The following is a 263831-nucleotide window of genomic DNA, read 5'->3' as shown; positions in this document are numbered from 1 at the left end:
CTTTCTCGCAGGGGTATTGTGTATGGCTGTCATGTACAGACAGAAATCTTACCGGTATCTCATCTCAAGAGATATTTTGCAATTCAATTATTTCTTTTTCATTATTTAGCAAAATTAAATGAGCATCATTCCTATTGCGAAATAAGGCATCGAATCTTCATTATTACGTGATGATGAAATATAATATTTTTTGTTGAAGAGAACAAAAACATCCCACTCGTACGAGCTACTTTTAGATCCAAGTTATCATTTCGTTAGGTAGTTATTATTACAGTAAATCTAGAAAAGTTTATATCACAGGAAACTTTTAAACTTTGATGTTGCAATCCAACATCATTAATTTTGTATAAATGTAAGAAATGTGGAACTCGAGCGTATGAAAAGACCAGTCAGGCAGTCAACAATAATAAATATGAAACGAGCTGTGTCTTCCCAATTTCATTCATTTCTATGCATGATCTCCTATTTGGCCAATTACAGGTATCATACCATAGTGCTAATGAGGAGCAAACTTTGTAATTTAATTTCCAAATCAACCCTTCAGTATTGTGAAACTGTGTAAAATTAAGAATGCATAGGACACGCCAAGCCATGTGTCATATTTAGCTTTCTTCTTCGTCTTCCTCTAAATCCGCAGTCATCATCTCTGACTCTGGCTGGATGGAAGCATCAACTGGACGAAGTAAGTTGGTTCATTTCTTGTCGTAGCTTAAAAACAACTATAATGTAGAAATTGTATTGTTATACATTGGACTTTCGTGTTTATTGATTAATTTTTCAAATAAGTAGAAGGAACCAAACAGGATCAGGAAGATGATGCTGAACAACTCCTTCCCTCTCGACATCACTTTTGAGTCGTTCGTTCTGGTTAATCTACACGCCAGAAAATTAGTAATATTCTCCAAGAGAATACACATCTGGGAGCTGGTCCCATTCTCTCGCGGCTGCTGCTTTCTCTCCCACGGGATTATTTAATACTCTCGTCGGAGATTAGGAAATTGATAAGGCAATTAATAACTTGCTACCAATCAATGTTCTACAGCAACTACAGGACAGCTATTCAAAACATTGGAGAAAGTACGGTCCGTTTGGAATTGACCAAGATCTTAAATTGTGGGAATAGTGAGATTTTCGTCTCCTCTTGAATATATCATCTCTTCCCAACTCGGTGAAATATTGAAGGTAAGGAGTTTTACTTAATTTGTCATGAAGTATATTTAGCATTTTCAGAAAATAGATACTGATTCAGCTATATAGACAATTTTTATAGTCACATTTTTTTTGCTGTAACTGTATTTTTCACCAAAAGTTTTATACTACACCGGAAAGAAAACTGAAATATAATCTCAAAACGTTTTCCTGGGAATGGAAAACAATACATTGTTACCAATGTATTGTTTTCCATTCCATTACTTCTCCTGAGATTCTAAGTAACCGAATACAGGAAAAAGGACACTTTTCTAAAACAATGATACGGTGCACTCATACAGTGGGTTGTATTGAGTACTTGCACAAACGAGTTCATTATTTGTGATGATCAGAAGTTCATATTCTGCTTACAAAAATTCGTTATCCAACGAAACGACACATGCCAACAAGGCTTAAAATAAATGCAGATTAGGTGAATTTAGAAATATCAATAAATACATTTGAGAATGGGCATGCAAGTAATGGACTGCTTTCACTAGAGAAAGACGTCTTTCCGTGTCTTCTCAAGTTTCCATAAAACTGAAAATATTATTGTTTGCCGTAATGAAATTGTAGATGACGGTAAAAAAAACAAAACATGGCAGGTAAATAATGACAGGTGCCTTGTAGAAAACTGTAGGTTTTAAATAAGGGGCAGTATTTTTACTCTATTTACTCTATTACCTAGGATTAATGGACCTAGTCCTTTCCAATCGTGACCCTCCCTTTCCATGAAAGCAAGCATTGCTAAGCTTATTGTTAGTTACTGTGTGTCTTATCTATTGTGAGCCCATTGTTTTAAACATAATTTTTGTGAGATTCTCGACGACGTTGTTGACTCAAATTTGAGTATGTGGGTTGAAAATTTAGTTAGGAATATACCTATAAAGTTAGACACCATGATAAAACTTGATAGAAACATATTTAAATATCATGCACCAGTTGATCATGAAATGTCAAATGTGTCATGTGTGGGAAGAAAGCGATAGACATGAAAGAAAACCAGATTATATGTGTTTGTTTGATTGGAGCTTGTATTTATTCTGTCTCTTGATGGTCATTTCACCAATGGGTAACATTCCATTTGTTTTTCACATAGTGATTATTACGCTAATTGTAATATTTCAGAAGAATTGCTAGAAACTAAAAGAATGATGAAAACAATAATATTTCAAGAACCCATTTCTAAGAACCAAACGCATTCTTATCATAAACGCAAAGTGAGGAAATCTATTCCTAGATTGTCATATTACCGGTACTGTGCGTTCGTGGAAATTGTGAATTATAAATAATAATAATACATTTATCTGATTGAAATATATATCTGAACATGATTGTACTTGAACAACGAAAAAACCAGTGAAAGGGGCGAGAGAAAGACTCAAAATATTGGATGAAACGGCTATTAGGAAATGAACTTGACAACAAAGAGAGTGCATGTAAGCATCTACATGTATAATCATCACGATAAATAGGTACCATACTTTCGCAGGATTTCCGCCATATTGGAAATTTGTAATTAAAAAAAGTTATCACATTCTGCCCACCGTAGTCCAAGTGTAAGAGTACTTTGTTACATAATTGGTTAAACATGTCCAACAACTGACGTAGAATAATGGTTACCTCAGTACTGAAGTAATACGCTGTAATGTGCTGCACTGCAGAATACTAAACTTGTCGATTGTTATCTGACAAGTTACATGACGTAAATGTATTACACATACATACTTATTAATAATAATAGTATACTTAAACAAGGTTTAATGTTTAAGAACATTAAGATTCAAAGAGGAACTGTGGTATAACTCATCGTCTGGCTAGTAATTTGCAATAATTAACAGTATATAATGTTTGACCAAAAATACAAAACATATATATGTGTAAACGCTGTTGTTAAATTCAACACGAAAGTACATTAGGGATAAACGTATAATGGGAACTTATTATAAATAAATAAAAATTAAAAGAAAACTTGAAAAGCTCAGTCTACAAATGAAATCAGTTATTTGTATGTATGTTTTTTTGAGAAACGTAAACTTGAGTAGAGAAAATAGGCTCAGTGCCTATATAATGTAGTAACATACTTTTTTAAGACTTGCAACAATAAGTTCGAAATTAATAACAAACAAACAATAATGAATGTCGTTGTTGTTCAGCAAAATAACTTGCTGTACGTTCTTTTTCTTTGTTTTTGTTTCTAAACTGCGAGTCGGTACGGACCTTGCACCTTCAGATACTAAAAAAAGTATTTAAAAAAATATTTTTAGTCATTTCATTAATTCAGTGCCCAAGAGTGGTGGCTATAAATTTTGAGGAATCGGTACCTGAATTACCAAGGAAGGACCTCCTGCGATTACATCGCCCGGTATTTGGGTCAATGGACAGTTTTCAATACTCATTATTTGTAAGTTAGTACACAGTGCTAACTCAAACGGCAATGAGTGCAACGGATTATCATTCACATACAAGCTTTCCAAATTTTCCAGTGTTCCAATTTCTTCGGGTAGACTTGTAAGGTTATTCTCCCCGACGCTCAAATGAGTCAAGCTCATTAGATGGCTGTGAAAATTATAATTAAATCAATTAAGCCAAAAGAGTTAGAATAGGAAATCAAGCCATCAACATTTGCAAATGTAGTTGTGAGAATAGGATTATATAGAGCATGAGATCACGACACCAATGTAGGTATGTCCTATAGTGCTAGTAAATTATCTGACAATATGTAAATCTATTGTGTATGGACATGAAACATATGTCTATACATATATTTAGTACTTTGCAACCTTATTATAAAGTTGTAGTGCAAGAGAAAGTTGTGACTAGACTAAATGGCAAATGATGGTCTGTCATGCTGAATTTATATGCTATTGATATTGATTTATACCCAATGGCTCTCGGGAGACACGCGAGTTGATTTGATTGGAGAATCAACTTTTGCAAGTCTTTTAAAAATCCAATTTCATTAGGTAATGAGTCCAGTTTATTCTCTTCCAAGTCTAAAACCCGCAATTTCCTAACATTTCCGATACTAGCCGGCAATTTCTGAAAGTAAAATAAAGTCAGTCATTAAATTATTATTATAAATTATGGAATAATAATAATTTAAATTAATAGCTCGGCATACTTTCAAGTTATTGTTTGACATGATTAACACCTCCAAAGATTGCAGACACTGAATATCATCCGGAATTTTTGACAGTTGATTTGTTGCAAGATTTAACTCTACCATATTTGTCCATGTACCAATGTCTATGAAATAATTAGACTGGAGTTAGGATTGGATAGATCTCGGTAATTGAGTCTATGCATGTTATTATTATTACCAAGAGGCAGCGATGTCAATGAGTTTTCTTTCATATTGAGCTTTGTTAAATTTTTGGCTCTAGAAAAAATTCCGTAGGGAATTTTATCAATTTGATTGTGCTCCATGTTTATTGAATAAACATTAGTAAACTGGGCTGGGCCACCTGTAGCAAAACAAAGGAGAATGGTTCAAAATGTCAGAACATTGTATTCAAATCAAATCATTAGATGTTACCAGTAGGATAGGCCGAAAAAGAGTTCCTTGACAGAGTGATATTCGTCAGTTTGGTCAAGCTCGATAAAAGTCCTTCTGGTAACTGAGAAAAATGTGGCATGATATGAAATTCTAGTTATTTGAATCTTGCAATTTTTTTAAAAATTTTCATGCTAATACCTGAGAAATAGAATTCCCTTCCACGTTGAATTCATCCATGTTTGTGCAATTACTTAGTGCTTTTGGGACAGTTGACAGTCGATTGTATCTGTAAAATTGATGGACATTGATTAGCTATTTAAATTAACTAATGATGCAATAATGCTTTATTTTCTATATGTCAAACCTTAATCCGATTCTGGTGAGTGACTTCAAATTTCCCAAAGTATCTGGAATATCCATTAGTTCATTGTGCTGGAGATCGAGTGTAGAGAGCTGGATACATTTCCCAATTTCTTCTGGAAGGCTAACAAAAAAACATCACTGCATTATTATGGCCCTCTCAACTCAAGGTCATAGTGCAAGAGGGTACAGATTTTACAATTTTCTACTCTTTGATTTTACAAAATTTCAATTGCTGATTCTAGTTTTTAATTTTTAGACCCGATAACAAAAAATTATGATAAGAAGCAGAACCCGCTTGATAGCTTTCTCTTAACGTAGGGTCCGATGGCTCATCGCCATAATCGTCAAACTCATCACATTTTTAATCATTTCTCGGGACTGGGAATTTGTTTTAAAATTCTGGACGACAAATTTGTAGAGCTGGCTAATTTTTAAAAATATACACTCCAGATTTTGATGGTCATTGAAGGAGATCTCAATTTAAGGAGCCTTTAGAAAAATTAGAACTCATTGAAACTGGTTTAAAAAACTCACAGCCATTCTATTAATCAACTTGCTTACTACAAATTTGTCGTTCAGAATTTTATTAATAATCAGAGTTAAAGAGTGGAAAAGTGATGGTGAGTTTTAGAGATTCATCAGGTGTTGGAAACCATCATTTATTGCTTACTGTTCTAAATGATTATGAGAGATGTCCAACATGACAAGATTAACCAGGCTTCCAATTCCAGCAGGAAGTGACTTAATTTTATTTTCTCTGAGGCTTAGCATCTGTAGATTCTAATAATAATAAAACACACGTACATAAATAAACCAATTATTTGGAAATTTTATGGAAAACTGTATAATTTAGTTCGTACTGTCAAATTTCTGAGGTCATCACCAACAATACGGATTCTATTAAAACGTAAAAACAACGTGGTCAGGGATGTCATTTTGTACACGACTTCTGGAATCTGTGAAGAGCAATTACAACGATTACTAAATTTATCCTATTGAAAACATACTTTTTAATTTAAAATGAATTTGCCAACCTCGCTGAGCTTGTTATGCCTTAAATCAAGAACTTTAACATTTTTCAGATTTGCTAACGTATCAGGAAGACTTGTAAGCGAATTTTCGTTGAGTGCTGATTGGGAAAAAATCGAGTCAAATTATTAACAACCACATAACCACATTAAATCGGCCTTCATGTTTTTCATACCCAAAGTTTGTAGATTGACTAACGATCCCATTTCAACTGGTAGAGTAACCAACTTGTTACCATAAAGATAAAATTCGAGTAGGTGTGTCAGTTCTCGAACCGATGAAGGAATTTGAGTGATCTGCAAAATCAAAAGGATCCCATAAAGACATACAATCTTGCCCAATTAAATCAGTTCGAATTTATAACAGTTGAGTGCGCTTACACTTGATTTACTTAAATCTAGTCTATGTAGCTGTTCGTCTTTACACTTTGTAAATTCCTTTGCAACATCCAAGTCTGCTTGAATTGGTTTGTTCTTCTTCACAGTTGGTTTTGGTTTGTTTGATTCCGGGTGCTTAACAGTGACCATCTTGGGTCGCGCAGTCTCTGCCACTGCTAAAGACCCGGAAGACAATTTCTTTTCCTACAGAGAATATGCATGCATATGTACATTTATTCATTATATTATAATAATATTAATTCACTAATTTTACCTTCGCAGTTTCCTTCACCGGTGGCGCACTGGGAGCCGTCTGTTCCTTTTCTGAAGATGATTCCTGCAGGTCAAGACTAGATTCTGCATCCGGTGAGCCAGGACTAGGACTAACAGCACTGAAATCAAATCACAAAATACCACCTCATTAATAAATGTGTAGCCAAGCTTAATTCTAAGCAGCCCAGCAGCATATTGTTCGTTCTCATCGTATGGATAAGCAAAGTATTTCGCCATCCAAAGAATAAAACCAACCCTCCGGCATTTTCGCCGCGATAATCAGCCAACCTCTCTGCTGCAGCGTTGTTTTCCACGTGTTTGTTTTTGTGCTTCTTCATTGTACTCCCGTTCCTCCAGAATTTGATTAGTTTCTTCACTTTGTCAGCATTAAGTCACTCCTCCTAAAAGATGAACAACAGCCACGCCACAATTAACAATTATGAACTAGTGCACAATACAACTTGTGATATTCGACGAATATAATATTCCAACAAAGAAATAAACAATTCAGCAGTGGGACAACACTATATTAATTAATTATGCATAATGCATAATAGTGGTGGGTTTATAGTTTGGATAATATTGGTAAACAGAGCTGGCTGACTTGACTGGCAGGAAGTGGGCGAACCAAAATTTGACCAAGTCAACCATATCACGAAACCAACCCTATTCTCAGAAACTGTCTGTTGAAATTGTGACACCTGTGCTCATAAAAGAAACAAACATCAAACACTACTCCTCTATGGCACATCCACAATTTCAGCAACCAGCCCAAAAACAAAAACCTCCTTTCCGTCACATGTACATATGCACATATAAATATACCACTGAAATGGAAAACTTACCAAAAAACGCCTCCCGACAGGACTTTCACTGATGACTGATGTGAAGTTAGGAGAAAGTCTAGTCTTTTACTTATGCCTATAGAAGATCAGCAGTTGCAGTGTGGCAACATTTATGAGACTATTAACCCTAATTAGCCTACGGTACTATTCGATGGTCATCACTACCTACCTACACACTTACTTAATAGTTAATTGTGCTGTAAAAAGGAGATAAAAAGTGGAGGATGTAAACTCGTCGTCGTGTGCTGGATGTCTCAGTCTCAGTAGTGGAATCAGCCAGCCCACGCCAAGTAGATTGTGCAATGAGGTTGGTGTTGCAGTCGTGGATCTAGTTTGAATGCCTCTCTCTCCATAAACAACGCCAGGCAGACAGAGAAGAACACAGGACCAGCAGAAAGTAGGAGTAAGAAGAACAAGTAGATTTCTGCACACACAAAATAGTTTCCTTCTTCCAGCAAATGTAACATCACATCACGACGACTACAGACACTCCACTTCTGTGCTCGTATTATTACTTAACTTGTTCCAGCACTACACACAAACTTTTAGCAAGAGAGAGAGAGGCAGAGAGATACACACACATTCCAGACTTTGGGTGCGGAACCTTCACGGAAAGTGTGGCCGATAACGTGAAATTAAATGATGAGATGGTTACGGTCAGTTTGTGGGGGGTAGAAGTAGTCCCCTTGACGAGGGGGACGTGACCTCGGGAATGATGGACAGCCCGAAACACCCAGCCAAACATTAACTACTGCCAAAGTAGTGGGACATTGAGGATCGGATGCATATTAGAGAGGTCGGAAAGTCGGAAGGTTAGGTTACTGCTTGCATGCTCTTTCTGCCTACTATGTTGTAAATAAGGCAAATTATACAACTGGGAACTGGCGAAATCTGGGTCGAAAACTGCTCTCTCTTTTCTTTGTCTACCTCGTTATTCTCCGTTTATAAAGAAAATGTAATTTTGGAAAGCACTGGTGATTCCGAGAACATTTATGGACTAACAAATGACAAAGACATCAATGCAAAGAGAGAAAGTGAATTTTAATGAGAATTTTTGCCTTTTCTTCTCCTTTCTCCAAACTCCTAATGCCACGCAGGCAAGACTTGTTTTGCAGAATGGGCTGAAAATTGTATCCATTTGAAGGAGAAAAATAAGGAATGGCTAAAAAATGGGCAATCTTCTACCATTGTGTTGTTGAGTTACGTGTATGTACATACATAACATAACTACGTGGGACGAGAGGTCGATGATGAGAGGAGATAGGGAAGGTTTATCGCTCCATATTCCAGTCGAAATTCACATGATGAGACAAAAGAAGTGTATTAATAGCTAAATAAATAATAAGAATAATCGTAGTTGAACCCTCGTCTGACCTTTTTAAGTTATTTTGAGCGGATATTATGATTGCACATACGAGACAGCATCAAATTTTAAAATGTAAATACTAAATCAACTTGGATCGATCCGCTTAAAATTTGAAAGTTGAGTTGAAATAATGAAGATGAACTCCAACTGGCACGTTAGGTCACATATCATTGCACAGTTAGAGAAAGGCAGGCCGTGGGCGGGGGAGAAAGCAGGACGACGATGACGATGGTGGTTGGTTTGGCTGGGCTTCAACGCCTTTCTCTCTTTTTCCTGCTAACTAACTCCTGCCTCCACTTGAAAGTTGTCGAGTTTTTTTTTATTCTACGAGTGCTGATGAAAGCAGAAACTTTCTCCACACACCAGAACCACCACTACCAGAAGAACCACCACCACCACTATGGCTAGATCCGTTGAATCCCTGTTCGAAAAAATGGAAGCAATGATAACAACTTTCTCCTCTGTTGGGTTGATTTGGTTCATTGTGAATTGTGTAATGTAATAAGCACGGTTGGTGTTATCCTTCAAAGTAGTATAGCCTTAACTACTTAATATATTTACGAATGAGGGTTTGTAGTCTGACTAGAGTTGGAGAACTTTCTCCCAGAAATTCATACTTGATGCTTACAAAAGAGAACCACGACGACCAAACAAATTGCAAAGTCCATTTGAGTGAAACTACTTATATTGCAGGGTAAAAGGTCAGGGGGCTAGACGAGGTGGTGCTTATTAAGTTATAAAGTATGTAGGGTGAGCAGTAGTATATAGGAGTTTTTGAGCATATAGTGAATAGTAAGTTTAGCAACGAGGAGATCTCACTTTTTGAGACTAATATCTCCATTTTATATTCCGCATTACAAGACTTTTATTTTATTTACAGCTTTTCCATACACATTCACATTTACAAGATCCAAAATTTACGTGATCACCACGACCATTATCATCATCATCATCACCATCGCATGATACCAATTGCATACATTTTGTAAAAAAAAGATAGATATGGAGGATTTATAATATGCAATAGCGTCATTCATGTTTGACGAGAAGAACAACAAGAAGAGTAATTTTCTACGACTCTTTACTTTATCAGAAAGGCAGTTTTTTTCGTGAAAGTTTATTTTTCTGTATCATTATCATCCTTGGTCTGGGGTGGGACACGTGCACATCATCACCTCATCTTCTTCATCGTCATCATCTCACTTGTATCACGCTGCTTTCACCATTAGCAAAGTATGAAACTTGAGAAGGGAGTGTAGGCAGGTAGGCAGGAGTCGGTCGGCCGTAGCAACGAACAACATGTCCAACTTTACTTTCTCTCATCTGACCTCGCTGCTAATATAGGACCACAAAAGGCGACATCACCACACACACGCAGTCAACGCCTACTCATATAATAAATAAATAGCTGCAGACGTGGCAAAATAAGTCTTATTACCAGTAAAGTCCAACCCACTCATCATCACCTCATTTCCCATAAGAAATAAAGCTTTCACCATCACATCGGCTACCTGGCTACGGTCTATTTATAGGAAGTCGTGGTGGTAATATCCTTAATTAAAAAATAGGAAAATCTCTTCAAATTGTCATTTTTTTCGGAGTGGGAAGAGACACAATGCCAGAATTTCAGGTTGACATATTATTGCTTAGCATAATAATCATAGGAAGTTGCTTGTAAAGCTAATAACCATAGCTGATAGTAATGTAATAATTACTTGTATAATAGGGAATATTCTATACTCTGCACGCTTGGGTAAAATGTAATAATAAATGGAAGCTGCTCACAATCACTGGCGTCAATCAAATTCAAAACTGTAGTAGCTTTCGAGATTAATGGTCTAATCATGTTTTTTTGACGAACAAACAGAATGAAGTCGTCTCAGAAAGAGGACGAGGGGATGATTCACCACAAGCCTGATGACCTCCCACCCGGTGGTTGTCGAACTCTCACCGTAGTCTTAGCCTCCGCCGCTATAATTTCATAAATTTATATCCAATCAACATTAAAATATATTCATTATTTTTATAATAGATATCAAAAATGCAAATGTTTTTATTCAGTAATAAAAAGCTGTAAATAATTAACAAGTGCGTTTAGCATAATTAAGTGGCAAACAAAAATGCAATAATACAAAAAATTAGGACATGGATTGGTGACACACAGGAATTCTGGATTTTAGCTTCTATAGCTTTTTTAATACTAGCTGGATTGGGTTGGCACTCAATTCGTTGTGTTGTACTTTGAGAAAGTATAGGATTGTATTTTTTGAGAATCGCAGGCATTTCACCAAAGACCGGAAGAGAATCCTCCTGGTAGGAACATTAATATAGAAATAAAATATGAAATAAAATATTTATAATAGTGTCAGACTGTCAGAAACATGATTTAAGTAATACTATAAATGCAGTCGGAAAAATCTACTTGTGCATAATTTGAAATTCTTGCTCTGATTATTTAATAGTAGTAAATTACTAATGTTTTTAAATTACCAATATCGATTATTTTTAAACGAAAATGGATTTGATATATGCAATTTTTGTCAGAATGGCAAAATATTTCGAAGGAATTGGATTTAGGACTTTAGTTTCCTAATAGTAAATTCAAGAACTTCAAGGATCATGCACATTTTTGAATACGAGTTCCCAATGAGGATCTATTTAATTGACTCTTTTCAAATTCTATTGTTTAATTGAAGCATAGCTTATCCTTGGTAAGCCGTCTTTCTCTTTTAGTCATTTTTTTGTTCATCTCTTTCTGACTGTTCTCAATACTTTTTATAGATATCACGGGTTTGCATTAATAAATTAGTGACGCTAACCTGGTGGAGCCTTCACTCGGATGGTGGCTCGCTGAGGTTCAGCTTGTTCTTCAATTAGTTTCACTGCAGGGGCTGGCACCTCAATTTTTTCTATCTCTTCAATTTTAGCTGATTACAAATAATGGCAAAATAAAGTGTAAATGGGTGCACAGGCACAGCCAACAAAATAAATCAACAACACTGAAGCAAAATGTGCAACGCATTGCAGTAACGAACAAATAAATTAAATGAACTATTAATAAAGACTTACGCTCCTTGTCCAGTGTGGACTCTTGCATGTTACGCACCCCAGATGGAGACTTTACCATGATCTCTTCTACCGGAGTGGGAGGAGGAAGGCTCTGTACGGATTCCTTTCTTGCATTGTCATAAAACCCCCCACCACCAGAATTAGTCACTGGCTTTGGAGACTCGGATACATGAACATGTTCAACCCCGTTTTGTACTTTGCTCATCATCTCTCCGTCAGTTCCATCCCGAAGAACGGGCTTCAGTTTAGCAAGCTTCCTCTATTCATTGGGTAAGACAAAGAGAAGAAACACGAAATTGTTATTCTACTTTCACACCAATCACGATCATTCTTCTTAAATTAAATACGATTTTTTTGAAATTTCTAATATGAAATATACTATACAATTAAGTATCAGGTAGTTGTGTACCTGATCCGAATCTCTGATCAAATCATATACAAATGGAGCAAATGGTGGAGTTTGAACAAAGTTTCCAAACCCTTGCAGCACTTTCACCTGACCCTCATCGACACAAACACGCCCATTGCAGATGACATATTCAGGAACACCTACACAGAAGGATAATGATAAAAAATTAGTACCTTACTGTGCATGAAAGCTGCAGATACAATTTGTGCACTGGATATTGCTACGAAAATTCTTTTGAATCCATTTGTTATCCCTCACTAACCTACAGGAAAAAGCAAAACATTTACTCACCGAAACAAGTCATGCCTTCAAAAATGTTGTTGTCCGTGGCATGATGATGCGTCTTGGCCGAGATTGTCCTGGTCTTTCGTGGATCCCAAATTACGAGATCTGCATCAGATCCAGCCAACACTGCGCCCTGTATAATAATTTATATATGTTTTACTTGTTATCTATTACTTTGTGAGATTATGAGTATATTCTTACCTTCTGAGGGAAGACATTAAAAATTTTGGCTGCGTTTGTGCTAGTAACAGCAACAAATCGGGTTGGATCCATCCGACCTTCTTGAACTCCCTTCTGCCACACAACAGACATTCGATCTTCAACTCCGTTTACTCCACTTGGAATTTTTCGAAAATCGGTTGCTCCCAATTTCTTTTGTTCATGAGTAAACGTACAATTTTCAGATCCAACAACTTGCAAGTCATCCCTAAGAAAGAGTATTTTAGACAATTGAATAGGCTCCACATAATAGATTTGATTTGTTTTCGTAGAGATCAATCAAATTATTAATTACCGAGCCAAGAGATTCAAGAGATGTGCAGGTGTCTCTGGATCAGGTCGCAGTGGTGGATTAACAACGTGAGCCGCAGCATGACGCCATGAGGGATTTCTGTAGTTGGTTCCATCGGTTCCAACGCTGGCTGCGATCGCCTCCCCAAAGACAACACAACCTTGTTGACGTTTCTCAGCAATGATATCCCCTGCACTCTTGCTCATCACAGGGACGACGTACACGGGACAGTTGACTTGGCTCCCAAGAACACATGCCCGATGGGTCGCTTCCGTTTCAACTTCTTCAGGCCGGGACAATTCGTGTCCTTCAGGACCGGTGATGCCAGCAGCAATTATTTTCTTTGAATTCTGTAATTACACAAATTCAGAATATATGTACCTTTCTTGTTACTTATATTATGCATATGTAACTAACCTCTGCAATAATATCTCCGTTTTCAGCATGAATCAGTGCAAGCGCACCGAGTTTCTTACAAGTCTCCAGAGCAGCGTAAATTTCATTGTCTCTCAGCATTGATTCATCTTTATTGGACATGTAAATCTTGAACGAGTTGACGCCATGATCCCGAACCAAAACTTCCATCTCGCCTTTAACCTGGAATGACAAGGTACATATTAAGTCTTAGATTTGTAATACAACCATAAGTTTTCAATAGTTTAAATTTCTCACCTTCTCAGACCATGAGGTTAGAGCCACACGAACTGTATAGTCACAGCAGACCTGATTTTCCGCCCAAGTTCGCCATTTGCCATATGCATCCAAAAGAGATTCTCCTTTCTCAGGAACAACAGTATCAACTGCAAAGTAGAAATGCAAAAACCACTTGCAAAATTTTTCTTACATGACAGGATGATATAAAATACATTAAAGTTAGAAACATACAAATCATGGTAGTTCCTCCAGCCACGGCAGCTTTCGTTCCGGTGTAAAAATCATCAGCAGATTTTATTCCGATGCAAGGCATCTGGAAATGAGTGCTGACGTCGATACCCCCTGAAATATGATTACCATTCGTCCATTTATTAAAGGAATCAAGCGATATATTTATTTGCTTTAGGCATGCAACCAATAACTATCGACTCACCAGGCATGATATACTTTCCCCTCGCATCAATACTCCTTGTTCCACCAGGAATAATCAGATTTTTTCCAATTTCCCTGCGAAATAAAACACAATCAATCAATCAATCATCCAACCAAACAAAATAATCATACTTCGTTATGTCTTACTTGATACATCCGTCCTCAATAAAGACATCTCCATCCGTCATTCCATCAGCATTCACAATCTTACCAGATTTCAAAATCAACCGATTTTGAGAACTCTGAAATGAACATCGATTATTCATATATGAAAAACTATTTGATTAACAATGCAAAGCACAAACCTGGAGATGAATTGGGACCTTTTTGACCGGATTGGAACCACCAGATGCACCACGTTGGGACGACATATTTTCAAACTTTTTCAACAACTGTCAATTATAACCGTCAATGTTCCTAACCTGAAAACAAATAATATAAATTCAATTAGATGTATGTGGCTTAAGTTTCCTACTAACAGTTTTGCATAAAACTTCAACCATATTTCGAATTTGTGCTCGAAAACTAACCTCTTTCACCCAAATTAGTCAGTCAGAAATATAGTCAGAAATATAACCGGCGAGCGAGCGAGGAGACAATAAACTGTAGCTATTTACCGGCTTGCAACTGCCAAGAGAGGTGCAATCTTCCCACCCAAACCAACCACCAACAAAAGTCATGAATATACTTTATTCTCACAATTCCTCTGCTATTAGTCGTTGACCAGGTGCGCCTCTTTGTTACAAATTCAACGACTAAAACCAGAGGCCTAGCTATAAGATTATTGCGAGTCCATTGTCATTCTTATGCCAGCATCATCATTGCTATTCATCCTGTCCTGTCAAGTTCAAAAATATCATATTTGTGACATGACAGGCGCGTCTCTGTCAGATTACATAATAAGAAATGTCATTGTACTTTTAATGGACGTAGATACATATGTGCAGCTTATCTATTTGCACATTTCAGTGCAAATAAGTGCCGCATTTTCATGTTCATCTCTCTCTCTCTATTTCTCCCTTTCCTCTTAAAACCAGGGTGGTAGATAAGATAATAAACAAGTCCAAAAAACGAAGCCTTGTAAAAGACTAGTTTACATTGCATTAATTTGTTTATATGAGAGAGATCAGCCCATGTCGATGACAGATAGGACGAGATGCCGGCCAGTCAGTATACGTACGTACTAGTCTCCCTTTTCATGAATTATTCTTCCTTGATCATGCCAATTAAGTTAATATTATCCCACTAAATATTTTCACTTACCAAATTTCCTCCTCCTATATTTCACACCTTGTTGCAAATTGACGAGTACACAAACCTCAGATCTTCACCACTTCAAGAGAAGGCCTCTTATGTCTGCCTCTTATTAAGTCGATGTGAGAATGTTTGCTGGTTAGTCACCGCAACCGGAGACAGCAACAGTACTCATGCCGAAGGGTTGTGGAGAGGAAAATGCAGTAGAATAAGGTTCGGTTTTTCGAGAGAAATCACATCCACAAGAGTTCACCCAAGTTCAGAAGGAGCAGTGATATGCAGCATAATTGGAAACTCCCTCTTCAGACCGAACGAGGAGCAAGTCACCGAATTCGGTTTTCGGGAGAGAATGTGCATGAATGAAATGAGAAAAGGGAAAGCAGTACCGTTTTTCTACTTACCACTACAACGTCCTCCCCTCCGACAGTATGTTCGCCTCCTCGGTCTCACGTTACTATTTTCTGCTGAATGCTGCTACTCCTGCCTGCCACGAATACTAATTTAATGTCGAAATAATATGTGGAAGCACACGCTGGACGAGTATGGCACTGAAGCTATGTTGTAAATAGCATGTTATTATTATGAGACTGAATGCAAAAGTAGTTGATTTTTGATGATGAGATAATGAGTGATACGAATCTCGTCTCTCTGTGGATGGACGACCACTGTACTGCGGTTGGAAAGCGTCGTTGTTTATAATAAAGCATGTCCTGGCGACGGAATTATTGCTCTCCATTATTGTTCGTGTTGTGCTTATTGTGTTGTTTTTCTATTTTTTCCCCATATTTACTACTGCCGGTAGTATGTATGTGAAAGGTATAGTATGTTTTCACCACAAGCTCAATGTAAATTTTTTTTGACCGTGTGGCGGCCCCTTAAGAGATACAAGGTTGCGGTAAAGAGCATTAGGACCATTTCGAAAAATAAGGATAGGACAACGCGAGCCGTTTTTCGAAATTTTGAAAACTTTCTTAAATATCCACTAAAACGTGTTTTTGCGACAAAAATTACTAAATGTTATCGTGAATGAATTGGGTGCGAGATAGAGAGTTGAAGGAAATTGCAATTATATCCACAATTGATCTGGCTACAACATTAATTTGGCGATTTTTTCGAATTAAAGCCTTCCTGAGGCGCTAAAATTCAAAATGTCCAATTTTGGGTCACTTCATTGTAAACAGTGTACAGCCTAAGTGATTCAATTTTTTGAGCCAATCTCGACGTAATATTGTTCCTTAGATGTGCGAGGAGGTGCTTTACCTAATAAATTTTTGAAATTGGCGTAGGAGGAAGAGTAGTTGAATAATTCACAAAAATTGATTATTGCATCAAGTTAACCAAAAACAACGTCTCTTTATACCCCAGGGTGAGTGGGAATCAACAATAACACATCACTGTTATACTCCATTACTCTACCACCTGTGGTGGTTCTAAATATTATTTAAATTAACAGTTTTCGAAAAAAGTTTAAAAATGCCTACCAGAGCACAAAAAAAGCGAAAATACTTTAAGGATCGAAAGCGTGCCGCAACTTCCCATGACGACACTAACAAGCTACCGGATGTTAGTGCCACCGACGTCGAAATACGCCCTGAAAATTGTTTGGAGGATACACCGCAGCAAATTTTATTCAAGTGTAACATCAATCAAGCTGCAGACAGGAAATGTCGAATTTGTGACCGTACTTGGTATAATAAAGGCATTCGGTAAGTATTTTGAAATTATATTTAAACACAATAATCATTAACGATTTATTTATTTTTTGATAAATACTAACAATTATTTACACAGACCGCTTACTGTAACTCAAACAATGCATGACCTCCTTGCCGCCGTCCCCAACAAATATGATCCTCTAGTGAAGGTACATCTCCTACCATTAGTCTTGGAAATCATAGACTGTTGTTGGCGTTGTCATGATAATCTGAAGAAAGGAAAAGTGCCAGCTGCAGCTCTTCTTAACAACATGTTCGTACCAGCGTCGCCGGAAGTTATCATCAAATTATCTGATGTTGAGTCCAGATGTGTGAGTCGAGCCAAGGCATTTTTAAAAATTTACAAGCTGGGTCGAGGTAGGGGTCAATCAGCGTTGCGAGGGCAGGTCATTCACTTTGCCCAAAGTGTGGAGGAGGTACAAGAACAGCTAAGACTCGGACCAGACAACAATTACGGGACCATTATAGTAAAAGAACATGTTGGAAACTTTCCCCACTCCGCTACTTACCAGATTCGTCCACAGGGTCAGTGCTCAAATATTTACTCCAAGATGTTAACTAAATTCCCTACAAAAAAATTAATTGTAACAATATTTCACAGAACTTCGTGAGGCTCTAGAGTGGCTCTTGATCCATAACCCAGGCTACTCCAATGTCACAATCGACCAATTTAATGTGGATGGAATTAGGATTCTGGATGTCGTGGTTCAACAAGAGGAAGCTTGCTGTACCCCAAGTCCTGTTGCAAATATTAGACGCCGAGCACACCGAATACAGAATTCTTACGCCAACGTGGCAGGCAAACCGTGGATGTCGTCGTTGGAGTTGAGTTTCTGTCAAACTGCGTCAATCTTTGGGGACTCAGCTGGAAAGCAATGTACAGCAATTTGTGGTGTTGCAACGGCATATGCAGCAGTTAAACCACCAGAGAGCTGGACCATCTCAGACGGGGATCGAATTATGACGGAGGGCGACTTTTATTACAATCAATGTCGCAATAATCTAACGCGTAATATATTCTGCTTGCAAATTTAATTTTAATTGACAATAATTTAATTTAATAGCAAATTGTATTTTCCATCAGGTGCATCTCGTACCATTGCAAATGAAAATCATCTGGCCGCGGACGAAATTGTCGGAGATGTAAATAATTGTTACGGCAAAATTGTACGTATCGAACTAATCGATGGAGGTACTGTCATTTATGGAGCATTTGATAGGTTTATGCTGGAGGCCGAACCGGTAACAAATAATTCAGTTGCCACCGCAGTTTCTCAGTTCCTTACGGGTCCTTCAAATTACGGCCTGCTCACAGCTGGTAAATTATACCCTATAATATTCATAAGGTCACTAGTATTGATAATTACTTAATTTTCTATAGGGGCGTATACGATGGGACTCATCCGCAGTGGGGATTTCCTGTATTATTTCGACAGCCACGCTCGGAGCAAACAAGGTCATATATCATTAGCAAGATATCCCAAGGCCGTGGTGTTGAAAATCGATCGACGTCAACCAGTCGGTATCAACCACATCAGCTTTCTCGTCAACAAAAATTGTGTCGCTGGCCGTAATTCTTCAATCATCACAATAACTCCTCTCAATGTTACTGTTCTTGATGATGTTCCACACCATAATCTACCTGCCGAAGAACCAGCTCCAATAGTCGAGAATCTCGAGCCTCAAGAACCCGTGGAATTTGGCGAAGAAGCTCTGGAGGACTATGTTACATCCTGTAGACTTTATCGAGCCAAGATTCGAGTCCTTCACTCTCAATCGAACAGGCGCCCCACCTGTTCGTGTAAACGATGAAAATCACCTGGAAGAGAAATGCTTCATTAAATGTTTCCCTCATGGCCAATTTGGTTTGGATGAAGAGCGAGATCAACGTCTCCGTCTAACTACACACACATATTTCCAAACTAGAATTATGTCAGCTGATTCACGTTTTCATGGCAACGATTATCTATTCTATGCTCTGTCAAGATCTGAGGAATCAATTATCCAGTCCAAAATCAATATTTGTGGGAATATGCAATATCAAAGTGAGGATAACAACAACGCTCCGGCCGCTGAAAATTTGCATTTGTATATGAGCGCAATTCGTGGGTCCAGATCATATTGGAAGAAATACACTGGAGACATCATGGCAATGGTAACCCGACTTGGTCCCCCAACATTTTTCCTCACTGTTTCATATGACGACATGGGCTCCCCAGACGTTCTAAATGCCATGTGGAAGGCATCTCATGCGAGAAATGATCAACCCCCTGATAATATACAAGATCTTCCATTTGACACACGCCGCGAGCTATTAAATTCCAATCCGGTTGCCGCTGCTCGTCACTTCAACCTCAGGACTCAAGAACTAATTAAGTTACTCACGACCGACCACACGATTTTTGGACCGCAACGTGTCCTGCAGGCTGGACGGAAGTGGGATGGAAGATGTCGTACGTCGGTATCAATGGCATAAGGATACACCAACATGCTTCAAAAAAGGTTCCGAGTGTCGATTTGGGTTCCCTCGTGAATTAGTGGCCGAAACGACACTAGTCTCTGAAGAATGTAGCAAAGGGCACGGCGTTCTCTTACGTCGACGAAAAGGGGAAGAGAGGGTAAACAATTATCACCCTAAACTTTTGAATCTCCTTCGTTGCAACATGGACATCCAAGTCGTAACTGGTGTTGCAGCAGTGGCACTATATATTGCAAAATATATCGGAAAGAATGAGCCTGAAACCCTCCGTGATGATATTCGCCACACCCTTCAAACATTACGAGACAGCCGTCAACACATCCGCGCGCAAATGCAAAAGGTAATTAATAATTATCACCCAATTGCACTGAAAATAATTAATGTGCAAGTACATCGGCATCTTAAAAATGATTTTGATCTTTTGTTTCTAGGTGGCTCGTCTTTTATTGAGTCGCCGAACAGTTGGGTCACAAGAAGCTGCTTATCGAATGGTGCATCTACCTATGCGACACAGTTCACGTGGGTTTGTCTTCATCCCCACATACCTTCCTGGGGATCGTATACGGCTGTTAAAGAAAAATGTTTACTTGGAACGAGAAGAAGTTCAGTTTGCTAGGTATATTTTTAAAACAAGTTTTAACATTGACTAAAATTAAATAGTTAACCAACTTATTTTTCTTTTGCAGCAACATCATCGATAAGTATTGTAACCGTCCTGACGACCTGGCCAGCATATCTCTTTTCGAGTTCGCTTCAAAGTATCAGCCTGTCCGAAATTTCCAGCATCCAGACGACGACCTTGACGAGGGTGAAGATCCAGATCAACAAACACGTTCTACTTCTACGAGACCACGACCATTCTACCTAAAAGACAGAAGAATGGGAATGTGGAGAGAAAGAGACAAGTTTGCCGTAGTCAAAAGCCCCCCTTTTCACAGCGATTCGGATGCGGCTAATTTTATTTACAGCCATTTACTACTTTATGTCCCTTTCGAACAAGAGAATTTCATGGCTGATGGTGAATCTGTTGAGGAATCGTACGAAAGACACAAGGCTAACATGAGGACAAATCAGAACTTTCCACTTATCCGACCTGACATGGAACAAGCTTTGGAAGCCGCAGCTCTCCGGATTGCAGATTCTCGTGAAGCTGAAGATGATGCTCCGGTGGACGACGAAGATGATTTTGCACAACTGCCCGATATCTATAATGCCAGCAACGTCCTTCCAGCTCATGAGGAATATAGTATTCCTCTTTTAGATGAACATAATTTCGCCATAGAGAGGTCCAAAATGAATGGAGACCAAAAATCAATCTACGACATGGTTGACCAACATATCTCCAATCCTAGTCGAGGACAACTCCAGCTCTTCATTTCTGGTGCGGGTGGAACAGGAAAATCCTTCCTCATCTCGCTACTGTCAAACCTTATTCGTTCAAAGGAAGAAGGTCCAGGAATTGCCGGTTTGGTTCTAGCAGCGCCAACTGGTGTCGCTGCTCTCAACATAAATGGACAAACACTTCATGGCAGTTTTCATCTCGCTGTGGAATCAGGTTCGGTTCCGCGATATGCTCCACTTGGTGCTCAAATGCTTCAAAGAATGCGGGATAAGTTTCGGGAAGTGGACTGGATAATTATGGACGAGGTTTCCATGATATCTTATGAAGTGAGAGTCTTAATAAGTAGCATTTAAGTCAAATTACCAATCACCTTCTTACAATAATTTCGTTCCTTATAGGTATTTCGGCAAGTAAGCAGGCGTCTGGGGGAATGTTTTGACAACGCCGACCCATTTGGGGGAAGGAACGTGATAGTGGTAGGGGATCTCTTTCAACTGGAACCTGTTAACGGACACTGCATTTACGATCAGCCTCGTCAATTAGGAGCAGAGGAACATCTTTGGCAGCAATTTGCTTTCCGTGAACTTACGGTGAACATGAGACAAGGACAGGATCCCCTTCTTCATATCTGCAACAATCTACGCGAAGGAAATATCACTACCGCCGATCTCCACAATCTCCGTATGAGGGAATTCAATGAGGAAACTTCTAGTGCAGATATGAAACACAATTTTAAAGATGCTCTTAGAATTTTCCCAACAAGAAATCAAGCAGCGGCCTATAATCGACTTAAGACCAGGTTTCTAAGAAATGATCCCAATACCCGGGTCTACAAGATAAAAGCTAGAGACACATTTTTCTCTGGAACAAAAGCTGGATCGCGAGCTCCGTTAGCTTACAGTCATCGTGATACCAACAAGTGTGGTGGTTTCCAACCGTCCATTGAGCTGGCAGTTGGGTCTAGAATTATGGTTATCAGAAACTCACAGACGAACCGATATCTGGTAAATGGCTCAATGGGCACTGTTGTCGATTTCAAATGGGACGAACTGGCTAGGGACCAACATCACCAAGGAGATCTACCATCAAGCATCGTAGTGAAGTTTGATGATTGGCACATCGCAGGAACCCCGGATGGCATCTTCGACCTGAAACCATCAAATGTTGTCTACACCGGGAAGGGAAAGGAGGAAATTCAGCGATGTATGTTACCGATTGTCCTGTGCTGGGCGGTAACGGTACATAAGGTACAAGGAATCACCATCGATAAAGCTGTCATCTACTTGGGGGCAGAGATCTTCGCGCATGGGCAGGCCTATGTTGCTCTTAGTCGTGTTCGAATGCTTGAGGGAGTTGCTATTATGGATATGGACGACAACAAATTGAAGGTCAAGCCACCGGACAAGCTAATTGCAGAGATGACCCGGCTCCGCGGTTTGTAGCTATGAAGAAATATGTATACATTTTGTCATGTTTTTTTTTACATTTCCTTTGTGTGAATAAACATTGATCTTTCAAAGCTGCGTCGTTTTTTTTCTTTATGCGGAACGATGTATGTATTTATGTACATAATACTGTTGCCTAAAATTTAATGGTGAAAAGTATCAAATAAGTTGGGTGGTAAAACCACTGAAAACTCTATTTTTTCATGGTGGGATGTGTAATCTTTGCAATGTATATAAAAAGAGAGAAAAAGTAATAAACAAGCCGTTGCATTCTTTACTCAAATCTAATATTTCGACGAAAAAAATAGGGCCAACTGACTGGTAAATTATAAATGTGGTGTATATGTAATGGTATGATTCTTCTTAGTCAATTAATTAAGTCACAAATCCAGTCTAAACCTATCCTAAATAATCTTCCAGTTCTTAATTACTTTCTAAGAATTCTGTTAAAAGTACGTGTTTCTCAATCTCGACAAATATATATAAATTCAAAAGAGCAGTGAATTTCGGTTAGTTGGCCCTATTTTTTTCGTCGAAATATTAGATTTGAGTAAAGAATGCAACGGCTTGTTTATTACTTTTTCTCTCTTTTTATATACATTGCAAAGATTACACATCCCACCATGAAAAAATAGAGTTTTCAGTGGTTTTACCACCCAACTTATATGTACGTGTCGACGCAAATATGGTTCTCATTTCGTTTAATTTTTTCCCCTAATATTAGTACAAGTAAGTACGACATACCTTTACGCTTACGATGATGTCGGGGGAGTTTCATAGCGGGTGAGATGACGATGAGTCATGAAGAGAAGAAGAAAGAGATAGTAGAAATGAAATTCAAGTAAACAAGGAATGAAAGCACAATAAGACTTTCGAGTAGTTGGGTGTCTCATACGGATTTTTCTTACCGGCCAAATAAGTGGCAGGAGGGATTGATTTATGCACCTGGGGTACATCTCATCCAATTTGAGAGAAACTCTATCACTGGGTGGAGGAAATGTAATAAGTGGTAATTCAACCTTTCAAAATAATTGGAAAAATGGAAAGAAAGGAAGGAGGGCTCTGACTGGATTTCTGAAAATAAAACTTCAAAATGTTGCACATCACTCAGGAATTATCTTGTTTAGTGGCTACGTAAGGGATATGCATTCAATGGTTGTAATTGATAATGAAACCTATTTTTAAAGCTATAGAAAAAATTGCACTCGAGTTTTTTGTGTAGAAAATGATTTTCATTTTATGCGGAGTTTTATTTTAGTTTCATAAATTCTTGCACCATCTTCGTAGAAATATACAAGTAAGAAATATGTATACGAGGAGGAAACCAGAACGTGGAAAAGGTCAGGTTCAAGTTGACAAGATTGAAGGAATTTAACATACTCGTTTCATTTCATAGCACAGTGACATGATGAATTTAAGGAATTTCAGAATGCACATTGAAACCACGTTGAGCCAGATGAGGCCATTATTCGTGATTGTAAATTGAGACGATGGCATATGCAACGTACCACTTGAGACGACTTCACTCCCTACCATGCGACTCTACATAAAAGCTTTCCATATGGTTGGAGCAATTGCGTGGTGTACATAAATCTGCCTGTACATGAAATCCACGCTCTACTGACTGAACACATTACAAGTATTATGTAGTTGGTTTTTGTATTCACAGATAGTGGATAAATTTGTATTGTACAGGATTCTGGAATTTACGGATGCTACACTTCCAAAAATACACCTGTTGTTGTTTGTTAATTGTACACTGACGGGGTTCATATTGTTGAAGATTTCATCTATTGAATGTATGTACTCGTCATGTCGTGCAATTTCACACCGTGCATTAAAACCTATTGCGACCGGAAACATGGACCGGACTCATCAACCCGAAACTAATGTATTGTTTGATGATCCGTGTTTTAATTCGACAATAGAAATCTATCATTCGACTGCCTCTTGTAAAAGGTGATTATGTCGAGTGAGGCTGAATGAGGGACTTCATTTTCATTTTCATTGTACATTTTATTTTATTGGAACAAATGATGCTCTATCCACAGTGCGAGTTATTATAAAGTGAGACAAGTGAGACTCCTTGATTAAATAAGCGAGAGGAAATCCTCATTTCATTTGATTCACAGTTCACACCGAAATATGTTTGGTGTGTGATCTTAGTGGGGTTTTGATGGCAAAATGTGGGTGAACATGGAAGAAGTTGAACGTAGCACAATTAGTTGATGTAATTGACACACTTCAATTAATAGGTTGTAGTTTGGAGTTCAGTATATTTTTCGTTGGGGAATTTGAGGCAAGGTCTTTATGGATGACTTAAATTTTTTCCTTTAATAATAACTGATCTTCATACACGTATTATCTGATCGTTTAAATATTCAATTTGTAAACTGTATTTGTGAATTATAGTTAGAAAAAAAATATGCTTGGGTTTTTATTACCATTAATGATGCACGTTCTATTGAAATTGCTGTAACGTAAAGATTTATTAAATATCCAGATTTTACAAAGAATAGATAAATAACTTAGAACGACAACAACCTGGTTATTAAAATTGATAAGTAGTTACCGGCAGACAAAAGTATGTAATTGGCAGCTACAATTAATGTAATATCAAGACGTAAAGGAGTATTACTAGTTTAATTTAGTTCCATGAGTGGTTACCTCACCTCGGGTGCTGTGAATTAAGTAACTAATGTCACAATGTTCATTTATTGTCAGTAATTTAATTGAAGGAATGCATGAATATTTTTCTGTTATCTATTGACATTGATTTTGATTACTATTGGCATTGATTTTAATTAATCTCTTCTGGAGCGTCGGTATCTGGTGGAGTAAAAGTGACGACGACGGTGGGAGGTTCGCCACTTTCTCCACCTGACTGTTCCACGGGATGCACCATTAGCAGATCGGTAATACTTTCACAAGGCACGTCTTCCATTTCCATAGATGAAATGACAGGAAGTGTACTTGGAAAAAATTTATTCTTCATTCTGGCAAGCCAAGATTTTCTGGAACTTCTTTCACTCTCAATTTGCATCGCAGTAGTGCTTTCGAACTGGGGAAAGGTGACCGTGCTGCTCACTTCATCTTGATCGTTTACACCTTTGCTCCAGCATCCGAAAAATTGCAGACATGAGCAGCAGTCGAATTTCTCATCGTCGTTTTTATGATTTTGCGTTGTCGGTGTCAGATAATAATTTATATAGTCTTGAGCAGTTGCCATAATTGACGCAGACTGTGTTGACGTTCTTTCTAGCTCGGTATTTTGAGACGCTGTACTCTCCATCACATGATAATTAGTGTCACAGTGGTCGGAGGACTGAATAGCTGCAGAAAATTGGTGACTAAGATCAGCCAGATAGTTCTTCAGCATTGGGAAATATTGCATAGTCGGAGTATTAGATTCGTTGTCCATCTCAGTCACAGGAAGAGTAATCAGGAAATCTCCCGTATGGTTGAGCATTTATAAAATCTTAAAAAGTAAAGAATACTCGACTATTAATTAGACAGACACAAAATTCTGACACTAATGTTATTGCTAGGAATGAATTATTTAAATATTCTTGAAAGTCAAAATTATATCTCACCTCACCAGCTTTCTCCACTTGTACGCATATTAAAAAGAAGATTTAACCTTAGAAAACGAAAAACGATGAGTTGACCGGAGTTAATGAGTTTTCATTTTAGTGAAGGTTTCAAAAACTTTGAATGGAAATATTTAAGGGTAAATTACCCTTGCAATTTATTGTCTTGAGTGTTTTCTTAAGATTATACTGCACCAAGCAAGACGGTTCGACACACTCGCAAACTTTTCAGACGTTTGTGTTGTGGAGAAAGTGTTTATAAATGCGTATTCGCTCAAACCTTAAATACTTTAGCAAAAAATCAATTACACCTTTTCTATTGCGTGCAATACAATATGAAACTATAATTGTAGAGTACTAAAAATTTTCTTGACATGTGTCTTGTCCATCCACAGTGGTGGTGCATGTGACCTTATTGATCGAGTCGCATGAAATGCATTTAACAAAACGAGCATGACATGTGACATGATAAGAGTAATAACTACGACATAAAAATAATCCAGTTTCTTAGAACAATAGACTTTGATGGGATTAAAACCCTTCGATTTAGAGATTCGGCCGCAGGTGAAAGGGTTCGTTCAATAAAGGATATCTTGCAATATGAGCATCTGTAAGTACAGTCGATAAAGTTTAAATTTTGGGGTTTGAAATCTTAATCGCGATCAGTCTGAGGAGGAAGAATGCAATGTTACAAAAGAGCCTAAAATAGCATCAGACTGGCATGTGTGAATATGCATAGAAATTTTTGACTGAATATTTACCACAGGTGTATCAAATTTTGTATGCATGCGTTTTACACTAGAACTTTAAATCACAAAACTACTGAAGTGAAAGAATAATATACCCTTTAAATACATTGTAAACAGTAAATTTCACGTACATACAAAACTGTCATAAATATTCACTCTGAACCTCTGAACACAAAATGTTTACACTGACAATCCATGAGCCAACTATATGAATTTCCATTTGCATGACCATGCATTTATGTAGACTAATCGTAAGCCCCACCCCTTTTCACATACACACCGATTAGCCTGACATTAGACGTATAGAAAACAAAAATAAACGTAACTAAAAATAGCATATATAGGAATTTAATTACCCAAACCGATGAAACTTGGTAGAATTAACTCTCTTACATGACACATACTGATGAGTCGTTTTTTGTAAATTATTAAATTTTTCTTGGATTTATTATGATAAAACGGTGACATATGCAAAGAGTTTTTTCAATGGATTCATTTGCAACGGCATCAAAAAATTAAGACGTTTCAATTGATTTTATTCAGTCAAAATGCGAATCGGGATGCAGTTTTTGGGCATTTTCATGAACGCAGAGTGACTTTCTCTGTCTGTCAACACCCCAAATCGTCGTTTGAGATCAAACCAAACCTACAGCAGCGCGGACACCGGCGTTCATTTCATTCTCCAAATTCTAATTCACATTTTTGACAATTTTTACCTCGAGTATTATCTGATAAATTCAAAATTGATATATTGAAACATGGCTTCTGCAGGATCTCTGACCAACGAGGACTTCATTTTTCAGGCAAAATTGGATAGTGTGGGAACAATTGCAACCTTGTTGAAATCGGTCGCGTTTACTGATGTGAGTTGCAAATTACAACTTGTAATTGAATATAAGATCTTAATTAATTAATAATAAGAGATACAAGATTTGGTTAATAATGAATTAGTAACCATTTTTTGTTTGTAGCGAGTCAACGTTTTCATTTCCGATAACGGTATGAAGTTTACGGTGGAGGAAGGTAAAAATGTCCAGGCTTACGTCCTGATGCACAAACAAGTGTTCCAGGTAAGAAGGATTTCATAATTATCTTTAGGTAGATTTTTAAAATGGATTCTCAAATGTGTTCATAGGAGTTTGAGCTGACGGTTGATGAGGCTGCTTTTAGAATTCCTCTGAAAGAATTGCTAGAGTTTTTGAAGATATTTTGTAGTGACGGAAAAGGGATAGATATGTCCATGAACTTGGCAAACACGTCGATCAAGTTGAAGTATGCAAAATACGGATCCCCGTTTGAAATTTTGTAAGTTAAAAATGGTTTATAGAAATTTAGTTGTACATTTGTAAACAAATGTGGCATGATTTTATTCTGGTCGTACTGTGCATATGTATGCAGGCTGGATGAGAACGGAATTCAGACTGAAATAAGGCTGAAAACTGAAGACGTTGAAGACTTAATGGAAATAGAGATAGATCCAGTGGACTGCAAGATAGGATTGAATGGTGCTGGATTTTATGAAGTCATACAAGAAATCGATCGGGTGGGAATGGAGACGGTAAATATTGAAATTCTGGCTGGTCCAAAGGATATTTTATTTTCGGGGCATACCTCGACTGGGAGCGTACTCGTGAGTCAATTTTGCATCAAACTATTTATTATAAGTACATTAGGATGAGACGGGGCTAATTACCCGTTCAATTTTCACTTGTCACTAGGCTACCTTTTCATCCACCAGCAGCGTAATTGAATATTTCGAATGTGGACAAGTTGAAAGCGCTGCCAGTTATCGATTGGCCTCGCTCAAGTATGCTTTCAGGGCAATGCAAATTGTGGACAAATTCATTCTTAAGATGAATAGGGAAGGGGTTTTGAGTTTGTCGTTTCTTTTAACGCAATCTGACTCTTTTGTAGAGTTTTTGGTAAGTTATAAATACGTAGTAAATTTGATTTGGGCGGATACAAACTATTTTTTCTGCTTTACAGTTCATTCCGACTCTGGTCAATGATGAACCCGTCGGCGTTGATTGATATATTCAAATATATATTCAAAACATCGTTGCGTGCTACCACTACCATGTGTTCATTATTCCTGTGATCTTTAAAAGTCTGAAAACTGCTATAAGCAATGTAATAAAAAATTCTTGTAAGATAGCTGACATGTCGTTAGGATCTTTATTATTAGGGTTGCGATAATCTCAGATAATGCCTAATGACGACTTGAATATGTATAGTAAAATGTACTTGCTAGCAAGTAATATAAGAAGACACCGCATTTAATACTAAGATTTCAAATTTTATGGGGAATTTAGAAAATTAACAAAACACAGCACCAGATATGAAAAAATCAATTGGGAGAGTAAATCATGTGGATTCTAATATTTAAGCATAAACAAAATTAATACTTTTAAGCTTAGCACCAGCAGCATAAAAGGGATAACAATTTGAGATCTCTAATTAACAAGTAAACCAAAGCAACAACTTAACCGAATCAAACAAATTTTGTTCCAATTTATGATTACAATTACATTGACTTAATATATCCAAACCTCATTATGTTATTATACATAGTTTAGGTTGTGCACAAAGATTTATATAATGTAGTATCGTGATAGAATTTCAGGCGAAATACTTTATCATTATAAAATTAAAATTTTCTCGTTGTCAGTCGTCCAATTGTACTAAAAGCTAACCACACCATAGACATTTGCAAAATAGAAAATTCGCTGGACTGAGCTACATACAAAAATTACTGATAATCGAAGAGATTTAGAGTCATGGAAATTTTATCGATGACACAATTCTATATTAATTATGCACGTTTAAAAGTGAGCTGCTAGTGTTCTGTTTGTAATAACTTCGTAATAACTTAATCAACCTTCCCTTCATCAGCACCTATGATAAGATAAAAAAAAGTCCGTTGAGTGAGAGTTTCTTCATATGTGCAGCATTGTCATACCTTTGGATTCTAATGAAAATGGTGGAATCCGACAGTCAAAAGTACATCCGTCCTCTCTCTCCATTCGGAAGGTACCCCTGGGAAATGTTCATGGTCTAACTTTAGCAAACGTATCACAAGTAAAAATTAACTAAACCTTAAATACCACATGTGTCCAGAAGGCGCTTGCAGGGACACATGGGAAGAATATTGAAATGCTGGACTAGCTTTAGTGAGAATTGGTTCTTGTCCAACCACCCCTCTTCCACGAACCTGAGTTATCGCAATAGGAATTCGGTTAGTTAAACATCTCTGTTTTTTGTAAAAAAAATTGTGCCGGTACCGTTTCTAAAGTTCCTGATAAGCTAAAAATTCGCCAATGTCGTTCTCTAAGCTGTGTATTGAGTTCTCCTACATTCTCCACTCGAATGCAATACCTCCACTAACCCAAAAACATATCATAACTAATTACTTCTTAATCAAGTTAGAGTTCTGGAATAACAAAAAATAACATACCCAGTACACATTGTTGTTATGAGACTCTCGGCAACCCATATAAAATGGTACGACAGTGACCCTGACGTTCTCCGTAGTCTCTTTGTGAACATCCGAGAGTTCCAGCCACGGATGATTCTTTTCTAAAAAATTAAACATCGTAGTAATGACAATAATTATTAACCCGGGTGACTACGACGCCGACTCTTCTCATCGTACTGCATTAACACTTTGATATGAAGTCACTGGGCATAATCAACGAGCTTATAAAGAAATATATTTTCACTGCCGCATTTTTTTTTGGGGGGGGGGGGAAGGTTTGAAAGTAGTTCAGATGTATGTAGATGAGAATTGTCAACGTAGCTTGATCACAATTATTCATTATTCGTTATATTCAATAATATACAATAAAATCATACTAACCTTGCCAGGCTTTCAAAGTCTCTCTATTCCACAACCAGAATGAATGTACCAGTTGACAAGTTAAACACCGTTATATAACTGAATTAGTTGTTATCATACCTTGGTTTCCAGTAAGGCGGATCTCCTTCCGGATTATACTGCAGAAACTTATCAAATAATTCGTGATTCATTGGATTCTTTTCGGTTGATGCATAGGGAATTATGTCATCATGAGAAACATAATCCAACCCAGGAATAGCGTACAAACCTACAGGAGAATAATGAATTGGATTCTTAATAAAAATACAATTATTATAAATAGTTGGCGACATTTCCTCACTTCGGCTATTCTCCTGATTACCCAGAAACGTTACCGCTTCCGTCTGTGCACGAATATAGGGACAATCTCGAGAGTCTATAAGGACCTGGTAGTAGTTTTGCGATTTAGATTTCACTTCTCTACCGATATGACTAAACACGGTCGGCTCGTCCATTTCTTGACCACCTTCAACACTTCTAAAAAACATGAAAATAATACATTTCCATGAAATGATGTCATTTGCATATCGGCCATAACGATATCGGGATTAAGGATTAAATTTCAAAATCTTGGGATTGAGATTAAGAATTAGGGATTTAGGATTAAAATTTTAAAACTAGGAATTAAAGATTGACATGAAGAATTAATTAATCCCGAATCCTAGTCTCAATCCGGCAGTCTCTTTATGCCTCACTTGTCCTTGGCCTTTGTCGATATGGCTTGATCACGGTCGTACACTTTCGCCACCCACGGGAACAATATGACTCCACGGTAGCCGAAAACCCGATGCAGAAAAATTTGCCCTACATCATAGCTAGCATCCAGTCGAGGTATCTCCAATTTTCCTACCTCAGCCAACCTGGACAAGAATCAGGGAGAATCGTTACTTCTAATTGTCTTAATTTGTAATTACGACAACCTAAAAGACTCACCTCGTGACAGTACGTCTCGGGACGTGATAAATCCCCACAGGACTTATAGTAGCACCTTGATACTGATGACCCAGCAAGCTTATCACACCCGCACTGCTGACAACACCAATTTTTTGAGAACTCTGGGTCAAGAAAACGCGGAGACTGTTCATCAGTGACACACCCATTTTTGTGTTGAGGACAAACAGACTTTATGAAATAAATATGTGCAAAATAAATATTTGAACTCTAATTATAATTTCCACGGGGGAGATTGGCTTGAATTTCGTGGCCGACGAGGAGCCAACCAAGATTTTCTGTCACTCACTCAACTAAAAACCACAACCTGCAATGCCTCATGCCAAATTCGACGACGCAGTAAGTTGACTAAAATTGGCTAAGGTTTCAAACTCAAAAATGTTGCAAATCTCGTTTGTTTGTTATTTGTTTCTCTACTTACTAGCATTTTCGCATGGATATGTACTTATGTACTACTGATCGAGTTTCAGAGAGTTTTAATGTAAATCAGATGACATTTTTCGAGTGAGTAAGCCCATGTTGAGACAAAAAATCTCGTCTTCTGCAACATGCATTTCTGCAGTATCAAAGTTTAAATAGTACAAGATAACCCCAAAAATAAGTTTAATCAAACACTTGGATTGCTTTCCAATCGGCTCGACCTTGTCATGATGTCATGTAACCGGCCATTAAATGGTGACGTTAAGATGATGAGACAATGGTAAATGTACGTAACTGCATGAACACAACTTTTACATATGTATCAGTATATGTACCTATATCTACTTGGAGTATATGATTCGTTGTTGGAGTCAAAATTTTAAAGTAAAATAAAATGTATATAGAGCAAGAAGGCTTTCGTTTTTATATCCCACTTTTTATTTCCGATGGTACGAATTTTTAACAATAACAATGAATATATGTATGTATACTTACGAAATCGCTTAAGAAATAGATAGATATATATATATATATAGCTGTATATGAAATCGAGTCAACATAATTAGTCAGTAGTATATCATGACGATGATTAATTAAACATTAAGGAAATAATAACGATAATAATAAGTCAGAAATACTATACTATAATATAATATAATATAATATAATATAATATATATTCATGTTTTAATGTGATAGCTGGGTACGGAAACTAATCTTACGCAATTGATTATCTTCTTCTTCAGGCTAATAATAATAATAATCACAATAATATATATTTTACGTATTATGCATACATTTATTATGTATATGGTTTATTTTAGGAGCTTGAGGAAGGGTCGTCATTGAGGGCAGAGTTGCTCTGAAAATTTTCGTCATTATTGAGTTGACTGGAGGAGGATGTGGGAGGTCCGGACGAGTGGATGGAGGAAGAATGGTGAAGATTTGACAAGTTGGATGAGGAGGACCCACCCCCTTCATGATTAACCTTTTGTTGTTGTTTCTCGTCTTCTTTGTCCTCAGCATTTTCCTTCCTCATCCTGACCTTGATTAAATTGTTGACATAATCTAGAGGCGAAATATTCTTTGAGCCGGGTTTCCCACTAAATCTGTCATCGGTTGGGGGGCCACTGTGGTTTCCCGAGGCAGAAGAGGTTGCAGGTACATTTAATTCATCGCTCCTGGTCAAAATCATAAGAATAATGTATAATTAGTAACCAATTATTGTGTTATTTTGTCGTCCATACTTGAAAGCCTTTGGATTTTAACAAAAGACTTGTAATTAAATGAATGATAGATACTTTAATTGAGGAAAGCCTGACTCACCCATTCTCATTAGATTCATGAATTGAGGTAGGATGGGATGGAGGTCTGGACGACGGTCGACTACTACCACTGTCCTCATTTTGAGCTACTCTTATTATGTGACGTTCATCTGGGTGGTTTTCCTTTGGCATTTCATTTTCTCGTTGGAGAGCCCGTCGTAATTTCCAACTTAGATAGCCTTGACCTTGAAGATCTTCCTTTTTTGGAGACTGACTGGGCATGACCGAGATGGAGGAGGATGAATGGGAGGATTGTGGCGGAAGGTGAGAAGATACATCTACTGAACCCATCGGTGGCCCACTGGAATTTTTCCCCGAATTATAGTCGTTGGATATAACCAAGTTAATATGTTCCAAGACATTGAGACCTATGATTAAAGAAATAATTTTGTGTATTATTATTTGTTACGGGTTTCTGGAAAAGACTGCAGATTAGAATAAATGCAAGTTACAATTATCTAATTAATATGAATTGATCACAAAAATTAAATTCCACTTAAAAATGGCTGGGAGCATAAGAATTGTAACAATTTTTTAATAAAAAAGAGTCCAAGAGTTTTGTCAGTTTTAATAACAACAATCTTGTCGAATTGTCGCCAAAATATACACATTGTCGGATACTCAGTTCCTATGAGTCCAATTTATAGAAAATGAGGAGGCAATTACGTGATAAAAGAAATAAATGTAGTAATATTTTTTGCCTCTGCAGGTACAACCTCCTTTGAAGAAAAATAAACGTCTGTCGGAGGGAGCTAATACCAAGATCCATGAACAATGGATGAGACCCAAGAACTGATGACAGGTTAATTATATATTATGTTCTCCCCAAGTGCCACCTAAGCCAACAATTCCCAGCTTGCAAAATAAGCCTGCTATTCTCATCTATACATAGTACTGAATGGATTGACTGTGACAATTACCTGGAGAATTTTTGTGGTTCATTCCACGGTTGTTGTCTTCCATTTTCTCATCCATGTGTTGTTGCATGTTCGAGAGGTGCACTGGGTTATGTTGTTGTTGCTGTTGATGTCGTTGCTGTTGGTGCTGGTGGTGTTGTTGCTGCTGTTGTTGTTGATGAGCATTATGCATAGGGGAATTGGTATGTTGTTGTTGCTGCTGCTGTTGTGGTTGAGAGGAAGCTCGTTGAAAGGATGCAAACAAACGGTCTGACTTTGAAGGGGCAGGAGACTGACGATCGTTGGGAGAAGGTTGGTTTATTTGATGAGTAATAATGGCGTCAATCAATGAAGCAGCGGTGAGAGTGGCGTCCTGTCCTTCATTTCCACGACCGTATCTCGCCTCCTGTTCTAGTCTCATTCTGTAAAGCACAGTTGCATTAAAAATTAGTACAAGCTTCTCTTTAACCCTTGAACGAAATTTTATTAATTTGTTTATTCATACCTTTCCGATCTGACTGCCTCGGATAATACCCCCGATTGTGTCAAGGAAATATTTGGATTCCTGTACATGCTATTCTGCATCTGCTGTTGTTGCTGCATCTGCTGGGGAGGAGGTCCGGTGTTGCGATTACGCTCTATTTCTGCCATGCTTTTACCAAGTCCTTCCCTCACCATGTCCACTGAACATGAAAATTATGAAAATTAAGATATTTAAAAGTCAAGTAAAGTTAACCAGACAAATAGGGATATATATATATAATTACCTCGTGGGAGATTAACTCGATTACGGGGTTCCTCCTTAGGAACAGGTAAACTTGGAGCATTTACGGCTACATCCACAAGTCTAGAAAATGCATCGTGGTTTTGGCCAGGTTCGACTTTCACAACCCCTAAATCGTGTATCAAACAAGACGGTGATTTAGATTGTTATTAGCTTTTTCACTCATCTCATTAGGAAATAAATATATCTGCGCTTACGGTTTGCGTTTGCCCTCTGTATGACTCCTTGTCGTTGTTGTTGGTGTGGAGGACAAGACGGGGAAGGGGACTGTCGATACATATCTGGTCGAGATTGAACAGAATACATTGGATTGGGACTGGAAATTGACATGGTAGGAACCGAATTCCGTTTTGACGGATCTATCCGTTGCTGTTGTTGTTGTCCAATAGAGTTTTGTGAAATGTGAGGATTTTGTTGAACTGGAGGATTTTGCATTTGTTGTGACGTATAATAATCATTTATGATAATCTGTCGGGAAGTGTTATGCTGATCTGTTGAATAATTTGATGGATGTTGTTGTTGTTGCTGTTGTTGTTGTTGTTGATGACTCGTGGGGGGCGAACTACGTTGACCAGTCGATGGTGGCCTTTGACCATAAAATTGGTTTTGAGACCCTGAAACATTACAATTATCGTATTAATTATCATTAGAAATACGTGTAACTTACACGCTAGAATTAATTTAAATAACCCAGTTAGAGAAATCAATTTATTTATTAATTATTACCATGAAAGTATGGAGCATTTGGCGGAACTCTTTTATAGTAATCCGCTGATCTATCGAATGAGACATATGCTGCAGGAACACCTTCCTTTCCTCTCATTTTCTCCATTGGCGTCCCTTGAGTAATTGACCCCTCCTTCGGACGCAGCAACCCTTCGTACTTGGATGAAATTGACTGTAATAAGAGAGATAAGGGAATTAGAGAAATAGAATCAAACTTGATCAAAATCACAGTAGTCGTATATACTTGAGGATGATGCAGTGGGGTTCCATGAGTAATTGATCCATCCTTCATCGGGGATAAACTAGGTTGTTTGGTTAGTGGAGGTGGCGGAGGCACTTTTGATTGTTTCGCCGGCGGTGGTGGAAGTGGTCCTGGCCTTCCTCTAATCGGAGAAAACTTGTTTCCTTGTTGGAAATAAATGTCATTTATGGGCTGCTGCCGAGGAGTAAAGTCCAAAGGTTGATGAGCTGGTGGAGGCCCGTTTGAAGGGGGACGATGAACCGTCATGTGAGGGGATGGAGACCGCTTTTTCATACTCAAATCCAACGTACCACATTCATCTCTAGGAGGAACTTGGATTAGAGATAAGCCATCGTGAGTTATGTGATGTTGAGATATTCGTTCAACTTTGGTGGGACCATAGTATGATGGGTGTTGATGAGGGAATATGCTCGGGGTCACTGTCAACTGAGGGTGATGTTGGGGTTGTTCATTCTGCTGTTGTTGCTGTTTTTGCTGTGAACTATGATGTATTTGAGTCATTATCTGCTGCGTCCCTGGCGGAGGTAAGTGACTTCGATCTTGACTTTTTAATATTGATGTTATAGTTGGAGAAACGCTAGGACCGGGATGGGTCTAAATATACAACAGTGGGCGTAAGTAAATGGTCATTATAAATATTCTCAATAGATACATGCCTTTGGTAAACCTAATTTTTATTTCTGCAATAAGTACTTACAAAACGTACCGAGTTATTGTTGCTTATAGGTCCCTGTATGCGCAACTGGCGTTCAATTGTTGCGTGAAGTATATCGTTTACTTTTAATGTCATTGGTTCCTGATCACTATTGTCTGGACTAGGATATCTCCGAGATCCTATAAATAGGGAATAAATTAGGGACACCATCCATAACATACCCACAGGAATGACGGAATTAGATCATCACGGATGGATACAGAACTGGTATCACACACAGGTAGATATGTTACCTTGGTGGGATGACATGTGATGTGGAACGCCACTCATTGAGCTTGGTCCCAACCCCGGATGCACCACGTTTGACTGCATATGAAGAGGAAAATTTTGAGGTGGGAATTGATGATGACTTGGAGAACTAGTAATTTGGGTATGATGCATTACTGAAGAATGGGGATGCCTTGGGGTAATCGACACTGTAGGTACGTGCGGCCCTTGACCAGGACTGGCCGAGCGAATTCCATGTTGTCCTGAGACAATAGAATGTGGGGATGGGTTCAGATTCATTGGCTTGTTGTTACTGCTATGAGAAGAGGGGGCGAATGGACTTTGGTTGTTCATGCTTGCTCGGATGGTGAGGGAGAGGGGACTCTCAGGGTTATTGGGAAACACTTTGATGTCTTCATGGGAATTGGGTTTATCAGGTTCGGCAATTCCTTCCTCAGCACTCACCTGAACAAGTATTACAATCGTTATTACCCGGTACATATAAATATGACATGATAGTGTGGAGGATATGCGACTCTTACAGTGGCAGAAGAGTCGTAGTCATCTTGTTTCTTTTCGTTAATGTTGGACGGACGAGGTGGTTGTTCATGGGAAGTTGCACCGGTTTCATCACAGCTGAAAATTGAAATTCAATTTAAATTCACTAATCAATTAGATTACTTTTTCGTTCGCCACTACTGGCATGCTTCTTGTGTCGAATAAAAAAAATATTAACCAACAAAACGCTTCGTAGACTCACCTGGAAGTGGTAGACCCAGACTCTTCTTCATCTGTCAGCGTGGGAGGACCATGCCCACCCTTGCTCTGAAATAGGGAAAAGTCCTAATGAGCACAATTAACAATCATAGTCCACGCGGCTGATGGAAAGAAAATTCAGTCGAAAGTGAGCAAGCTCCAGACCTTTTTGTGCTCTTGCACGAGAGACTCTAGGCCGAACTTCTTCCGAAAGTTGAAGTAAAAATTTCTACACTGAAGCTCAGATTTTGATGGAATTCTTTCGGATAGTTTCACCCAATCCGTTCCAACCTGGGGACATTTAGTACCATTTACATACAAGTAAGTAGTAATAATTACGTGCTGCTGTCAATTTATATAAAAACCTCTGACAAAGCAAGTTAACCAAAGCAAATTAATTTACCTCTGAAAGGCCCTTTTTCATCCACTCAATTTCCTCATCACTCCAGCGAGTGGTATCACAGCCAGGATCATCTGGAGTATCCAAACTAGCGTTGGGTGCCATTCGCCTGTTGATTCGGTTGAAACACGCCGTACAACATTTTGTGCAGTTTTCTGGTATTTCTGCAAATTTAAAGAAACCACTCGTCAAAACCATGAACAAATTGGTCATAAACAGCATATCTACTACGTTAAGACTATACCACAAATTTACTTACGATATTTAGCGATAATGGCGGAGCGTCTATAGTCATCCAGTTCGGTCCATTTTGGTGGAAATGGTCTCAACCGTTTTATTCTTGCACGTTTCGCTGGACAGGTGGGGATCGGGCATTGTGATGATTTTGTTCGTCTTCGGACTGCTTTGCAACGGCATGAAATGCAGACACGATCTGAGGGCTGTATATCAATCTCATTCAATCCATACATTGACGCTTGATTTCTTGAAATTGGTCTGGACTGAAGGAAGTTTTCTACTTGCGTTTTACAACATACACAAGTATGCGGACCACCCTTTTCACCTGAGAAATAGAGAGAAAAACATGATTAGGCAAATCGATTTATGTTTAGGAATGTGGAATTAGTAATGAAGTTGGTGCGGGGTAAAAACTCAGCAAAAGTGAAAGTTATGTACTTATACATGCATTACAGTACATATTAGTGTGTGTTAAATAAAGCAGAAATCCTATACTGACTATGCCGGGTTATGCGTTATGAAGACGAAGAAAGTGTACTTATTTCCTTCTCCAAGGCTCATGGGTATTTTTTGCCGATAATCACCACGTCGAAAACCAGGCGTTCATATATTGGTACGGCTAAAGCAATATTATCGTTACATGCGAGACCACACCACACGTCTCTCTCAATCAGAATAATAACTCTGGCTGTATTTCTACTTCTGAGAACCTGACAATAATGACAACCTACCAAAAGTAGGCATGAAAACAAGAACGATTGAAATGTATTTAGCGAGTGAGTGAGTGAATTGTCGTGGGATGTAATGATTTAAATATTCAAAGGTGTACTACTCACTCAACTCAGCACCACCACTACCACCTCTCCTGTACCGTTACATTTCAAAGTAGTGTAGGTAGTAAACGTAAACCAATCGGGCAAATTGCTAAATGAGTCAGGCCGCAAGGACAGAAGAAGACATAAAGTGAAAGCATTCGAGGTTAAATAAATTTATAATAAAGTTGTCATTTATTAGCAGAAGGAGGTGAAAGCAGTTGCAGGAAATAAAATCCTGGTAGTCCAACCGAAATTTAGGATAATTAATTTATGTCGAAACCTGCACTCTTTAGAATACCACTAGAAATTAAATACGTTTGGCTGATTTGCTGGTTTAGTATCTGGCCGGTTGGCAAATAAAAAAACAGAGTGAGACTGATTAAACCACGTATTTGCTCTGGGTATCGCATGGCTTAAACATACTTGAAATTTACATACGAGGTTCGTATTACGAGCAAGAGTATTATTATTGTCGCTAAATAAACGCCTCACTCCTCAGTGCAAGCAAATTGAATCTGTGGAGATAGATCAAAAGCTTGCGTTTCACTCAATCCATTCTCAGTCTAATAAAGTAATGCATAACTAACGGAGAGAAATAAATAAATTTTGGTGGCCTGGCTCTTTTACTTCCTCGACCACTTTCATCAACAATGATGGTAGTTTTAGTTTCACTTTCATGAGAACTACTGCCGAGGAATTCAATTTCAAAAGTCAACCCTTCGTCTTTCAACATCCCAAAAACAACCCGACCGACAGACCAACCACCAATGCAATCTTTGTTTTGTCCCTAATTTGCTGAAATGCCGTAGAGAGAGAAATGCTCCCGGTTTGTAAATATTGACAAATCCGTCCTCCTAGAGTCGTATCTCTCTCCGGTTTCGGTACGTAATGTACAAATCTCAGAGAATCAAAGAAAAACACTTACACTAATTACAATCCAACACACACTATTACACTTGAGCTGCAAACATATATGTATCCAGTTCCCAACAGTAAATATCATCAGCTTAACAGCCGCAATTAATATTTATTTTATAAATGTTTGATCTTCTAACTGTATGTTATGTATCGTGCATTGTCTGCTGCTCTAATAATAAAATTGCTTTCTATGATTGTTCGGCATATAATAATATCGTCGTTGAAGATGCAAAAGGGCCAACCCGAGTTTTTGTCCCTTGTTTCGCCCATGTTACGGTTCGTGTTGAAGATATAGGGAAAATGCAAGGGGTGGCCCTTTCTCATCTTCAACGACAATATTCCGTTCTGCAAATTTCTAGTTGAGGAAGTAGCCTGGTTAAATTGTTGGTAGAAAGTAAGGTTGGTACAGTACCACTGGTACTCCTGCCTTCTGCATCTACCCGACAGTTTTTATGGGGGAAATAATGGTTCACTTTTACTCATTGCACATAATACCATAAAAACTAGGAGTTTGTTGATTGTTTTAGAAAAATAAATAAGTCTATAAAATAAGATGATTGGCGTTCTCGCTGTGTGTATATGCTTGAAGCTATGATTAGTAATAAATAGGGCTTTTATATTTTGATGAGAATAGTAAAAATAAATGTGGCGAAACCTAATTTATCGAGACGGAGCCGAGTGCTAGGAGATAATTATGAATTCGACACCAAATTAATCTTTAAATAAAGGGTTTGGGAGAAATGAAAAGTTGAAAATGAAGTCGACGCAGAATTTGGTTATGAAATTGAACGAGAAGGAAGGAACCAAAAGCAGTCCGACAAAGTCAACATTGCCGCACGGCGAATTCCCAAAGGGATTCAATCCTAATATTACAAGTCATCATAACTTCGCCACAACGGAAGAAGAGCTCATATTCCACTTCAGTCAGGACATATCAAGGTAACGAGAGCTTGTCTTATTTCAACTACCACATTTCAATACGAACCCTCGCCAAACAACGCCAATATAAAACTTGGTTGTAGACCCGTTACACCCTCAGTCAACCTACATCACTGACAAGAGCGACAAGGAAATAAATCCAATAAAACATACGTGTGTCCAATATGGATATCAATAATCCGGATAACACTGCAATTGACCTCTCTATCAGGACATCAGTGTCCCTTCCTACGACGCCACCTGACTATGTCAATACTTTGGTGAGGCCCATACCAAGACTGCCCTGGACAATCACCTGGTATCAAAGTGCCTGGTACAACAATTACATGCACGGCAACTCGGCCGATTTATCAGAACGCTTTGGAGAACACGGGCGTCGTAACCATCACCACCACCACCCGATGGAGGAGGAAGAGGACGAAGAAGAAGAGGAAGACGCAACATTTTCAAAAACAGGAGCACGATCCGAACTAGATATTACATCCGGTTTGCAATGTGAGGAATTTTCATCAAAATGCACAACGTAAGGAAAATACGATGAACCGTAGTCGTCAAGATTTTTGTTGCAGTTAATATTTTTCACTTGAATCTTATCTTTGATCTTCCACAGGGTGCAGTGTCACGAAGGGTCTGGGAAGAAGGACATTGATTGCGTGGAGTTGGAGAAGATGAATCCAACCCTGTTGGCTGCAGTGTTTGACGTTGCTTGTTGTGATGGACCAGTCGTCTTCGAAAAGGTGTCAAACCCTAATTTCGCCCTAACAGTGAAACACAGCGGCAGTAGTGAATCTACCACCAGTAATATCGGAGGAGGGGAATGTCAAAACAAGAACAAACCCCTTGAACAACAACGTCGTCAACTTGCTCTCAAGACGTATCTGTGCATTTACTGCAACCAGAGTTTCAAAAGTTTATTTTGCTATCAAAAACACAAAAAGAGACACTTGAATCCGGTCTCGGTAGACATTACAGCTACTCATACCAGTGCGCAAAATAATCGAGTTCAGGTTCACTCGGAGAACAAGTCAATGACCAAGGATCTTAATGTGCAATTCTTCCCTTGTAAAAAGTGTGGTTCCAAGTTTCCGAGCTATTATTTTGTGCATAAGCATAGGAAAGTGTGTCATGCCTTTGATACGACATAGTAAAGTAGCCTATCTGTCTAGTAGATTTTGTAAATAAAATATGAAAATGAATTTCTATAGAGGAACATTTCCTTGGGGTGGTCTTTGTTGTTTTATAACAATTCAAACAACTGTTAGCCATGCATGGAGTGATGCGAAAAAATGTTATTTTTAGAAAAAAATGTTATTTTTAGAAAAAAATGTTAATATTCTAAACTATTGCACAGAACGAAATATGATGTTATGTCATTTAAATTAGTTTGTATCAGAGTCAGGACTTTTATGATAACTAGCAAGGTCGTATGAGTAATGGGAGTGGCTTGTCCAACTTACTGTGTATACATGTATGTTTATGTCTCCAACCACCCTGAGCATTGCATGAGTACCATGAGTACAATATGTAATGCAATCTACAACAGATAATTCAAAGCAAGGGCAAGGATGCGTATAGTTAAGTAATAAATTAAATTAGAAAAACATAAAATAAACACATCTTGTATATATCAAATCAGTCTCTTTAAGGGCACAAGCAATTAGCACCAATAGATATACATGGCATTAAGCAAGAATGCTGGAAGGAACAGTGAGTTCAACAGTGTAACAAAGAAAATATAAATAAAGCACTTTCACAAAAAATTTAGGGTTAGACGCAGATAGTGTTACTAGTTACATAAGTTCTAGTGAGACCTGCTGTTAATATACAGGCTAAGCAGAGCTTTTGCAGCACAAATCACGGAAGGTGAAATATTAGATAAGTCGAATGTATCTGTACCATTTGGTTCCATGTCGTCGTCGGAGGTGTCCACGTCGTTCATCTCCTTAGCCTCATCCTTATGATTTTTTCGAGGTTGTCCAACGAATTGATCACTGAAAAGAATCAAATAAAATTTGTAATAGTGTTCTGTTATAATCACCTTAAACCTCTGGACAAGTTGTTTTAGGTGTAGGTCTGAAGAAGGGCGCGGAGGATTAGTAAAAGAAACATATTTTTTTTAATAATACGTACTTTGGGGGAGACTGTTGTGAGGAATTATTGTTATTGTTGTTACTAATATTGTTGTTGTTGTTGGCATTATTTTCTTCGCTAACTATTGGCATTACGATTGTCGGAGATGATGACGTAGCGTTCAGTCCATCGGTAGTACTACTTCCTTGGGAACAAGGAACAGACGAAGACACATTTTGTGATGGTTCAGTTTTCTGTTCTTTTTGTTGACGCGTAGTGACCCCATTGTTTTCAGTTTTTACAACAGTTGGCACTTGATTGTTTGATGAGTTATTCGTGTTGTTTTGCGAGTTCTGATTTCTAGTTCTTGGTCTTGCTCGGCTCTTTCGAAGCAACTGCCTATAATTTTCAGTTTTCTTGCTTAGGTAGTAATAGAGCACACAATCTGGGATACACTTCCGGTCCAGGTAGGATTTGATTATTCCAAAATTTTTGGGATGCTGGAGATACTTTTCCTGTATAAACAATTAAATAAACTCAGATCCAGTCCAGTAGTAAAATAGTTTAGCATAACTTAATACCAAAACTGATAACATTATTAGTTTAAAAAAGGAAAAACTTGATTGAATAAAACTCAACATTATGACGGAAAGTGAAATTAATTGCTCATTACCTTAAATATCTCCTTTTCTTGATCAGTCCACAAATTTAAAAATTGTTTATCTTTGTATTCCTGCATTGGGTCTTCCATTAACCCGTTAGTATTCTTAAAACGCCTACTCCTAGTTTTCAAGTCAAATAAAGCAGGTGGGATCACAGCATAACTTCGCATTTTCTTATCTTCCATTTCCTGTAGAGAAAAATGAAGTGGTTGAGTATTAAAAAAAGTGTAAGAGTGTGTATATAACAATGCTCACTTAGCATAATACAATACACAATAAATAATAATAAACAACCAAAATCATCACCACTACTACTGCATTGTGATTGTTTTATTTAGCCAGGCAACAATGACATAATAAAATTAATGAACCATAACAAATTAAAACTCACTTGCTCATGGAGGCCATCCATAATTTCTTCTAAATCTGCATCAGACTTAATTCTGGAGACACGCGAGAAGCGTTCCTTGTCCTCGCGTTGTTTGCGCAATTCGGGAAATACTTTTTCAAATAGCTCTCGCTTTTTGGTTTCTTGTGCTTTCTTTTTCGGTGTATTTTCGATCCTTTCCACATTTCGCACCCATTCAATGGACAGCTGCATAAGACAGACATTCAATGGAATTGAAAAATTGAAAATGATTACACAAAAAATGAAAGTGAGTTTTCCATTAATAAATTTAAACAAGTGCAGTAGTATTCATTTACTATTAGTTATATGTATGTATAGCATAGAAAATGGAATTCTTACCTGGGCGTATGTTTTGGTCAAATAGGTATCACGTTTCTCTTTTTCCTTTTGTTTTGATTTGAAATGCAACACTAGCCTGGACTTGAATTCGTTGTATTTCGCCGAATTCTCCTGATACACCGGCGTATCGGATGGCTGATTATATAATGGCTGTAAAAATAAAATAAAAGTATCGTATGACATGAGCCGTCGTCGTGTCCCTTTACTCTCTCATTAAATGCACTTCGTCATCAAGTATTCTGCATTTTTTGCACATATATATATATATTATATTAAAGAGACTATGGATATACTTACGAGATCATTGTGAGGACCTAATTTAACCAAGCTGTGATGAGCCTCGGCAGCTTTTTTCTAATAAGAAAAATGCAATAAACATTACATAAAAAATGGAATGGAATGGTATTTGTGCTGCAATGCATGCACTACTACAGTATTATAGTACATCCTAAGATGTACTAATACTGTTCCATCATCATGATAATAATAATATTAACAATGATGAGAGATAGATATATATCTACATATATGTTTAAACGTACTCTATTTTCGGCGTAAATGCTTTGAGGTAAGGATTGAATAATAGAGTCGGATGCACAACTGGCTTCCTCTTTCTCCTTCTGTGGTTGAGTAGCAGCTTCTTCGAGTTCAATTTTTTTCTTTTTCAATTTTGCGATTTGACTTTCTGTTTTGGCTATTTCTCGATCCACTCGAGCAATATTTAGTAATAAATCTTCCTTTGTGGATCTTAACGGTGACTCATCCCTAATTGACTCGGACGGCAGAGTTGGGCTTATCGCTTCGACCTGTGGGTTATACGCAGGCCCCTAAACACACACACACAGACAAAAGTATACACGTTAGTACATTTACTATCAGTCATATCAGTATCAGTATGTCATATTTCACGATTGTTCACAAAAATATAGTGACTGACTACATGTACGTGGCAACTACAGATACGAAAAATGATATGTACAAGACGGTAACACTCCCGTTCTTTTGCATTATGCCATCGTTATTTACGGAAGGAAAGGAAGCTGATAACTCTCCTGAGAATTAGGCTAAATTAAATAAGCTAATTCTAAAAAAAAACACAAATTTTTAAACCCAACTTGACTCCCGGACGAAAAAAATGATTGAAACCAATATGAGAAATGTCAGAAAATAAAAAATTAGGGGTAGTCTGATCCCGATTTGTCTCATCCCCACAAGGTCGAGGGTAAGTTTGAAATTAGTCATTTTTATAATCTCCTGCAATACTGTATTTAAAGTCCCTCCAAGTGTGCTAAATATTAATTAAACCCCACTACTTGCCTTATATTATCATTACATTTCAAGAAAATTCAACGCGCTGTTTGGGTATAAAAACGATCTGGTAATTAGTGACGCGGCATAAACTCAATTTTATCTACTGCCGTTAAAAATCAAGATTGGAAATCAAATAATTTTTTTTCTAGGAAAAATTTGCGAATAAGAGTTACTTACACTTCTCGCTCTGTCAGTATCAATCCTCAGTGGCATGTGCATATCCGGTTTGGAATCTCCAAGCCTGGGTTTCTTGCACGGAGGACTTTCGCTCATAGGCAGCTTCATCATTCCGCCGTCCCCACTACGGAAGGAAACAAAAAATCAATTTCACAACGTTTTACTTCCTCCGACCCCCAACGACCCACTCTCCTCTCTCTCTCAACTCGCGATACTACTACTACTATTAAATTTCCCATGCCAACTACGGTGGAGTGGATATTGCTAAAAATCTCAGGTATTATTTCCATGCAAAAGTCTATGAAAACGAAAAAGGGGTATTATGAGAAATCTCTGTTACCCGTAGTGAGATGATCCCATTTGTTGGGCCTGCCTCTCGTTCCTGGGGGTGAGAGGGGAGGATCCGTGTCCCATGTTGTACTCCCCCTGCTGGTTTTGTGACGGTGGAGGGAGGAGTGACATCCGCTGCCGACTATTCGGTCCTGCACCCCTCTCTTCCGCACTCCGAAAAACGTTCGAGGGAGCGTTCGTGGGGGGCTGCGAGGTTTGGTACGCCAAATAGCGCCCATGTTCATTTGCCGCCGCCGCGTTGGCGTACATGTTGGTGCGGGAGGAGCGATGATGGGGATGAGCTCTGCAGTAGAATTATTTCCCCCTCCTCCGCGTCGTCGTTGTCGTCGACGACAACACGTCGGCACCACACTCGCCACCAACCACCACCACCACTTATCACCACCGCACTACCACCACCATCCCCTGGGGAGTGGGTGTAGGGGGTGTGCCTCCTCCGCAACGTATGGCGACACCACCCCGCAACACTTATATCCTGGTTGCTAAAGATGTAAACCTTCGGTTTAAATCGAGGCGTACAAAGGAAACGAGCAAGTCAGCGATTATGACACGCACAATTTTATTTCTGTTTAAATGAACGCTCTTTAAGCGGATCTCCTCTTTACAAAGAGTAGTTATGTCTCTCAAGACCTGCGTCCTGGTGGTATGTGAATACCTCCCGTTACATATGCCAACGTACATGTGAACTTTGACACCCCCTCATACGACAAGGTCAACTTTGTTAACGTGGTGGGGGCAGTTCTTCCATGGAAAAGGGAAGCGTTGCCTCACCGATCTTCGTTCTCCGTCCGTTGAGAGAGCCGAATCGCAGACTGGGATGGAGGTTGAGAGACATACATTTTGCTGCTTTCGTAGCTAGAATGAATTGTGTTGTGTGGGTTTTGCCAGGGTCCAAGTCGGGTGAGGTGAGGAAGGTTGGTGAGACTGGGAGCCGGACGCCCCTCGCCACACTCTCCGCTCTCCCCTCATCGCACGGCGAGAGGCGAGTCCAACCTGCGGTACGAGGGGAGCCACCAGAGAACGGCCCAAGCTCAAGTGCCAATTTCAACTTGCCCCCAAAATTCAGCTATTAACTTCCACACCACGATTAGATTGATCCTCCTCGGCCACAGCAGCAACGTTTATAGCAGACTTGGCCAACAAAAAAAACGCTAGCGAGAAGAACAATTTTTTTACGTGTTGTTGCACCCAGAGGGAAATAATGAAACTTGACGACGACGACGCCAAAACAGCGACGACCACAGGGCGACGTCGACCAAAATACCAAACTCTCTTGTAATAATAACTCGTAATAATAATAAGTTGTACAACAACTGAAATAGTTCTTGGATGTTGCTGTTGCAACTTTTGCTCCTCAGCAGCAGAAGCATCGGAGAGACGCGAGTTTGAGCCAAGCCGTAATAAATGTACACATGATGCACGTACACACATGAGACCTAGACCCTGATGCTCTCATAAAAACAATAACTAACAAAAGCAACTAAACTAAAGGAGCTTATTCAATCTTTAATTGAGGTGTGATTCTTGGTGTATATATACATTCCGTTGTTGTGGGGTTGCGTTAGGGTTGAAGTTGCAATGCAACGTATGCATGCAGTCGTATTAGTAAGTTGGAGGACTAGTAGAGTTTTAGCTGCTACTTTATGATAGCTAGCTACCCAGCAAAACTATGCTTCATATATTCCGAGTAAAAGTCGAACCATATATATTTAATATTCGTGACGACTCCTTCTTGGTCGTCCTTCTCCTCCTCCTCCTCCTCTTGCAGCTGATGATGATGATGGTAATAATAATGCGTCCGGAAAAGTGAGCTTTGCAATAACGCAAAGAAACACATATTCGTATTATTATTTCGCAAGGATGCAACACGAGCATGAGCATCATCATCGTCACCACCACTTGCGACAAACGAACAAACGGGAAAGCAAAGTTCTCTCTTCTTTGGAAGAGGAATGAATCAGTTAGTTGAATCATCATCTATCTCGTTGAGTATGCATCTTTTCTGCTGCTGCAAGTTATGATGATCATCAGAATGGTTGGTTGCTTGGTTAGATGGTCGTCGTCGTGGCTTGCTTGGCGTATGGCTCTTAAGAGAGAAAGAAAGGATCCGGCCAAGCCATAATATCACGACGACGACGACGAATCTGATGATGTGGTGTGGTACCTGCTGCTGCTATGCTCCGTTGCTTGGTTTTTCATTGCACAAGTTTCTGCTGAGCTACAAACAAGAACTTGAGGCAGTGAAGCAAAAAAAAACTTGTTGTACTGCTGCCTTCTTTCTTCTTTTGCTGGGTTGTGCTGGGATGTTCCATCACAGATTACGAACGGATCTGGTGTGAGAGAGAGAGAAAGAAAAGGGTTGCATCATAAAAGGAAAATGGTTTCGCGTCTGCCATCTACATTACTACGGCTGAGGGAGAGTGGTCACATTTTGGAGGAGAGACTACAACAATGCACGAGAAAGACGCTTCACCTTCTTGGTCATTTGTTGCACTTTAATTTTAGATTTGACACGCTATTTGATAATTGCATACATGACATGAACCCAACCATGAACCGAACCCAATGACATGAACATGGCCTGGCTGAAGGTTACTAATTCGCTTGGTTCGAGTTCCCCCATTCTGCTTCCTAGTGTTGAGAATACTAAAATGAAAAATCTGTTGGATTAATATTAGCTTTTGAAATTATCGCTTGTACGTAAATTTTCAAACATTCGGTATATATTAATGCATATGAATATGTAAGAACTTTACTTCTCATTCCTGGAATTCAGGGTTAAAAAACTAGATACATTCTTGAGAAATGTGCAAAGTATGAATGTATTATGATGTTACAATAGTTAAAATTAAATGTTTTGTATTTTGGCCCAATTTTAGATTCCCCATTATTATATTCACAACTCCATAATATACAAAAACTTTTTCATGTTCATTCAATTTCGTGGCCATAACGTTGACTTAAGTACAGAAACTCTGAGATATAAATTTAAACAAGAGAACTATTTTCATACTAAAAAAATTCAGTTTTAGACTGAAAACTTTTAGTAAACCTGGAAGTGAAAGTTGTTGACGTGCGTGAAATAGAGAGTGAAAGTGGAAATTAGAGACCAAGTGTCGTTCATCGTAAGACGAGAGGAGCGGGAGAGGGACAAGATCTAGCTGCCCCGCACCACAACCAACACCAGATTTACATCAAGTCCAGTTTATTCTCAAACCTTAAAATTGGGGGACCATTTTTACACATCAGTTTAAAACCCCTTCACGGGAATCTCATGTCTAATCCATAATCGTGGACTAATATAATACTTCAATAGTCGTCGGCATACCCTCCGATTTTCGAGGAGTTTCACGACCGAAATCTTGACACAACGTGTATTGTTTTGGTGGTGCCCAATTCATGCTACAATGTTGATCTATATTTGTAGTTAAGTTAAGTAACGTTAAAATATGCAAAAGTTATACAATATCAAATCTCAATCTGAAACGTTCCTTGACAAAGTCAGTTGCTTTAATAAGGATGGGAAAGAAGAGCGACATTCGATCTTCCAATTCTAATATTTAGTAATTCGTAATTTATTCGTTATTCGATCTCGAGTTTCTTCCTGAGCTCCTCCAAGGACTGTTTAGCTACCTGATATTTTGTAGAGGATGAAGTTGCTAAAACCATCCTGGATAAATCATGACGGTAAGTCATATGTGATTTTACTTTTTGCTTATACATACCGACTTCAATGACAACATTATGTAAATATGTGACTTATTTATGTGTTACTTTAACACAGGGCATCCAATATTTTCTATTGATATACATCCAGACGACGAGCATTTAGCTACCGGGGGTCAAGGTATAAGATTGGTTGTTATTATTCTGAGAAATCCTTGTCTTGGTAAATGTTTATGTTAATTAAGTAACAAACTATTGTTTTAGGCGACGACAACACTGGCCGAGTTGTGATATGGAACTTGAAAGCAGTATTATCGGAGAATTCTACAGAGACTGCAATTCCAAAACTTTTTTGTCAGCTTGATCACCACAGTGGTATATATCTACCGTGCATATATTTACTTATAACTTTGAGAACATTATAATGTTCGTTTTTGTTTAGCCTGTGTCAACTGTGTCCGATGGAGCAATTCTGGCCGTTTCTTAGCATCTGGTGGAGACGACAAAGTCATCATAATTTGGAAGCTAGTGACCAGATATTCTGGAAATGCTGTGACAAATTCTGCATTTGAGAAGAATAATTTGGAGGTTTGGAAGACAGTGTCCATCTTGAGGGGGCATGATGGTGATGTTCTCGACCTGGCATGGTCTCCTAAAGATACATACTTGGCTACTTGCTCAATTGATAACAGCATCAAGATTTGGGATGCTCAAAATTTTCCCCAAGTTGTTGTCACCTTACTAGGTTCGCATTTTAACTTTTCAAATTCTAAAGTAGATTTTATTTTAATTCATCTATAAATATAAATCTTAAACTTTATAGGACATACGAGCATGGTGAAAGGAATAACGTGGGATCCCATAGGAAAATACATTGCTAGTCAATCGGTAGACAAGACTTTGAGAATTTGGCGAACGTCTGATTGGACAACAGAACATGTGGTTAAAGAGCCATTTGTGGATGTAAGTAATTATATGAAAAAATGTATGAATTGCTTTTCGGGACATCTATGAAAGTCCAAAATGCAAAATAAATAATATTATTGTATGCAGTGCGGGGGAACAACTCATGTATTGCGGCTAGGATGGTCTCCGGACGGTTTATATCTTGTATCCGCACATTCAATGAATTTTGGCTTCCCAACTGCTCAAATTATAGAAAGGGACGGCTGGAAGGTGGACAAAGACTTTGTGGGACATCGGAAAGCCGTCGTTTGTGTGGTACGTTGTTTATGCATACACAATCTCAAGATTATTCGATTATCCGGCCTAAATTTTTTTGTTCTAAAATTTTCAGCGTTTCAACAACAATATTCAAGAAAATAATCGAGTTAAACAATGTTGTGTCGCTATTGGATCTCGCGATCGATCAATTTCAGTTTGGTCGACTGCCTTGAAACGTCCCGTCGTAGTTGTCAAAGACGCCTTTTCTCATTCCGTGATGGATATAACTTGGTCTCATTGTGGTACAATTATGATGGCTTGTTCTTGGGATGGGTCCGTGATGGCTGCTCAGTTTTCGTATACAGAGATTGGAAAACCCCTTTCTCAGGAAGATACGGTAGGTCGTGCATGCATATTGCCGCAATTATAACATTTTTAGTAAATTTCGTAGTAGTCCAAGGAAGTCGTTTAAACTTTTCTCTCTTTGTAGGATTCTTTGTATCAGCGGTTTTACGGGGACACTGGCCTAACTGTAAACAAGCAGAATATTGTACCAAACATGGAAGTGTTCTTGGCGAGAAACACGAAAACAGAACAAAATAAGCAGGAAGAATTATCTCATGCAAAACCCGCAATCGAACCATCTCCCCCACAAGTTTCAATGCCACCGCCGAGTAGTAGGATGTTAGACGCCAGTCCAGAGAACACCAACAAGGGACCCACCACTCAGATTGAAACCAGAACGGCGGATGGGAAACGTAGAATCACCCCAAAATTCTTACCCCTCCCCACCGAAGACAACATGATACCTACAAGGTACGATAAATTCCAATTCTAACGATACATACCGTGCATGCTTTATGTTAATCTCAATACCTCGCCAGATATTTTAGCAAGGACAGTAGATAATACTACATATTTTAGGGTCATAGTTAGTTTAGTTCATAGACTCTGCATATTGAGGTTTAGTTATATTTAGTTTATGGGGGATGCCTAGTTTGCAAGAGCTATAAATTGTTTAGGCAAATAGAATCTTTGATAACAATTTTATGCACATCAAATTACAAATAATATTGCTCTGTTTCATCTCATGCATGCTGTGTTATTTTAAATATTTATTTAACTTCATTTTGGAAAAGTGGTCAAAAAGATTGTCTCAATACCATGGCTGGGCAACAAGGAAAGCTAAAGTAGAGGGAAGATTGTGGCATAGAGAGCCCGCCTGAAGAAATCTTTTCATAGTTAGCTTAGGTTCTCATGAATCTGAGGAAGTATTTTTCTCTTCAATTTTTTTAAAACTTTTTAACACACTTTTTAAAATATAAATAATTGGCATTAATTTGGATGGACGAGTTTGGTTAGTTTTTTTAACGATTGGTTCATTTCGCATTTCATGGTGAGTAAAAATTAAGAGTCAAAGTAGAATCGAGTTAATTGGTTTAATGATCTCTGCACGTGCCGAGGTTTTACTGCACTGAATTATTTTTACTACAAGTAATTAAGTGTCCCACTTGATGGCCTAATAATTTCACGAGGAAGATTATTTGAGTATATTATTTGGTTTTTACATTTTTTTATCGTATGAAAACCTCATTTTGTGAGGTTTAATTATTTGAATTTCTAAATCAATATAATTTGTTCAAGTGTTTTCGAGTGTTGTTGTATGGTGTAATTACTAACGGTCTTTTTGTCTCCACTCTCTAGTGAGGAACCAACAGTATTTACAAATAAGGACGGAATTTCTACAACGACACAAGAAAATTTAAGAGAAAGTATTCAAAATATGGTTTCGAACATTGACGATGTTTCATTTGGTGAGAGTAAAAAGTTGGCGGCCAAAAGTGATGCTGTCAATTGTTCCGGTGGATCAGCTCAAAAGGAGCAATCTCCTCCTCCCACTTCGACACCGATGGAAATCGATCCATTACCTACACCTACAACAGTAAATGGATTTGAAAGTAATTCGAAAACGACCACTGCTGATCCTGTAAAAAATGGTGTGAATGGTGCGAGTGCATGTCAAGCAGAATTAAATAATGTAACTAATGGGGATACAATTTCCAAACCTGTTGTGAATGGAACGAGTAGTGTCGATCCAACTACTACTCAAGCAGCAAGCAAACCAACGCCGACGACAACGTTACTCACAACATCTAGTCAGCAGCAGCAGGATGGAGATCTCAAGACGGCTAAGACACCCCTAACGGATCAAATCCCACCTGTGAATATTATTCAAGTTAAGCGGAAACGACCCATGGAAGACCTGAAGCCACCAGTGATAAGTAATAAGAAAAAATTTACTCCACAATCCCTAAGGACTTTCCCTGCTAGGAAATCGGATGAAAATAGTCCTACACCGCTTGAGCAGATTGGAGTTCAAAATTCTAGAGTAGTAGCTCCTACAAAAACTGGTTGCTCTTCAAAATCCCGTCTTCCACCCATGAAGATTGAATTTACATTCGCCCTTCAGGTTTGTTAGTTTAAAATAAATAAATAATAAATGCACCGCAGTTGATTTATATTACTGATTTAACGTGTTACAGGTTAATATAAAACCAGAGACTGCATACTCTCTTGAAATTAGCAATAATTACAAAAGACCTGATGGTATCTGCCATCAGATAAAGTGCCAACATTCGCCATCGTCTATGCAAGGGTTGGGTTGGACGGGTTGCACCGATGCTCCAATATGTGCTGTGTCTGGAGATTTACATAGGATTGTCGCTTTATGCGAGGATGCTTCCGTTCATGTTTTTGACATAAAAGGTCGCTACGCCATGTCGCCCTTTGTACTGTCTGGTTATCCAAGCCGATTGGTCCAAAGCGGACGACTCTTATTAGTTATAACGATTAAAGGGATCCTACACATTTGGGATATTCATAACAAAACGGTCGTCATTAAGTCAGAATCATTAGTTCCAATTTTGAACCAACCTGGTGGAAATGAACCTGGTGGTGAGTCCTCGTATATATTTATTTTTAGTAGAAAGAGTATCAAACATATATTAAATTTAAAGTTTGGCTTCCACATAAGTAACAATATGTTTTGTTTCTTGTTACAGAAAAATCTGTTGATATTACAAATATTTTTATTGCTGCCGGTAGCTCACCTGTGATATTTTTGTCTAATGGGAAATCGTTCATATTTAATAACGGAATGTGTACATGGTTTGTTACATACAATTAAAATTAAGAGCCTGCTTATTTCAGTACTAAAAACTTGAATAATTGTCATCCCATTTTTATTTCTTAATTTTTTAGGTCTTTGTTTGCTGACGCTGGAGGCCTTGTGTCGTCACCAATGATGCCTGATGCTGGGGAATTGGCTTCCTCCTTTGGAAAAACTAAATTAAATGGTCGCCGACGAAAACCGGAACCTGCTGTACTCTCTCACATCAAACTTCAACTCATTAAGGCTCTGGAACTAAAGAAAGCCAGCTCTATCCAACAATGGCTCGTTGTTTTGGGGAAAACATTGGCTTCTTGTGGTAACAAAACATACGATTTGATTTGTACTGAATATAAAATATATCACCAAATATAAAATGACTATATATGAATTGTGTTTTGTGTTACAGGTTTGGAAAAAGAGTTGCATATATTATGTGAAGACTTATTAGGTCCAGCACATTCCAGTGCCGCTTCGGGAGTCTCATGGGCTCCTAAACTAGGGGTTCGCTAATAACTTCAACAAATAAATAAATGAAAAGCAATATGTGAATTAATAAATTCATTTTGCTTTGTAGGATTGTGTCGATAAGCGTGCAATGCTACGAGAGATACTGAATAGTCTACTGGATGACCTTCGATGGCAAGATTTCTTTTGTGAATTCGACGAGCAGCTTCGTGATGTCGAAGGTTTAATATGTTAACATCATCACTACCACTACAATTACAAAACTCAGCAGCATATCATGATTGTATTATTATTATGTTTACACCACAAGTATATGGATCTTGCCATGTGATTCCGAGAAACCTAGAGTTACGTTTTAACCTTTGACGTTAATACGCCAAACACGATTTTAATACAACAAAACATATTTTGACGATATTTAATAAAGCCAAAACTAACTAGTTTTGCTACACATTTTTCGAATGAAATTTCGAGTTCAGTTTCAGTATTAAATTAAACACCATGAGATGCGTTGGTATAAGAAAAGTTAAAGGAAAGTTAGGTTAATTGTCTCAATTTTGCCATTTCTTGAAGGTTTGGGAAGGAAGGTAGGTAGGTAGTAGGTAGAGAGAAATGGAGAAATAATATTTCGACTTTTGTACCCGTTGCCATTCTACTTGAGTTCTTCTACTCGTCTTCTTACATATTCAAGCAGAATATGACCTTGAAGAATTATGAACTCCAACCCCTTCTTCTCAAGAATCTAAGATTAGTCATACTTGAGCTCGTGTCTTGAATAGAGTCCACGTGAAGTTTGCAAAATGTGCCTAGTCTCTCAGGAAAATTGCAAATAACTATCGACTATTGCAAACAACACCAACCCACACAGTCTCATCATCAATCCCAGCTTTCACTCTGTCTCTGTCAACCCTCTAGTCTGCCCTGCCTCTTATTGTTCATATATTCTATACAGATCTGCAGAATATCCACTCTGTGCCCTACACAGTTGTACGTGATAGCCCTACACCCTAGTTCTGTTGCTGCTCTGACACGAGCAGCCGTAATCTCGACTTCCATTTCTTGATCTCTCTATCTCTGATCGAACAAAGGTTGCGAAATGTGGAATCATGTTGACGCTTTCTTTGTCCATGATCCAATTCCCTCTCCCTAACTCCCTAAGCGAATTTACGTAGCATTATAAACCCAGACAAAAGAGGAGGCCGAGGATTATTCCCAAATTGCAAACCCACATTGAAATGCATTTGTTATGTAAATTTTCCAATCATATTTCTTCTCATTTTCATTGACTCTCATATTCTTCTCTCGTCCATCTATCCTCTATGGAGCCGGGTGATGTGCTGTTGTTGTAAAATAACAAGAGGATCGGATGATGTTGCACACAATCATCCCATCAGCATCATCGCATCATCATCATCCATCCATCTATCCATCCCTAGAATTAGGAGATCAATACTATCATGTTTTAGGAGAATGTACACACAAATGAACGGAAAGTGAACGAAGCGTCCCTCTCTTCTCATCCTTTTTCGGATCTGAATTTTCACCGGATGTTCCCATCTGCTTCTTCTTCTAGTAGAGTCGTCGTAGGAACCATTTGAGTGTACATGGCATCACGATGATGCGATACTGCTGCTGCTGATATAACTGGTAGTAGTTAACAGCAGTAATATGACTCCTCCGTAAGTGGGGTGGTATGTGAGTTGTATCATCTTATCGATCTTTCCTCCACCTCCACCTCCTCCTCCCTCATCCCTCCTCCGATCCCATCCTATCCTCACACCGACCGACGGCGGAGGGGGTTCATTCATTGAGAGAAACTTGTTCTCTTTCCTCCGACTACTACTCACTCACTCACTCACTCACTCACTACTCCTGCCTGGCCAGCTTGCTTTCACTTCCGTTCCCATGTCTCCCTCTGCTTTCTCTGAACTCCAATCTGCGCCGCCACCACTACCACTACCAATCATCTCTCCCACTGCTTTTCCTTCTTCCTCACTAAGTAAACCACACGACGACCCATGGATGAAGACGACGAGACCAGGATAGAGAGAGAGAGAGAGACCAAGAACTGAACCAAATCATGGATAAAATATGTAACAAAGCTACACGAATCCGACGTTAGTAGGGCATCATCCGCTTAGACTTGCCACTGAAACTCATTCACTAACAACTTCACTCTCTCTCTCTCTCTCTTTCCCGTCATTCTTCTGTACACGACCATCTCTCCTCGACATGAAGATGCGTTGCGTCTTCTTCTTCCTTCCTTTTTTTACTGAGACGATCAAGTGAGAGAAAACTAAATAATAATAATAATCAGATTTAAAGTCTTAACATTAGCCCTCGTACGTAAAATCATACTATTAAAAAGTCAAGTTAATCAATAAACGTATTAATAATAAGTACAACATTCGACGACGACATCATTCATACCATTACATGATTACTCTTCTATCCATTGTCCAGTAGCAGCATATATATTATTCCCGCAGTGTCATTCATCCACAATATCCATCCCACACACCACCTACAACAACAACAATGAGAAGAGAGATCTGTAAAGTCTCTGAACCATTGTTGCATGTTGGCGACTGAGAAGTGAGGGCATCCATTGACTTGGTTGGTTAATATGTGACTGAAAAGTAAAAAACTGGACATGATCAACTCTTTCCTTCACAACAAACAATAATAATCTGAATAATAATTGTGTTTACTTTTAATTTATTTTCTCCCTAAAAAAAAAGACATCAAAGTGAACATTGACGTTTTGTTTAGAATTTACCAAAATACTCTTTAAATTCAATAAATATTGAATAGAATTCAGTAATTGGTCATTCTCGCGTTTATTTGGTTCTCGAGTGGTAGTGGAATAAACAGAGAAATGTTGGTTAAATATTCAAGTGTTGTTTTGTATTGCTACAATTATTTATTATTGTTCTCTTCTTCCGACTGACTTGCTATAAGTGTGTGCGATGAAATGCAGATAAAGTGAACTCCGTCAGACAAATACACACTCACACTTTAGTTAACTAACTAACTAACAACAGAGAGAGACGATTGAGTGAGAGTGCATATGGATGAATTTATGAATGAGACATCACACTTAAAACTAGGGTGGCAGCAGGATGACCTCGGCATCATCAGCAGAACATGCACCAGAATTTAGAAGAACGTCGGATAATGTGATGGAGCTAGAGATAAGGACCACACCTGGTTTTTGGGGGTGGAGGAGGTCGTCGTAACGAGCGCACTACAAAATTGCAAATATTGACATTGGTGGTAGACAAGCAAGACATACCGGTTAGATAGAGCATGTTGGTTTGGTGCCACGAGCAAAATAAATTAGTGAGATTAAGGAGATTGAATTTTATCTCCAAAATTTATTCTTATCTCTTCAAGAACATAAAGGTCATTGTTCGCGTGAATTAAGAAAAAGTGTTCCAAACGAACGAAAGAGTTTTGATTCTTGAATTTGTGGTGACTTTAATTTTATGGGCTCGATTGGATATCTCGAACTGGATTGTGGTGAGAAATAATAATAATACCGCACCCACCTCTTATTCGACGAGCTATGCTATAAGCTAGTATACATAAACTTGATGAAGCCTAATTTCGTGTTCGTCGGTATTTTTGGACGGACATACCGGCGTACAGAAATAATAATACGCAACGCCAAGCTAAATCAATATTGCACATCTTCCTCTCGCAACAATTAAAAATGACGACACCTTCTAAAGAAGAAGGAAAAGAGGAAGTGACAGAGACGTTATCCAAGAATTGTCCTTGGATATCTGAATACGAATAGTTAATTTGTCTCTGCGACTTCTCTAGCTTCCGAAACGTTAGAGAAATGGCGTCCCAGAAACCTGTAGAATGGGTATCCTCTCTCATTATGAGATTTGAGGAGCAAGTAAGTAGCATTAATTCATTAATTTAGCTATGTACTGGATGGGTTGAGACTGGATTGACTAATTTAAAAAAAATACAATTACAGCTTCCATGCAGAACTGGACCACAAACGACCCACGCTCGCTACAATTTGGAACAGAACAAGGACTGTCTCATTTACATTTCACATTACCGTTTCTCGTTGGTTATTTCGGGATTGACCAAAATTTTACAGAAAGTGAACGAAGCGGTAAGCGTAGTAAGTTTGCCCAAAATATTCTGTGTTTGTGGAACCAAGACTTCATTTTGAATTGGCTTCATTCAATTTCAGTTTGTACAGGTTCTATCGTCGCAAAGGCCTCACGGACCCGAACTGGATAAAAATTACTACGAATCCCTACTCATAGTTTTAGACACGCTGGAAAAGTGTCTCAGTGGCCAACCGAAGGATACTACCCGATATGACGAGGCTATGAATGTTAAATTGCTTTTGCGAGAAGTTTGCCAGTTCATTGGTTCGGAAATATATATACAAAATTTCTGCCTATGCCTTTTTTGGAAATTAACATTTATGCAATGCATTGATTTAGATCTCCCAGCGGAAAATCCAATGGTTATTCAACTTCGAAATCTTGCTTCCAGAGTTCTATTCGCACTTTCTGTTAACAATTTCAATGCGGTGTTCAACCGTGTTTCTGCCCGACTGCAAGAACTGAGCACGACCAATGAGGAAAATCCAGATTATGCTGATATCGAACTCATTCAGCATATCAGTTTGGATCTACAACGGCTTAATAAACTCCTAAATGGTAATATTTAATTGATCGTGGCAAACTCTTTGCTAAAAGTTTCATCAAACTGATACCTCGGAAGTAATTTAATTTATTAATGTAATTGACAGAAACTGTATTGAAGTTCAAGTCCTTGAAAAAAGGGGCCCACGTAATTTTGATGACCTCACTGGAGCGTGCAATTTGGAATTGGATGGACACATGTATGTGCATTGAACTACCTTACCATTAAATTTAATTGAAAAATGCAATTCCAAACGAAAATGACGTGTACTAATAAGTTTCTTTATCTGTTTCAGATCCTCAAGAGTTTGCGGAACTGCAGGTGGTTGATTTTTTCAAATTTTACATTACAGGTTTCGGATGCAGGAAGAAATTCATTTGATTTTTGTATTTCACAAGAAAAAGCCATGTGAGGACCTTGCGAAATGTTGTGAATCATTGTTTGAGTTATTGGACAATTTTGCTGAAAATAATAAGCGACGAGCTGCCGTGTGGCCCTTGGAAATTATGCTACTTGTATTATCCCCAGTAAGAAAAGTTTACATATACATAAATTACTATAGTATCTGAACAACAAAGGTTACAAAGAGGTTAGCATATCACAATAGTAATTCTATTTTTATTGTCCGTATAGAAAATTCTTGAAGAAATAGTCAATGCCGATGCGGGTACGTTTATCTTGATTTTAAATATGTACAAGTTTTTTAGCATTTTTTAGACGGAGGAGGCCCCAACTCCTTATTTTCCTTATTTCATTCATATATTATGTTTTCACAGGAGCACCCTGCTCTCCACGACACAACAAAAAGAAACAATTTATTGATAGCTTGAAAAAGGCCTTGCTTCCGCACAGCTCCTCAAAGCAGTTGACTGAAGCAGCAGCAGTTACTTGTGTAAAGCTTTGCAAGGTAATCTTGATGACCCCTTTGCGACCCTCTTTATGCATTTACATATGTACATTGCGTTATATAAATTGAATAAAAGACTAACCTATTTACTCTGTATAAACAAATTTACTCTAGGTTTCCACCTACATCAACATTTTAGACAGGAACAATGTGATATTTCTTTTAGTACAAAGTGTCTTTAATGATTTGAAGGTACTTGAACAGAATTAAATTTCAGCTAATCTTGAACGCTGTAAAATAATAATATTTTTCTTTTTGTAGCTATTGCTCTTCAATCCATGCAAGCCATTTTCGAGAGGTCAAAATTTCGCCACTTTAGACGTCGAGTTAATGATTGACTGTTTTATTTCCTGCTTTCGAATTAATCCGCATAACAATGAACCACTGAAAGTTTGTCTGAATCCGAATTCTCCTTCCGTTTACCATTTCGTTCTAGTCAGTTCCCTACACAAGTAAGTTGATTGTTCATTCATAACATTTGTTCGTTTGTTACATTATGAGACATTTATCAACTGTTGTATTATGTTAACAGGATTATTACTCAACCGCGCCTAACGTGGTGGCCACAAATTGACATAGTGTACAACAAGTCGTCAGAACTGAGGGCAATGTTCACCGAAACACTAAACAAAGTTACCCAGGGGTACATTACACATACTCCACTAAAAATGATCCAGGTGAGTGAGTGGTTTTAATTACAAAGATTTTGTACGCGATTAAAATTAAACTTTTATTTCGGTGTACTTTCTTGCAAACCGATAGATCTGTCAGGTATAAACTTGAAATATAGTTTGTACTATCTGCTATGACACCAGAGTGTAAAATAGTTGCATTCATTTTGTGGAATTGATTAATCTTTTCAGAGTCTAACATTGAAGGAAAAAGTTTCCACCCTTAAGTTTAAGGACAAGTCAGCTGAAGAACCTGCCAGTTATAAAAATCTCTTGTTTTGGATGGTGCGACTGATTCATGCTGATCCGATGCTGATGTTAAACGTACGTATTTCTATAATGTCCAAATGCTTTCTTTGTATTCCTTATTTCATATATGCTTTATGTCATGCTTACTACTTTAGAACCAAGGAAAAGCTGGTCATGAAATACAAAGTTCAACGCTGGAGCTAATAAACGGCCTTGTATCACTCGTTCATCAAACATCAATGCCGGATGTAGCTCAAGAAGCGATGGAAGCCTTGTTGGTGTTGCATCGTCCAGAAAAAATTGAAATGTGGAACCCAGGTAAATATGAAGCTGAAATTTCTGGTTAGATTAACATCTCACTGTGATTATTATTACCCCTTACAGAAGCCCCCATAAACACTTTTTGGGACGTCTCATCTCAGGTAATCACAAGATAAATAATGTAACATGCTTCGTATGCCGTTAATTATGGAATAATAAACGTATGTTTGTACCCTTAACTCCTTAGGTTCTATTCTCCATATCTCAGAAGCTTATCCAGCACTTGATTGTGAACTATACTGACATACTCAAGTGGCTACGAGAAATATTGGTTTGTCGGAACGCATTTCTTTCCCGACACAAAGACTATGCAAATGTTGGAAGTCATATTGCAATTTGTAGACAAGGTAAGATATGTTTTACAAATGTTCTGTTCGAATAAGAGTAATTTATAATTTATTGTTTGAATCCTTGTATTATAGCTCACATCAAGCTGGAGGTAATTAACTAATTAATTGTCATAAAGCAAGCATAAGATTTTGCACCACTACTGGCTTACGTGTGGTCCACGCTTATTGTTCATGTTAATGTTCAAGGTTGTGTTTTTCGTCTATTTGTGGAGCATCGATATGGAAGCAGGTAATTATTACGACACATATTGCATCCGCTGGACCGTATTAAGGACCAAGCTCATAAATATCAACACATCCATGCATTCAATAAAAAACCTCACTTGCCAAACCTAATTACCTGATTTCAGTTCCAATAGCGATGTCCTGCTTTGCGTTGCTTTGTGAAGAAGCAGACATTCGATGTGGATCTGACGAAATGACGATTTCCTGTTTGTTGCCCAACTACCACGTGTACTTGGAGCTGGCTGCAGCTTCCTCAATCTTGACAACTGGTATAAAAGCTGTATTTGTTAATTGTTTTGTCCTTTTATTTCTTCGTACCCATATCCGAATTTGTTCACTCTTGCACCTTCGCAAAGTGTAAAACTTTTCATCTTATGTCCCGATAAGATCTTTTGCTTTCACTTTCTCTCGAAAAAGAGTTTCCTGTCGTAAGCGCTATGTAAACAAGGACCGGGATAAGAGTTCACACTGCGCAAATTACCGCTATCTCACTGCGAGCTTTCTTCCGAGTGGGCCTCACTTATCTGTCTTTTTCAGGCCGAGCTGCACTGCAGAAGAGAATCATGACGCTGCTTAGAAAAATTGAGCATTGCACGACTGGAGTATTACAGGTTGGTTTAGTTATCATGATTTTATTTTAGTTTCGTTGTTATATTATAATTATTTTTAAATTTGAGAAAGTCCTCTCGAAAATTTCTTCATGAGCTACTTGATTCGGTTATAGTTTCCATTTCGAGTTCTGTAAAATGAAATGGTCAAATTTATTCAATTGTCGACTGTTACTTATTATAGTCAATTTTGCTTCGTTTTCAGGCCTGGGAAGAAAGTTTCATGAATTGGGATGCGTGTACAAAGCATCTCCTACAATACCCGAAAGGGAAAATTGCTACAGAGGATGGAAACCAAAGTATTAGCGAATTTCATCATCGAGGAAAACGAAGAGCATCTCATCATTCATCCGACCATGATTTGGAGGTATGTATAGAGTTCATTAATTATATTACAGATATTCTGCATTGATATTTTGCATGCAGTATCTAAATTTATTTTTTTAATTTAAAAAATATTAAAATTTCAGGACCAAATAAATGAGTGGGCTAACATGACAGGGCTTTTATGTGCCTTGGGTGGAGTTTGTCTACAAAGGAAGAGTCCTGCAAGAATTCCTATGTCGTCCTCATCAAGTTTGTCCTTAGACTCTCGGAAATCTAGTGTTCTGACGTCACAGGATATGCAGTACTGTCCCGTTACGCAATTTGTCAGTCAATTGCTTAGACTGCTCGTTTGTTCAAATGAAAAGTTTGGAGCACAGATTCAAAAGCATGTAAAAGAACTCGTAGGTCATGAAATGGCTCCGGCACTCTATCCAATTCTCTTTGACCAAATTAAAGTCATAGTTGAGAAATTCTTTGACCAACAAGGACAGGTAATGCCGAGATAAGCATTCACATGTAATATGTAATTGTTCTCCATTCTTTAAAACATGAATTGTCCCGATTTTTTAGGTTATCGTCACCGATATCAATACTCAATTTATAGAACATATAATTTTTATCATGAAAAATGTATTGGATAACAAAATGGACCAGCCAGCGGAGCATTTAGGAGCCACTAGTATTGAAGGAATGATGTTAGCAATTGTCCGGTAAGAACATAAACCCGAAAGTTCGTTTTATTTACTTGGTAATTTTTTTTGATTATGTTTTTCCTATAAATTACAGATATGTGAGACACATTGACATGACTGTGCATGCCCTACACATTCGTACAAAGCTGTGCCAATTAGTTGAAGCAATGATGACCAGACGTGACGATTTAGCATTTCGTCAAGAAATGAAATTCAGAAACAAGTTGGTAGAATATCTTACTGACTGGGTGATGGGAACCTCTCATCAGATTGCACCGGTAATACCTTCATAAAATTGAAAGATTTCTCTTTCGACAATATTCCTACTATTAAATTTACAGGGAGGCTCTGAATTATCTCTGCAAAGGGTTCATCTAAATGCATGGGGCGTCATGGTATAATAAACTTTAATCCCATGCATTTAGATTAGCCCTCGAAAGAGCTAATTTGTAATCACTTTTCCTTTTTCGTAATCACAGCCAACTCAGGGAGATGTCTCAATGATAACCCGAGATCTTGATCAGGTTCATATAGTCATATTCATTCAAGTCGTTTTAAATCAAACTAATTTAGTTTGTACTAAAGCTAATAATTGTTCTACCTTTAATTTAGGCGTGTATGGAAGCTGTCGCTGCACTGCTTAGAGGATTGCCTTTGCAGCCAGAGGAATCGGACAGAGGGGACTTGATGGAGGCAAAATCGCAATTGTTTTTAAAGTAAATAGTTTTTGGGATTAAACATGTGCCATTTTTATTTGAGTTATCGGTGTATGTTTAACAAATTTGTCGTTTTCTTACTCATCAGGTATTTTACCCTGTTCAAAAATTTACTCAACGAGTGCACTGAAGCGCAAGAATTAGAGCAAAAAGGTCCCAAAGCGGCTCATGCCAACAAATTAACTGCTTTAAGAAATGCCACCATTCAAGCCATGTCTAACCTTCTGAGTGCCAATATTGATTCTGGACTTATGCACTCGATATCTTTGGGATATCATCCAGATCTGCAAACTCGGGCTGCCTTTATGGAGGTGAGATATTTAACTTAAACATCCCATATAACACTTTCTATGATTTAATTGTGTCCTAGGTTCTCACGAAAATTTTGCAACAAGGGACCGAATTTGATACACTTGCCGAAACAGTTTTGGCTGATCGCTTTGAGCAGCTTGTCCAGCTAGTCACCATGATTGGAGACAAGGGTATACATTTAAAAAATTAAATCCGTTGATCAAGATCGCAATGTTATTTAAATGTGAATGTCTTGTATGTTTTAGGGGAGCTACCAATAGCAATGGCACTGGCCAACGTGGTCACCTTCAATCAAATGGTAATTTTAATTTGAAATATTATGCGATGCATATAGTTGGCTTTAACAAACAAAATATTTCTATTAATGGTTTTATTATGAATTTTTTTAATAGGATGAATTAGCCAGGGTTCTTGTTACCTTGTTTGATGCGAAACACCTCCTTTCGCCATTACTCTGGAATATGTTTTATCGTGAAGTTGAAGCATCGGACTGTATGCAAACCTTGTTCCGAGGAAACTCATTGGCTTCCAAGATAATGTCTTTCTGCTTCAAAATTTATGGAGCTTCATATCTACAGAATCTTTTAGAACCACTCATCCGACCATTGCTTAACGAACCAACTTTATTCTATGAAGTTGACCCAGCCCGGCTAGAATCTAATGACGACATTGAAGCCAATCGCCAAAATTTGACTAATCTGACTCAAAAAGTTTTCGATGTGATTGTTTCTTCGGCCGATAGGTTAGAATTTAAAAAAATGAATTAAAGTGTGGTAAATAATTTAACTTCTGATAAATTATTAGATTTCCTCCACAACTACGGAGTATGTGCCACTGCTTGTATCAAGTCTTAAGCAAACGGTTTCCACAACTTCCTCAAAATAATATGGGAGCTGTTGGAACCGTAATATTCTTACGATTTATCAATCCTGCCATCGTAAGTCCTTGCGAAAGTGGAATCGTGGACCGTCAGCCACCTCAGAAAATTAAGCGAGGATTGATGTTGGTTAGCAAAATATTGGTAAGTGAGATTTGTCAGTATACATTAAATTTTAAATAATAATACGGTGTATTTACAATTCTACTGCTTCCTTAAACTTTCATAGCAAAATATTGCGAACCATGTGGAATTTTCCAAAGAACAACATATGCTGCCTTTCAATGATTTTGTGAGAATTAACTTCGAAGGTCAGTTGATTTTATCTTAAGTATTGCATTTTATTGATTTAAACTGTTGGTAATAGATAGTTGAACAAATAAAAAAACGAATAACTATAATTTTGAATTTTGAAGGTGGACGACGGTTCTTTGTACAGATTGCCTCAGATTCAGAAACAGTTGAACAAAGTGAGTAACATTTTACACTTTGCTTTACATGTTATACGTGCTTACTGCTCAAATATAACTATTTCATTGTATTTTATCAGGCGGCCCGCATTGCTTATCGTTCGTAAGTGATGCAAACGTCCTCGCTCTTCATCGACTCTTATGGACACATCAAGAAAAAATTGGCGACTATTTATCATCGTCTCGTGACCACAAGGCAGTTGGAAGGCGTCCCTTTGACAAGATGGCAACCTTGTTGGCTTACCTGGGTCCACCAGAACACAAACCGGTCGACTCACAGTACGTCAATCATAGGCCAGTAGACTTAATTACTAACACATATTGACATTTTTTACATTTAAATACTCATGGTTCTTTCATTCGTTGGTTGTTCATTAAATTCTTGTACAATTACAGTTTGCTATTTTCCTCATATACTCGATGGAGCTCAATGGACATGACCTCTAACAAGTTTGAAGAAATCATGGCAAAACACAACATGCACGAAAAGGACGAATTCAAATCCATAAAATCTTTAAACATTTTCTATCAAGCTGGCACGTCCAAAGCTGGGAATCCCATTTTTTACTATATCGCAAGAAGACACAAGTAAGGACAATACCTGCTTATGTGTAATTGATTTCATAATAAAGTCCAATAATTTTAATATATACGACCTGTTTGAATTTGAACAGAATTGGTGAAACGAACGGAGACTTGCTAATTTATCATGTGATATTGACACTAAAACCCTTTTGTCATAAGCCATTTGAAGTGGTGGTAGATTTTACACATACCTGTTCCGATAACCGATTCCGCACTGAATTCCTTCAAAAGTGGTTCGTCGTACTTCCTGACGTCGCATATGACAATCTTCATGCAGCTTACATTTACAACTGCAACTCCTGGGTGCGAGAATATACAAAATATCATGACCGTATTTTTCCACCGCTAAAGGTAAAGGTAAACATCGAGTATTTCTAATATTCAAAACTTAAAAACTTTATAGCATTAATTCATTTACTCGTTTTTGTTTAGGGCAATCGAAAATTGATATTTTTGGATTCCACAAATCGCTTATCAGATTATATTGATCCTGATCAACAAAAGTTGCCTGGTGCAACTTTGTCGTTAGATGAGGATCTTAAAGTATTTAATGTAAGATTGTCATTTACAAATACGAGCACATCAAACGTCATACATGCACATCTCTTGTTAAAAACTAAACATGTTACAAACTTTACAGAATGCTTTGAAATTGTCCCATAAGGACACTAAAGTAACAATCAAAGTCGGTCCTAGTGCGATTCAAATCACAGCTGCTGAGAAAACCAAGGTGCTGTCACATACCGTATTGTTAAATGACGTATACTACGCTTCCGAAATCGAAGAGGTGTGCTTAGGTAAGTGTCACAAATTACGGTTTAATAACGATCTTATACTGAGTAGCCAAAAAATAGTTATTTCTAGTTAAAATCTGCGTTGATACGATTTCCTTAAACTTATAGAAAATAGAAAGTAAAAATATAAATATTTTATTTTTCCTCCTTCTCTAGTTGATGACAATCAGTTCACGCTAACAATTGCAAATGAATCTGGCCCCCTTTCTTTTATTCACAATGACTGTGACTCAATTGTTCAAGCTGTCATACATATTCGTAACCGCTGGGAGCTCTCACAACCGGTACGAACTTTGTGTAGAGATTACTATATAATATGTATGTCATTAAAAACGAGATTTAAATTTAATTTAAATCACGCTAAATTTTAGGACTCTGTGACTGTCCATCAAAAAATCCGACCAAAGGATGTTCCAGGAACTCTTCTTAACATGGCGCTGTTAAATTTAGGATCTTCTGATCCAAATTTGCGTACAGCAGCTTACAATCAACTTTGTGCTTTGACTGCAACTTTCGATTTAAAAATTGAAGTAAGGGCTAATGTGAAATCATTGAATTTGTATAGTAATTAATTCATAATCATATTATTAGCTGGTGCATTTTTCAATTGGTTTGCTAATTTTTAGGGACAACTACTAGAGACCTGGGGACTTTGCATTCCTTCCAATAACACTTTATTCATCAAGAGTGTGTCCGAGAAACTGGCTCAAAATGAGCCTAGACTAACTTTGGAATTTTTAGAAGAGTGTATTCATGGGTAAATAAACAAATGAGCTTAACTACTTTTGAATGTAGGGTGGACATTGAAGCCAAAGCACAAACTAATTTTGTTATATTGGAAAATAGATTCAGCGCATCTTCAATTGAGTTGAAACATTTATGCTTGGAATACATAACACCATGGCTTCCAAATTTGGTTAGTAAAACTTACATTCGAAATTTGTGGAACGAACGGTAAGCTGAAAATTTGGTAAATTTCATTTTGTTTAATGCAGGTTAAATTTTGTAAGCATTCCGACGACACCAAACGTCAAAAGGTGGCCATGATTCTGGATAAGCTGATAACTCTGACCATTGAAGAGGTTGAAATGTACCCCTCAATTCAAGCAAAAATTTGGGGCTCCTTGGGCCAAGTTCCTGACTTGATTGACATGGTGTTGGATAGCTTCATTAAAAGAAGTGTGACTGGAGGATTGGGTTCTCCACAGGCTGAAATCATGGCGGATACTGCTGTGGCTCTGGCGTCAGCGAATGTTCAGTTGGTTGCTCGAAAAGTATGATCATTTCTACTGTAGCTACATATGCATATATATCTTTACAGTGTGTCTAATTGTTTCCAAATTATTAAGAGTATTGCTAAAAATATTTAACAAATTCTGTTTGGTTTAGGTGATTGGTCGGCTGTGTCGTGTTTTGGAGAAGACTTGTACATCACCAGTTGCAACGTTGGAACAACATTTGATGTGGGACGATATTGCGATTCTTGCGCGATACTTGCTTATGTTATCCTTCAACAATTGCCTCGACGTGGCTCACCATTTGCCATACTTGGTGCATATTGTCTGTTTCTTGGTCTGCACTGGCTCGGTCTCGATGAGGGCATCAACCCATGGACTTGTGATAAACATAATTCACTCATTGTGCACTTGCACCCAACCTCAGTTTTTAGGTTTGACGCTTTCAGAAATATTTAATTAAAAAATAATATTAAAGAGGATATAATTAATAATCATATGAATGAACGTATATATAGAGGAAACCCACCGAGTTCTCCGACTCAGCTTGGATGAATTTTCACTGCCCAAGTTCTATCTGTTGTTTGGAATTAGTAAAGTCAAGTCAGCCGCTGTTACGGCCTTCCGATCTTCTTACCGTCATGCTGGAGATCGTTGGTTGGGTCATTACTCACCCATGGACCGCGAACGTCTGTCTTTAACATCGCTTGAGGTCATTTGCGACGCGTTGCTTGAAATTGTTGAGGTATGATGAATCCCATAAATATTCTCGGGTCTCAATAGCTAAAATACTCGATAACAAGAAAACAATTCCTATGTATTCTATTTCTTTGTGCAGGCTTGTATGAAGGACATTCCGGAATGTGACTGGCTACAGATTTGGACTCAGTTATCAAAGAATTTTGCGTTTCGGTACAATCCTGCCTTGCAGCCTAGGGCACTCATTGTCTTTGGTTGCATCAGCAAAGCAATTCAAGATCAAGATATTAAACAACTTCTCCGAATTCTGGTCAAGGCCTTGGAAAGTTTTAGTGATGTCACTTTAATCGAAGCAATTGTGATGTGTTTAACTCGATTACTTCCTTTGTTAAGACCTGTAAGTGTGCAGTTTATTTATTTTTAAGAGATAATTTGACAAATTACAACTGAAAATTACGAATTTTAAATTTTGCAACCTTTAGGAAAGTGCCATCCATCGAATGATGTTCTGGGTAGCAATCTCTGTTCTTCAATTAGACGAAGTCTCCCTGTATGCATCGGGATTGGCTCTGCTGGAACAGAACTTGCACACTCTAGATTCGCAAGGGATGTTTGACAACAAAAGCTTGGAACATATTATGATGTCAACACGAGAACCTTTAGAATGGCATTTTAAACAGTTGGATCATGCCGTCGGACTGTCATTTAAAAGTAAATTGTTCCTAAATAACTTAGGTTTTGTACCATATCCGTCTTTATGTGAAATATTTACCAATTTTCATTTCAAACATTTCAGCCAACTTTCATTTCGCATTGGTGGGACACCTCCTGAAAGGATTTCGACACCCAACTCCAACTACAGTGTCTCGAACAACTCGAATACTGACCATGCTTTTGGGAATTGTGGCAAAACCAATGAAAAGGGACAAGTTTGAAGTCAGTAGTGAAAGTGTGGCTTACTTGGCTGGTAAGTAATTTTGTTTAATTAACTAAAATTTAGTTGAAGTATAGTATAAATTCGTGTATTTGTGTAATACAAAGTAATAATTAACAAAAATCTATTCTCTGCTAGCTCTCGTGTCCGTGTCTGAAGAGGTAAGAAGCCGATGTCACGTTCGCCACCACCTATCCCGACATTTGGCCTCTTCCAATGAAAACATGAACTGGAGCCCCAAGTCCCCAACAAATAGGCGACAAAAATCGTGGGATTTGTTGGACCAGAATGCTCTCGTGCAAGCCCAAAGGCAACAAAGTAAACAAACGCCCTCTCAACAAGTAAGTACCGCAATAAAAAGTCCCATTATGTTGTTGTGAATGTTTTACCGCTATAATAATGGGATTATGAGACCCGTGTTATTATTAAGCTCATAATATTCATAATAATGCAGCATGGAGTGTTTTGTAGATTGTTAGAGGTTGAAAGTATTTGTTGTTAAAACTATCCATGTCTAAAACCTGTTGGGATTCATATCATCTTATTGTGTTTGTCGGTACTTTTCTTCCCAGACAATGCGTTAAAATGTGTCACTTGTGTTGTTCTTGTATACAATATCCCTCATAACACTGGTTGTCAAATATAGACACTTATTTTTTTCCCTCGTCTTTAACAAAAACCGACCGTGACCATGGTCCTGCAAAGATTGACGATGAGTGTGTTTTTTGTACGTGTGCTTCTTGTTGTGTGATACCCATGTAGCAGTGTTCAGGAGGAAGAGGAGGTGGCAGGAAGGGGACTCCTGTCCTTATTCAATCCTTCAGTGATGTGAGTGATCTCCTCCAAGTGAAGAGTTTGAAGGGAGACTTCAGGTCCTCAAGATCGGCATCCATGCCCGTCCGCAATGAACTCAAAGTGAGATGAAGTTTCACATCTCACCCTTCATTTCATTTCATCTCTCTTTCTCTGTGTGCTTTCTTACAAAGATTTATTATTATTCTCATACTTCGTATAATCGCTCTGCTACTGCAATCATACACAGAACGCAGTTGCATAATATCCTCCGTTCCCCACTATGTACACAACTCTCTTTCTCTCTCTCCCTCTCGTTACTGTTGTCTTCTTTCACATTTTATCCCCATTATTATCGCTACTTTCACTACTAATCTCCATATACAAGCTAATTCCTCCGTCTTCCCTTCAACTTATTCTGGTACATCTCAGGTTTCTTGGCTGTTATTAAGAATGCCCCCCTTTTGCTAATTTTTTCATCTTTCATTTCCTACCATGTTATTACCTTAGCATTTCGTAACAATAATTAGTGTAAGAGTCTTGATGAGTTGGCTTATAAATATATGTCTCATTAATGTCTAGAGTAATCTAAGGTATATGATGGCATCATTAATTATCCGTTTTTTATCCTTTTGATAAGCCTGAAATAATTCTGTTCTTGTGGACGAAATGATGATTTTTGGCAACAATGCATACTAAATACATACTGCTGCTTCTTCCCATACCCTAAAGTAATGCAACTAAATATATGTATGTATCTGCTGCTGATTGATGGGTCTCGTCTTTCATGTTGTCTGCTGCTATGTATATATATGTGAATAGTTTGGGGTGTGTATTACACAACACAATACTTTTAATATTTGTCTTGAACCACCATTAATACGTACGTACTACTACTGAAAGGTACGCCGTTTGATCTCTTTACCTGGCAGCATTTTGTTTATGTTTTTTTTCGCAATTATGGGAGCCAATATGCCACTACCTAAACCTATTTTGATATCACATATGCCCTTCATATTCAACCTACCTACCTAAATAATACTTTGACGACACCGATTTTATCCTGCTTAACCAAATCAAATGCTCAATGTGACTTGAATGCATTTTAGGAAGGAGACTGCAAAAGGACCTCGGTTTCCAACGAGAACAACGTATTACTTGACCCAGAAGTGGTCGTCGACATCCAGACGCAAGCCTTGCTCCTCACCGTTCTCGCCACTCTTGTCAAGTATACCACCGACGAGGCTGAGATGAGAGTCCTTTACGACTACTTATCCGAAGCTTCCGTCGTGTTTCCCAAAGTATTTCCTGTCATGTAAGTGCATTTTTTTCTTCTTTTCGTCGTTTCGTCGTACTTCCTGCACCGTAATGATCACAAGAGGCAAATTCTATGATTCATTGTTCTTTCTGGTTTCTGTCTTCAGACATACATTGCTCGATGCCAAAATCACAAACGTTCTCTCTTTGTGTCATGATCAAGTAATTCTGAGTGCTGTTCAAAATATAATCCAAAATATGATCACGTTGGAGGATGGTTCTCAACAACAACCTCATTATCTACAATCCGTTGGGTTTGGTGGTTTGTGGCGATTTGCGGGGCCTTTCACCAAGGTGGGTTTCGTATTTATTATTGGCACTGATGTGTTTCATTCCATCCACCCACATACATACATATGCACATTGTACATATGTACACATGCGGGGTCTCCATTCCAATGCCACGTGTATAAAATATTTATATTTATTTTGTAGTCCAATTGTACTGCGGAGAGTGCCGAATTGTTTGTAAATTGCCTGGAAGCCATGGTTGAGACATGTTTACCCTCGGAGGACGGAGACCTGGAACAATACCCGTCCATGCTCTCCGTCTCCTCTGCTGTCAACCTGTCCTCCTCGCTTTCTTCCCTCACCTTAGGATCACCGACCGAGAAGAGTAAGTTTTTATTTTAAGACATTTTAGTCATCCTGACATCATGTCATATTGTCGTCATCATTGTGTGACAAGAACGTCTCATTGTAACATTTTCTCTTCTTGTTCCTGTTCCGCCCCTCCTCCTGCTGTAGGTTCAATTCATACACAATTCTGAGACATGGCCAGTGAGGAAAGCACTTCCCTTCCGGGAACATACAAGAGGAGAAAACGCAAGTCTGATACGTCGTTAGTTGATTTTTAAAATCCAACTTTGTGACTTAATTGTAATACACAAGTTCAATGTGATGTAATGGTTACTGTTAATAATAATGGTAATGAATGTTTTGCATATCTTGAAATGCCCATCATCCTGGACATTGTAGGTTGTTGATAAAAATATAAAATATTTCGTCATTCCAGATATGAATACTATTAATTAGAACCGGTCCCATTGAAGAAAAAAACTAAATACTTCCGAAATATTTTAATCGTTTAATCGTTTTGACCAATTATACAAATCACACGATTTATTTTTCGTCTCACCTGTCGTAATGAGCTACAAAAAAACAAGGATAACGTTAAATCGGAGAATTTTAATAGAATGGGGGTGTTCACGCCAACTTTATAACCTTGGAAATTAGTAAATTTTGTAAAACTAGTTTACAAACTTTTACAAAATCAAAAGATGCCCTTGAAAGCTTACAGTATAAATTTATATTCTGAATTTTCGGGGAGATTTTTTGTAATTTTTCTTTTGTTCCAAACACCATCCCAACTTTCGCAGTACCTTTTCGAAGAATCAAAAACCAAAGTATTTTCTGTGCACTTACGCAAAAAAATGAAGGACGGAGGGGGGAGTAAAAGAGACTTGTGATTTAAGCTGTTACACTACACTACTAAATTTTAATAATAACGTTTCATTATTTTGTTTTTGATTGTTTTATGTTCTTCTCTGAGGTGAAACAGAGGCTTGAATTCTTGGTTGTAATTTACAGCTAAAAAATTTTATGTTGTCATCAAATGATCTCGTTCGTTGCTGCTTCCAAGGAGCACTTTTAAAACTGTAATTTACTACCTCATTTCGTTGATCCCAATACTACCTACTATACACATTACATAGTTGTTATTATATACATGCGATCACTCACATAAGGCTGCGCTTTATTTTTGATGTCGAACTGATTGTTGTAGTTTAGAAATAATTGTAGCAATATTTTAGTCTAGTTGTTCTTGTTCAGTGAGAAATAAAATGTATATGCACGACAAACAAATGAATATTATGCAGTAGTAGAACAATAAATAAGTGTTGCAATTTACATGTGTACAATTGATTGATTGACTTTATTTGCATACTTGATTATCCGTATGTACCTACATAAATACGTACTTTGCTGTTGGTGTGATACATTTCTTCTGGAAACTGCCATTTTGCACCAGTACGACTTTCGGAACTATTAGCGCATAATAATCGAGATTAGCAGGGAACATGTACATACATAGTTATGCTAATTCGGGGTAAAAAGTGTGAACTTCCCATCAAAGAAATTAATAGGGGCTGGCTAGCTGCTGGCTATGTGTGTATCGAAGGAAGTGGGATTCTCCGAGGCCGAGGTGAGTTATGAAAATTTGGTAAATATTCAACACATTGAAATTTGTAGAATTAGCAGCAAGTGTTTTATTGAATGCAGTAGTGCAATGTTCTTTAAATGGCGTTGATAATTCATGGGACAGGAAACTCTTTGTTCTTGTTGCAATTAAATTTGTTATGCTGGCAGCAGACCTTTCGAGCCTTTCGTTCGTGGTGATTGTCATTAGTGTTGCCGAGGTTGTACTTGAGACTATATTTGGTGAATTATTAAATGATCGCATGTCGAGTAGTATACTCAAAAGATGTGAATTAATGGAGGGTCGGGAATAATAAAATGTTCCTGTTGCCTACCGAAAGTAGTAATTAGTGGTTTTCTAAGCCAAACAAGAAACGAGGTGGCTCTTTTCAATTCCTGGCATACATACATATCTGAGCCCGTATGTATGTATGTATGTAGCAGTTTTATTGGTAAATATATACTTATTTCGACCTACTGAATGAATACGAGCCATCAAACCCAGACATACACACGTACTCCGAGTGGCAGCAGCAGTAGACACACTTACCTTTCACCGACTGCCTTTCCCTGACATTCAACTTTTGAGTAAAATCTTCCTAAAATCTCAATAACAATGTTTTATAACACCGCAATAACTGCCACCACTCATGCGAAATGTGCGATGTAGATGTTGCTTTCACCATTTTGCCATTTTGCTTTGTCTTTATCGTCGTTGTCAAAAAATGAAGACAATTTTTAAAATTTTCTTTAACGATCTCCTCTCTATTATTGTGCCGATGCTTGAGTTTTTATTTCTTTGACTTTTTTGCACGTGCTCCTGGCAGTTTAACTTCAACTAATGAGCACGGTTTAATAAAGCAGGAGTGAAAGTTTTTTGTGCTGGCAGGAGAGATTTCTGCGGTATGATGAAATTGATTGGATTCGTAACAATCTCTCTTTTCAAAAATTTTCTCCAATTGTACAGCTAACGGAATGATGTCAGGCATACTCACACAGGGTTGACGGTGTATCCCATATTATTACAATGGAATCCTCAGCCTCCTCATGGCAGGGGTCCATCAAATGGGTTTCTTGGCTGTTATTGGAAGAAAGGCTCGTTGAAAAGAAAGCAGTACAGTTTATTGGACATAAAGGACCAGAGTGTAAATCATGAGGCATAAACAGCCCTCTCTGTTTATTTCATTTCTTTTCCATTTTTACACAAAACGTGTGGATCACAAAGATAAGCATCTGAAATGTTTAATACTATGGGCGATAAAAGTAGAAGTAGCTTAAATTTAGTATGCAACGAGACTGCATAGAAATACATGTACGAGTCCACACATGCATCCTTAGTATTATTATTATTACGTTAGGTATATCATTATATGGCATTCCGTCCCAAACACTTTTTTCCTGTTGCACAAAGAGTATATTTATTCATTTACTTACACGACATATTAGTAGCCGTAGCAGTATTATATTTATTTAGTAGTGACCGAGGAGGAGGGAAGGAGAGAAAAAAAGTGGATGAATGGAGCTTATTATATTTTTTTTTAGAGAAAATTGTCTCATTTCCAATATTACCACAAGTTCCACTTCCACTGCAGGTTTCTTTCACCGTAAATCGTTCGCCCAATCGAAACGTATTCTCATTCCTTTTATTATACTTGGTAAGTAAGTGAAAGTGGGGGGACTTTGACTCTAGAATCGTTGCTTTCTTTCATTTGTCTATACCGATGCACATTAATAGTACACACACTCACCCATTGTCTCTCAATCAAAAATATTAAGTGGGCGCAGAGTTGACAAGTGACAAGGAAGCGTGGTGTCGTCAAAGTAGCACATAAATAAATAAATTGCATGGTCAGTACATACATAAGTACATATAGAGTGGTGGATAGTAAATATAGGTAGGTAGAGACGTATATAAGCGTAATAAAGACTAATCGACTCTCTGCCTCTGGTCGTATCGCAGGAAAGAGAAGAGAAACGGAGACCAAGATCTATATTAAATTAACGACATGAACAAGTTTTTTGTTGTAATCGTATAGAGGATGATAAATTCCAAGCAAGCAGGAATCAATGCAAGTCAGGAAATGATGCCAGATTAAATCGACTGTGATAGGTAATAACGGAGACAAGGGAATGAGAGAGAGAGAAAGTAATAAGATTACAGTTGTTGTTTGTTTGCTGGTAAATAACTCCCACTGACTGTCCAAACTTGTTACATAAATAGTACATCCTAACGGTTGATTACAATAATTAGATATCCTGGAAACGAAAGCCCTGGGTCAGCTTTTCTCGTGAAAATTGCTCCTCTTACACAATTATTCAACAACAACAACAATTATATCACTTGAGTACTTGGGTTTTTTAAATAATGTATGAAGTATAACGGCTATTTGAGAAACTGTCTTTTCTGGTACGGATTTGTTTCTTGTCACCAATATGTAAATTAGGGTTCGTCATCCACCGTCTGAAGAAGAACACACACACTCGCACACCGCAATCATCATCGTCCTTTCTCAATTATTAGATAGTTACGTAGTTGGTAAGAAATTTGGTGGGTGGGGGAGGGAAATTCATTCTGAGGTAGAGGTGGAAGAAATCAAGAGAAGTATTTTGTCATCTGGAACAATGGGCTGTAAGACTTGAAGTAGTAGCGTATATGTAAGTACGGCGATAATTAATACAACGAGGTTCATAATGGAGGGCATTATTTCATCCATGACATGACATCATATCTAGAGATAGTGTCAGTATGTATGTATGCATGTAGTTACGGGGGGAGGGATAAACCCACCAATTTTTGGGTGGGTACGAGTTTAATACAGCTGTCCCGACGATCCGACGAGGTTGATGACAAGAACAAAAAGAAGGAAGAATAATGTCGTATTGATATTCACGATGAGAAAGTTTGCGGATCCAATGGATCCAAACACGGTCTGAATGCACCTCTCATAGTCCTGGTAGTCAACGTTGGTTATGACGCAAAAATGGGTTCTTCGACACAAGTTAAGACATTTGCTGGGGTCTTCATAGCCCACAGAGTTGGCAAAGTAATACCTGGGCAAAAGTGAGAGTGGGAAGAGGCCCCGTTAGTAACATACATCGGTAAGCACTTCCAACTAGTCAGACCTACTTATGCGTAGGTACAAATGTACGTACGAGGAGGGGGAACATACGGGAGAGAAAGCAAGAGAAAGACATAAATTACTTGTTGAAATTCTCACTCCCACTGTCCTTGAGGAATGAGAAGGCGAGGTCACTTAGGGAAGCTGCGGAAACATTCTGGAGGCGGTAATAGTTTGTGAAGTTGTACAGGATTTTCCATTCCGCTCTGTCTGTTTATTATAAGGTTACAATTATTAGTCGTTAGTCCAATCCGGCTAAACTTTACCATCCTTCCATCAAAGTGAAAGGGGGGTTTCTCAACGTGTGGTGCAACACGGTTGATGTGATGCTAACTTATTTACGTACTTCGTATAGTTAATCAGATGCAATTAAGTATATGCATTAAAATCATTATATGACTGACTTGATACTCTTTTTGTTGGAAGGAGGGTTATTTATCTCATAATGAAATAATTGCAAAATTTATCTCTTACTCATTTCATTCGCCTCTGTGAGATTAAGATAATACTGCGTGTAGTCGTAAATTTGTCCCGATGAGGTGTTATATTGATAGAGTCGCAGACCGGGGTTGTTTGGTCCGCTGTGAAGAAATACATGAGAGTGAAAATCTTTACATGGTATTCATCCTACTTTTTTTTCCTCGCTTTTTTTCGATTTCTCTCTCTCCGTCTTCGCCTCTAAAGCTTTCTAACACTTTTTCCCAATAAAAACATCTTCACCACGACTGCAGGCAGGAAAGTAAGTACGCCACACATCCTTCCTCCTCCTCCTCGTCCTCCAGTGGAAACAAAACTTGGCCAGGGAGGAGGAGGTGTATGGATGTGTGTGTATATATTTATATACATGATCGTGATGATGATAAGAAGCATTTTTCTTAGAAATGAAGATGCAAACGGAAAGCATGTATGCAAGCGAGTCCGTCTGCATTTCCATCCTTGGTGGATATTTTACTTACATTTCATCCCCCAGAGTCGATTTTCTCGGGGAAACAGCAGGAGCCAGAAAAAGGTACGAGATAGGATTTCTCTCCAAGAATTTTCCCTTGGTTTTGTCTGCCAAGTAAAAAAATACCAAGATGACTACCACCACTACTAGGTACGTAGGACTCTATTGGTGTAATCAAATAAAAAATGGGAAGATTGAGCAGGGGTTCATCTGTCCAAGTCGTGCTCGAGTTTTTAGGGTTTTAGTTTAGGAGGCCTGGCTGGCAAAGAGCATCTCGCACACAATGATGCATTCATAGCCTATTATATATCCCCCATAAACCTGTACAATTGATTGCCGCAGATGAAATGAATCGGAACTCAATTTTTCAACTAAATGTACATGGAGAAATATGTCGGATTAGTAGCGCCAAGCATATCCTACCCCATTTCATTCGGTAATAATAATTCTGACATTGGGCAATCTGTCACTAAAGTATATACGACTTGCAATCTCCCAGTATCGTCGGTGGGTGGGTGGATAGTTGCGAAATATGTGTTAGAGAATCTACAATAATAATTTCATTTGCCGTTTCATACACCATTAACTTCGACCCATGACCCTCATCCAGGACTAAACATCTCTCCTCATATCCACCCGCTCACGCATTTACGTATGGCTTCTGCTCGTTCGTTATTTTTCGTCTGAAAAAAAAATCTAGAAACCTCCTTCAAAAAAATCGATTCGCGTCGTAAAGAATCTGTCCTCCCAGTTTCATTAAACAGTTTCTTTTGACCATTCCCTGCACACTAGGCGTATAGGAAAGTGTTCTCTTTTAACAAACTCCTGCTTTGACTTTGCTCGAGTTCCCCTTTGAATCAAATGGACCTCCGTTCGTACGGGGACAGGCTATATTGTAGTGGGTTGTGTGTGTATGGGGAAGAAATCATAAAGTTACAACATCAATCAGGCATCATCTGCTTTGCCAAACTGTCGGTCCTTCTGATCTTCGTAAAGTTCTTAATCGGCGAAAGGAAGCGTGTAGGCGGATTTACGTGGATAAATACTTACCCATTTTTTCATAAAAGACTCGAAACGAGTCGGAATGGAAGTGGCCAAAGAATTGTCCAGCGATTATGCTGTAAAATTTGATAAAAGTAATGTAAGTATTTCTGCGTATTAAGATTAAGGTTGACATAAGTGATCTATAATGCATTGCAGATTTTGTGCTGATTTTTTTTCTGTCAATTTAACTAGTATGTCACTCTTGATAGTAAAAAATCTTCAGTCTAAAGAGATAAACTTATATGCAAAGGTTAGAAATAAACTGAATTTTTTAAACATGAGGTATATCTCACTCTCACTTATTCCTCATATTGGTGGACACTCTACAAATCTAAAAATACTATAAATAACTACTGTTTTTGTGCGCATTTACCTGTGGTAATCTCTCACCAGTCTCAAGTATCTGGAAAAAATCATTAATCATAAATTATAAATGTAATGCATTTTCTTCTCCTTCTTCTCCTTATTGCCCAGTTAATGTTGATGAACTTGCAAACATTTCTCATTATTTACGAAGAATAGGTATTATGCTGACTGGCTAAATACAAGGCTGCAAATATTTTATTTCAAGCGGAGCTTACGTTGTTTTCCCCGTACATGAGAAGCAGCGAGTGCCTAGATATTATATCATAAACGTTGTGCAACTAACTAACCGTACATACGTACGTATGTAGATGTACCACTGGCTGTGAATGGGTTCCCACCGTGTGCAGAAATGTCATTTTCCAATGAATTGTACAGTTTCCAATAAAAGCTGTCATTATTGGAGTAAATTCGACTTGAGTTGAACAGCAGCAGCCAGAGGAATTTTCTCCCCTCCCGCAGTGACAAATTGGGTTTGTCCTGTGTGTGCATTAGTGAAAGCGGGAGGCGATGGTTTGCCTCTGCACGGAGAAATTAGGGAAAATGTACGGTGGTCGGAATTTTAGTATCCATCCAGCACCCGGCAATATAACATTATGGATACATGAACATGTCACCAAATGATCCGCATCAACAATTTCAACGTCAATTGCGTAATAAACAAGAGGAGAGAGCTACTAACCCGGGCGAATTGGGAGACAAGGAGAAAGAGACATGGTTTCATTACGGTTCTGAATTTGAAGATTTAATTGGCTATTAGAGGAGGTAGCCCTTGTGTCCAAATGAAATAAGTAATTAAGAGCTATTTGCATTTAAAGTGAAGTTGAACTCGTGTCCATTTGTGTATGGCAAATGAAGAAATGGTCGCCGTTGGGGTGTCCATGATGGCACTACCGTTACTACTGCTGCTTCTGCTACTATGTAATAATGGCTGAGAGAGAGAAGAAGACGCAGAAATTTTGGAGTCATCCTTCCTTTTACCTGGAATGTGACGCCGTGATGGGATTATAACTGATCCAGGGGCAACGAAGCGGTGCAATGCAACGTGCAAATGTGAACCAACTTTCTCCTCGCAGAAACTACATACGAACGAACGTCTGTACGTATGTACGTACTGCATACATAGATACGAACAAGTTCAGAGAGAGGCAAGGATTCCCTTATTCCGATCATCAAACTCCAACCAACCAACCAGCCAACAACCTCGTCGCCGTAATAGTATTTTAGATGGTCACACAATAAGAAAAGTTAGTTGCATGGCATCCACTACCATTACCAACTTATGTAACTCTTCTTCTTCTTCTCCTCACGATTGCAACTCCTTAATCAGTGTTGTGATAAGCATGACGACGACAACGACGAGTCGACCTGCACGCTCTGCTCCTTGAGACTGCTTAACACCAGTCACGAGACCTTATTCCTTCTGTATGGCCGCATTATTAGGTATTTACCTTGTCGGCCTTCTTCTCATGAGCTATAATGAGAGTTACATATTTGACGAAGGCCACAGAAGAAGATGGAATGAAACCCCCCACTAACAAAACACTCGCTATGCATGCACTATACAAAAGCCGTCCGTCCATTCCTACTCCGTGTATATGGCTGAGTATATAACACACACGGAACGACTATCTATTCGACCCCGTGCTTTTACGGTGAGTGGAAGTAGAAGAAGAAGCAACTCGTCTCTCATCAAGAAGAAATGCCATGAAGAATTAATGCCCCGAAAGCCGCAAGACCAACAACCGCAGCAGCAGAAGGAGCTCCGTCGCCCTTGATAAGGACCCATTTAGCCGGGCTACTCTCGCATTCCAAATTAAGTATGTTGGACAACGTCACTTTACAACGTTAATCTTGGACTTGTTCATCGGTGATGGCGGTCAGGTAGTTGCCATTCAGGATTTTCCTCCCGGTTTCACACCCTGCTTGGCCTCACATAATGGGTATAATCTGACAGTTGTGAAAGTACTGTTGCTCCTCTTATCGTGCATAATGCTGGACGGCGAGAACGACAGAATTTGCGGAGGAGGAGGAGGTGTGTTTCTGTGTGGGTGAGTTTTTCCGACGACGAGAAGGGAAAAATGCCAGGGAAATGAAACGAAACACGCAAAGTGTCTACCAACCACTACAAAAAAGGGCATAGCATGAGGAGTTGAAAAGTGCGGCTGCTATTAACCCTCCGATTAAAAGATGCCGTCAACTTTTTTGCAACAATCAATCAATCAACTCTCTGCTGGCGACATGGCTGTGTTCCGTACTACTAAAAAAAGCACTTTCCACCTCGTTAATGAATTACATTAGGCAGCGCCAGTCCCCCCATATGTCAATTACACGGCGGATTTCAAAGAGCCGTATACATAGCTCTCCGTGATGACTCGAATGCAAATGCAGGGTGGTGATGATGATGATGATGACAACGATGGGGAATGAAGAACAATGACAAGCAAGTCTCATTGTGTATCAGCAGAATGCTTAATTAGATACACAATGGTTGATTTGTTGGTTGATATAATCTATTTCTGCGGCTGCCTACGCTATTTATGCTGCACTTTTGTTCACTCTTTTATGCCTACCTTTTGTTGAACTGGTCCTGGTAGGCATGGTGACCAAATCGACTGCTCATGTATCTCTCCATCTTGCCTGGAAAAGTTTTCATGGTTAGAATAATTTTAGCCCAAGTTGTCATCATAAAAATAGTTTCTACCAGGAGGGATGTGCCCAATGATGAAGACCATGTTGCCCATCGCCATTGCCATCTTCAGCTTCTCGTGAAGCCATGCAAATTGACCTGTCCAATTTGACCATGGAAATTATTTTCTAAACTCGAGATATTAAATTTTGTACTATTATCCGTGCCTGCAGGGTCTTCCTCATTGGCTCCGATCCATTGTCGTTTCTCGTACAAGCTGGTGTTCAAGATGAGCAGCAGGGTTCTCCTGTCTCTCGCCTGGATAGCGTAGTAGCCTCCTGCATGTCACCAAAAAAGGGGCAAGTGAATAGCGGCATTATGTCCTCACATTGTATTTTATACGGCTTCTCCTCATTCTCATCGCATGGAAATGAAATGGAAACAAGGATGAGGATGGTGGGTTATTGATAGAAAATGAAATTGAGATCTGTTGAATTTGGACATCTCCTTAGTTTTACGACAACTCGGCTCACATCACATGGTACACGCCCAAGGAGACGAGCGTAATAGTGCATTACCCACATTACACAGCTGCCTTCTCCACAACTTTCTCCACCCCCAGACGCCTTTTTCGTATGTGGGACGGAGAAAACTTGACGAGTCAGTCAGCAGAGCATATGTACAAATGTATATATTCCTCTCCTTGGTGGTGGTGGGCTGGAAGTGTGTCGAAAAATAAGAGTCATTATTATTTACCTTTCTCAAAGTCAAACAGTGACTCTGGAGGAACCCAGTTTGACCAAAGTTGACCGTAGAGTTTGAGCCTGTTGTGAAATTCTGCATAGCCGGCACTCGATGTCATCCTGCTCTTGGCGTACCAGTCCATGTTCCCAAGAACTGAAAAGGAGAATACCAAACCAGATCAGGATCAGAATCCCATTTTTTTAACGGTATCATTAAGCTTCAAGAAGAAGAAATGGTAATAAACTGGACTTGACTGAAATACCGAGAATTGGTACTAACCTGGGTAAATATTTGAGAAAGGAAATTGTGTTTTTAAAAGGTATGTGATGTTTTTTAGGACGCTGAACACTGTGTCATCCTTTATGCTCTCGTCATGGTAGGTTGAATGCGATACGGAATCCCTAGAAATAGAAACACACACACACATGCTCTCTTTATAACCCTCATGTCTGTAATCTTTTTTATTTTCATTTCTTCTTCAGTTCTCCCTCTTTTCATTTCTGAGTCACTTACACAACTCGTTGGTTGTGTCTGTCTGTCTGTGTGTGTGTGCGTAGTGGGCTTTCCTCTCAAGAAGAAGATGGATACATAAATGTATGGGATTGAGTATGAGAGTTGGCTTTTTGCAAAGAAATACAAATTCCTACTTACCAAATTTATATATATATATCTCAATTTAAGACTTTTTTTTACCTTACATCACTGTACAATTACTTTGGACAACATAAACAAACATACATGCATCTCATTTCTCCGGCAAGTAAGTAAGCACACACACTCCTCATGCCAGTAAAAGCCAAAGGAATCGCATTACCAAAGAAATCAAAACGAGGACTTTGCTTGACTTCTTCTGTGCAAACAAACGAGATTATATTATATTCATTCCAGTAGAAGGTTGCTGAATGGATGGATTGTTTCGTAAAGTAAGAAAAAGAGTGGTGAAAGTAAGTAAACCAATCTCCTGTCTCAAACATTCACACGACTTTCACTCAATACAAGTTGGAGTGGGGCAAGGTGGGACAGATTGTAAAATATTATTCAAGAGGTAGGTAGGTAGCTTAGGAGGAGAGAGAGCTCATTTCTCACTAATACCACTCGGGTATGCACGTACGTATTATTATGCATTATTATTATGACTGACGAGAAGAAGAAGACCCTTCTTCTCCATCTCATCCGTAATATATTCATGTTGGCAAGAAAGTTGAAAGCAAGCAGAGCTCGTTCGAAAACTTTATAGCGGCATTTACCACGACGGAAATGAAATAATGCAAAGTAATCAAACATCATAATAACATTGCTTCAAGGATGAAAGTTATAGCCGACAAATGTTGAGCAAATGATGATGATGGTGTAGTTGCGAGTTGGAGGAGGGAGTGAAAATACAACATTTTAATTGCACACGTCTGCAACAACTCATCCTCGATCCTGCATTTACATGATTTGGGTGTCTGCTACAACGGGGAGGTTCCACCACCAGCCTGATGGCTCTTGTTAAACCAAGAGGCAGAGAGAAACCTGGCCGTGCTAAATATGACCTATGAGCAGAGAGAGAAAGCGTGAAGACTATACAGCTTTCTACGTGCATAATATTTTAGAGAATTTGCTGCTCGGGGCACGAACAACTAGCTTTCGCCATCACGTCATCATTAATGTTTGATGAGGGCATGAATCTAATTATGTAACACGGTTCTTACTTAGCACATCATTTTTCACAAAGGTGCTCCTCTCTCCTCCCTGACAGTTATTATTCCGCAATTAGTTATTATTATTATAATGTTGGGATTTCTCAGTCTTGGTGACAACGACTCGCAAATAGTTTGGCATACTAAGCAAATTTAGGAGGAACTAATGATTCTGAGCTTGTCGTCGTAAGTATTGCACAACGACGACGACATCGCCACCCTGGGATCGTGCCGCTGTAAAGGACGCGTATTAAATGAACGTTGAAGGGAACGAAGGGACGTGAATGATGGAGGAGCACAGAGATTGGGATTGTGATGCTGTGCGCGTTGAAGGGAAAGAATAGGAATTAGATGTGTATATGGAGAAGAGAGAGAGAGACGAACAGATATAAAATTGTGCCCAAGAAGGTGAAAGCAAATAGGAAAGAACAAATAAAAACAAACAATAAAGCGCCGAGACCAATTTCATCGCGGGTTACTCACCCAAAGGTAATGCGTTCTATTCAACAAGAAAAGAGAGTCTGTTTCGCAAAATAAAGCTGCAGGGGGCGAAAGAAATTGAACAAAGATCCGGTATTTCGACTCGGAAGAGAGCAACAGATCCCAACTCATACATACATACGTTCATCCGTACATGGAAAGGTTATTGGGTGCCTGTGTATGGCAGGCCTATGGTATATCTGGCAGTGAGGTTCAGATAAAAATGGACATTGAGCAGGGGAAACGACCCTCCAAGATGTTCCATTAATAATTTGAGAACGGGCTCAAGAATTGTGGAGAGAGCTTTAGCCAAACTCGCCAATCAGAGGAAGAGGAAGTGGAAGAAAGCATGAAACACACAAACAACAAGCAGAGCAGAGCACACATAACAGGACGGAGGCAAACGAATGGGTCCTTAACGATTATGCATCGTATGCCATGGGAAATGTTCTAATTTGTGAAATTGCTTCGTTTCGCTCCGTTTTCCCGCAACCCGTGTGTAATTAGCCAACAACTCCATAATACATACACATGCACTAACGGTCCTGCTGACAATGAATGATTTTGTAACTGTAAAGCCTCCTCTCTCGCCCACATATCTTCCTCTCTCGGCTAATACTTACTTTCATTTAAATTGGGAGCTAAAAAAGCCATTAGATCATAATAGGAGGGCGGCAGAAGATGAGGAGGGGTCCGTTGGCGAAAGAAGTGACAACTACTCCTACGGGCGTCGGGATCGGAGAGAAAGCGAGAGAGGGAGACAGTACAATGCTCAATAAAACTCTCTAATGACATTGTGAGATAAGTCGCCTTAAGCTTCTAAATGGGCCTGGGACCTCCAAGCTCGGGCTGACAACAAGCGAGACCCACTGAATAAAGGATTTGGAGGATATCCGCAAAAATAGCATCATTTTCTGTCTCGGTCTCTGTCCGTGTGTGGGTAAAGACAAAGAACACATTTGAAGAGAGATAACAACACATACCCGGTCCAGAGGATGAATTCGATGCCTTCATGGCCGGTGATGTTTTTCATGGCTTTTATGGCAGATTCAACCAGAATGAACGGTGAGTCACAGGAATGGCTTCCATATCTTCCATGGCCTTCCGGAGATCGAAATCCACCATTTTGACGCCAGCACACTGCCAAAACACAAATCTTTACTGCCGACACTGATAGCCAGTCAACCAACCACTCCGTATTTATCACTTTGCCTCCCTCCTCAAGTGGTCTCAACCTCCAGCAGGTCCACCAGCATGACCATGACCAATTTCCCCTCCATCACGACGGTCACACAGCAGCCACCCTGGCCAAAAACGCTCCCGTGCACGGTCCCCACCACGACCACCACCAACTCGTCGTCGTCTACTACTCTCCGCTTCTGACTTACTATTATTATTGACCACAAAAGATCTCATCGTCGGGTTCTTCCATTGCTATTACTGGAATCAGGTAGTCGTGGTGGTGGTGGTGGTAGTGGGGGCCTCACTCACTTTCGCCTCTAATATGTAGCCACTTTAGACCATTTTCCCCTTTTTCTCTCTTTTTTATTTAATGGGAACATCCTTCTCTCACATCAAAACATTCAAATAAAGATCCCTCTATTGCACCCACATTAGTTGGGTGTTAGTGAGGCACTTTCGCAAAAGAAAAGTTATTGGGACATCCCATTTCCGACGCTGCTGTCACAACCGCCCCGAGTATAGCGTTTTATGGCAGGGCTGCTGCTGCTTCAATTACATGTGCTGGAGGCTGGATGTGAGATGAATGAACATAGAACCCATCGTACGGATAGAGCCGTGAACAGTTAACAAGGATAAATTAAACTTCTTTTTCTTACTTTTGTCTCGGTTGGCAACGGAGACGGAGTAGTTGAGTTCCAAATGCTGAAAATGAGACAATAACAAGTCATGTAAGTGTACAAGAGCAGATCCTCTTTGTAGTCTCAGGCCTAACTTTAATATTTTTAATTATTTGTTGATTAATTGCTAATTAAATCGTTGATTGTTTTCATCATGGCGTTTAGCGTTGAGAGCCAGGTTTGTACAAGGATTGATGAAAAAGAGAAGCTCTACTGGGAAATGGAGCAGAGCAGGTGCACAATTATATTATTGATTAGAACATGATTGAAAGCCTCGGTTTTGGCGGTTTTCAATCTTGTGCAAAAGAAGGTTGTGGCTTCCCAAATTTCGATTTCGACCTGATTTCGAAGAAATTATTCAACATTGGACTGAGGTGTAAGTTCCAAATTAGAAATGAAGAATTTCTAAAGTTACGTACCTCAAAACCCATCAGAAAAGTCGAGTGGGTTTGACAAAAATCAAAATCAGATTTATTACAAAAGCGATTATACGATAGGGTCAAAGGGCGTCGTATTTCTTTTCCATATAAAATTTCCTACTTCACTTTTTCCCCTTATACGTGTAACATAATACGGTAACTATCTAATTTTTGTTCAAACTTTCTCTCCCACCTGAACTAAATGTAAACTTACCAGATCCGTAATTTGCCAAAAGTAACCTGGAAAAATTAAACAAGAGCACGAATTAGTTAGTTGTGAGAGGAAGAGAGAGTTAGCGAATAAAAAAAGAGAACGAGGACTCATATGCATGGGCAGGTCGAGTTAGTTTGGAGAAAGCTTTCTCCGACAACGAAGCAACTAATAATGAGTGAGTGAGCAAGTAAAGAGAGCGAACTACACTGCGTTTCTTATGAACATCTTAAATTTCGAAGCAACTTTTAGTCTGCAGTAAATTAGCGGTGGAAGGAGCGAGCAGAGGAGAAGGATACGCACAAGTATCGCCGTAGTGGTAATATGATCACACGAAGAAATTAAACTTCTCCTCTGCCAACAGTCTGTTGCTTTACTTTACGCGACTCACTTTTCTTCCTCAAAACTACCAACTCGATCCAAGTCAAGAAGAGCAAGTTATGATTACTTTTCTTCATTCTATCCAAGTTTCCCCATCAGCCAACAGTGCAGAAGAAGCAGGCATGAAGTTTGCATTTAGAATATCGCCCGTTCCCCAGTGTTTCCCACTGCTGGGTTTCCTCTAGAGCTATAGCCGATCCAACCCCATCGAGGAATATGGACGTAATTTGAACCAATCCTGCCTCCCATAATAATGCTTTCACAAGCTATTGAAAAACAGTTACTTTCATTACACCATGAACATCCGACATTATGGGAAGAGAGCAAAGAGCTTCCAGATAGATCCAGCTAATAACCAACTAAACTACTTTTTACTATGGAGCATGGATCTCCTTGACGTAGACAGACATCACTTTGTACCCAGAAGAGAGAGAGATAAAGCAAAAGGGGAATATAAATAAGTTGGCGGAGAAGAAGAACAGCTCCATTACATAGCAACCCGTATAAGAAGAAGAAGGCATACATAACATGATAATACAGAGTCACAGCCTTGTACTTGTAGATCCAAATGATTTCCAGCACGTGAAATCTCGCTTACCATTTGCTCCAGAGAGTAGCAGATGAGTAATAAGGGAGCAAATTATTCCTCTCTCTTCACTGGTCATAAAAAGCAAAGTCATTTCACTCCTCCATATCCACGGTAATAGTAGTATTTGCAGATTGGTAATCCCCTGCTTCTCAGTCTCATGTATGTTTCACTCACTCGTCGTATTCATTTGAATTACTTTCCTCTCTCTCTCTCTCTCTCGCTCTCTCTTCGTGCAGGGAGAGAGAAGTTAATCGTTTCTCAGAATGTTGCCCCTGTTGCTACGAGTACCACAGGTCAGCGTGTGTGCCGACGGAATCGTGTGCGTGCGTGTGTTTGCTGGCTGTATTATGAGCCGTTGAATTTGTTTCTTCTTTTATGGAGATGAAAATTCAAATTCGATTGCGAGAAGCATGCTGCTTGATGGTCTTGCCCAGTGGTGGTGGAGACAAGGAGCTCGTATTATACATATGTATGCATTATTATAAGCTTGCCTGCCAAGTGAGTGAGCCAGGGCACGTTTACTGCTCGGAGAAAGGAGTCGTAAAAGTGAGAGGGAAGCTCTAAGGGAAAATTAAAATTCATCTGGAATCACATCCCTCCTCTGTTTATTCTATTTTCACTCGGAAACGTCATATCACTGTCCGCCGCAAAACTTCTTCTTCGGCAGGCTGCCCACCCTCACTCATTATTAGTTTCATCATTTCATGGTTGCAATAACTCTGGCTGGTTGCAATATCGAACCAGAACCACGAGGAGTTATGGCTAAATCGATGCGGTGTGTGTGTACATGGTTGTCTGGACCAGGATAAAAACCACCATGTTCAACTCCCACGGAGCAAAGTGCAGTATAAATGTGTGCTAAAAGTTAGAGAAAAATGGTGCACGGATAGGTTTTTTTCGTTGATGAAGAATATCTACAGCTCGTTTCATGGTTTCATGACCTGTTGCAGACTTTGGACCGAACTTATTTCATTTTCTTGGAGGAACTGATTAATAATTTCTCATATTTGATAGGATTGAGTTAAGATTAGGACGGAGGAGAAAAAGTGGATAATGCAAATAAGGTAAAAGAAGAGAAGATGTTGATAACGAGGAAATGGAATCACATTTAACCGGATTATGATGTCCTTGTTAGAAAAGGATGGATTGTCTCTCGTGCCTTAATTTCCTCAAAGGAAGAAAGAGTATCAATATTAAGTAAAGTATAAGCTGCTTAAGTTACAACTTTGGCCTCATTTCCAGTCCTGTCCTTTTCGCTGATCAGGACGAGAAAGGCGACTTTCACCATTTTGCGAGTTATATATTTGAATAATTATTTGCCAAGACAATTGAAATGGACAGAGAGAAGGGAGAAGCAATATATTAAAGCTATAGAGGATGTCGACTGACGGGCTGCGTGGTTGGTGCTGCTGGGGGTGGGGTTGGCAGGCTGGTTGGCCGTTTGCTTTGTGGTGATGATAGTGGCGTGGCTCTTGTAAATCAGGAATGAGTTGGGACTAGAAGTGACACAGAAAGTACAAGAACGACGACGAGAGATATGCCATTGAGTTAAGGAGGAAGTTGGCTCACGATGACTTTTCTTCTTGTGTCGCGTTATTCTTCCTTCCTGGTGTAGCGTGACTGTCTTTCTCTCCCATTCCTCCAACCCAGCTAGTTACGCAGTTGGCAAAGAATGGAAGTGTAGGCAAGTGGAACGGGCCCACTACCGGTTGCTTCAGATTCAGATTCCCTGCAGCAAAATAATTATCATCCAGGCAGATCGGTCGGAGAGTGAGATGCTGATGCTGCTACTGCCTCTGCTGCTGCTGCCAAGTGTGAGACAAAACTTTATAGGCCACCTAATAAGGGGTGGAGGAGGAGGAGGAGATGAGTGTGCGGTGGTTATTAAGAAAGCAATCTCATTTATTTGATGGGATGAAACGTTTAAATGGAGAAATGAAACAAAACTAGTTAGTCAGCTCGGGCCTGGAGAACGTGGAACGTCTTTGAAGAAGAAGGAGGAAGCAATGGCAGGCGAAGAGAAAGTGACTGAGGAGGAGAAGACTTGAAATATTGTTTAAATAAGGAGTGGGTGGAGCGGGTGTGGGGAGAACGCCGCATAACCAATTAATGAGATAGTGTGAGGAGAACGGTAGTTAATTGCAATCATTTTTATGTGTCTACCGAGAGTAGTTGTGCTATAAAGTTCTTGATTCCTCCACTCTTTCTCTCTCTTCGCAGCCTCCTGCACACACATACCATGCACCATCGTCATATCATCCATATCGTATGAGAGAGAGGATACAGAACTAGTGGAGTTAGATCCCTTCGTAGTTTACACGCCATTTCCACTCCTCCCTCCTCTCCTCTCCTCTACTTTAAACAATATGGAATTTGGTCGTAAAATTTTATACGCACCACTCACTCCCAGCAAGCAAGAGGAAGGAGAGGAAGCAGTGGCAAACTGGGACTCTCACTTTCTTTCTTTCTTTCTTTCTCTCTCTCCCTTGTCTACTCTTGTGTAAAACGATGGAAAAATAACGACGGAAACTTGTTAGAAGGTTGTCTACCAGGGAATCTTCTTCGTCTTCCACCCACTTTCTCTCCACTCACTTACTTACACATTAGATCATCTCCTCTCTTTCGGTATGTAAAAGAACTTTGCTCTCTCTCTCCCCCACCATCGTCGTCGTCGTCTCGTCGTCGTCAGACAGTCACCACACGACGGACTGCTATAAAGTTGCGTAAAACAAAGAAGCAAATCTTATACGACCACGTCTTATGTACACAGCACCACCATCACCTGCACAATGCGCCCACTACTCGGTCTCCCTCCATACGTAATCCCGCATGCTGCCGACCAACAAGCCAAGATTTACTTCTCAATCCCATAACATCCAACTTCTACCTGCAATAAAAGTGACAGAGCCCTCCGCAGATTACTCAACATGGATTTTGCGTTTAGTACTCGGATTTAGGCTATTGGGTGGACATCCGGGATGCTGATGGTGCTTCTACGACTCTCCCATTTTTATACTCTGACAGAAAAGAAGAGACCCACCAGTCTGGTCGGTCTTGTCTCACAGAAGAGGCATTCAAGGAGAAAGATTACAGGAAATGATAGTGCTTTGCGGAAGAGAGCTTCGTCACAGGGAGTGAAAGTCTGGTGGCTACTTAACTCATCCGTGGTTGGTTTTTGGCTGTCGTGTCGGCTTGTTACTCGCTCTGTGAAAGACCCTTAAACAGAGATGCGAATGTGTGTGTGTCTCTTGGATTACGTGTAATTTTTTTGTGGGTCAGCCTTGTCCGCAATGGTGGAGAAATCTACTTCCGGTCCCTGATAAAGGAAGGACACAAGAAATAGTGAGAGTCAATGTGGGTTTGTCTACGGGAGGTGGGAGAATGCGGGTCTGAGGGACGTTCGGAATATGATGTAGTTAGAAATCAGTGGACGGGAAAATCAGGCGGAAGAGCTTTCTCCGCTTTCTCCCTTCAATCCGTCCAATTCATTCATTCATTCATTCGTCCAGTTGTTGAGTTTTGATCAGTGGGGCAGCATTTGATCTCGTTTGGATGTTATTGAAGCCTTTAGGACGACAAGTTGGTTGAACCTGGGCAAATCTCACCGCTCTTAGATTGCTTTGCTAGGTGGTGGTGGCGATGGTACTTGTAATAAAACAGTATTGACTTTATTCTGAGTGAATGTTGACTAATCTGAAACCCACGCAGAATGCGAGAGCGAAAGCGAGTGAGAGAGGAAGCATGATTTTAGTCCCACATACATTTCGTCCATTTGTCCTTTTCTGCTGCTGCTCCTCTCCTGCTGCATTGGGAAACTTCAAATATTGATATTCTCCTGCCCTGTTCCAGTCTAATTAAATCAGTTGAAAGCACATGTGAGGCTCAGAATTCAAAGAAACTCGTTTGTACAGCCCTCCTGTCCTGCACCACTCTCACTCGCTTTCTCTCTCCATGAGAATCCTGAAACTACATCAGACCGACCGTGAGTGCGGTGCAGTTGCTACATCACATCCAACCGGCAATGTTGTTTGTGCTGTTTTCTCTTCCTCTCTCTCCGCTCATCGCGATGTAATCTACTTGTACAACACACAACACCACCACCCTTTGCTCTCCCATAACATATGTACATTACTTGAACGGAGAAAGCATTAGGCACTCGTTTCTTTCATTAGTGAGACCACCACGGCCTGCGTTTCGCTCTAAATGCCTCTGATCACTTCCGTTCTGTTTTCTCGTCGTCGCTTTATGTATGCATGCACTTGCTCTTCCCGGCATTCCATAATCCGCAAACACAACCAAGTATGAGAACTCACGCACACACAGTTCCCTCCGTTTCGTAATGAGCTTAACACTTTTAATATTCTTCTTTTTTCTGTACAAAATCAGCCATCAGATAGGTGACGTGTCACTCTATTTTGAGGGAAGGAGGGGGACCAACGAGTCGAAAATGATTGGAGAGGTTTAACTTTTTGGTCGTTGTCTCGTCGTCGTGTGAGTGCATGGCAAGGGTGGTGGTGGAATTGGAGGAAATTTTCATGAAGGCAAACACAATGCCAATAGGACAATGACAGTTTTCTCTCCCTTTCTCGCTTTCCCGTCATGATCTTTAGTTGAACTTGGGAAGAGAGAATTACTTCCTCTTCGTTAGCCAGCCTGTCCAAGTAGGTGATAACACAATGATGATGATGATACTTTTCCTACATGGCTGGTTGGCAGCGTTGTGTGCGTGTCAATCACGCAGATGGTCAGGAACCCCATATCCTACGACAGCAGCAGCGACTACATCGTCGCCCGTAGTTTGGTCGGAGAGACTGATGTGGTTTATTAATTTACCAAACAATGGGTCCCAATTACTGCGGGTGTGGATCAAGTAAACATAAATCAAGGGGTATGATGGCATATCAACCGCGAGCTGCTGGCTGTGTGAAGTAAGAAGACGCGGTTCATCGTAGGTCTGCGCCGAAATCTTGGCGAGTGTAAAAGTTGGTTAATTTTTAAGACCCTTCTGCTCCGAGGAGGAGGAAGAGAATGGATGGATGGATATTTTTTCTGGGGGAAACTGTTGAAAAATGGCTTAAATGATTAGTAGCTTGTAAAGTGAAAGTACATTTCCGGCTTTGGGAGTGGGAGTGAGTTGAGGAGAGTGGAGGAGACGGAGGAGGCGGAGGCTTCGTATAAATGTCAAGTAGAGGAGGGAGAGATTTAAATGCATAAAGAGAAATGATGGTGTGGTGTTCCATAAAGAGACATGTGAGAGCCGTTGTGAAAAATGATTCCAGTCCCCAGCAGCAGCAGCCGTAGTGGCCCGGCAGCCAAGGGTCTGAGCTCGACGGGATACAACAAAAACTGCTTGTCAGACGGAAGTCACTAATACGAAGCTGAGGAGGATAGGAAGAGAATGTGGAAGGTTGTTTTACACTCTTGAGACTATCTTTTGATGGATCTATGACCTCGTGTTCAAGGAAGCACGAGCAAAAAGCAGCCAGCAGACCAGAGCAGCATTACAGGGGAGCATGTTAGTACGTATATGAGCGAGTGTCAGCCCTTGCTTTCTCTCTCACTTGCCCCTTACGTCCGTTCCGTTCGTCCATTCTCCTGCACAGCCAGGCTCAGACTGCGTACTTACTTACGTGAGTGCCTGCCCATGTGGTATGGTGAGCACAAACGCGCTGCTTATACGTTACGATTCGTTATGAGGAACCTCCAAGGCTCGGAATCTATCCATTTTGCCAGGAAAGGAAACATTTGGAGTGCGGGGTGACAAATAATTCTGGAGTAAATCGGAGAAAAATTGTCACCGGCTAAGGTTTCCGCCTGGCAAAGAATCCGAGCGAGTTTTGCTTTGTGGCACGACGTAAGTAAGTAAGTGTGACACTTTATACGTACTTCATCGTTTCGTACACATTTTCTCGTCTCACTTCTCAGCCGACCTTCGCAGGCTCACACACAGGAGGAAATGCCGGCCAAGTGGCGATGATGGTCGGTGTGTGAGTGAAAGGTATATAAAACGGCGTCATTGCTCTCACCAGACTGACAGCATTATACCAATCTCATCGGATTTGTGATGATAATAATAATAATGATGATGATGATGATGATCTGGATGGATTTAGCAGTGGATTGTCAACAGCCAAAACCCACACGCCAAAAAGAGAGCGAAGGATACTTATTGTTCGGAGAGAAGAAGGGCAGATCTCGTATGCATGGACAGACTTCGAGGCTAAAAGTTGAAACGAAGGATCGTCGAATGGAGTGGTTCTCTCCTATTATTTTCCTCAATATCATCCACCAAGAAGAAAAGAGAAGGCTGCTTAGTAAGACTGGTTTCAATCTAATTTTCCTCAATAAACCCTTCTTTTATCTCCATGAAAGAGGCATAGTTTAAATTCTGCACACATCCCAATTCCGCCACTACTTTCATAGACCTCCTCCCACACACAAAAGTATAAACAAGGCTGTTTTTAATCTCCTCCTCTTCCAGCTATGTGCACATGCATACGTCGAATCGACACTCATCCTCAAATACCACATTTCCAGTGGCATTCATTATCCTGTCGCTTTCTGTCTCATCACGACAAAAAAGTTTACAATCTGGCATGAACCAATACATAATAATGATGCTAAGAAAAAGAAGAAACCCAAAGAAAGAAAGACTCCAAAAAAAGGAGAAAAACTTACCAATGTTGGCCTCGGAAGTGTGCCATATCATCATGATCGCGAGTACGGGGTGAAACCACGTCCACGTCCTGTGAGGCTTGCTGCTATTCGTCATTGTGAATCCGCGTCTGAAAGTTTATTTACAAATGACAAGAGTTAGCAAAGTCAGTGAAAGGTGAATCAATACGTGAAATAAGATTACATCACCTCTTCCACCAACCACGATTGTAACTTATTTAGAAGAGTGGAGGAAGGCCAAAGGAGAGAGAAAAAAAAGTTTTCATGCATCAGCCACTTATTTATTTTGGTGGAAGTAAGTAGTATCCATCCAGCAGTATCACTCGCACAACAACAATTTGCATCCCACTCACTCCTCCTCCTTGTCCGGGTTTGATCCTGATCCAGGATTTTGGAGAAAAGGGAGGAGGAGCAGGTTGGAAATTAATTGACTTGATTGTGGACACGGTTGTCGGTGCTTGTTGAGAAGATGAGGTATGAGGAGGAGGAGGACGGAGGAAGTGCAGAGAGTCGAAGGATCACTGAGCTCGCTGAACGAGATTCGAATTCTTAATGGAGACCAGGACGCCTATGTATGATTCATGTATCGTGGATGCGTGGAGCTGGTAACGAGACCGTGTCGTAATATTATACGGAATCTTTTTTGTCAAAGTCTTGGGATTTCGGGAGAGAAAGTGAATCAAGAAATGTCGTGGTTAGTATAATAAAAGTAAAACCAGAGTGAAAATTCCTCCGCAAAAGATGTCCCATTATTAGGACGAGCAAGGGAGAGAGGTGTGGGTAACAAGGTATGAAAAGATGGAGTGGGCGAGACCAATAATCCCGCATTTCTGCTGGTGACAAAATTAGCTAATCCTTACTCATGAATATTTTTTGCTGAATTGCACATCTCTCTCCCTCAGTCAGTCATCGTTCCGAGGAAAGAAGCCAGTTTACATTAACATTGCAAATTTGCGGAGAAATTGAAAGGAGGAGGATGACGAAAGTGCTGAATGCCGTCCCTATTTTCTAACCAACACCTTTCTCCCTTGATTGAGATGAATTAGGGAGCATCCTGTTGGAAATTTGAGATCCTGCTGGGAGGAAGTCCTTCAGCTCGTGGGATAAGACTGCTCTGCTGATGTTCGGAACGCGTATGCAGTCCGGGTGCTTCTCGTTGGATGGATGGAGTGACTGTTTTGATGAAAATTAATGCTGGACAAGTTGGGGATTAGAACAAGAGGGAGAAGAGGAGTGCGTGGTGGCAGGGATGTTGATGATGCAGAAGGATGACTTGGGTGTTGAGGTGATGTCTTGTTAATATGCTCCCCTCGCTTGGGTAATATGACTGGCAACATATTTCCTCATTCATCCGATCAATCTCAATAAAATATGCTCAAGAATCAAGAGAGTGCTGCTGCAGGAGCCTACGTACCACACCGCAACACGGCTTTTTTGAATCCTCTCCAAGACTATAGTGCCCGTATGTATGCACATATTTAGTGGAAGCAGTAAAAGCGGTATAGGTGTCTCCATCCTTCGTATATGCAGAATGATGATCTTTCCAGCAGAGGAACAACTGTGACTTGTCTATTGCGATGCCCTCACTTACACCCCACACTCACTTACTTACTGCTATTCCTGCTACTATTTATTCTGTTGTGCGGATGCCAATAATACAACAGAGCGGAGAGAGAGGATGAGAGAAGAAAGCAGTCAACCACCAAGCAAACTGAATGAGCAGCGAGTTGGCTGCTGCTTCTTTAAATCCACATCCGGCTTTATGTGCTCCCTTGCTCTGCAAGTAGATTGCCTATTTGAACCCCGTCCAGATCTTGTTCCAGAAGTGTCCCGACGTTTTATATTATTAGTGTTATTATCACGGGAATTTATTACCTCTTAATGCTTCCTTTGATCTCTTTCAACCATCAAAGTTCAGCCCAGAGAGCAAGTGACTTTCTCTTCTCTCTCTCCCGGCAGACCTCCACACGTATGTACACAAATAACTAGATACACATATTTATACAGCCAGCGCAGCCATTCTCGATATCCTCCCCGCCCTCTCTCTACATCATCATAATCGACACAATCACATTGACAGCGAGGGGCTTACGCTGCGGATAACGTCGCTTTGATTTAATTTACTTTATGATGATTTAGACCAATTCCCAACATGTTTATTTCTCTAATTTCGATAAAGTTTACAATTCCATCCACTCACCCAGCCCAGCCGCCATTCGACTCAATGAGCTGGCCGGATGTAAAGCTTGTTGTAAATTTTATGGAAAGCGGTTATGTCTCTGACTCTCAGTGTGTGTCGTAAACTTGGAGCAGCAGCAGCAACAGACTTTCCGCACCCTAAATGCGCACAGCTATGGAGAGAAGAAAGCCAGTCATCATTTCTCATGCATATAAATACAAAATGCTTTTCACGACTGTTTCTGCTCGCCAAATTTTGGTCGTTCTTCGACTCACTTGGTACATACTATACACCTACTTTGGTAGATACGTATGTACGCGTTCCCCCATAAGAAGGGAACCGACACGCAAAGAGGCTGATTCGCATGCTGCCAACCAAAACCAACTCGCGAGTAAATTTGAGAGCATCAATAAGAAAAGTTTCCACCACCTTTTGTTTTCGCTTCGTGTATTTTCAAATGTACGTCCGTACGTCGAAGTGGTGGATGCAAAAGCGTTCCTCGAACGTGAACATGTTATCAATGGGTGGGTGGGAAGGCGGGGGATGAGTGGGAATAACCTGTATTGGATAGACATCATTCTAACTGGAAGGGTTCGAGAGGTTAAATGCGGTAGGCACGGCACCCACCTATGAATCTAGCTAGCTGTGAATGGTGGAAAAAGGTAATTTACTGGAGAATAGGCTACTCATCCTGTTAATTGTGTTCCAAATCTTCTCGCGAGTAGGTAGTGGATGAGAAAGAGGGAGAGTGGAATTTTGGTGTAGTAGAACACTAACAAGGAAACATACCGAGGTGTCCAACGAGTTAAGGGTCGACACCTATACCAAAATGACCACAATACATGACTTATTAAACAAACTGAAGGAATTTCCGTGTAAAATTCACTTTTCGTCAAGTTGTGACGATATTTGAGAAAATTGAAATTTTGAAGAAATTTCAATTTTTTTTCAAAATTTCAAGTGGTTTTCAAAATTTGATAGAATTTGAAATCTCTGAAGACGACGACGCTTCTCTGTGGTCGACCTGATCGTTCAGCGGCCGACCTCTCCCGCTGCCAACCCGATGGTCATGCGCTCGTCACAAATATCGTCACAACTTGACGAAAAGTGAATTTTACACGGAAATTCCTTCAGTTTGTTTAATAAGTCATGTATTGTGGTCATTTTGGTATAGGTGTCGACCCTTAACTCGTTGGACACCTCGGTATGTTTCCTTGTAAGATGAAGGACAATGCAGGGCAATAATAATGAGAAGACGGGGGGAAACGCAGGAGAAAGTGTAGTGGGTTTTTAAGGAAACGGCACCTGTGTTTTACGAGGGGGTAATCCATAATAGATTTATGGATAGAGTTGGACGACGGCTAGGAGGAGAGGCTTGAAGCTAGGTTGGAGAAAGCAGTGCCGACTCGCACATTGAACTGAACTGGCAGTGCTCACTCATTCACTTTCCTTACTTTCTTCCTTCTTCCTCACGACATGTAAGTATGTAAGTAGAGCATGAAGAATAGCTGCTAAAGTCAGGCGTTAATATTGATTTTTGTGAAGCATGCATTATCGTCTGAGAAATATGGGACAACAGAATCCAGCAGCTTTACTACGGCAGGAAGACTAAGCAGATTAATCTTGGTCGGTATGCTACGTCGGACGAGGGCGAGACACTGGTGCGTCGAGATAGTAAATATGTATGTCAATAAGTCTACATCACTAAAACTACATCCCAGAAGCAGAGAAGCAGTTGTACATACGTAAATACGTAGTGAGACTACATCATCATTCGGGTTGTACTAATTTATTCATAAAGTTACTCCTGCTGCTACACGATGGTGAGGTGAGTAATTGTGGATCGAGGAGTGTCCCAGGTCGTCGTATCGCCACAGATACCATTATGCCATCACCCATCACGCTGATAAGTCGACAACACGAGGAGAGCATCAAACGGAGTCATTTTGACGGGGTGAAAAAGAAGGGCTGTTTGTGGGACCTCGATTGTCGCACACTTTTATCCCTTCGACACGACAATTCTCTCCGGTGAGGGTGACGGTGGTGGTGAGTGATTGAGTGGTTCGGATGTGCAGCCAATTAGTTGGGTGTCAGAATCGAATCCGCATGAATTTCAGAGGTTGATTTGATACGGACGATGAGAGAGAGAGAGAGGCTGGATAGGAGAGGAATGTACACATGAACTGGAATGACTTGGGGCTTGGGTGGTGGCGTAGAAAAATTTATAGCGATACATCTTCGCCTGAGTGCTCTCGAGCGATGAGCACATAACATAACGCATATTTTGTGCCTGACTTCATTTCCGCTTCTTTTCCCGACTGATGCATTCCGAGAGGGAGAGAATGTGAGTGTGTGTAAGAGAGAATGTCTCACCTTGTTACCCTGACTGATGTGACGAGCTTGGGAGCCAGGGTTAGGAGTTGATTAAGACTAAGATGGAGACTAAGGAGAGAGAGAGAAAGCGCGGATCTGCTGCTGGAGAAAGGCGGAGGATGGGAATAAGGAGAACAAGGTGGAGTAGGTTTGTGACAGACAGGAGCATAGATTTTCAATAACACGAGAAGAGGAAGAGGACGAACTAAGCAAACAGATATATCTTGGTGTCGGACCACCTCCTCGTGGTGGCGATGATGTTGCTGCTGCTGTGCAAATTTCTTGTGTTTTGTGTATGTGGAAGGGGAAGCGGAGGAGGCAGGAGCAGCGTGAAATATCAGTTGAATACTTTCGGTTTTTACACCAGTAAAATCTCATCTGTAAAGGAAATTCACAAGGGAAATCTTGTCCTGGTAACTTCTCGATCGCCACTACTGTCTTATCTGCAGACTTCCATCAGCCCTGTCTAACTGATACTTTTTAGTTTACTACTCCATGCTGCTCGCCATGCCACCTCAATTTTCCAATGCATTCCAATGGCTTATCCAGAGCCGCAGAATTTTCACAAGTACGCTTTTATCGTGAATCACTTTTTCTTCCTTCTTTGATCTTCTTAATACTCTAATCTTGCCTCCTTCTCTCCTTCCACCTCCTCGCCTCGGCCTCCTCGCATGGCCATCAGCAGACCCACGGCTGCATCTCCCAAGAAAATTCAACCTCGCTTTTTGCAACCAAAAGCACATTCCTCAAAACCCACTTAACAATCCTCGACCTCTTCAACGGCACCACCACCACCACCTCTGGCCACCACTTCTCGTCATCATCATCTTATCCACAATTTATGGGGCATAAAGGTGACGGTGAGGAAGGACAATAAATCACAAAATGCACTATGTATACTTGCATTTGATGATCGCTCTTCTGTTGTCTCACACTTTCTCTCTCTCGCTTTCTCCCAGTTTGTCTTCGTGACAGTCGACCCAACGTCGTCGCCCTTCGCCTCCTCTTTAGTTTCCTATAATCTCATCGTTTGCTCGACAGGAGACAGGTCACTCATTGATGTCAAACCAGTCTGCTCACTGTGCGTCCCTCTATTTGTACTCCTGTCACTTGATATTTGACACCAGACTCCACTCCATTATTACTTCTCCACAGCAGCAGCAAGGAGAGGAAACTCCTCCCCTCGAGCAGGCGAGATTGACGGAACAAGGACACTGACTGCTCATCATCATCAATGCGAGCATACAAACTATTTATATTTCATTTGGCATCGAATAACAACAACCAACCATCAGAACAAACTACCTGTTTGGCCTCGCATTATTATATTTCAAGGCTGTTTTCTTCGTCTTTTTCTACAACTGTGCATGCACTCGCCAAATAATGGCCAAAACCTGGTCTAATTGCATTCTCTTTTCAACCTGGAAGTACGTAAGTGCTGTTATTCAACGAGGAGTCAAAGCCCACTTTTCCAAAATCCCATCTTCCATCCATCCAACCTCCCTCCTTGGCTTTCTCTCTCGTCTAAGTGGATGGAGGAAATGGGCATGACAATGAAAATGACAGGAGAATAAGAAGAAAACGTTCATCATCTCGTTTGTGAATATTAAGACTGCACGGTTCAAAGATCTGGAAGAAGGAGGAGGTTTGATCAAAGAGCACGAGATCTCATAAGCTTAAAAGCGACCTAATCTAATGAAGGGTTCAAATTCCTGCACTCTCGATCCCGTCTGATTTTTACAAGGCAGAGAGGAGAAAGCCAATTGAGTGAAAGGAGAGAAACCCGCTACCTTCTCCGTTGTAGTCGTAGTACGCGATAGGAAGGAAGTTATAACTAAGTAATAATAATAATGAGCCCACTACATGCTGCTTAAAGTGGGAAGAAAGCGCGTAGTAGTAGTAGTGCTAAATAGAAATTTACTTGAAAGTGAGTCTACCACCAGGAGAATTCCTCCACCTCCACCATCTGCCCTTCATCACACAACATTCATCAGTGGCAAGTGAGTGAGTGAATGCTGAGAAATATGCCAGCGATAAGAGAGATACGCACCACCACGGTATGCGGCGAGTGACGAATACATAATAATCCGCCTGCATTTTTGTCATTCTTCGGAGGGGAGAGGAAAGTCTGGATAAAGGGAAAGTCAAGAGCGGATGGCTGTGTGTGGATGACACACAATGAAAGAGCCCACCACGCATACAAAGGTAGGTACACACTCTGATGTATCCAAGTACGTGGGGAGGAGGGTGTGCTTGGCGGCGGTGGCGGCGGCAGTGTAATGATAATGGGGAGACCAAGTAGCTGAGATTCAGAGATTGAATCAGTGCAGCAGAGTAAAAAAGCTCGTTAACACTGCTTCCGCTAGAAAGCAAGTAGGTAAACGAAGGGCGATGGTGGTGGCTCATGGCAAAAAAGGAGCAAGATGAGTGTCTCTGCACGACGGTGATATATATGCATTACATTTTTGGTGGCAGTATATTTGTCCCCGTCTCATTCTTCGTCTTCATCTTCTCTCCCTTCAGGTATATAGACTGACTCGAGAGTAAGTTATGAAATGCTGTTGAAAGCCAAATTTTTGTCACTTTTGTTCTCCATGTAATTCTTTTGGGGGAAAAGGAATATTTAAAAAATACATTGAGCCTGCTTTTCCTTCTCCTCCAGGTTTGTTGGTCCTGTTGTTGTATTCCATTGCATACCTTTGACAATAATAATACCTGCCTGTACACTGTCGTCGTCGTCTTCTAAATATGTAACTCTGCCCTATTTTCATTCTCTCTCTCTCTCTCCTTGGCTTTTTTTCCTTTTAGACTGAATAAGGTAAGTTGTGCCATCCTACTTTTCTCCGTAATCTTGCGACATCCACCATTATGTGATATGAAAGGAGAGAAAATGGATGGGGCATCCATTCCCGAAATAAAAGAAGACTCGAGGAAACCAATATTTTAATGTGTCGATGCAAACTTGTCAAAGTGGAAGTCTTTTACCGGCAGGGTTAACAGTGACGTGTTTGTGTTTCAATAAAATGTGACAAACCACTTTGTCAGAACGTCATAAAGTAAAATAATGTTATCTCTGACTAATGGAATTAAGTAAATGGAGAATCTCTTTTTTCTCTTCCGCCTCCTCTTTCCTCTCACCTTTTAACATCCGACATGGAAAAAAGACCTCCAGTTTCTAAGAATCTTGTTAAAGTCGGAAGAATAAATATGAATCTTGGTCCACATTGTGTTTTAAAATTAGTGGAATTTAAAGCGTAGAAATTAGAGAGACAGACGGAGAGAGGAAACAATGCGACCACATAAAATACGGATGCTCTCTCTCGGAAGCGGGTATGAAAACAATGGGAGAATAGGAGGAAGAGTGGGAATTTGGGTTGGGAGGTGTGCCGAGGATTTAAGTTTCAAGATTTGGATGGAACGCGGAGGGGGTCTGTGGATATCGCGGGAGAGGATTGTGTGTGTAGAGAGAAAGTCGGAGAAAGAGAGCGAATGCAACAGAGAGTGCGAGAGTAGAGGCAGAATTTATGATTCAATTTGCACATTGGAGTTTTTTTCATATATCTCGAGTACTCTGTCTTCATCTGCATTGCAAATGCTTTTCTTTTGTCTCAAGGCAGAAATGTCTCTCCCCAAAGAATCCCTTTCTCACATCGTCTCATTATGGGCATCACCATTCATCACACTACTACTTTTTACGAATTTTCACTCTCTACTCCCAGCGAGCTCAGCAGTCACTTAGAGCTCCATCCACTCGCTATCCTCGTGCTGTCCTCACTCTTCAAAGTCTAAACTGCAAATGTACACAACGCGCCCCTCAAATGTTTACACTTATCTTCTTCGCACTACTTCCTTCCGTCAACCAACGGCATACACACACAACCGCTGCCGCCGCCCGGCTCTTCATGAATGTATGTGCATATTGCCACCCTCCCTTCTTCACGCCATGTGCTCCGCATCATCATCCACCGATCGTCGCCACAAGCAAACTTTGTCGTGTCTCTCTTAACGCTTGGCTAAATTAGAATGTAACATTAATCCCGATGAATGCTGGCGACGACGACGACGACCCCTTGATACAATACGCGTTCGTTTTTATCGCAAAATCTTAAAAGACATGCCCCACTGCGAGCTACAACAATTGAGCCTGTCAAAATATTCTTTCATTCAAAATATTTATGGTGGTGGGTGAGCGAATGGGCTGCATTTTGGGAGGCATGCATGCAAGGAAATACACTTCCACCTCTTCGCATATCTAACTTATTTGCTACCACGACTCGTTGTGGTTGAATGGCTGAGAGAGAAAGAGAGAGTCGCACTGTAGGGAAATGGTAAGCCTTCAGCACATTTCGTTCGCCGGCTCGAAACGCCCCATAAGAAAGAGAACCTTATTGGGTCTGCCTTTGTCAGCCACATGAGTTGTTGGAATGGTCGTGGTGGCTTTCTCTGCCACTTTCCCTCCGTTGCACCAACCAACAACTCCCCGTTGCCACTCTGCCGCTACGATGCATGTACCGGCTCCTGGTGGGTGTGTGAACTCTATCTCGAGCTGTGTGTTGTGTGGATCTCGAGTATCGAGAGAGAGTGTTATGCAGCGTGGTGTGAATCTCATTGAGTGGAGATGGATGGGAGGTGATGAAGAGAGTGAGACTGTAATAAAGGAGAACAAAGGGAGCGAGTTAGGGATCCCCAGTTGGCTGCAACAACTCTATCTACATCCAATAATAACCATAATCTATTCAAGAGTGGGGAATCCTTTCAAACGAAATGAGTCTTATTAGTCTCTACCCCAAGCACCACTACTTTCTCGTATTTTAGGCCAAAAAGAAGAGTCCACGAGTCATCCATTCTTCCTTCCCTGCAATGAATCCCCTTCCACCACGACCGCGGATAATTTACTCTTTTCCATCCTCCTCATCCCGATGATTCCTCCGAATATAAATATACTCACGCACCCCAGGAAAACAGTAACAATTGATTCGTATATAAGCGATTCGGTCGGAGGAGAACGAACGTGGCACAGAGGAGAAAGTGGAGAACGAGGAATGTAATTTACTAACTTCTTAGGAATTCTTCACCAATAGCCATGAGGTTGCATTTTTCTAGCGATAAAATCAAAAGCCTAATAACCGTAAAATTTGCTTTCTCCGGCGGCGACACAGTCCTCCAAACGCGAGGGTCTTAAGAACCATTATCACGTCAATGGAGTCATTTATACAAGATCAAGTCTATCATCTGCCTTTCTCTCAGTTCTGCCCACCACCACCACCACCGATACCGACCACCGATACCGACCACCACAACATGCAAGCCACCACGACATACACGTTGCATGCATGTAGGAGAATGTATGTATTATATAAGACTTGTACTCTCCATGCATGCATTCCGTTTCGTGGTGCGGGTCGGTCGGTCGGTCGACTTCATGCATGAGGGACAACACAAAGGCGGAAGATAAACAAAACGACGAGCGAAACCAATACCGTTATAGACTCGATTCGGTTTATTTGTCTTGGAGTTCGTTGTTATGTGAGGCACGTTAAAATTCATTGCCACCCACGACTATTCGAATCAGGAGCATTTTTCCCATTGGAAAAGTCGAGTGGCAAATAAAATCTCAATTCTATTATTCTTCTCTGCTGGCAATGGGAATCAGGCAGAAGAAAGGGTTCTCTCTCTCGTGGCATAGTTGGCATCATCACGGACGAGAGGTTGGCTGCTATACGTTATGATGATATGCATTGATCAGGAGCCAACACGAGCTAGCTCCCATCCACTTCGGTTTCTTCCTTGGAGAACAATTTCTCTTGGAAAATATGAATTGTGAATTAGGAGAGAGTGAGAGTGAGAGCACGAGAGGTGAAGAACACAGCCTCACACCAACCACCACCACCGTCACGGTTCTCCTGAATGAAAATGAATTACTTCATAAAGCACGAGTGGAATTTTTTTATGACTGAGTTGACGACAATGTTGCAAACATGTTGGGCAAGTAGATTCTCTCCGAAGGAGGAGGAGGAAGAAAGTGCTCCTGTGCTATGGGTACATATGTGCTTTCTCCGTATTATTATATATATTATGTTATGTGTGCATTGTGGCTGCTAAATGATATGTAGAATATTTCTTCTCCTCTGCGTCGTCGTCTATCTATCCGGGCACGTAATTCTGTTGTACAATTCCAAGGGGAAAGCTAATACATCTCCATTTCAGTGAATTTTACGGTTGGTCAACAAAGGACATAACCGTAGACGGAAGGAGAGAGAGGGAGCTGCGGCTGGTTTACTGCTCCTCCATTTGGTAAAGCAGGCATAATTTGGACTCATCCTCATTGTGGTGGTTGTTTTTGGATTAGAGGATATTTACCGGGGGCTTAGCAGGACGGGACAGATAATAAAGATATTAGATCCAGTTCAGTGTGCAAGGTACGTATGCGTTGTGAAGGACATTCAGGAAGTCCATGCATGCGGCAGTTGCTTCTTTTTCCACCAACAAGAGAAGACTCAGTCTTCTGAATATGCCCGCACATTAGGTGAACATGAACTCGCATCACGGTTAATTTGAAAGCACAAGGGTTTTATCCTTTCATGTTGCGTGATTAAGCTCCTTTTCCAGGATGGCAGACAGTATCACATCCCATCACGTGCGTCCACATATATGCAAAACCAACCACACAACAAGCACGACGCTTGCTTACTTATTTGTCTAATGCACTAAATAATCATAGGGCCCGTGCTCCACATTTTAAATCCTCGGCGCTGCATTACTCAAAGTTTCCATATCCACACATCACCCTTTATCATTCCCACAGGAGAGAGAGTTCCGTCTTATCGGGAAACACATATAGATCCCAAAATATAAATCCTCATGCTCAGAAATTTCCTAAACGTAACCCACCCACCTAACCAGGCGGGGAAAGTATATGTGATATGCTCACTGCCATTACGCTATTATTTTCTGGCTGGGTGGAGAGAGAACACTGACGATTGTACTCGTACAATCACACTCTCAAGTATTTTTCCTTTCACACAGAGAGGTTTTCATAGAGAGGAAATGTGTGTGGTCTGCTATGTGTTGGGGTCAGGTAGCAAAAGACCATTGTGCCACTAACCACCATCACCATCACCACAACCAGCTATTGACACCGAGACATGAATCACATTGGCAGGAACATGCCGCCGCACATAAATCCCCGTCCAACTTCCGCAACAATACCAAACAATTAGCAAAGCAATTAGGGAAACTCACCCAACTCCAAGAGTCCAAAGTGGCGGTGGTGGTGGTGGATGTGATGGTGTTGTTTTGTAACCGGAGAAAGTAGACGTGGTCAAGCGGGGACGATTCTCACGGGTGAGTTTATTTTGAAAGTGTCATAATACACGTTGTCAGAAAAGCATTTGGCTCGTACACGTGACACAAAATTATGGCGAATCCACTCCCTACTTGTTTATGAGCAGCCACAACTAAATACTACCCAGAAGCACTTTCTCTTGCTGCTTCTGCTTAAAATTCATGATGAATGAAACAATGTGTCTGCTGCGTTTGTTGTCGATTGGAACAACGGAGGTAGCACGAGAGAGTGCTGCACAGCTTTCCCGTCACGGTTTACCACATTATTCAGGCGAGATGAGAATGAGACAATGCTGCTGCTGTTTTCAGTCCACACAAAATCTCACCAGGAGCAAACTCAACTTTCCCCGTTGCTTTCTCCTTGTCTGGGTGGGATGCGGATGAATGGGAAATGAGTTCTTGGTGGTTCCTATCGACTCTGCTACTGCTGCACCAAACTTGTATTATTATGAAGTAGTATGCAATGCAAACACACCGAGGAGTTCAATCCCATGCACCAAAAACTATGGGGCAAATAAGTGTCTGGTGTATAAGATCACTACCGCTCCGTTTTGGCAAGTGGACGTCGCTTCCTTGGCAAAAGGGAGAGAGCCGTGTCTTGAGAATGCAGCTGAGTAACTGAGGCAAAGTCGTGAAGAGTGATTTGTATTATAAACATGTTGTGTGCTTGGTTGGGGCAGAAATCACTGCTCTCACTGAAGCGGAGATCAAGGAGCAGGGCAGAAACGATGATGGGATCTCTTGGCAGCAAAGAGGATTTGAATAAGTCTTGTGCTTCTTCTTCTTCTCTTGGCGGAGGAAATCTGGAGGACGGACTCTCTCCTACAAACAAAGTGAGGCCCGACTGAAGCCAGGCACGATATTTATAGAGACAAACCACCAACCAGCCCATACATTTCGGGCAAAAAGGGAGAAATCCTTGGGAACTTCAGCACTGCTACCTGCGCACGACGCCCTGATCCACCAAAACTCAGCTGGCTGACTGAGTATAAACCATAATGCAATGCCAACCTTGCCTGCTTTCACTCCACCACCACCACCGCCACCGGTTTTTCATTCGTATGTATGATGCCTCCACACACGGGGTTCACCCAAGCTTCTGTGATGATGGGGACAAGTCTAGCCTCGTTGCAAGTCTGTCCTCCAGTTCGACACGCTGCCTCTGGTCGTCTAATGAGAAGGGCTTTGGGATGATCATGGTACGGTCCACTTTTATGGATTCATTCTTTGAGAGAAAGTTCAGCAAGTTCATCGGCAGAATGACGTACAATTGGTTCGGGTCAATTTATTGGACATTTCGAAAAGGTTAGTATTATGTCTGAAGACTAAACAGTTGTGTGCCTGCAGTTAGGACCACTCCACCACTGATGGAGAAAGCATACCATTAATTCTCTCTGTCAAGCCCGCAATACAGCACCACAACTTTGCTGCAAAAATCCTCGTGGTCTACTTCTTCTACTCCTCCAGCTCAGTTTCTCTAATTCGGAGAGAGAAGCGTAGCCCAACAAAAGGAACGGAAATAGGCAGAGTGGTCGTGGTGGTGGTGGTCGTCGTGAATTGAAACTATGGCTCAAATGGTTCAACCCCATGCACGATTCTCCCCACTGTCCTCGTCCTCTCCTCCTTGACTGGATAGTTTAGCTTGACTCTTGACACAGCCAGCGAGAGGAGCTCGAGGACGATGAGGGTCCTCCTGTTTGCACACTTGTGGTTCCAGAGGTGAAAGTGCAGGGGGAGAATCTGCTCGGATGACGATGCTGCTGGCGATGAATGCATGTAAAAATATTATTATTACCATTGTTCGAATGTGTGAATAGATACGGAGGAGGGTGTGTTGGTTGGGTGTGGCCTGGTCGTGGCTGACTCTTTGATTCTGCAGGGAAGATGGATAGATAGACACGAGAGTGCTCCTGCTTAGTTCTGCTGGCAGTGGTGGGCTTCTATGGATGGAGTCGGGTGAGTGAGTGGCTACGGAGAAAGATATAAGTAATGGATAACTGACTAGATCTGTACTCCTACCACCACCACCGCTGCCTCTCTTCTGTTTGTGCTACCACTGTCTCTTTCGTGCAGATATGTAGATATTTGAAAGAGGAGCACTTCATTCTCCATAAATGCACCCAGCTGCTTATTCTTTCCATTGCTTTCCAGTTTTTTTTCCTCCTCGCAGAAGAGAAAGAGCCAGCGGAACGACGACTACGACGACGATGACGGTGGGGAAAGAAGAATGGAGAGGAGATGAATATTTCCTGTCTTTGGGCTACTCCCGTCTTTTATAATCAATTTGCTCTCCAAGCGTTTCCTGTTTGTAGCTACATATACATAGCTCTACATGCATACAAACATACCCTTTCTGCTACTCTTGCTTCTCCAAGAGTCGTCCCAGAGCGACAACAAACTAAACAAAACTGATGAAAATGTGACCTAACTTGGTGGTGGGGAGGATCATTTAGAGATCTTGTGGTCCTACTGGATGGGGAAGGATGGCACGAGTCCGGTCTCCCTGCGAGGCTGGTAAGTAACCTGTGCATGAAGGGCATCGGCGAGTGAAAGTCGACCGGATGAGAAAGTGGTCGGCCCTTTTTTATCAGGCTAAATTAGTCCGTCCAGAGAGAGCCTTGAGGCACCATTGTTTTGGTGTTTTAATGAGGATGATGAAAAAGAGTGGGATATTTCCCATGGATGGAGACGAATTGTCCACTCGCTCGACCCTGATGCCCGTATACGAATGCTTGGATCGAAGAATGCGAGCAAAAAGTCAAAATCCGACCGACAGCTAGTCTGATAAATATTCATACCCTGAGGAAAATGGAGACATGAATATGAATATGAGTTGCAGGGGACATAGTTTTAAATCGCTGTGCATGCCTTAGTCTTAGTCGCCTATGTAATAATGCCATGTTACGCCCACATGGATGGACATGAGTTATACTGCAATCCAGCCGAGTGGTGACTGGAGAAGCGAAAATGAGAAAATGTTTGCAAATAGTACATTTTCAATTTTGGCAATAAAGCGATTCAATGCAGGAGGGGATAAGGCATTTCCTCACGCACTCACTCCATGCCTGGCTTTTCCTCCCTGCTTCCTGTACACATGTCACTTGGAGAAAGTTAACAAGAAAATTTTGAGTGATAGCTTTGGATGCATGGAGCAAGACGGACCACAACAAACAGGACGAGTGAGGAATGTCGATGGATGTTTCACTCCTTGTCCCTCATGCTGACGGGGATTCACCAGGTGCATTATTGTTCAGTGCATGCATGGTGCACTGGGATTTGGACATTCTTCCTCGGTCAGCATCTCTTCTTCTTCTGAGTTTCTCGCAAGTGTGTCTGATTTTTGAGAGGTATTGAAAAGTGGTGGTGTGGGCATACGTACGTATGACAAGCTTTGGCAGAGAGAGAGGGAGAGAAAGTAGTAGTGAAAGTCCAGGACACTTGGCCAATGTAATTGTACGTGTGTGGCGTGGGGTATCTTGTGATTGACTGAGTTGTGAGCAAGTCTCTAACGTTATTTCTTCCTCTGTATCTACTTTTCCCGGTTTTCTCCTTCCGAGAAAGCAAGACCAAGTTTTATGTTGTAATTTAGAATTCGAAACGAGGAGTGATTTTGTCAGCAGTTTGGTTAGACTGGCAGAGTTCTTCTTGTTATTTTTACGGAAGGAGGGCGAGAAGGAGGGGGGCTCTCCTGGCTGGAGAGTCATGTTGAGTGTAGCAGGATCTCTCTCTCCTGGAACAATATTGTTGGATGTGGCCCTTAACACTAATCTTGAGGTTGAGCAGGGGAAGATATATCTTCTATTTCAGTCAATGAAGTCCATTAAAGAGGACATTACCTCCATGTTTTCAGTGGGACCGTAGAGTGGGGGGAGAGACGGTTACGACCAGAAACCACTCAATATCTCTCCTCCTCGGTCTCTCTCTCACTCTCTCTCCTGTTGTCTCACCAAAAAAGAAGAAGACGAGGACGAGAGTCTCACCAAAACCAACAACTAGCTAACCCTTGCCTTCCCTTATACCTCACCACCACCGCCATCCCATTTATTTTACTCTGGCCACTTACTTATTTGTTCGCTCGGATGGCTCCTTGGTGTGAAGAAATCTGCAGACGGAAAAAGCAACCAAACTCAAACACAAAGAATACCCAGAAAGCAACAACTGTGCTTCTTCTTCTTCTTCGTCTTCGTCGTCCTCGTCATCATCTTCCTCCACCAGCAGCAGCAGGATCAGGAGCAGACGAGAAGAGGCAGAAGCAGCAAATCTTTCACACTTGCTTTCTCAATCGATTCCCCAAAAAATTCATCTTCCCACTTCCAACGTGACCTCTACATATTATCGGAATTTCAATTTGGTTCGTTTTATTTCACACGGATCAATCCACAGAAAAGTCATCACAACGCATCCGGAATGTTTTCCTTCACCACGAGCGACTTCCTCTCCTCGTTGGGAGGAGGAGGAGTAGGTGGAGGAAGAGGGGCGTGAAAACAGGGAAAATTTAAAAACAACATTGTAGCTTAAAAATAATTTCCTCCAAATCGAATAAAACTCTCTCCCGTGTTGCCCCTCCTGGTGAAAGTGTGTGTTCTCACAGGCCTTTCGAAAGAGAAACACATGGACGGAGGTGTGTGTGTGTGGAATGGAGTTTTCCTCCTCTAACACGATTTACTCTTTGCTTCTGCTGCTAGAGAAAAAGATCTCGATCCATGATGTATGTTTGCAATAGTTATGACGCTTTGGCATCAGAATCGCATTGCATATTGATTGATGGGCTTACTTCCACATCCCATCGACCATATTACGCGGATAGGACATAACCCGGCCTTAGGTGGTGGGTGCTCATATGCAGTGGAGGGTATAATAATAATGCGAGAGACCTGTGAGCTTGCTTGTTGGGAAAGCAGAGAGCGAGACAAGATTTTCTACTTGTCATCAGGAAATCTAATCTTCTTTGGGAGTAAATCATAATTTCGTCTACCTCTCTCTCTCTCAACCGCCCTTCCTATTTCCACCGTGGTGAGGAGAAAACTACATAAAACAGCGTGTTGGTTGGGGAAACTGTAACGACTTTTCGCATCATGTCATGTCGCTACATCGCTTAAATTCCAACCACCTAAAACTGCCATCCCATCCCAATCCTACATCTGAATCTGGCTGGATAGTGTATTTTGTATTGCGGTGTTTTGCGTGTCCGCATGTCTCTCTGTATTTCACATCCATAGATCAAATGGTCTGATCGTCGTCTTCCTTCCAGAAAACATTAGGAATTTAAAGGCCCCGTTTTCATGGTGGGGATCGTCAATTGAAAGTGGAGTGAATTTTGTATAGTAAGTGAAACAGACAGTGTATGTAGTACACGGGCTTTCTCCTTCTCCTCCTCCTCTTCGTGGGCCTGCATGGGAACCAGCGTGGTTGGTTGGGTCGGATTTCCACTTGCTTGTTCTCTCTCTCTCTTTATGGTTTATTGGCACTCGCGATTTCTTCCCTGTATTGAATCTTGAATGCATTGTACGTTGTTCATTTCATTGCACGCAATTTTATGTGTCGTGATTTCTTTGATAGGCACTTTTATTCTCAATTGGTAGACTTAAGTATGCCATCACTCGTACCTTGAGTGGTTCCAGGAGCAGCAGCACATAGTTCAAACTCGGTGCATGTTGGGGTCTAAGTGAGATAAGTACGAGGAGGACTTTCTCTCTCGATGAGGACGAGAGAAAGGAGGAGGAAAGCTGGAATAATATGATGTGATCTTATGGTTTGCTCTAACTACTTACTGCTCCACGAAGCCATTAGAGTGTCAACCCAACAAAAAACTAAAACGACCGAGAAAAGAGGAAGAATATATGGTCATGAGGTGTATGTTAAGGCATTTAGAAGGAGACGTTGAGTAATATGACATTTTTGTGTCTTTGTGGAAACTTTTTTTTATGTTTTTAAATCCCAGTACATAAGCGTTTTTTTTGGACGAGAGGCGGATTGTATATATGGATTTGTTGTCCATATATATTATGTAAGGAATTGATGACACAGACAATTTCCCCTCTTCTCCTTTCTTGCAGAGAGAGAGAGAGAAAAAGAGAAGTGATAACTGATGAAATGCCAAAAAGGGATTGACTGACATAAGCAATAAAGAAATATAATCAGAATGGATAGGTGTTGTGTCGTCGTCGTCGTCGTGTTGGTCTGATTCTGACAATGAAAGAACACGGAATTATCCTTCGTGACTCCTGCTCCAGGGCAGATGGAGAAAGTAAGCAACCCACCCAACGAGGCGAGAGAGGAGAGAGAAAGCAAAGTGAGTGAGAAAATTATCATCATCAGAAAGCCCAACTTGGCAATGGGTACTTCTCAGATAAAGTTTCCAGTTTCGCTAAAGTTTATCCACAGAGAGAGCAACGTGTGGATGGGAACGTGGTGGTTTGAAGTTGCATTATGTACGTCGTTCCTTGGTCTTTCCAGGCGAGGCAACAGCTTCACCGTCAAATGTGGCACGGAATGGAGGAATGTATGTACACACATTTGCACACTTTTTTTTTCACCACCTCCACCACATCTCGCCAGTGTCGAACCAGGAAAGGGAGGAATTGACGTAATCTCATGGAAATCTGGAACTGCTTGCTGGTCAGTCTGCAATAAAATTGAAACTGTGTTGTATGTGTTAGGTGTCCCACCAACGAGGTCAAGTTGGGCGGTGTGTGTGTACCTAGATATACGTTTGTATGCACATAGGTGGTGACCGACCAAACTAGAGAGTTGGAAAGCAAAATCAGCAAAAATTGTCCAGTCTGAGATAATGGGGCAGATAGTGCCAAGAAGGTCTGTACATATCTTCATCTATTTACATTGGTCCTTTTCGGCAAATGTTTGTGGACAAAAACTATTTGCTGCTTGCTGACTGCCCCCACCAACAACTGCCCAAAAAAATCTCTCTGGGCCCCAACGAAGCAAGCTGCTCTCATCCTCCTCCTCCTTATTTCCTACTTTCTTCTCCTACGTACGTCGTCCGCCGTCCCTCTGCCGCATGGTTGCTTGATACTACATACGCCGTAGTAGTAGTGGTGACCATCAGCCTCTAAATCGTCTCCTTTTCTACGTCGCTTACTCCCAACCATCTTGGCACAAGTTGTAGGCGACATTTCACCAAACAAGTTCAAACTCCAGTCTCCGCCGAAAACTTTTTCCCTATTTTAATTTATATCAACTACCAGAAAAAATTCTGGCTTTCCCAGATTTTTGGGATCTTTAGGCGAAATTGAGTTTCTTTTAGTCTACAACAAAACACCGCCAGCTTTTCTTAATCTTTCCTCATAATAATTTTGTTATCAGAAAAGAGCAACTTGCAATAAAAAAGCATACGTTTTCTTTCCTCGAAAAGGGAAAGAAGAAGAAGAAGAAAACAAAAATTGTTTCTTCATTAATACATAAATACGATAACATAGTTTCTTAAAAAAGTTAGCCTCCTCCTTCACTCGCGCACATTTATTATCAGACAGTGAATGGCGGAGAGGAAGGAGGAGGAGGAGAAAAAAAGCGTCGAGATACAAAAATCATTCCAAAATTGACTGTATATCCAAACAAACATAATTATTTTGACATGATGAAAGAAGCAGCAGAAGATGACATGCTGCATTTTGAGATGACTTTTTGCATTCCTCTCTGAGAAAAGGAAAACTTTTTTTGCTTTCATCCTCTCTCTCTCTCTTCTTGAGTTGAATCTATTGAAGTAAAAGTCCTGAATTTTATAACTTTTAAATTTCTCCTTTGTGTGTCTCCATCCAATTCATGGCATGTCAAACGGGGAAAGTGGAAGGGTAAGCAATTACGATTGAAGAAGAAGAAGTAGCAGGAGCTAGCTAGCTGCATGTTGGAGGTGCTGCTGGTGGTGTTGCTGATGATGATTTGCTAGTAGAAGCAAATTCATAATAAATACAGACCTCCTACATAAGTAGGCAGTTAGTTTTGTGTATATCTATCCAAAAAGTCAAGCAAGTTTTGAGAGAGGAGTAGTTTGGAGAGTTTGGACACAAAGAATGACAAATTGGGGACTTTTGTGGAAACAACACAAACTAAATTGTAAAATTACATCTTGTTCATCCACCTCTGTCAGATTGTGGGGATGGACAAGGTGACTGGAAAGGATTAGTTCAAGTAGTCGTCCTCCTCGTCCTCGTCGTCGTGGTGTGTCTGAGAGGAGCTAGATATCTATAACGAGATGGAAAGCAGAAAATGGTGGTGGTGGATTTCTAAGTGGTGGAGAAAGTCCAGAGGTCTGTTCAGCTGCTTCTGCTGGTGGATTGCTCTTTCTTGCGGATTATTTGACTCGCAGAGGAGCTTTCCTCTTTTCTCGCAAGCAGAATACGAGCATTCCAACATCCAACAACTACTCCCATAAATTCTCTGATTTTCCATTCGAGGACTATTTCCCCTTTTTTAAATAACTGACACATCTGAAACAAACTCTGGCAAAATAGTCCCACCATCACCACCACTGTTGCTTTCTCCGACTTTCTCTCTCTTTCTCTTTCTAGCCCCATGCACAACAAAACCAGAAGAAGAAGAAGAACCCAGCATTTATTTCTCGAACCAAAAACAGCCTCCCCAAAAGCCATACCACCACCATCACTGTTTACTATGAATTTAAGCAAGGAGTGGATCCACTTTCTTGAGATGTGCTTGAGCTAATTCAATGGCAGCACTTTTTCAACCCCAGCACTCTTCTTGTGCTTCCTCCATTTCCTCATTTCACAGCCCGTGCTTTACTTGTCGCTTATTTGCTATCTTTCTGTCACCAGGCAGTCAGTCAAACATAAACTATCGACCTTACTACAAACACAAATTAGGAATTTCTCTCTCTCTCTCTCTGTCTCCACTACTTTTAGGACTGATGCTAATCAGCGAAACGAATTTAACACCATGATCGATTTATTCAAACGGAAAAGGCAGAAGTTTGTAATTTAATCTTGTCAGGTTGTTGGAGGAGGAGGAGAGGAAAAGCATTTACAGGATTTATGATTAACATCGCGCGGCTAGAAATATTATTACGAAACAGCCGAGGTTTTGTTGTTAATGAAGGCATGCTGAATACATACATAAAACACAATTACTACTTTCCTTTCATCCGTATGTGGCTGGTGTGGCCTGGTTTCAGATAACGAGAGGACAAAAGGAAAACCTTTGGTAATAATGTCGGGATTTCGTTATTGGCACATCTCGAGAGTGACTAATTTGCCGTGCAAGTGGCAAAAGTGGGAAATCGAGCGAAAGGGTTAATCTTAAATACAAATCCTGGTGTTACAATTACAAAAGATATACAATGCGATACGCAGGAGGTCAAGTGTGCTGTTCTTTCTCCACTACTGCGTCGTATATACATACACATTTCGCTTCTATGCTGGAAAGTGAGGCAGACCGATTTGTCGAAACGGGGGAGGAGGAGGAGATATTTCAAAACGCGTAGTGTTTAAGTGATGGTCAGGATGTGACGGGGAGGCTGTACTTTGAATTCTGAAAAGTCAAACTTGCTGACGAAACAGTACATCCGGCAAAGTGTGTGCATGAACATAAGAAAGAATGAGTGTTGTGCAAGCAATACCAAACCTTAGAGACACATACATGAATACGTTCAGACACACGTTTCGTCCCCCCGAATTCACACCATGCCCCGAATTGAAACTATGTATACGTGTTACATCAAGAGTAGCATCAACAAATATAGAGAAACTTCCCCAATGTTATACATACATCTACAACTTGTCGGAGAATAACATCCTTTCCGAAGAAACATCAAAAGACATTTCACAAACGCAGGCTTTCTGGCCAGATTTCTTCTCTCGAGGTTGGTCTCCTTCTCTCTTGAGCATTCGGGGCAAGGGCTTGATATACTATTGCATAATATGCATAAGTCTGTGGTCATTATTTGATTATAAAATTATTACCACACACCACCGTCCGTCACTTGTCCTTAGGTGACAAGGATCCATGCACATTTTCAGCTTGTGACGGGAGAAAGCATTTGAATTTTGCAAAAGGGCCTCAAAATGCCAATTGAAAATTGAACTGGCAAGGTGAGCGATGGGATTTCAGTTGCAGCAGATGAATAAATATTTATCATAGAAGCTTTCCATGTGTGCAGAAGGATTTTGTGGTGTAGCCAAATACATACAAAAATGCTTTTATCTTAAGGGTTGAATGACACCAATGACATCACGTTGTGAAAGAACGTGTCTCGCTTTGGGGAGAAAAATACAAACATTTGGTTTATTAATGATTGTGAACGAATAATCCGAAGCAATTATTGGTTTCATTTCTTCCTAACGATATTACATATTATTATTGATGTTATTAGAAGAAGAAGGAGCAGGGGAGAGCTTATAATATGCTGAGTTGGGAAGAAATATTATCACATTTTCCTGAATTCCATACATCATTTTCACCGGGACATGCGAAACAGGACGAAATTGCAATCCGAAATGTTGTTGTTGAGACATCCAGCCTAGTAGAGAAAACCTGGCACAATCTTTTGTGATGTAGATACAGATAGACTCGGATCTGTACATTGCCCAAAGCGGATTGACACCGCAGTAGCAGCAGCAGCGTCTGGAAAGTAGCATTATTGAGAAGACGGGTGTAATGGTGAGTGTCTGTGTGTGTCTAGTCGTGGAATTCTTCTCCTGTTTTGCAAGAGACGAGGAATATTCTCGAGAATGTTGTACGAGAAACATGTAACTGGACTCTAGCTCGTCTGGCTTGGCCTTTATTATAAAAAATCCTTCCAAGATAACAACAATGCTTTGATTGAATGGATGCAACGTGTTTGAAATGTCCAAGTAATAACATGAACCGAATTTCGAAGCTCCATTTTCCTGGAACAACAAAGAACACAAGGGGAATCTGTCAAACAAGAGTCTCCAACTATTTTTCAGATGAATTCCACTCATCATCCAACCCGGCGGAGGATGCCCGGTGCACAATAGTGCAGTGTATGGAGATGATGATGATGATGATGATCTGTTCCTCCTCTGCGTCCATACACATTTGGAGAAAACAATGCCCCCATCATCTCCTCCTCCTCCTCCTCCCCATTTGCTGACCTTTGCACTTTGCTTCACTTATTTCCCCCATCCATCCATACCAGAAGAGAGAAAAGGATACTGGCACATTCCGTCACGGACCAAACTGATTTATACACACACAAGCTGCACAACACACCAAAACACTTTCTCTCTTCAGCTACGTACCACCACGACTACTGCCGGAATTCTAATTTACTGCCCGCTGGGGGATCAAATATTTTCCATGAAAGTATGTATCGCAATTTATGGTGGAATTGTGCAGAGTGAATTGTAATTTTGCTGAAAAAGGAATGGAATACCAACAACCACCGATACACACTGCACAACATTCTTTCTCTTATTCTTCTTCCAGACAAAAGGGAGACATTGTTTTGTAATAAAATCATGCACAAAAGTTAAAATTGAATTAAAACATTAGTCTCGAGTGGAAAATGTGGATTTCTTTTTTGTATATTTCTTCCTCCTCGTGATGATTTTTATATACATTTCTCTACTCTCTGAGTTCTTTTGATTTATTAATTACGTAATCTAACCAGTTGTAATGTTTTCCAGAGTCTCTAGTGCATGTGGTAGTTTGAGTGTCAAGGGACGCTTTCAGCAGACTTTCCCCATTTAATACGAGAACATCTTTGAAATTAATTATTGTGAACTTGTCTCCCGAGACGTGATATAGCTCGACGTGTGTATGTTACTCCTTACATGTTGTATATAATTCTTTATTTTCATACAATTCTTTATCTCCCATTCTGACTGGTTCTCTGCCTGTACAGCAAGTCAAATAAAGCAGAGTAAAGAATAAGAATGAAAAAAATAGGAAAAAAAGCCTGCTTGAGCAGATGGATCGTCAAAGAATGTCCAGGCCGTGAGAGCAACAAGAGGCACTTGAAAGTCGGCAAGACAAGAGAAACTGAGTGGGCCAGTGTGTATGGGAAAATATATCAGAGAAAGAAAATTGCAAAATCTGACACCCATAGCTGCTCGGAAAATTCATTTTAGTTTTCCATTATGGGAACTGTGTGTGTAGCTGAGGATCTAGCATGACCGGGGTGGAGAACCCATAGCCGTGATCATTTTTTGGAAACGAGGAAAAGCCCAAGAGCCAACATTCCAGTTTTTGAAGGAACGCAATTACTTTGCCAGAGAAAACAAAGAGCTGGAAAGGGAAAGGAAAGGAAAAGAAAGCATCATTGGACGATTGGTTCAAGATATGAAGACCAAGAAGAAGAAGAGACGAAGAAACGACTCTAGGACTCTGTGACGAAGGTGGAGAAAGCAAGAAGGTGGATGGAGGAGGATACGTGTGGTGGTGCTGACTTAAAGATTTGTACATCTCGGGGCCTTCTTCCCATGACGTGACAGGATGAGTAGTAATCTTATGGAAACAAACAACAAGCTGTTGTCTGATGAAAAAATAGCACGAGTGCAGCGGAGTAATAGACTCGTGATGATTTCTTTTAATAAACTTTCTCTCCTTCCTCTTAAGGAGAGGGAAGAAGAGAAAGCGAGCGAGTGTGGGGGATACCAACACCAATCTCTAGAGAGAGGACTGGATTGCTGGCGATTGGATCGCAATGGTGTATAAGCTACACGGTCGTCGTACAATAATGTACGGGGAGATGATTGCTAAAGCAAACGTAAAACATGTGTAATCATTTTGCGGAGGAACAAAAAAGTAGACAAGAGTGGAATCAGAAACAGTAGAGTTTTGGTAACAGTAATTGGTTCAACACCATCGCCCCGAATGCTATATATCACTCTTCGCCGTGCTCCTTGTTTACTCACACCAACCACACCATCCCCACCACCACCCACACCACTACCCGTAAAAGCGGAAAACTTTCCTCTGCTGCTCTGAATTCATGTATAAAACGACGATGCAGTCGTATTTCGATAGTCGTATTGTAATTACAGCACGCTTTCAACAGATCCATTCCTTCTGAGTTCTCGGCAGCCGCCGCATCCGCAACTTTTAATCGGCTCCTCTCCCCACTAGTTAAACTTTCCCCACAGTCAATCTTCCTCTGCTAATTGAAATCGGCAATACAATACTTTTCGATCAGCCTCAATCAACCATATTTATTTTGGTGGGAAACGTACGCTACTTTCTCTCCAAGAAATCCTCCACTCAATTTCCTTTTCATCCACGCCCCCCACCAACCAACTACACAAGCACTCAGGCTTTGGGCCCTCCAGCCATCCTGTAATAATATAATGGATCGATTTCACCAGGACTGAAACACTAGCCTTCTTCCTCCTCCTCCAAGTCGTCGTGGTCGTCTACTTCGTCTCCTGGTGGTAGCAATCAATGTAGTCACACTCCATCAGGAAACTTCAACAGGTCACAAATAGCATTAAACCAAGCAATTTTCTCCTCCTGCTTCCTCGAGATACCAGCAAACACACAACTTTCACATTAAAACATCTTCCGTTCCAAGTTTCCTGTTGTAGCACTACTGCTACTTTCCACCCACATGCATATAAATAAATATGGAGCTGACTAGTCTCACCTCGAGACCTACTCCACGTCTTGGTATATGCATTTGTTTACTAGACTATTATGCAAGGAATGTATGCACATACACATAAACGGTGCATGTAATAAGGAGTAAGTAATACGTAGGAGTAGACGGGCTGTCTGGTTCATTAACTAAACAAGCAAGTGAAATAATAATACTTTCGCAAAATTGATTCAGACTCATGTGTTTCCTCCTCCGGAAAAAATATCCTATTTACAGAAATGAATTGCATGAGTAAAATATGGCGTTTCAACGCTTCCGCCATATGTATACTGCTTATAGTTAATACGTAATAAATAGCAGTGTTATGTAATGGGTCACAAAATCTCACATGTTTTTAGAATATCATAATAACAGCTCTTTATAGCGATTTATTATTGGCAAAATTTTACTTTCTCTGACAAAAAAGAGAATGACCTAATGTACTGTAAGTGGTAGTAGTAGTAAGTAATCACTGTTGTGCAGACTGGTTTTTTCGTTTTCGATTCCTGTGGATTTGGGGGAGTAGTAGTGGGGCAGTAGATATTAGATGTTGACCGGAACCATCCTATTATTTTTTATTTGTCACGTTGAAGAAACATTTAAGCAGCACCAACACCATACATACACTTATTTCTTGGAGGAGTCGACTTTAATAGTCGTATAGTAATCAACCCCTCGTAACATAAACCTCTTCTCTCTCTCACTCACGTACTTTCACTTCCTACTTATGTAGCTGCCTGACGTATAAAAATACAATTCTAACAAAAATGACGCAAGAAGAGCTGAGAAACTTTCACTTTTCCAATCATTATCAATATTGCATATGTACTGTAGAATATACAACATGTTATTACTTTTTGGCTGACGCAACAAAGTCTACATATGTAAATTGAATGGTCTCTCTCTACACCATTATTACGTAACTACCGTTATTATTGATATGAAAACGAAAGTGAAAGTGCATATATATTTTGATTTGAGCTGTCTACTTACTACTATGAATATGAATGCTTTGAATACAAAAGCGGTCCTGCTGTGTATGTCACTGCATAGATTTACTTTTACAAAATCAGGAATCAGGTCGTGATGGTGCAAATGAATCAATAATTGAGACGAACCTAATTTATATCGATGAGCGTGGTCCTACATATTATTAGCAAATATATATATGTATATATATATATTATATATATCGTAGATAATATATATGTATATATAATTAATAGTAAAGATAAAGACTGATAGTGATTCACTAGGTATCATTCATCAGAACAGGTAATAATAGTCATCGTCTCATCATTCGTCATTAACACGCAAACACAGAGACACACATACACACACCGGCCAGGCAACTTGCAATTAAAAGAAAAGGCAAAATAGAACAGGTCGTCAAGTATCGTTCATACAGTTTAATTTACAATTAACCAAATTCTAACCGTAACACTTAGAATTTTGAGTAATAACAACAATCATCAAATAAAATTAAGCAGTTCACAAAAGGAAACTGACAAAGTGTAATAATACATAATATTGCGAGTGGTTTAAAGTGAAAACCTAAAAAAGCTTGAGCACATTCCCAAAAAGACAAAAAACATACGAAGGTATCAGATAATTTTAAAACGGGAGTGGAATTTTACACACAGAGGATGAGCCAACAAGAAAGCGAGTTAAAATTAGCTGGAATAAATACATATTGGAATTGGTAACCGGCTTTTGACAGTGTTGCAGATGGACGACATGTGAAGGTTATATAATAGGACCGTTCTCTGAAAGATGAAATTATTGACTATCGATTAATGTGCTTTTTGTTTTACCCTTTATATACTAAAATGATTATTGTATTGAGTAGCTAGCTATATATTATTCGACTTGTTGAGACGATGCTGAAGAATACCTATTAATAGAAACACTTATTTTTTGTTTTCTAGTAGCAATGTCTGAACCACATCACCGCAGATTTATGACGACGAATTCGTAGTTCTTTTTTTGTGATAGTTGAAATTATTAAATGCCTTCACCGCACGGTAGCATCCTTGCCATCCTGTAATCAAAAAAATGAAATCATTAAGAATTGATTTGCATAATTGCGTCACAAGTAAAGCAATAAATTGTGCATATCGTTTGTCTATTACAATTTACAACATTCACTCTTTGATATTGTTATACATGTTATTAATATTAATGTGATAATTCAATAAGCATTATTTATGTATAAAAAAAGTACCCACCTCAGGACCATGCCAAACATGAAGGACCAAAGTTGACGGGCAGTATCTGAGCGGAACATGATTGCCCTCCAAAAGATCAATATGAGGAAAAATTGAGTGAATTTGTGCACCCAGTAGAGCCTGCAAAACAATAAGCATAAAAATGTTATAAAATACTTGCTCAATAACAAAAATTATGTTCCGTCGATACATATATTACATACTTCCGAACGTGTTTCCTCGCTGCGGGAAGACTGCTGAGGTCATCCTTCATTACATATTTACGAATCCCTAAACAATACTTGCCAATATAGCTTGGCCAATTGATTTCCTTGACGTTGAAGTTGAAAATTTTTTGATCTTCTGGATTCATAATATCATAAAGCGTCAGCATATTTTGCGTAGCAAACCGCCACTCGTGAGTAGTGAAGAATCGCAGAGAGTTCAAAGCTTTAGTTAGCTTTCCATAGATTTTGAGCATTCTGAAATTTAGAAAAAATGCATTAATACTTTAATAGTTTTTTATAATAACTAACGTTGATGGGCAATACTTTAAACGAATCTTACATTGGCTTTTTTCCTGATAATCGAGCGCAGATATCCATTAAGTAGGCAGGGACATAGTGGATGAGAAAATCATTGATGTTATTCATGACAGCGTTCGATCGGAAGTACGCCCCAGGATACCACATAACATCATTCAAAGGATTGACAGTAAGATGCTTAAACCCCCAATTTTCCAATTGCCCCCATTTCAGTGGATTCTGAGTTCCCGTGCAACAATTGTACACTTTAATTGTACGCGATCTAGACAAAATTTTTATATTTATTACTATTTTATCTTTGCTTAGAGGGCTAAATTAATTACACAGAAACATAGGTATAAATATACTTACTTTTTCGTTGCCAAATACCAAGCCGCACTAATTATCAAGTTAACTGGGTAATCCAGTGGAATTAGATCTGCTACTTTGTTTCGATGACATAATAACGTCCGGAGAACTCCTTTACCACAGGCTGCAATCAGTCCAGTTGGGCCATTGATATTATCAACCCATCCGGATACAGGTTCTTTCCATGTTGCAGTCACTGCAATTACATGATATCGTATATATTGAAGTAAGTACCAACATATGTATTTATCATGAAATTATTATGAAACAATACTAACCAATTGATGGACGAACGATGCACAAAGGAAGTTCGCTAGCCTCCAAGGTAAGTACATGCTCTGCCAATGCCTTAGTGTAAGTATAAGTATTTGGTTTGTTGCCAATCAACCTGAAAACAACGTCAATTTGAACTATAACACCGACACCAGACTAAAATGCTAAATATTAAATTTTGATGGATAAATTATTCGCTTACTGAGGTGTAATGGTTTCCACAATGTCGTCATCCATCCATTCAACGCTCTGCATCAGTTTGTATGGATCACAAGGGGGTGGGTAAATAGCTTCCTCGATTTCCTCTCGTTCACAATTGGCGTAGGCAGTAGATACATGAACAAGTGCCTGAACAAATAAACGGAGAGATTAATATGAATCATGATGATCTCACTACTGAAGGTAAGCATTGAAATTGTGAGTAATAAAAATATCACAGCGACTTACAACTAAATGTTGCATCTTTTTACACAAGTCCACCATTCGTTTTGTTCCTTGAACATTTACGTTAATTGAGAGCTTCAATTTCTCGTCAAACTTGACCGTAGCAGCAGAATGAAATACGACGGATACATTTTGTATTAATTTTCGTTGATCATCCTCACTTATTCCCAACTCAGGCAACGTAATATCTCCAGCAATAGGCACGATCTTTTTCAAAACATCAGGATTTTCGGCTCTCAGGAAATCATACAGCTATAAAACAACCAAGATAATAATTATTAAATTATTCCCCAGGTACATAAGTGCTGTCAGCGAGTCGACTGCAAATTAAAGATGTCCAGGATTAGAGCTACGATTTTGACTTATAGTGCTTACTGAATTGTTGAGAAGGTCCTCCATCCTTTCGGCAACGCTACAACCAGCCTTTGGTCGGACCAAAATGAAGACATTGCCCACGTCGGGACACGTTCGAAGGATCTTTTCCACGGTAGCTTTGCCGACAAACCCAGTGGCACCAGTGATGAATACAGAGCGGCCTTTGTAGAAGTCGATAATAGGCGTACTAGCTTTGGTCATTGGAAATGTTAGTTTTGAGAAAGGAATGGACAATTGGTTTGGGAATTCTTGGCAATTTTTTCCTAGCGTCGCTGCTGCTGTATCAGTTCCTGGCGGCTGGTCGTTGGCCGAGGACGCTGTGGACGACCCTTCCCCCCCAGCACCGGTCGCTTTTGACCTTTCCTTCATGTCGTGACAATCCCCCGAACCTGGAACACCAAAGGGAAGATCAGTATGACCTCGCTCGACTCACTCATACAGTTCAGCCAGTCTTCCTTCACATAAGCACACGTCACACACAGACATAGCAAAAGCCCGAAAACCTCGTTTGCGAATCCGTGGTGTATGCTATGCTAAAGGGAAGCCAACAGCAGCGCACAACAGCACTCCCTTTCCTTAGCAAGTATATAAGAACCCGGGACTCGGTTCGGCTCCCACCATCCATCCGCCGTCTGTCCTCCGTTGTTCCTCGCTTAAATTTATTGATTTGCTGCCGGCTCGCCCCCTACGTCCCAACCCATTACAATCCACACACCGGTCCCGTTTCAAATCACAATATATTAAAAGCAGCGTGCCACGCCGTTGTTCCCTTCTTTCCTGCTCGGGATATCTCTATCTCTCTCCCAGCTAGTTTCATTCAACTCACTCCTAGTTTCATGCAGTCAGTCTCACACAAAAACTGATAAAAAGTCCCGAACAATTGTCCCTCCTCACTTTCCATGCGTGCTCCCATCCCGCGTCGGAATTTTAATTGACATCAGTGTTAAACAGTTTAATGAAGACGCATAGATAGACGCAGGGGAGATGCCATAATTCGATTCTTTCCATACCAACCACCGACAAGATACGAATTAGCGTGCTCTAGTCGTGACTTTTCTCTCATCCAAGCTACATGGATATATATCGAACTAAAGTTTCTGCATTGCATGCAGAATTTGTTTGTCAGCACATGGACATTGTGCTCAGCCTCTAAAATACAACTTTTAACTACAAAAGTAGAAAAAAATTAAAAGCATGGCATGACAGACAAGACACAATAAAATTAAAGGCCCGTAAAACTTAGTTAATACCTTCTTCTTGAAACAAAAAATCTTCCCCGTCGTACATCTTGTTCTTGTTTCTTCCGATTATTGTCAAATAGCACCACACACAGCGTCGTCGTCTTCGTCGTAACTCTCGTTAGCCGGTAGAGCGTAGTCTAGTTTCACAAGGACCTGAATATATGTAACAAAAACCGTCGTCACTCACATTTTAAAGTTATAATTATGTATGAGCATACACTACTGCATATGCACAGTGGTGGAGCAGATAACCATTATCTGCTCAAGTTTTATATCACATTCAGCAGATTGTAATCATCAATCGGAAAGAAATATTACACGAGCGGATTAGTTACTCTTTGTTAGGTCAGCTATATTATCACAGCCACTCTGCCAATAACTGTCATAGTCATAGCACACAAAACTTCTCACTCTCCTGCCTGATTTCCCAAGTCTGCACAATTCCTCCAGCCAACTTTGTACAAAACTTAATAAATCCAATTATCACAATTAAGAGGAGAAGGTATTATTACTTGTCTGGTGGTTGTTGTTCTATAACGGTATCCAATTTCCAGTAGAACTTTCCTCTCATAGCACGGTGGTTGGTTGCACCCACAACCAGACCTAAATTATCCATAAAACAGACCAGCCATAACAATTAGCTTTAAAATATGCACTCAACACTTGAACCATTTATTTTTTGACAAGAGATATGCAGCATTTACATGGGACCGGAACAACCTAAACCTTTACAACTACGATGCGTCACGTTCCGAGTAGACGATATCATCAGTGTGTTTCATGCGGCTAAATAACTCAATCGTCGTCGTCGTCGTCGTCAGTGACACAGGCGATATAAAATAAACCATAATACGAATAGATCTATGCAACTGACTGAGGAGGATGGATGAGGAGATACACACCAAATTGCTAAAGGATATACCAAACCCAATGTAAATACAACAAACCAAACGAAAGAGTAGTTTTAATGGCTAGAGATTAGTTGCGAAATGCAAATTTAGTTTGTCTACCAATTGTTTCTTAGCATCTACTACTGTTACCACTACATATGTACACATTACCAAGAGGTTTAGTGCATGAGGTTGCATTACATGTGTGTTGATATTTCGCCTGGGAGCATAGTTATTGTAATTTGTGCCGGTCTGCTCGTCTGAAGTAGAAACACAATCAGGATAAAAAAGGACACCGCATTCTAAAGAAAGATTATATTAATATTTTACATGCTGGACAGACAAACAATAAATTCAACAAATATGGGTACCTTTACTTTTTTAGAAATCTGAACTTGCATGCAAAATCATGCAACCCAAGCTAAAAAGAGTTGAGGCAAAGAAAACCTGAACCGTTCCCTCTCACCATGCATACCACCTGCGTTGAGGAGAGGCCAGCAATAAAAGGATGGAAAATTCCACTACAACCACCACCAACAAACAAGTACATACTTTGATGCTAAAAAGATTTACTAAAATTGGATTATTCTTGCCACGTTCAAAGACTTTTTTAATCAATTTCCCCTCCCTCTCTGCAAAGAAATTGATCGTCAAATTGCTGCATTAAAACGACGGGAAATCGGAACATGTGAAAATTTAATTGTGTTAAGTAACACGAACGCCCAAAACTATACTGCGCCCACCTTCAGTCATGCTTACGCCATGGCAATGGCCGATTTTTCCAGTTGAACCAAAAGTGCAAAGGAAATTGCTCCCACATGCGATAATAATAATGCATCCGATCAAATATAGTGTTAATGGGACCAAAGTATTATTATTCTTACGCAACCACACACATGCACAATCAGCATGATGAATTCAACCAGGAAGGTGGCGATGACGGACGAGAACAAATCATCACCATTCATGATTCAACTAGTTGCATAAAATAAAATAAATGTGTTCTTTGCCTGGCTTTGTTATGTTGGTGTTTAAAAATCCTTACTCTAACGATAAGTGAATGAGTTAGTGAGTGTGCATGCTTTGCTTTGCTTGCACAAAGAGTAAACTTTTACTCGTGGTTCATTCTCCACACGGAAAAAATTGACAATTCCTCTCTCACTCTGCCGATGCGAGGCAGGCAGACAACCGGGTGTGATAAGTACAACCAGATGAGATAAAGAGAGACGAATGTCAGAGAACATAGGTCGGTGATAAGCCCACCGATTTTTCACCCTTTTAAAATCATGTTCTCTAATGGAGAACAAAAGTTTAAGTAGAACAACAGGAAAAAAAACTTTGTTGATTTTCAGATTCTTTTCTAATGAGCCAGAAACTTCAAGATTCCACTGATAGGAAAATTCTGAGACGGAGACAGGAACTTATCAGATCTTACCTAGGTATTTTTGACGGGAAACATTGACCAAACTCTCTCCAGAGTGGGTGACCTCCTGCTCGATGGATGTCTGAACACGAACTGTGTGAAAAACTGGGAAATTATTACATTTCCTTCCTTCCTCGCCTGTCAACTAATGCTCACTCACTCACTCACCAACCACCACCACGCTACTGCCCGCTCACACGATTCTGGCCACGTGAGAACGCCTCTCTCTTTTCTCTGCAGATATTGTTGTTATCAGAGTTCAAATGACAATAGAAGCTCCAACCACGTGTCGCAAAATGTGACAAGATAACCCACTCACAGACAAACAGAACTGCACCACTTGTTGCCACTGATGATAAGAAGAAGAAGCATGTCTTGAAGATGGGGTTTCACATAAGAACAACTAATTGATATTTAACCCAGGCCACAAGTAAGGTCTGCTGACCATTTATGTAGCTGATGCGGAGTCGAATTGTACGATGCAAACGCCAATCTCGAACTGATCGAGGGTTTCATGAAGAATTTGTAGCTAAAGTTATTAAGGAAGGTGGTCGTGGTGGTGATGGTAGGTGCGAAATTTGCACTGCGAATTGGTCTCATGTATTGAGATGAAGCATTACTTATGTGCTTGCTACTGCTATCGCTACTGGGGGATGAATGTAATGCATAAGCTATTTCAAATTGAAATTGGTGAGTATAAAATTGAAGTGTGGACCGGACCACTTACCAATTTTTAATCTGAGATTTGCGTGTGTTTATTCGGTAATAAAATCTACTGGCAAGCTACGTATGGAGGCCTTTTGGAAATGATATAGACCAGGTTATAACTAGAATAGAAGGATATGTGCGAATTCCTTAATTTTAGTTAGAAAATTCATAAATTAACATATCGTACAAGATTGCTTGAATTTTAGTACGTTTGGATGCCTTTGCGATAAATTAAAAATAATTAGTGTCACAGGTCGAATAAAAAATAAATTTTAATAAAGTTTCATATTTCACATATATAACATATCTCCTCTCCCATTCTCAACCATATTAGTTATTATCCAGGAAGATTTTTTCTAACTATGGGATCAAAAATTTTACGTCCGAGAGGACAGTTATCATACAGACACACAATCGTATAATTACATAAGCCCTAAAAAAGGCAGCACTCTTTTGGGTTCCGTCTCGACATTAGGCTGGAAGTAAAGAAACAGAATCCGCATAATTACGAAGCGTACTTATTTTGTCATTGAGGGTACGAAAATGTAAATAAACAAGGTGACCGTGACAAGGGTAAAGCTCGAGCGGAGGGCTACGTAAATGGGCGTCGGATTTGGTGTATGATTGTTTAATTAGGATGGATTCATAAAATATGTACAGAAATCGACCCCTTTAAATGAAGTGGTTTGAGACATTTGCCTCGTCAACAGAAACCCAAAATTGTGAGGAAAGTTTCGCAAAAGCATTATTGAGATGGAGAAAATGTAATTTTGAAATAACGGTCTAATTGTTGGAAGCATGGTTTGTAAAAAAAATCGCAAAAATAATGTTACTAATACATCATAGATCATGTTATATAATAGAAAAGAAAACAGAGCTTGGCACTTGTCGGGTCATTTACTCATCGACAGAATAAATCTTTACATGGTCGTGTGAGACAGAAGCATTATGCATGAAAACATTAAAAACTGAGCCAATGACTCTCGTACATGAATTATGGATTTTATCCATTACATACTGCTGTTAGTTATTTAGAGTTCGGGAAAGAGGTTACGTTAGTTTTTGCCTGCTTATTAATTACGTCTTCATCACTAAACGAACAGACGGCCTAAATTGAAAATCAGTATCCCACACGTATGTAAATACACATTTGTACTGGGATTGATGCTAATGATGACTTGCTGTTGTGTATACCTAAATAATTTTCAGCTTGTGCAAATAGGCGAAATATATTTCAAGCAGGGTACAACAGGGGCATGTGAATAGTGCATGATTTCAGGATTTTTTTTGCAAAAAAAATAGTTCAGTCAGATCTTTAATGTGTCAGCAAAATGTTAAAGCGTCATGGTCAAAGGAAGAAATTAATTGTCGATAAGCAGGTTGTCCTGCTAGAAAGGTGTAGGTCATGGTCATCACAAATTACAAACAAATGCTCTAATTATAAAAATTGTGATGTTGCCGCATATTCGACAATCAATCTGAACAAAACTATATTAGGTCAAGTCGTTTGTAATGAACGAGTTGACTTTTTCTCCTCTGTTCACGAGTGCCCTATAAAATATCATAGTAAACATTTCTACCTGTATACGTGCTATTTTGTCCTTTGCAGCAATTGTAGGTAAAGAAACCATTCATTTTAGTTAGGTCAACGCTTGTTTGAGAGTAAGTATGAGATTGTCGTTGTGTTTGTGTAATCGATTCCTGCTGCGGAATGTGAATGCGAAACTTTATACAATACTACGTGCAATCATATCGCGGTGGCATCTCTACCTGCGTTTCAGTCCTGCTGACTATTAGATGTTAGATAAGAAACTGAAATTTTCATGGACATGAAGCATGAAAATAATGCAGAGTGTAATTCAGTATTCTACGGTGCGGATTGATTGAATTTGGAACAATAGCAACAGCATAGGCGAATTCCTGCATATTTCATGTATTCATATGTCAATAGTTTCTGTAAATAAATAACTTTTAAAATAATAATGGTACACATGATGAGCGTTATGTTAGGAATTACGTCAAATTCTGCCGTACCATAAAATGTGAGATTTTGATCTGCGATTCACGAATGTAACATAACTAGACTCACTCTGGACAATTGTAAGTTTGCATGAATTGCTTTACAGAAATATAAATTTTCTCGGGGAGAATTACTTAGTTTTGAACGCGAATTGCATTTTTTTCTAGTAGATAACTTAACGTACAGCAGCAGATATGTCGCAAACAAAAGTAGAAAGTAGGAGAGATCGAAAATCAGATTATTCAACCTGTGCTTATTGAATCAACAGGATTTAAGTATTACTATTTGGGCAAATGTATGCGCATACAAAATTAAATTATAAACATGCTGGACAAGTTAAGGTACTTGTCGTCCCATGAAAATAACATGTACTTCGTCATAGTAAAATGTCGATATATTGACATCAAGTCATCAACAGTGAATAAGGACACTTCCTAAATAATGTATAAATAATTCTGATTATAAGACCAACAAGTTGACGCTTGCTTCTCGATAGGGAAATTATTTAGATTTAGCGAAGTCATGATGACTCTTCAAAAATATAATTTAGTTTCCTTCCTAAAATTGCATAATAATGAAAAGGTATGGCAATAAGAAAGTAAATGGCAGGGGTGGGAAAGATACTTTGGCCTAAGATACAAAATACAAGATGAAATATCTGCTTTCTGAGATGAGATCTAAGGTACAAGATATAAAACACTTCTTGTTCAAGTACATTTCAAGAAACTTTGAAATTTCGGAAAACTAGAGCTACAGTACATACCCACATTTTTAAAAAGTTGGTTGTATTTTAACCACATTCGCTGCGTACTCAAATTAAAACTTACGACATCTAGACTCATGAAGTATAGGTCCATATCATGTAATATTAATATGATATGCATTAAATACTCGTACATATTATAGGAAATATGTATAGTATTTATAAAATAATACTACACACATGTACCTGTGTTCCTAATTGGCTTGGCATAAAGTGAATGAAGTGAAAATTCACCAGATTCTGGGTACGGCAAGTTGATGTCAAATTGACTGACAATAGTAAGAAATAGACTTGCCTAAAAGATACAAAATAAAAGATACAAGATACTATCTTGTATCTTGACTAATTGCAAGTATCTTGCCCATCCCTGATAAATGGAGAATAAATGCAAAATACTCAGCAGGATTGGTATACACAGGTTTCACTGTGAAGCGTAACACTTCCTGCTCCTGCCAATTCTAAAATCCTTTCAGGTAAGTAATAGCAATTCCCGACCCATTTCAATTCTTTATTAGGCAACAAACAGTCTTTCCATACACGATGTATACGTAAGCTGTGAGCTATTTTTACAGTACAAAAGAATTTGATGAAAATCCCAATTCAAATCTTAGCTAAAGATTTAGCATCATCATCAACCGTATGCATTGCTACTTTCTCATCACCAAACGGCATATACATATGCACATATCTACACATCCGTGTATGTATGTACATTGGCATGTAAATGCATCTCTCAACTATAATTCCACACATTGCAGAACTGCACTTGACAGGAGTTTTTGTTTAATTGCAGTATTATTTCTTTGGACGAATTTATTGCATCGTTTCATTCATCATTATCGTTTTATTCATACTTGAATCATCGCTCCTGCCGTGTTTTAGGGAAGTTTTTTTATTACGAACTTGCTAAAGTAGGCCGGAAAACTTCCCGTGTTAGGTAGGAAAATTACAATATTATTGATTCTGACAATGCCATTCGTTTGAAAATGGTCACAGGCAAGGGTATATTTTTCCATGGGATACCCTTGTACCTCGTAGGATACCCATGAGAATGGCGTAAAAACAACTTATCTATGACATTGTAGATCGTTGTAGTTCAAAGAATTTGCACTTTTGTACTGTGTAATTTATGGAACCACCTTTACCAAGGTGTTCACAAATTGCTTGCTAATAACTTCCGGAAAGTAGTTATCGGGATCCTACATCTATAGCAGGGCAGAATATTTGCATACATGCGTGTGAAATTGCATATGCCCTTTGACTAAGGCAGTTTTCGACATGCAATCCTACGGAATTATGAAACTTTGATTTTTAAACCTCTACTCCAAATATGTAAAACTGCAAGGAAGGTCTCAAAGTATTTAATTTTCAATCATCAATGGTAAGCAGTCGTGATTTTATATATTTTTTATAGTTCAACAAGTGCCAATGTCATGTTAACTTTTGATTGTTGTTATATTTTGAATGGGGTATAAAAATGTCTACCAAATTATCGTTCGCCTTGGTCGCTATCCTTATTGCTCTAATAATTCCTAAATTGAAATTTTAACCAAAAATGAAAATGTTAACGTATGTATATACGCATACACAGAGACTCTTTGACCGAGTTTTCAATATTTGAGGTAGGAGGCTAAAATACTGGATACCGATTTGGTAAGTCAGTGTGAAATATTTTGAGTTAAACTTGCCATAATTAACTTTTTAAATAAAGATTAACTAACATTTCATTGTTATTGCCAAATTATTGGACTCAATACTTAAAAACTAGCAACAATAACATATCAAAATCTGTATGAAAAACGATAAATTAATTCATGACACTAATTCCAAAGTTCTAAAATTGCACATGCAACTAATAATACAGCATGCAGCAATAAAATCCAGGTGCAACATTTCCAAGTCATCTTTGTTCCTAATTTTTGGACAGTTCTGATTGAAATAATAGGTACGGTCAGGTTATAATTTGAAACTAATTTAGCTGAGCTAGAAATATGACATTCTATTTATAATCGAATTGCTTTACTTGATTCTACGAAATTTCTTACTATTTTTAGTTTTTTAGCTTCGCAAACTTGAGATCCTCGACTTGAGAGACGGAGTGGAGTGGAAAATGTCATTGAGAAATGGCGAGGGAACCCAGCCAAACTACTTACTACACATTTCTACCTGACTCTGACTCTGACTTTAATTAATTTTTCACAATTTCTAATCCTAGTGCACATATTAAATTGCAAGGAGCTATTTTATACAAATAGTTAAGATGGCAGGATCCCCTGGAAAGACCCCAGTCTCGCTATTGCAGGAAATTTGCACTCGGAAAAACTGCAATCCGAAATACGAGCTGCTGCAGGTAATTATTGAGCACTTATCCGCTAACTTAAAGGCTAGACAAATAATCATTGGTAGAGTTATCACATGTTTATCTGAACAGGTTGAAGGGGCTGTTCACGAACCCGTATTTCAATACAGACTCTTTCTAAACTTCAATGGTGCGGATCTTGACAGTAAGCAGACACGACAAGATTAATTACTTTATACTTAATAGTGATGTTATAAGATATGGCATAGTGGAAATTAATTTAAATGATATATTTGTAGCGACAGGTAATGGTCGATCGAAGAAGGAAGCAAAGCACAATACTGCGCTTGCCATGCTCTCTATGATGGGTGTAGTCTCTCAGGGAGCTTCTTCCATGGATCGTCAGGAGCAAGACGCTGTCGTTCCGGATGGGAGTTCTACTATCGATGATTCAGATCTGGGAGGTTCAAACCCTGTTGGTTTGTTGCAGGAGCTATGCATGAAGGTTAAGCATCCTCCGCCAACGTACGAGGTAAAAATTCCAATTTTATTGGTTTTTATTCATGTTGAATTTAATTATTAATATAAAACGTGGGTTTGTCAATGTAGGTTCACTCTGAAGAAGGTCTTCCGCACGAGAGGATTTTCGCAATGGCGTGTCGCGTTGGTGAACATTACGTCGAGATTGGTCGTGGCAAATCTAAGAAGTTAGCAAAGCGCCAGGCGGCCGCTTTAATGGCTGAGCGTCTAAAAAATATTCCGTCAGAAACAACACATGTGTACGACTTTGATGAGGACGATGACAAGATCTGTGAGAGAATCGCAATGTTTCTTCAAAAGAAACCAAAATCGGATGCGGACGGAAGTCTACTTGCGAAATGTAGGAATATCGCAAAACACAAATTTGGCAACATACAGGTAAATGACATGACTTATTGTTACTTATCATTATTAACCTTTGAACTGCAAAATGCTCCACCGAAATAATGACACATTTGCAATGATTTAACAATGTCTAGGGTATATTTAGGAGGGTTTTCTAAGCCTCTATTTTGTCTTGCATAATTCCATATGTTAACAAGTACTTATCCAATTCATGACGGACAATTAATTTTTTCTACAGAAAGAGGAATCTGCCATAGAAGACCCAATCAAACTTCTAGACGGCATGGAGGATTCGTTCTTTAAAGCAATTTATATTGATTTCGACGAGCTTTCTACACGTGGCGAATACCAGTGTTTCGTACACATGACCACCGACCCCCCCATTGTCGCCATTGGAGAAGGTGCCTCTAGAGGCATGGCCAAGATCAATGCAGCAAGGGACGCAGTTAACATATTTACGGATTTGCTACTGGAGTCAAGCTAGCTTTCCATAACATATACATATAAATATATTTAACTTTATATCCTAAGAATTTTTTTATCAAACCCAGCAAAGTACGCTCAAGTTCCTATTGTAAGTCTATATATATTGTAGCTATATTGCAAGTCTTGTTCAAATAGCGAGCAAATAAAAAATACCCAAAGTTACAAATTTCCGTACATACATTTACATTTATCCGTCTTAATACCACCATCGGTAGACTTTGTTTTCGTGAATTGCATCACCTTTGTCTCGCTGCTCGCCGTTAGTATCGTCGGTAATGTTATTATTACACCCAGCCCGACAATTCTTCCGATCCGATAAAATTTCGTGAGAGTTTACGACCCTGTTAATTCTATAGGTGCATATCACATACATGTACATACAATGCAGGCAAAGAACAATAACTGCGAGTAACAAACAACAATGAGGAGGAGGAGGCTGTATGCTATGCAAGTTCATGAGCATTACTTACCGCAATATCTAACCCGTGTGTATTATTTGTATGTATGTGTCATGTCAATTCAATTGTTGCAATGCATGTATAGTCAAGTTCAGTGTGAGGATATATGTCTAAAAGGTGGCATGATGGGCCTGGGCGAAATCTAAATCAAATGCACCACAAGCAATAAAGTATTATGCATACGAAACTAACCAACCAACTAAACCGAGCCTAGTGCTGTGTAGCAAAGGCAAAGAGCAAAAAGATTGATTTTGAAAGAGCCGATTGTTGAACGCAGTGACTGACGACGACGACGGACGGGGTTTACTACTTACTTATGTAGCCCAACAACAACCAAAGAGCAGGTAAAAATTGCAGCACGGGCAGGATGGACCAACAGGTAGAAAACACTGACTGCAGGTATGTATTCTTCTATTAAGAAATATACAGTACCTTGATGCCTAGAGCTCAAAAGTGGATTATATTGTTATTGCCATCTGTGATAGTGGTGGTACTGAAGAGGAGCATTAAATATAAAAAAAATAACTAGTGGTGCAGCAGAGATGGAGAAATTGTTTAGAGTTTCAGTGTTGATTGAGAGGAGAGGTTTTATTCCTTGATAAATAATAACTTGCCAAGACGAAGCACTACTTAGTACATAGTCCGAGAAGTGAGAGATTAATATAACCCTGCATCACGATGTACATATGGCAAAACGAACAAGAAGACGACGACGATCAACCAATAATTACTTAACTATACAAAACTAACTCTAATAGAAGAACAGGTAGTAAGCTCAACGAACACGGCCACAAGAGACGACGAACCATCATCTCAGCTACCTATTTACCTACCACTTACTTGTACGACTCTCGGTGCTTAATTTGTAATACGTAGTGTAGACCCACTGCAACACAAGTTTCAAGTGTGAAATTTATTGGGAACTTTGCAAGACCAACTTTTCACCTCGTCTCAAAATCAAAAAAGAGGAGAGAATGAGATGATGTCGTGTTAGTAAGTAGCAAAATCAGAGTGGGGACATTTCAGAGACACTTTTTTTTACATACACCACATAGTTTTCTAATCTACATGTAAAACTCATTAGAAGATGCGGATAAGTGCGGTAGCAATAATTATTAACACAACTGTGATGGTCTGAAAATGAGCTGAGTTTTAGTTAGTGTTTATTTATTGGTGGTTGAGCAGTGTGGTAAAAATTGGTCGGAAGTGAAGATGTTGAACTGATTGCATGGACGACTGACTGGAAATTTTGTGCGACATTGGATTAGCAATGGGATGGAGACGGAAGTAACACTCGAGGAGAAGACTCTGGAGCTGGAGTCAATTTTGGGCTTTGATGAAGAAGGTAATATGCAAATTCGAATATTATTCTTACTCAGAAACAGAATTAGTTCAGTCGAAAATATGCCATCATTTTATAAAAGTTCGCATTCCGGAAATATTTTCTGTTGTGATTTTTAACTTTGAAATCTACCCTGATATCCGGTGTTAGAGTCAGATTTTACAACTCGGCTCGATAATAAAGGTTGTGTGCAAGAGGGCAGAAAAGGTTCATCAATTCCAACAACTAACTCTCACAAAAACTCTCAGAGTGGAGAGAGAGAATGATAATACTGTTATTTTGCAGTTTGCTTGTAATGACATGAAGCTGAAGTTTGCTCATTCGCAAGGGTCATTTCAAATAATGGTCGTGCAATATGAATAAAAAATGTGTGCACGTTTCGTTCGTGTTATTAGGGTCGGACACAATGCTGAAATTATCGTTCTCCTCTAATTTACAATTTTTAATATACAAGAATTCTCTACGGGTCGAAATATTTACAGGTAGGAAAAATATATATCTGTGTTATTAACAGTTTCCAATTTTTTACAAGGTTCCTCCGATCCTTGGCAGAAAGTTGGTTGATAGATCTGATTAAAAACTCTGGGATGATACATACATACCTTTTGACTCATTATATTTCTAGTACTCGTTCTTTAAGCTCCACAAACTTTGATGTATTTTGTGTCCCTAAATCTTGGGGTATTAGTAAGATATTCAAAGTACCCAAATATTTAGATTGACCTCAGATTATGATAGAGGAAAATTCGAGTACGAAAAGTTCTGGTTTGATGCAGTTTATGCCTTATTTAGCACAGTGATAATTATTCCATTCGGCGATCGGGCCCTCATTCAGGATAAATACATATATCCAGTAAATTATAGCGTTCCCATCTTTTGTCATATTTCAATTAAATCGGCGGCTCGTCTGGTGGTAAAGGTATACTTAAAAAAATCAGGTTCGAAAAATCTACATGTTCCACATGTTTATTCTGCAATTGTAATAAGTATCTCCACCAATAAATCCTTCATAATTATTGCAAAAACTCACAATCAGACCAACACTGCAGACTGTGCGTAACATCAATTCCTACTAAAATCCTCAAAAACTCTCCAAAAACTAGTTTTTCGCTATTTACGAGCATTTTCAAGTTAAACCTTGGACCTCTCACTCTGTACATGCGGCAGTAAATACCTATTCCTCCGTTAAATATGCTGTATATTGCATAAAGGTTGCTCACTTATTACGAACATGATTGCCATTTTTTTGCCCCATAGTTCAATTCTGCTACTGCTGCCCCTCGTGTATGGACATTCAATTTAATCGAAGCCATGCAATGCAAATGAAGGTAGAAATAAATGTGCCCAGGTTTCTAAGAAATTGATATGCTATAAAATCTTTAAGAAGTCATCTGACTTGCACAAATCACAATGAACCACACTTTTACCTATATATCTATATGCTCGGCCAAGTATAAATACTTTTTTTTAATCCAACCTGCCAATTTATAATCATCTGATGGATGCAAAAATATACTACTCATTCAACAATTCTATATAAATACGTGATTGAATTACCTACAAATGTTGAAGCCATTGTGATTAAGCCGTACGGCATACATACATAGATATGTACATACATATGTACATACATATATCCTAACCGAACCAAGGGCAACAAAGGTTGATTGAACATTATAGGCTTCCAACTAAACAAACGACAGATATGCATTTATTATTTTACCTGGTCTCTCCAGCCATGCGATAATACATGGTCGGTCGCTGGGAATGAATTATACCTTTAAAAGTGACGTACATTCCAGTCCTACTCCAACAAAACAGCAATCCATCCAACCCGATCATCCGTCTTCATCTCTTCCAAAACTTCTTAAGGAATGTTGAATCATATAAAAATGACTTGCATGCACACTCGATCAGCCATTTATCTAGAAGTCCTTGCTTTTGCAAATATGCATACATGCTCAGTTTTTTGTGAGACAGTTATTAAAATTCATCATGATGCCGCAAGATCATAAATGTTAAATGCAATTATTCATGAATTTTTTAAATATGCAAATTAGCACGAATCCAAGATTGATTAGTGAGGTAGGTAGATTTTGCACATGTCAATGTCGGTCGTGCTTTCACTCTTGATGATAAATTGACCTCTGGATAAATCGGGCTAAAAAAGATTGGCATACAATCCATGCACCTTTTGCGTGGTGGTTCAAAGTATGTAACAATTTCTGGAAACACATGATCATACTCATGAAGTAAAAAAACGAAATGGGGCGATAATTAAGAAGGAAGCTTGGAATTACCGGTTGTTGTGTCGAAAACAAGAAAATCCTCGTGAGGAAAATGATGAGGAAAGCAGGACGTTAAATTCTGGGCAGGTGGTGCTACACACAAACTCAATATAGTTGAATAAAGTTAATAACATTTTAGATTGAAGCAATTGTCGTGTCATTTTTCACGTCAGTCTGTGAAGGGGATGGTGTACGATATGTATGTACGTATGCAGGTACGATCTGTATGTTTGTGCATATATGATGGGCGCTATGACCTATGCAGCCAACGCCACAACTCCTCCCATAAGTTCCTTATCTGATGAACAAATCAGCATTGTTAGACAAACCGGAGATTTCCGATGTCAGATGAGACTTTTTTTACATCGACAATGATGTGCTAATGACCTAAAGACAATTTAATGGTGACGACCATCCCGAAGCCATTTACATTTTGAGATTCGATTACTATTAGTTTAAATATTCGATTTATGTTCCCTAACCATTTTATCACGATTTGGAATGTGTTTCTATTGTGTTACATATGAATCTAATCATAATTTTATAGGGGACATAAATACGAATTAAAAAGCTTTTTGTAATGCGTCTGTTAGAGTTGTAGTTAAGCCCATGCCCAGGGCATTTAGGAATTTATGGCATGCCTTATTTGCCGAGAATTTTGGGCATGCTGAATTAATTTTTGAATTGATGACTTTTATGAAAATTAAATTAAAGTATACTTTGTTATGCCTTAGGATTGATTAGCTTTTTTAGATTTCTGAAATATCCTTGATTGTATCTAATCAAAATGGTTGTTTGAAATGGTTTGTTAAACGATTTAGTAATACACATTGAATTACGGTTTGACACATTTCTTTTGGTTAAATAAACTTTTCTGAAAAATTCTCCAGACATGTAAAGTTGGATTAGGCAAGTGGAGATAAGTGCCCAATCCAATATGCTAAATGTGCCCAATAAATGTCTTAAATTCTCATAAATACCTGGCATTTTCGCATGAGGACATAAATGCCTGCATTTATTTTCATGCCCTACGCATTGTACAACTCTGTTATTTGGTATTATTAGCCCAGATTTAACCAAGGTTTCTTCCTGCACACACACACATCCAACTGCAGTGCATGCCAAAATCAAGATTTGAATTTGCCTTTGACGAATGATGTTTGCATATTCAAGCCATAATAAAATGATAGTAGATCAAAATCCAATCTCACTTCCAGAAAATGGGAACGTTTCCTTGAAACGGAAATGGCTTATATTATCAACATGTTTGCCCATACCATGTGAAATTACCAAATGTGTAAACCTTCATCGTCGTCATGTTCTCTCACTGATTTCTTTTCATCGGGTGAAGAAGTGAGAACATAAAGTACTTTCTCTCTCTCTCTCTCCCGTGAAAAGGAAACCAGGATAAGTTGCTTGGATGGAACATTTGGCATTGAACGTCAACACGGAGAAAGAACTGTAATACAATTTAATTTGAGCAGTTATTTGATGAGAAAGAAGCCAAAGTTTGATCGATAATTATGTTGTTTGCCCGTGATTGGTTGGAGGAGGTTTACTCGACTGCAGTTGCTGCGGTCATAAGATGACATGTTGGTCGTTGTCTGGATGTCTGTACGAACAAAGTAAAAGGTTTTTTATTTTCTCCATTGCAACCAAAACCCCACCTGAAAATACGTTGAAGCATAATAATAATCCTTTCTCCGTCAGAGTGCAAGTACAGGGCTGACTTTTACCCTGACTTGGATGTAGGTAATGTAAGTATTAGGTTTTTGAGGGGAAATTGAGGGAAACCTCGTTGAGTGTATTTTTATACAAACTTCACTTTTAAATTGGAGACCCATCAGAAGAAATTGATGAAAGTGATGATGCCATCGGTCATCATCGCATTTTATGATTTATTACTGACTAGAATATTATTTTGTGACCATATTTTCACGTGACGAGCTTATACAAACCTTGATATATTAATATCCTGATATGCTCTTCGTATATTTGTATGTATTTATTACGTTAAGGTTTCCTTTGACAATGAGAAACAGTATTTCTGATTCCATTTCTCTTCCCGTATTTAAAAAGTTTCTTATCAACTTTAGCACTACGTGCAAAGAAATGGTAATTGTTTGTTAGATTATTGCCTCATAATGCATAACAACAAATATCAAAAGTTTGAGAATTTGGAATAATTGCAGCAGCAGTTAAAGAACAAATAATAACAGTGACAAAGCTTTATGACAAAAATTATTGCGGTAAATCACAGCACACAAAATACATAATGTGTAATTGAGAAATGGATCAACAGGAATATCTACGTAGGTAACAAAATGTTGGGATTGTCCTCGACCTTGGGACAAGAGATAACTTGACACTTAAGTGGCTGATTAATCGAATTAGTTTTTTTAAGAATACAAAGTGGATGCAGATATATGAGAATTTGTAGCTCTTGAATTGTTCATGAAGTTTGGATCACAAAATGTGTTCTTAGTCAACCATTATACTTGGTTTGATCCCTCTTTTATATCGTTCAGGTGTGTTTTTTAACGTTTAATTTAAACATCTCGTTTCGTTGAGCGTGTCTCATGTGTAAGTTGCTGGCTGCATAAGAAGCAGAAGCAGCCACGGTCGACTAATTTCAATCTTGTGAGGAAATTCCGATGAGGTTTATACAACATATACACTGCTGCCAGCAACTTTTTTTTTACTGTACGTGTATTGGATTATTAGCAACTCTATAGGTTCCATAATTGTCTGTGTTGGATGAGACATGAACGTTATCAATTGACAACTTGTACATTTTTATGTCGTCGTCGAAGAAAGGTCGTCATCCGACCGTGAAGGCTCTTCTCAAACTGATTCCGTGTTGGGTACATATGTAAATGGCAAGAAGCATGTAGTAGAGAGGTGGCATTTTATGTATGTGTTGACACTTTGAGACTTCGGTCTATTATCGTCGTAACCACCTTTGGGTTAAATTTAGTAAAATTTGACTTCGTCAGTATGTCCAATGACCGTGAGAGACAAAGTGTTGGCAGAAGCAAGTAGTTTTGGCTTGGTGTCTGAAATTGCAAATTTTGATACCTCATAGAATTATCCTAAATTTATTATCGTTACAATTATTATTATTGTAATTTATTATTACATTGTGTATGCAATCATTGATTGCAGTGGAGTTTAGAATTACCCAATAATGCATATGCGTACCTATATAATAAATATGTATGTATAATGATAAAACACTACATAATTATTATTTCCACTGTTATTACTGTGGTTGATGCATTACTCACTCTTTTATTGTGGGATGGTTTCTTACTACTCTGCACATTATTACATTATTCAATTTCAAATCCAACCTTACCAACACATTCTTCTTTGGAGTGGATTGCTTCGATAAATTTGGGTAGTCCGACTTGGGTTAAAGTTTGATCGATTGCAATGAAGCAACCATTATTATTTCATCCAACAGCTTGTAAACAAGTTCAACATTGCAAAGGTTGGAGGAACAAGAGTTTAAAGTAATTTGTATGGATGGATGTTTTTTCCCTATTTTTGGATGGAAGCTATTATGTCATGTGTAATACCACATATGTATGAAATTACTTACCACTAACTAAACTGCCACTTATAAAACCACATACGCAGTTTTTTTCCTCCTGTCACTTGACCTATCTGTGTGGGAAAGTGCAGAAAAGTCCCTGATTTACGTACGTACTAAAGCATCACGAACGACGGTATAACATGTCAATCGATGGTCATGTCAACAAGAGCTCTGAATGCATAACAGTGTCTTTCGCCGTCCCTGAAGGAAATTATTCGTGATTGAAATTTGATTCAGAGAGAGAATTCAGACTTAAAAAGCAGACCATTCAAGTAAAGCAGGAGACACGACAACGACGACAACGACGATGACGACGACGACGATGAAATTAAAGTTGTTCCACAAATCCAAACAATGCACGTCACACTAGCCTCTGATGAATGGGATCTTTGCATCACAGCAGTTGATTCATTCATGCCAAGCTCAAGATCTTTGCAATTACTTCCAAATCGGAACAACAACGCAACCCAACAATGCAACAAACTCCACAATTCTGTTAATTTTAGTAGGAACCACCACCACCACCAAGAAGCTTATACATAATCAATAATAAATAAATAAAGGAGAGTAGCCAACCACACGACGAGCTAAATAGTAAATGCATTTATTGCATTATTTTTTTATAAATGCAAAACTATGCTATACACGCTTAATGATTAAATTAGCTCATGTGGTTGTGTTGGCATTGTTAACATGGTGTAAAAGTGAGTGACCCATTTGTTTCTAAATTAAGATTTCATTCAGCAGCATCAGTGCGAGATGCAGGAGTAACGGTGGCCAAAAATGTTTTCATCAGCCGCTTAAATATATGGCAATTAATGATCTTTTCTTATTATGTAGTTGCTATTTATACTTAAATGGATGTTGTATCTGTCATGCATACATTGACCACCATCACCACGGGATGATTTTGATTTCTACGATCATAAACTGAGGATAAGATATGAAGTTGCATATTCTCAACTGCTGCAGATCAATTATTGATACAAAAGTCCATTGTAAGCAGTTATGCATGCACTGGCTTATTATTTATTACACAAAGTGTATGATGCATTTACATTGTTTGTTGAACGAAACATTGATAGAATTAAGGTATCCATTAAATTGGATACTTATGAATGTGTTACCTTAGTCTGCAGTTTTAGGATTCAATGTTAACGTTCAGGCAGTGGTGGTGTGAATTTGGGGGCCAAGTGAAGCAGATATTTACAGGGGTGTAAAAAAGCAGACACTTTTATCATTGGATTGTCCACAGACAGCACCACAGCAAACACAAACAGAGGTTGTAGTTGCGAGAATGAGAGTAAAAGTGAGTCTGGGGTTTTGAGGGCTCGATTGTAATTTAGTTTTTTAAACACACCTGAGCCGTCAAGCAAGGTGTCTCATGTTCCCTGTGGCTGCCCTTCCGCAGCTTTGTGAGATTATTGTCGTCTCAACTTCCCAAGTCTTCTCGGAAGTAGTGAGTTGCGAGTAGACGACACTCCCTGAATATGGTTTCTTCTCCAGCAGTAGAGCACTATCACCTGACCTGACTAGTCGATAATCTTGCAAGATCAGTTTGCGACACTTGATTAAAATTGTTCAGTGTGGGACGAAAACGTGCATTTCGTTTTGTAGTGTGAACAGTTGAGATTGTGGGTTCGAAATTTAAGCAAAACTATAATTGTGCTGATAAATTGGAAATTTGACATAAAACAAACATTTTGAGATCAGACTATTGTGCATTTGCAGTGGAAGTTTTTTTTTAAATAATGGTTTCTTGGACATTGTTGATTAGTCGAGAATTGTAGAGTTGTATAAAAAACCATTGTAGTGAACCGAATGAGAGACTCAAAGAAGGCTATAATTGACCATGGATCAAGGGTATCACCTGTACAAAGATTACACGGGCAACCTGTATCCACAAAATAGAGGAAATCATAATAATGTTCATCCGAATCAAGGGATTCCCCATCACCACCTTCACCATCAACATGCACAACAGCAACACCACCACCAGCAGCAGCATCAGCCTCATGTTTCAGTGCATCTAAAACACCCGGTCCCTGCAGGTACCCATAATCATTCCGTTATTTCCGGTTCTATTTCTAGCCGTAGTTTTCATCAGCCCTTCACTCATTCACTCATTCACTCATGGTTGTTGAGCATACGAATGTGGTGATGAACCTGACAGTTGTTTTATACAATTATGATTTGACGCGTGTCTTCTCCTTCGTTAAAAAGTGCATGTTTATTGCCACCCTAAATATATATCCTCCTCTCCTGTCGAATCCTGTAAAAAAACGGTGGTCCAATTTTGTCAGTGTTTGAAATTATGCACACAAAAAAACAAGTTCAATTGTGCCTCCGATTGATTGGTACTGATGGCATTAATGGTTCTGGATTAGGTAATTTAGCTCCAACATTATGACGGATAAGTAATGGACGAACAATAATGATGAGTTAGTTGAACAAATGAGTTGAACATGTAAACACTGGAGTTGTGACTTTTACATTTGGTTCTAAAACAAATAGTGCATTTTGTATGCAAATAAAAATGTACTTTAAACCGTCATGCGATCAGAAAGGGAAAAAAATATTGCATTATGTCAGTTCCCCATGCTTCTTCCCGTTGCGTGATTTATGCTGTTTGCTCTTTCACTTGTCCATTGTGCGTCATACACTTGTTAAATTACTCTTCTGATTTGTCAAGTCATAGCAAAACCAGTGTAAATAAGTGCAGAGCAGGTTAAAAAAAAGTTGGAATTGTTGGTCAACTTTCTGCATTATATAAACCTTTGCTGACAATGTTTGTATCCAAAGTTGGGCATTATTTGCATCCCAAGTATTATGACATGATCGATCGAAATCGCACTAATAAATGGTTATCATTGAGTAAATAAATGTAGTACGTGCATAAGACTTTGAATTGTTTGTGGATAACACGACCTGGACAAATTTAAATGACATGTCCTATTGCTTAGTCTCAAATATTCACTCAATAATCGATCAGATTCATCACGTAATAAAATAATAGACACATAATTTTGACATAACTTTTTACCTCCACGCAATCATTCTGATGAAACGGACAAACTTATTCAATTGGGGGAGTGGTTCGTACTTAATTTGCATCAATTGATTTAAAAAACTGTAGAACGGACAAGAGGAATTTCATGCTACGCTGGCCCAGCTAATAATTTGGGTTTTGGGTTGATTTTTCTTTAAGACTCCAAGAAGCATATTATTATGCTAAATTTGCTAGAAAAGTGTAAATTTGATTGGATATTTGGCATAAAAGTGAGTGATTATGTGCAAATTAAATAGGAAAATTGATAATCTTGGTTGGTTTGTGAATTACACTTTTTATGAGCGTGGTCTCCCAATTTTGATTATTTTGGTGGCTACCTGGCCTAATTCGTTTCACCGCTGTACATAACAACAAATCGCGCATGTGACTAAACTACGTAGGTATGAGAACACGTAAACAAATTACTATTTGCAAGCCACATTATTTATTATTTCCTAAAACCACTGTCATTTTAATCATTTTTCCATTAAGTCGAGTACTAGACGTGCCTTGTGGCGACGAAAGGTTAGTTATATAGGTGTCTCTGTGGGACATTAAAATTGATACTTTTTGACGCAGTTTCATAAACATAATTTCATAATTTATCAATTATAAAGTAAATTTGCTTCTCAAGTTTATTCCAAATTAGACGACGACGGTTACTTCATAAACGGTTTTCGCCAGTTTCGCCAACTACTTTTTTTCCACACCGTGCAAAATTAAGCTTACAGTATTTTTGAATTGGACCCCTAAAGCTAAAAATTGTAGATTTTTTTTCCCTTTTGCCATTGACTGCGCCACGGTTTGCTTAAAGAGTGATTGACAAGGAGTGCTGGGCGATGAACTTGCACTACTTTACCAAGTCTATAGTTTAGCTAGGCACCCATTCATTCATTCGACACTTTAGCTTTCCATACATACCGTATAATTTAACAGTGTATGCAGCTATTTATGCATAGCAGAACTTAAATAATTCATAATTTGCTCAAATTCACACTTTGCGCAATTCTCCGAATAAGAAAATAAATCGTGGCAGTGCTTAATGAATGAGTTCAATTGACAAAACTGTAAATTGACATGAACGACGAGCGACCTGCTGCATTGAGGGAGTGTCAATTTCTTAAACAATTTGCAATAACGCTAAAGGTGCCTACATAGCGTCCACAGTCTTGCCGAGTGCTAAATTAAATTCGTCGTTGTCGAGAGATCAAACAAAGAAAGGCATGAAACCGCAAACAAATAAACGGATTTCATCACCACGTTCCCTTTCAAATTCAAAAACTGTATCAATTTACCACCTCAATTCGCACAAGGCTTTTGTTATTGTCCTTCTTTTCTAGCTTTATTTTTATGTAAAACAATTCATGCGAAAGTCATTCGAGCAGGAAATGGAAACTGAATAAGTGTCTATTAATTTGATTTCCAGTGCGTTTAATGGTCTTAATTCTTGCAAATAGTTACAAACCATGCAACGAATATGTAAATATGGCTCGTAATGCGCTAAATTTTGTACATTTTAGAAAATTGTAATGAGAAGATTTCATGTACATTTGGACAAACAGTTTATTTATCACAGTTCTTTTGATTAATTTCGTATAAATGTGCTAAAATTCGAGGGTAAGAAGAATTAAAATAATTTAATCACTTTTACACGCAACATTTCGAAGGGGTTTTATAGGTTAACATGTCACATTGCGATATTTTATGTTTAAAGTAAACCAACCCTTAGACCGAATATGCACATATATTTATTGTTTTGCATTTTTATACCTATGCACAAAGTAAAATGTCAGTTTGTTGTACATTCCTGCTTGTTGATTGTCGTGTATATGACAATTTGTATGTCAAGAAGTATATGTAGCTGTGTCAATACCCCTTAAGTTTTGGTCTAAATAAAAGAGATCATAACATCAACTGGACTATTCCATCTACACCATTGTGTCAGGAATCGATTGTTTCTTTTGTGCGTTGAACATGTACGAAGAATCGAAAACAATTAAGAAGTTTCAGACTACGTATGTGCCATTCATCCCGAAAGCGGATAGTCTTGCCCAGTTGTCCTAACAGAGTGTTACGACAAAAGGGTGTGACGTTAGATTATGGACAAAAGCATATGTGTCCACGCATCATCTTTTATGTAATAAGCCCATGTTTAGGGAATGTCTTTTTCCTTTTTTGGGCACTTTTTTAGGCGGTCAGTGTCTCTTTCTGTGTATGAAACACCATTCGTGATAAGTCCGTCAAATGTGCTTTACACTTGGTTATTGCCATATGTAAGATTTCCCAGGCTGGTGAATTGTATGTTCATAAGTTGCAGAAGGCAATGATTGTGACCGACTAGTGGGGAAAACGTCATAAATGAAAATGACACTTAAAGTATATATTTCCAGCCCTGTGTAATGATTAATCTCATCAATGTAAATATTTATGTTGAATTCATATGGGTTATTTCATCTAAATGATTGCCCCATGTTCACATGCTGATCATATGAAAAGGATGACGACTAATTCGCAGATCTAATTAATCCAGTGAAATAAATGACATGCCAAATTTCCACCATTTTGGAAATAATGCAAACATCAGGAAGTTAGTCGTCTATATTTGAGAACGAAAGACATTGAAAACAGCATGAAAGCGTCTTGGAGGATGTAAAAAATCTCAAATATTCCGCAAATATTAGAATCGTTTAATAGACTTCTTTTCTTTTCTACTCGATAAACACAGGAACGACACAGGAACTGCTGTTTTACTTTATCCTCTAATAAAAGTGTGAATTCTGCAGACTGTCTGACATCAGAAATTCTTCTTATTCGCCACACAATAATAAAAGAAGAAACCTCAAGTCTCACAAATCCACAAGGTTGCATCAGCTTCAGAACCCTGACTTTGGCCAAGTCAAGTCAGGGTTATTGGTGTCAGGGAAATCAGATGCATGAAAATCACTTTTTTTCACAATAGTACAAATAAAGATAGCAACTAACGTTTGATAATTGCAGCGTCACAATTGTGGCAATAAAAAGATTTGTATCTCCAAATCCAACTTGGTTAGCAAATCCATGGTTCAATTGGCAGCCGACATGGTGGCTTTTTACATTTATTTATCTGGGAACAAACCTAAAGCAAGTTCGAGACGGATGGAGACTGTCAATAAAGGATTAATAGGAAATAATCTGTTTTGTTTACACTACGACGACGACAACAACAAACATTATCCAACTACATAAACCATCCACTTGGTATTAGGCGAGAAAAAGGGAAACAACGAATTAGACTTGTTGTTTATGAGCAAGAACAGAGCAATTTATAGGATATCAATTCAATTAGAGTGACTCAGGAGAATTCTCATTTTTTCTCAAAGTGCAGGTTCCTACGTATTTGCGACGTGATTGTAAGAATTGAGAGAGAGAGACTTGACTTTTTGAGTGTCATGTGCAGACTGGGACTTGGTGGAAGGTTAAATTCTCGTAATTGTGCTGTGACAATGTAACCCAAACCACAACTACGTACATGCTTTCGAACATTTGTTTCACAGCCTTGTCTGCCATGTCATGTATAGCCAATCATTCTCCATTAACGCGACATCCTAACTGCTCAAGTGATAAATAATATGAGAGAGAAAGAGGGAGGAAATTATCCAAATTATACCAAAATAAAATTAACCACTGATTTTGTCACAGTTTGTCACCTCTGCAAAATATCCACGACTGGAAGCTATCCTCAATTTGCGCATTGAAATGGACAAATTATGGCATTATTGTTATCCTCGAGTCGTTATAGATAATCAGGGCTTGTGGTGATGCTAACATTGCAGATTGGGACTAATTGATGTGACACGTTACAAGTATGTTCATAAATGTTAAGGTTTATTATCACATATTTTTGGTCGCTTGTTTTTTCGATTTATTTATTGCTGTGCTGCATAGCACAAACGGTCAGGGCTGCAATGTACAATTACTCCTTTTATTTAACCGTAACTCGGCAATTAGTTACGGCCCATTACGTCACTATAATACGGTATTAAAATCGGAAGGGAAAACAAACAAAGGTGTGTTAAATAATACTGTTTGGATTTTAATGACAAATTTATTATGTGTTCGAACTCTGTGCAAATACGTAGCATTGTATTTAAAAAGAAGGCTTCATGCGCTAGGCAATTGACAAGAATGTCAATACTTTTTAATCTTGCCGAGATATTCTTAATACACTTGTGTAACAATATGGCCTTTAAACATGGTTATTATTATGTTAGGCATATGCATTACGTAGCATCATTATTTATGTTTTGTCCCGTTGCTAATTTCACTTGAAGAGTAAAATACGCTCAAAAATTTGTAGGGAAAGTCGCATTTCAATCAAATTCAGGGACGGGAAATTGAGTCGATTTTATGGAAATATGTACCAACCTAAATGCTTCGTGGTTATGAGATGACTCGTAATATGGTTATAAAACCAACATACATACGTCCCACTTCCATTGTCTCTCGTAAAAGCCTCCTTTCTTCTACGTACTCTTCCCCAAAGTCAATTTGTACCCAATATCAGTCGCATGTCTGCATGTATAATAACGAGGAAAATGCATGCATTGTTGATTGTGAATAATGACAATAATTTTTTAATGTGTAACAACAACACACACGTCGCCAGGAGAAGGAGCTAATTGCTTTTGATACGGGATCAAAGTCGATCAATCGAACCTGTCCTGTCAACGCTGTATTGTTTCCCATACTAATTTAGAAGAGTTGAGAAGCGTGGGAGCCAACCCCATCCTTACCGTCGTCGTGTAAATAAAAGCACTGAGGCTGAAGTTTATTTGAGAAAGAAATCCAGAGGGGATGGGAATTGATGAAAATTAAAATTGAATTGGGGTTCCTTGTTGATCTGGCAATCATAAAAAATAATACACCAGGGATCCGCGTAACAATGGCAAGAGCATCCAAACGGTGCCTTTTATTTCCTTCGTCGTCACATACCCATTGAAAAATTAGGGTTTTCGTGCCATAAATATTGAAACATGATTTGTTTTGTCCTCCATCCATTCACAGCAAGACTGGAAAGGTCCACGTGAGCAGGGTCCGATTCTCATTTGCACCGAGAAAGAGAGACGATGTCAGCGGATGATGGGAGGTGGGCGTGTGGTGGTGGATGCGAGGGGAGGTTTTCTATGCCTCAGCTTTAATTAAGCATAATAACTTTTCTTCTTTGTCCATTCCATTTGTCCAACGCCATACTAATCATAATAATCACATTACCTGCGAGTCTCCTCCGCAGCGATAAAATAAATTGAGAAGACTGTTTTTACTAAATTGCTCACCCGGAAATGTTACATTGTTTTCCGTCTCCGTGTTACGTGTGTGTGTGTGATGTAACGTTTATTACTTTTTGCACATGGAAATATGGGATTGATTGTACATTGGATGGGAGAATGATTATTGATTGTAGTGATTATGGAACTCTTTATTACGACGGTAGTTTTAAACGTCAACATAAAATGCGATACAATATTATTTACTTAGGAGACATACATAATTCAATTTCAGTTATTTGCGTGTTTGAAGTTTGGAAGAAAATTGATTCATGAAATGTTACCAACCTGAAGATATTTAAAAAAAAAACATCGTCATGAACATTGACGTCATGTTGGAATGGTATCCACATATTAAACCTGGTTATAAAACCATGAGAAATTTTCATTTAGTTGATTATCTCTGAATAGAAGAGGAGTGTTGAGTGTCGAGTTTCACAATTGGTGAAAATGGTCGCCTATTTTTTATCCCGTGTTAGAAAGCTGCTTCTTGCGGAGAAAACATTTTCGTATTTGCGAGAACAGGAAAGGGAAACCTTGTGGGAGGAAAATAATGCGTCGCGAGTGAGCGTGTGCACGAAGGAGAAAGTCGGGATTGGTTTTCTCCAGAAGCTTCGGAGGTTGTCCCTGCGGACGAGGACAAATCACGATTTTTGAATCCAAAAGTGGGTTAACCAACTTTCATAGTCTTGACTATGACGAGACGATCAATGAGAACGCTTTTAGACATTGTTATGCACTTCGCACCATCGAACCAACGCTTTGGGTTGGGTGAAAGTGAAACAAGAATTCAGACAAGATTTTGGGTGTGCTGTGCTCCTTGTTAAGTAAATTTATTTTGAGTAGTGTCCAATTTTTGGATGGGTTTTGGTAAAGAAGGCGAAGTTTGAGTTTCATAAATTGGAAAAAGTGTGGGATTCGTATGATATTTTAAAGAGTGGTACTGGTGTTATTTTTTTAAAGAATGTGTGATGGCTAGCGACCAAATTTATACGCGTAGGACGATACATTATTATATAACTTTTATTTGAATAAACAGTGATTTAATAAAACGATTTTATTTGCAGCTCGAGAGGATTTTGCAGGACTTGACAATGACGCACTTGATTTTAGCCAGTTGGAAGACTTTATTGCCAATGAAGCAGATGGAAGGTAAATATTTCAGACTATTTTTTCTCTTAATTTCATGTAAAAGATGGAATTATTTATTGTGAATTATTTCAGCTATTTCGCGGACACGTTGGCAAACAGTGAAGCCTCGAAGCATACTCAGAATGGACAGGCACATCGTGACCGCATCATTGTGGTCACGAATCTCCCGTCCTCCGAGGCGGGGGCCTTGCCATTTACGTCGTCGAAGGTGGCGTGCCCTAATGATCCACCCGGCTGTTTGACAGCGTATGCCAACGGTCAACTCCCGTAAGTCAGGAGATGGATTATCATTTTTATGTTAGTTTGCAATTCAATTTGGCATCTTCATTCGACTCCTGGAGAGTTCAATGCTTGTGCTTTCATTAACACGTGCATAATAAATTTTCATTCAGGGTTCAGCATGTTGTTTAGCTTCTTAATGTATAAATATAAGATACCAAGAATGGTGTGGAATGAGAAGCCATAGATGAAATGTGAGCCAAAGATTTCCTTCCATGCTAATCTAATCTTGATTTTACAGGAGGCATAACCTTCCCGATAGTCCGCCGGACTCTGGGTCAGAACCTCCATATTCCCCGACGGATCCAGGGTCACGTTCTCCCAGTAAGATTTCCTCAAACTATCTCAAACACTCCAAATTCATTAATAAGTTTTGTTTTCACCAGATCACAAAGATCCAGCCATGAACGGACGACGAAATCTGCATGAACTCCTTCTTCACCCAATGTTTCCGCAATCCTCCTCCGGGGGATCGGGAAACGGGGCGGTTTCGGTCATTCTGCAACACCACGATTTACAATCGCTGGGATCTCCCATATCCAGCATCCCTTCCATCACTCACACAGGAACAAGTCCCTCAGCAAATAATGTGACTCTGACGACACTCGGTGGATCCGGACCCTGTTCCTCGACCCAAGTTGTGGACGGGTCTCAAACTGCCTCCCCACAGCAGGACATCCCATTTTACACCAACTTAACACCTGTCGTCCAGCCAAGCAGTGAAACCAGCAGCAAGGGGAGGAAGAGAAAGGCTTCCGAGTCTGGGGCAAGCAGCACCAAAGGAAAAGTTAGCATGGTTCACGTGAAACAAGAGCCAGGTGAGGTTCACATTAATAAAGTTGGTTTTGGTAACTGGAGGATGGATACTAAATTAAGTTCAGCTCTCTCAGAAATGTCGCCCGGTGCAGAGTCCACCACTTCAACAACTCACAATGCAAGTGGGACTGGAAATGACAATGGGGGCAGTTTAGATGACGATTTCTACGATTTGTCAAACGACCCTTCAATCTTCATGGATCCAAATTACCAGTGCATCAAATTCCAACCATTCCACGAACACACATGGCTCCCACTTGCGGATGAAGCTCTCAAAGAATTGTAAGTTTATTACAGAGCTTTTTTTTACTAACACAGAAGAAATTGATGATAACTTAATGACGATAATAATATGATAATGCTCAGACCTACGGCGTACTTCAAAGTTGATGCTGACAAAGGATTCAACTTTTCTAATGCGGATGATGCTTTTGTGTGCCAGAAGAAAAACCACTTTCAGGTACACACACCATAACACATAAATATGCTCTCAGAATTTTACACAATAAAATTTTATGACAGATTACGTGCCATGCAAAGTATCATGGAAATGCAAAATACGTTAAAACTGCGGACGGTTTTAAACCCGTTGATGGATTTTGTATCCATTTTTACGGCGTTAAAGCCGAGTCTCCAAATCATTCCATCAAGATTGAGCAGTCCCAAAGTGACCGAAGCAAAAAACCTTTTCATCCGGTTCCGTAAGTGAACGACATTTAATTTGAATGGAATTAATTGCATCGTGCCAAATGGACAATGACGATAAATCTAAATAGTTTTGAAATTTGCAGACTGGACGTTAATTCCGAAACGGTGTCCAAACTTACCGTTGGCCGACTCCACTTTAATGAAACCACGTCCAACAATATGCGCAAGAAGGGAAAGCCGAACCCCGACCAGCGCTACTTTTACCTGGTTGTAGCCCTCCATGCACACGGTCCGGATGGAAACTACCCCCTGCTGGCACATTCCTCACAACGAATCATTGTCAGGGTATGGAGGACGCAAGTGCGGAAATAATTGCAGAATTTCCTGGATTAATAATATATGCAAATTTGTGTTATTTCTTAAAGGCTTCAAATCCAGGACAATTTGAGAGTGACATGGAACTATCTTGGCAGAAGGGGCAGACATCGGATTCGATTTATCATGCTGGACGCGTCGGAATCAACATGGATCGACCTGAGGAAGCTCTCGTCGTTTATGGAAACTGTAAAGTTACGGGCCAAATTATTCATCCCAGTGATATGCGAGCAAAGGAGAACATTGTAGAGGTTAGGAATAATATTTAATATAAATTTCTACGAAAAAAAAATTAATTTAACTACTTGTTAATCATTAGATGGACAGTAAACAGCAGCTTAAAAATGTACAACAACTCCGAGTTGTTAGATACAAATATAATCCAGAGTTTGCTCGATTGATCGGAATCTCTGATGCGGATGCTGAGGACACGGGCGTTATTGCACAAGAAGTTCAAAAGATCATTCCCGAGGCGGTGAAGGAATCCGGAGATATAAAGTTACCGGACGGAAATAAAATTAGCAATTTTCTCGTTGTGAACAAGGTTAATTGATAAGAAATTATCGTATACTTTATATGCATACCAATTTTTTAAGTTGCCATAATTGCTAAAATTCTGAATCCCAAAATTTCAGGAGCGGATATTCATGGAGAACATCGGAGCCGTAAAAGAACTTTGCAAGGTTACAGGAAAGCTCGAAACGAGAATTGATCATTTAGAAAAGATTACAAATGCCAACAGAGATCGCAATAATCTTAAATCTGGCCGATCATCATCTCGATCAAGTAAGAACCTCTCTGCACTTTTGTAGGAGTGTGTACTGTATTGTGTTACTAAAGAGAGGGTTTATTTTAAATTATTTCAGGTGCTTCGAGCTCTCTAGGACGTAGAGAATCAGCAACCAAAACGGCAACTGAATACATTTGTTCGAATCGATGTGTGCAAATTCTCATTGTGATTCTCGTTTTGATTATGGCGTTCTGGTAAGTAGCAGAATTTAATATTTTTGGTAATAACACTGAAATGTGCAACTGTTCATTTTTAAATTTGCTGTTCACATTAGCTTGGTCGCAATGGCTACTCTGTACTGGCTCGAGTACCACAAACGGTCATCGTACGACTTCCATCATCACAATTCCCACCATATCTTCAACTCGTCTCGGGAATTTTTAAATATTCCGGCTTCTGATTATCGTCACGGAAGTTATGGAGCTCCAAGTACCTTCTACCCTGCACCAATCCACCCACATAGCTTTAACAGTAACCATCCGACTAAAAATCCAAAGTCATCAGCCAAGTCGCACCATTCTATTCCTCCTAAAACCGGCGGCGGTATTGAGCCGTTCCTCTTGATGAAGCCCAAAGTTCTTGGCAGACCGCAGTATTGTTTCACTACTCTTCCCTATTTGGACACACAATGCGGGGTATGACAAGCAACCGTAGTTATGAAATTGACAATAATTAAGTAATTTTATTTAATTGTATTATTTTTATATTTGCCTAATCCAGACCTTTTGCTGTGCTGGAGCGTCATTGTCGCCAACCGATTACTCAGACATTGAAAGAAGAAATCAAGTCGTGCTGAGCGTCAGTTCTACAAAACTTTCTCCACCTCCTGTTACACTCACTCCGCAAAACAACAATTCTGAGGATGCCATTTCGAATTTCTCTGTGAGTATTGGCATTTGTTTCATTGTAACTTTATAATACTAAAAACTAATTGTTTTATTTTACTTTTCTAGAGCAATCCTGTTCATCGCAATGGATTAGACTCGAAACGCAGACGACGACAGATTGATGAAAGTAAGACTTGTTGTGTGCTTACAAATTGAAATTCGGACCTAAATTCTAACCTCTAAATTTATTTGTACTCCAGATCCCCTGATTACAGTGCCATCGATTCGCGTCTTGTCTCAGAACATTAACCAAACTTTAGATGCGTCGTACTGCATGCTAAATTCTAACGGATATGACAGGTATGCATAAATGCATGAATGGTATGCATGTACGTGTATGCACGTGTTTAGACTAATTCCTATAAATACAATTTATGCTAACAAATACAAAACTACTTTTATTTATTAGTCCAATTGCGCTATCAAATTAATCTAGAGTCGTAGTTTATAATTTATCAAAATTAATACACGAAATTTTCTAGAACAGTATATCCACATAATTTACGTCATGTGACTTTATTATATGCACATTTATATGAAAACTAAATAGATGAATAATTGTTGTGTTTATTTTTTCAAGCGGATACCACGACTGTGTTTCGACTGACAACAGATATTTTTCTAGTGCAAATTTGACGTATCACGTTCCTTTAAGCAAATATTGGGACGAAATGAACGTGAAACTTATTTTCAAGTATGTATTCATTTCCAAAAATCTATTAATTTTCTTATTTAGTATATTTTTCATGACATGGATTTTATTTACATTTCCAGGTTCTCGCCACGAGTGAACATTTCTCAGCCTCAAATGTGTCAAGAGTTTTACGATCAGCCCTTCTGCAGGCTGGATGACGCCACCACGAGTACTCCCAACGTTGAGGAGAAAAGCAATAACAATGACACTCAGACTGTCGCTGGTGAAGGGAAGAACGTATTTTCTCTCAGCGTGAAAGTTGGAGGCAGTCCGTACTCTCGTTTCAACATTAAATTTTCTTCAAATGTCGACACCCAGGTTAGTCGTTGTGCAAATTTGGCTTAATTTGACCGTGCAAAAATAATAGTAACGACGTCTCATATATTTTTATTTACAGGATTTGTGTAACGTGCAAAAGAACATTTTTGAATTCAATTTCCACTTTTACCGAGTATGCCATGAATGAATAACGCTGCTACTGCTGCTATATAAGTCATTTTCCAATCAGTCAAACACCATTAGTGTAGGAGAGTTCCTTCCACGATATGTTATTCTATTATTTGATTCCTTATTATTGTTGCAATTTAGTCCGTCCCGTCAACTTTCTCATCCGTTCCATCGCCATTATTATTGCTATTTTATGTGTCAGAATGCAGTTAGAGTCTAGATTTAATTTCGTAGAGATTGTCTCAACTACGTTACATAAATACATATATCTCTGTATTACACACATTATTTACGGATTATTCGTGGCAAAAAACTTAGGTATTTACTATTGTATGATAAACTGGTGGGTATGAATGCGATGCGTTTTCCGAGTAGTAACTACATTATGTTTGGTAGTAAACACAACTAAAAGTAAAGTAACTCAAATGTAAAAAATTATTATCATTTTAGAAATAATGTACAACATGATGATCTAGACAAACTAGAAAAGAAAAACTAAATGTATTACAAGTTTGATGAACAATATATGTTTAAAAAGTATTTTAAAGCCAACGATATGTAACGTAACGATAATGATAAATTTGATCCGAAATTGATATTACTCAATTTTGAGAAATTTAAATTAGACACGTATTTGAAATATATATATATTTACCCATGTTATACCTGTTTGTGACGAGAGAAAGGTGAGGAGAAAGAGAAAATCTCAATAGAAATGTAGTAAATTTTAGTGTTCAATTAATAGTTTTTAGTTCGATACATATTTACTTACAATGCGATGGTGTGAAGTGTAACCCTCCGATTTGGCTGAAATTTTAAAATTAGGTGGTCCAAGCCAATACAACTAACGTTTCTTCAGGCAGTTTGTGCGATGGTGAGAGTTACTCAAAATATTTGAGGTCAAAGTTCAAAAAACGGCCGACTTTTTTCAGGCGCAGGGAGAAAACTTCCATTCTCTTCCCCTCGCTTTGATTTTATTCAGGCGTCTCGCTCATGCATACGCCTTCATGCTCAAGCACAAGCTTTGATGCAAAATAATAAAAAATAAACATTATTAATTATAGCTTAAAGAGCAATTAATACGCATTATACATACTTAATTTAATTTATAATTAAATAAGTGAGATTTTTACTTATTTCTAGTACAAATTTACATAACAGTTAATTTATAAATTCGCCAACGGCAAATAAACATGGAAAAACTTAACTTGCTTTCCATTTCGAAAGCGTTGGTTATTCTAATATCCAATTATATATTAATATTTTAAATGCTCCTGTGATTCGATATTGCTGGTACTCAAGCGGATCATGGGGTGATGACGAAAGGCCCGAGTTTAAAAATGTAAGCGAAGTTTGTTTTAGAGAAAAAAATATTAGTTGCGACCTGAATTGTGGCAATCCCACATTCATCAAATTCAGCTGGTGCAGTTTATCGTATTGTTTTGTGGACTTTTATGAAAATAATCATATAGTCACATGTGGAATGAATAATTAATATTTTTCTATAAAAAATTAAATTTAAAATTGTTGAAATGAATTATTTTTCGGAGTGAAAATCAAAGCGAGGGGAAGAGAATGGAAGTGGAGTTTTCTCACTCCGCCTGAAAAAAGTCGGCCGTTTTTTGAACTTTGACCTCAAATATATTGAGTAACTCTCACCATCGCACAAACTGCCTGAAGAAACGTTAGTTGTATTGGTTTGGACCACCTAATTTTAAAATTTCAGCCAAATCGGAGGGTTACACTTCACACCATCGCATTGTTAGTTCAATATTTGAATATGAAAGCAATTCGTACAGATTATATTGTATTATAATTAAAATAGTATGAATTGGTGCATACGATTTACTACATATTTAGATTCCTATTTCACAGACAACTTTTTTGCTCATTTTATTTACTTTTACTCGAAATTTTTATTTTATCAATTTATTTTAAAACGCCGAAAAGTGCACATGTACTCGTTAATTCATGCTGTTTAACATAGTGCGTATGTATACTTATCGAATATTTGAGTTAAAAAACAAACGTTATAGTTGTTCCTCGAGATCGCTTGGTAGTACAAGCAATGAAACTAGTAATATTTATAATAAAAACGTTAAGTATCTACATACACAAAAGTGTGGGATCATAATTTTATATTTCTGATCATCATTTAAAAAAATCATGAAAAAATTGCAAATTACTTTCTTTTCCTGAACCAACTTCCCACAGGTCAAGACATATTATCTCCGTTAAAAATGTGGTTGAAGGTGTTTGCGTGTGAAGAAAATCACATTCCTTTGCCAATTTAAATCTACATTTGTACACAAGTTGGGAGCTTGGCACATGCGAAAACGTCGTTAACCCGGATCATGAATAATATCATGATTTTGATTAGTGGCACCATTACATATGCGACGCAGACTGACCCCTATCTCCTGTCTCATTTCTGGTGAAAATTGCGATGTTATGCTACGACTACAATGCCGCATAAAAGTAATTGGAGGTGTAAACTGCACGAGACTATTGCAAATTTCCTCAAATTTACCTCAATAAATATGTACATACGTTTAGTGGAAAGAAAGCGTGTGTTTTCATGGATTTTCGCAAACCTGGCATGCATGCATTTATGCAATCTACATGTAGTTGGTTTTGCAAAAGGCAGAGCTATTACAATTAATGCATTCTGAATTTATCGGGTTTTCTGTTGTTAGAGTATCGAGACATACATATGCACAGGAGCTGCACGAAAATTTTGCAAACAAATTTGCAACATAGAAGACAGAGTTGCGTTGAGTAATCAATCCTGGGAAAGGCACAATTCAATAAACTGATGAAAGGAGAACCATGACAGTGTATCGGCATCCGTCATTATTCATCCGCCTTATCAATTTATTCGCATTGGACTTGCACATACACATGTGGAGTCCCTACTGATTAGAGTGAATCAATAGAATCCGGATTGACAAACGGAATCAGTACAAGTTCAGGGAAGCCATGAAATCGCTGATGGAGGATTATGTATCGTCGTATCCGAGATTCCGTGAAAGCGGTGAAAGCTGAGAAAATGTCGTTCTAGAATTCTCCCATTATTTTGCGGGTGTCTGGAGCAACGTGGTCTATAGGATTACCAGAAACACGCCAAACTGATTTCTGGAGAAAACGTCATCTCGATTTCCTAGATCCTTCCAATCCATACATTATCCGTTCATCCATACCATGACATGTTTGCTACACTGATCACTTCCTGACGACATGATCAAGGATCTTTTGTGCACAAAATTTATGATGCGAATAAGGCCTTGCAAGGTGATGCATTTCGAGTTCTTGGTCGCAGGCATATGAAGAATATGTGTGTCGATCGAGTACATGTTCCGGCCTGGCAATGGGACGGAGCAAGCAGTACTGCAATCGATACCATGACATAGGCCATGCGCTTACACCGACAACCAGACATATATCTGAAAACCCGCAGTAAGTAGTCGACGGCTGAACTGGATTGGAAACTCGGAGTATATAATGAGGACAACCCGGGGAGTTTTTTGCTATTTCTACTACAACTGAATTTCTGTCTGCTAAATCCACCAACTGAATCCGAGCTGACGTTTCATTTGAATTTATTTTAAGGTCACACGCCGTTACGTTTCTTCCCCTCTCGACATATTTACAAACGTCTCTTCTGCTGGAGGAGTCGTCGTCGTCAAGAAGAAGAAGAATTAATTTAATATTTCCATCCAATATTTATGAAAATTTAGACCAATAAAATTTCATTTATTACAACCCGTCGTTAGTCAAATCTAATCAGAGTTGTAGTATTTACTAGGGAAATGCAAACAGTATCAGCAAAGTGTACATATTATGCATACAAAATGTGAACCGAGTTGAAAAGTGTAATCTCAAAGTAATCATTCAAAGGACACTGACTGACAAGCAGAAATAATTTCTCTTTGTCCTAACAAATATAGAAGTTTCATGTAAAGTTGTCCCATTAGTATCAGCAAAGTTCTTGTTCTTATACCCATTTGGAGTATAATAATTAGACATCATTCATATGGTATTTCCCGTGTTTATTCATCCCGATAAAGGCGAAGGAGTTTAAGTATTTTCGACAAGAATTTAGTCAGGTTTAAGGTTGGGTTAAACATTTATTACTACAACTAACAAACTGCTGAACTCTGTAATTTGAGTTAGTCTCTCTCTCTCCTCGTCCTTGTAATAGTAGTAAGTTCGTTAGTTTTGTGGTGTGATTGAGGAGTCGTGCATTGAGACATTAAAGCCCTGTATAAGCAGGCATATAATGAGATCTACTCGTCACAAATTTAAAATGTTACGGGGCATCAGCAGTCGATCCTCTACTACCAACGGTGGTGATGGTATTGGAGGTGCTTGCGGTGGTTTACCTTATCGAAAACAAGTTCATTATCAACACTCTGCTACTTTCCAACGCCATTCCTCTGCCGACGGGACACAGAGCCACAAGAATAATAATCAAAATCATAATCGCAGCGATACCAAAAAGTTTCACAGAAGCAACTCAGACGGTCAAGTGAACGGAAGTAGTGCTGGAAATAGAAGTCCACGAAACAGGCCTTACAACCAGCATCCGACACCTTTTAAAGTCTCAGCGACGATCCCGCTGTCCTCGTCATTCATCAAATCTGGTGAAAGTAATAACAACAGCAACAATTTTTCTGAACGTATTCAGAGCCTAACTTGGACCGAGATTCACTCGTCCACGACATCCACCATGGATTGCAAACTCAACTCGGATATCAGAGCCAAGGCCTTTGCCATCTGCAAAGACTACCTTCACGGCGTATGGAAGGCGATCGATGCCAGGGATTTGGCAGTCAAACGAATCAGGTATGAGCCATTAGGCAATTAACTTTTTCCGCAACGTGTACTTATGTACAATCGTGCATGAGTCAGTATTACTCGTCATCATCACTTCCGCAAAATGTGCATTCATTTATTCCCACAAATATGAGCATAATCTTACAATTAGTTTTTCCTGCTTTCTCTTCAAGAAATACAAACTAACAAACTTGGTGACATGGAGGTGAAAATGTTCCAGTAATTTTCCACTCCTGAATTGTTTGAGCACTGTGAATGGCTAGGGATAAGGGTGATTATTTATAGAGATAAGCAGGATTATGTTAGGCGACGTTGACCAACCATCTATACACGTGTCTGGATAGACCCGATTCTGATTACGAGGCCTGCACAGTAGCCAAAGTTATGTATGTACATATGGCTGTATAGTGATCATGTTGTTATTGTTATGCATATCAAGTAAGATATATAGCAAGGCGCTACTTAGTTTGCCATTATGCAAATAATTCTGCGACATGACATTCCTTCAAAATTCAATGTTGTGGTTGGAGAAAGTATTAAGTTTCAAGTAAGAACAGAAAGCCGGCTCATATTTTTTTAAGAGACACGCTAAACTTGGGTGAGTCACATTGTACCGCAACATTGTGTGTCGGAAGCTAGTTCAGTAAGTCGAGCTGGTGGTGGGGCGATACGTGTATCTTCAGACCTTTAGTTAAGAAAGGATGTGTCAAGCAAGTTGTAATAGCAGGAATCGCACATACGTGTAATGGTGGTCCTGAATAATGAGTATCATCAATGGTGCCATGAATAAAGAATGGGTGACAACTGGTTATTTACAACCGCAGAGTCACTGGATTAGTAACATTACGACGAAAACACATGTATACCGTTTCACTCCCCGTCTTATTTTTAATTCTGAGCCCATGTCATAATGCTCATTAGCTGGATGCACGCTTCATCATCGCCTTGTGTGCATCATTCTGACGTATTTTTAAAAAACAAATACGCTTTAACGCCTTTTGTCCCGGCATTTTTCTATCGGCCGTTATGTGGAGATGCTCCAAAATCGGAGGAAATTTGTGCATTTTTTTTTTACTAATCTCAAAACGCAATTTAGTCCACATGTCACTCACATGAATGAGAGTTTTTTAAGACGCTTTTGTTATTCCCTTTAACCTTGGACCATCTACCTTGCGTTCAATTGCCCCAGTTGGTAGTTTGCTAGAGATGGCATGATATGATGACAAATAGTTTGGGATGATTATGCATGAAATGGGACTGGTTTCAAGGAAATCCGAATGCACATCCTTCTCTGCAAGCGATATCATTGCCAATATTGAATCTAGTACGCAATATACAGAATATTATTAGTATTTTGTGAGTACGATCGAACAACATTTCCTGGTTGTTTACCAGTTAACAGATTAGTGCAAATTGTTTTCAAGCTTAGCATTATCTCAGTTTGTTTGTGTATTTGATTTCCTCTCCATTTATTATATCCACTCATTCTATTCGGCACATTAATTTTTGTCCTACATATTCCACATCCATATAACTCGCGGAATGCGGCATTGTTCGCGTATTAAGAATGGTTTCAAGTTATTATACTTGTTTTGTTTAGGTATTATGATTGTTATTGGTATGGACAAAAACTGGGTAGCAAAATATACGGTCGGTGTAGCATGTACAATTCCACACATGTCAGAGGAATGTTCCTCACATACTTTGACGACCAAGCCATAATTTTTTTAGAACCGAATGCCCTTCGTCTCCATTATCATCACGAACGAACCTTATACTCGCACCACACCCAGTTCCGTGTCAGGCGGTGGAGGTCACCTAATGAATAATGATGCTCTTTAGACCAGCATGTCATAATTTAAAGTGGTGTAGATATCTCATGGTTTTGAAAGTTGGGACTGGTCGATGGTCTGTCTCTGGTGATTTCTCGTAGTGCAAAAACGAATGAAGATTTCCATTTTATGCATATTTATGAGGAGCAGGAAACCCAGATCTTCTCAATATGCATGAAAGTGTTGTTTCCTCCCTTGTTTTATGACCCTCGTGTATCGCACTCAACAAATCAACAGTTCATTAAAGTTGGGATATAAAAACAGAACTTTTTAATAGGTGTCAATAATATTTGCTATTTGAAGGTTCCATTCAACAGAACTACGCAGAAGGCAAACCACACATGAAGTATTTATTTATTCGTTCTGAGAATTGTTTGAAATCTACGTTGCATGCAAAGCTATTGAAACTAATTATTTTGCCACTGGGACCATTCATTTCAATTCAAACCTTAAAATATATACTAACAAGTCCGCATTTAAATTACTAAAATGTAAGCAAACTAAAGTGTCACATCTTTCACAGGACGACAATAATATTTAGTTTGCTTACATTATGGTAACATGATTCGCAGCATTCCATTCATGAAAATGCACACTTTCATGGCACGTTAAGAGAAAAAATCAAGGATCAAAACGTATGGATCATATTTCTTGGTACAAAGTTTCAAACTTGGAGTGTGAGAAAGCGTCGTCTGGAAATGAGCATGAGGTCGCCATGCATCCACAAGAGGAGGCGGAGAGGATGATAAAATTAGCAGGATGTACCAACCAACGTCATTTGTTTCAGTCAAAATAATTTGTTTTGAACGAACAAACAAAACGGTTGCGTATTGTGTAACCATTCATAATCCAGATTATCATAATGCATGCATGTAGTTTACAACTTTCTTTCGTTGTTAATTTTTTGCAGCGTAATAACTTGGCAGAATTTGGCTTCACTATTTCTCACTCATTCACACGCTGCCAACTCCATTTATAAATATTAGTTGTATGGTATCTCATCATCACCATTATCAGAGTTTTGCAATTCGGGTGAAGCTAAGAGAATTAAATTATTGGCGTGGTTTGGGCAGTTATTTAGTGAAGTGGACACTTGTCAATGGCAAAGTAGCTACGGTCAGCGTTAATGACCAGCTTATCCATAAAAATGCTTTCCAATTTTCAGATAAGGGAATTAGCTCAATCAAACTCTAATCAACTTTGTTTGATCTAAATGTGCATTTATGGGAGCAGACAATATGTTGGATTTGTAGAATAAAGTCTGCTGATTTTCATGCAACAGTGTGATCAACTTGCGTGCATTTGTACTTTCGTACTTTGAAACGTGTTGGATAACATCATCCTTGTTGCAAATTTAATGTCAGGGTCAGTCATGCTGTGTTTAATGACAATGCACATTATCAAATTCGGTGGTTAGATCGGGTTTTCCGTGTTAAGCATATCTATGCAATATATTTTATGCGTTGTTACATACGCCGAAAAACAAACATGAGACGGATAAGCACAGTTTTATCTGTAGTTGTTTTCTTCCATTCATGCTCCGATTCGTCGGGTCTGTGGCGAAGTCGGAAGACGAATTAAAATTGGGGCAGAATGTGGAATTTTCAGACGAGATGATGAGTGTTGTAGACAAGCATTTGTGTATATGTATGTATACCATTGCTTTCTTCTTCGTTGGATACACAAACCGTAAAAAACGCGGAGCAACGTCTGTCAAACAAGAAATTTCATGTCCTCCAAGGACTCTAACGCAATTGTGTTTATGTGCTCTTGGTCTTGAGAGAATTGCAAACGTGCGTCTGAGTTTTTGAGTTTCTGTCTGCTATTATTAGCACATCCCATTACGTGATGTGATTATGAGACGTATGATGCAGACATTTGAGAAGATTAGCATTTTTGTGGCGAATAGTGAATACGTTTTACACAAACATCGCATATTTTCTGGGGAAACGTAAAGCTGCTGCGATGTGTCATAAGAAATACACAAGAATATTCATTGATTTATTGTTTACTACAAAATCTACAGAATTACTTGAAAAAATAATGTTATTATTATGCGTCATATTTTTTGGCTTGTATTTTCAGTGGAGGACTCAGCAACTATCTGTACCACTGCTCGCTGCCCCCCACACTGACGCCATTGTACACGGAGCCAATTCAAGTTCTGCTTCGATTCTATGGCCAGGTAGGTTTTGGGAAAAGATTTATCGCTATGTGGGTTTTCTCACTAGTTGAAAACATTTAAATGCATACGACTTTTCGCTCATCTTTATCAGGCAAATTTGTCATTGACTACATTCTCATCCTTGATAATGCAGGTTCACGGTGAGGGTGCTCTGGAGTCATTGATAACAGAGTCCGTAATATTTACTTTGTTGTCTGAGAGGAAGCTTGGACCTCGGCTGTATGGGGTATGTCAAATATTGAATTAAATGGTCAAAGTACAAGAAAAACTAACACATTAAAATATGTATCGTTGTTTCACAGATCTTCCCAGGAGGTCGCGTAGAAGAGTTCATTCCAGTAAGACACCAATGTTACGTAGTCTCGTCGTTGAATTATTGTGTTATTTTATGTGAACTTGCACAATATTTATGTGAACAAGAAATTGTGTGGAAGGTCGTGCATGTGATGACAAATAGTCTTCATCAATGATTTTTTTCTTGATATTCTACAGGCTCGGCCACTGTTGACAGTAGAACTTAGAGATGAGGAACTGACTTTGTTGATTGCTCAAAAAATGGCTCAAATACATGGTATGAACGAGACTTTTCTAAATATTGACGTCCGATTAAGAAATTAATTTCTAAAAATAAATTTATGTCGGGACAGCTTTAAATATTCCAATTAGCAAGGAACCGTCTTGGCTTTGGGGGACCATGGACAGGTTAGTTTGTAGAAGCAAGATATAAGTACCGAATTCGGGGCTAGAGACAATTCGGGCGTGACGTTTTATACAATGTCAAACATGGTTTAAGTGTTATTCTACTTATAAATAGATGGATGGCCAATGTTGAGGAAAGTCTCATGAAAATTTCACTAAAAGACAACCCGAAATCAGATATTATTCAGAGGTTGAAGGAGTTCAATTTGCCAGGGGAACTTTCTTGGCTGAAGTAAGTTGTCAGATTTGTTGGCTGAGAGTAGATCTCAATGACAATTAGTGGTAATACTTGTAATAAAATGATCGCACCAAAGGAAATACTTACCGACCGTGGACAGTCCTGTGGTATTCTCGCACAACGGTAAGATCATAAATTTATTGACCGAGTGTAAGATAGGCGGTAGCAGGCCCGTAGCGACGCTGGAGAGAGGTGGAGAGACACTCTCCAGGCCGTGCAGCCCAAGGGGCCGTACCGCCGGGATCCGCAATAGAATACACTATATAAAATCGGAGTTTCGAAGTTTTTTGTAGGGCATATTAGGCCGTACCACGGCTAAACTCTCCAGGCCGGACGAAACGTCGCTACGGGCCTGGGCGGTAGTCCGATAATAAAATTACCCACAAATTACAGACTTGCAAGAGGGGAATATTCTGATTCGTCCAGAATTCGAGTCAGCCGATGACAAACTTGTTCTCATTGATTTCGAGTATTGTTCTTACAATTATCGAGGGTTCGATCTGGCCAACCATTTCTGCGAATGGAGCTATAATTATAATGTTGACCTATATCCGAACTTCGCCTATACTCCGACAGACTTGCCGACTCGTGATGAAAAAGTAAGTTTATCCGATAATTATTTGCCCTCTCTATCGATTCCTATCCTACTAGGCCTACATATCTCAATTAATTTCTAATAATAAACTTTCGCACATACAAAGGTGCGATTTGTCCGAAGATATATTCACATTCTTCGTGAAGAATACAAGCTAAACTTTCCGGAAGTTGATGACGAGTTTTTGCGAGAGTCATCCCTGTTTGATGAACAACACATTTTACGAGAAGTCGAAGCCTTCGTCCTCGCATCACATTTCTTTTGGAGTTTGTGGTCCATTGTTAATGCACAAGTTTCAAAAATTCCGTTCGGATACTGGGTAATTAAAATCAGAAATTGTAAAATTATCATGAATTTCAAAAACTAACTGTTTTTTTATTTCAGGAGTACGGGCTCACCCGTTTAGAAGCATATTTTGAGCACAAGAAGAGAATCATCTAAACTGAAACCCTTTAATTACAAGTATTTTCAACATTCATGTTCAATTAACACCACGATTGAAATTTGACGAAGCCAAGAACTGTGACTGTGCGGTGGTGATGATGGTGATCACGCACTTACTGCTTCATAAATAATAAGTGTGCTTAATTCGTTCTCGTGTATCTTTAGCCACATATTTAGTGATAATCAAAAGTCCAATCTCTATGAATCAATTTAATGTATCGCACATATCTCATTCGGTGGTTGAGTCAAGTATGGAAGACGAAGAAGAAGGAGGAGGAATTCAAGGGTTGTCGTTAATATGGTCATGATAATAATATCAAAATACTTACTAGATCCAAGCACTGATATAATAATCCTAGCATAATAATTCAGAAGAATTGTGGTACTGGACAGACTGAATGCTGGCCTATTCGTTTGGCTCTATCTTTATTAACAAGCATCATAATATTTTTCATCCATAGATCGTTTCCACTTTTAATCAAAAACATTGTAATTCGCTACTCAGTCAAATGTAAATAGATAGATATTGATTCCAGTGAAATAGTGGTAAAAATCAAACTCCAAACGAAAGACATAAATAAATGTAATATAGTCCGACATATACTTTTAAGGGTATAAATTGTAGAGTCAACATTCCCAATTATTTTTTGATGATGACCAATTCGAAATATTGTTTAGAAATTATCAACTATTTTTTTTAGATCTCTTTGTCCAACGTGAATCGAAAAATATATATTTTTCATTTTGGTTTTGTAACTCACCTCTTAACACAATTTAGTATATTTGAGAATTTTAAACCTTAAGTTTTTATTTCCGATTTAAGTAGCAGGAGAGATTAATTTTTAGAAAGAACTGATGATAAAACATCGCAATAACAGAATAATTTCAACTTTTTTGCCAAGTCAGGCTTCCCAAATATGTTATATCCTATGTCACTAGAATTACTTAATAACATGCTATATAAGATTATTGAGTTTTATTCAGAAAATCAGCTAGAAGTAATATTTCATTAATTTATCGCCTCACATTTTCATGTTTCCCTTGAGCGTCACTAAGAATATTGTCTGCGCTATGGAGCCTGTTTAGCATAGCCTATGCAACATTATTGAGCCCAAGACTAATTTGCATTTGAGACGTTACATACTTGGGACAGAAAAGTTGCCAGCATGGCCAAGATACAAGATTATTGGCGACGTACATGGGCAATTCTGAAAATCAAACTCCGGATCCTGTTCAACCACCCTGCGTTACTTTTACTTGCTTACTTACTCGTATTTACTATGGGGCACACCTCGTAATTCCAGTAAACAAGCACTTCCATCCAATAACCACTGCCACCAGAGTGGTACATGATACAACAACAATGACCCTGTCCTTACAATAACCAAGCACAACAAGCATTGTCATGCAAACTAGGCTTGCTTTTTAATTTATACCGTTGTTGTTGGCTTCTGATAAGGGCGAAAAACCAGGTAAGACTTTGATAACTAAAGGTCGTGGAATTTTAAAAGTTTCGCTTTATGCAACTCGGTCAATTGGATCGATTTTAAACTTTAAATAGTCAATATATTAAGTTGTTCTTCCCCACTTGACTTTTTAAAGTCCTGTTCAATTTATCACTAAATTTGCAAATTTGCGAAATTTGATGTATTAAAGCTAATTAGATTCATGATATAAATTCGAGAGTGCAGATGCATTAAAAAAACTAACCTAACCATCAGCTTACTTACTTTCCTTACTCATTACCTACTTACATAAAATTTGTAATATACCATAATTAGTCATTACACACTTAAAGTTGACTGCTCGTAAAAAATGTTTCATTCCTGTCTCAAAAGTCAGGCAAGGAAAAATACTCGAATAAAGAATCCTTCTTTATTACAAACTATGCAGACAGCCATTATTATTACTACTGTAAAGTGAAACTTGCTTTACTGTTTTAGGGACCGCGAAATAAATGTGCTAAAAACTAATATTTATACAAGAAGCAATTATTAAAATTATAGCTGGCTCCGAGTTCATGTATATGCAACCAATTAAGTCTTGTGATGAAAATTGCCATTGATCTTTAATGCTGATATTTGTGTACCTGCCGCATTCAACTGTTGTACATAGTGGCGATTGATAAACAATTATAGATTTTTGAATTAGCCACACACATCACATGAGCACAAATTTCGAAAATCCGCATATGCATAAAAATGTGTAATGTATGTACTTCAATAATAATAATAATGTACTGCTAAAAAATATTGTAAAACTTGTTTTCATCGGCAACAACTTGAATTCTGAATAAACTTTTAAAAATATATTTATTTATGATGAATGCCTACGTACTTGTGTACATATCTCCTTGTTCATGGCATGGCTTCATTATTGCCGTATTTTTTGAGGGATTCTCCACTTTTGAGTAAATGTATTCTATAAAGTGCACTCCTTCGCTGACGTACGTTGTTAATCATGAAAATAACTGGTTACGTAGTACAAAACCAATAAATTACCCTTTCCGAGACTAAAAGTGCGTTTATCATGGTGGAAAATCAACCGAGAAACACGGACCAAGGACATTTGTTAGCAATTCAAAAATTCCTGCTTATGATACTGGTTTTTGACGCCACTTGGAATGCAATAACTTAATTTGTTTACATGAGAAACGAACAATACAACCCGTACTTATCCAAATGACGTCGTCGTCATCGGGGTAAACTCGTGCCGCAAGAAGAAGCTGGCAGCAGAGGTGGCATTAATAAATGAACATCCTATTACACCCGATTTTTATATTAAGATTTTTTTTACGTAACGATTTCTACATTATTTACATATATTATATCCTCCTCGAGGTGAAATTAGGTATGTGCGCCTCGTGTAAACCCCAAATTATCTGCATTATCTACACGCATATGCATGTACATACGTTGGTGATGTAATGGTTAAAGAGCTGTATTTTGCGAAAATCAATGTGATGATTAACGAACATGCCGCAATTTCTGCTGAATCAGCAGAGTGATGTCATTTTCTCAAGAAGTTGGATTTCATTCAGAATTTTGCTCTAGTTGATGTACAGTCATCATGATTCGGGTTTCAATTTAAAAATAAATACCATACCACCTGCTGCTGACATGTCTTTGCTATTAGCATTTAAATCATGATAATGTCATGGACAAAGTGATGTCACTGAGAAAATGACTGCATTCCATGAGCAATAAAGAACATAATAGTAGGGCAGACCATTCATTATTAGGTTAATTAGGTATACATAAATGGCGTTACTAATATATCATTTACGAATACTTTTTCAATCCACGGCTGTACAAGACGTTCCATAAATTACCCCAGAGGGCAAAGTACGGACACGTAATTCCCGTCATCTCCACAAACAAATGACATTCTGTATTATTTAACACAAGTCATTTTAATCACGGGCTCATTCATATTTTCTAATTGATTTTTCACATGTCCATCACCGCGTGGAGTGGGTTACGACTTTTTTGAGATGTACTAAAGAATAAGAATAATTAAGAAAAAGACCTTTAATATGTAAGCAGTTTTGATGGATCAGATCCGTGTTTGGTATAACGTCACTGTGTATTACCACCCACTGGACTGGACTGGCAATAAATAAATTGGATTGTTCTGTAGATAAATGGATTGACCATTGATTGACCAGCAAAAAATTGTGTTGGGTTTCCCAAGCGAAATATTGCACGAGTTCAGAATGCTCTGAAACCACATTTCAAGCTCAACGACATTCGCCGTATATTAGGAAATATTGAAATTTATTTGAAACTGGAGTGACATTTATGATTCGAAGAAACCTTGAAGCAAGGAAACTATTTTAACCTCAAGAGTCCTGGCCTTCACCACCAAGACGACTTTATTTCTCGTTGGTTAAATAAATATGGGAGAATTCATGCTGTGGTGGTTCAAAGTTTGACGATTGAATAAAAAAATGTATTTTTGCAAAGGAAAATACGCGAGTGCAAATATTTATGTCTGAAATTTCCTTGGCTAACTGCCCTATTGTGTGTAAAAGCATGTTTGTTTTAAAGAAAATTGAATAAATGCACCATGCTGGTGGACATAGTAAAATTAAATTTGACAAAAAAAAATAAACGTGGTTTACCGAGTTGAACCAAACCATATCTGTCAAAATGATATAAAAATCAGTACTCGGTATTTCAATAATGCATAAATAAAAAGTGACAATTGGCGCCGAAGTTGTTTTTAATAAAATATATTTTTGTAAAGAAATTTGACATTTTAATGATTTTTTGACGTTATCCACAATCATCAAAACGTGTTCCAATCCTGACTCCTTGTTCAATTGAGGCACATTAATAAAATATATGGCTTAATAAAGTTTGGCTATTAAAGTCAAAACTGGGCAACAAAACAGATTAAAAGCTACGAAAACAAAATCGGAATGTGAGATTCAGAAGACTTGATATTAATCCACACTGCTAATCCTAGCACATTCCTTGTATTTTGTGGTCCAGCCAGTTCACTTGCATATTTGTCCACCACGAGCTCTCTCGAGGATGAATAGAGTTCCGGTTGGCAAATAAAAGTTGAATAAATGAGACAGCGATAAATTAGTGATAAGCAAGCAAACTGCATATTAATGATGATAACCACATGGCTTGGAAATCATAACTTGTGGTAAGTAAAAAGCAAGGCCATCCAGATTCAAAGTTTAAGCTTCTGCGATCAAATTTTTGAGGAGGATGAGTGTAACACAAGTAGACAGCTACATGCAAACATGATACTGATAAAATCTCATCAGTTATGGGTCTCATTTGTCCATAATCTCGACTCTTTTGCAAATCATTATCCAGTCCTGTCAATGTTTATAGCACAACAAACAAACTGGACTCGTTTAGCGTACCTTGAGCCTTTTCCAGTCTCATGTATGGAAAGAAGGAGGAATGTTATTTATTATTATGGCTTGGAGATTATCGTTATTCTGGATCAAATGCTAATTTTGAGTGAATGATGATTATGTATTTTCGATTAAAGTCAATACATCGACAAGTTTCTGCAAAGTTAATGCGTATTCGCCTACGTGTGTGGGAGTTTTTGTGAGAAAGGTTGGAGAAATTTATAAGGCGATCCGTTTTCCTTTGACAGGAATGTGTTTTGATAATGTGCAAAAAAATGTGCAAAAATTATGAAAACCCTTATTCAATATGTTCTTCTTTCTGGTAAGTACAAGAGATCTCATATTGCTGGTTAGGGTGCCTTTTAGCCTAGTCAGACCATTTACAAAGTTGGTTTCGCATTTACACCCTCGTTCGCTTGTACGTACACAATGTTTTGGCAATAATGATACACAGCAGCAACAGCAGCACTGAAGATTTGTGGAGGTAATGGCTCGTGGTGTCGTGAGGTGTGTAATGAAATGTTTGACGCAGGTACGCGCAGAGAGAAAGAAGTTACAACAAGTGTTTTATTTTATAGTCGTCGTCATTTCCAATCTTTGCCTCATTCCAAGTTTGTCCTCCTCTCTCCTTGTTGTCATCCATTTCTCCTTAAAACCTGAAAACCCCTGAATAATCATAATTGCCCACGAATTAGGCACAAATAACATAACAAACCTGTTCATTGCTGCATCTTTCTGGTGGTGCCAAGCGTCTCTTTCACAGACACACACACCCACACAGACCCACAACAACTTTAAACAACAACTGCATTCAGCAAGTTTTGCATATTACTCTTCTTGGCTCTTGCTGCCCTCCTGTTTATTTTGACTACCAAACTTTGTATATAAACCAAACTTTGTGGTCCATTTGCCGCAGTTGTAACTTTGACTTGTTCTGTGCTAGACTCACTCAAGCCAAGAAACTCTATTTCCATTTGTCAACCATAGTAGGAGATTCGTGCCCAGAAAGATTTTGCCAGCTTCTCAGTCTTTTGTTATCTTCATAGAAGATTAAGCTCGATTTTTTTGGAGTTAAGCATTAACCACACACGAGAAGACCTCACCCTCTGACGATACGAAGACGTTTACAGTGATTCTCAGGATGATGTCCCTTTTGCCTTGGTCCATATCAATCTTCGTCACTCTCACTTCTGTCTCAGTCACTTTGGCGTCCTTCGCTCTCCAGCCGGCCACAGTTCACCCAAGTAAGGAAGAAGCCAAAGCCAAAATACTTATTATTATTATTTGTCATTCGTGTTGTTTGTTGTTCCTTTCAATCAATTTAATACTTTCAGTTAATAACTTTATTTTCGTGACATATTTTTTCTGTCAAGTCATTATTATTTTGTCAAGCATTTTGTCATACTTCTTGAGGAAGGAAACGCGTGCGTGTTAGTTTATGTATCCCTTGTGTGGAATACAATTTAATACACTCTTCTTTTTTTCATAGTCACTTGAAATGACACGTCTCTCAATTTTTTTAGATGTCAAATGTATAATCTTTTAAATATAATTTCATCTAGGTCGCCCAGATACCTGTTTCAACAAAGATACAAATTCCTTTTACGAGGATGGAGATTCTTGGCACATTTCAGGATGTGCTATGGCGAGCTGTATGAAAATTGGCCAGCCGTCGGGCAAATCACAAATGATGATCTCATACGAAGGGTATGTATACAACATAGTTTATAATAATGATAATAATTCGCATAAAATCTCTGCCTGGCTTTCTGCATGCCTTCTCCAAAGAGTTTAATAAGTGACTCTCACGGAGTCAAGTTTGGCATGTAATTAAGCATTTTTTGCACACTTGAAATATTATTATTTCGTCATTTCTTTGCCTTTTCTCGTTGTCATCTCGCTCTTTCTCTGGGGCGATATATCGGGCCAACAAACTGTCATACTTGCAACTGCGTCAGAGCAAATCTCCGTAAAGAGAGATGTTTGAGTAGGTGGGAACAGCTCATGTAGATATTTTTCTCCTTATTATTACTATTACCTTTAAATATTTTACTTAAAAATGTGGGAGTACATGCTTAAATATGTAGTTTTCTTAGGATCCTGCATACGTATGTAGGAATGACAAACGAAACCATGTTCGTTTACATCCTTTTTCTTATTCATTCGCTCATAGATATTGTTATTATTAAGAAGTCGTTAAAAAGAGGGAATAGTGGGTAGCGTGCCAAAATTACCTTAAATGCTCAATAATAAGACGAAGGTGGATGGATGAATGATCATAATTTTCTCTTAATTACCTTCCACCACCACTTCCACCAACTTCCACCTGCCACACAACACAATTGCCAAGTCGCAAGGATCCCTTGCAGACGGTAGATTCATGGAGGAACTACGTGCATATTTACTACCACCAACAAAAGCAGTAGTGGGATACACGATGTGTATTGTGATGTAAAGCAAACTAGTTACGACTGACCCTGATTGGAGTCAGTGTCAAGAGCGTTGGACAAATTAATGAACTTCACCTCATCCTTTGTAAATGCATGGCAGATCGGCCTTGGCAATATATTTGTGATCTTGGTCACAAACAAATCCTTAGACCAACACCTTTCCCACAGCATAAAACGAACCACAACCTCACTTATTTACGTATTAAACAGTATCAAAAGAAATGTTGACGACCTTGCAATTTCGAAATTGTTAGGATTTTCAATCACTTCGTTGTATAATATCAGGTTACATTACGTTGCATGATAATTAGTCATGGACACATTTTTTTTCATTGTAGAATCGAATATCAAATATCATAAAGTACTACCTTATTTAGCGTAAAGTATGTACGCGAGTGCAGTTGTGTAATGGCTTTTTCACCCATGTGAACTTTTATGGGCCATAAATCGAGGCAAAAATTCAATTAAATATCTCCAGCCACCTTGTAATCGATTTATCAACTTCTGATTTGTGAAATCCGCATTACAATAATTTATCTGAGATTAAATCACTGGATTGATTCTTGATTAATGCCCTCGTCTCAGTCCTGTCCAGATTTGTAAATGACTCTGGTGGATCTATTGCGTTAAATTTTACCCAACTCGGTCGGCGGCTTCTTTATTAAAAAGTAATTTTCACGTTTGAAGAATTTTCTTGCAAAAAAAATTCACGACGAGTGGTTACTGGATCGGTTACGTCATGTCGTCATGTAGAGAGAATTTAAGAAGAGGAATTATTTATGAAGTCATGAATGAATTTGTTGGTTAGTCAAAGCGCCTGATGATTCTACGTGTAGTACTTATTAGGTAAATAAAAAGCTATAAATTACCGACTGATTTCCACGAAGTACACGATAACAAGTGGTCAAATCACTGTAATCGAGGACTTGATTCTAATTAAATTTCGTGCACGACTTTTCAAGAATTACATATCGCACTCATTCTCATACGAAACTTTGACCAAATCCGGATCCACCACGCTGCGAGTGAGATATGAAATTGCCTGCTAAATTTGACTGAATTTAGCTATGACGCACCCACATCGCACATTTTAAGAGAAACAATAGCATGACCGAACCTGAATTATAACCTCATTAAGACATTTTTTGTCAAAATTGACGGGCATAATGTGAATTATTTGGATCTGAGCCCACACACGTACATACATCTGCATACATACATATACATTGTAGATCTACATACTTACTTACAACCAGAGCCCGACTACTTAATCTCTTTTGTCACTCTTTATTATATGCAAATCTTTATAAGGATATTTCTTTTCGTGATTTACTGACAATGAGCAAATGATATCTTTTTCTCACTCTCTTTTTGGATTTTATGTAATCCTTTGGAATGCCATTTATTATTTCGTTGTGGGGTTTTACGTGGGTCCAGCCATGAAATACTTGCATAAATACATATGAGAACATGTAATTGTAATAACTGTCTACGTGCATGTACTCACTTACGGTGAATGATTTTGGGGTTTTAGAATTTTACGGCTTTGCTATATGTGCAGATAAATATATTAACCAATCCCAAATTGTAGTGTTTTTTACAACTCTTTACCTTTTGTTGTTCAACCTTTATTTAACCTATTATTTTCTTCGCGAGGAAGAAATTTTGTTTTCCTCTGTTAAGAAGAAATCATCATCGTGCTTCATGTACATGCAACTATGTGTCAGTCCTGTCAATTAAGCCTTGTTTTTTTCTGCTTGTCTTCAACAGGTGTGGGTCCGTTGGGTATGAGCCACCATGTTACATTGAGGAAGACAAACAAGCCGAGTTTCCCGATTGTTGTCCACAAATTACTTGCCCAGACTCGAGCGAAAATAAAGATTACAACTCCATGGAGGAAGTAAACAATGAGCTGGATACGGATGGACGAAAAAATGAGACGGTAAAAACGGAAAGTTTAATGGAAAAGCAGCCTTCCCACAACGATTACTATGAGGATGCCTCCCAGAACAAAGCAAGACAATGGCGAAACGTGAACAGCGGGGTGTGGCTCCAGTCCATAGAGTCGGACGATGATTTAGACTCGTCAGACTTCCAGAACAACCAAGTGGAACAAGAAGAACAGCCACGTAAAGTGTCGCCAAAGTTCTGGTACTGGTTCTGAATACCTGTTGTTAACATTACCTGCACAACCACCTCTGTCGTACCTACAGATAAAATTATTACCTGACCAAACCAGTACTTTCTGGTGTGTATAATTTTTAAGAAGTTTTGACTCGATGTTTTATTAGCTTATTATTACTGCGCGAGATGGAAGGATGATAATACATATCATTTCCAACGCGCGTCTCGTCTTGTGATTTCCTGCAATTCAGTTAGATCTTGTGTAAATACGTGTAATAAGATATGGTAGTTAAGTAGTAGTTATGCCTTATTATAGCACACGCTGATATTACCTACTACTAATTGTTGTAAGGATGCAAATATCTGTCTGTATGCTTCATCAAGTCAAAGAATGCTCGCATATTGTATTAAGTATTTCCATTATTATTGTTATTGCTACAATGTGTTGCTGCTTTTGTTTATGGGTGTTGAACGACGGACGGTGAGTCTGTCGGTGTAATTAATTAGTACATGTTAAGTGTCTGCTAAAAGAGAATTTTAAATGAAGTTTGGTGGTGTGTCCTGTTGTACTTACTACCGCAAGACAGCCAAAGATGAAGAGATTGAATAAATACCTTGCTGTTGTTGTTGTTTACCAAGATACGCACAATGGATATAAATATAATTTGTCCAACACGCATATTTTGCATGTCTGGTCACTGGTGGTATCATGTTCATATTCAATTTGCTTGGCTCACTCACTGTCTGCCTGCAATCGTAAAGAGGGAGATGACTCAATCATCTTTTTGCGAATGACCTCTAATTTTTGTGGAGTTTTTTATACACAGGCAGCCAGGAAACTTTAGTTTTGACAATAACGACAAGCAGCAAAAAGAATATGTTGGTTGGACCAGGTGACATTTATTTATTCATTAGCCATCCATATCATTAACAAGATCTTTATTATGGAAACTAAATATGTGGTTATGGTTATGAGATGTCGAGCTAAATATGTGTGTGGCTATTTCTGGCATACTTTTTCCCTGTTAGGGAAACATTGAATGTTTGAAGGTTGTATTGAGAGAAATTAGTTTTTGTAAAATGCAGGGTTTGTCATATTGTAATCGATTGGGTGCTGATAGTTTTGTGTTCAAAATTTAAAATTATAAAATACTGCATTTTGCTTATGCACTTTCATACGATGCAGAAACCGCTTTTCATAATGTTTGACAATGAGGAACAAGTCAAGGAAGGTCCCAGGAATTTTAACACTGGAGTCCAAGATTAAAACTAAATATTTTCATTTGAATCACAGTCATGAAGAATGTTTATGTACAACACATTAAAATAAAGATTTATCTTAAACCATAGTAGATTTTACTCACTTATTATTTGTGCTAAATAAATGTATAAAGACAAGTGCGCTTTAATTACTACAATTTTATAACTACTTATTTATCATATTATTATGAACGTTTTTTATAAACATCTCGATATTTCTATATATATCTAATCTCGGTAATAGTCGATATAACTAATGACGTGCTTCATAACCTTTTTTTACGCTAGCGGCATTTGCATAGTTGGTGTAGCACTGTACGGTGTCACAGGTCGAGAGCCAGCGATGGATTGTGTATTCAGTGACGCCATTGTTCCCATCTGCAGTAAGGAAATTAAAATTAGCTGATTGAACTAGGTATACGCATTTAATTTTTTTACAGTTATACCCTCAAATGTGCGAAATCTTCCAACTTTGTCAAGTCACATAGCTCCAAGAACAGCGAATACACGGATGCCCATCCAACCGCATTTAAAATGGTGAATAAGAGCCAAGATATGCACATCACAATGTTGTACGTGAATATCATGTCATTCACCACAGCGGCGAAAATAAAGCCAAAAAATCTCCATACGCCAAACACCATCATGGTAATCAGCCATGGAGTCATTTGATGTTCATATTCCTAAAATACCATAAAAATTAAATAAGATTCTCCCAAATTAATAAGTAGGAAATTCACTAAAAGTTTGTAATCCAGTAAACTTCGCAAGTTTTATAAAATTATTTTTCAAGTCTTGGTAAAATAAAAAGGTGTCATTAATTACAATAGATTTTTAAAGTGGCAATTCCTGGCAATTTTTTTTGCAAATTTGTAGATTTACAGAATTTACTGGGTTATAAACATTCGATTGAATTGCTTCATTGCTTGAAATAATTTTCACCGTACATTGCGTAATGCTTGAATCAATTGGAGTGTTGTCAGAAACAAGGCTACTCCTCCTATTGTTGAAAGAACAGCAATACCGATTAAGGAGTTACGCACTGGAAATCAAATCAGGAAATCATTATATTTTTAAAGTTGGGTCTTAAGAAAGTTTTCTGAAAATGCAAATCTCTAACTCGATTCTTACCATGTTTGTTCCCTATGTACACAAAGTCAAAAGATATCAAGTAGTAGCCGTAGTGGACGCTTCTAGGGGCAGCTTCACTTAAGCAATATATGTCGAAACAGGACGTAATTACGGTGAACAAACTGATAAACTACATAAATAAATGGATTTATTAATTCTTTGGATTCTGTTCTGTAATACTTTGCTTACGTACAATTGAGTAGAAAGCAGTGTAAAGGGATAAGCGCTGGACATCGAAGCCGAAGCAGGTGGCAAGTAAGGGGCGTTTGTACCATGGCGTCTGGAGTGATTTTGCCGATCTGGCAGATCTCATCCCCGTGGCGTGGGATCTTGTGGTGGTGTGCGATCTCGTAGCTTGGGAATGGGAGTAAATGGACGGTGTCCCCACGCTGGATGCTCGTTTCATCCCCATTTTGCTGGGTTTATTATGTAACAAGTGAACACAATTACAGTCTTAATTGAAATTTTTATAAATATGAAATTTCAAGATTTTAAGGACATTTTCTAAGCTGGGAACCTGACCACTGCACATTCAGATTTTTTTCCAAGGTTTGTTTTTGTTTTGTTAGTTGTATGGTATCCTTGTACAGTACAGATTTAACCAGATGGAAATGAATTTATTATGTTGAGCGGCACGGTAACTTTTGACAATTGTGGGTTGGAAAATTTGGGGACATGTCATGTGGAAAACCAGCGAAGCGTGAAGCACCATAGGAGAAGAGATTGGATGGGTTGCGTAAATGATACATATAGCGTCCCCACAAACCAAACTATAATAAACTGACAACAGATAATAACAATGGGAGAATCCCTTCACTCTTCTTCTCTTTTTCTGTCGGGAGGAAATGGCAAATTGTATTGTGAATTTTTTAGTATTATAATTGCAAAGTTTTCCACCCGCTTCGTACCCTTGTTTACAGACACGTATAAATTTGTATACTCTCGTGAAACTTTTTTCTTTTCTTTAATATGTCCGAAAATTGTTCCGAAAACTGGGTGCAAACAGTAATAAGATTGTGAAAATTCACATGTTTTGCAGCGTATACATAATAATGTAATCAGAAAGTAGCACGTTCTTGGTTGAGAGACTACTATACAACACGGGCTGATTTTTTGTTGTCAACTTTTAATCAACCTCTTTGCGTAGGTATTCGCATATTAGAATATAGCCGTTCTCCTTTACGGGGGAAGCAAGCAAGAGGTGCTGCTACAATGCCTCATAACACGGCAACGCAAAATAATACACGCTTTGATTGACTCTGTGCGTGGTTAGGACTTATGGCAATAATGCAATTTGAGAGTAACTGTTTAGGCCTGTTAAATCGATACGCACTTACGCAGGTACACGCAAGTTTAGTAAGTAGGACGGTTTTCGATAGCAGCAAATCGATTGAAAATCTACAAATACGTGAAAATATTGTAAACCATGTGTTACATATGTAAGACATACTGATGTGTCAACGCTTAAAAAAGCACTAATTACTATTAATTGACGAGAAAAAACAACGTTAATCTGTCACATATTTGATATTATGTAACTATTATAGGACACATTGTAAAATCAGATTTCCGGAAAATATGCAGATGTGTATGACAAATGAGGAATGCTAGATTGGGTTAACGCGCAATCGACCAAAGCGTCATATGGTTTGTTCTTTGTTCATAATTTGTATGCATTTTTGAACAAAGAATAATAAAAACCAAGGACAATGATAGGTCAATTATTTTTTCAATTGCTTTTGGAATTATACTCTCGAAGATTTATTTATTTCTACAGCACATTCATATTTTTCTTAAGATTGTTAATATTAAACATCACACATGCAGACTTCATTGTGTCCCGTTTTAAAGTCAAATTTTAAAGAAGATACAATTACACTATAATTTACAGATTTGCAAATTTGTTTATGACTCTGATTAAACGAATCAAAAAATTATTTGAATTGACGGAATAGGGAATAATGAAGACGGAATAATTCTGTATAATAATTTGAGGTCTAGTACAGCTATATATAAGTATTTATAAATTGTACGCGTACGCACCACGATAAGTCAGAGAGGTTTTTCGTAGGCAAGAATAATATGTTGCACCATAAATTCTACGATTATATTTTTTTTACTACTGTCGAAGGCGGATATGAATTAACAAAATAATTGCGCTTATAATAACCAAGTCATTGACAAAGTAAGTATATAACATAATAAATATTCGAACAATTCTGTTCAAGTATAAATATTTTCTGCTTGTTCAATGGGCAAAAGCCACAAAATATAGTAGTAATAAAAAATTATATGTATAATGACTTGAAGAAGCAGATCTCATGATACTGATTAAATCACAAATTTTCCCGTAAAGAGTGATCATTTAGGTTGTTTGACTTTTAAATATAATTGGAAGATATAATATAAATCTCAATATTTCCATACTAAGAAATAGATAGATATACATAGAAATTGCAGAGAGTTTGATATAGACATAATAAATTTAAGTATGTATTTTATAATTGGCCACAGAAATCTCAATAATTACATGATTTGATGTGTAGAATCATTTCACAGTCGAATATTAACAATATTATTTTCCTTCATCTGAACTACCCATAATTATATGTTCCATACTGACATAAGTCCCAGCGATGCACCCAACAGTACCAAAGATGATTAGCATAAAATCCTTCACCAGAGACCAGCGGTATCTTCCATAACCAGCATTCCAATTCGTCAAAAGATTAATGATAGGAGGGAAAATTAAGGCTAGTGTAGAACTGCTGACAGCCCCCACTAGTGATATAAATAGTCCAAGATGCGGGATCATTTCGGCCAAAATGACTGATAAAAATATAAAACATTTCCATATAAAATATGTTGTGGTTTAATGGACCTGTCCAAATGGGCAATTTATGATATGATAATCTTACACGTGAGGATGACTAGAAAAGTACGGAAAGCATATTCCGAGATCAATTGCATCTTCTCCGTAGGAATGCGAGACTTTAGATGTGGCCTGAAATTGAAGGAATCATGAAATTATGAAATCGTTCAGGTAGGGTGTAAAGGAAATAAAACCGAAAATCCATACCAAATTATATCTATTGGAACATAAAACTGGAGTGCATAAGAGAGAAATATGGAGAGGGCCATCATCAATCGCACAGATTCAGCCAGTCTATGTACATAAAATTTAATGCATTATTATAGTTTTTGGCTAAAAATCATTGAAAGGTAGACAAACGACTTACACTTCACCATCCGTGAGATTTAATGTAATGCTGCCCTTTACAGTTTCTCCATATTTCAAATAGCCAAAGAATCCCACAGCCGTATAGAGGCAACCAACAATGACCATACTCGTATTCAAGACTCCTGTCCAGCCCCCAAAGTCTTGTGGATTCTTCATTTTATTTTCCAGAGGAAGTACCATTCCAATTCCTTCGAACGCTGAAAGAAACAATGATAATCATATTATATCAAAACAATAGGGATTCAAATAATGAAAGATTGATATATTTCAAATTAATAAGTACCGTAAATGGCAGTGCCAAAGTAGAGCGGAAGTTGCTTCCAAGAAGAAAATCCGACATTGATACCCGTTCTGTTCATGGGTGGCAGAGGGTCGCGAAAAATGTAGTAAAATATGATCGCTAGCCCAACTCCCATGAAGATATTGGCAATCATCGAGAATGGTGCCAAATACTTTAAGTTCTTGATGTAGTTCAATAGAATCATTGGAATCAGCAAAAATATCATGTAATCCCTGAAAGTCCAATCCAGCCCCAAGAGTGGATTCAAGACCTGCATCAAAATGCAGATTCATTAAGATATACTGGAATCCAAGTCGTTTTTCTACTCAAAAGTAAACATTACCTTGAACAAATTTTCTGCTACGAACACAAAGTACACGCAGCAAAATCCCAACTGTGTCACGCAGAGGAAACAATTGATCAGAATTCTAGAGTTGTAAGTAAAGACTGATTGAATTAATATGTAGTTATTAATTTAAATGAAAAATAAAATTACCTTGCATACGGAGCAAACCGCCTTAACCGAGGTGGTCCAACTCGAAATGACTGTTCGTATAAATAATAGTCCAAGTTATGCAAAGGAAAAAAATAATTAAGCTAAGATACTTACCTGTTCAGCAACTTCCGCAAAACTCAATGCCGGGGTTTGTGTCCGTCTGCATAAATCATGAGCACAAGCTACCTGGAAATACCCGTAAGCTTATATTACTTACTATTCATTATAATTTAATAAAACACAAAGATCTATCTAAAACATGCAATAAATTCCTTACTAGAATGTGCATCGTATGAACGCAAATGATGCCGATAAAAACTGTTCCAAGTGTTCCTACTGTCAACCCTGCGTTCTTAAAAGCATCCGGCATCGCTAAAATTCCCGTTCCAATGTTGCCTTTTAGCAAGTGAATCATAGTGTCACAGTTTCTATATGAGGTTACAAAATTGGTAAAATTTTCCAAGAGAATCTTGTCATGAACATTGTATTTCATGTCCTTACGAGGTTGGGTGGTCAACATCCCGCTCAGAAAGGGGGTCATAGTCACCAGTGATGGCATACTCCCGACACCCGACCGGTCTCTGAAGCGTAATGGCCGATGTCTTTGCTCCACCTTTGTACGGACCCTCCGTTTCTGAATCCTGAGAAGTTCCTCTGAAATTTTGAAACATTAAAATCTCAATAAAAATCTCGAACTTATTATCCCGAACTTATTATTGAACTTATGTAGGAATAATGTCCGTCAACGTACGCTTCATGAGAACTATCTGCCTGCAGCAGAAGTGGCTCCGCTTCTTCCTTTCCCCGACTCATGATAAATCGGTTTTACTTAGAGCACCAATAATATTTTCTGAAAACAAATTTAAGAAAATCCGTTTTTAACTTTTTGTAAAACACTTTTAAAAATAAAACACAAATTAAAAGGAGAGGGACACACTACACTTTATGCATACCTGTTGAACTAATCCGCTTAAAAATTTATATGCAAATTCAGCTGATAAGTCGGTGATTATAGGATTAGTGAGAGTATTTCGTTCACAATTAAATTATACTTATGCTCTGCATTTTATGCAAGTGCATGGTTAAATAAAACTGATTGAATTAAACCGTAAACGCCACGCTTACATTTTTCTAATAAAAGCTAAAGATCTTTCATGCTCAATGATAACGACATGAGGAGTGAACTTGAGTGAGCTTTTTTGCCATCTATGTGATCAATGTAATCAAAGACTTTTCCATACGACAAGCTCAGCACGATTTAATATAATGATATGACTCACTAGATTTCTACATGCACAACCATCGATTAAATCCCAAGATCAGGAAATAAATAAATATGTACTTAACGAAATGAGTGTCACAAAGTCAATGCTGAATGTAGATCAGTGTTACCAAATTAAGCACTAAAATTTACTCGCTCACTCGCAAGAATGTCAGAAAAATGAATGAATGTGTCACCACTAAAATGATTAAGAAAAAAACTGCATTTCTATAAAGACATGGTCAAACACGCAATAAAAAATGTGTCCAGGAAAGTTTTCAAGTTTTTATCACCCTACTAACTAATTATAATATTGCGAGAGAGTGAGACTCTGTTACGCTGGTTGTGAAATCTATTATGGAACTTGAATAGACCAAGAATTTTTTTCTTATCAAGGAAGACATTCGTCTTATCAAGTTATATCAGTCATATTATGTATTTCTCAAGATTGTGATATTAATAAGTGATACTCGTCCTCTCACACTTTTCCCTTCCAGATTCTTGTAATGTTTGATTACCTAGTTGTAATTTTCCATTATGTATTTTGAGAATTGTGGGCGTATTGCACACATACGCACACACTCCCAGTATTTAAAGTGGTCAGGGGTTAGAGAATCACACATTAAGACGTTTTACAAATGATGTATCCATTTAAGGGACTGTGCAGAAAGCATGCGATCGGTTTGAGGGGGTTAGGTTAGTGGTAAATGCATCCTATCCTTTATAACATGGGTCACATAGGTCACACCACGGGGGTAGGGGTCAAAATTATCCGAAAATGCTTTTTGTACGGCCCCTAAAGAGACGTAATGTTACTTTTGCGTCTGGAACTTGGTGGTATATATAGAATTATGATGATGATGGTGATGACTGATGACTAATTAATTATATAAAAATAACTGCTAGGTACTAATTCCACCTCATTATATACACTTACATAATAATTCCAGTAATATATGACGACTACATCTACCCCCGACGAATATATTTATTGATCCGATCAATTTGATCGTCTCAATTAAAAGTCTAAACTTTCAATCCCGATTGGAAAGTGGATAAGAGAAATCATTCAAGTGACTGGTATTTATTACACCCTTTGCTTCCAGCCATTGTTCAAACTACAGGGTTTCACTTTATTCCTAAAACCTTTCACAATATGGAAAATTTACTTACTTTACATAGTAATTTTCGAGTTAATTCCCAGAATCAGCTGCAAGGGTTAACATGCGTTAAACGACTGAACAAAAAATCACATTTTGCTTACAACCTGTCAATCCTACATATGCAATATGCAAGGGGATAGAAGAAACCACCTTTTCTATTATATCTTGCTTTGCTTAAACTACGTTAATGTGCTTAAAACTGCGCTTAATGGTTTTGGTGAAACCTCAACTGGGAAAAAGGATTCATAACAAAACAACAGCAATCCAGATCCATAATAAGACTAGCATAATGTATGTACGCAAGAAGACATCCATATGGAAAAGTTATTACAATCGGGAACCACCGAGGAGCGACCGTTCCTGCCCAGTTCTTGGAATTCTCAGATCGAATATGTTACAAAGTGGTATGTATGCAATATTAGATACAGAATACGAGTTTTGCTTGATGAAAAGTGATGAGTTTTGCCATTCGAATTATAATTAACAACAAAGTGAAAGCAGTCACTTACTTTACCGCACCCACGCACGCACCACTTTCACCAGCACCAGCCCAGCCAAATCCTCCCAGCCTTGTTTTTTTTTATCTCATTCCAATAACCATAATAAGAATGGATGTATTACAGCATAGTGGAGAAGAAGGCTGAGTCCTTCCCCATGGTGAAAGTTTGACTGGTGAGTCACCAAGATTTTCTCTGAGTGAAAAATGGAAACCCAGAAATGGAAATGATGACCAGCCAGGACGGGATGTTGTGTGGAGCCTGATGTGAGAAAAGTAGGTAGGAATGGGTCCACTTTCACAGTCATGCGTCCCATAGTGAACAACACATTGTGTGCTGACTATGTTTCCTGGTGGGACTTTCTCCTCGGATGCGAACCATTACGTGGGTGGAGGGCATATAGTAAAAACTTGGTTGTGTGATCTCAAGACTCAATTTTATTGCAAGCTGGTGAAAAAGGAGGATTCGATCGATGGTTTAGGCTGCTGGATGGATGTAGCAACATGACGGGGAACAACAGGTTGTCTCAATTTGTGACCATTTGGTGCATGCAGACAGGTTCCGGCAGATTAATTACTTTCACTCTGGAGAAAATTGAAAGGCGAGTATAACGAGTATTAGGCAGACTTGGTTGCAAAGTAATTTGCAACATGCGAGCAGATCGTTTCGAGTATTAAACCAGATAAGGATAGTTTCAATCTCTCGTGCATGTATGTACGTATATTATTGCATATTGTATATGGTCATTCATTAATGCATACACGATGGTTCAACTGTTGATCATATACTTGGATCGACTTATTTATTTCCCATGCAAAACAGGTAAACAAAAATAATTATTATTACACGGAACAAGTACGGTTGACCCAAAGACGTATTACGTGCCATGGATATAAATAAACATGTTTTTTTCTTATATTATTATGACTAAAAATTTAAAAATTCATCGGAAACTAGAAATAGCACTTGCAGCAGTAGGAAGAATAATTCATGTGGTTGTCGTTGGATTCGGTACCACTACCGGGGCTGGGGGTGCGACAGAGTTTGGTGGAGGACCCGTGTGATACAGGATGACGAGTGCGATTATCAAATAGTACAATCCGATGGGGGCGAGATGGTATGGAATGTTGAGTGGACCTTCTTCATGTTTCAAGATCATCGATGTTGCTGTAATATGAAAGAATAAATAAGTTAATAAGTAATATAAGTGAAATTGCATAATGTTTGAATTTATGACTTACTATAAACGGACCAACCCGTAGAACCCACAAAGAGCAAGAATCGTATCCAATAAACTCTTCCAATAAGAAAATCCAACAAGTATGTAATCGTAACATTGATTGCCATTGGAGCCAGACAGTATCCAAGAACGGATATGTACTGAAAAATCGATCTGCAAAATTGAAATGGTTTCGACCATTAAAAATCTCATACTCTAAATCATTTAAACAAAAAGAAACAGAAAGTCTCTTACGTATTTGTTCTCAACATGACGACATGTGTATAGGTTACTGCTGCGGTTCCAAGGCACACAATTAAAATAATTTGCGGAAATTGGGACGCGTCTGGGTTATAGTAGTTCATTTGTTGCAATATGCTGAAAAGTTATCATAAATTAATATAACTATTTAAAAAATAGAGAAATGCAATTTAAAAATATTTAAGTACGTACAGTCCTATGTAGGTTGCAAAAAACAGAGCACCCCAAAGGTCCCCTATATCAAACCATTATGTTAATTATTAAATAATTAAATATTGAATACACACTTTTTCACAAGTTTAAAAAATCATTTACATTCAACTAGCAAGTAATTTGGATTTTTCATTGGCAACATTGCATTATAAACTTTATTTCCTACAGCAGTCAGGTCTCGTTTCTAGAGAATAGAGAAAATGACATGTTACTGATCAATTTCCAAGATACAATATGCACAATCTGACTTACTATCGTGTCGAATATAGGTTCATCCAAAGTGTTAAGCTCCCCCTCAACAGTTACTTTCTGATTGTTTCGCGTAATTATGTCCCCCTCCAAGGAACCAAAATCGCCCTCCGCTCTTCCTGTCGACTGTAAAATTAAACACCAAGTATAAAACTTTACCACTAATTTAATTCAAAAGTAAAACTCTTTGAAATCAACGATGTCCTTACCTCAGGACCAAAATTGATTCTGTGCACGTCCGGTGAATCCATCTTCAAACTCTCAATGTTTCCAAGAAACACTGGGTCCATCAACCTGCCAGATTTCTGACAGAACTATTATCTATTGTAACACCGCCTGTAACACAAAAATAATAATAATACCAATGAAATGTAAATCGGCACAACAAAAGTCAAAAGCCGATGAACTCATCCAACGTTTTTATCAGAAAACTAGGTTATTATTAATCCACAACTCACTTTCTTCACAAAGTTCCCAAACTTGGTGTTCCCTGAAGGACAAATAGCAATCGACCAAAAAATTTGATCAGCAGCAGCTGTTCACCAACCCTTTAAAATTCTATGACTATGACTGCTGACGTATCCAAAATAATGCACGTCTGCCTGTGAGCAATGCTGTATTCGTTACACGTTGTGAATAAATATGCCCGACTGGAGTTCAGTTTTTGATGATGACAGGACAGCAGGACTGACGGGGAAAATAGTTCGTTGCTAATGTTGATTTGGAAAAAAAGCTCCCTAATCTACTACTACCCGGTCCCTTCCTTCGGTCACCGGAGGGGTGAAAAATTCGGTGAATAAAATTCAGCAGCTGACGTAGAGGCCCTGTGGATGGATGGATAATAATAATGGAATGAAGAGAATGCAGGCACATAACTCGATTTTGCCCATACTGTCGGAATCACTCGTATTACTTAAATTATGAAGAATACGTATGAAATGATAATTTAAAAAAATTAATGCTTATTTTATGAATTTATAGATGATTAAACACCCAATAGTAAATTATTATCGATTTTATACACTTTACGAAATTAGCAATTTATGGGATAAATGAGACAATGGTTTCTAGCTAAAAAATCTAGGGTTTTTTCATCATACGAATAAGTAATAACTTTTATTTTAACACGCTTTCAGACATTAGGGAATTTGACAGATATTTTCAAAAAGTGAAAGATTAAGACCCACCGGCCACCCCATCCGTAATACAGAAACATTTTAAAATCTTGGAAACTCTGAGCCTTCATCCTAATCATCAACATACAAACTGTATAAAATTACAAAATTTCGGATTTTCTCTTCAAAAATCTATTTAACCTGCATGAAAACAAAGCCTTTCCATCACCAATTGATGAATTGTTGAGGGTTCCAGAGTCATGGGAAAGTGCCTGAGATGAGAATATGGCATGGAAAGCATTCGCAGTGAGTTTGCATTTGTGAGGATGGGAGGGAGGGAGAGCGGGGGTGAGGCAGCCAGTGAGAGGCTGTTGCAAAGCACGTGACAGGTCGGAGGCTGGGTTCCGCGATGGGATGGAGGTTGCTCTCCCGAATTCTTGGCATTCTTCTGCCGTGTGCGGCTGGCTCCCTGCATTCCGCTCCAGGCGCACCACCCATCGAAAAAGCCCCCCTTTTCACCACCACCAACCCCACTCACTTCCGGGGCCACGGAATTCTGCACCAAGACCTTCGCCACTTGCTCCGGCAAAAAATCCAGCAACTGAAAATATCAAGTAAAAGACAAAAAAAGTAATAAAATCTACTTCTTCTGAAACAATTTTTTCTATCTATCGTGAAATTTTTTTTCCAACGGAAAAGTTTACCCGTTCTAATAATTTTTTGATAACGTGAAACTATTTCGATGAGTATGGTGGAATATATCGTAAATATGTAACACTTTGGTCATTTGATGATCACATTTATAAAATAACTCTTCTTCTCGTGTGTGTGGAGACGAAAGTGTAAAAACACTTTTTTATTGAAGTGATTGCACTTCACTTATTTTGATAAATCCTGGTGTGGTGGACTTCACCAAAAAGCTACCAAGACGCATCCCTGGTTTGATTCCTGTAAGTTATTTACATTTTACCTCTTAAAATATACATATTTACAAAATCATTGGTGCAGCAGTATACATTTTTTTTATATGGGAGTCATTATTCCTCGTTATATAAGTGACTCGGGCAAAAAAAGTTGTGGCAGGCACGCACACACCGAATTTATGTAGGTGCAATTACGATTTCTATATATCGTTGGTAAATATGCAAGCAAATATTTGACTCGGGACATGACTATGTACAAGTTATGGAATTGCGGACAAATAAATGTAGGTAAATGTGATGTGAGCGTGGTAATTTCTGACGACCCGGAAGTCAACCTCGTGGTGGCGGAGTAGAGATTTGGGAATTCATATGTCGAGGAGTAGTCATGTCTTTTCCGGTGAAAGCAACTTTCTCTCCACACGAACCAACAGGTTACTGATTAATTGATGAGTCTCCTCTCGCTCGGTCGGGGTATTCTCACGAACACGAACGAACCCATCATTTTCTTGCTCCTGCTTTCCTTTTACCTATGTGGATATACCCGATTCATCGGTTTATCATCATACATATCTTGAACTTCTTCTTACTTTACTTCTCGGTGGCTGCATGGTTTGTTTGTTAAGTCGGTGCTTTCACCAGATTTTTTTCTTCCAACTACTGCCATTCACACCAACTTTCTCATCATTTGATTCCCGTTACTCGACGGGATTGCTTGCCTATTGCTCTCTGCAGGGAACATATGGATGGATGGACATCCATATGTGAGAGATCGGCTTTCCAATTAACGAACACTTAGAAAAAATTTTCTGCATCATTGCACATCATCTAAAGTCATATAATCCAATCGTTGTATATTTATTTTTCAAAGTAATTATATACTAATCTATTTTTGACGAAGGTGTCAGTGATGGATTGCAAACATCTTTTTTTATTGCTTGTCGGTTTTATTACTTATCAGATTGATTCAGAAAAACTGATAATTCATTCAATTCTTGCTGATGTACATGAACTCTCCTCTATTTTATTGCTAGCTAGCTACCTAGTATTATTGCTGCTAATTGAAAATTTGTGCGCTTAATTTGTAATTAGTAGACCAACTAGGGGAAAAAACAAGTTTAAGCCTTTGTCGTAATCCACCCGATTCATCGTGAAGCTCTTGATTGATTCTGCGTGGTGATATCGTGTGAATGTCGTCATGATTTCGACTTGGATCTCTAGTTTCAACTTCAATTGTTCAATTCGATATATAAAACACACAAAGTGCTCACACAATTGTGAGGCAGTCTCAATTTCATATGTGCCGACCATCCATCCATCCATGCCTTATCAAATAACAACCGTCGAACGAACCATGCTTTACTTTAAACTTTTCCCTTTACCCACACCAATTTGAGCACATATTCGTCTGCTCAGTTAGCTCAGCCATTGAGGCAAGTGAGATGGTTCATTGGTTTCAACGACTATATCTGATGATGATGTGATGTATGGTGGTGATATGATATCAATTTATAATTGGGGAACAAGAGAGATAACTTGTCATCTGTATGCGGATTGAATTTTGATGTCTCTATGCTGCTGCTAAACTAATACGCATCTAATCTACGATTGCATACTCTCGGATCTCAGAATAATAATAATAATGATGTCCTTCGACTCTTCTCTCTCTCTGTGCATCATCATCATCCCCATCATCATATCAGAGAAGAGTACTGCTGATTTCTGCAGAAAATTTATACCTATAAAACCGCATTTGAAAATTTTTATTATATAATTTCAAATTACTGGCAGAATGAAATCAAGATTTACAAAGTAACTGATTCATGACCAAGAATATGACCAATATTACTGCCGTTAGTGCCGTGGATAATTTATTTATTTGCAACCCGTAAAAATGACGTAAACTTATTTACTGTACATACATACACAGTAGGAGTAGTTGGTACATATGTATGTATACGTATGCATAATAGGTTGATAGGTACGTAGATAGTAGTACTATGTATGCACAGTCAATAAAGGTTGTAAAAACTTGTCTCGATATATATTTCGAAATTTCATTGGAGAACATTATGTTTACGCATTTATTCACTACTGGGCTCCTACTTTGTCGAAGGTTTGGTTGAGAAATCCTCGGAAAATCAAGAATTGGGTAACGAGCCAAAAAAGTTTGAAAGCTATATTTTATGTAGTCGCACTGTCTGTCCTGCTTTTTCGACGAGATAAAAAAGTGAGTTTAGCCAAAAGAGTACAGACAAGTAAGTGATTGCAATAAACAATCTAATTCAGTGTGTGGAATAAACATTGCATAAAATAACTTAAGTTTGGACATGGCCACAACATAACATACTTATAACACCACACACGGGTCAAATTTCCCTGGTTGCAAATATATTGGCAAACAAAATAAGCAGCAACTGTATGAGTAGGTTCTCTCTTTCACTCTCTCTCTCTCTCTCTCCTGTTTACGAAATCGAGCATAATTGAACACGAGAGATAGGACGATGAGCCACCAAAAAGTTTGCTGCTGGTTTCTTCTTTCGAGGAGACGATTCGGGTAGAAAGCCAAAATGCTACTCTCTGAATCAAAGCAACACGTTGGTCCCGTTTTCGGGTTTTCTTCTTCGTCTTCGAAAGAAGAAGAAGAAAAAGCGTGAATTTTGTTTTTTGGCAAGAGTCGAAATCAAAACGGTTTTTCCAAAGTGGTGGTGCTGCTGAATACGATATATGTTGATGCCAATGTGGATTCAATGTTAAATTTCACCTCGCCCAACAACTACCACACATCTGGTGATGACTGTCTTCTTGGTCCCCACACAAAGATTCGAAAGAGCATATTCGGGGAAATCCGGTGACGAACAGACTCTCATCATCTCAAAGGATGTGGAGTCAAGTCCTTGTACTTTGATGATATAAATGCAGGGACAGCTTTCCTACAAACTATTACACGAGATACTTCAAGACAAGGCGGACAAGTGCCAGGCAGGCAGGCAGGCTGTTTACTTGTTGCACTTTATGGCAGTTACGTCGACGAGCTTATTGTGAAGTCAGGCTTATTTTTAGCGGAAAGGAAAGCGTGAGAGATTATGGATGGAGATACGATAGATGCACTTACTACTGTTTCCTACTTTCCATGACGCTGAAGTCAACGGACGTATCTATTTATATGGGGTTGCCCCGCTGTAGTTATTAGTTTCGTTTAAGCTATATGTCCAAATATCTAATTTCCCATCTACGTACGTAGCTACTACAAGTAGGTTGCAATTTATACGTGCTAAATCCACCGAGTCACACCTACTAAAACGGATTAAATTTAAACGGCTTGTCATAATTTCAATTTTGTTGTTTTCTTTCTCCACGCGCCGCCCTGCAGTTGACAGTCAGGGTTAAATTGATGTAGATTAATAATTTTTACATCATCAGTCCTCCCAGTATTAGCAAACTTGACGCTTTTGGCAAACCGTCGGATACCTGCCAAGTCGAATGCCTACTTTGCCGTCATGGTGTACGAGATCAAAGAGAGAGGATCACCTAGAGGAATTATATATTACTTTGTAGTTGAACTTGGATGGAAATAGCAAGGTCATTCATTATGTGAAAACAGTAAAATATTATGAACTTTGGTATTAATTCGCGAAATTTGGTTTCCTCTCTCTCTCTCTCTCTCTCTCCGTCACGCCCAGGGTTAAACAGTTCATAAAGTGCATTATTTTCTCATCGTCGTCATCTAAATATAAGATATCGTATCTACATATAGAAGATGATCTTTCGAGGAGTAAAAGGTTTTGAATTTGTAATGTAATTTACGACAGGAGTAATAGCATAGAAAAAACGAGTTAGTGGGTGATCACCATAAAATTAGAAGTAAAACTGTCTGTTAAAAAAATCAGCGTGCGGATGGATTCCATTTCAAGAACAGTAATAATAATAATAATACGAATACTACTACTTTTAAAACCAAGACTTCTGCTGCATCTCATCCATCCAATCCATGTGGTTCTGTGCAAAATGCACGAGTTTCTCTTCTTCCTTTTGCACCTCGTATGTATAATAACAATATGTCGCGGACTTGACGTTGGCATTGGACATTATGCTGATCTAATTTCCTCTCTGGGTGCTTATACATACATCGCTTCCACGGTTGACCGTCCATACGGCAGGCAGTCAGTGGTGTGAGTACAGATGTAAAAAAGGAAAACTTGTTGTAAATGTGTGTAATAATGGTCGGTGTAAAAAATATTATGTTTTGGCGAGAAAACCAAGTTGTTGACGTAAGATGGACACGTCAGTGAGTCGCTTTGTTCTTGTTCTTATTAGTCCTCTAGTCGTCTCAGTGACTGAAACACCATTCCTTTACTCCTTGGCTGGTACATATTTAGTAGCTGCATGCACAATTCCTCTTTGTCATGCATACGTACGTACATATGCACGATATATCATAATGAATTTGGTTTTGGTGTTTGAACTTGACTTTCACTCCAACAACCACGGCGAATGTCCTTGGCAAAGACGCTACTACACGTACAGATGATACATTAACCAAGTTCTGTTATCATCATCAGTGCTCCCGATTTAATGACTCTTTTGTTCTCCTTGCGTATTGAATTGTCCTGGGAACAATATATCTATGACTGGTGAACCTAATTAATTCATGGTTTATGTATATTGTATTTCCGAATGACTTGATTCGATTCCATTACTTTGAGTTATTTATTGATTACATTAAAAAAGCATAAAAATAATAATATACATACATACATACAGCGGGTGAATGTTTTATATAGCCGACGAACAAACTCGAGACAAGGGAGTGCATAACAATACTTTATTTCAAGAGCTCTATATGCTTGCTAGAGTTGGCTTGGATTTTATGACTCTTTCTTATTTTTACATTGCAGTTATTATTTGTCGTCGTTCGATTTGATACTTGGAACTGATAAGAAGAGTTATTACTTTTTTGTAAGGATTTATTTTGGTTCATCGTAAATGTTCATCAGAATAGTTTTGTTCTTTACCCAATACAATCATCTTATTATCATCATTATCATCTCTCTGCAATATCTCGCTTTTTGCATGTGCCTCTAACCAAAGGACGAGAAGTCGACTAAATAAATTTCACCGATTCGTCTGTATTATTCATCTGTAATATTTTGCAGAAAGGAAGCGTACTTGACAAGTAAGCCGTTTACATGAATATTCATTAAATATAGTCAGTATCATACGTCAATAATCAATTCAAAATCACGCCGTGGTGCATGCTGAGTTAGTCCGAGACACGGTGTCTTTAGTGGTTAAACTTATATATTTGCACACGTTGCACATATCCCCTCGTCAATATCATCACAGATATCATCTCAGCTCTTGTTTAGTCTTCGGATAGTAGTCACAAAAACTTTATTACTAGTTTGGTTTTGATAGCTATTTATGCATGGATTTGCTTTAGAATCTCAATGATAAAAGTTGATAATTATGTGTAATGGTAGGAAATAAAGTTTGGTATTCTTGGTTGTGGCATGCTCCTATAATAGTAATTGGTAACAGATATTTGTATCAATACTTTACTACTAGCAGCTCAAATTACGAGATGGCTTATTATTATTATTATTATTATTATTATCCTCTCTGAGTTACTCACGAAGGATAGATTTATTATTTTTACTTGACTCAAGATGACAGAAATACTTATAAAGAAAGCATATTCATTTGATGACGATGACGACGACAGTGTGTTGTTTCTTGATCCAAATTTGTTTTCATATTCAGCATTTCAATGTAATGTGACGACTGCATAGTTTAACCGTTGATGACATGCTAATAAGTCACCCACCATCGATAATAACGACTACGAGTGCAAATTCCTAGACGAGTAATGCAGTTAAAGTAAAACGAAACTTATTACTTGGTTGGTGACAAAATGTCAGAAACGGACGACTTTTGCATAAGTGTGTAGTTCAAGTTGATGATGATGGTGGAGATTGAAATGGAATGTATTTTTCCAAATTGATATAAAATCATCACCCGCTGATACTTCTCCTACTACTGGATATGATAATAAGTAATAAAGTCCTTAATTGGGTTCTGTTCATTCTGTGTTCGCTTCGCGGAAGTGAAACCAAGTTTGACCCGGATAAGAAAATGCTTTTTCGTAACAATCCTGTATATATTAACATTCAAAAATTTGATTGGAAATAATTCAGTTTGCAAAGACGATAACATTCCTTCTTGGTTCTGATAGGGAAGAATTTGTGAAATGTATGAGATTCGTTGAGACTTCTGCCATACATTTGAAGAAAGAATGTAGACAGGCATCAGAGTTGCATTCTTGTGAAATTTATCGTTTTCCTTTCCCAAAGGATCACCAATAATATGGCTCATCATCAGAGGATTTGGTTGTCAGTTCAAAGAGCAGTGGTAGCTTTTGCTCCTATGCAAATTTACAATCACCAGCCAGCAAAAGCAGCCTTGCTTAATTTCTGCCAACACATTAGGAAAATATGTATCTTGGAATCTTATTTCTTTCCTCTATAATTACAATGCCCCAAATGCATGGGCTCAAATGAATAGAATTATTTCGGCTACATATTCCTCTCCCGTAAGTACTTAAATATTATATGAGTATCTCGCTCACTCAACATTGTACACGAGAGATGCAATGCACACACACTGTCACAATATGACTTTGTAGAGCCCTGCTGAATCCAAGAAATTTAGGGTTTGCTTGAACTGGTCGGCATTTACATTAGTCACATTCGCATTTTATATGGAACAAATTATGGATGACTCAACTGTGAGCATGCATCACCCAATCTAATCCTACTGACTATGGTTTAGTTTTCTAGTTAGAGTTGTACATACATGAGCAAGTAGGGGCCTAACCTTTGAAAATATCTAAATGCATGCATAGATCTGGCCAAAATGTTTAGCATGTTCTTCTAATCGACCAAGTATTTGTCCTTGTTGATCTAAAACTCTGTTCGTGTTCCATGCACTTACTTGTACATAGCTTGAATTCAAGAAAAAACTTTTGGCATATTATTATAAAGTCCACATTGTGTGTATGTAATATGTGTGCATTACACGTACGTATGTACGTATAGATTTGTTGGTCGGCGTTAGTGTGAATGTGTTGATTTCTGATAATATTGCGAAAGGGCGAGGTGATACATGTGGGTTGGAAACAATGGGATTTTATTTCATGACTCTGATTCATGCCAACATATTATATATTCAGTTATAATCGAGGTCTTGTTTGCCACACAATTGAAGGAATATAACAATATAAAAATAATGTAAGTAAGGGTTAGCACAGTTTAAGGAATTGTCATCATTTGCAACCAGAGGCGGTTTAAATCTATTTCTAGCATGGCATAAAAGTACATAAGTAGTGCTTGGTGCGTAGCTTTTGTCACTAATCACGAGAGGATACTATTCATAACCGTGGGTGCATGCATGGGTGAAATGTCGTTTAGATTGATCATGATTTTTACAGACTAATTAATATTTGTTGCGACCGCGAGGGTTTTTATTGCAACACTCATGCTGATGCTATTGGAGTAATGATGGCTTGTAATTTGATGTCAATGAGCCCGGGTCCGGGTGGGTATTACGTTACATTGAGAATTTGACTCTTTTTATTGGCCTTTCACTCCTCGGGAAGGGCACCACAATAAAGATTTGTCTGGGTCGGATCAACAACAATGACGAGATGATGCGATGTGACTACAGCTCTGACAGCAAGATTTACTAAACTTTGGTAATTACCTGCTACAGCTCTTGGTTCGATACTGGTACTGGTTTTACTTCAATCTAACTCTAAGGTGGTGGATTAGTGAGGGAGTGTAATAAGCATTTAGTAGCAGTTGACGGAGATAAGTTGGTTTCATAATAACGTTAGACGCTCAAGAGAGAGAGTCTTATAAATGGTTTAGTAAGTTGTACGGGTCGTCTCATCTTCTTCTTCTGGTGTCATGTCATGTTAGCCTTTGGCTGTATTAGTCAACCACCCTTCTTCTTCTTCTTTATTCTCCTCCTAAAGGCACGGTAAGTAAGTGGCTCTGGTTTATTGTGGTGGGGTGTCAGGTCAAGTAAATAAACCTGAAGCGAACCGAGTGGAGTGGATGGATCATGCTTTTCGTTCCAAGTAAATAAGCACCCCGACCGACATATGTAACTTGCATGATTACATTCAAAGAGAAAGAAAGAAGAGAGTTTGTGTCAACGTAAAAAGGTGCAAGATTTGAAACTAAAGGGCTGTGTGTGTGTATTTCCATTATGATTTGGTTGGGCAGCAGGTATATGTGTGTACAATACTTATGTACGTGTGTGTACACAGGTCTTTGAGACCGTTGGAGAACCAACCCCTTCGTTCATTTCATATCGCTCTTGGTCAAAGATTGCATGCGTTGACGTTTACTGCTAGCTGCTTCTGGTCTGTCAGGCATGGTGGTGGTGTGGGCTGCTTTTTAGTCCTGCATTTTATTTGTATGCATATGAGGAGGTTTTTTAGCAATGAGCAAGAATAACACGAATGACTAATAGCACACACAACAGAGAGCTTGGGAACGTACTTATGCATTTGAGATGAGCGAGTCCTAAAGTTTTAAAAAGTTGGTTTATCTCTCCTCCTCCCTATTTCGTTGTTGAGTGTGTGTATTGTTGATGGTGTTACCTTTGATGGTTGTTGGTAGTAGTCGGCGGTGATGATGATAAAGGTTGGAGTCCAATATATATACTTACGTATGTATGTATGTATATATATTGCAGTTGCCATATCATCCTCATTTTTCGTCATTGTGGACGGACGGATGGAAAACGAAGAAGAAGATGCGAGTTTAGTTTTTAGCTGGCATCATAATAAGTTGGAGAAGTAAGCAGAGAGTTGTTCTTCTTCTTCTTCTCTCCGAGAGAAGCTGCATGACAAAAGGGAAATGAAGTTTTTAGTGATGCATTGCATGATGCTCCCAGTCAGTATTTATTCCTTGTACATATAGCGAGAGTGGCTTGTTTTATACTCGCTTTTTTGATGATGGTCGTTAGTTAGCGGTTAATGCCGGAGGGTTCTAACAACGAAAGGAGGAGAAGAAAACGCAGCAGCATCGGCACACAGAGAGAGTGCCTTGGTGGTGTTTTGAACCGGTTGAGATGGAGTAACACCTGTTGTCTTTGCCTGCTCCTTGAGACAGTCCTCATGCTGATGCTTCTCTTTCCACCAGAAGAAATAACCTAACCACCTACCTGCCTGACTCAATGTTGTCAAATCCTCATCTTATCTTTTCTTCCTCGCTTTCCTACAAACATAATGGGCTTGCATGTATACCCTCGTCGTCTTCTTGCGGAATACGGTACGGAATACAAGTCATAGGCCAGTCAGTACTTGCCTTCGACGACGTTTTACTTATTATACTCCTCTCTCTTACCTGCCTGCCTGCCTGGTGGATTGGATGGTGATGGTGCAGAGCAAACTCCGTGTTTCTAAAGCTTCCTCATCATCTTCTCCGTCTTCTTACCTGAGCTTTTGGCTCAAGCAAGAACGTCTCACTCACTCCAAACCTATAATGCATAAAGGTAACATCTTTCCCTTCTCGGTTTCTTCCTCGTCCGAAGAAGAACTGATTCTCCTCTGGCTTGAGTAAAACTACGACATTTACTACCGCACTCACTCACACCATCGTTTGTCTACCTGCTATTCAGGCAGTGTAACAAATGCTAACGAGTAAAAACCTTCACCAACTCTTATTACTACACCCTGGTTTCAACTACTTACTACCCGGATCGGACAACATACTTCCGTGTTACCATCGTCATCATCATCTCTCTCACTACAGTCTCGTCATACCACGCTACAGTTGCGCTTAATAAGGATCTGCAAGTTTGTTTGTGCCACAGCTAAATACAGAGCTAAATACTCGTATGTATGTGTCGACATATTTATTAATCAACGCTATTGTCGTATCTCCCAGTATCATAATAATATTAAGTACTAAGCGAGTGACACTAATTATCCAAATTAAAATTAGTGAAATTATCAGTGTTTATTTGCCACACGTGCGTTGCTTATCAAAGATCGGAGGGTGAAGCTCACCTTTCCCCTTCATTACGTGCCTTATCTAAAAAGTGTTGTGTGGTTTGACTCTCATTATTTATCAGTACCACATGCATCCATATTAAATAAAATAGTGAATACAAGAAGAAGGGGACTGTGTGTGTTTTGCATGTAGTTATTTATTTATTTGAGCTACTATACAAAGTGACAGACAGCAAGAAGAGATCAATTCTTCCTGTTGTTGTTATGTTCTTACACCTTCGGGACTTGGGTAATTTTCCTACTTATTTAAACAGGCATGAAAAAGGGGAAAGAAAGCGGATGAAAAAAATAATATATGAAGCGCTTTGATTTACATCATTTACATGCATGCAATACATACTGTTGTACAGTGACATTATTATTTTTTATTGACTGTGCAGTGTAATATTTGCATCATTAAACTTTCCCTGTAACACGGGAATTATTTTTTGTTGGACAACTGTTCTGAAAAAGCGTCAAAATTCCGTCCTTTTGTGATCCAGGTAAAAATTACATTACCTTTGTTTAAAGTTGGTTGGTTACTAAGCTAGTTTTTTTGGGGGGAATTACATGCATAAACATTATTGTCATACAAGTCGCGTTGAAAGTGACGAGACTGAAAATTGAGGGTAAAATAAAATTTTGGAAAATATAACGTGGAGAAATACATAGGATTCCTTTAGAGGAGCAGGTTAAATGTTTGGCATAGCTGGGGGAAGTCCTAGTTTGATGCACACTCTGGGCAAGCAAAGCAGCCTGTTTTGTTGTGTTGTAATAGATTTGTTGCATGGCTTCTGGCCTGGACTCTCTTATACGTTATTATTTTACTCGTAGACTCTAAACCATCGTCATATGCACATCGTCGTTTCGTTGGTATCAAGTTAAAGTTGGGTCTTTTAGTGTATAAACCTTCCTATCGTTTTGAACTCTATAGTCGACATCGTCGTTCGTCCACACTAGTAATAAATGCAGCTTGGTTGGTTTTTGCTCTCGTACAGTTGTTTCTCGCTGTTGCATCGCATCATCATCATCATCCATCCCCTACCTTCTTCTTTACCTAACCCTTTTTCCACAACAGCACATCATTGTTAAGACCAGGCCGAGTATAACGACGCTTTGTTCATATATCTCGGAGAGGAGCAGTACTTTTGGTTTGGAGAGAGCTTGTCGTTTTCCTATATCAAATATACCCATCCACGAAAAACTGACTCTCCGTAGTCCATGGATTTATTTAGATTTGAAGAGATGCACGGACGTGTACGGTGTCGGAGGAGTAGTAGTGTACGCACAATAATAAACTAATGACAGATAGAACTACGAGGTACTTTGGTTCCTCTTAATCTTTATAAACTCTATTGTGCATTATATTATTACGCTCACTCCGTTTTTTTTGTGAATCGAGATGGGACGTGGGGCATATGCTTTTTACTCGGTGGCTTTTGTTAGCCTGGCTCTTTCCAACTCTCTCTCTTTATACTCGTACTTACTACGGTTGGGTCTTAGAGAGAGCAGATCCTCGGAAATCGGTGTGCCAGTAGTGGTACCTTTATCATCCATATCGTAGAGGAAGGAAGAAGGAAGGACAAGTCCGATGCAAGTTTTACTTGAACCTTAAGAGCACTGAATATAATAAAGAGAAGAAATGATGTGTGTGTGTAGGGGATGACGCGGTGATTGTATTTACGTGTGTATGTAATAAGTGTGCATGGATGTGTTGTTGGAGGGAGAATGAGGAAGGGTACTTACTACACGTGGAAAAGTGGACCCTCATCCAATACTAATAATATATATAACAATCCCTTCTCCACCTGACATGAGGAAAATCAGTCCATTAAGGTTTAAGCTGGCCTAGCCTAGCCCTTGATATTCCCAAGAAGGCAATCGTCTTGGGCTGTTGTTTCACAGGGTGGTTCATATGCATGTTGGGCTAAAAGGAACAACAGCCGTGTAGTGTAGGGGCAAATGAGTCAGTTTCTTACCCGAGGTGGAAAAGAAGGAAGGACCACTACTCACTCATGACTACCTGGTCGGCCAACATCATTACGAGTTTGTGATGGTAATACGGCGAGTTACCTTGAAGAAGACGAAGACGACGAAGGAGAAAAAGTACCCCTGAGCTATCCACACGGTTTAAAAATCCCCAGGGTCGACTGATTGCAGTGAGTTTGCTGCAAGCTCATCTTCTGGCAGCTTAAAGCTCAGTATCTCTACATTTATACATAAGTATACGACGATATTCTTCTTTGAAATGGTTTTTCTTGGTGGCTGTTGACCATGATTTTTTTGCTGCTGGATGGAGGAGGAAGAAGGAGCAGTCCTCCTCCTATGCAGGGAGGGAGAGCAGCTAAGGAGCTGCTGCTTTTGATGATGGAGAGAGAGGAACCTTCATCTTCTTCCCTGGACTTATAATGCATGATGATGTTATTCTCTGTTCATGTGGCTGAATGTGATTATTATTACGCTCTCCTTGGTTGGTGGTGATGATGATGGTGGTGGGATCAAAAGAGAAAGAGAGACGAAAGTATATGCACTACCAGGCAGCGTCCGATCCTTCTCCGTCTTAAAGTCTGCCTTGGTCAGGATGGGACGGGGATGATTTGCGTATGGTGGTATAAAATAAGGAAGACGTGAAATTAACCAACTGCCCACCTTGAGCAGTCGGATGGACGGATGCTGAAATCTGTGCAGCCAGCAAGAAAGGGCGTTGTTAAGAGCGTTTTTATGACTCTACAAAGATCATCCCTTGTTCCTTCTCTCTTTGTTTTCAACCTGAGCCCTGCTTCATCTCCCGTAAACAAAACCACCAGCCAACCTGCTGCTCTCCTACACATACATACGTACACACTACAACACAATGAAATTCAGGAAATAAAAAACAAATTCAAATTGTACTCCGAGTCTCAGTCGTGCTTTGGCCTGGTGTCAACCAATTCGCTGGGATTAGCAGTACTAATTCACCATGCATTTCCTTCCAGTTTGACGTGCATCATTCACAGCGTTGTCCAGTGGTCATATACTTTCTCGTGGTTCCCGATTGTTTCTTTGTGGTGGGAATTAGACTCCCAACGTGCAATTCTAGATACTTGCAAGTTCAAGGGTCCCCTTAAAGAAATCAAGAATTATGTGCAATATTTATCTTTAAACTTCTTCAACAAACAGATGATTAGCAGCAAACATGGTGTTTTCCATTTCACAGCTACTAAGTATGTACATACGCCAAAAGAGGTTTTTAGTTTATGTGTTTTGTGTATTTGGACTGTCTCACTTTCTACGTATCACTGCACACATCATGATTTATTTCAGTGTTTTGACATACGTACTTTTTTCTAATTGCAGCTATACCTTCCTCCGAGTCTTCGTCATTAGCCATCAAGCTGTCTTCCCCCTGGACTCCGAATTCGGCCCCCGCTCCCGACAACGGAGCGGGGAGTGACCGCAGTCTTGATGTCAGTGACGTAAGTTGACAAACTTTTATTTTGCATTATTTTCTGCGAGAGTGAGAGAAAGGAGATGTAGAAAGTTGTAAAATTTCATCTTATTTTCTTGATATTTTTGATCGAAGCAGCAATAATAACCAAATCTCTTTGTGCTTTCACTTTTCCAGGATGACAAGGACTTATCGTCTTCAGATGCGGAAGGAGTTTGGAGCCCGGATATTGAACAAAGTTTTCAAGAAGCCCTTGCCATTTACCCACCATGTGGCAGAAGAAAAATCATCCTATCTGATGAGGGTAAAATGTATGGTGAGTCAATGCGTTTCTTTTTGAAAGCGGATATTATAAACTCCATAATAGTTAGTGTATATGTATATGGAACAAGTTTCAGACCTACATGAAACCATGATTAAATGTCGGGCAGATTTTTTAAAAACTTTAAACTTATGCATTATTATCAAAAAACACTTTGATTTGATTTCGGATCTGATTAGAACGTTTGGGACAAAACAAAGGGGTGGCAGTCGTAGTGGTCGGTCGGTCGGTCGCATAAAAAAGAGGAGCATCATTATTAAAGCATGAAGCAGAGGGAATAATAGTTCAGAGACCAAAAGACTAAGGAGGATTATATTATATAGAATCGCGTCCATGCAAGAAGAAGTGCTGGTCACTTCATCTTGATGGTGTCAGTTATATATTTTTCACTCTTATTCTTCTTCTGCATGCAAGTGCAACAGCGTGTTGTTTTGCTTTACTGGTCTCTTGGCTGGCTGGTTGATTGGTATATTGGTGAAGAGCATCAGCGAGAGAAGATGAGTTTACTTACGAAAGCGAACAACTCATATGCGGGTTTTTATTGAGCTCTGTGTTAGAAAGAGAGAGAGAGAGAGCATGATGTGGTTTTAGTCAGTCCACGTTTGCTGAAGAAAAACGCTGGCTAAACCCAGCTTCACCCTGCCTGCAAAGATGAAAAAGAATACAATGGGTGGATGATGTAAACTGGTTTTTACTTTGAAAGCGTCTCTCTCTCTCTAAACCACTTGGATGTGGACCTGTGGCTGACTTGTCCTACCAAAAGCTCTCTCTCGTAATAATGACGATGATGGGATGGGACCGTATTAGTTGGGATAGAGGACGGATGGACAGTCAAGTGTTTACTCTGTGTAACGCTGATTTTTGACTTTGCTAGTTAAATTTTGATCTGATGTCGACGTCGTCGTCGTTGTCGTGTAGCTGGTCACTTTTGTTGAGGACAGATGACAATTCACCTTCTTATTTACCGGGATGGACGGATGGATGGATGGAGAGGGATTAGGATTTCCTACTTTTACCAAATGCAGAGATGTCTCAAAATGTCATGAGTCCATCCAATTTGGATACACGAAATAAGATTTAGTTCTAAATGTATTGTGCTATACGGGCTGTGTAGCTGGCAGGTTACATGTTTTTGTGGGTATGTATGTACGTACGGACGGGCAGAGTGAAAGAGGATGGATTAATTGAGATCAGTTTGCCCCTGCGTGATTCATCTACCTAATATCTGGGGTTAGGTTGAGAACTTTGTCATTTAATTACGAAATGGTAATGGCAGTCTCGTAGTCTGACTCTTGTTGAGGAAGTTATGATTGGTTAGCCGTTGTTTCAGGGTATGTTTTTAATCTCCATATTTTTTGCAGTCCATGAAATATAGCAAACATGGTTGGTTGGTTTTGTTGCAATTACTGTGGAGTAGGCGAGATTGGGAGAGGAGTTATTGTGCATTGTTTTGTGGAGAGACTCGACTGACTGGTTGTTGAGTAAGGGTTTCAATTCAAAGTCAATGAAATAAAGTAGAACCAAACGAAAGGAGAGGAGTTGAAGAGAGAGAAATTCTCCGTCTTGTTTATATCAATATTTCGCTCCGTTGTTGGCAGTTTAGTTGTGTGTGTAGTCAACAGCCATGCATCCGAGAACTGGAGAGTCCGGGCATTATGGGTCGACGGTTGGTTGTTGGCTGAACTGAGGAGGAGAGCTTCACCACCTGCCCCTCTCAGATCTTGATGTGCTTTGCATATGTGGTAGGGTCCTATGAGTGTACTATAACCCTAAAGTGGTTTGACTCCATGGCCACATTTGCGCCCGCCACACCCACTCAAAGGGATGAAAACCACAAAAGTTACCAACTTCAAAAATCCACCAAAAATCCAATTTTGATCGGATTTTGATAAAATTTTCATTTTTGTAATCCCAGATACTTGCTTGATCATATCCAGTAGCAATCTCAAATTTTTTGAAATTTTCGAAATTTTCGGGCATTTTCGGGGTGATGAATTATTCGAGAAAATTCAAAATTTCAAAAAAGTTGAGATTGCTACTGGATATGATCAAGCAAGTATCTGGGATTACAAAAATGTAAATTTTACCAAAATCCGAGCAAAATTGGATTTTTGGCGAGGGTTTGAACAAGTGAAAACAGGGCTTTTTTCGTGTTTTTGGCGCCTTTGAGTGGGTGCGGCGGGCGTAACTGTGGCCATGGAGTCAAACCAGTTCAGGGTTTTAGTACACTCATAGGACACTACCACATATCCAAAGCACATCAAGATCTGAGAGGGGCAGGTGGTGAAGCTCCCCTCCTGAGAACGGGAGGCAGGCAGGCAGGCAGCAAAAGCGGCGAGTGGTGGTAGTTTTCCTGGAGTCCCTTTTAATGTTTTTATACACCGTTTCCTACAGTCACTAATTGGACATTCTTGGCATAGTTTAGTTGAATATCGCCATGGATTCCCCCTCTCTCCCTCCCTTCTTCCCGGGTGATTTGTAGAATCGACCGGCAGATTCCGAGCACTCGCTTGTTCCTTCTTCTTCTCATCCAGCTAGGCTAGAGGGAGGAGGTTCAGCCAGCCTCACAAATTGCATCTGTCCCGCTTTTCTCCGCCAGTATTTATATACAGCCGTACAACATACAACACATGAGGAGTACAAGCAGCTTTAGCTTTGGGAAAGCAGACAGGGGGTCCTCTACAAATTCTAATTCGGATGCTTTTTAACGTCCTCGTCCGTTGACTTGGTTTCTACTTCTTCCTCCTCCATTTTATTCAATCTCCTCCTGCTGCAAACACCAGCATCCGAGCGTCGTCTCACTTTCTTCCTCTTGTTCTCAAATGCATGGCTTTTACTTACGGCAAGAAAGATGCTGATTCCTCTTTGTCCAAACTGCTACGCTACGTATACCATGTCATTTCTGCTGCTGCTGCCTCGCAGGCTGCCTGACTCCTTTGTTCTTGGCAAGATTCACCTCCTCTTGACGTTTATTACACCACAACCCGTACTTTCTTCTATCCCCATGCATAAGGATGATATGATAATAATCATTGCAAGTTGATGCCCTTAGTTAGTACACACGTTGTATTAAAGCATATTGGTTTTGTTCCCGGTAACAATTTATCCGCTACAAAATTTCATCTTTGGTTGAGGAAACGGTTTGGGTTTCGCTTTCCCCGTGGAACTGAGTGAGTGATACGGTGATGGTGCCATGAAGGCGAAAATGTGGATAAAATGAGTTTTGTTCCTGAGCTCGGATGACAAATTATATTTCCAAGGACAGAGAATGCACCACATAGACGAATACATACAAAAAAAAGGATGCGACAGAACGGTGGTGATGGTGGAGAAAGCCATAAACCGTGGATCCGTCGGAAAAATCAGCTCCGGCTTTGTTCTTTCACATTCCACACATCCAATAATGCGTTTTTGAGATTGTTCTCGCTCGTCTTTTCCAATAACAGAGAGAATCAGGAGCTCAATTCTTCTTGTGACGGACATTTATTGTGCTTTCGAGCACATGCAAGTAAGACTGCAGCGAGCGGGAGTGGTATTGGTGAGTGAGATGGTGAGAGAGAAAGACAGAGAGAGAGAGAGAGAGAGAGAGAGTAAGAAGAAGGAAATACTTTCCCTCAAGTTGATTGGCTGCAAACAAACCACTAAAGCATCGCTTTAGGTAAAGTTTTCAACAACTCCCAAATGTTCTCCGTTTATCATTTCACTTTCCGACCGACTAAATTGCACAAAGTTGCCCTGCTTCTTATATTATGCTCTGTACTGTACTCACTCAACTATGACAGGTAGTTCTTATTTATTGTACTTTGCTGCACCACCACAACATTTCCCATAACTTTGTTCATCATCTTCGTACCCTTCTGTGGTGCACCTAATGCAATTTTCTGCTATATTACGTACACTGCTAGTTTTGCGTATGAAATTCATGAAGGCATAAATGATGATAATGAGGGTTGGCGTTGGCATGCATTTTTGGAATTACTTAAAAACGAAACTTTCTTGGTTTTATGACGGGCTTAAAGTTGGACAGAGAGAGAGAGTAAAGTTGGACGGCATATTTCTGAGTTTTGGTCCTGCATATCTTTGGAATGTATCGACAAGAGCAATTGATCTGAGACTTTTATTGAAACAATATACTCAATACAGGACAAGTTGGAGAAATACCAGTCTTTGATGACTCAAAAATTTTAAAAATTTTGTAGCAAACGAATAGGCGTAGCGTGGTTTGGAATTCTTCATTTTGTTCTGCGACATTGGATATGTATATTGTGACTGAATTTACTAGGTTGGAGCTATGTTCTTGTAATCTCGATATATACCAGACCACGTGGTGGTTTTAAGATGGAGAGATCATTGATGTATTTATCTTCAGTCATTATTTGATACTTGTTCCATACGTTGCAGTACATTAATACATTATTTCTGACCACGTTCTCAAAAATTTTACTTGTTTCTTGATTTCAGGGAGAAATGAGTTGATAGCAAGATATATAAAACTACGAACAGGAAAGACCAGAACCAGGTATGTACAAAATTATTTATTATGACCAAATTAAATACTATCTATTAAGAAAAGTTCCAATGAACATTTTAGTTCTCCTTGAACACCTTTTAAATGCAATCTAGCAAACCCAAACTAATTTCTAAAAATGAACGTCATGCTACCATCACACCACTTCCAAAAAGCTTCCTTTCTGTTCCACCACCAACTTCATGTGATACATGAGTAAAACCTTGCTATACATAAGGTGAACGAGTTATGTACTGTGCGGATGGAGCAAAACTTACGAGAAACCCTAGTCTCAGCACAAGATACTTTAGGAGGCCGTAGGTTTTAGCTCCACCCGCACAGTACATAACTCGTTCACTTTATGTATAATAATTAATTCTAGGAAACAAGTCAGCTCTCACATCCAAGTTCTCGCACGCAGGAAAATGCGTGAAATTCAAGCCAAACTGAAGGTATTAAGTTTGAATGATTCCTCATGTCAAGGCGCATTTTCTTAACAAACTTTCTCATTTAAGCAAAATCAGGATCAACAAGCCAAAGACACTCAAAAGGCTCTTCAGACGATGTCGTCAATGTCCAGTGCACAAATTGTATCTGCAACTGCCATGAATAAGGCTGCAGCTGCTGTCGGTTTAGCAAAACTTGGGCTTGGAGCGACTGTCCCCTATCCAGGAGCAGTAAGTCAAGTGCAGCAGTTGTTTAATTATTAATCATCATGTTCTTAATTTAAATTGATCAATTTGTTCCCGTTTACAGTTTTGGCAAGCTGGTCTTCAACCAAATTCTCAAGAGTAAGTCAAATTTTTATTGTAGTGCTGTGATTTGTTGCTCGTGTAATATCACTGTTTGTATAACAAGCAAGAGTTGCTTGAATTACTTTCATTTAGTGCCCTGTAAAAGAAATGGGCCAAGTGATGATATAAATTTAAGAGTCGAGTGGGATGATAATTTTTTGTCGGTCTCGTGGGGATATTAGTCAGAAGAACTGACAGAATACTAAACATTCAGTATAGTAGTATACACAATTGTCAGTTTGGCTAAATTTCCTAGCCCCAAACAAGCTGAAAAAAATATATTCAAGTCCACTTTTATTTGATTGAGTATCAATTTTCTCATAATTTTTTATCGTGTATTTTTTTCGTAGTGTCAAACCGTTTGCGCAAACTATGTACGGTGGTCCACCTGGTGCCAACGCTCATCCTGCGGGGGGTGGAAACGGGCCCTCCGATGTAATTTCCGTTCCTCCTGGATCTGGATGGGAAGGAAGAGCTATCGCCACACACAAACTCTGCTTGGTTGAGTTCTCAGCTTTCATGGAACAACAAAGAGACCCAGATACAGTATGCACACATAAACATCTACATATTTGCATATGCTCGCGTTGTATATAAATTTAGAGTTACTGGATTTGTCAAGAATTTATATTTAATATACTTTAATATACTTTAATATTTAATATTTATATTTAGTATCAGAAACATTTATTTGTGCAAATTGGACCGGTGTCATACTCCGACCCAGTGCTTGAGGTAATTGATGGGATGATAGCATTTAGTGAATGCGAAATAAAATATATACTTTGTAATGTAATAAAAATTATGAATCTTTCCTGGTTACATTTATTAGGCTGTCGACGTGCGACAAATCTATGACAAGTTCCCAGAGAAGAAGGGTGGTCTAAAGGAGCTATATGACAAAGGACCTCAGAATGCTTTTTTCCTTGTCAAATTCTGGGCCGATCTCAACTCTAATATCCAGGATGAAGCAGGAGCATTCTATGGTGTCACCAGCCAGTAAGCACTCATTTTAGAATGACTAATCACAACTCTGCACGAATGAAGAATCTGCAAGTTATAAACTCTTCGTGTTCTCAAACATTCTTTGTGTGTAGGTATGAAAGTAATGAGAACATGACCATCACATGCTCGACAAAAGTATGCTCTTTCGGAAAGCAAGTAGTGGAGAAGGTGGAAACCGAGTACCCAAGATTTGAAAACGGCCGCTTTGTATATCGCATCCATCGCTCCCCGATGTGCGAATACATGATCAATTTTATTCACAAATTGAAGCATCTTCCCGAAAAATATATGATGAACAGCGTCTTGGAAAACTTCACCATTCTTCAGGTACTGAGTGGTTGCTCAAAATGGTTTCAAATTTTTTTAGAATGAGTTTCACTGTTTTTCATAATATGTTTTATTATTGGATACAGGTTGTGACAAACCGAGAGACTCAAGAAACCTTGCTTTGTATTGCTTATGTATTTGAAGTATCTTCCTCTGATCACGGAGCACAGCATCACATTTACAAACTTTCATGTACCCCCCTTTAACCAGATGGGTCCAGCATTTTCTCTCGCCAACATCCTTTAAATTATGTAGTGGTAAGTTTTGGTCCAAGTCTTCTCCCGTAAGATTTATCGTATTTAAAAGACTGATAAAATTATGTTCTTTTACTTCAGGTCAATAACCCATTGTGGAAATCCCTTTTTGCACTGATGGTGACTACAAAATGCTGAATATCCCCAACAACTTGTGAAAGAATATAATAATACAACTCGAAAAGGATGATCAAGTATATATATTACCAACAACGTATTTATTGTCTGTGAACTGTTCTTGAGCTATTGGCGAAACTATCGTGAGATTTACACTAAATACCTTCGGTGAAGGTACCTATGCAAGAATCAGAGTTCTTCGTCTCAACTTATCGATTTCGATCGAAGTGCCTTCTCTATACTCCAGCAGAATTCTTGTATACATGCCCTTATACATAAATACATAACACATACATATTCAATGATGACTACAAGTACTGATTTTTTTTTATCTTTTTGGCAATCGTTTGTGGTTAGTTTTTGGTGTAATATTGAATCCTAGTCTCTATGAGGAAAACTCATGATTTTCCTCCGTCCGTATGAAATATTTTTGATGATGTCAATCATGCAAGGTTTTAAATCATATTTTATAAATGTCAATTAATATTTCTAGCGTGGTAATAATATGACGGAACCCGTACCATTGTACTCTCATTTGTCAAGTATAATTATGTGCCAATAGAATTTATTTATAGAGTTTCGTTGTTTAAAAATGCGTTGTGAGTTCAAACGTGACTTCAAAGCTTATCCATATCAATATTGTAGTTTCATAGAAAATGACATAGATACTGACATGAAGCTGTATCGTTATACCTTTCTTAATTAGGTTATCATCATCTTTGTAGCTAGATTTTTAGATATTATATAGTATCAATTCGTTGACTCCTTATGTGATGAGATTTGAAGCGAGTTGTAAATTATTTTGTTCTCCGGCTTCTAAATAGTACGGGAGTGAACCACCAACCACCAACAACAATTGTATGAGCTCTACCTACAATTAACACTTTTTCATAGATACATATTATATATTGTTGTTCAGTACGATAGAACGGTTATACTTTCCCCTAGTATTAACATTTCTCTTCATTGTTCCGTTGTAACTGATTATAGTATTCAGTTTTCAATCAAGGAGGTATCTCATGCAGCTATGCGCTGGTCAAACTCATAATTGTGGCCTATCAAGTTTATTTACCAATAAAGACCCAACTCAAACTCCTTGTGTCCGTCCACTACCATTTATTTATTGATAATCAAACTGTGCATTACACTTATCCTTCGCATTGTTACCTCATGTCTCATGTCTCATATCATATTCCATATTTACTAAATATCGCATCCAACCTGACACGATAATGTCATCTAAACGGTTCATGCAATTCTTACATACAGATAAAAGTCACACCATGTGGAGAGATTTGCTACTTTTTCTTAGTTATTTTTGAATCATGGTGAAGTAGAATAAAAAAAAGTGTGTAAATTAAAAATGTGTCTAAAACCAGCAAATGCGAAAACTCATTGTTCCATACTCTTCCATGTGAGGCCACTTGAGACTATAGACAGACACGCCGACCACCACCACCACTACCACCGACGAATTAAAAAAATGCCTAACGGTCAAGACTGGACAGCGAGCACGGAGAAGATTCGAGAGCGTCGTCTGCTTTTCCCTTCTCTTGCCTCACTCTCTTCCCATATTCCTTCCTGTGCGGATCGTCCTCTACATTTCTCCGACTTCAAAGTTCTGAGAAGTTGACCAACAGTTTTCGAACTTATATTTCCAATCCACCAAGTCTCCACCCCACACAGAATTCTACTGAACAAGGTGAGTGATGGTATTTCTTCACTTTTTGATGGGAAGAGAAGAAAGGGTGAGTTAATTTCTAAAGGTCAGATCAAGGTGAGTTTTTTTTTGAGACTGATTGTGGAACAGAAAGATTTATGGGTATGGTTCTTAGTTCTTAGATTCAATTTTAGTTTTAGCTCTTATTACCTAGAGGAGGAAGGGATTGATTGATTTTTGAAAGAAATCTCATTTTTTTAGACTAGTTGATTGATTGCAAGAGAGAGAGGAATTTAATTGATTTTGTGGGTGTCGTTTTCAGATGGCTGACAGAGTGAAAGAACTCACGAAGCAGATGGACGACGTGAGGATGTCGTCGCCAGTGAAGAAGCGGCCACACCTCCCGCTCACTGAGGCCCGACCACTCCGCGTGAAAGGCGAGCCTCGACTCGACGTGAAAAAGATTTCAATCGTGGTGAATCACTATCCCGTAAGTTCGAATTAGTTGAAACTTTAAATTAATTAATCTAATTATGTTTCTAATTGGCTTATTAATTAATTTACTTATAATATTGAGGTATTTTTCTTTTCTCTTGTATTCCAGGTCACCTTCGAACGAAACTTTCCCCAAACGCTTACGACGCAGTAATTGAGAATGTGGAAAATCGTATCGTCCGACCAGACAGCTGCCGCCGCCGCGAAGAAGAGGAAAGATGCTCAGGTGTTGAAAGCGGCGAAGGAAGGGCGCGAGATGGCTGGGCTCCCCGACCGAATGCTGCCCATCATCTGGAAGGAATTTGAGACCCAGTGCCAGGCCACGCTTAGAGCCACGACTCCCTTCGATGGGAAAAAGAACGTCTACACAGCCAGACGTCTACAACTTCCGAATGGGGACGCCTTCACGGCCACTTTTGACATGGATGATCCAGACGACCCGGACAAACGGAGGCGATTTCGAGTCACGATAAAACGTAAGTAAAAAAAGCATGTCTAACAAATTAAAACTTGAACACCCAACGTTTTTGAAATTCTAATTCATTCATCGATTTGTGTGCTAATGTAAAAGTAATTTCCTCTCTTCATTAATTTCTTAGTGGTCGCGACAGTTGCCACCAACTCGGTGATCGAGTTTCTTGGATCAGGGCTGGAGAGGGGCAAACAGGTTGTCCAGCCTCAGGATGTGATCCAAGGCCTCGACGTCCCCCATCAATGCACTTCATCAGCTGCAACCGCAGCTTCTTCAATCCTTTCCCACAGAACAGACATCCGCTGGATTCAATGTTGGAGTTGCTGCACGGCCACTATCAGTCGTTGTGCCTCGGATCCGAAAATACTGCTACTCTCAATATTGATTGTAAGGACGATCCACTTAATTAATTTCGACTGCTTGATATGGAACTCTTGTTTATTTTGCAGTGGCGACCAAGGCGTTCTATAAACAAACGCCACTTGCAGAGTTTGCTCGCAGTGTTTTAAAGTTGCACAAGGATGACTCGCTCGACCTTGTTTGTTGGGACGACCGAACGATTGATGTGGTCTCGGAAGCTTTGAGAGGTAAGGTGATAATAATAATTGCAGAACGTAGTCTTACAGTGGATTCTTTTTGTGTGCAAGGCAAACTCATCAAATATGGAACAGGACGTTGCAATCAGAAAGGTGTCTACGAGAAGTACCACCAATTCACGGCGAATGGGCTGATCTTGCGGTCCGCGGAAAATTACGAGTTCAACATGACAGACGAAAAGGGCATCACAAGGTCAATCAACATTGTCCAATACATGCAAAAATTCAAGAACACGACCATTCGCTTCCCCAAATGGCCCGTGGTGCATATTGGGAATAAGAACATGACGAACTACGTTCCACTCGAGCTGTGCATGATCATCACGCAGCCGTATCGCAGAAAAATGGAACCCAAGCTCACGAGCGCTATGATCAAAGGCGTTGCCATCGAGCCAGTGGCTCGTTTCAAGGCAATCGACCAAGCGGTAAGAAATCCTCGATTTTTTAATTAAGATTTGAGCATCGTATAAAATTGATAGCTAAAAAGTTACGATATTTATTATTTTGTCTTGTTTTTACAGAGAAAAGGAAGTTCTTCGAAACCAACCGAGCTTATCCCACGCGCATCAAAGTTTTATCGTGACTCGAAATCGCCTCCGTTTGTCCGGGTCATCTGGATCGTCCATGTCGAAAGTGGCCGTGAAGGCGTCCCCATTCGGAAGTTGTAGACGTCTGGCTGTGTAGACGTTCTTTTTCCCATCGAAGGGAGTCGTGGCTCTAAGCGTGGCCTGGCACTGGGTCTCAAATTCCTTCCAGATGATGGGCAGCATTCGGTCGGGGAGCCCAGCCATCTCGCGCCCTTCCTTCGCCGCTTTCAACACCTGAGCATCTTTCCTCTTCTTCGCGGCGGCGGCAGCTGTCTGGTCGGACGATACGATTTCTACATTCTCAATTACTGCGTTATAAATTTTACGACGCAGTAATTGAGAATGTGGAAATCGTTACGATTCGTAATGATACAGCGTTTGTGGAAAATTTGGTGGCTTACCGAGCTCAACATCTTCTCGAGAGGGAGGGGTGAGTAAAAGCTTCTTCTGCTTCATACTTAGTCGAAATCTTTTCTGCGTGTATTTATTTAGTTGCAAATTTTCACGAAATTTGTGTTTTTTTGCAGTGAGAAGGCTGACTTGGTCGATCTCGCCGAAAAGTTGACAATTCATCCCGACTTGGCCAAACGCTATTCGATGTTCTTCGTATAAAGTATGGATCTTAAACTACACGACTTCATAATGATAATTGGATTGATAAAGTCGATTTTCTATTATTCTTCCATTGTTGTTAATATTTTTATTTACTTATTTATTTTGTTGAAGTCATTTTATTGACTGTTTTGGATTTATTTCATGTAAAAAGATTCTTTTACTGTCATTTAGATTACTTTTAATTCATGGCAGTTTAAATTATAACTCATTTTAAAGTTTAGAATAATTTAGTGAAGTTGTCACAAAAATATGTTACAACTATTTAGACATGTGCAATAAAATATGGCATACTAAAAATTGCTAAATTGTTATAAATTGCATGCATAGATTCCTCCACTACTGGAGACCACTTTGACATTGATACATACCAGACTAATTAAATTATGCAATAGTGTGACGACTTTTAAGACAGTATGTTTTGTTACGTCTACTGTTGCTGAAATGTTGCAGAAAGCTCAACAGCTTTGTCAATCAAATTCTCATGCATGACATTCACGTTGTTATCGCACAAATTGTCAACGGCCTTGCATGCCTATACTGCACACACACACGTACCACGCCATGCGCAAAGTTATCATTAAGAATAAGATGAGTTTATGTTGTTGATTTCTTAAAACGTGATAGAATCGAGATAAAAATGAGTTGCATTAGTAAGCCCTATTTTCGGTGTGGAATTCAATGCAATACAAGTTAAAAATACACATCCGAAGCAAGAACTCTCTCTTCTTCCAGCTCCAGACAAGTACAAAACTTTTAATATTTTGTGACTACTATTTCCTCGCCCTACCGACCTTTTCGTCGTCACTGTAAATAAAAATGCTCATGCTCAAAACAGATTTGTGGATGCACTATTTAGTTGGCAAATCACTCCTTGCCATCGTAGTATTTCTCCTGAAAAAAAGTAACTATATTGACAACACGGTTGTCTCCTCCGTTTATTTATCGTGTGGGCGTCAATTCAACAACGCTTGTCCATGGGACGACATTCGCTAATCTAGAAATGACAACAGTTATATAATAACAGCACATAAACTGTTTACTCAAGTTCTATTATTGTCCCCCGACTCCCACGATGTTGGTAAAATGGCCTGAAATCGCTTTTACGAAATTATTTAAACTAATAATTCGCCCGTCTTTCTTTGCGTAAGTAAACGTAAAAAAATAATTTCATACACGATACAAGGTTGCCATCAAGGTTTTTCAGGTATTGACAGGAGTTCGGAAATTATGGCTGGCATGCGAAGGCGACGGTATGCATGAGACGGTTTCTTGTTATCGTATGAGGTGTATGATGCCGTTGTTTAGATCTGTTTAAGCAGTGGCAGAGATAAAAAATATATGTCCGCCACATCTCAGCAACAGATTACCGTGGCCTTAGTCGAAGTGGAGGCGAAGATACTGAGTAATGTTTCAGAACGAGGATGATAAGCTTTGCAATTGTGGGTGTGTGCCATTCCTTGGTGGTAAGTGTATAGGTAAGTGTAAGTGTGAATGTAAAAAAAAACGTGCTTTCACCCACAATTCCGAGCACGAGTTGTCCCATACAATGTTGGTACAGTACTATTCGAGCTCTGGAACATCCAACCATCATTTGATGTTTGATATGTGAAAATAATGGTAAGACTTGGATTTGATTTTTGAGTGAGACACGCGACGACGAACGTGTTGGCGATATTATTCTGCATGAGAAAAATTAAGGACACAATTTGTGAGAGCACTGATCATGAAGCCATCGTGGGCTCTCGACTTTTCGAACAGTTCGGAGCGTGGTAGTCGGTAGAGTATAGGACACGTAGGTGAGTGCGATGGTGTTATCAGCGAAAACGTGGGACGACGACGTCTATTCCCAGTTCGGGGAGCCGTGCGCAAAATTTTCAACAAAACTAAAGAGATCCTACAACTAGCATTTTTATGCGCTAAGTGATTCAGACCGTTCCGCAGTGACTCGGTTAGTGTCTTGTGCTCCACACGCTTTTTTAGTTTGTGGTGAACCTCTCGTTGTCTTTGTGTTCGGATCGCAACTCTCGGTAAGTACAAAAGTTCTCATTGTTCGTCTTAGCTAATTTTTCTGTGAGGATTTATTACGGATAATAATTGATCATTTTGAGATGGACAAAGTGTAATTGTTAGGCAGGTCCATTACCTACAATTCAAAAAATTCTCGTAAGAATATAAAGGGGTTTTTAAAACCAATACTTTACCAACAGTTTAGAACTGTTAGATAGCCTTGTTTCCGCACGGAAGTGAAAAATCTTTCGACAATTTAGCTCAAAATTCAAGGTTGATTGGGAAAACATTTCACCTGGTTTGAAATTTATCGTCACGAAAAATCTACAGACTGAAGATGCCAGGGCATTTGGCCAATTTACGTACGATGATCTAATTCCTTACATATGCAGGATATTTATTAAGATGCATTACGACATACCTCAAGTCACCGAATTCTTGCTCAAAGCCATTTATAGTGAAAAATTTGTGACCCGGAGGTAGCTCAAATGCATACACAATAAGTTGAAGGGACAGGCTACTTGACCAACTTGAGTCTACGGATTCTACTACATTTAGGATTTCATTATTTCCACATTTTAATAGAAAACTACTACCATTACTACAACTACTGGTAGAGAAATAATCCCGATTGGGAGAAGGGGATGCAGTCATCAAGGCGATACTGATGATGGAGGATACTATGTGTGCATGGCGTTCCATAAAAAGACCTGGAAGAGATTCGAAGTGAGAGGGAGTGGGTTAAAATTAGCCATGATGATCTGATCTCTCGGATTGCCTTCTCTCTCTTAACGTGCGCTGTGGGCTATGCATACGACTGCAGTTGCTAAATTCAGGATGAGTTGGTTTTCTACACACGGTGACTTGTTCCCTGGTCTCAACCAAGCAGGAAATAGACCGTTTGCCACTGAAACATTTGTTGCTGAATGCCAATCCGTGGTGGTGACACGAACCAGGTTTTTTTACGGGACAAACCGGGGAATTGTACTCACTCTCAGAGGCTCCCTGGAGACCACGAAAAATGGGAAAAAAAGGTTTAGCATAACACAATAAATTGGCAGGTTTTTATCGCATTCTTCTCGTTGAAATTTGGGAGAATCTTAAATTTGGAAAATGACTCCTTTTATAGACGGAATAGAAAAAAGAAGAGAAATTCACCTGGATTTAGCAACATTTTCCAAAAGCATTGTTCGTATCATGTATCGTAAGAAATTTAAGATTGCTATACATTTCAAGGAAAAATGTTACACTTTTGACACGAGGTGTGACTTTTGAGTAGGTTGGGCATTCATTCGAGTCATTCTGAATTTAAAACAACAATGACAACTTATTTTTAAAATGTTGGCTCAAGATCAGAAACACATAAAAACACTGTTATCCGTCCAGTCTGGACCACGTCACTTGTAAATGAGACATTATCACCAGTGCAACTTACACGTATAATATGACCTCAATGGTATTAAACTTTCTTCTCAAACTAGATACAAATAACCACAAAAACTGTGCAGGAACCGGAAAAGTTCAAGAACCACATTAATTCTTCACTGCTCTGAAAATGAGTGATCGGTCGGTCCGTCATACTGCTTTTAACCTGAAAAAGATTACACGGTCTGAAGGCAAAGAATTAATGCAATGCAGGTTTCTAGTTCATAATCTCTCTCCTAAACAAACTTGAATGAGAAGGTAATCTGGACGAGATTTTGAGATCCGATGTTGCACATATTTACATAGTTTCAGTTTTCACTGCACAAACGTGTGTGCATCCTTTCATTTCAAGCGTTAGTACAAAAATGTTATTGCAAATCTACGAAATCTGGCATTTTCCCACGACAGATGAAGCTCTGTCCTTATTTACATGAACAACGGGTCGACCCATATCACTCCTTGAGCCAAAATAACACAGCTTTATGATCCGTTTGTTGTGGAACAACACTTAAGAGTTCATGATTGGATAATGGAAAAAGTCACCCCACCCACGGTTTTATGATATCGACTTGTCAACAGCGGCTGTTCCTCGTGAAACGAGGCTCCCTTTGCAAACAAATTTCGAATATTCCGGCTGAGTATTAAACTGTCGATGATGCTCCAGTTTCATTTCAAGGTAGACTCCTGGGTAGACATCACGCGAGACGAGGATTTCACCTCTCGAGAAATTATCCTCCCCTCTTCTTAACAAAGTTGTTTGAGGAAGGAAACATCTCCCGCACCTGCATGAATCACGATGTTAATTTTAGCAACAAAATTTGGCAAGTGGCCCTGAGTTTCCTGATTTGGTAAAAGGGAACACGATATTAAATCTTTCACATCTTCCTCCTCCCCACACGACATAACTGTCCTGCACCAAAGTCGCTCATCGTCGTCCCATTGAATTTCCCTACATCAATGCAATACAAATAAAAGATTTCCTTCACGATATGCATATCTATCCATGTCAGTCTGCTACGAGTCTTTCCTGTCTGACAGAACATGCAAGCATGCAGTAATTCAGTCTGAAACCGATCCATTTTGTTATCGGTTCTCTACTTCTCTCTGTGTTTATTATGTCTCACTTCTTAATGTCCCATCATCGGATCGCTATCTTTTACATCCATCTCACCAGCAGTTGGAGTATTCCAACTTTTACTGACGCAACATAACTGACGTATCTTGTACACCTGAAAAATGATAAAGTGCATCTCATAAAATTCATAAATGTTTACACAAAACAAAGACAAAACATGACACGACTCGTTGCAGGAAATTGATATATGAATGTTTTTCACAGCTTTCGACATGCCACTCAAGCCTCCAGATAACGCAAAATGCCCCAAGTGCGGAAGGTCTGTATATGCTGCCGAGGAGCGTCTTGCCGGTGGTCACAAATGGCACAAGACATGCTTCAAATGTGGTAAATTTAAAGCTTTTGAGCTAATTTGTATCGATTAGGAGACGCAGCAACCACTTGATTAATAAAAATTGCATTTCAGGAATGTGCAACAAGATGTTGGATTCCACAAACTGTGCCGAGCACGAGGGAGAGTTGTTTTGCAAAGTGTGCCATGCCAGGCAGTTTGGACCTAAGGGGTGCGTACTCGATTGACCGAATTATATGCAACCTCAGATAAATGTAAGACTACGTGATACTTTACAGGTATGGATTCGGTGGTGGTGCCGGATGTCTGTCCATGGACACGGGTGAACAATCTCAGGAAGGAAGGTAGGAACTACATGATGCTTGTTATTTTTTCTGTCAATCTCTCCACCAAACACGATGAAACTGAGGTTTGAAAGCATTGCAGTAACATGACACCAAAGAGAAGGTGAACTTTTGTATTGGGAAATTGTATGTATAGCAAGTAGGGAAATCTGAGAAAGTCTCATTTTCCTCTGGTTGACTGGGTTAGATGAGATTTGAGACAGCTCCAGCCAGCATTTACTCAATTAAGTAAATTGAAAAGGAGAGATACACAGAATATTAAGAAGAGTAGACTGCAGGGGAATGGGGGATGATGATTAATACTGATTTGAGTGCGTCGTATTTGTTAATTGTAGCAGTGAATTGATTTACTTAATAGCTTTTCTCCCAGCTACATATGCACCTTTCTGATTCTGCTAACTTTTATACTTAGGATTAACGTCAGTCACCTACTTTCTGCTGCCACTGCTGCTATGCCATTCATTCCGTATATTTAGTTATTACCTTATCTTAGGAACAGTCAGCTACACATGCTACATTGAACACTAATTTCGCCTTGTGTCTAACATCGTGCTCACACACATAATACTAAATACTACGCATTATTTCCAACTACGTTTTCTTAAAAATTAATGTAAAACCTAAAATGCTGAGTTATCCATTGGAATTTATTTGTTGCCGTGCTTCAAGGATTATGTCCACAGTGCTTCCCTTTAATGGAATTGTAATTGTCTCTATTGTGTGATATGCGATAATGTTTAATTGCAAAAGTACAAGTCCTGCAATATGTTAGAAATTCGGGAGTTATAAGTTTCTGATCATTTGGATTTATAGGAACAATACACAGCACAACTTTTCACGATTTTTACGTATTATATTTTTTTGCATTGTGTAATCCCATGTCCAATTTTTCACCGCTTGTCCCTTGTTAAAAGTGGGACGACACGTCGTCACGTTTGCGAGGAATGTTACCGAGAAGAGTATAATTTATTTCTGTCAAGTTTTCGAAAGTCGGTGCGCTCAAATATTTTTTGTCAGTTAATCATCGTTCCAACTGAATGTTGAAGTCAGTATTTTTAATTATTTAAAGACCTCAAACGAGGTTCGGATGGGGTGCAATTAACTTTTGTCACTCGTTTCATTAGGCAACAAACAAAGATACTACAGTGACATAGTGTCGGTCGGGTAGGTTTAGTTTTTCCGATGGCACTTGCATCTTCATAACATAGTGTTAGTCAACGTTGTAAAAAAAAATTTTCTACGTGAACTGCACGTTCTTTCTACACATTCTGTCCTATTTTCCTGTTCCCTCCAATCTTCTATTTTTACATTCTTTATCATCTTTATCATCTTTGTGTGTAATTAAAATTAATAGGTTTTGGCAGTACTGGTAATAAAATATTCCAAATTTTTCGTATATAATCAAAACTTTTACTTCTGCAGAGATCAATCAGAATGATTAGCATAGTTTTTATGAGGCAAAATGGATAGATTTTTCGCTACAATTATAGACGTTTGGATAAAATTAAGTTGCTCTATATGCAAAAAATGTCAATGGAAGTATTACTCATTAAGCAGGCTTTAAATATACCGTATACTATTTTTGCGACAATGTAGGTGCGCAAAAAGATGGAATTTCGCACTGCACTATTCGGTGAGACATTGTTTCACGTTTTATCTCAGTATTTTCCATAATTTTGTGTACAAGAAAATGAGTGAGTGACATTTTGCGTAATGTTATTTCTTTCATAATATGTAGTCTGGTCTCAGGTTTTATGTATGCATGGTCTAGCAAAGAAAATTGAATCAACCATCCTAGAAAAGCTATACGTATTTAATAATTATAAATATTTTGTAAGGTTTTACTGTGCACGTGGTTAAAATGGACAAAAATAAACTACTTTTCATGTGAATCCTATTTTTGCATGAATTCAATACTATTTGTTCAGACGCTTAAAACGCTGAGCTGAAAATTGAAATTACGTACTAAATTAAATTGACAAGTGTTGTTATCAAATTGAGTCAGGATAATCGTAGTTTTTAATTATTAACTTTTTCTCAAACTTACCCATTAAGACAATTATCTATGTATTTTATTTAAGCCGTTGTCGTAATAATTGCAAGACTTAAGTTTTTGTTTTAAGATTTTTTCAGCCAAGGTGTTTGGTTTACTGCTAATGATTATACTGTTAACTCACCCATTAATGAAATTTAGACGGTGTATGTATTTCGATGACCAATATTTTAAATACTTCATTGGATGCGGATGGAATGTGGCAATTAAGAGATCTTGACAAAAAATATCTTAATCTCCTTTAGTGTTGCAAATAATTTTCCAGGATACGTTTTGGTGCTCAGCATTTTGGGTTTTTATTCACTTTTACATATCTTGATGTTTCTAGTTCTAAAAGATGAATGTGCTAGTAAATATTGGTCAACATGATTGCGTTCAATTCAATTACTCGAATAAGCTTCTTTACTCTAACCTAAAAAAAACTTTCTCATTGATGTTTATTATACTGAAAAACGTACTGGTCCTCCTATTACCTGCGTACCTAAAAAGTGTACGCAGTTCAAGCAGATTTCCACATTATCTCCACAACTTTGACCTCATCAGATCGATTTTCAGTCACCATTTAGAAAAATTAATAGATGAGTTCGTAACTCCGTTTTCATAGTATGCATGTACACACATTAGATTTGTAATTCACATGAACCCTGAATCAACACTTGTCCTCCTTCCGTCCATCATGAAAATCAGTATTCATTGTTATGGGTTAACAGTGGTATAGTGATGATTAATAATGACTGTATACAGATTTATGAGAGAATTTATCCCGCATGTACTACAATTTCATTTGCAGCAGAATAGAAATCCCAGAATAAATCATCCATTACAAGATTCATTCATGTTTCTGCTTTTTGATCTACTTTCATGAAATCAACCCTCTTTGTGTAAAAAGTGCTGATCGCTTTCAAGAGTATGAATGAGTGTATGAATGTCTAGACCTTAAATTATCTGCCAACATACTAAAATTAGCGTGAAAATTGACTCTCTTGTAATATTGACAGTGTTAGTGCTGCAAACTCATGGCAGGCTCCAAACACCTCCTGCATCCAGGCTAAGGAGGGCGAAGGGTAAGTGACTGAAGACGAAGCGACTAAAAAACACTAATTTTTAATGATTTTTTTAGTTGTCCTCGGTGTGGAGGAGCGGTTTATGAAGCGGAGAAAATGCTGGCGAAAGGACGAGTAAGTTAATGAAATTTTTTATGTGGTCGAACTTCTTAACGTTTTTTTTCAAAATTATTTTAGGTTTTCCATAAGACTTGCTTCAAGTGTCGGGCATGCAGCAAATTTTTAGACTCCACCTCGCATTGTGACGGCCCAGATCGCGACATTTATTGCAAGGGTGAGCAAAATGACATGATTTTCAGAGAGATTTTTCATTCATAATTGGTCAGAATAGAAATATTTAATTGTTCGTGCAATTCTGTTAATTTCCAATCTATAGTGTTTGTCAATATTATGTATTTTTACCAATTTTTTCAAATAGTCTTAACTATTTTGTACTGAAATTGTGTAGTATGTTACGGCAAGCGTTTCGGACCTTGTGGCTATGGGTTTGGGTTGGGAGCGGGTATTTTGCAGAGCGACGAGTCACTCCAAAACGGGTACTTTGAAAATTCTGTTCACAATTCTAAACTTTTGCTTCGCTTCTTACAGTGTGCTATGGCAAGCATTTCGGTCCGAAGGGGTATTTTGGTGCAACACTAACCACAGATGATGGAGAGTAAGATAACACAATTGACCCTCTCAATCCACTCAAACAATCCTGATACACTAGTCATCTTGATCTGATTTATATGTCAGTAGACGTTTCAATCGTAAAAATATTTAGCAAACTCAATTTTCTGAAGGCTTTCTGCTCAGGAATTTTTAACGTAGGACAAGTTCCACAAAATTTCAATAAAATATTACTGTTTTTTTTAGTTACATACAACTTTTACAGATTTTCACTGTACACGGATAGCTTATTAATATGAAAATATGTAGTTGAACTTTAGGCAGGATTTGTTTTTGCAAATCGTGAAATGAGGGATGACAAACCGCTGTGGTTACTGGTATGCAAAATCATCTAGCAAAACTAATGGGCAGCCGAACTTTGTATGAATTATGCTGCTGACCTGGGCTACTAATTCAACATTAAGCAACTCGTAGAAAAGAGCTAACTTTTTTTAATAATTCACAAAATATAACGCAAAGTAAAAAATATCACTTACCTACGATTTTAAAAGTCGCTTCAATTAAGACAATGCCAATGTAGCTTAACAAAAATATAAGATTGCAATCGCAATTTTGAAAACACACTCACCTAATTTTTACCCACTTTACAAGTTGAATTTTAAATTAATGATCTTTGATGGTCTCAATTTTAGTGACCAGTATTTGTCCAATAAGCCGAATCTCATATCGTCTACAACTACCATCATGGTAAGCAAGCAAAATATACATTTTTGCTGGCATGAAATGCGAAAATTCGGCAATGTATATGTATGCTAAATGTGTTTTTTTTTACTGAAATAGGCTGAAGAAGGCGAGGGGTAAGTGTCTCATTTTTATGAATGAATGCGACTAAATAAACACTGCGTGGATGAAAAAATAATAATCCTTCATGAATTGTTTAGTTGTCCTAGATGTGGAGGAGCTGTGTTTGAAGCTGAGAAAGTTCTAGCAAAGGGTCGAGTACGTAATTTTAATTTTATGCTTAAAATTAATGAGCTTGTTCATGACTAACTTCCACTTTAATTCAGTTGTGGCACAGAAAATGCTTCAAATGCTGGTAAGAATCTTTATTTGTAAAACTAAATGAATGCTCATTAAACTTGAAACTTAATTTAATTCAAAAACAATAATGTCCTTGCAGCGAGTGTAATAAAACGCTAGACTCGATCAATGCCTGTAACGGCCACGATAAGGAAATCTATTGGTGAGTTGACGGTTTTATTACATGAAGAGAAAAAGGGGAGAGTTAAGACAATTGTTTAACTTATTTTTTAACAGGTAAGTAAGTAATTAAGTGAATGAAGGCCTAATTTTCTTTTAAAATTTTCTTAGTAAAACCTGTTACGGAAAGAAATATGGACCAAAGGGGTGAGAAATATAAATTTTTGCTTTTTACCACAAAATTGTTATTCCATAGATTATAATACAATTCTCATTTTGCAATCAGTTATGGATTCGCATGCGGTTCAGGCTTTCTACAAACTGACGTTATGCCGTAAGTTGGCCACGCTTTAAATAAAAAAAATTATTTTGAGGACAAATAATATTTTGTCTGTAAATGCGTAGGAACGAAGAAAACGACACACAGAGACCAAGGTTAGTATTAATAATTATCTAAACTTCTCACCTAATCTTATTTGGAGGGGACATGGCTTCATTTCTCTTTTTCTACCAAGCTATGCTGCGTCAAGGGACTACTCAAAAATCAAGCCGACGAATCCAGGAGATGGGTAAGCATTTTATTTTGATTAATAAATAAGGCTAAATAAACGCCGTGTGGATGAAAAAAACAATAATCTTAAATTAATTAATTAGCTGTCCACGTTGTGGTGGTGCCGTCTACGAGGCGGAGAAAATGCTGGCAAAGGGCTCGGTATGGCATAAAACTTGCTTTTCATGCGCGTCCTGCCGAAGGCCCCTGGATTCGATTTTGTCTTGCGATGGTCCAGACCGAGAAATTTACTGCAAAGCTTGCTACGGCAAAAATTTCGGACCTAAAGGGTAACCCAAATCAGTAAATGAATATAGTTTTGCGGGATCAATTTTAATGATTTGTGTGCATCCAGTTATGGGTACGGCTACTCTCCCACCTTGATCTCCGTTACTGGAGAATCCACTGCCCCGTTGTCACAGTACGTATTTTACGATCTAGGGTTATCATCAGTGAATAAAAAATACTAATTTTCGCAAATTTGTAGGAACATTGAGGGAGAAAAGGCACCCGAAGGTGAAGGCTGTGGTAGGTGTGGCATGAAAGTATTTGAGGCTGAGAAGATGCTCGCGAAAGGGAGGGTACGTAGTTCATGAGTATTTAAATTGTTATTTTAACGAATTTCATCCATGTTTAATATAATTTTTCATTTTCATAGGTGTGGCATCGTAGGTGCTTTTACTGCAGGTAAGTAATTGGAAAATTTTGCATATATGCGTAAATCGCAAAATTAATAATCACATGTGTTTCACCATTTCAGCGATTGTCGACGCAGTTTGGATAGGTGAGTTTCTTTTGAAAAATATTTAGTTACACAAAGTTAAAATGAATAAGTTGCACCATTTTCATTTAATTTCATTCATTTTCAGTACCAATACTAATGACGGGCCTGACGGAGATATTTACTGCAAAGGTTGCTATGCAAGACGCTTCGGACCTAAAGGAGTTGGTGAGTCTACTTTGTTCATTCACAATTTATTCAAATTTGTGTGCTAAATTCTAATTCGTGGTTGATTCTTCCAGGGTACGGAATAGGTGCAGGAGCTCTGCAAATGATTCAATAATCACTGCCAGGAATTAATCCTTCATTAAATACCGACAAAGCCATCATCATCATCATTAACCCGAATTGAAACCAAATGATTAAACTGCTGAGTTGAAATTATCAGTAATTGGTCAGCATGTTGCTCTAATTCTAATTCTAATCTATGCAGGTAGCTATTTTGGCAATTATCATGATAAGCTTATTACTACGGCTGATAAGCTGAGGTCCTACTACATACGTTGTATTGTGCATTTTATTATTTTGAACTGATTGATGTATTTATCAAACTTGTCTGAGACCAAATTGAGCGTTAAGACATTTTTATGTTATTTTATGTTTTTTTTCTTTCTTGATATGAAGAAGAAGCAGGTTATTTCGGATTATGGTTATGTGTATGCATGTATTTCATAACGTTGTTGTACTCTCTCCTAGTCAGTCGGTGCATGCTTAAATGTGGACATGGATGCGGTCAACTCTTCTTTCGCTTGATATAATTGTGTATATCACCAACATTAGTATGTAAAATTACAGATATTTTCGTCTTACAAAAATTTCTAGACTTCTGCTTGCTCTGCTGATGAACTGAATGTGTTTGAGGTGTTTTTTCCTCAAAAATCTACTTGAATGATGACTGAAAACATTTCTCTTCTCCTTGTTGTTGGGACGTGTTTATCCGACGTGTAATCACACGACACATCCAATAACAGCGTTACTAGGTCCGCTAATGTATGTATGGATAAAGTATAATTTACTGTATGCCAATAAGTTGATATTTTCTTTCCGTTTTCATCTTACTGCTATTATTACTTGTGTACGTAGAGCGTAATTATTCTGCTAATTATTAATCTACGGTTTCGTTTTAATGCATCATCATCATCATGTGTTGTCGTCACCCGAGGGAGGAGTCCATTAATGTATGTTTGATGAAAAAAGCGAGATTGTAGTCCAGCTATGTATTCCGTTGCTTTAGAATATTATTTACTGAGATGTTTTTTGGCTGCGTTTGAATAATTACAATAGAAAATGCCTAAAATATAGCTGCAGCCGTAAATGCCACCACTATCAGTATCACTTACACAAATAAGCGTAATTTTTCATTACTGCTATTAAGTCTCAATGAATGTACGACAAAACAAACCAAATCTTGCTAATAAAATAAATTATCCACTATATTTACGATGGTATGATATTATTGTTCTTAAAAAATAATATCGTATTTTTATTTGGCATATATGTTCGGTTAACTTACAAGGGTGTAAGTTGTACAAAAGGTGTAGTCATTTGAAAAAGTAGAAAATTATATTGAATGATTGGTTAAGCTAAGTACTTGTCAAATTAAATTTCGTAATCACTCGGGTTGAATAATACTTAGTTAATACCCAATTAAATGCATGTCGTTATTAAATATTATTATAACTTATTTTGTAAAATATTCGGTTCATTTCTTGAGCTTTCTTCCTTTCTTGGGAGGAGGTGACGAAGACCTTGTGGCAGAAGTCTCTTTCTTTCGCTTCGCTGGAGCCCTCTTAGTCACGTTGTTAGATTTGAATGAACTTGATTGTGATTGATTAGCACGAGATTCGGAGGAACTATAAGCACCCAAATTATACTTTTTATCTAATCGTATCTTAATAATAACTAATCTAAATAGCCTTCGCCAGTTTCCTACGACTCTAGCTCTGCGCTTTTCCTCTGCTTTCCTAACTTGTTCATCTTGGTCCTATAATTATTTTAGGAATCAATGTCAAATTTTCTGTATTACGATTGCGAATCATAATTTATTTGTATTCCAACCTGGTTCCAAGCATCAAGAAGAATCTCTTTGAACTCTTCACAAACCACAAACCCATCAAATACTGGGCGAGAGATACCACTGAATTCAAATCCCGTCAGGGCTGGTGCACAGTCGATATCCAACTTTTTAGCGACCTTGTCGAGTCCTGGTACTATTCACATAAGGTATAAAAGTAAGTATAGGCATGCTAACTGTAAATCTGCTATTATATATTATATTTTTTTAAACTTACAAACTAGATGGACTGCTCCTTTTGGCACCATTTCCGGTTTGTACAGTTCTACGTTCCCATATGCACTTCGTGGAACTTTTCCATCCTTTGCTACTGGAGGCATGTAGTCAGTAACTTGCCAATATCCAAAAAGTTCCAAGTCTTGATCTCTAGGTACAGACGCCCATGACCCAGTACTCTATTCATTCCAGTTATATTTCAATTATTGAAATAATTATGGATTTCTGCACAATTTACGGTACATATGTAACTACGATTTACCTGTTTTACCATTTTCGGCCTACCTTTGACCAACTTGTAAGGGGCTTCACCTAGTTTCACAACTTTGGCTTCCTTTAGCCAGGCTTCTCTCGAGTGTAATGTAGTTACAACTGAACGTTGATAAAACGGGATGCATTTGATGACTCCAACAGGATGAGGATTAGGAGGATAAATGACCTCAAACTTCTTTAGATGCTTTTCTGCCACATACAATGGGTGGTTGATTAACCTGCAAACAAGTTATTTTAAAAATTTTGTATCAGTTAATCCATTTAAATTTATTGAACAATTATGAACTCACTCTGACACATTTTCAGGATATGATCTTTTTGCTACTAGCTTGTCCAGCAAATCATCCTCCAACGTATCTCGTGCGGTGGCAAAGGTTCGGTACGGTTCAAGGGTCTCATCAAACCAGTCACTGTCAGCTCTGCTCTTCACAACCATTTGAAGCCATTTACTGACATAACGTCTGGTGACGTCTTTCACTTTACCATCGTTATCTATTCCGAGTACATACAGCATTGGTTTTGATGCTTTTGCCTTAAAAAATAAAATTATTTGAGTTATTGATTAAGATTACTATTCAATATTCAATAACGAGTACAGATCAAACTTACCTCAAATGGAGCATCCTGACTAGCTTGATACTTCTCAAGATCTATAGGTACCCATCGCTGGCGCCTTGGAATATACACCTCTACCCAATCGTCAACTGGAAGGAAATTTGTAATTTTCTTACTCTGAGAATTCTTCTTTGGATTAAGGAGCGACTCGAAATCTCTGTCCTCTTGGTCACTAGAGCTCCGTCGTGTCTTCCGAGCTTTACTCTTGGAAGAAGTACTCGGTCCCGGTTCTACATCTTTTGATTTCACATTGTTCTTCTTCTTTGCAGCTACTCCCTTTCCTATCTTCTTCTTCTTGGTCTTAGCTTCTGACTCACTGTCGTAGTCAGGATCGTCATCGTTGGCATCTGTCTTCGCAGGAGTGATCCCTGTGTCGCCTTCATCTTCTTTTGGCTGCACTGGTTTCTTCAACAACTCGTCAGAGGAAGGCCGAAGTGGAAGAGGTTGCATTGAGTGAATCAACCTGACTTCGAATCCCGCTGCTCTCAGAAGAAGGACGGCGAGTAGCACACGATGAAAGGGCTTCAGGTATCGTAGACACTCCTCTTCGTTAAAATACTGTTTCAAAACTTGTTCAATGCCGTCCAGAGTATCAACATCGTCAAAATTTGTTTCTGCTAGCATATCATGATTTGGCTCAACGGCGGTAGAATACCAGGGACGAAACTTTCTCCGCACCATTCCCAACACTCGTACAAGATATGCGTCGTCTCTATCTAAATTTGATGATGGTATGTTAAATAAATTGCACCCAACCTGCGACATGGCCATTGCTCTCAATTCGTCAGAACAAAGCAGGTCGTTGAGCAAAACGAGTCTTGCCAGGTGGCACAAAACGCTCACTTTGTGCAACGAAACTTGACGATCTTTAACTTCCCGATTTAACTGAAGCCTGAATAACTCTCTAGGGTCGTACTTGTTCACTACATGAAGAAATAGAATAAAACCAAAAGTTAGACAGGACACAGTAACACAACGCTAAACTATACCTTTCTTCAGGGGCCCTCCAACCTGAGGGATTGTAATGACTAATCCACTTTCTGGAATTCTCTCGCTAATTTGCTGCTGATGATCCTCCTGTGACGGCAAATCGGGAACCTCCTCCCACTCGTCATCAGACGACGACTCATTGTTCTTATCTATCTTGACACTCCGGCGTTGCCGACTCATCCTTCCTCTCAATAATTGACACACCAAATCCAATCGACAATCTCTTCTGCAAACCAAGTACAAAACAAATAGATGCAGACTTAATTTAACTTCAATTAGTTAACCCGAATTCACCTACCTTCCTTATTTCGAGACACACTTGACCTCCAATTTACTACGGCGACACCAAAACTCAGTAGATTACAAAGATGTTCCAAAGTTTGATAAGTCCTTATCACAAAACATTTAACTTCACGTTTAATTCTCACACTAAATAATAATTGTACTTTTGACAAACGAATTTTAGACGACTTATAAGCGTGTGAAACTGTCGGCGGCTGAAAAAACTCGATGACAGTAGAACTCAACTCGGTGCAGTTACTCCGTGCGACTCGGGTTTTCAACTGTCTCTCCTCCAGATTCGTTTTCCTTTTCAGCAGTGAGGAGCGATGTGAGGTTTAAGATTTCCATAAATTCTTTCCTCTCACTCTTTCTTAGATAACATTCTAATCAGGCTTCTGATAAGCTCTGATAATGCAAATCAATCATTCCACTCCATTCGAAATGTATGTATGTCAGTATTTAAATTACCTGAATATTCAGTCGAACTAATTTACGTAATTGGTGGACCTTGCCCAGTCCTGAGACGATAGGAAGATGATGATGCCGATGAAGGGGCGACGTGTCTCATTAGACGAATATAATTAGTAAGGTATATTCCCAGCAGAATAATCCTCGTTTAGTAAAGCAGCGACCAAAATGAGACGACTACGCGTGGGCAATGGGAGAAAGTGGAGAAAGTTGCTGGGTCGGTGGATGGAAGTCAGCACGTTTCTGCTCCTCAGTTCCAATCCGACCTCACTCGAGAAAGCGGCCCAAATCTGTCTCCTTCCTCTCTCAAAACTCCTCGGAAAGCAACAGTTCTCGTCCCACAAATTGGTCCCGGTTCGTCACAGATCCGCTACAAAATCGCCCCCGATCTATTCCAGCGTTTGAAGGAAGTTCGATCCACGGAAAATCTGGGTAAATACAATTTCAACTTCAATTTTAAGTGTATGGCTGGATAGGTTGTTTATTGACTTGGCAGAGCTGCTGGAATATGTAACAGGCAGGCAGGCAGGAGTGAGTGTGTTTGTCAACACTATCACATTTTTGGTCGTGGGACGAAATTGAAATTAAATTGAGACAAGGGACGTGATGGCGTGAGAATGAGATCCTATTACACATACGTAACCGGCTGTTATATAAGGAAACGGGTGGTTCATAATGTTTCATAGAAAGAGAGATGGAAAATATTGTTTTGTGTTGTTAGATCATGACGGCGTTAGTTGTTACAACATGTACATACGTATATGGCATTGTGAGAAGCTGTGTGATGCCCAGGTAGGAACATTCGGTTAAGTTAGGCTGGTAGAGAGTTGAAGAAGTGGGAAGAACTTCATTAAGATCTGTCAATGGAGGATATTGCGTGTGTGAGTTTTCATAAAGCAGTTGAGGCTGGCTCGCTTGAGGCACATATATCAGTGTCACTTAGTCCGGAGAAAATGGAATTGAGAAGCAGAAGGTTATCTTGGCTATATTGGAAACAAATTGAAGTCGACACCACGAGACGACCATCAGGTTCAAGTAGAGATCTTTCTCTCCCTACTCTCTCCAGTAGCAGGAAGAAGGAATTCTCTCTCAAACACCCGCACCTCATATTATTTCATCTCTCTCTCGCACATTCACTCACTTGTCCCAATCACAATTCACTCCGCCAATTCGGCACACACCACGCGATGAATTAGATTAAATGAGCATTCCACTTTCTTAATTGAATTTTTACCCAGTGTTCGTTCACCACCACTCCACGTAGAGTGCAGTGTACATATTACTTACTCCTGTCCCTGCATGAGACACATTTCCGTGTGGCTGCCTAGTTTCCCCCACATCTAGATCTCGGCTCCTTTTAGTCGTCATCGTAGTAGTAGTCAGTCATCATGTAGTACAACGACGCGTGTCTCGGATCACATCACAACATTTATGTAATATCACAAGGGATTCCTTCACTCAACCCAATCTCAGCCAGTGGTTCCGTCCCTTCCTGTTTGTTTATTATTACTATTTGAGGAGGAAAGCTGTTGTGTTGGGACCAGTTGGTTCGTAGGAGTGGGAGGATATTTGGCAGTGGATTGAAACATAATTTGGAATGCGGTGCAGAACGCAACTATGTAACGAGAGAGAGAGAACAAGGTATAAGAAAGAGTAGAAAAAAAATCAAGTAAAAATCAAGTAAGAGCTGCAAACTCATATTGTTGTGTAAGAGTCATTCCGTTGACAAGGATCACCATACAAGCACTTTGTGGTCGTGTAGTTTGAAAGATTTGGAGAGGAAGAGAAGCAATCCGAGAGGGCGGCGAGGAGAGGATGAAGAAGAAGAAAGAGGATGTAATGTAGAATGGTGGTGGGTTTGGTGTCCTGGGTCTCACCAGTAATTGAAAAATGGAGTCAGTCCACAACACAAGTGACGTGGTGCAAGTTTCCGGTCAATTTCATTAAAGAAATGTTTGCTTTCCTTGATTGAAAGTGGAGAAGGCAAAACAAAGGAGAAATATTAAGGAAAGTGGTGAAAGCACCTCCAACCAAAAGGGTCATGATGACTCATAGGGCAGTCAAGTCGAGACGACTAGTCGCAGGCAGCAGGGCTGGATATAGAAAAGCGTCGCGTTTGAGTCCTGCAGGGAGAGAGAAAGAGAAAGCATGCAGTAGTAGGAACGAACTTTCATTACGAACATAGTGATTTAATGTGTCACCAAGAACAGAGAGTGCAACAGCTGTTTTATATACGAAAATGGCCAATTTCCTCTTCCATAGGGCTCTTTTACGTGATTTCTGACGTTCACCCAGAAAACCCTTTCTTCCTTTCGGCTGGTGCTTCTTCTCTGACTGAGCTGGACGCCGCAGTGTGGTCTACACTCTGTTTCTCCTCTCTCTCTTTCTCCAAGAAATATTCTATAGATGTTATTTTTTGGATTTCTCCACTTTTGATCCCAAAAACTAACTAAGGTTTCTCAGGCAGGGACGACGACAGGGAAGAGAGAGGACAGGAGAGAGAGAGAGAGACCAGCTCAACAGAACCATCATGATGGTTGGTTGGTAGAATTGACACATGGTGTTCTTCTCTGCCCTACATGAAACATTCCTATAATTTTGTCGACAGCACGAGGGACTGCAGTCTTGTGCTGTCCATGATTGTGACAGGCGAAATTGATACAAATATCTTCCAATATATATTACACCATTATTATTGTACTCGGCAGCAGCGTCCAGTAGTTTGCCCACGATATGTACGTTTGCCACACTTTTCTCTCTCGTGGACACGGGATGACGTAGCTGCGATGTGTGTGTAGCAGTAGTAGTCAAACAAGAGGGAGGACATTCTTTCAAATGAAATGTATTTTTTTATTAACGTCGGCCAACTCGTTTCTTTTGCCCTCCTCAATTCGTCGAACCTTATTAGCTGCCCCTCACTTTCTCCCTCTGGTTTCCCTTTGTGTTCCTGTTTCGTCCCTGTTGTCATTTCCTCCTCCGTCATGTTTCACGTATGAAGATCAATTTCTTTCTGGCTCCTAGTGCTTTCTCCTCTTACTTATTAAACCTCTCGAGCATGGGGATAATAATTGGATACGAGCATTGAATTAGATTTTTTTAAGGTTACAAATGCACAAAGTTGTGTACATATACGACATTCTAAACAATTTCTGTCGTCGGTAACAATTTTATTCAAATGTTACATATGCAACCAAGCAATCCCCAAACCAAACAAGTCAAAAAGAAAGCGAGAGAGAGAGAGGGAGGAATTTTAACCACATTTACCGCTTGATTTGCGTCTGATAGTAAAATGAAAAATGTGACGAGCTGTGAAATGGACTGACTGCCTGCACTCTCTGGTAATACGATTCTCCGAAAATGTGTGATTGATTAAGAAAACAAATAGAGTAAAATATTGAGACTTGGGCATCCATGGGCATCAATGATGGGAATAATAATAGGAAAAAAGAGGAAGATCCCCAATAGTGACACTTTTGGGTGCTGCTGTGTGGTGGGTGAGATGACAAGGGGGCATGAGAAGTCTTCTCGTACTTATAAATATCGACGACGACGAAGAAGAAGAAGAGCTGGTTGCTGCTGCTGCTGCTGCTGCTTCTGTGATCCGACACAGAGGAGCAGAATGGAAGGGTCTGTTTTGGCGTGTCTCACACTGAAATCAATTTGTGTTCATGCCTGATTGCCCTCAATAATTGAATGCCGCTGCCGACACTGTGCTACTGATTCTGATTCTCTCTTTGGCTCTTCTTCGCCGTCTTCGTCTACTCCTCTCTCCTTACGGTATAGATGAAATATCGATAGCGAAATGCGCTCCCCAAGCATGCAATAAGTAACGTCATACCACCACCACCACCACCACTAGTCATACCAATTTCAATCTCCTCTCTCTCCTCCGACATACATACTTTCTCCGGCGAAGGAAAGGAGGAGGAGGACGAGCAGTATAGTTCGCATCTCATATTCCTATTACACACCAATAGCAATCACAAAAGCTTAAGCTGTGATTTCTAAATTGAACCAGTTTCTTTGCACACCACAAACACACTCTCTCATTCTCATCATGATGATTTTGTGATGCTGATGTGTGTAGTGTAGCAGTTTTGAACTTTATTACTTAACGGGCACCCAGTTAGATTTGTATTTGTCCCGCTTGAAGAAGAAAGCCCGGATTTTGTGGGTTACTGGGAGGCATGGGTGGAGAAAAGTAGGTGAAAGCGGAGGAGGAGGAAAGGATAAGAAAAAGTGTGTTGGTTGAATGTAGAGATGTGCATATGTTCTCAATTTTGTGCAATATTTTTGATGATGACAATTTCTAAAATGTGAAAAACAAGTTCTCGGGTTACATATGAATTGAGGAGAGGTAAGTTAATTATTTTTTGTGAGAGGTGTTGGGTTACCTTGTATACATATGTATTTACATATATTTTATATGTGTATGTGTGTATGCATATAAATACGTAGTGGGAGAATTTATATCTCATTTCCGAGCAGCATAGCATCTCCGCCGCCGCCGCCATCACCACCACCTTTTTCACCAGCGTTTTATAATTGGCTTTAGTCTCATTGGCGAGGTGAAAGTCTAGGAAATTAAATCTCCATTATGAATGAACTCAGAAATTCGTGTATAATTAAACCGAGTCTTCCTCAACGAGAGAAGAGTGTGCTGTCTCAGGAAGGAAATGCGTTTATTTCCAGTAATAACACATAACTCCACAACTTGAGTCGTCCATCCCATCCCACTCGGCCCAACAAAACCACTTTCTCCTCCATCCATGGCGTCTCCTCGTCGTCTATTTAGTGAAAGAGTGAGAGAAGTTAGACTCAGAATTACAGACAATAAATGTTGAGTCTGCAGCAGAGGAGAGATCCAAGTTTTAATTCTTTCGTGAGAAGAGGCAATCAATCGTACACAGCTCAGAGTTTGTTGCTTCCGTTATTTTCGAGACTCCAGAGAGAGTGAGAGAGAGAATGGACTTGTGTATTTGTTCATTCCAATTTGCTCAACTGGCCCCCAGTTCTCTCATGAAGAAGGAGCAGATAGCGAGTTATGGCAAGCCAACGGCCCAGCTAATAGAGCAGAGCAGCACCTGCAAAGCCTTTTATTTCGGTACAATAACACAATATATGGACAATATAGATACAAGTTGTTCGGGGGAAAGCAACTTGGGCTGTGAGTTGTTGTGGGTGAGAGAGAAGTTGGCGGTGGAGAGATGCCGAGTAAAAGTGGACCAGGATTAGCAGGAGTAACAGAGCTGACCCGACGAGCCTGTTAAAAGTGATCAAAGTTTTGAAAGACGTTAGTTAGCTCCTCGGCGTCCGTGGAGAATTAAATGAGCGAACCAACATTGTAAATCAGGCTGCGTATGGAAAAGGCTCACTCGCTAATCTACGAGTTGTACTTTGCACATCTAAATCTAAACTGTGTGCAAGATTTATTTGACCCATCTCCTCTTTTTGGTTGGAAGTTAGTTGGGAGCGAGTGATGCATATCTGCTCACTTATCCCTAAGTTAATTTCACACTAAGTTGATCATGAGATTGGGTCTTTCCGTCCTAAATAACTTGATTCCCTTTACTGTCAACCCCGTTTACATCTGCAGACAATGGCTCCATTGCACATTTTCACAGCAAATTATGCATCCTCTCAACCCAGATCATTCCCACTTTACAATATAGAAATAGGTGTATCTGCCCAAATATCCTTGCTGCCTACAGATGTACATACACCTTACAGACCTTACTGTGAAGAGTTAAAGGATGTCACATAGGACGATTAACTTTACATTTGACAGAAGGGCATGGTGATCACATCTCCCAGCACCACCGCCACCACTCTACCTGCAGGCCTGTCATCGTCATCCGTCCTCTGCCTGTGGTTGGATATACATAGACCAGCCATGTTGCTGTGTGTGTGTGAACAAGCGACATCACTTTGTTGTTTCCTGATTGCTTCACTTTTACTCCAACTATGCACTTCCTCACCACCCAAACATAAGTATAATCCGAGTATTTGCTAGGAACGGTTTTAATATAAGTGATGTGATGATGTCAATCTCTGGGGGCATTCCAATCTCCAGACCACTCTTAATCTTCCTCCTCTTTTGCTGATGATGAAGAGCCACACGTAGGTACACACATAGTGGAGGCCCACAAGAGTGGGTAGAAAGCAGTGAGGAAAAGTTTGATGGAAAATATATCCCAACAAACCACTCTCATCAACTTCTCAGATAACAAGTGAGCATTTCCTGTCAGACGGTAGAAGACGCAAGGCGTAGTGGAAAGAAGGACGAGTTGAAACTAATTTTTCTGGTCACGTCCGGCATAAGCTAGATGTGTTAGTTGAAGAAGAATTACAAGTGGGGAGAGAAAAAGGGATTGGAGAGTCGGTAAATTGATCAAAATTAGCTGCATTTCCTTGATTACTTTGATAATTGAAGATTTATTGAGACATCCATTAAAACTTGGATCTTTTGTCTCTGACCCATTTCACGTCATCAATTTGCTCATTCCTTGTCTCCCACGCTCTTTCTCTCTCCGTCTCAATAAGTAGTTCTCTCTCTCTGTGTGCCTGTGTCTGTGTGGAGCTGGAGAACATAAATTTTCATCTCAGATCTCCCAAGACACGTTACATCAATTGCTGGACAAAAGACCAATCACAAAACTATCAGAGAAACAGCTTGATTGCCTTTTTCACTACTTTTCTGAAAGTCTGCGCACTTTGGGTGAAATCTTGATTGCAATTGTATCCTGAAGGTTTACGACAAGGTGGAGGAGAAAACACGGGAAAAAGTATGAAAAGATCTTTTCGAGATGCTTGCAAATTTCACCTTGCAACTTTCTGTGTCACTACGTGCTAACATTTCGTTGTTGAATTGAATGCCCTCATCTCCACTTCATCACCACCACCACCATGCATTCTCTGCGTGAATGTATATACTATAGAAGAGAAAGTATAAAATCAGCATCAAATTATTAGGATGAATGAAAGTTGAAATTACTCTGACTCTGATGAAATGTGTACTTTAATTTGCTCTCCCCAGTAAAGGTTTTTGGGGTGATAGTGGTGGTGGTCTGGTCAGAAGACGAAGAGTGCATAAAAAGGAGAGGCGGCGGAGGTGGTCGGCGGACTCATCAGTGCTGGTTATAGAAGGAGAGATGCACAACACGGCGACGACGGCGACGGGAGAGGTGAAAGGAGACGACGTGGCCGCCGTGGCTGGTATGGCATTCATTTCATTTTCATTGAATCTTGAATCATCATCATACTGTTCAGTCAGACCAGCTTGATAATCTACTCTCATAATCTAATAAACTCATGAGAGCGTGAAATGGCATTTCGTTGATTATCTTCGCCAGCGCCAAATGTCAACGCAATCTCATTAGGTATATTATCATTGAAAGACTCTCTCCAATCCTCATCTCCTCATCCTTTTCCTCCACCCGCTCCTCGCACCCTTTGTTCACATAATCATCCCACTTCTCTGCTCTTTCATTACCAAGCCCCGCACACAAGCCTCTTCTCATTCTCATCCCATTCTCCGCCAAGCATCATCACACACCCATTCACCACCATTATAAACTTTTACCTTTCTCTCCCCGCCAAAGTGTACACAGGATTTTAGACTTTCTCCGGGAACAATTCCTATGCTAAATTAAATGCCAGCTCCTCGCAATGAGCCTCATTTAAGTCCCTTGATCAAACAATATGCGGTTTAAATGACCACCACCACCCACGACATGACTTTGCAACTCGCAGCTTTCTCTCTCACTTATTCATGTGGTGCTATTTTCCAGTGTATGGGAGAGAGTGGGTCAAGCAAGGGAAAGTTGGGATTTATGGTGCTGGCTAATTGGGAAGGATGTGGGATGCCGGGTGAATGAATGGAGGTGAAGTGGTGGTGGTGGTGATATGAGAGGCGCACTTTGGAGGAATTGAATGTGTTATATTGTGGAGGAGAGAGTGAGGATGGTGGTGGTCGTGGTGGTGGTGGAGAAGGAGAGAGTGAGAGAGAGAGAGAGTGAGAGAGAGAGAGAGTGAGAGAGAGAGTTACAAAGCAAAGTGCATTTTCAGATTCTATGTTTAGGTTACCAATCTTCCGAATCGGTCTTCTTCTTGGAAATAATAGCAAATTCATGTTGGTCTATTAAGCAAAGGGATTTATTTTCATTCTATATACCAACCATTTGCACCACTCAACAGCGGGTCCATCCAATCCACCCATCCAACAGCTCTCTCTCTCTTTCTGGCTGGTCCTACCACCTTTCTCCACGCCACTTTCTTCCTCTCAAATGCTTTCTCCTCTTGGCCTCTCCTCACTTAACTTACCTCTCTCTCACAATTGTCGTCACAGTTTGCTTTCAAGGAGCCTTCGTCTCCTCTCTCAGCATATGAGGAAGCAAGGAGGCAGCAGTATGACCCAGGAAAACCATCTTTCCATCTGGCTGCAATATAAAATATGCATCACTTGACAGTTGCAAAAACATTAATGAAATGTTACATGTTCCAAAATGTAGCAGAGCAGATGTGACAAAATATTGAAAGCATGATGATGTGAGGAAATCACCTGTGCAAATTTCCCCACAGACTGAACAACCGCATAGTAAGTGCATACATGATAGGAGATGCTCGCATATATGAACCACTTAGGCCCATCATCATGTTGTTGAGTGAGTAGTCGAGAAGATGTAGAGTAGTGTTAGGCGTTAGTGGTGGTGCCTTCTTCGTCGTCGTCGTCGTCGTTGTCGTCTTCTCATCTCGGACGAGGTGGTAGTAGTGGTGGTGGTGGCTGGCTGTGAGTGAGACAGACCCCAAATTTCTAGTGCATTTGGCTCCTTAAAATCCTTTCCCTTGTGCTGTCTCTTTCTTTTCACTCCATCCAAATAAATACTCTCACAACTACTACTCCACTTAGTCCTAAACTCTTGACTACATAAATAACCTTTTACTTCTCATTCATTCATACTCTACATCCTCCTTCTTGTTTTGTCCTGCCCGATAAATCAAGATATATGTGCTTATCTAGCAACAACGGCTGCTCCATTATCAAAATCACTAATGAAAACATCGAAATCAACTCAGCTTGTTTGTCAACTTCCACGCTCCTCCATTTTTCTACGAAACTCTCCACCATTCGGTTTTTTAGCCTTCTCCACCCGTGACTTTCCTCGCTCAATCTCACTATATATACCTATGCTAATGCGTTCCCCTTTCACTCTCTAGCCTGCCTGCCCCTCTGCTGTTACATGCCTCTGCCTCCTCTCACTCAGCAGAGCAACCTCTTTGAGAGTGGACGATGGTGCATGATGGGTTGAAAGGAAAGCAACACTCTACTTTCACAGACCATCGTCTCTCCTTCTTCTTCCTCCGTCGTCGTCGTCGTTTTGGTGGATACATAATAAATTGGATATCAATTGAACTCGGAGAAGTTTCACATTGTGTTGCTGAGGTTGTGAGGAGAAACTCGCTTTTGTCATCCTACTCCACTCATGTGTGAAACTCGTTATTTCACTGGTCTTTGGGGACTGCGGAGAGAAGTGACCAATGTCCATGCCATTGTATGTACCTTCGTTTGGTGGAATTTTGCATGGAGGGAGAAGAAATGAGAAAGTGTTGTGGTGCAGCAGCAGCAGCACGCATAACTCGTTGGATTGAGGAGGATATAGGATTGTACGATGTGGTGGGATTGTTTTCCGGTCAAACTAATGATACAGGGACCCTAATTCTACAAGAGAGATATTAGTATTTTGGGAATAGCGTGAAAAGTTGATGGGCTTTGGATTTAGCTGCTACTGACACTTTGGTCTGGTGTTTGGTCAGCAGTTATATGGCAAATAATGGTCCCAGATCAAGGTGGATATGCTTCCCATCCCTCTTCATGCCAACAGAGATTCCAAAACTTGTTACCTTTTGCTCAAAATATCTCTAGGGGGTTTCCTAAAGCCGTTTACGACGGACCCGTCTGCGAAATATTTATTTCATGCGTATTATGCTCCTCATCTCAATAAATCCAGATCAGCCTCGCAAACCCATACCTCTTTTTCCAATTATTTTAATGTGCCCCCTACCCACCTACCCACCACCCACTCAACTCCTCTTCTACGAACACCATTCGCTATGCATGCACCTACGACATTCAAATAATGTAGCTGTTTTGTTAGGTGCTGTAGACATGTAAGAAATAGGATGGATTGAATGCCTCCATTCAGCCCGACTTGGATGCGGTCATTCTATGTGTGCTCTATCTAAATGTATTGTTTTACCCACACATGACTCTTCCCGAGAAAGGTTGTTGTCGGCCGTAAATAGATTTGATCATGGATATCTGCCGTGTGTGGAGGTGGAAAGGTGGACTGGCGGCGAGGGGAAAGTGTATTTACTATCACGACTAATGTGGCAGTGGTCGTACTGTGCTGGTAATAATGATAATAATGCCCTGACTCTGAATTTGAAGTGAGGAGAGAAGAAGGCAAGAAAGTAGAGGAAAGTGCGTTGAGTGCCGGAACAAGTGAAAGAAAGTTTTAAATGGGAGATGGAGTGGGCGAGCAGAAGTGGTGACAGGTTGGCTGGCTTACTGGCTGGCTGGGCTGGGTGGCTGTGGTGGGGAGACAAAAAGCTGGAGCAATGAATAGATGCTGATCACGGAAAATGAAATAACAATGTCATCAACTTTCGAGCAAATCCAGTTTCCATGTTGCAGTCTGACTAGGAAAGAAAAATTAGTGGTTAGTGGCTAAAGACACAAGGCAGGAGAGAGAGGAGACTTTCATAACCTAGTCCTCCTCACTACTCCACTCTCCACTCTTCTTTGTACAGATTCAGCAGTACATGAATTTTGCATTATGAAATATCAGTGTCAATGAACCGGTCCGGTCCCCATTTTCCTCCGACTTTCTCCCCAACTCTCTCCCTTTTAGACATTGGAGTCAATTATCTATGTAAATAAAGGAGGAGGAGGAAGATATGCTTTAAATCTGGATGGCATAAATACTACGACGCGTATTAGTTTAACTTCCCAAAATCCATTAGCTGATTCCTTGTATTCATTCCTTCTCAAATTATTATTATGATATTTTATTCCTCATCGCACTCATTCTCCTTCTCTCTCTCATCTCCGTCATCCGTTGCTATTTAGCAACTCCCGGGCCAGAGAAAGTGCAAGAGAGAGAAAGAGGACATCCAAAATATCTTTCTGTTCTCGAGGGGTTGTACGAGGCACTTATTATTACTGATTGAAAACTCTGCCACGATTCGAAGAGCCACATTACCCAACTCTTAAATATTCATTCCTTAATTTGTCGATGCTCAAACTCAGCCTGTGGTGATTCACAGTTCAGAGTAAAGTCAAATAGCAGTGTTCTTCAAAATCAAGTACTTATGTTTAGAAAATAGTGACGTATTCTTCCCTAATCGTTCTTCTACTCAAAGTATTATTGGTGAAAGTACAATACGGGTTTTCTAACTGCACTCTTATTAGTAAACGGGTATATGTAAATAGCTATATGCAGCTGAAAATGGTAGAAGGAATGAATATAACGCATAATATGAATCTCATAATAAATGAGCATAATTGTGAGTTGGATGAGATAATCGATTCTTAAAAGGAAAGTTTAATCTCCTTTGTTCTTGCAAAATCCTGAAATTATTCAGTGTCGTGTGTACATATTGTGTTGACGCTTACTTGGTTCAAGTAGAAGTTTCTTCCACAAATCTCTGACTTGCTGCTGCTGCTGCTGCTCTGCTGGTAGTGGTGCTGGTGGTGGTGGTGCTTTCGTTCATTAATTCTTATGCAGAGGAGAAAGAACGTAAATTAAATTATCTAATGGACGTGAGCAGCACTCTTCTTGGCCGGGTTTTGGCCTGGCGTGGTTTGTATGTATGGAGGAGGAGAAGGAGGAAGACGAAGAAGGAGAAGGCGAAGGAGACTACAAGAGACGAAATTAGCCGTAGGGTTATGAGTTCTAATCAGCCGTATTATAGGGGTTGGGCCATTAGTGTGTCATGTTTGCATTTGAAATTGGGTGGATATTCATTGAAAATCAGTACAAGAGCTTTTTGTTGCTTCCTCTCTCTCTCTCCGCGAACAAAGTGCTCGCTGCTGTCTACATACAAGATGAATCTAATTAGATTTAAAGTTCGTTAAAACTTTGTTAAATTATTTTGCAGGAAAGTTTTCATTATGAAAAGAACTTGATGAGGTTTTCCCATCAGGATAATATAGTTGTATAATTCTCACGACCATGAAGGAATCAGGAGGAGGAGGAGGGAGGTGGTGGTGGTGGTGATGGGTGGGGATGCATATGCATGTAGGTGCTACTTTCCAACTATCTCCCCATTCTTCTTATTATGCATATTTCTCAGCAGCAACATTCAATTTACAGTTACTGAGACGCACTTGGCTATACAAAGAAGGGAAGGCATAAAATAAAACATGCGGATGAATATCCGGATAATAAACTGTTCATTTCACGCTCTAGTCGGAGCTTGCATTCTTGGGCACGTTGCTAAATGAAGGCCATAATCATTTCTATTTAATTCGCAAATTTAATTTTAATGTGGATACTTTGCAGTAATGAAAGTGTATTATTTTCCATGCCAAAATTGTTTGTTATATAGTTTGCTCTTTTCCACATTTTGCTTTTTTCGATGCGAATACCAACTAAAAGTTGGAGTAATAATTTAACAAAAATTAATTTATAATAAACAGTTGGGAAATTGAATTTGCATGCCTGTTTGTGGTGGTGGTAGGGTTGGGAACAAATCCTATTCCGGTGTCTCTAATTACACCAAGAGATTAATATGAGCATTAGGTGGGCTGAGAACTTGTTGTTGACTGAACCCCATTACACTCGATGAAAAATTTATCTTTTAATTATCAAAGTTCCTCTTTCCTCCTGCTCTGCGACGACGACGACTTTCTCCCTTTCTCCCATTTCCAATCCTGTCCCATACACCTGTTTGGTTCACTCGTTCGTTGGTAAACTCTGCTCAATTTATAATAACTCAACTAAACTAAACTCTCTCTCTCTCTCTCGGCGATCTTGCCGTGCTGTGAGAAGGATGAGGAGCAAGCATCTGAAACGGTGGACGGATAAATGCCTCCATACATATACTTACTATCTTGTTCCGCTAGCTGGTAACTAAATAACAAGGATCCATCCACAGTCTCCTGGCTTACGTGCTTCACTTAATTTCCATCTCGGGGGACCCACACAATCAACCGTTTTCAATTAATCCATCTCCCAAATTTAGTTCGGATAAATATTGCACGCCGCAAATTGCTTCTCCCCCATACTTTTGCATCTCTTTTCTCCATGCATACCACCACCGTCGTCGTCGTCGTCGTCGTCGTCTCGCTCTCTCCTCTCGCCATCCGCAGCCAGCCAGACTTTTCATCCAACATTACTAATTAACTTGAAGCCAAGCGTTTGATCTCGGCCACTGCACCGCTTTAATCTACTCTCTGTCCTAACTTATTAACGAAACACTCTCCGGGCTAAATTATTATCAATTTTTCCACCCCGCCTCATCATCAGTTCATTTACTGGCCCTCCTCCTCCCACGTCACGTCACCACTTTCACTTTGCTCCTTTGTCCCCAGAAATGATCAACTAACGTGGAAAAGAAAAAACTCGTTACGGAATTTCTGTCACAATCAGAACGGATGAGGCGGCTGTTGTTGGTCAGACTGACTGTGGGCAAGTATATCATTGCCGTGCTGTTTGTGGGGGTGGATGAGGGAGAGAGAAGAAAGTCCTGGAATGTGGTTGGCAGATGAAGGAGGTAATGAGTAGAAGGATGAATACAACAGTCCAGACACGTAATAAGTGAATAGAGAGAGAGAGCGAATATGGCCAACTCAACGGGATTAAAGGGGTAATGCCACTGCTTTCTCTTAGTTTGGGAGCTTGCCCTGTGCACTTGTGTTTATTGTGAAATGGACAAGTTGAGAGGAATTTGGAGGAGAGAGAAAAAGTGAAACTGGATGAAATATTATGAGCCCAACTCCCTTTGACTTCATTCCCTCGTGTATCCAGAGAGTACGCCAATCGGGATAATAAGTGCCCGCAGGAAAGGATTCCGACCTGGAATTCTTTTGAAGCAAGGAGCCTACTTAATTACATTTTCACCTGGTTCACCTTTAAAACTAATTACTTTCTCCGCTGCTCCCTTCCCTCCGCCCCATGATTCCTACCTCCAATATCATTCCAATCTCTCAATCATCCCATTGCTTGCATTCTTCTGGGTTTAATTACCATACCAGAGTTATTCGTCCTCTCCCATCTTCACCTCTCTCTCCTCGTTTTAATCACTTCACATCCGCACCCTCCTCCTCCTCCCATCATATCAACCCATCAGGCATAGCATCATGCTCAAATTAACTGGAAGCAAAACATGCACGCACTCGTCTCCTTTCCCAAAGGTATTTGGAAATTAATCGGGATACAAGCCAAATATTAGTCATTAAAGTGTCGGTGGAGATATGAAGAATGCGGAATGCCAAGGGCCTTCAGCCTTTGTCTTAGTAGTTTATTTGGAGCAGGGAGAAGTTGGAATGTGAGGTGGAGAAAATGAGACACTGGTCGTCGTCGTGGGGAAATACATCACGAGCTAAAGAGCTACTTTATATAAATACTTACGTAGCACATAACTTTAACCATAAGTATGTAAGTAGTGCGGGTATGTACCTAGTAGGAGGAGGTTATATTAGATATTTAGGTGTATGTGGGAGTTATATGATTTCGTGAAAGTCGTGGAATTAGGAGATCCAGCTAGCTAACTAACTAACTTGCTGCTGCTGCTGAGCTTTTCGGTTGATGAATTTGAGGGTCTGTGAATTTAGGTAACAATTAAGGAGGAGGAGGATGGAATTGAACGGTCTGGGAGTGAGCTGTCGTTGGAAATCCATGATGTGTTAAAGTTGGAAACAACAAGCGTCAAAACAAGTTGGTTTCTCTGGAGGAGAGGATTGGATGCTCTCGGAGAGAAAGTGGTAGTAGTAGTAGTCGTCCTCGTAGTGAGTGAGTGAGCGAGTTTGGCACAAGTTTGTTCTACCGTTGCAATGTTAATTAAATCTGGGAAAACAGAAAGAGACGAGAGCTAATGAAACGTCAAGTGTGGGCTACTGTGATTAATTGCCTTGTGATATGTATGTTTATGTTCGGATACTGTAGATCTTGATAAAAATACCATCAGCACAACCAAATGCCTCCCATCGACCAGGCAGCAGGGAGAGAGACTCGACAACGAGAAAACTTAATTCTTTTCACCCAACACACTTCTGTCTCTCTCCAGCAGCAGCCAGGAGAGAGAGAGAAAGAAGAAGATGAAGAAGTAAACTCGCTTCCTATTTCCAATTACCTCCAACACTCACCTTTCTCCCATTAACTTTGTATCGCCTCTCTGCCAATGGTCATTAGGAGCATTGTTCCTCTCTCTCTCTCTCGTTGCTGTCTGTCTGTGCTGGGTGCCACGACTGCCACGCTCTCATTTCAAACTTTGAACTCGTTCCACTTGGCGAGAAAGATTTAGACAGCAATCAATTTACTCGTTACTCAATTCACTTTTGTTTCAAAAAGTAATAATATGCTGCCAGATGTTGGGTTGGCAAGTTAGTTGCTGTCATGCCAGTCATGTTAACGATTAGAGTTGGATTGCACGAATCTAGCCTTGCTCACTCACTAATAATGCAGTGTGCGGAAATTGAAAGGAAAGAAGGTCGGTCGGATATGAGATTAATTTTGATATCTGCTGGAAGTCAACGTGAGCTTTCACTAACGGAAAATGCCACCACACCACCACCACCGCCAACCTTCCTCGTCGTCATGTCGCAGCCATATCCCCTGTCATTTGTCACTGTTTGGGTTAAGCTTGTTTGTGCACAATAACTGGATGGAAAGTTCTCTCCTGAGCATCCCGTCCACCAGGATATTTATTGCACACTGTCGCTCCTATCTCTCCTTGCTCTAGGAAATTTGAAATCTCTTCAAGCACTTCATTTCCATCCATTTCGTCCAAATCAACATGGCCATGCATACACTGTACATCCTCCCACCATCATCATCCTCCTTTCAGAATCACGCACATAAATAGACGTCTCCTTATTTTTAACAAAATATTCAAAATATTCACCACTGTCGTCGCGTGTCATGTGATTCAATGCTATATCAATGGCCATCGATATAGTCTTGCGTATACAACACATAATGTGTACTGTATGTATGTCAAGGTGTGTATCCTATGAAATATGCTTGGTTACAATGACTCTACATCAATTTCTAAAAAATAATGAAAGAAAAAATCCACACAATTTTCCTACTTATCGATTACAAACATTTATGAAACAAACAAACCCTTCTCTAAATTACTAAATTATTTTTGCTACAGGAAAAACGATGACGAACGGGTCCGGATTACTGCGGTCCCATGAGGAGGTGCAGATTTCATCACGAATTCCAGTCGGAGTTTCCACCAACGAGTGTGCTGGATGTGGAAAGCGAATACGTAAGGGGAAACGCTTTCATAAAGCTTATTTGTTTGATCGCACTATTTAAATAAGGCATTTGGGATGATGATGACATTAGTTACGCAATTGTCATTTGCTTTCCCCGATTTCTGTTCCAGTTTCAGATTTCTTGGTGGCATAATATAATTTGCAATATAATTTCCCTTGTTCCAGGGGACCGATTTCTCCTCAAAGCCCTTGACTTGCTCTGGCATGAGGACTGTCTCAAGTGCGGTTGCTGTGACTGTCGTCTGGGGGAAGTGGGCTCCACCCTGTACACCAAGGCAAATTTAATCCTATGCAAGAGAGATTATCTCAGGTGGGTAAATTGCTTGCATTCAATACTGTTTAAAATTAGCACAATAAACAACAGTCGTACGCAAATGACAGCACTTATTACGACGACATGACATGACACTACACTAATGGGAATGACATGAATGCAATATGTACGTAATGACGACGCAGTGCAGTCTGTACCGCGACGTAATTATTACTAGCGACATTAATTCAGCACAAAATTCATTTGTTTGTCCGAGTCTCATAAATGTTTGAAACAAGAACAATTAAATACTTAGGATTAGTGTGCATTGTCCTCTTGTCATATTACAGTAAATTGGATGAAATGAAGCACTGTGTTTGCGAAAAGGAGATATAATAATGATAATGTTACAAGTAAAAGTCAATTTAATGAGGTTTTTGAGAGAAGTGGAGAGAGAGAGAGAAAAGGGGAAAGTTTTGCACTGCGTCGTCCTCCTTGTCTAATAACAAACATGGCAAAGTTGAGACGAACTGGTAGTTGAGGCTGCTGAATCAAATGGAGCAATTAGAGAGAAGAGAAAAGCGAGAGTCTGCTGTTCTCAAGTTTAATTAATGCAGAAAAATGAGCCCTTTAGTTTTAGATGTGTTTATATAAAACGTTGAGCTTTAAAGAGCTTAATTATTATTATTATTCTTTCATTAAACGGACCGCAGGAATGGAAATTTTTACTGAAGCGTAAACAAACTAATTGAAAACTCACAAGAGTAATAATTCACTGTCAAAAACACGATGTAGATTTCAACCCTCAAACAGATCTGTCCTGTATGTAGCCGTATTTAGTGATGGTGGGTAGTAGTAGTAGAAGCATGTACGTAAGTATTTCTCTAGTTGCAACTCTCTTCTCTCTGCAATTACTTTATGGAAATTCGAATAAATTTATCTAAAAGTTTGCCTCCCTTTATTGCCTGTCATTTTTTAAAAGTTAATCTGTACAGTTCGCACTCAAAGAAAAAACTTTTTGTGAAATGTCATTCATTTTTGTGGACCAACCAAGCGAATTGTTCCCTTTGACGTATTATTCATTTCATTTATTTTTATTAAAACACAAATTAAAAACAAGTCCAATATAAATGTTATGCGTATCTGGTTCTATAAGCGTGTCTAACTGAGCGAAGATTATTATTTGGAATGTCTTTGTTTCAGACTGTTTGGAAACACGGGATATTGCGCAGCGGTACAAAATTAGAGATTTCTGAATTTATAGAAAACATGTACACACCGTTGTATTAATGACTTGATAAATTGCAGTGTTCCAAAGTAATACCTGCATTCGAGATGGTAATGAGAGCCAGAAATAATGTCTACCATTTGGAATGTTTCGCTTGCCAACAATGCAATCACAGGTAGGAATCTATCCCCCCTTTTAAAAGTCTGTCTGCCTGATACAAGGGCATTTACATGTACACAAATGACGCCAATGATTGTCTTATCTCCAGGTTCTGCGTGGGTGACCGATTTTATTTGTGTGAGAATAAAATACTTTGCGAGTACGACTATCAAGAGGTGATGGTGTTTGCCAACATGACGTCGTATAATTCTGGAAACTTGGCGTTAGTGAGAAAGTAAGTTTTTTCTTCATGTCTGCTAGTGATGACTTTATTGATTGATTGTAATTGATCGGATGAAATCAATGTTTGTTTGTTAACGGATAGTAACAGTGCCGAGTCAAGAACGAAGATGGGGAGCAGTAACAACAACAATGGTAATGGTGCCGTGACAAATGGAAATCATTGTCTTTCACCAAAACTTCAGTCAATTAACCAGTCTTCAGTAAGTCGCCATTCTACGCCGGCAATACAGAAAACGGCTGCGTAAAGGAATTAACACATGGTGCCCAACTAAATACGACGATTACCAACAACCAACTTTCTCCTTCTTCTTCTTCCTCTTCCTCAGCATCAAGAAAACAAGACGACTTTCACTGCGTATCATTCTCTCAACGTCATTCATCCGATTTCGCTCAATGTTACCGAGATTGAACTTCTTAAAAAACCGCTCTCCTTTACCTTTTCGGTTGTATTGCTATATAATACATATTACGTACATATGTATAAGTTCGACACAAATTGTACCGCTCGTTGTTACAAACCTCATTTTACTTAATTGTTGATAATAATAAAATAATAATTTATTCTTAGAAAATAAAAATCACGGAGCTGCTTTTAGCTTTGATAAACAGAGTACAATTTCTACATATACATACAATTTTTTGACGTTTGGTCGCATTAATTTGTTGAATTTGTTAAATAATTAAATATTTATGGTACGAAGATGGTTCCAATAATGCTATGTTAGTACACAATTTGTTAATATTTACGTATGTACATGCTAGTCTGTAATGTCAGCATGTCGCCCATTTTACAATGATTGTTTTCCTGTATGCTCCAGTGATTTATGTTGCTAAACGTTCGTACAATTACCGTTGCTAAGTTAAGAGTTGATCAATACAAGTATTGACTCTGTTCCTTTGATTCTGCGAATTCGTTCGTTCGTACCATGAAGCAGACAAGGTATACGTGACTACGATTTAAATACACTACGATGGATTTACTTAAATATATACTTGTATATGTACTTGTATAGGGTATCCACAATAACCGTAATAATAATAATCTAATAAAGCAATGAGTTTTAGTTCTCTATTGAATCCATGAAGTTCATTTCATCATTTATTCCTCTCTGGTTGCATTTTAGGGGAGCTTAGCCCGTTTTAATTAATCCTTGCCACTTTCATATAATCCATTGCTTGACTAATTTCCCTGTCACAAGTGCTTCGTTCGTGCGATATTGATTGCATATGATTTCCAACGGTGGACTAAATGTTAAAATAATTTTCAACTTTTTTTAACCAGGTTGCGATTGATGGTCCCGTAATGAATTTACTTTTATTACGCATTATCCGAAGTTATATTATCCGATTATCTCTCAATCCGACTTACTCAAACACACCGGTATCTACGTCGGTGTGGACAAATGTGTGTCCAAAAAGTGGAGTGAGACTTTCTGCCGAGACAGGAAGAGGCGACGGACGGAAGTGTTTGTTTAACGATGAAGGATTAAGAGGGATAAAAAGTTGAGGAGGAAAATTGAGGAGCCGAGGACAATTTGAATTGAAGGGATAGTATGAAATTGATTAGAAGCGATGGAGAGTTTGAGATTGAGTTTATGATACTCGTCGAGAGAGACGGAAGCGGAGGGACGAAAGTGAGTATGCTGAGACTGTGGAATTAATGACAAGAATAATAATTTAGTTTTTCGGATTATTATATTGAAGGCCTGCTTGGTTGCGTCTTGTGTCTTGAGGTTGAGTGTAGAATTGAAATTAAGGATGGAGACAGAGAGTTTTGGCCAAAAGTGATTCGCTGATGATCGTAGCGGTTTGTAAAGTTAGTTGGCTGCTCCTGCTAAAGGAGAGAGAGAGAGGAGGATGAGGGAGATAAAAGAGACCAAGAAAGTTGGTCTCGCTCTCTCTCTCTGTGTATGTGCTTATGAGGAATTTGTTGGAATTCCGCTCCTCACAAATACTCGTGTATATAGGAGAAAAGAGACTAACTAACGAACCCGTCCTGCTATACATGCATGTCTACTTTGATAGGCAATTGCTTGTAATGAAGTTGTAATGGGTTTGATGAGTTGGGAAAATGTAATGTTCATTGAGGGAACCATTAAGCAGGATTTCTCATTTAGTACTCAGGCAGCCTGAGGCTTATCCGAGAAAAGTCTGTACTTTGGAGAGGACCCCCTTTTATGGGATACCAATGTAAAACTATGATCTTATCGGCCACTTTCTCCCCGCAACTCTCGTACATCACTCGGGCTCAATCATCTCATTTGCAATCTCTGACAAATGCTTCCCTGCTCCTGCTGCCCAGCCAGAACCACGGGCAAGGAGAACCCAACCTCCAATTTCCAATGAGCTGATTCTTGATTATTTGATTGGGAAAACTTACCATCTCACTTTCCACTCTGGTGGTTAACTTATAACTAAAGCGCTGCTGATACTGATGCCCTCACTCAATTTCCTTGCTACTCTTCGTCTTCTTCTTCTTCTTCGTCGTGACGGACGACGCTTCAATTTATTCCGGACGCTGCCAAAACTTTTGTTGGAAGAAAGGACGCCTCATTTTGCACCAGCCAGCCAACTCACTTATGTATACTTTACTTGTGAGTTGAGAATATAATGCTCTTCGTCATATCTTGTTACGCGGCCTGAAAGGCATACCTGTCACGACGCCCACACACGTACAACACACATTACAACAACAACAACGGGCTCATCATGGTATCAATTTTGCTGATTATTATTCCCAAACAGGTAGCGTGTGGGTTGATGATGAAAATGAGACAATAAGCTTACAAATTGAGAGCACATTGCATTGTGAAAGTCGGACCGTGTAAGGTAATCATGATAATGTGGCGGCAGGGAGGATGGTGAGGATCATGTCGTTGACTTGCCCGTTCCTTTGCTCACCACCACCACCGTTGAGAAATGTAATGCCAATAGTACTGATAGCTGCTGAGGGACTCTGCATTGTTGGAGAATGACTTGCGGCAATGGAGAAGAGCTGGAATAATAGTTGGCTAGATGGATGGGCCAGGTTGGTAGTGAGATTACACGGTGTATAGTCAAGACTGCTGCTCTGCGTGTCCCTCACCGACCCTAGGATGACGACGACGGCGACGACGAAATCCCTGCTCCCTAAATCTTTCCATACCAAGTTGAAACAGAGTAGTAATCGGAGGTAATTGCTGTAGAAATGAGCTTCTAACTTAACCATTCAGGGTATTCCGACCCAGGGTTGGATTGGGTTGGGTTTTTTGGGTTTTAATGGGTTGTGAATGAATAAAACCTACTGGGTTTTACCATGTTAAATGGGTTTTATTCGGGTTTTATTTGGGTTTTATTGGGTTTTAACTGGATTTTGACTTAAAACTGCGTCTTAATAGTTGAAAACACCTCTCATACGCTGGGTGAAGTTGTTTCACTGGAGCTATTCTGTTTATTTCATTAATATCGTAATTTTTGAAAACCCGAAAAAAATCAACAATGGATAACATCCCTCACCATCCAGTTCTACAAAAATTTCGGAACCGATGCAATTTCTAATATGGAAAAGGAAGATTTTATATGGTTAGAACTAGGTTTTCAATAGTTGCAGGATTTGTTTGTTGAGTTTATTACCTATTAAAACCCATTAAAACCCCTGGGTTTTTCCGAACCCTGCCAACCATTTGTCCTTCCTTTGTTTTATGCCCGTGGAGACTAACACAATTAGACTTTGAGTAATGGTTGGTAACCATTCTCAAGAAGACGACTTTAACTCTGCTCAAAATGCAACTTTTTCTCAACAAACTTTCTTTCTCAATTACTACGGCTGCCACCTTTTTCTCCTATTTTCCTTCCTTCCTCCCCATCTCCTCTTATCCGTCCGCCTACGTCTTCACAATTATATATTGAACTTTGAAGCTGCTCCGGCTGCCCCTTCCTTATTACACCAACAACGTCTAATTACTAACCATTTAAATTATTAACCAAACAAAATTCCTTCCCTTCCTCTCTCTCACTCACGCCGGGAAAAGTGACGGGTGGTTCAATTATTGCCGTATATTTCTCTTTCCTCTCCTCTCCTCCTCCTCCTCCACTTTACAACACTTTGGGAGAAGCAGAAGGAAGAAGGATGAGAAGAAGGCTTGCCGGTTTGCATAAATCATACACCACGACGAGAGCTATACAGTCAAAATCCCTGTTGTCTCGTCTTCCTCTTTTCCTTCAGCCGTCCATTCTCCTCTCAATCTTTAACTTTCTCTTTATTGTCCCAACATTTGAGACGACGACTCGACTCGTTGATTATGATGATGTTAAGGTGATGCCTGTCCAGCCTGTTGTTCAAAATTTGGTTGCTTATTATCAGCTCATAAATCTGTACAGGGAAAGTTTTGGCTTTTACATAAATAAGAATACGAAACGAACATTTTTGGGGTGACCCTTTTTTTTAGATATATGATTTTTTAAGGTATTTTCCACCAAAAAAAGTATCAATATCATATTTTCTATTTTTCAATCGTACCAAAATTTCCATTATGAAACTGCTGAGGATGAGGTTGAGTTGCGGAGGCACGCTTTGAACGAAAAAGATTTTGAGATATAATAAATCATAACTCGAAATCGTTGATCATGAACCTTTTTGATCCCTAATCATCAATTTATACAATATTCATTTCCTACGAGGGATTTGAGGGTGGAGATCCCGCATGATTTTATACATGACACAGCTCATCGTCCACGACTCCTCGACCTACAACCCATATTCCTATACTTCAAACGGGGTGAGACGGCAGAGAGGAGGAGAGAGAAAAGTTTGCCACTTTTCTGGTCTCCAAACAGTAGTAAATCTTGAAAAATCAACTTTGCACAGTGATCTATAAGTCGTCTCCGCGTGCTTTATATCTATCGCATTAACAATCACCACGGAGTCGTGATCCTCCCAAAGAAAAGTTTCCTCATCGCTTCTATAAATCCATAAATCCATTGTTCAATTTAAAAATGAAATTTCAGTTAAAATTGCTTTTCTCTAAACTAATTACTTCTTTTTTGTTTGCCAGATACATATCTCATCGTCTCACGCAGACGAGTTTATTTCCAACTTAGGAAACCAAACCACCACTGACTAACTACCCTTTAGATACCCTGCTCCAAGTGTGAGGGGAAATGTCAACTGTGGCTGCGGATCAGAATCCAGAGCGTGCGTTGGATTTGTGAGTCAACAAAAAATAAGGGAATCACACACAATCAAGTAATGTCGCTCTGCCACCACCACCACCGCTGACTGCACGTTGATTTCAATAATTGATTCTGATTCCAAAAAGGGATTAAAACGGTCGGCCGATTCATTGACGCAGTGGTGGTTTCATGAAATTAGAGTCACATCACAACCAACCACCCAACAACCCTCCTCCTCTCGTGCCGCATCCTGTACACAAAAAGGGAGAGCACAACAACCGTCGTAATGAATCTTATTTACATTGGAGTTGTGGGAAAACGTAATTTAATGCGATGGGATGAGGGTCAGGAATGGAAACAAGACTAGTGACACTCGAATAAAAAGTGACACCTTCCATTATCAGCGAATTATCGCGATCTGCTCCATTGCTCCCTTCACACTGTCAAGTCAACCAGCGACCAGAAACAGCAAATATATCCATCCATCCAAGGTTCACAGCACTTTTCCATCTTCTTCACGGCAGGCAATGAATGAGTTTTTTATTTTATTACGAAACCTACTGAAACGTAATCAAACGAATGAAATTGTCCTTTTTAGAAGAGATGCATGTCAGAATTGGAACAATGGGTGCATGCGAGTCAAAAGGAAGGAAAGCAGGTCAGGTCGTTGGGTTGAGCAACGATGCGATGAAAAATGATACTCATTGGTAATCTACTAAATGAATAGTCAGTCATCTTATTGAATTTGCATGTAAAAATATTTTAGAAAAGTTGATGGCAGGCAAACAAAAAAAATCAGCATTTTCCTCAAATCAAAGTCATTCTCTGGCATCAAGTCATCTGTAAACATGTCAAAAATCCGGAGACGGGATATCTCTCATCCATCCTTTCATTCATGTGCTTTTTTATACGGCAGCACCACCACCATCACCATAACTGACTGTAATTTAGGGGCAGTGTCACGCAAGGAGAGTATTTTTGTAAGATCAGTTTTGCACGTCGTCACCCTGCCACTGTTACAACTTATTATTCTGGAGTGGATGAGACGATGATTATGATGTGACGACTATGGTAAGTGAATGCAGAGTAGGGCTCATCAGTCAATGGTGGTAGTTTGCGCTGTCTCCCTGTCTCACACGTTGCGGTTGTTTGTTTGTGGTGAGGTCAGGTTGGTTGAGTGTGTGTGTATAGAAAATCCGGTGTAAAGGGAGTGAAAAAATGTGAAGATTTGTGAGATGAATGGACAGTTATGAATCGACGATGTTGTTGGTGGCGGTTTGTGAAGCCGTCTTGTTAGATTGTTTGGTTGAGGCTGACACTTGGTAGTTTGTCGAAGGAGAAAGCAGTGGAAGGCAGCAGGAGGAGAAGGAGGACGATGGATTGGAGATGATCCTCCTCGGTGGTTTGCTGACACAGAGAGAAAAACTTGAGTTGTTGATGAAAGAGAGGATCAAAAAGAAAAACGATAATTTTACAGCTTTTAGGCAAATTGCAGAGACCTAACCCAAGGAGCAATCCATCTGAGAGAGCACAAAAAATTGGGAGATCCGACAATTGCTCCACTACTTACTACTTACTACTACTTCTTCTCCTACCACCACCACCACGACGACTGCTTCATGTACATTTAGTTGATTGAATTCTTTCTCATTTAGATAATGGTCAGCCGTTACTTTTACTTCTGGCGCAGTTGGCTAAGGACTCACTTCCTCCGTCAGTCATCTAGTTGGCAATTTAAGAGAAAGCAGCAGCTCCAACAGCATCAGGAGGAGGAGGAGGAGTGGCGAGGTAGGAAATCTTCATTGCCAGAGAACCCACTTCCTTTCAAATACTTTATCCATGTAGCATCACGTGTCTAATTCGTCTTAATATCGTGTCTACTATCCAATAAATTAGCCAAACAACAACCGATTACTCCTTGTGCCACGTAGCCCAAACAACGAGCCGCTCCCCACCAGACCACCGACGAGAAGAAGGAGTAGCCATGAGCTTAGATATCCCCAAAACCAACCCTCACATCCACCAGCAGAAGAAGAAGCAGCAGCTTACCTGTCGGATGCTCCACATTAATTTAATCTACACCCTGCCCCCATTTATCACAGTCTCCTTATCTGAATCTCCACAGAAAAAAAATCCCTCTTATCCACCAGAACTCATGTTGTGCGGTCATCCCCGAAATAACTCAGCCATGGAGCCATTCACCCAGCCTTGATCTCCCATTTACTCCCCACTCCCCGAAACCAGGCAAAATAATGTATCATGTTTGAATCCGGGTGTAAAAACGATTTCTTCTTGTTTCCAATAAAACGATAGGAAACTTTTTTTTTCTTTTACTAATGTGCGATAAAATCCCCTCATTACATCACTGCTCTGTCTGCATATGGATTTATAGATCAAAACAAACAGAGGGAAACTGGTAAATAGTACACAGAAATTTACTTATCCTTGTGAACATTTAAGCTGAAGTGAGTTTTAGTAATAAGCGGATGCGGTGGTGGAAATGTGGCTGGAACAAAAAAGCCTTGGTGTAGGTTCTCATGGTCGATTACTCCTCAAATTTGATATTGAAATGAAAATGTCACACGGAGAAAATAGAAAAATTTTGTGGAATGACAAAGTGAAATGAAAATCAATGTGAGAATCGGTAACTTTATGTACAGACGACTCATCCCCTCAGCCCGTACGATGTGCATGGGGTTGGTTTTCACGTCAGTGTGTTGCACACACACACTTTCATAATCTGCTCTCTGCTCCGAGGGTATGGCGATCACATTACAAAGAGCTTATCTCTTCATGGTTGCTTTCCGAGATTCATTTGGTTTAGAGTTGTTCAATTCGATCTGCAAAACACAAGGATCGTCATCCAACCAACCGACCAAACCCTGGAACAACTTCAGCCAGTCAGTCATTCTCCGTCGTCGTCGTCGTCGTCCTTTTACTTGCACACACGACACGACACGACACAAATTCATGCAACCCAGTCCGTCCGTCCTGAATGGGAAGGAAATAAAGGATGATGATGATACGGAACTTGGTGCTGCAGAAATGTATGCACGCGTGTGTTCATCTTCAATATCTCACACTACATTAAACATCTCATACAAAAAATCATTATGATCCGCCAGAATGGAGCAGAAGGGAGACGACATCGAGATGCATCTGATCTGTTTAAAATGCATTATTTGTTTCCTCCTGCAAAGAAAAGCGGCAGCAGCAGTGGAGGCAGAGAGAGAGACTTTTAGTTGCTTCGTAGTGGAGGTACTTTGGCAAAAAGAGATGTTTGTTGAGCAATAATACAACCACTTAGGTATGAAAATGTCACCAGTGCAGGGAGTAATATTGCGTAATACATGCATACATAATCAGTAGGGATATTTACAAGTAGCCGGCATATTTGCATACTATTTACTTTACGTCTTCTTCCCCAAATTTGGTCTTATTGACATAATATTACTGTAAAATCTGTCCTTTCTTACTCACTGCAACTTATTTAAACACAATTGTTTCGTTATTATGCAAGTGAGTGAAATATGAAACCGCGAGGAAAAGGGGGATATAAGAGTATTAAAATGTTAATGTAAAATCAACAATGGCCATAAACAAGCCGAGCAGTGGAGATCATTTAAAGCGAGTTTTTGACATCCTTATATACATGCAAATGATGGTTTGGATGACAATCAATCTCTCTCTCGTGCTGCTGCTGCTACTGCTATTATGCAGACGAGGGAATGTTGAGAAAGGTGGTTATTTTGTGTCCTCGTAAGAAAACTCGTGCTTTCACTTGGAAAGAATGGCAAAAGGGAAGAAGAGAGATGAACACGAGTCTTATTGGTTTGAAGGCTTGCTGCTACTTCTCGGTGCCAGGGAGAACATTAAGATGACGTAATGACCTCCGCTGTTGGGTTTGAGTTGGGAAATGCTGTCAAACGTGTGGCATGGCATTTTGTTGCCGGCATTGTATTAAATCATTAAGGGTAAAGGATGTCAGAGTGTTTTGATGTCAAGAAGAGAAGGAGAGCGCATTATGAAAGAAATCAGCAGCCAAAGAGTTGGGGATGATGGCGGGCGGCAGGGGTGACGACGAGGACGTCGACAACGACGACGGTACTCGGGGTTCAAGCTCTTTCAAAGAGAGCGTCATCATTACTACTTCACAAAAGAAAGTGAGCTTCCAACCTCATAAAAAGTATTCGAATCAGAAATAATTTAATAAAATTGTACCCCCAAAATGTCCATATTTTGAAGAATAATAAGTGCCCAAACAGTAAAAGTCGTTATTCTCCTCATCCTTCGTCTGGCATAAACTGTTGAAGAATCAAACCTATTTACTACGGTAGAAGCTGTTTCTGATGGATTTTGAAAAACTGAGCCGCCCTTCAGTCACTCGTAAAGTGTTTGGTAAATGGCAGTTTGGAAAGGAAAGAGTCACCATGCTTTCATGTTGACTTCTCCGCTATAAAAGTAAATACAAGGCAACAGCAGCAGCAGCAGCAGGAGTACAGAAGGGAAACGTCATTGAAGGTGTCATAAATCATGTAAATTTATGAATATACCACGACGACCATGCCGTCGTTGAATACTAAAAGTGTTCCTCACTTCATCTCTCGTCATAAAGAAAATGATCTGTATTCCGCCACGTCCGGCGTCCTCTTGCCACTATTTACTACCACCCCACACGGCTTATGTAGAGGAGAAGAGTTTGCACAGTGGTCATAATAATCGTCGCCACGTATTATAATAGCCCTAATCCCGTAACGACCCAAAGCTCTCCTTCCTCCCAGAAGAAGAAGAAGACCAAGAAATTCAAGAATGGCATCTTCCAGATTCACAAATTCCTTTATATTCTCTCCTCCCATTCGGCGACTGTTATTCTAAATAAAGTTTCAACACGCTTATGCTACGCCACTTGGAGTGAGAGTGTCAATGCGTATTTTTGTATATGCATAAATATTTCAAATGCGATGCTATTTAAAAATTTGAAGTTTGTGCGATTAATTATGCGAAAAATGATTTTGATAAAATAAATAGAGTTCGAGATGTACGAATAGTGCAAGGACTTTAATGTTACAAGGAAACGTTGCGGCGGTCCGTAATTGTTCGTTAGCTGATGATTGGTAGTTGTAAAGTGGTCGAGATAATTGAGTGAGCAATAAACGAATTATAATTTTCCGTGGTTTGTCTAGCGTGGCAAGTGAGTAAGGACATGGTGCTTACATCAGAGTTGTTCATGTAGCAGGGACGTGATGACAAGAAAGCCTTGTTCTTGTTGTTCGCCCATAACTTTGCTTGAGAAGGACGAGGAGGACTGGAAATATGGGGTGGAAGGCATAATGGGATAGGCTACTTATGCATGCTGGGACCGAAATCTCTTACGAATGTGTTTTGATACCCAAGAAGGAAAACCTTTTCGCATTTCTCATGCTTTCACTCCAGTCAAACCTTCACTTTTTAGTCAGAACCAGACCTCATGGAAGCATCATGTCTGTCTGTCCGCCGTCTCGATAACAATTGGACATGTTCCGTACAGAAAGAAGAGGCGCTAACTAGCTAAAAATGTAATGTAAAACGTTCCAATTAAATATTTCATGTCATATAATCATAAATTTAGTAGAAAATAAGTATGACAAATACATCTCCTAATAAATCCTGGTTCGGGCAACGGAAGCCTTTCCTGAGAGGCTTTTACTCTCAGTGTCCACAGACCAAGTGAACGACTCATTCATGTTTTACAGCTACTTATTCTCAATGTGGACAAATTCATGCGTCCTTTAAGCCAGCAGCACGATTTACCAGCAATTCCAAACAACCAGTTCGGCCCACTCTCTGCTGTCCAGCATTACGGAGAATGTCAGAAAATTGTGCAAAATTATACGAGTGTGCGGTGTATCAAGTAATGAAATGCGGTTGAGCCACATTTTATGTTGAAGATCCCCACAATCCCGTTTCATTGAGCAGATTGGAGTGGAGTGTAACTAAGAAAGTGTCTGAGTCTATCTGTTCTCAAATCCTCTTCTTTCTCCCTCCTTGTTCTTGTTGCAATGCAGAATGGCGAGGAGTTAGATCCAATTTAAACTCGCATTCAAAAGTCTTTTACTCCCTCTTGCGTGATTTCAATACTAAAGACAGCACCATAAGACTGAGGTCCCTCTCGTCCTAAGTAAGAACAATAAACACACAGCCGGCATTCATGGGATCACATCCACTCTATCATTTCCTAAGCCACTAAATGCATATAAAAAGTCAAAGACTTCCTTCCTCATTCATGTTACACACTCAATTCGTGAATCCTTCTTCCAATTACCCTCCGCTAACACCGTCGTCACTCTCCGGCTCAGAAAGCCAAGCCAGCCACAAGGGAAACTATGTAAAAGAACGGAGTAAATGGTGCACTTTTTCATGCTCTGTGTGTACAAATTTATTCATATTTTTGAACATTATTCGCACATTAGGCATCAATATAGATTTGAATCTTTATACTGTCATTATTCGGGAAAGAAAAGAACAATATGATTTTCAGGAACGAGTCATTTACTTGTGATTTGTGCACATTTTTGTGAATAAAAATGTGCAAAAATCCAGCAAAATATATGAACTAGTCGAT

The 263831-nt window shown here is 39.1% G+C and overlaps 23 protein-coding genes and 1 long non-coding RNA gene across 68 annotated transcripts; 13 read left to right on the top strand and 11 right to left on the bottom strand.

The window, feature by feature from the left end:
• Positions 1-2200: 2200 nt before the first annotated feature.
• On the bottom strand, positions 2201-7943 carry LOC110850771 (leucine-rich repeat protein soc-2 homolog). Of its 2 annotated transcripts, none has more exons than XM_022098325.2 (16): positions 7575-7943; positions 6985-7130; positions 6731-6848; positions 6460-6660; positions 6255-6375; positions 6085-6179; positions 5911-6006; positions 5721-5830; positions 5052-5171; positions 4886-4973; positions 4727-4808; positions 4512-4655; positions 4313-4437; positions 4073-4230; positions 3513-3747; positions 2201-3424 (listed from the first exon to the last, which is right to left on the bottom strand). In XM_022098325.2, the coding sequence occupies exons 2-16, from the start codon at positions 7065-7067 to the stop codon at positions 3386-3388; spliced, it is 1815 nt and encodes a 604-aa protein (XP_021954017.1). In that variant the 5' UTR covers positions 7068-7130; positions 7575-7943; the 3' UTR covers positions 2201-3385. The 2 variants fall into 2 exon arrangements, with proteins under 2 accessions (XP_021954017.1, XP_021954019.1); XM_022098327.2 differs by having other exon boundaries at positions 7018-7130.
• A 1833-nt stretch (positions 7944-9776) lies between these two features.
• LOC110851048 (dihydropyrimidinase) lies at positions 9777-16207 on the bottom strand. 4 transcript variants are annotated; one of them, XM_035853274.1, is made up of 15 exons: positions 15956-16207; positions 15564-15854; positions 14606-14722; positions 14448-14542; positions 14302-14375; positions 14100-14210; positions 13887-14014; positions 13632-13811; positions 13218-13564; positions 12905-13130; positions 12710-12836; positions 12419-12558; positions 12010-12268; positions 11760-11867; positions 10970-11250 (listed from the first exon to the last, which is right to left on the bottom strand). In XM_035853274.1, the coding sequence occupies exons 3-15, from the start codon at positions 14669-14671 to the stop codon at positions 11225-11227; spliced, it is 1887 nt and encodes a 628-aa protein (XP_035709167.1). In that variant the 5' UTR covers positions 14672-14722; positions 15564-15854; positions 15956-16207; the 3' UTR covers positions 10970-11224. The 4 variants fall into 4 exon arrangements, with proteins under 4 accessions (XP_021954370.1, XP_035709167.1, XP_021954369.1 ...); XM_022098677.2 differs by lacking the exon at positions 15564-15854; XM_022098675.2 differs by lacking the exons at positions 15564-15854; positions 15956-16207 and adding an exon at positions 14831-14952.
• Positions 16208-20627: 4420 nt separating this feature from the next.
• LOC110851098 (ATP-dependent DNA helicase PIF1) lies at positions 20628-22532 on the top strand. The gene is made up of 2 exons (XM_035852761.1): positions 20628-21416; positions 21489-22532. The coding sequence occupies exons 1-2, from the start codon at positions 20628-20630 to the stop codon at positions 22530-22532; spliced, it is 1833 nt and encodes a 610-aa protein (XP_035708654.1).
• Positions 22533-27485: 4953 nt separating this feature from the next.
• LOC110851236 lies at positions 27486-29028 on the top strand. The gene is made up of 6 exons (XM_022098929.2): positions 27486-27737; positions 27846-27944; positions 28010-28179; positions 28273-28504; positions 28593-28796; positions 28861-29028. The coding sequence occupies exons 1-6, from the start codon at positions 27633-27635 to the stop codon at positions 28903-28905; spliced, it is 855 nt and encodes a 284-aa protein (XP_021954621.1). The 5' UTR covers positions 27486-27632; the 3' UTR covers positions 28906-29028.
• A 7-nt stretch (positions 29029-29035) lies between these two features.
• On the bottom strand, positions 29036-32138 carry LOC110851235 (polymerase delta-interacting protein 2). Its single transcript, XM_022098928.2, has 10 exons — positions 31682-32138; positions 31444-31608; positions 31050-31225; positions 30830-30977; positions 30731-30753; positions 30329-30450; positions 30156-30254; positions 29979-30085; positions 29834-29910; positions 29036-29769 (listed from the first exon to the last, which is right to left on the bottom strand). The coding sequence occupies exons 1-10, from the start codon at positions 31846-31848 to the stop codon at positions 29744-29746; spliced, it is 1110 nt and encodes a 369-aa protein (XP_021954620.1). The 5' UTR covers positions 31849-32138; the 3' UTR covers positions 29036-29743.
• A 396-nt stretch (positions 32139-32534) lies between these two features.
• LOC110850604 lies at positions 32535-47679 on the bottom strand. Of its 4 annotated transcripts, XM_035852676.1 has the most exons (25): positions 46408-47678; positions 46068-46191; positions 45122-45406; positions 44877-44933; positions 44580-44729; positions 44223-44426; positions 43843-44019; positions 43230-43684; positions 42996-43090; positions 38450-38752; positions 38194-38354; positions 37956-38081; positions 37795-37877; positions 37577-37670; positions 37212-37499; positions 37061-37133; positions 36810-36946; positions 36095-36706; positions 35851-36022; positions 35322-35738; positions 35108-35233; positions 34846-35023; positions 34365-34762; positions 33446-33812; positions 32535-33300 (listed from the first exon to the last, which is right to left on the bottom strand). In XM_035852676.1, exons 1-25 carry the CDS (start codon positions 46665-46667, stop codon positions 32940-32942), a joined length of 5703 nt encoding a protein of 1900 aa, XP_035708569.1. In that variant the 5' UTR covers positions 46668-47678; the 3' UTR covers positions 32535-32939. The 4 variants fall into 4 exon arrangements, with proteins under 4 accessions (XP_035708569.1, XP_035708567.1, XP_035708568.1 ...); XM_035852674.1 differs by having other exon boundaries at positions 37061-37499; positions 46408-47679; XM_035852675.1 differs by having other exon boundaries at positions 36819-36946; positions 37061-37499; positions 46408-47677.
• LOC118436001 lies at positions 41200-42989 on the top strand. Its single transcript, XM_035852677.1, has 2 exons — positions 41200-41622; positions 41710-42989. Exons 1-2 carry the CDS (start codon positions 41264-41266, stop codon positions 42242-42244), a joined length of 894 nt encoding a protein of 297 aa, XP_035708570.1. The 5' UTR covers positions 41200-41263; the 3' UTR covers positions 42245-42989.
• A 1911-nt stretch (positions 47680-49590) lies between the features above and the next one.
• Positions 49591-55352, top strand: LOC110851084 (protein HIRA). Its single transcript, XM_022098720.2, has 14 exons — positions 49591-50105; positions 50203-50265; positions 50349-50459; positions 50527-50829; positions 50908-51047; positions 51138-51305; positions 51382-51645; positions 51739-52064; positions 52953-53718; positions 53792-54203; positions 54311-54416; positions 54510-54736; positions 54827-54921; positions 54995-55352. Exons 1-14 carry the CDS (start codon positions 50069-50071, stop codon positions 55118-55120), a joined length of 3144 nt encoding a protein of 1047 aa, XP_021954412.1. The 5' UTR covers positions 49591-50068; the 3' UTR covers positions 55121-55352.
• LOC118436111 lies at positions 55170-57736 on the bottom strand. Its single transcript, XR_004835215.1, has 3 exons — positions 57597-57736; positions 57316-57517; positions 55170-57181 (listed from the first exon to the last, which is right to left on the bottom strand). It is a non-coding gene; the product is annotated as an uncharacterized LOC118436111 (long non-coding RNA).
• A 153-nt stretch (positions 57737-57889) lies between these two features.
• On the top strand, positions 57890-74557 carry LOC110851548 (neurofibromin). 12 transcript variants are annotated; one of them, XM_035853329.1, is made up of 55 exons: positions 57890-58792; positions 58877-59020; positions 59102-59285; positions 59361-59579; positions 59672-59764; positions 59861-59886; positions 59964-60092; positions 60199-60232; positions 60342-60472; positions 60587-60664; positions 60734-60924; positions 61005-61149; positions 61235-61243; positions 61336-61467; positions 61548-61710; positions 61777-61814; positions 61901-62060; positions 62136-62152; positions 62250-62292; positions 62414-62557; positions 62826-62899; positions 63102-63263; positions 63367-63714; positions 63794-63933; positions 64010-64193; positions 64257-64310; positions 64395-64439; positions 64528-64631; positions 64720-64942; positions 65002-65113; positions 65189-65241; positions 65336-65685; positions 65748-65964; positions 66050-66131; positions 66237-66290; positions 66371-66584; positions 66687-66878; positions 66965-67232; positions 67308-67427; positions 67516-67672; positions 67826-67953; positions 68041-68199; positions 68296-68426; positions 68516-68585; positions 68665-68943; positions 69059-69338; positions 69423-69649; positions 69743-70000; positions 70086-70314; positions 70400-70570; positions 70676-70878; positions 72439-72644; positions 72754-72940; positions 73082-73262; positions 73394-74557. In XM_035853329.1, exons 1-55 carry the CDS (start codon positions 58733-58735, stop codon positions 73414-73416), a joined length of 8025 nt encoding a protein of 2674 aa, XP_035709222.1. In that variant the 5' UTR covers positions 57890-58732; the 3' UTR covers positions 73417-74557. The 12 variants fall into 12 exon arrangements, with proteins under 12 accessions (XP_035709222.1, XP_035709223.1, XP_035709220.1 ...); XM_035853330.1 differs by having other exon boundaries at positions 58877-59029; positions 59111-59285; XM_035853327.1 differs by having other exon boundaries at positions 58877-59029; positions 59970-60092.
• Positions 74558-75989: 1432 nt separating this feature from the next.
• On the bottom strand, positions 75990-108727 carry LOC110851070 (acid sphingomyelinase-like phosphodiesterase 3b). 2 transcript variants are annotated; one of them, XM_022098705.2, is made up of 16 exons: positions 107781-108727; positions 95990-96096; positions 88345-88370; positions 87691-87736; positions 86836-86992; positions 83970-84091; positions 83703-83843; positions 83174-83284; positions 83022-83105; positions 82891-82957; positions 80328-80357; positions 79961-80028; positions 78921-79017; positions 78439-78545; positions 78048-78174; positions 75990-77896 (listed from the first exon to the last, which is right to left on the bottom strand). In XM_022098705.2, exons 2-16 carry the CDS (start codon positions 96081-96083, stop codon positions 77656-77658), a joined length of 1518 nt encoding a protein of 505 aa, XP_021954397.2. In that variant the 5' UTR covers positions 96084-96096; positions 107781-108727; the 3' UTR covers positions 75990-77655. The 2 variants fall into 2 exon arrangements, with proteins under 2 accessions (XP_021954397.2, XP_035708862.1); XM_035852969.1 differs by lacking the exon at positions 107781-108727 and adding an exon at positions 96176-97078.
• Positions 108728-121801: 13074 nt separating this feature from the next.
• LOC110850631 (putative fatty acyl-CoA reductase CG5065) lies at positions 121802-129688 on the bottom strand. 8 transcript variants are annotated; one of them, XM_035852896.1, is made up of 14 exons: positions 129515-129688; positions 129356-129429; positions 129208-129288; positions 127395-127485; positions 126892-127035; positions 125642-126030; positions 125270-125518; positions 125025-125170; positions 124828-124937; positions 124553-124745; positions 124224-124463; positions 123881-124138; positions 123678-123797; positions 121802-123490 (listed from the first exon to the last, which is right to left on the bottom strand). In XM_035852896.1, exons 5-14 carry the CDS (start codon positions 126926-126928, stop codon positions 123454-123456), a joined length of 1779 nt encoding a protein of 592 aa, XP_035708789.1. In that variant the 5' UTR covers positions 126929-127035; positions 127395-127485; positions 129208-129288; positions 129356-129429; positions 129515-129688; the 3' UTR covers positions 121802-123453. The 8 variants fall into 8 exon arrangements, with proteins under 8 accessions (XP_035708789.1, XP_035708788.1, XP_035708790.1 ...); XM_035852895.1 differs by having other exon boundaries at positions 129364-129429; XM_035852897.1 differs by having other exon boundaries at positions 125642-126808; positions 129208-129300; positions 129356-129688.
• A 3797-nt stretch (positions 129689-133485) lies between these two features.
• Positions 133486-136534, top strand: LOC110851106 (RISC-loading complex subunit tarbp2). 4 transcript variants are annotated; one of them, XM_035853068.1, is made up of 6 exons: positions 133486-134067; positions 134278-135036; positions 135118-135190; positions 135285-135517; positions 135595-135903; positions 136109-136534. In XM_035853068.1, the coding sequence occupies exons 2-6, from the start codon at positions 134947-134949 to the stop codon at positions 136352-136354; spliced, it is 951 nt and encodes a 316-aa protein (XP_035708961.1). In that variant the 5' UTR covers positions 133486-134067; positions 134278-134946; the 3' UTR covers positions 136355-136534. The 4 variants fall into 4 exon arrangements, with proteins under 4 accessions (XP_035708961.1, XP_035708960.1, XP_035708959.1 ...); XM_035853067.1 differs by having other exon boundaries at positions 133486-134631; positions 134749-135036; XM_035853066.1 differs by having other exon boundaries at positions 133486-134631; positions 134741-135036.
• Positions 136535-137164: 630 nt separating this feature from the next.
• On the top strand, positions 137165-159220 carry LOC110851191 (myelin regulatory factor-like protein). Of its 6 annotated transcripts, none has more exons than XM_035852936.1 (20): positions 137165-138159; positions 153462-153546; positions 153619-153813; positions 154067-154149; positions 154212-154643; positions 154707-154923; positions 155008-155101; positions 155164-155342; positions 155418-155649; positions 155715-155915; positions 155984-156208; positions 156300-156450; positions 156531-156648; positions 156729-157089; positions 157175-157336; positions 157408-157468; positions 157542-157641; positions 157922-158035; positions 158116-158353; positions 158433-159220. In XM_035852936.1, the coding sequence occupies exons 1-20, from the start codon at positions 138090-138092 to the stop codon at positions 158499-158501; spliced, it is 3387 nt and encodes a 1128-aa protein (XP_035708829.1). In that variant the 5' UTR covers positions 137165-138089; the 3' UTR covers positions 158502-159220. The 6 variants fall into 6 exon arrangements, with proteins under 6 accessions (XP_035708829.1, XP_035708825.1, XP_035708827.1 ...); XM_035852932.1 differs by lacking the exon at positions 137165-138159 and adding an exon at positions 145418-146093 and having other exon boundaries at positions 154716-154923; XM_035852934.1 differs by lacking the exon at positions 137165-138159 and adding an exon at positions 145419-146093 and having other exon boundaries at positions 155433-155649.
• A 2720-nt stretch (positions 159221-161940) lies between these two features.
• On the top strand, positions 161941-171622 carry LOC110851060 (choline/ethanolamine kinase). Its single transcript, XM_022098694.2, has 11 exons — positions 161941-163327; positions 167236-167335; positions 167469-167561; positions 167638-167673; positions 167828-167906; positions 167983-168037; positions 168150-168266; positions 168349-168395; positions 168666-168871; positions 168974-169186; positions 169252-171622. Exons 1-11 carry the CDS (start codon positions 162762-162764, stop codon positions 169306-169308), a joined length of 1569 nt encoding a protein of 522 aa, XP_021954386.1. The 5' UTR covers positions 161941-162761; the 3' UTR covers positions 169309-171622.
• Positions 171623-174807: 3185 nt separating this feature from the next.
• LOC110851175 lies at positions 174808-179406 on the top strand. The gene is made up of 3 exons (XM_022098838.2): positions 174808-175434; positions 175753-175897; positions 178411-179406. The coding sequence occupies exons 1-3, from the start codon at positions 175332-175334 to the stop codon at positions 178802-178804; spliced, it is 642 nt and encodes a 213-aa protein (XP_021954530.1). The 5' UTR covers positions 174808-175331; the 3' UTR covers positions 178805-179406.
• Positions 179407-179830: 424 nt separating this feature from the next.
• On the bottom strand, positions 179831-182254 carry LOC110851174. The gene is made up of 5 exons (XM_022098837.2): positions 181349-182254; positions 181156-181285; positions 180972-181066; positions 180471-180707; positions 179831-180402 (listed from the first exon to the last, which is right to left on the bottom strand). The coding sequence occupies exons 1-5, from the start codon at positions 181565-181567 to the stop codon at positions 180304-180306; spliced, it is 780 nt and encodes a 259-aa protein (XP_021954529.1). The 5' UTR covers positions 181568-182254; the 3' UTR covers positions 179831-180303.
• A 622-nt stretch (positions 182255-182876) lies between these two features.
• LOC110851387 (proton-coupled amino acid transporter-like protein CG1139) lies at positions 182877-188301 on the bottom strand. 4 transcript variants are annotated; one of them, XM_022099143.2, is made up of 12 exons: positions 188106-188301; positions 185924-186022; positions 185674-185826; positions 185450-185600; positions 185287-185358; positions 185173-185222; positions 185020-185104; positions 184680-184947; positions 184395-184593; positions 184235-184321; positions 184074-184159; positions 182877-183984 (listed from the first exon to the last, which is right to left on the bottom strand). In XM_022099143.2, exons 2-12 carry the CDS (start codon positions 185983-185985, stop codon positions 183731-183733), a joined length of 1467 nt encoding a protein of 488 aa, XP_021954835.1. In that variant the 5' UTR covers positions 185986-186022; positions 188106-188301; the 3' UTR covers positions 182877-183730. The 4 variants fall into 4 exon arrangements, with proteins under 4 accessions (XP_021954835.1, XP_021954834.1, XP_035708483.1 ...); XM_022099142.2 differs by lacking the exon at positions 188106-188301 and adding an exon at positions 187607-187826; XM_035852590.1 differs by lacking the exon at positions 188106-188301 and adding an exon at positions 187371-187536.
• Positions 188302-188861: 560 nt separating this feature from the next.
• LOC110851389 (protein YIPF6 homolog) lies at positions 188862-190884 on the bottom strand. Its single transcript, XM_022099149.2, has 8 exons — positions 190494-190884; positions 190245-190371; positions 190039-190161; positions 189889-189970; positions 189766-189808; positions 189568-189690; positions 189335-189486; positions 188862-189260 (listed from the first exon to the last, which is right to left on the bottom strand). Exons 2-8 carry the CDS (start codon positions 190323-190325, stop codon positions 189082-189084), a joined length of 783 nt encoding a protein of 260 aa, XP_021954841.1. The 5' UTR covers positions 190326-190371; positions 190494-190884; the 3' UTR covers positions 188862-189081.
• Positions 190885-201594: 10710 nt separating this feature from the next.
• LOC110851388 (transcriptional enhancer factor TEF-1) lies at positions 201595-213979 on the top strand. 3 transcript variants are annotated; one of them, XM_022099148.2, is made up of 13 exons: positions 201595-202383; positions 205470-205588; positions 205738-205876; positions 210344-210401; positions 210772-210841; positions 210905-211066; positions 211146-211180; positions 211534-211729; positions 211859-211918; positions 212016-212182; positions 212281-212515; positions 212602-212772; positions 212851-213979. In XM_022099148.2, the coding sequence occupies exons 1-12, from the start codon at positions 202359-202361 to the stop codon at positions 212719-212721; spliced, it is 1386 nt and encodes a 461-aa protein (XP_021954840.1). In that variant the 5' UTR covers positions 201595-202358; the 3' UTR covers positions 212722-212772; positions 212851-213979. The 3 variants fall into 3 exon arrangements, with proteins under 3 accessions (XP_021954840.1, XP_035708484.1, XP_021954839.1); XM_035852591.1 differs by lacking the exon at positions 201595-202383 and adding an exon at positions 205051-205336 and having other exon boundaries at positions 210914-211066; XM_022099147.2 differs by lacking the exon at positions 201595-202383 and adding an exon at positions 205054-205336.
• Positions 213980-214440: 461 nt separating this feature from the next.
• Positions 214441-219040, top strand: LOC110851464 (protein argonaute-1-like). Of its 2 annotated transcripts, XM_035852642.1 has the most exons (8): positions 214441-214588; positions 214869-215036; positions 215151-215517; positions 215641-215900; positions 215963-216100; positions 216161-216534; positions 216631-217126; positions 217224-219040. In XM_035852642.1, the coding sequence occupies exons 4-7, from the start codon at positions 215756-215758 to the stop codon at positions 216775-216777; spliced, it is 804 nt and encodes a 267-aa protein (XP_035708535.1). In that variant the 5' UTR covers positions 214441-214588; positions 214869-215036; positions 215151-215517; positions 215641-215755; the 3' UTR covers positions 216778-217126; positions 217224-219040. The 2 variants fall into 2 exon arrangements, with proteins under 2 accessions (XP_035708535.1, XP_035708536.1); XM_035852643.1 differs by lacking the exons at positions 214441-214588; positions 214869-215036; positions 215151-215517 and having other exon boundaries at positions 215536-215900.
• A 159-nt stretch (positions 219041-219199) lies between these two features.
• Positions 219200-230207, top strand: LOC110850629 (muscle LIM protein Mlp84B). 3 transcript variants are annotated; one of them, XM_035852639.1, is made up of 25 exons: positions 219200-219338; positions 222083-222205; positions 222285-222381; positions 222449-222514; positions 224111-224147; positions 225566-225631; positions 225688-225745; positions 225809-225905; positions 226080-226167; positions 226933-226987; positions 227081-227097; positions 227182-227239; positions 227308-227336; positions 227421-227483; positions 227612-227647; positions 227727-227774; positions 227846-227875; positions 227956-228009; positions 228095-228280; positions 228346-228411; positions 228478-228571; positions 228649-228677; positions 228751-228774; positions 228860-228939; positions 229014-230205. In XM_035852639.1, the coding sequence occupies exons 2-25, from the start codon at positions 222146-222148 to the stop codon at positions 229052-229054; spliced, it is 1479 nt and encodes a 492-aa protein (XP_035708532.1). In that variant the 5' UTR covers positions 219200-219338; positions 222083-222145; the 3' UTR covers positions 229055-230205. The 3 variants fall into 3 exon arrangements, with proteins under 3 accessions (XP_035708532.1, XP_021953785.1, XP_021953787.1); XM_022098093.2 differs by lacking the exon at positions 224111-224147 and having other exon boundaries at positions 219201-219338; positions 229014-230207; XM_022098095.2 differs by lacking the exons at positions 224111-224147; positions 226080-226167 and adding an exon at positions 226220-226286 and having other exon boundaries at positions 219202-219338; positions 229014-230207.
• LOC110850628 (DNA repair protein complementing XP-C cells homolog) lies at positions 229644-233432 on the bottom strand. The gene is made up of 8 exons (XM_022098092.2): positions 233238-233432; positions 232939-233165; positions 231944-232872; positions 231625-231866; positions 231324-231552; positions 231063-231240; positions 230830-230981; positions 229644-230755 (listed from the first exon to the last, which is right to left on the bottom strand). The coding sequence occupies exons 2-8, from the start codon at positions 233117-233119 to the stop codon at positions 230474-230476; spliced, it is 2193 nt and encodes a 730-aa protein (XP_021953784.1). The 5' UTR covers positions 233120-233165; positions 233238-233432; the 3' UTR covers positions 229644-230473.
• A 142-nt stretch (positions 233433-233574) lies between these two features.
• Positions 233575-253159, top strand: LOC110851160 (LIM domain only protein 3). 3 transcript variants are annotated; one of them, XM_035852641.1, is made up of 9 exons: positions 233575-233664; positions 233738-234121; positions 240726-240904; positions 250070-250186; positions 250362-250506; positions 251653-251683; positions 251758-251852; positions 251946-252071; positions 252168-253159. In XM_035852641.1, the coding sequence occupies exons 2-9, from the start codon at positions 233880-233882 to the stop codon at positions 252322-252324; spliced, it is 1092 nt and encodes a 363-aa protein (XP_035708534.1). In that variant the 5' UTR covers positions 233575-233664; positions 233738-233879; the 3' UTR covers positions 252325-253159. The 3 variants fall into 3 exon arrangements, with proteins under 3 accessions (XP_035708534.1, XP_035708533.1, XP_021954511.1); XM_035852640.1 differs by having other exon boundaries at positions 252162-253159; XM_022098819.2 differs by lacking the exons at positions 233575-233664; positions 240726-240904 and having other exon boundaries at positions 233996-234121; positions 252162-253159.
• The last annotated feature ends 10672 nt before the right edge of the window (positions 253160-263831 follow it).

This window comes from Folsomia candida, unplaced genomic scaffold (assembly GCF_002217175.1).
Source record: "Folsomia candida strain VU population unplaced genomic scaffold, ASM221717v1 Fcan01_Sc006, whole genome shotgun sequence".
NCBI lineage: Eukaryota > Metazoa > Arthropoda > Collembola > Entomobryomorpha > Isotomidae > Folsomia > Folsomia candida.
Note: the sequence above shows the minus strand (reverse complement) of the source record. Positions and strands in the feature narration are given on the sequence as shown.

Coding starts and splice junctions, on each gene's coding strand:
- LOC110851175 (XM_022098838.2), top strand. CDS start 175,332: ATGATGTCCCTTTTGCCTTGGTCCATATCAATCTTCGTCACTCTCACT. Junction 175,435..175,752: donor GCCGGCCACAGTTCACCCAA/GTAAGGAAGAAG, acceptor AATTTCATCTAG/GTCGCCCAGATACCTGTTTC. Junction 175,898..178,410: donor ATGATGATCTCATACGAAGG/GTATGTATACAA, acceptor TGTCTTCAACAG/GTGTGGGTCCGTTGGGTATG.
- LOC110851236 (XM_022098929.2), top strand. CDS start 27,633: ATGGCTTCTGCAGGATCTCTGACCAACGAGGACTTCATTTTTCAGGCA. Junction 28,180..28,272: donor GGATCCCCGTTTGAAATTTT/GTAAGTTAAAAA, acceptor ATATGTATGCAG/GCTGGATGAGAACGGAATTC. Junction 28,505..28,592: donor CCTCGACTGGGAGCGTACTC/GTGAGTCAATTT, acceptor ACTTGTCACTAG/GCTACCTTTTCATCCACCAG.
- LOC110851388 (XM_022099147.2), top strand. CDS start 205,309: ATGGTGTTTTCCATTTCACAGCTACTAA. Junction 210,842..210,904: donor AAATTCAAGCCAAACTGAAG/GTATTAAGTTTG, acceptor TTCTCATTTAAG/CAAAATCAGGATCAACAAGC. Junction 212,183..212,280: donor TTCTATGGTGTCACCAGCCA/GTAAGCACTCAT, acceptor CTTTGTGTGTAG/GTATGAAAGTAATGAGAACA.
- LOC118436001 (XM_035852677.1), top strand. CDS start 41,264: ATGGATATCAATAATCCGGATAACACTGCAATTGACCTCTCTATCAGG. Junction 41,623..41,709: donor TTTTCATCAAAATGCACAAC/GTAAGGAAAATA, acceptor GATCTTCCACAG/GGTGCAGTGTCACGAAGGGT.
- LOC110850629 (XM_022098093.2), top strand. CDS start 222,091: ATGCCACTCAAGCCTCCAGATAACGCAAAATGCCCCAAGTGCGGAAGG. Junction 222,206..222,284: donor CAAGACATGCTTCAAATGTG/GTAAATTTAAAG, acceptor ATTGCATTTCAG/GAATGTGCAACAAGATGTTG. Junction 228,775..228,859: donor TGTCGACGCAGTTTGGATAG/GTGAGTTTCTTT, acceptor ATTCATTTTCAG/TACCAATACTAATGACGGGC.
- LOC110851060 (XM_022098694.2), top strand. CDS start 162,762: ATGAGATCTACTCGTCACAAATTTAAAATGTTACGGGGCATCAGCAGT. Junction 167,907..167,982: donor AAAAATGGCTCAAATACATG/GTATGAACGAGA, acceptor ATGTCGGGACAG/CTTTAAATATTCCAATTAGC. Junction 168,396..168,665: donor TGTGGTATTCTCGCACAACG/GTAAGATCATAA, acceptor CACAAATTACAG/ACTTGCAAGAGGGGAATATT.
- LOC110850604 (XM_035852674.1), bottom strand. CDS start 46,667: ATGTACGCCAACGCGGCGGCGGCAAATGAACATGGGCGCTATTTGGCG. Junction 44,934..45,121: donor GCATTTACGCCGAAAATAGA/GTACGTTTAAAC, acceptor TTTTCTTATTAG/AAAAAAGCTGCCGAGGCTCA. Junction 44,020..44,222: donor TGGATGGCCTCCATGAGCAA/GTGAGTTTTAAT, acceptor TTTTCTCTACAG/GAAATGGAAGATAAGAAAAT.
- LOC110851191 (XM_035852930.1), top strand. CDS start 145,895: ATGGATCAAGGGTATCACCTGTACAAAGATTACACGGGCAACCTGTAT. Junction 156,451..156,530: donor CCGATCATCATCTCGATCAA/GTAAGAACCTCT, acceptor AAATTATTTCAG/GTGCTTCGAGCTCTCTAGGA. Junction 157,642..157,921: donor AATTCTAACGGATATGACAG/GTATGCATAAAT, acceptor TATTTTTTCAAG/CGGATACCACGACTGTGTTT.
- LOC110851070 (XM_022098705.2), bottom strand. CDS start 96,083: ATGACGAATAGCAGCAAGCCTCACAGGACGTGGACGTGGTTTCACCCC. Junction 88,371..95,989: donor CACTTCCGAGGCCAACATTG/GTAAGTTTTTCT, acceptor TAATTTTTCCAG/GTTACTTTTGGCAAATTACG. Junction 83,844..83,969: donor TTTCTCAAATATTTACCCAG/GTTAGTACCAAT, acceptor TCTCCTTTTCAG/TTCTTGGGAACATGGACTGG.
- LOC110851098 (XM_035852761.1), top strand. CDS start 20,628: ATGGGAATGTGGAGAGAAAGAGACAAGTTTGCCGTAGTCAAAAGCCCC. Junction 21,417..21,488: donor TTTCCATGATATCTTATGAA/GTGAGAGTCTTA, acceptor CGTTCCTTATAG/GTATTTCGGCAAGTAAGCAG.
- LOC110851048 (XM_035853274.1), bottom strand. CDS start 14,671: ATGTCGTCCCAACGTGGTGCATCTGGTGGTTCCAATCCGGTCAAAAAG. Junction 14,543..14,605: donor AGGTCCCAATTCATCTCCAG/GTTTGTGCTTTG, acceptor TGTTCATTTCAG/AGTTCTCAAAATCGGTTGAT. Junction 14,015..14,099: donor TGGAGGAACTACCATGATTT/GTATGTTTCTAA, acceptor TCTACTTTGCAG/TTGATACTGTTGTTCCTGAG.
- LOC110851084 (XM_022098720.2), top strand. CDS start 50,069: ATGAAGTTGCTAAAACCATCCTGGATAAATCATGACG. Junction 50,266..50,348: donor TTTAGCTACCGGGGGTCAAG/GTATAAGATTGG, acceptor CTATTGTTTTAG/GCGACGACAACACTGGCCGA. Junction 54,204..54,310: donor TGGTGGAAATGAACCTGGTG/GTGAGTCCTCGT, acceptor TTCTTGTTACAG/AAAAATCTGTTGATATTACA.
- LOC110851160 (XM_035852640.1), top strand. CDS start 233,880: ATGGGAGAAAGTGGAGAAAGTTGCTGGGTCGGTGGATGGAAGTCAGCA. Junction 234,122..240,725: donor TCGATCCACGGAAAATCTGG/GTAAATACAATT, acceptor TGCTCTCCCCAG/TAAAGGTTTTTGGGGTGATA. Junction 252,072..252,161: donor AACTTGGCGTTAGTGAGAAA/GTAAGTTTTTTC, acceptor GTTAACGGATAG/TAACAGTGCCGAGTCAAGAA.
- LOC110851464 (XM_035852642.1), top strand. CDS start 215,756: ATGCACTTCATCAGCTGCAACCGCAGCTTCTTCAATCCTTTCCCACAG. Junction 215,901..215,962: donor TGCTACTCTCAATATTGATT/GTAAGGACGATC, acceptor TTTATTTTGCAG/TGGCGACCAAGGCGTTCTAT. Junction 216,101..216,160: donor GGTCTCGGAAGCTTTGAGAG/GTAAGGTGATAA, acceptor TTTGTGTGCAAG/GCAAACTCATCAAATATGGA.
- LOC110850631 (XM_035852892.1), bottom strand. CDS start 126,928: ATGTACGACGGGGAAGATTTTTTGTTTCAAGAAGAAG. Junction 126,031..126,891: donor TTTTTTGTTTCAAGAAGAAG/GTATTAACTAAG, acceptor TTGGTGTTCCAG/GTTCGGGGGATTGTCACGAC. Junction 123,798..123,880: donor GCGAGGAAACACGTTCGGAA/GTATGTAATATA, acceptor ATTGTTTTGCAG/GCTCTACTGGGTGCACAAAT.
- LOC110851174 (XM_022098837.2), bottom strand. CDS start 181,567: ATGGGGATGAAACGAGCATCCAGCGTGGGGACACCGTCCATTTACTCC. Junction 181,286..181,348: donor ACACTGCTTTCTACTCAATT/GTACGTAAGCAA, acceptor TTATTTATGTAG/TTTATCAGTTTGTTCACCGT. Junction 181,067..181,155: donor GTACATAGGGAACAAACATG/GTAAGAATCGAG, acceptor TTTGATTTCCAG/TGCGTAACTCCTTAATCGGT.
- LOC110851389 (XM_022099149.2), bottom strand. CDS start 190,325: ATGGACCCAGTGTTTCTTGGAAACATTGAGAGTTTGAAGATGGATTCA. Junction 189,971..190,038: donor AACCTATATTCGACACGATA/GTAAGTCAGATT, acceptor TCTATTCTCTAG/AAACGAGACCTGACTGCTGT. Junction 189,261..189,334: donor TACGGGTTGGTCCGTTTATA/GTAAGTCATAAA, acceptor TTCATATTACAG/CAACATCGATGATCTTGAAA.
- LOC110851235 (XM_022098928.2), bottom strand. CDS start 31,848: ATGGGTGTGTCACTGATGAACAGTCTCCGCGTTTTCTTGACCCAGAGT. Junction 30,754..30,829: donor CCGCCTTACTGGAAACCAAG/GTATGATAACAA, acceptor GTTGTGGAATAG/AGAGACTTTGAAAGCCTGGC. Junction 29,770..29,833: donor ATTTTCATTAGAATCCAAAG/GTATGACAATGC, acceptor ATCTTATCATAG/GTGCTGATGAAGGGAAGGTT.
- LOC110851548 (XM_035853325.1), top strand. CDS start 58,733: ATGGCGTCCCAGAAACCTGTAGAATGGGTATCCTCTCTCATTATGAGA. Junction 64,311..64,394: donor TAAATGCATGGGGCGTCATG/GTATAATAAACT, acceptor TCGTAATCACAG/CCAACTCAGGGAGATGTCTC. Junction 64,943..65,001: donor CTCGGGCTGCCTTTATGGAG/GTGAGATATTTA, acceptor ATTGTGTCCTAG/GTTCTCACGAAAATTTTGCA.
- LOC110851106 (XM_035853068.1), top strand. CDS start 134,947: ATGGCAGGATCCCCTGGAAAGACCCCAGTCTCGCTATTGCAGGAAATT. Junction 135,191..135,284: donor CAATGGTGCGGATCTTGACA/GTAAGCAGACAC, acceptor ATATATTTGTAG/CGACAGGTAATGGTCGATCG. Junction 135,904..136,108: donor ACAAATTTGGCAACATACAG/GTAAATGACATG, acceptor TTTTTTCTACAG/AAAGAGGAATCTGCCATAGA.
- LOC110850771 (XM_022098325.2), bottom strand. CDS start 7,067: ATGAAGAAGCACAAAAACAAACACGTGGAAAACAACGCTGCAGCAGAG. Junction 6,376..6,459: donor TAGATTTAAGTAAATCAAGT/GTAAGCGCACTC, acceptor TTGATTTTGCAG/ATCACTCAAATTCCTTCATC. Junction 4,656..4,726: donor TTTTTCGGCCTATCCTACTG/GTAACATCTAAT, acceptor GTTTTGCTACAG/GTGGCCCAGCCCAGTTTACT.
- LOC110851387 (XM_022099143.2), bottom strand. CDS start 185,985: ATGAGTCGGGGAAAGGAAGAAGCGGAGCCACTTCTGCTGCAGGCAGAT. Junction 185,601..185,673: donor GATGTTGACCACCCAACCTC/GTAAGGACATGA, acceptor AACCTCATATAG/AAACTGTGACACTATGATTC. Junction 185,359..185,449: donor TTCATACGATGCACATTCTA/GTAAGGAATTTA, acceptor GGGTATTTCCAG/GTAGCTTGTGCTCATGATTT.
- LOC110850628 (XM_022098092.2), bottom strand. CDS start 233,119: ATGAGTCGGCAACGCCGGAGTGTCAAGATAGATAAGAACAATGAGTCG. Junction 231,867..231,943: donor GTCAGGATGCTCCATTTGAG/GTAAGTTTGATC, acceptor TTATTTTTTAAG/GCAAAAGCATCAAAACCAAT. Junction 230,982..231,062: donor AGGAGCAGTCCATCTAGTTT/GTAAGTTTAAAA, acceptor TTATGTGAATAG/TACCAGGACTCGACAAGGTC.